The sequence below is a fragment of the Zootoca vivipara genome, chromosome 2, assembly GCF_965207765.1.
Source record: "Zootoca vivipara chromosome 2, rZooViv2.hap1.1, whole genome shotgun sequence".
Classification (NCBI taxonomy): domain Eukaryota; kingdom Metazoa; phylum Chordata; class Lepidosauria; order Squamata; family Lacertidae; genus Zootoca; species Zootoca vivipara.
The window spans coordinates 80,390,788-80,679,145 of NC_142584.1; the positions used below are offsets into that span (position 1 = coordinate 80,390,788).

A 288,358-nucleotide genomic window follows, 5' to 3' on the forward strand; every position below is an offset into this window, starting at 1 on the left:
AACAACAACACAGTTTAACAGTTAGGTACTCAGCCCCTCACCTTATTAAAAGCAAACTAAAATAAAGAAGTTTTTAAAGCTAGCACAAACAGGGCCAGACATCAGTTCCCTCAGGAGTGAATTCCACAAATATGGGGCTACCACTGAAAAGCCCATGCCTTTAGTGTTTGCCAGTCTAAGAGATCTTGACAGTGGCCATGTGAACAAAGCCTTTACATTTTCTTTGTCCTGAACTGTTTAAAGGTCAATAAACCCCCCTGGAAACTAACAGGCAATGCATCTGCTACAGTATAAAATACAAGCAACATACAGTGGTGCCTCGCTAGACGAAATTAATTCGTTCCACGGGTCAATTCGTGTAACGAATTTTTCATCTAGCGAGTCCCAGTTTCCCATAGGAATGCATTGAAACTTAATCAATGCGTTTCTATAGGCTCTGGGGGACTGGCGGCAGCATGCGACGAGGCTTCGGAGAAGGTCTCCGAAGCCCCGTCCGATGCCGGCTGTGTGCGAGGCGGCGGGGGGAGAAGCTCTCTTCTCCCAGCCACCGCCTTGCCTGCCTCCCCCGACATAGAGTGCAGCTTCGGAGACCTCCAAAGTTGCGCTCCATGCCGGCTTTACGCTTCTCCCACTGCCGCCTCCCGCCTGCCGCCTCCACTGCCGAGCTTCTCCCACTGCCGCCTCCCGCCTGCCTTCTCCGGTATGGGGTGCAGTTTCGGAAACCTCCGAAACTGCACCCCATGCCGGCTTTTCGTGGCGAGAAGCGATGGCGGGGGAAGAGCTTCTCCCACCACCGCCTCCCGCCTGCCTCCCCCGACATGGAGCGCAGTTTCAGAGGTATCCGAAACTGCGTTCCATGGCGGCTGTGCGCAGCGAGAAGCGAGGCGGCGGCGGGGGAAGACCTTCCCCCGCCGCCTCTCGCCAGCCTCCCCCGACACGGAACGCAACTTCAGAGACCTCCGAAGTTGCGCTCCATGTCTGGGGTGCAGGGCGAGAGGCGGCGGCGGGGGAAGGTCTTCCCGCTTCCGCGCTGACAGCTGATCTTGCTTTGTCGCTTTCTATGGCCGCACTTCGTAAGACGAAGCGGCGGTCATAGAAAATTTTGTCATCTTACGAATGCCTTGCGCAATGCAAAACTCTTTCGTCTAGCGAGTTTTTCGTTGTGCGAGGCATTCGTAAAGCAAGGCGCCACTGTAGTTTCTAAAAGATGTGGGGAGGGAAGCAGGTATTTATGATATAGCCAAAGTTGTGTTCATTTTGAGCAGGGGTCGGCAAACTTTTTCAGCAGAGGGCCGGTCCACTGTCCCTCAGACCTTGTGGGGGGCCGGACTATGTTTTTTTTGGGGGGGGGGGAATGAACGAATTCCTATGCCCCACAAATAACCCAGAGATGCATTTTAAATAAATTCTACTCATGTAAAAACATGCTGATTAAACATGCTGATTAAATTCTACTCATGTAAAAACATGCTGATTCCGGACCATCCGCGGTCCGGATTTAGAAGGCAATTGGGCCACATACGGCCCCCGGGCCTTAGTTTGGGGACCCCTGATTTTGAGAATGACGGGACACATACTGCCTTTGTTCCCTCTGAAAGATCAGCTGTAGTTATTGCAGACTGGCAAATCTTGGCGTATATACACACTGAGCTGAAATGGTTCCAAAAAACCAACAAAGGGGTCATCACAGGAGCAACCCGTTTCCTGAGGAAAGTGGGAAGGTACAAAATGCTCGCTCTCCCTCCCCAGGGATTGATCTTGCAAAGATTCCCATAATATTACAGTGGTACCTCGGTTTATGAACACAATTGGTTCCGGAAGTCTGTTCATAAACTGAAGGGTTCATAAACTGAAGCGAACTTTCCCATTGAAAGTAATGGAAAGTGAATTAATCCGTTCCAGACGGTCTGCGGAGTAAGCGTTCATAAACTGAAGCAAACTTTCCCATTGAAAGTAATGGAAAGTGGATTAATCCGTTCCAGACGGGTCCGCGGAGTACTTAAACTGAAGCGTTCATAAACTGAAGCATGGGTGTAATTGGTTCCGGAAGTCTGTTCATAAACTGAAGCGTTCATAAACTGAAGCAAACTTTCCCACTGAAAGTAATGGAAAATGAATTAATCCATTCCAGATGGGTCCGCGGCGTTCATAAACTGAAAATTCATAAACCGAGGTGTTCATAAACCGAGGTTCCACTGTATATATGTTGGTTTCATATGTGAATGTCATTTTCTTCTTTTCATGAAGCAGAGACACATACCATAGCTGCCAAGTTCTCCCTTTTTTAAAGGGAAATTTCCTTATGCTGAATAGGCTTCCTCGTGAGAAAAGGGAAAACTTGGCAGCTATGCACATACACACAAAGTGGGATGCCATGTATACTTTTGCTGCATAACATCCCGGCAAAAAGCTTTTTTTAAGCCAATTGCCACCATCACCCAATAAACATTTGCACATCTCTGGATCATAGTAGGAAACATAGTAGAAAATATTAAAATCTTACAGAGAGAAATGCTTCTTCCAGGACAGGATTCCCTGCAGCTGTCTGTAATTAGCTCCTCATGTGGATCCTTTGGCTTTTATGGTGCAGGCCTCATACATACGCAGCTTCCTGAGTGCCGGAAACACAGCTGTAGGGAAAACCGAGCTACAAAATTTTATGCAAAGCCTCCTTGATGTATGTAGCCCTCCAGATGTTGGCCTCAATGTCCCATTATGCCTGACCATTGGTCATGCTGGCTGGGACTGATGGGAGTTGGAGTCCAACAGTATTTGGAAAGTCACAGGTTCTCTGCCCCGTTGTATGTTTAGTCCTCACAATTTACAATGATGCATCACTACCTCCTTTGGTTAGTTATCTGCAAAAATAGCTCTCCCCCACCCCTTCCCTGAAAATAAGCTATTAAGCTGTTAGAGGAAATGTTTCCCCCCTTATTAATAGGAATAATGCTACAATAGTATTTAGAGAACCTGTGGCCCTCCAGATAATGCTGGGCTCTAAATCCCATCATGCCTGATCACTGGCCGTGCTAGTTGAGGCTGATGGGAGTTGGGGTCCCATAACATCTGGAGAGCCGCAAGTTCCCTATCTTTGATCACCATTTATTTTCCTTCGCAAAAATCATTCTTCTCTTTCAGAACTAGTTGACTAACATGCAAGCAAATTTGTAACGTTATAATTCCTTGATAAGAGTTTTCAGTTTATGAACGCTTCACATCATGCTTCATCAATGCACTAGCGCATTGGGTGGGTGATCCTATTATTTTATCATGTTTTGAGATAAATTGTTTTTCACCATTAGAAACTGAGATTCTCTGTGGGATCTCTTCAGCTTTGCCCGGCGATTCTGGAACCAGATCTGAAATTGTTCAAAAACAAGAAAGAAAGAAAGAAAGAAAGAAAGAAGAAAGAAAGAAAGAAAGAAGAAAAGAAAAGAAAAAAGGTGCACTTGTTACAAATCAACCATCTTTATAGCACCACTTAAAGGAAAGCGCTATGTTGGAAAATGAAGCCTCAGTGTACAACCACATAACAAAAAATATTGCCACAGGGAGTTTCCTTAGGAACATTGTCAGAGGAAGGATGTGTCTGAATACCGATGGCTGAGACTCACAAAGACAGGGCTGTTACACTCAGATCTTCCTTGTGGGTTTCCCATGGGCAACTCTTTCGCCACTGTGAGAACAGGATGGTGGAATAGATGGGCCTTTGGCCTGATCCAGCAGGGCTCTCCTTATGTTCTTTGAGCTATGACATACCCAATCTGGGTGCTGGGTTGAAATGAACATTTTGTAGATAAATGAGAGAAGAAAACTTGTAGAATGGCTGCATTTGGTGATTGGTTTTAGGAGATCAGACTGTCACAGTCTCTGATGCGGAACTATCCAGACTTCTAAGCTAAAGTGGATGCTTGGTCACCCACTGAAGTCCACAAAAGAGACCTGACTTTTTAAAGCATTAAATGATGCAGTTAAAACAAAGATAAAAGTCCATCATCAGCACCTGAAGCAGAGTCAGAAAGTATTCTGAACGGCATCCAAAACAAGTTGCAACCAGGTTAGAAAATACAAATTATATCTACTTAGTAACAGGTAGGTAGCCGTGTTGGTCTGAGTCGAAACAAAATAAAAAAATTCCTTCAGTAGCACCTTAAAGACCAACTAAGTTTTTATTTGTGCATGCACACGAAAGCTCATACCAAAATAAAAACTTAGTTGGTCTTTAAGGTGCTACTGAAGGAATTTTTTTATTTTGTATCTACTTAGTAAGACATAACTTCAGTCTGTTTGAAGGCAGATAAAACAAAGTTGTTTAAAACTATGTGGAATTTTAAATCAAATGTTGGATAGTAAGTCTCATATTGCCAAATGCACTTTCAGCATTTTGTAGTTATAACAAATCCTATTTTAATTTTCTCATTCCACTTAAACAGAAGTCTGAAAAATGTACAGCACCCAATCCCATGCATGTTTACTCAGAAGTAAGCCCCACTGTGTTCAATGGAGCCTACTCCCTGGCAAGCGTGCTTAGAATTGTTGCCTTAATTTTGGTAATATAAATTCCTAATATAATCATAATTTTACATTCTCTTGCAATCCTAAACACACTTACTTGGGAGTAAACATCATTGAATTCTGTATGAGTTACCTCTCACTATACAATCAAAACAGCACGCTTCCAAGTCTTAAATCCTGGCAACTACCCTACATGCTTTCGGGTTAAATAAAATGCATTTCTTTCATAGTAAGTTTATATTTAGGCAAATATATGTGGAGTTAGGGAGGGCAAATATATGCAGTGTCTGGTTTTCTCCCATAAAGTGCTCCAAAGGCAATCCCAAATCAGTAGGAGTCAGAATCTCTGAAGTTTATTATTATTTCCAACCACTGCGAGATCTGCTAAGCAGACAGACAGAGTGATCACAGAAAGATTCAAATAATGCTATTCAAAAGTTACCTGGATCCTGTCTTCATCTAAATCTAATTTTTGAGCTAGTTCTTCTCTAACATCAATCCCAGGATAAGAGTTCACTCTGAAAACATTTTCCAGCACTTCAATCTAAGGATAATAAAGAGGAACGCTATTATTTATTTATTGTTCACTGCAGCAAAAAATAAAGTTGAATCGCCTGATAAAAACAGAGGTCAGGTTCTAAACTTAAATACAAATCAACAGTAATCAACTACGCTATTTTGAACAACATTGTTGATTACATGTTAACATCTATATACTGTATATTTTTATTCAGTAAATGAATGATTGTACAGACTTTTGTGAAACAGGCATTTCTTGCTAATAAATACCCTCTTACTAAACAATGCACCAAGCAAAACATCCATTCTTAGATTTATGAATAGGTTAAATGTACTCAATCCCTACCTGGCTCCGAGTGAATGCAGTTCTTGGCCTCCTACCTCTGTACCAACTCAATTCCCTTTTGTAAGAAAGCTTTTCATTGACTGCAAAATAGTTTTCACATTTCCGAACTCTTTCTTCTGCCTCTGGGTAGCTGATCGCATTAAACAATGGGATTGCATAGGAAATGGCAGGAAAACGTAGACAAGGGTTGCAATCCTCTCCTGAAAAGTCACAAATGCAGTGTTTTAATACCATGAAATGTTGGGTTATACGTTTCAAAATTCAAAGATAACAACCTGATTTTTTTCTTTACAGCTTATTTAATGGATGCACACTGGCTTGTTAAAAAAATTTTTTAAAGCCCTGAGCTCAGGTTAAAAAGTTAAGAAAACAGAAATGAAGCTTCCCATCTTACCTAAATCATTGCATTTATCCATCCATGGCCTGTGCGGCTTTGCAGCAGTTGTGCCATCTTTTTTTCGCTCTAACCCCAAAATGCTTTCAATGGAAAATGAACAAGATGCCTTTTTGCTTTCCCCAAGATTGGATTTGTCCTGATGGTTGTGAGAAGTTGCATTAAGAGGACAGAGTGATCTGCTTGCCATTCTTGTACTGTCAGCCTAGGTACCAAATGCACCATAGTTCAGGTTTTTCTTTCGCAGTTCCTCCTTATAGCTTTGTTGACAAGGGGGTTGGATTCGCCACGTCATTAATTAAAATCTTTTATTAGAAAGTTTTAGCATGTCAATGAAGATTCTCCCACCAAGAGGCACGAGGAGTTAATTGTTTATTTGTTTGCAAGTAATTAGCAACTAATGGTGACACCAGGGGGGGCACCAAGAGGGACAAAAAGTGTTATCTCGTCTAACCAGAGCATCAGACTTAACTTTCTCAAAAGAACCAGCACACAAATATAGCACTTCTCTTTTATTTGAAATCATTAATGTATAAAATCAGGTTTCTTAAAAAAATAACATTCTAATGGACTCCACTTACCTAAACATAACAGCATGATAGGAAACCAGTCAAGTAATAAGTAATCTCATTTAAGTGAATTTTCTTCCAATGAAATTTTAAAAAATAATCTCTTAATGCTATTAGGGTAATCCTGATGAAAAAGCTTCTGTTTTTTCATATGCATATGTAATAGTGAACATGGTCAATAATATAACAATGGTGTTTGGCATAAGGCACACTGCAATGGGTTGGCAATGTTGTCAGAGCTCAGTGTAATTGTCTTCCAAGAGCATGGATTAGTTAACAGGAATTGTTGAACTAAGTAGTTTGAAAAGGTAGAAATTTGTTTGCTTCTCCCCAGCCCCCAGCACTTGTATTATGCTGATATTCTAAGAGGAGTCCAACAACTACTTGTACAAAACTTTGAAGAACAATCCCAGTGAAATCAATAGCAAAAGAACCTTTTGTTTTAAAAAAGCAGGATTGTGCTCTGTATGCTACTATTGCTTAGAAAGAGGGGGTGTTGGTGCTGACCTTTAAAGCCCTAAACGGCCTCGGTCCAGTATACCTGAAGGAGCATCTCCACCTCCATCGTTCTGCCCAGATACTGAGGTCCAGTGCCGAGGGCCTTCTGGCGGTTCCCTTGCTGTGAGAAGCCAAGTTGCAGGGAACCAGGCAGAGGGCCTTCTCGGTAGTGGCACCCACCCTGTGGAATGCCCTCCTACCAGATGTCAAAGAGAAAAACAATTACCAGACTTTTAGAGGACATCTGAAGGCAGCCCTGTTTAGGGAAGCTTTTAATCTTTAATAAATTATTGTATTTTAATACTTCCGTTGGAAGCCGCCCAGAGTGGCTGGGGAAACCCAGCCAGATGGGCGGGGTAAAAATAATAATATATTATTGTTATTGTTATTGTTGTTATTGTTATTGTTATTGATATTATTCTCAGAGTAGACCCACTGGAATCAGTTAAGTAATTTGCCATTAATTTCCTTGGTAACTCCAAGTTGCAAAGTACACCTTTTTATATCAGAAACTGTTATGGATGATGTCTTGTATGACTCCTTCTGGCAACTCCTGCAGTCAAGCTGGTGCCAAACATATTGTTCTGCTTTCCTTTGGACCACATCCAGTGGCGGAGCTTCATGCTCTGGCACTGGGGGGGCAGAAAGCAGGTGTGGGCGGGGCTGGCGTGCATCCTGGGGGCAATGGCACCCCACCGGGATCGCGCTGCCGGGGGCGGTGCGCTCCCCCCACACTCCTATTCCTCTGCCAGTGACCACATCAGTGACCCACATCTTGTCATCTGGGTAGCCAAGGGCCTCCATATACACTGCCCAACCTTGTGTCCAGGAGTTGCTTTTATGTGCTAAATCAATTGGAATTTAGGTATCATAAATAATTAGTTTTTGCTATCCTAGTTTTTATAATTAACTAAAGCATAAACGCGGGTGGCAATGTGGTCTAAACCACTGAGCCTAGGGCTTGCTGATTGGAAGGTCGGCGGTTCGAATCCCCGTGACAGGGTGAGCTCCTGTTGCTCGGTCCCAGCTCCTGCCAACCTAGCAGTTTGAAAGCATGTCAAAGTGCAAGTAAATAAATAGGTACTACTCCGGAGGGAAGGTAAACGGCGTTTCCGTGTGCTGCTCTGGTTCGCCAGAAACGGTTTAGTCATGCTGGCCACATAACCTGGAAAAACTGTCTGCGGACAAAACATCAGCTCCCTCAGCCAGTAAAGCAAGATGAGTGCCGCAACCCCAGAGTCATTCGCGACTGGACTTAACTGTCAGGGGTCCTTTACCTATTTAAAGCATATAAAAGAAGGTTTGAAATTAAATACATTTATTAAATACACCAGTGCTGTTTTTCTTTGGGCTGTTGTATTTTTTCCATTAAAGTATGAATGCGAAACTCAATTTCATCTCTGGACTCCACAACCTCCTGAGGGAGTCTGTTCCACTGTCAAACAGCTTTTACTGTCAGAAAGTGCTTCCTGATGTTTTGTTGGAATCTCCTTTCTTGTAAGTTGAATCCATTGGCTTGGGTCCTACCGTGTTTCTCATATTATAAGACACGTCTTATATTTATTTTTTCCTCAAAAAAACACACTATGGCTTATTTTCAAGGGATGTCTTATTTTTTTCCTCCTCCTCCTGCCGCGGCCGGCATTGCTGCTGCTCCTATCACTATGTCTTATTTTCGGGGTATGGCTTATATTCCTTGAATGCTTAAAAATCCTGCTATGGCTTATTTTATGGGGATGCCTTAAAATATGAGAAACAGGGTACCTCCAGAGCAGGAGAAAGCAAGCTTTCTCCATCTTCCATGTGACAGCTCTTTAGATATTTGAAGATGGCTATCATATCTCCTGTCTCCTCTTTTCCAAGCTAAACATACCCAACTCCTCAACTGTTCCCCATAAGGCTTGGTTTCCAGACCCTTGATTGTCTTGATTGCCCTCCTTTGAACACGTTCCAGTTCGTCCATATCCTTCTGAAATTGTGGCATCCAGAACTGGACACAGTATTCCAGGTGTGGTCTGACCAAGGCAGAATAGAGCGGTACTTTTTCTTCTCTTGATCTGGACACTATACTTCTGTTGATGCAGCCTAGAATAGTATTAGTTTTTTGCTGCTGCAATGCACTGTTGGCTCATGTTAAGCTTGTGCTTTAAGACCTCTAAATCCTTTTTAATATTTACTGTTGGCAATCCAGGTGTCTCTCATCTTAAATTTGTGCAACTGGTTCTTCCTACCTAAATGTAGAGTTTTGTATTTGTCCCAATCTGTTAAAGTCAATTTGAATTCTGATTCTTTCTTCTGTGGCATTAGTTACCCCTCCCAGTTTGATGTCATCTGCAAATTTGGTGTCGTCTGCATCCTCTCAATTCCTTCATCCAAGTCATTTATAAAGACATTGAACAACAGACCCAGGACAGAACCCAGTGGCATCCCACTTGTCACTTTTTTCCAGGATGATAACCATTAGTGAGCACTCTGGGTTTGGTCATTTAACCAGCTGTAAATCCACCTTGGCCAGCGCACATTTTGCCAGCTTCTCTGCAATAATATAATGGAGGACTTTGTCAAAAGCCTCACTGAAATCAAGATACGCTACATCCACAAAATTCCCCTGAGTTGGGAACAACAGTTTATCCACATAGGTGAATTATTGTGCCCTTTTGTGCCATTTTTTATTTTAAAATAAATGTTAAATTATTGCTTTTTGTTCTACAGTAGTTTGTACTGAAAAGAACATTAACATTAATAATAGCTCTCTAATGCTGCCATCTAGTGTTGGCAATTTCTTGGTGTAAGCTTTGGGGGTAAGCTAAATTATAGTGTTATTAAAAACATTAAAGTTTCTTTAATTCCTTATTCAAAAGAAATTTAAAAAATGAGAGCTTAAGCTATTAATAATAAGCTATAATTACATTATTTTGAGTTAATAATCAATTAATATTTGCATTTATCATAGTTTGTTTTCTGAGAATGGCTTCCATGGAAGGAAAAACTAGAGAAATAAATTACTTTATGTATGGCATACTACTGAAGCCTGTTTTGCTCCTTTCAAGTCCTTTTTTGCTGCCTTGGCTTAGTATGCTGACCAAACCCAGGTTTGTGGTTAAGGTCTCTCCAGACTAAGCACGAGCTGTAACCAAAGTTTCGGTTCAGAGAACACATGAAGCCAATCCTTGGCTTATTTCATCACCGGCTTGAAAAGAACCAGGGAAAACCAAATTAGGTATGGGCTCCAAATAAGCCACACACGTTCGTGCTCAGCCAAAGTTTAGTTCAGTTTGATGTGCAGAACAGCCCAGGGAAATAAGAGCACTCTCTTCCGCGCCAGATGGAAACACAGCAATGAAATGTGGAAAGAGACAGCAAGCAATCTGCAGGAGTGCAAAACATCCCATTAACAGGTTCGACTTTAAAAATCTAGTATGTATACAAACTCTGCTCTTCTTTGGGAATATATTTACAAAAAAACCAATATTTGAATGTTTATTGTAGAACCTTTATCTGTTGGACTCTTGATGTGAGCAATGCTCTCACGGTGCAACTACATAGCTATACTTGTTCCAATTTTGCCAGTGAACTGTCTGTATCTCTCTATCTTCAGTCTAGGCAAGCAGGAGGAGGGGTGGTGAGGGGTGCAGCCTAGGGTGAGGAGCCTGGGTGTGGCTAGGGAGAAGGTATGGCCTGGAAAGTGTCCTGCAGGCAGATAGAGAAGGCTGGAGGGCTCCATTTGGCCTGCCTGGCCTGAGGTTCTTCACCTCTATTGTGATTTATGTGAAGGAGGCCCCCCAGCCTGTTCACAGGTCCTTATATGATCAGTTAAAACAGTTGGTCCTGGCAAGTATTAACCGCTCTCAATCTTAACCTGTTAACTGCCATTTGTCCAGATTTTAATTTGCCTGAATTAATTTTAAGATGTATTTTAATTGATGCCCGTTTTTATGTATATGTATTGTGTTATTTGTATGATGTTAGCTGCTTTAAGCCTGGCTTCGGTTAGGGAGGGCGGGGTACAAATATAATTTATTATTCTTATATTATCAATATTATTAGTAGTTGGCCCTGCCACACGTTGCTGTGGCTAATCCCTGTGACTGCCCCCATCCTGTGCCGATCCATAACATATCCTGCCCCTTCCTCCCCCCACCCCCGGCTTTTCCCTGTGATTTTCCCCACCCTGTCCCAACCCATGATGTATCACTCTTACCCCCACCCCCGGCTCATCCCTGTCCTGACCTATCCCGTCCCCATCTCCCCCCAACCCCCACCCAGGCGAGTCAGTACAGTGGTACCTTGACTTACGAAGACGATCCGTTCCGCGGGCGTCGTCCTAAGTCGAAGTCTTCGGTTGTCGAAGCACCCATTCTGCGCATGCGCAAAGCGCGATTTTGCGCATGTGTCGACTGCACGCGCCGCTTCTGCACAGGCGCAGAACCTGTGCACGCGGTGAAAAGACTTCCAGGGTTGTCGACTTTGGAAGTCGAATCGTTCGGATGTCGAGGTACCACTGTACCTCCATTCGGCCTAGTCTGTAAAGGCTTCGGCCTAGTATGTAAAGGGAGCCGAAGTGCTGTTGAGAGGGAATGTTTTATAGGTGCAGTACCAGTGTAGCCGCCGCTAGAGGGCACTGGTTTGCAACCTGGTTCTTTTCCCAGCATGCATTTTCGTCTGAGTGGTGTTTTTTGAAACACGGGGTTTTGGGGGGGGTTACCTGGCACAGGTGTGACATCTATCTTTGAAAACGGTACGAGGTTACTCTCATATTTGCATGTGGCATTGTGTCAAAATTTGAACGCAATCAAGCGGTTTTGGTGAAAAGTTGATACTAATGGACATGGCCAGTTTACATTTTTATATACCAGTATATAGATTATTATAATAAAAATGTAGAGAGTGAATGGCAGATGTAGTATGGGTAACCATATGGGTAACCTTATCTTCCTAAACATGCAGCCAATACCGCAGAAAAGTATTTTATTCTGGAATGGGTTAAAAAACATGGAGAGTAAGTGCAAATGGAGCCTTATTATGCTTTCTGGTGGTAATGTAACTTCAGTACACTGGAATTTTGATTCATGCTTTATTTCCTTTTTTTTTAAAAAAAAAAACCCACACTGGACTATTTTGATGTATCTGGCAGCCCAGCCAGTGCCATCTCAGTATACATAAAAAGAGGGGGGGAAAGGTCAAACCAGGAACAAAACACAATGGCCTAGGCTGCAGTTCTATATACTTACCTGGGAGTAAGAACCTTTGAATTCAATAGTGCTTATTTCTGAGTAGACATTAGATTCCACTGCTAGTTAATCATTTGATTAAAGGTCTTACTTTTTCTAAGTAAGTTTGTATTACACATGGTAAATATTTGATAATGGAGTAATTCTTATCGTAATGACTTTGGTTTATATATACTAATGTACTGCTGCATGTATCCCAGTCTCTGAGCAATGAGACTGCTGGGATTTCTGTGTTACCTAGGGTTCTATTTTCTTGGAATGAAGGTCAATAGAGATTTTGGTGTCTTTAGGATACGTGGTTGTATTTACACATACATACAATCTGAGCATAAGATCGGCTCACAGAATTAACACACTAACCTATCAATTCTCCATTTGGGTTCCAGGGAAGCTTCAAGCCACAGTGCTTGGGTCCAGCACAGAGCATGACATACCTGTCTCTTCAGCTTCCGGTATCAGCCAAAACTTACCCACAAAAACCTGGCTACCCTTCTTGATCTTGATTCCAAGTAGGGGCAGTTACCCCCACCTGTCTATATGGCAGCATGGCTAATGTAAATGGCACTATTATACTGCCTGCCATTACCTTACCAAAGGAACAGGTTCAACTGGTTTCCTCATAGAGATTCCACCCCCACATACACTGGATTACAGAGTTGAAGAGACACCATGGGTGTCATCCAGACTGACCCTGGCAAACTCACAACAGTATTCTTAAAGTGCTCAGTATAACTTTATTTTAAAAACAATACTAATATATGATCAATTCTTTTAATTGGCCTCAGAGACTTTGCTGTCGGCTAGGTAAGCATAATGATGGATAAGCAGAGCCTACTCCCTCCTCCTAATGGTGCAGACAAGAGTTAACCAGCTGGCAGTTATTAATACTATGGACATCATTTTCAAATCCATCTGGAATTTGCAGATCCCAGGCTCTCCATGCCTCTTAATATATTTCGACCCATTCTCCTTTCGTATCCAACTAATAAAATAATGTTGTAAAGTTAAAAAAAAGCAAAAAAACCAAACACACAATTGAAAACGTGTTTAAAATATCCACCTAACAACAGAGGTGTGTGCTAGGCGGCAAAGCAGTAATTTTAAGTCAAGGTTGGGGGGGGAAAGGGCATCGGAAGCGGCGGCTGGGCTGACACGCAACATGGCGTGCCTGTGCCATCCTTTGCCCTTGCTTCACGGAGAAGAAAGCCCTGCTGGGCCCGGTGAGGAATTGCTCCCAGGTGAGCCTCACGCAGAGGACGACCAGCCGCAATAACCGGGGGGAGGATCTCCCTTCCACCCTCTGAGGGCCGCACGGGGTGGGGGAGGCAGTGCAGGAAGGGCCGCCAGCCCCGGCACCAACAACCCCCGCATCAGAGGCCAAGAGAGAGCCTGTGGATCCGGATTAAGAAATAAGAGGCCGCGCGCCTCCTCCAGCTGCTGCTTCTTCGGTTCGGAGTGGCCGCCTTCTCAGCCAATGGGAAGCAGGCACCGCGCAGTCCGCCGCGTCTGAGGGAGAAGGGGGCGGCCTTGGCAGCCGCGGCCCGCTGCGTGGAAGTGCCGGGGCGGGATTTCCTGAGCTCCCCTGTTGTGGCTGCTCCGGGGAGGAGGAGGGAAAGGGGAGGTGCTAGGCGGCGGGCGAGCGGCCGGGAGAGAGCGCGAGGGTGGAGACCCGTCAGCTGGGTGCGGCGTGAGAGGGCAGCTGGGCCGGTCCGGCCTGTGGAGATCCGTCCGCCGACATGCCTGGGATAGACAAGCTGCCCATCGAGGAGACGCTGGAGGACAGCCCCCAGGTGAGGAGGCGAAGCGGCGGGAGAGGCGGCGAGCTGAGGGCCCTCGGCGCCGCGAGGCGGGCTGGTGGCAGCGGCGGCAGGCTGAGGAGCCCTATCCCTCACTGCCACCATCCCGGAATAGTAACGCTTCGCTCCCTCCCTCCTTCCTTCCTCTCTTATCTCCCCCCCGCCGTCGCCGACCGCCGCCTCACGAGCGACTCCATAGCGACAAGGAGCCTGTGCAGGCGGCAAAAACTGTCCCGCCGCGGTCTGGTCTTTCCGTTTCGCCCTCTGTAGCATCTTCCCCAAGTGACACGGAGGGTTTGCTGCACCCTCGCATGCAGCAGTGCTTCTGCTAAATCTGTGGGGAAATGGTCTTCTGTGTGGGCTCAGTGTTTAAACTTGTTTGGGGACGCCCCCCTGCCCTTTTCCAAGTCGCCACGGGGCGCTTAAATGGAGTCCGAGGAAGCATAATTACGCGACGCGACTTCGACTGTCTTAGGCAGAAAAATAATCAAACCCAAAAGGCCTTCTCTCTCCACCTCTCCACCCCACTCCTTTCTCCATTTTTGGGCCGTTGGGGTTTAAATGGGGATGTTGCTTCTGTCAAGTATAAAATCTGGAGGGTATGTACAGGGTGGGACATAAGAGCTCTTTCAGCGTTATCTTGATTTTTATACAGTATTGTATTCCCCCACCCCACTGAAGGTCTTTTTCTCAGGTCCCGCAGAGTCAAGGGAGACAGTGTGGTAGGGGCAGTAGAGCCCAGTGAAATCTGTTCCTGTCTTAAATTGTTGTGCAGTTATTGAAATTGCTGCCTCAGTTTCCCCACTACACCCTTACTCATACATTTGGTGGAATTGTTTATCAGTGACTTTAAAATTGTTGCCTTACATGTAGTGTTAGCTTAATTGCCTTGTAGACCTGTTCAAAGATTACACTTAATAATGTACCATGCACATTTACTTTGAATTTTGTTCTCTTGTAAGTGTGGTTGTTTTCAGGTACAGTTACCTTGTAGCCCACTCCTATACGCGATTAAACATTCATTTTTAAAAACTGAAATATAGCAAAATTCTTGTCAACCACATACTGTCTCAAGAAAACTTGACAGGTGTTTGCCTGTTGATTCTCAAAAAAGTAAAGATGTGTAACAATATATAGTAATGCTTTGAAAACTTCCTTTCAACTACTGAGTCTGTATGTGACCAGATTGGAAAGAGATGATGGTGATTAGCATCTTCAGTTTCTTTTGAATAATTGGCTTCATTATCTCATATGTTGCTTTGTAAGATAATAACTAGTGCTGAGATCTTTTACACTTCCTGTGATCTCATCTAAACAAGCCTTCAGAGTAGTGCTTTGCAGTCTCCTGTTTATGGTCTTGTCCTCAGCAATAACAGTGTGCAAATGTTGTATGATAGATGCAACTTTGTTAGATTGAGAGAGTTTTTATACTAAGTAAGAGAAGGACTACATATACAATATGGAATTGATCTAGACCTAGTCTAGATATTAAATCTAGAAGATACTTATATCCTCATCTACCTCATCTTAAAATCCCTTCCAGAATTATAGAAATTTAAAAAGAGGGGTTATTTGGTTAAGGGTTAGTCAACATAGTGCACTCCAGATATTGGTGCACTATGTCTCCCAACCATCCCTGTAGACATACTTGCTGGTGATGGTGGGAGCTCTCGAGAGCACAATGTTTGCTACCCCTGCTTTAGTTCATCATGCATCAATAAGACGGATGGTGATTTTTCCCTAATGATGCAGATGGTCAAGAATTAAAGTATAAAATGTTTCTAAAATGGATTCTCTAGAGACCAGAGGCATTCAAGTTGCTGCTAGCTTGATTAATAAACAAAAATCAGACCTTGAAGCACAACAGATTATAGGGGTACTATGCATAATGCCATTTATCTTAATGAAGTTGTTTTCAAACTGTGTTCTGGGGTTCCTTAAAAACATAATGATCCTTCATTCAGAAAATCAGTAATGTGGGCAAGTGCGCTTATTACTAGCAATCTCCTCACAAAGCTACCCCTAGGGCCCATTTGAGAACTAAAAATTACTGAGGTCCACCAATCACAAAATTGTGCTGCAGGGCTTGGATAGAAGCAGAAATTGGCACCATCTGCTGACAGTTAACTAACATCCAAAAATCATTGTGCTTGTGGAATGACTTCATTGAGTGCAATGAACTTCTCCAAACTGTTCTGGAAGGTTGGAGGAAGCCCCAAAGCAAATTTAGGTGTCCTTCCTCCTCTGAATGAGGGAGCTGCGTTGCTAGCATCTCTAGCCAAACAAAAGTCTACTGTACAATCGGGGTGGGTTGTAGCATTGAGGCAGGACCAGAAAGTGGGCTGCAGGCCACTATCGGTCCTTGAACCAGTTTGAGGAATGCTGCTCTACAACTCTTAGCTACAGTTTGACATATTCTAGGACAGTGTTTTTCAACCTTTTTTGGGCAAAGGCACACTTGTTTCATGAAAAAAATCATGAGGCACACCACCATTAGAAAATGTTAAAAAATTTAACTCTGTGCCTATATTGACTATATATAAAGTAATTCTCCCACGGCACACCAGGCAACAACTCACGGCACACTAGTGTGCCGCGGAACAGTGGTTGAAAAACACTGTTTTAGGAATCTAGAATGTATTCTCAGTGTGGTGATAATAGACCTGGACAGCATTACTCTTGAATCAACTGTGCATGCTACTGATGCTTCAATACTCTCTGCAATGTACAAGAATTCCTTTACAGAAGTTCCTCATCAAACTAGCATAAAAAGGTTTCCCTGAAAGTGGAAAGCTTTGGCATAACTCAAAAGATCTATCATGCAAGCGGACAAAAACATTCAGCAAAGTTCTCAAGCTTGAGCATTCAACTAATAAAGTGTAAGCATAGGATTGTACTGTTGGCGTCACAGGAAACTTGTACCCATAAAGGGTCATTTATCACAACCTCATTTTCTTTTTCTAAATTCTTGTATCTGCAAAGTGTGAAGTTTCGTTCCCTTGCTTTGCATAGCATAAGGACTCTTTCTACAGAAAAATAATTTCTCTTCCAGAGTCCAAAGGAGCCTTTGAGAGCATATCCATTAGTACAAACCCCTATATAAGATCATTGAAGTTTGTCATGCTTACACTTTAACTTCACACTGACACAACCTGATTGAAGTCTACAGTGGAACCTCGGTTTATGAACACCTCGGTTTATGAATTTTCGGTTTATGAACTCCGCGGACCCATCTGGAACGGATTAATTCACTTTCCATTACTTTTAATGGGAAAGTTCGCTTCAGTTTATGAACGCTTCAGTTTATGAACAGACTTCCGGAACCAATTACACCCATGTTTCAGTTTATGAACGCTTCAGTTTAAGTACTTTGCGGACCCTTCTGGAACGGATTAATCCACTTTCCATTACTTTCAATGGGAAAGTTCGCTTCAGTTTATGAACGGTTACTCCGCGGACCGTCTGGAACGGATTAATCCACTTTCCATTACTTTCAATGGGAAAGTTCGCTTCAGTTTATGAACGCTTCAGTTTATGAACAGACTTACGGAACCAATTGTGTTCATAAACCGAGGTACCACTGTATTATGAAAAGTTATTTGTCTCATTTAACCAGCAATGGAAGCTCTGTTGAATTGCAGAACTGGATCAACTCTGATTTTGTCATGATGACAAATTGAAAGATTGGAGGCAACGCACACTGAACAAACTGTGGCTTACCTAAATTCACCACTTAAGCAAAATTTGACTCATAGTGTTCGTGACTCTTATCCACAATGTCTAGAACATTAATAAGTTTTTACACATATTATATTTTATCAGAAGCTACTATTTTAATATGTTTACTTCCTTTTGGAGAAGAAAATATACATTCCATTAAAAATTCATTTTGACTGAACTTTTGGAGGCATCGTGATTGCACATAATTATAAAATGAATAGATAAGGTTATAATCCCAATATCTGTCAAAATTATTTTCCACTGAGCTCATTTCTTGATGAACATGCATAAGATAAGGATGGAGAGATCATTTAATATGATAGTAACAACAACAACAACAACAAATTTATACCCTGCCCATCTGGCTGGGTTTCCCCAGCCACACTGGGCGGCTTCCAACAAAGATTAAAAAATACAACAACAACAACAAACAACAACAACAACAACAACAAATTTATACCCCGCCCATCTGGCTGGGTTTCCCCAGCCACTCTGGGCGGCTTCCAACAAAGATTACAAAATACAATAGTCCTTCAGATATTAAAAGCTCTGCTAAACAGGGCTGCCTTCAGATGTCTCCTAAAAGTCTGGTAGTTTTTTTTTCCTTTGACATCTGGTAGGAGGGTGTTCCACAGGGCCGGCGCCACTACCGAGAAGGCCCTCTGCCTGGTTCCCTGTAACTTCACTTCTCGCAGTGAGGGAACCACCAGAAGGCCCTCGGCACTGGACCTCAGTGTCCAGGCAGAACAATGGTGGTGGAGACGCTCCTTCAGGTATAGTATTGTTACCATGTTAGGACAAAAACCAGTGTACTCAAATAGCAGCATAAAAGCTGTTCTACTACTACAGAGGTGCAGCATTCAAACAGTTCCACAAATAAAAACATAAATATTTAAAATGGTGTTTGCCCAATCAAGTAAAAATTCATATAGCTGAAGAATAAAAGATGAGCTAAAAACGTAGTGTCCTTTCTGGCACCAAAAGAACATCAAGGTTGATGTTAGGCAACTGTCCATGGTAAGCTAGTAGTTTACAAGTACACCTAGGTAGTGTTTGTCATTCCAATTTAAATCCCAGAGTAAATAGAGATTGGGTGGTGGCTCTAGTTTTAATGTCTAGATAGCTCATCGTCAGCAGTACAAAAAGTAGGACATACGTTATAGGTGTTGGCATATAAAAGAGATTGCATCCCTTCTTTGGAATCCATAATAGTCTATGATAGACATAAGAAAATAGCATGCCAGTGTGGGAGAACTTGTGGCCCTCCAGATATTGCTGGACTACAGCTTCTACCGTATCATTCTTGACCATGGACATAGCCAAGGGGGAGCAGGGGGGCATCTGCCCCCCTAGAGCAAGTAAATCAATATAAATACTTAACTACCGTGTTTCTCCTAAAATAAGACACGTCTTATATTTATTTTTCCTCTAAAAAAAATACATCGTGGCTTATTTTCGGGGGATGTCTTATTGTTAAGTATGGTACGGGGCTTTCTTGCGCCGCCCGCTGAGCCTGCTGCTGGGTCCCAGGGCTTCATGCGGCACGGCTGTGGCTGCTGCCGGGTCCTGCCAGGTCCTGCAGCTTCGCGCGCCGCCCGCTGCTGGGTCCTGGGGCTTCACGCGGCGCGGCTGAGGCTGCTGCTGCTGGCTCCTGTGGCTTCGCGCGCCGCCCGCTGCCGGGTCCCTGGGCTTCACGCGGCGCAGCTGGGGCTGCTGCCGGCTCCTGCCGAGTCCTGCGGCTTCGTGCGCCGCGCCGCACCGCGTGAAGCCCAGGGACCCGGCAGCGGGCGGCGCGCGAAGCCGCAGGACCCGGCAGGACCCGGCAGCAGCCCCAGCCACGCCGCGCCGCACCGCGTGAAGCCCAGGGACCCAGCAGCGGGCGGCGCGCGAAGCCGCAGGAGACAGCAGCTGCTGCCGCACGAAGCCCCAGGACCCGCTGCTGGGTCCCTGGACTTCACGCAGTGCAGCGCGGCGCGGCTGGGGCTGCTGCCGGCTCCTGCCGGGTCCTGCGGCTTCGCGCGCCGCCCGCTGCCGGGTCCTGGGGCCCGTTCAGTCGGAGCTCCGTGCGTCGCTGTGCTGGGGCTCCCGCCGGGCTGGGGCTCAGCGCGGCGCGCGCTGCTGCGTTTGCCGGCTCCCTCTGGGTCGTCCCGCTGGCTCCCCCAACACGTCTTATTTGGGGGGATGTCTTACATTGTTTGGCCTTTAAAAGATCGTGCCATGGCTTATTTTAGAGGCACGTTTTATTTTAGGAGAAACACGGTACCTGAGGTTCTGCCCCCACTAATATCAAGTCCACCCCCCCAAATAAATCCTGGCTACACCCATGTCCCTGATCAATGTTCTTGTTGGCTTGAGCTGATGAGTCCAACAACATGGAGGACTGTAGCTTCCCTATTCCTGCTCCATCCCTCCCTCTTTCAAACAGCTGCTCACTGTTCTGTAGTCACCGAGTATGCACGGTTGTTAATAGGTCTGCACCATAGGGTTTAAGGTGGTTCTGTACGTCCGTAAACATAAAGGTTAAATAGCTGTTTTGGCTATTTAAGGAACAGCGCTTGACTTTGGTCACATTCATCACTTCTCTGCCTTTTGGCTAAGATCAAGTGACTATGATCACATTCATGTACTTGAGGCACATGCCTCAATGAATCCTGGGAACCCTAAGAGCTACCATTCCCAGCACCCTCAACAAACTATAGTTCCCACAGTTGTTTGGGGGAAGAAGCTATGTGTTTTAAATGTAAAATATGGATGGGACCGATGAGTTTGTTAATAGTATATAGGATCTAGAAATAAATGATTTTATCCCCCCCAAAAAAAGAAGAAGTATAGAAGTTTATGCTCTTTGAAACTTGAGATTTATGGGACATCCCAAATTGAACTAGAAGCCATAAAATTAGTCTTTTCCTCTCTCCTCTTCTGTGCTTGCTTGTTTTTGTGTGTGTGTGTGTATGTGTGTGTTACATAGACCAGAAGTTATATATTCCAGTACTTGGTCTTCATTAGCAGCTACCGGTAGGTGGATGGAAAGCTCACAAGGAGGACACGCTGGAAATGGCTGTTCCTGTTGTTTGTCATCAGGTCCCGCTAACTGGAAGCATAAGCTGTCTTCAAAGATACGAGTTCAAGTTCTTGTTATTACAGCATGTAGCCATTGATGAACCTATTATCCATATATCAAAGGTTTAAAAATAGCTATGGAGAAGATCAGTCTACATCCCAATCCCAAAGAAGGGCAGTGCCAAAGAATGCTCCAACTACCGCACAATTGCGCTTATTTCACACGCTAGCAAGCTTATGCTTAAAATTCTACAAGGCAGGCTTAGGCAGTATGTGGACCGAGAACTCCCAGAAGTGCAAGCTGGATTTCGAAGCGGCAGAGGAACCAGAGACCAAATAGCAAACATGCGCTGGATTATGGAGAAAGCTAGAGTTCCAGAAAAACGTCTACTTCTGCTTCATTGACTATGCAAAAGCCTTTGACTGTGTCGACCACAGCAAACTATGGCAAGTTCTTAAAGAAATGGGAGTGCCTGATCACCTCATCTGTCTCCTGAGAAATCTCTATGTGGGACAAGAAGCTACAGTTAGAACTGGATATGGAACAACTGATTGGTTCAAAATTGGGAAAGGAGTACAACAAAGTATATTGTCTCCCTGCTTATTTAACTTATATGCAGAATTCATCATGCAAAAGGCTGGACTAAATGAATCCCAAGCCAGAATTAAGATTGCCGGAAGAAATATCAACAACCTCAGATATGCAGATGACACAACCTTGATGGCAGAAAGTGGGGAGGAATTAAAGAACCTTTTAATGAGGGTGAAAGAGGAGAGCGCAAAATATGGTCTGAAGCTCAGCATCAAAAAAACCAAGATCATGGTCACTGGTCCCATCACCTCCTGGCAAATAGAAGGGGAAGAAATGGAGGCAGTGAGAGATTTTACTTTCTTGGGCTCCTTGATCACTGCAGATGGTGACAGCAGTCACGAAATTAAAAGACGCCTGCTTCTTGGGAGAAAAGCAATGACAAACCTAGACAGCATCTTAAAAAGCAGAGACATTACCTTGCCGACAAAGGTGCGTTTAGTTAAAGCTATGGTTTTCCCAGTAGTGATGTATGGAAGTGAGAGCTGGACCATAAAGAAGGCTGATCACCGAAGAATTGATGCTTTTGAATTATGGTGTTGGACTCTTGAGAGTCCCATGGACTGCAAGAAGATCAAACCTATCCATTCTGAAGGAAATCAGCCCCGAGTGCTCCCTGGAAGGACAGATCGTGAAGCTGAGGCTCTAATACTTTGGCCACCTCATGAGAAGAGAAGACGCCCTGGAAAAGACCCTGATGTTGGGAAAGATTGAGGGCACTAGCTAGGAGAAGGGGACGACAGAGGATGAGATGGTTGGACAGTGTTCTCGAAGCTACAAACATGAGTTTGACCAAACTGCGGGAGGCAGTGGAAGACAGGAGTGCCTGGCGGGCTCTGGTCCATGGGGTCATGAAGAGTCGGACATGACTAAACGACTAAACAACAACATGGTAGACAACATGCTGTAGCAGTTGATTCTGCAAGGTGTCTATGTACTGTTTGCAGATTCTCTCTAATCTCTTCTTGACTTTTACTACCCCCTGCTTCCTGTCAAGTTATCAATCCATAAGGAGAGTCATTGCTCAGTTCCTTATCAGCCTTTAGTGAGGGACTCTGCTTCATGACTGCTAGACGCATACCAAATGCCTAGTAGCAATCCATTTTATTCCAATATGTTTTGAGTTACTGGAAACTAAAATCTAGCTACTACACTATAAATTTAATGTTATGAATGTACATTGTTTCTGATTTTTAGACCCGTTCCTTGCTGGGTGTGTTTGAAGAAGATGCTGCAGCCATTTCCAGATACATTAGCCAGCTGTATCAAGCCATGCACCGAATTTATGATGCACAGGTAGGGTGATTATTGCTGAATGCATATGTTAGCTAATCTTGAGTCAGCTCTCCAAAATAGTGTGATTTATGTTTTCTATATGTGTCTTTGGGTCTTTTTTCCTTTCCATTCTTTCCCTTTGTGTTGATTACTTTACACTCCAAATGCCATGTACCAACATTCCATGTACATATATGTCCTTTCCTTGGTTTTTATTTGCTTATTTTTCCAGCTGTTGTTCTCCTGGTTAACTTGTTCACCTGCCCTGGAACATTATCCAGCTGCTCCTTTCAGAGTTCTGAGGCTGCTCCCAAAGCTATGATAACTGCCTTCCTGAACTCCACTCTCCTCCTTCCCTCTCTCCCCACCACCACAGCGCATATGACCTCATGCATGCACACTTAATTATTATTATTTAACTGCCCCCTTTGTGGGTGTAGTTTTTAATACATGTATCCTTCTACATACCTTGTCGTTTCCTCAGGAATGCAGCAACCTTCCTTCTCATTTATTGGGTTTTCTTTCAAACTGATCGGCAGGGAACTAATCTTGCTGTTAGAGAGAATGATACTGCCTTCTATTTTGAATGATGGTCCCTTTTACATGGACTTAACAGCAACCTGAATGTATTCATGTATTGTTGGTTTAACTTAGAAATACCTGGTATCTGCAACTTTTAAAAGTGTGAAATTTATGATATAACAAAAAAATATCATTTTTTTAAACTTAATAGCTAAGCACCACCTAACCATGTATTTGTGAAATCTACAGTATATTTTCATTATCAGTGCAAAATAGGAAAAATATTTATAGTCTTTCTCCCCCCTTAACCAGAATGAATTAAGTGCAGCAACACATTTGACTTCAAAGCTTCTAAAGGAATATGAGAAACAGGTATGAATGAACATGCTTGGGTTATGTTCTTAGAACTCTACAATTCTATGTTATAATCTGAAGATTGCTAACCTCTTATACTGGATCAGTTTAAGTTAATCTAATGTGGAGCAGGGAATTGGTGGTCTTTGGTTGTTGTTTATACCTGGCCAGATGGGTGGGGTATGAATAATATTTATAAATTATTATTGTTGTTGTTGTTTGACTCCCACCTTCCATCAGCCCAGCCAGTCTTGTCAGTGAAAATCAGAACTGTAGTTCAGCAACACACAATCACTACCTCAGCTTTAAAAGTAGCCAGTCATGTGGGAATTAAGCAGGTGAAGTGTTTCCTGTTTCTTTATTTCTGTGCGAGGTAGGAAAAGCTCCATTTGCTTAATTTCTTCATGTCATGCTTACTGTTAAAAACACAGAACCTGACTAGTAAAGAAACAGCATCCCAAGTTAAAACCACCACAAATAAGCAGACTTAACATTTCAGTTTTAGAACAACATAGACATGTATGCCCAGTGCTACTAACATCAGCTAACTTGTCTTTTTGTCAGGTTTGTTCATTCAAAAAAGTTCCACAAATACATTTTTTCTTGGCCTATAATCATCCAGGAATTTCCATTCTTTGAGCATATCAATGCTATTAGATACCAGCATATTTTACTAAAGCTTTGGAGTGTTGTTCTAAATCTTTATAAGAAAAGTAAACGGAGGTTAGCTTCTGAGTAAAATATGTTTTTGTTTTGTTAGCGTTTCCCATTGGGGGGTGATGATGAAGTTATGAATTCTACGCTGCAGCAATTTGCAAAAGTGATAGATGAGGTAAGGTTGTATGTGTGCTGCTGTTCTTTTTTAGACTCACATTTGTCTATGTATTTACAAATCATAGTGATGGTTTGCAGTAGTCCAATTCATACTGAGCCTTTTATGTAAAACTGGTGATTCTTCCCTTTTTCTGATGCTTTCAATGAAGAGTCTCAGTAGAATGCCTTAAATTAGGAAGGGCCTGTTGTGTTTCTAAAGCAACAGAGCATGTGTGTTTTCTGCATTTCTTTAAGTTCATTTAAGAGTAACTTCCTACTTGTTATTCATGGTTAGTGCTATAATTGTACCAGAGGGCCTTGTTTAGGATTGGTACCCCATTGTGCTAAATGCCGTAGTTCCTGATAATTTGAAAGAAGTCAAGTTTAATAGGTATGTTCTTTTGGTGACAGCATTTCATGGCTGAAGAAATTGGTATTTAACTGTTGAAGAGACAGGTGGCTGTTAGAGAAAGCTTTTAGCCTATGTTAAATGTTATTTTAATCTCCAGAATGTAAGTGTCAAATGAGGAAATGCATCATTAATAACTAATGTTGTTTAAAAGTGACTCCCTTGTGCTTTTTATCTCTCTATACTATAGTTTTGTAGGTGTCATGATTTAGTTTGCATGTCCACCCGCAGGCGGCCATGCCAACTTCAGTGCAACAAGAGAGCAGCGGGCAAACAAATGAGCAAGTGGGGTGGGGTGGGGTGGGGTGGAGAGCCAGCCTAGGTGAGCTGCTGAGGAAGAAGATATGCTTAATGTAGGGGGGGCACTTCAGGGATCAATTTTCCAAACCACTATTTGAAGCATGTCTCACCGTTCTTTAAGTGCTGCTCCAGGAATGTGAGGATGCTTCATAGAGTGCTTCAGCAAATCACTCTTTCATGCACCCTATCTCCATTAAAGACATAACAAGCTGTGAGGGAAGAGCTGTTTGAGCAAGATGTGAAAGAAGCAGGTTGGGATTTGGTGTGAGATGGGTGGAGGAGGTGGGGAGTTTGGTCAGGTGTTGGGGAAGGAACATTAGCCAGGTGTGAGAGACCGGTGGGGTTGGGAAGTGGCACAGAGGGGGAAATAATTAGATCCTTGATTGCTGTACAAAATTCATAAGGCGGTCCCTGTCCAAATGACCCTGCTACCTAACTTACACAAATACCATGAATAACCACTTTGAAGTTTTTACAATCAATTTACAACCAAATTTAAAGACACAAATAAACTAAAACCTATTGAAGGTTGAAAGAATAGGACAGGCTTGATGAAGGAAATGAGTTGTAAGGACCACCCTATGCATATTTGTTCAGAGAGTTCAGTGGAACTTGCTTCCAGATAAGGGTGTACAAACTGGGGTGGCTGTATGACCTTTCATTGGCATTACTAGAATGTCGAAGTGCTTAATTTTGGCAGGATTATGCCCTCTGTGTCTGTTTTAATTAAGACTTGTAAGCTATCTTCAGTTGAAACTTGATGTTTGCATTCGTTGAAGTATTTGTGGAACAGCAGAAATCTCTATTTGCAGATAAAATTGTGTACCTTTGTGGGCTTTTTCCTCTCCTTAGCTCAGTTCTTGTCATGCAGTACTATCAACTCAATTAGCTGATGCCATGATGTTTCCCATTACGCAGTTCAAGGAAAGAGATCTAAAAGGTACGATAACTACTGTCACAAATTATGTAGAGAAGTTGATCATGCTTAAGTTCAGATAATTTGAATTTATAACATACTCTGGTTTCAATAAACAGAACTCCAGTATTCTATTTTAGATACTTTGAAAATTACTATTCATTGCATTTTTTTTGGTCTTCAGAGTCACTTTTGAGTGGAAAAGGTGGCTAATTGAAAAAATAAAATAGGCAGTAGTCAATGCCTATTAGACATTTAGAAATATAAGGCCGAACCCTTACACACATTTACTTGAATCTTTATTCAGAGATAGAGTTGCAAGAGTGGTTTTTTGTACTGAATGTTCAGTCATCCAATTATAAAACCCGAATCAAGTCTTTTTCTATATTTCATAGTTCAATTAGCAAAACTGCCTTGATACTATATGCTTCCTTAAATAAAATGCATTCATTTCAGAGATTCTGACTTTAAAAGAAGTTTTCCAGATCTCAAGCAATGGTAAGTATACCTTAAGTGTTAATTCCCTGGCACTTCTTTAATGTTATAACGTATGGCTGAACTCTTGTAAAGTGAAGCTTTACAGATGTTGTGCAGAGGTTTGAGAGGAGTGAAGCATTAACGTCGTCTCCATTTCTAGCTTCAGTGGTTTCTTTTGCTAATTTGTTGGCTGAAGTAGGTATCCTTTAACTTGAAAGTTTGAAGACATAGCTTATTTTAAACACAGTGGATGGGAGAAACTCTTTACAGGTTGGTAAGCCCTTGACATTTAGTTTGCTAGCAAACTCTTACCATAATAATATCTCAAAAACTATTAAAATACTTCCGGAATAACTAAATGCATGGGGCAAAATCTTAGTACCTGTTGTGTATTAAAATATCCTACTATGGCATTTCATAATTTAAACAATTCTGTTATGGGCAGTGAAACATTACTTCTATGAAGAGAAGCTTATTTTATCCTTACATTAAGCACTTATATAGTACATAGAATTGTAGAGTTGGAAGGGACCCTGAGGGTCCCTTAAACTTAAATTGTTTTGTAGCTGCTACTCAAATGCAGTGTAAACTTCATTTTGCAGATCATGATACTGCCATCACCAGATATAGTCGACTGTCAAAAAAGAGAGAAAATGAGAAGGTTTGAGAAATTTTCAATACAGCACTTAGATTTCATGTTATAGAATGGCTACAAAATCTGGTCATTCTTAAATGATGCTTAATTATATTAATTGTTACACACCTCCAGCAGTTCAGAGAGTCTTGCATAGAAAATATATATTGTCCCATTGTAAATGTGGTGTCATTTGCGATTTTTCTTTGAAAATACATAGTTCAATACAGCAGAATGGGGAGAAGGCATTAGTTCTTTTTTGAAAACATGAGGTGTTTATATTTTAAATCTCCAGAGCTTAATGCCTGTTAACTACAACCTCGTCATGAATAAGGAGGCTGATTTGCTGTTACAGAGATCTGGTTGGGTGGTCCAACTCCAAATTACCTCTCCTGGGTAATTTGGTGCAGCCACCAGCATAGATTGAAAGGAAGAGGAAGCGGGTGTTGCATCTATCAAAATGTCATCTCTTTTACAGGAAGCTAGTGTGCTTGAGTGCTAAATTTGAGGGTTGGTATTTAGTGCTAGACAAAAGAGACAAAAAAGGCATCCTCTAGTCTAGGTCAGGCATCCGCAAACTCGGCCCTCCAGATGTCTTGGGACTACAACTTCCATCATCCCTAGCTAACAGGACCAGTGGTCAGGGATGATGGGAATTGTACGGTAGTCCCAAAACATCTGGAAGGCAGAGTTTGGGTATGCCTGCTCTAGGTATACCACCCACCCCACTATCCAATAGATTCCTGTCAGAGCTGGCCGAGGTGGTCCCAAAGGTTGTGTTGGAGAATCCACAGACAGTTGTACTGAGGACTTCATCCACAATGAGGTTGTCTTCTTAGGTGCAGCTCAGGAATTCATGGCCTCTGTGACAACCATGGGGCTACCGTATGTCATAAGAGCATAAGAAGAGCCTGCTGGATCAGGCCAGTGGTCCATCTAGTCTAGCATCCTGTTCACACAGTGGCCCAATTGCAGGTGATCGTTGATCTGGGCTTTGCCACACAGTGGACCTGTCTGGTTCTGTGATTGGGGTAGTTGTCCTTAATACTCTTCTCATGGATGGACTGTTTCCTAGTGTAGTTTTACTTGACACCCAATTCCCCTCTATAGGTATGAGGGGACTGATTAGTATGATCCACTCCTAGAGGCTTATGAAATTTCTTGAATTCCTGAATTCGCTGAGGGATTTTCTGTTTTAACACGTCTGATGCTCCTGCTGAGGCCCTGGTCTTGCTGTGGAATGGTGAGGTGGAGAAGCAGTTGGCGGGATTGCTCTGAAACACCTCACACTCCAGAGCCTAAATTGTGCCTTGGTTTTCTACTGAGCTTCTGATGATGAAGCAGATCAGAAGAGAGCTGGTGCATATGCTCTATCGTGAAGCCTATCTAACACTATATGCTGCCAGGCCTAGCTTAAGGTGCTGATGTTAACATACAAAGCTCTGCACAACTTGACTCCTACGTACGTGATGCAACATCTTTACCCATATCAGCCAGCCTGGGCTCTGAGATTGGCTGAGGGAGCCCTTCTTGTCTCATTGGCGAGTGTTGCTTGTTTTATGTGGAGGTGGGCCTTCTTGGTGGGCCTTCTTGGTGGTTGTGCCTGACTCTGGGGACTAGTTCTCCCTTGAGGCACAGGTGACCACATCCTTGATGGGCTACTTAGAACATTCTTGTTCTCCAAGGTTTTGGATTTGGTTAAGCTTGCTTTGGATCTTGGGATTGGCTTTATTGCTCTGTTGATCTTAATTTATTATTTTAATTGTTTTATGGTTTGTGTTACTTTACTTATATAGGACAGTGTTTGTGAACATAACATGCTAATAATAAAATAAAAAAGAGTTGTTACTTAATAAATGTCATGTAAAACAATTATTTTATTGGCACAGTACACTGCCTTGAGTCAGAAACTCTGTTTCTCCTCAGGTCAAGTATGAGGTTACAGAAGATGTATATACTTCCCGGAAGAAACAACATCAGACCATGATGCATTATTTCTGTGCGTTAAATACTCTGCAGTATAAGAAGAAAATTGCTATGTTGGAACCCTTGTTAGGATACATGCAGGCTCAGGTGAATGTCTGTGAAATGGGATGTGTACATAAAATTATTTTGCTTAAATAATAAGTGTACTTGGGATTTATGTGTAGGCATGCTAGTGTTATAGGAGTGTTTTTGATGCTTAAAGCAATTTAAAAATATTAAAACCTCAAAAATAAACATGCCAGTTGCTTGAAAATTCAGTACATGAGGAAATAGGACTGCCTTGTGCCACCATTTGCATTTAGTATCGACAGAACAAGTCCTTGAGTGTGACAGGTGAGGTGTGGGGAGACTCCCTACATGCAGATAAATTGTGGAGACTGAATCTGTCTAAGCTTTTTGAGGAGATAAAGGCATATATAAACAGAAGTTAAAATACTGTACAGTCTGTATAGAAGTAGTTCTTCTTCCTTGTAATTAGTGGGGATTATTCTTTTAGTTAGGATAAATTGTGAAAACAGTCTCTTATAGGGGTTGTGTTTTTCTCGGTTTTCTCTTAATCATATAGTGTGACTGATTTCCTGCTCTGCGTCTGTAGCTATATTTTTGTTTCTTTAAAAAAAGAATCTTAATCTCCATTATACACACCTAAATATTAATTGTTAAATGATTTGATTCTCCTTTCTAAAAGATAAGCTTCTTTAAGATGGGCTCAGAAAATCTTTCTGAACAACTGGAAGAATTTTTAACAAATATTGGGACAAGTGTTCAGGAGTAAGTTAACTTTTTCTTTTAAAATGAATGGTTTAACGTCTTTTTATTTTTTAAAAAATACTTATTACAGTTACACTAAAGCATTTGCCCAATTTGTTTAGTGTTCGTAGGGAAATGGACCATGACGTCGAGACTATGCAGCAGACTATAGGAGACTTAGAGGCAGCCAGTGACCCATTGTACCTGCCAGATCCTGATCCTACAAAATTTCCTGTCCAGCGGCACCTTACTCGGAAAGCTGGTTATCTTAATGCAAGAAAGTAAGAACAAATTTCCTCTATGTATGAATTGCAACAGCCTAAGCTAGTTTGTAGGACCTGAATTATTGCCATGTGCATTTAAAAATAGGACTATTTCCTATGTCTTCCAAATATTGCAAAAATCACCAGTGTTGAAGCAATGATTCTTCAACATCAACTTCGTTGGACTGATCATGTTGTGTGAATGCCTGATGATCATCTTCCAAAGCAACTACTCTATTCCCGAACTTAAAAATGTAAAGTGTAATGCTGGTGGTCAACAAAAGAGGTTTAAAGACTGTCTCAAGGCAAATCTTTAAAAATGTAGTATAAACACTGACAACTGGGAAACACGCCTGCGAGCGCTCCAGTTGGAGAACAGTCTTTACCAAAGGTGTCATGGGCTTTGAAGACATTCAATCTCAGGACGCAAGGGAGAAACGTGCTAAGAGAAAGGCACAGTTGGCAAATCCACACCGTGATCAACTCCCGCCCGGAAACTAATGTCCCCACTATGGAAGGACGTGTGGATCCAGAATTGGCCTCCACAGTCACCTACGGACTCATTGTTAAAACCATGTTTATGGAAGACAATCTTACTCAGAGATGAGTGATCGCCAAAGAGAAGAGAGATTTAGTGGCAAGGGATGCAGACAATTTAATAGAAGCACTTGCAAAAAGAACTTTTGAAATCAAAGTATTTTTAAAAGAACTATGCTAGAATGCCAGTAAATGCTTAGATTACAAAGTTGAAATGCAATGCATATGCTTCTGTCTTAATGTGGTAGAGACTTTTTATTTTCTTTATTTGCAGTTTTATAAGCAGCTTCAAAGCCAAAAGGTATTAAAGCAGTGTACAATAAGATACAAAAGATTACAGAGTTGGAAAACTGAACACTAATAAAATCATTTATTATAATTATTTCATTAATATTCCATAAAATGACTGGGCCACACTTCAGGGAAAGCATTCTTGAACAAAAATGTTTTAATAGTGCCCTAAATGCCAAGATGCTAGGTGCTTATCTAAGTTCAAGTAACTTATTCCAGAGGGCTGGAGCTGCAACACTAGAAGCCTGGTTTCTAGTACATACTAAGTGCATCTCTGGAGCATGTGGCACACTCATTAGTGCCCCATTCCAGGAGTATAGTTGCTGGGAAGGTAAAGATGGGGTCAGCCAGTCTCCTTGGCGACCTGGTCCCAAGCTGAGAACTTGCTAAAAGCAAAACCTTGAATCAACAACTTACCTGCTGCTTTCTGTATCAGCTGCAACTTCCAGACTAAGCCCAAGGGAAACTCTATATAGAGTGTATTGCATTGTAATAATTCAGCATTGAGGATACCAGTGCCAGAACCACAGTGGCACAGCTATATATCAGTCCAGGAATGACCAAAACTGTCTTATCAACCAAAGCTGGTAAAAGGCACTTGACTGATACAATAGCTGCCATGCACACTCTTGTTAGATTGGGAAGTGATGATATGAACTTTACACCAGGACTTGGATTTGTGAAAGCTCTTCCATGTGGAGATACCTGCCTATGCTTGCCTCTAGCTAGTAAAATATTAAGTTAATCTCTTTTCTTATTTCAGTAAAACGGGGCTGGTGTCTTCCAGCTGGGACAGACAATTTTACTTCACTCAGGGTGGAAACCTAATGAGTCAGGCAAGAGGTGATGTAGCTGGAGGACTTGTTATGGATATAGACAACTGTTCAGTAATGGCTGTGGATTGTGAAGACAGAAGATACTGCTTTCAGATAACCTCCTTTGATGGCAAAAAGTTTGTATTTTGTTTCTTTTGTTTTAACTAATGCAACGATTAGAGAGAAAATTGAAAGCACTTTGGGTTGGGGGGAGATTATTAAAGAGTGTGTGTGTGGATGGAAGGGAGGGAGGCTTCATTTTTTGTCCATCAGATTGGAGAAAATGGCAGACATGTAAAATTTCTAGTAAAATCCAAAGTGTTTATATTAATCAAATCAGTTGATCAGGACTTGATAACATTCTGTGTACTGAAATCTTAAGTAAATTTTGTAGTCCAAAAATGAGGATGTGCTGTATTCAAGCTTTATTTGGAGTAGGCTCATTAAAATAAATGTTTATATTGGGTATATTACCATTTTAGATTCTTAGTTAAAATTATTTTTGTTTATCTAGCCCCAAATTATTTTCTACTGAACTCTTCATTATCTGCTGCTTGCCTGCCTGCCACCTCTGTTCCTTTACTGAGATGACAGTATTGCACAACCCCAGGCAGGGCCAAATTCTTGTTAAAATAGACACCTCAAGATGGCTGACTTTTACCTCTCCCTTGTATCAGTGAGAGGCTGTCTCAGTTGCTTAGCTCATGGACGCAGCTGGATATGTACTATTCACCCCAGGACTTGGTAAGCCCCATGGCACATAGATAAACTTTCCAAATGTGAAAAATACACCTGGAATGTATTTTATCTGGAGTGTTTTATCTATACCATAGTTTAGAAAGAAGCAAAGTGTCAGTCCTATATTTAGTAAAGAAATACACTGCCTAAATAGTATCAAAATTCAAATATCATATCATATTATATCATATCATATATATCATATATCATATCATTTCCCTTGAGAAATACATTTAAATCTGTTAATTTTTGCTTACTTTTCTGCCAGGTCTTCAATTCTTCAGGCAGAGAGCAGAAAAGATTATGAAGAGGTAAACTGCTGCACAAGAATGAGTGCTAAAATTACAGGTTGTCTTGTGGCGCTTCAAAGACTTAAAGAGATGAGCATCTGACAAAGTTGACTGTGGCCCCAATCAGAGCAGGTTAAAATACAGTACACAGTGAAACACCACCACAGTAAAACCAATTCAGCACACCTTATTATAGCAGATAAAAAGATGGCATCATCAAAAGTACCCACAGAGTCATAACTAGAATTCTCCCTCCCAGAACCAACCAAATTCCAAGTAATCCAAGAAAAGCTTGGGCAACGAGATGAATTTTCACCTAGGACCTAAATGACAAAAGTGTAGGTTCCAGGATTGCCCCTCTATAGGGTTGCCACTATGTCGAAGCACCCAAAAACTCAAAATGAGGAGAAAAGGCTTGTACAGCTGTCAGTGTCATAAGGAGGAACCATTATTCAAATATGAAAATAAAAAGTGCTGAACAAACCACCCTTTATCGGTTGGAACTTAGCTCGCTACAGCTTCTGATTCCTCTTACTGCCCCAGTGTGCAATTGCTTGCTATCAGTCAGGTAATGTGTCATGACATTATGCTGGCAGTTTCACATGGATGTTGATGAAATTGGACAAATATCAGAATTGGGTGCTTAATAGTTATAAGTGGCCAGAGCCCAGATGGTCCAGGGGCCTTAAATTCTACAACAGGTAATTCTTCAGCTTATTATTAGTCTTATTCTGTGTACCATTATGAACAACTGAAATGAGTACAGTGGTACTACTTACGAATGTTTCTACTTACGAACGGAGCTCCGTCCGCCATCTTGGATGCGGTTTAGATAGGATTTTTTCTACTTACGAATTTTTAGATAGGGTTGCTTCGACTTATGAATTTTTTTCTCCCAATGCATTCCTATGGGATTCGACTTGCAATTTTTTTCGACTTACGAATGTACGTTCGGAACACATTAAATTCGTAAGTAGAGGTACCACTGTATTCTCAATAGGTTATTGTAAGGAACTCTTTGTATTTTTGAGCAGGTATGAACAGCTTGCTCAATTTTTATTTTAAAAACAGCATTATCTGGAATCTATACCAGGGGTGGCCAACTCCCAAGAGACTGTGATCTACTCACAAAGTTAAAAACTGACAGTGATTTACCCCCTTTTGGGGGGTTCGGGTCAAAGTTGTTGAGCTTTTTTAGGGAGTAGGGAGGCCCGTTTTTTAGGGGTTCAGGTCAAAGCTGTTGAGCTTCTTTGAGGTGAGCCAATGTTCTATCGGTGATCTACCACAGACGTCCAGTGATCTACCAGTAGATCACGAGCTATCTGTTGGACGTGCCTACTCTATACTGTTGGTTTCCTGTGATTAAACTTTCCATTGTTTCCCCCATGTGGTCAGATGAATCACATTTTTAAACTCCCTGAAAAATGAGCTGCTTCAGAAGTTGAATATGAACATGTAGAGGAAACAAATTACATGGAGAAAATGGAGTAAAAATGTGGAAGAAGGTTTTGCACTAATTTAAACTTAGTTGCACCTCTTGGCTTTCTTTTTCAGTGGATATGTACAATAAACAACATCTCCAAACAGATCTATCTAAGCGAAAACCCAGAGGTAAGGTGATTTATTTCTTCTAATGTCAGACTAAATTTTATTTATAAACATAAATGAAAAGTTAAATTTGTGTTTTAATGAACTTTCCTAATCCAGTCTGTGCTGGGAAATTAAGAAGAGTGTTTTATACATTAGTTCTAGTACGGAGTATGAAACTTCAGGTTTAAACCTACATTTATGATTTAAAGCAACTTACACTGCTTTCTAAGCATACTATGATGCTACTTGCTTGCTTTTGTTTTCCATTTGTTCAGCTTTTCTGTTTCAGTGTTGTAGCTGCCTCAAAGACACAACTAAAACTGTAACTTCGATTTGTCAGTTCATTCATTGTGCAAGCCTAAACTCTTCTTCACCATAATTTGGAATAAAGTCTGAAGCTATAAGTAAACGAATCCTTGACATACCAAAGGCTTGCATGGCAAAAATCATTTACTAAAATTTACCTATAATTTTGCACTTGTGTCTTTAGAAAATGATACAAATTGTATTGTGCAGGGGAAAGTTTCATGGAGTTTCTCCTTCTCAGCCATTATGAAATCAAATGTAATGCTTTGTACTGGAGAGAATGAATGGAACTTGTTAGAGTACTGATAATGAGACAGCCTCAATTATCCAAGATTAATTTTATTTGCTCCATTTTAAATATTTTATACTTTCCCCAGCCAATAAATTAATAAGATTGGAAGAAAAGAAACACTATACAGCCCCCCCCCTTACACACAATTGACTCGTGTGTGACCATGTATATATGTAGCGCTGGTAAATAAATAAATAAATAAATTCAAACCTGGAAATGGTGGGAGAGAGCTGGAGAGTCTTTGTAGCTTGCAAGGAGACTCTCCCTGGAGCCCAAAGAGGACGCCAGTGAGGGTGGTGGAAGCCCCAAAGAGACTGGAGGCACAGTGGGGGCTTTGTTTAAGCAGCTCAGCCTCCCCACCTAACAGCGGGTGTGTGCAGTAGTGCAGCAGCAGTAGCCACTTTTCTGCGCATCCTCCAGGTTCCAGCTGGTCTCAGTGCTGGAAACAGTGTTTTTGGTGTGGATTGGAGAAAAAGTGGCAGGCCATTTAGAGGGTGCTCCCCACTTAATGCAATTTCTGCTTATTCACACAGCAGCCTGGAACATAACACCTATGTAAGTAGGGAGGGGGATGCTTGTATCTATCAGCTTCATAATCAGTATGTGATAAATACACCTCTGCTGTCATTTAGATGTTCATAACTTGCATTTTCACTATAAAGATCACTCTGTATTGGGGAAAGAAATATGTGAAGCAGCTCTGAGATGTGAATTCTTTTCTTGTACAGTAAGGCTCTTTATTCTAGAAATGTGCCATTTGCTCCCTTATGTGTCTACTGCATTTGCCAAAATGCTTACAATGGAGCAAGGTAAAGATTTAAATATAATTATTTATAAAAATAATTTTGAGAGGGTAAAATACAGTTGGCACACAGCTTCTATATGACTGTCTGTGAGAAGTGTATATTCAAATTTAACTGAAAGGAAACTCCTTTTTTTGTCGCCCTTCCTTGCAAACATAGGAAATTGCTGCACGTGTAAATCAGTCGGCTTTAGAAGCTGTTACCCCCTCTCCTTCCTTCCAGCAGAGACATGAGAGCATGAGACCAACTGTGTAAGTTGTAAAACTGCAGACTATTTAAAGATTATGTTCAGTCAGTCCTGGTTATTCCTCCAGGAGCCAGTGGAAGTTTGGATTGTTATTTGGGGTTGATTTAAAATATCATTGAAGGTTACTTAAAGCTTGCAATGAATTGCCATGCATTTCCTCTCAAAGTCAGCTTTGTAAAAACATTTCATTGATGGTCTCTTATTGCAGAAGTGGCTCCTATTGCTTTAGGGAGAGCTTGCTGATAATCTAAATTCTCTGATTTGTCTCAGTATCAATTTGGATTTGTGAAGTTTGTTGACTTGGCTCTTTCTAAAACTGTCCTAGCATACTGGGTTTGGGATGTTCTTCCCCTTCTGCTTTGTATTTCCCTTCTAGCAAGCCTGAAAGTTAGGCTAAGACAGAGTGTCAAGTAATTTTCCATGCAAGCTGTATCAAGTAATTTTCCATGCAATTTAGTCATTTCAGTATTGCATCTTTGCTGATAGGGTTGATGCTTCCAATTGCCCTGTTAAGTGTTTCTGATGTATTAGTAGGTACTATTTGGGAGAATGGTATGTGGGATAACTCTCATAATATTGAGTTCCAGCTGCAGTTAATATTTAATTTCTTTAAAAAGCAAGCTTGGACACTAATTCTTAAGTTACAAAGATATTGTAGAAAATAGGAATGGGAACATTTGGAGAGAAGTATAAAGTTCCTTGTCTTTAAGCAGAGCTAATGGAAAGGAGCTGCAGTCCTATCTTTATACTTCTCTTACAGCTTGATGGAATGGATGCTGTAGGTATGTCACTTTAATAGCCTGTTTGACCTGGACATGATCTGAGGAATTATCACATTATCTTATTTAGGCCCTAGCTTATTATTCTTCATGACCATTCTGTTAAGATTTCTGAAGTGATGGTGAGGGTAACTGTTAGATGGGTGTCCAACAACGTCTGAAGACAGCTCAAAGCCTAACTCCCATCAGCCTTAGCCAGCATGGCCTGTGGGCAGAGATTATGGGAATTGTAGTCCAGCATTTGGAGGGCACTGCATTGGCAATCCTGATTTAGGGTGTTTCTGCAATCCTGAAACTGTTTATTTAAGACCATCATACTGACTTGAAGTGGGATGACTGGTAGGTAGTTTCAGATTGGTAAGTGGGAAGGAAGTGATTACACAGCTTTATCATGTGAGAACTAAGTCTGAGACTGTTAAGCTAGACATGTCAAATACCATCAGTCTATGGCCAGTTTAATCTGTTTCAGGTTTCCTCCAAAAGTGTGAAACTCCACTTGATTGTACTCTGAAATGGACAAATTCTTAAAAGGGGAAACCAATGGATATTGGATATCATGTTAAGAGATGCTATCCTAAGTAACACGCATCATCCGAACAGGAGTTTTGTACATTTTTCTGAATCTATGCCAGGCTATTTCATAGGGCATCCATGGAGACACACCAAAATGAGCAAACAATTATGTGGCAAGAAAAGTGGGGGACACACCTGTAATATAAATCGGTGCCCTCAGAGTTCTGCAGTGTTATTGATGATGACAATGATGATGACTAGGGATTTCCTCAGAATCCACTGAAACATAAAACATTGTATAGTTTGAGACAATTCCTTCTGTTCTTATATGTGTGGTTTTATGTTTTTTTTAGACAGGCTCGTCCTCCCACGACTCGTACTAGCAGCACTGGGTCTTTGGGATCTGATTCAGCATCTCTATCAGCTCTTTCCTTGGACTCTCTTGTTGCACCTGACACTCCTATACAATTTGACATTATTTCTCCAGTAAGCGAAGATCAACCTGGCCAAGCAAAATCCTCAGGGCAGGCAGGCAGGTAAGATAAGAGCAACAAAGGATGTACAAGTGCCAAAACACAACTGAAGCAAATGCTGCTGATTTACAAGATATAATGCCTTCCACAGATGTATCTCAGCCTATGCAGACTAAAGCTCACAATCCTTTATTTGATAATAATTTCTGTGACACTCAAATGTGGTTTACAGAAGATAAAATACATATTACAGCAATTTAAAATGGGGAAACCAAATTGCAGACAATAAGGGAGACGTGTCCAGTGCTACTAGAATTGAGGTACATAAAAATTTCTCATGGGTTGCTTTTGATCTTCTATCTAAAACATTGGTATGGTACTCCAAGCTACTGATCTTTTCACTTGATTTTTACTGAATTTCAGCAGTTTTTCAGTAGATTAGATCTTCAGTAATTCTGTGTTGTGAAACCCATTGTTGCATGTATCATCACATGATCTTAAAATCTTGATCATTGCTTTGTTACAATACAGAATTAGATTATTGGGATTCAGTGTGCAAGAATCACTTTTATTATTATTATTATTATTATTATTATTATTATTGACAGACGAACAAATCCATTTGGAGAATCTGGAGGAACCAAATCAGAAACAGAAGGTAGAGCAAAACTGTACTTAAATTGAAGTTGTATTTAATTATAAACTCTGTAGCCCCCTCCTCCTTCTTCTAAATGTGTCAATGAAAAGTCTTGGCAGACACTTTTGCAATTGAGCCTGAATAGAATTAAACAGTTCCTAGTTGGAGTTTTAATAATTTTCATAGCTAATGCCTCCTAGTAGGGAAGTGTGGTGAGACTAGTGTTCCCCCAGTGTTCCTTTCCATTTCACACCTTGTTCAGCCTAAGGAAAAAATAACTGAAAGCTGGCCATCCTGTTTGCTTGACAAAAGGGTGAAAGACTTTTGATGGTGAGCGATGAAGTGAACCATCTCTCTGTCTGCCTCCTATACCATTAGCTTGAAGGCCTCCATACAGGAGTTTGCATAGACTTTGCTAGCAGCTTGATTTGCAAGGTATGAAGTATTTCCTGAGATGAGGCCAGTATCAGGCTTGTACCAAGGTCAAGCAAGGTTCAAGATGGAGAATCTCATGTCCTGTTTAACCTATGTCAATCTTGTACTTATGTCATGATCTACAGAGTTAAACTATATAATAAGTTTAGATTTGCACACTCCTGCCTACATCTCCAAAGGCAAGGAAGCACAACTTTCATTTGACAGCGGCTCCCCCCCCCCCCCCTTAGATTGGGGAAAGCTTAGATTTGCTATATCCTTTTAAAGTAATTGAAATTTGAATTAAATGTATGAAAATTGGGACAGGGTATTGTTATTCTGTTAGACCAAGGCCACTGGTTTTCTAGAAAGCCCAGACGTTGTTCATATCATTTTGTTTAATATGTGCTTGCTCCAGATTCTATCCTACATCAGCTATTTATTGTAAGATTCCTTGGATCCATGGAGGTGAAGTCGGATGAAAGTCCTGATGTTGTTTATGAAACAATGCGCCAAATACTAGCAGCTCGAGCTATACACAACATCTTCAGAATGACAGAATCACATTTGTTGGTCACATGTGATTGTTTAAAGTAAGTATTCTCATTCCAAACCAGCACATTTGTCAGTGTTTAATTACAGTTCTCTTTTTTTCTTTGTATCATAACTTATAGTTTCTTAAATTAACACTTCTAGGTTAATTGATCCTCAGACGCAAGTTACAAGACTCAGGGTGAGTTGCTAAAATCAAAGCAGTTAAATTATAGAAACATGCTTCATAATACACCAGTACACTTTCTGTTTTCTGACAAATTATAAGTTGCACTCAAGCTTACCTCCCATTTACTATGTGTACTTTTACCACAACTTAACAGGTTCAGGTTCCACATATTTATCATATAACATCCATTCAGTAGTGTCACATTTACACCAGCATTTGTAACTTATAACACTTATAAGTTACAACAGCAGTTGCAAAGTACATGGTATGCCTGGTGCTAAGCATGTATTTCCTTGCCTATAAATCAGATCTGGGGAACCATTGGCCTCCAGATGTTGCTGAACTACAACTCCCATCAGGCCCAGCAACTAATATTAAATATGTTTATCTGGTATTCAATGAACTTTAAAGTTCTATCATTTTTTCTTAACAGTTTCCATTGCCAAATGTAGTTCTGTATGCCACACACCAGGAAAACAAACGCCTTTTTGGATTTGTGCTTCGGACTTCAGCAGGGAGAGCAGACAGTAGACCAACTTCAGTCTGCTATATATTCGAATCAAATAATGAAGGGGAAAAGGTATTTATCGTGCTCCAGCTAAAGTTCTCCAATATGCTAAACTATTCTATACTTGCAGCAATGTGATTTAATTATATATTTAAAGATGGTCACAGTTGATCATGTTTACTGACTGTGTGTTCCTTTCCCGCCTCCCATTTAGATTTGTGACTCAGTGGGACTTGCAAAACAGATTGCATTTCATGCTGAATTGGTAAGATTTTCATTTGATGTAAAATATGTATGCATTCTGTTGGCACCACAGAATTAATGAGCTGAAAGGAACCTGAAGGCCATCAGTTTAGGCATCTTCAATAACACAATATATTTTGCCTATTAACCATTTCTAGCATGTTCTGTAACCAGTTTCTTCTTAAATGTACTATGACCAGTGCTATGGGGCTGCATTTCTTCCAGTGCTTTTTTTCTGGAGAAACATTTCTGTTTCATAAGTTCTTTATTAACAGTGAATGGATGCCAATTGGAAATATATTAAGCAAGCTTGGGAGTTTGAAAGTTTTTTAGTTTTGTTTACTAAACACAAGTAAAATAAAGATGCTAAAGTAGATCACTCCTTAGGCCATCAGAAACTTTTCTGATGCAAGCTGCAAATTATAATCTATGATTTCTTTTTAATTCCAATTTTAACTGATATGGAACATCCATATCACTGACTTTTACAGAGATACCTGTAAGTAAACAGTTTAGTAAAGCAATCAAGATCTGCATTGCATTTGTCATGAGTTGCTAGCTATCGGGAGCTGGAGAAGAAAAACCATATTAACTTCAAAACAAAATTACCGGTAGAAGTGTTCTTTGTGGCTCCTCATTTAACCACCCTGAGCTAGAGAACAGGAATGTATTTACAGCAGGGGTGGCCAACTCCCAAGAGACTGCAATCTACTTACAGAATTAAAAACTGGCAGTGATCTTCCCCCATTTTGGGGGGGTTCAGATCAAAGTTGATGACCTTTTTTGAGGGAGGGGGAAAGCCACAATTTTTAGGGCTACAGGGCAAGGTTGCTGAGCTTTTTTTAGGAAGGAGGAAAGCCCCGTTTTTATGGGTTTGGGGAGAAAAGGGGGAACAGCCAGTCACCGGCAATCAACCGGTTGGACATCCCTGATTTACAGGAACAGAGTTTTAAGCCTTTAAAGGCCATTGTCTCAAATTAAGGACTAGACATGCTGCCTGAAACCACTTTTCCAGTTTTTTGGCTTTACAAATCCCTACCCTCTTTTGAGAACATGCTTCATGTGGTCACTATGAAATCATGCTCAGTTTTCGTTTAAAAAAGCAACAAAAAACTTGGAGCATTGTAAAGTAGGCAGGAAATTCCTTTTCAAACTAGTATTTGGTAGTGTTGCCAACAGTGTCAGGTCTAGAAATTATTTGGTCTGGTGATTTATTGCTTTTCTGCTGTAATCTGATGGTGCAGAAGAATCATGCAGAATCACTCAGGCAGTTCCTTTATTTTGAAGGGCAGCAGCAGATATTAAAAATATTTGCTACTTTCATCAGTTCTCTGAAGTGAACCTTTCCATGGAACATATATACTGTAACATACTAATGCATTTTTTCATCAAGTATTTATGATGTAGTACTGTAAATTACTTTAACAATTATTAATGTGCTGTGCCATTTTTAATTTTCCAGGATCGCAGAACATCGGAGAAGCAGAAAGAAATGGATAGAGTGAAAGAGAAACAACAAAAAGAACTCAGTAAACAGAAACAAATAGAAAAGGTATGTTGTTTGCCAAAGTTTTACCTGGAAAATAACTTGGAAAATACCTGGAAAACAGATTTGTTCTAATGACTAAACCGCAATGCAAATTTAGTTTTAGAATTTGCATGAGCTTGGGCCTTCAGAGATGAAAGTGCTAAAAAAGCGGGTAGATTTTTCTCCCTGTTTACACTGGAGCTTGGATTCACCTAATGAAGTTACAGTAATGGCAGTACATTAGGATAGACAAGGGAAAGCACTACTTCACATAACACATAATGAAGGTTTAGTGTTCACTGCCAGAAAATATGCTGATTACCACAGACTTTGATGGTTTTAAAAGGGAACTGGGTGAATTCATTGAGACCTGTAGAACATCTGCGTTGAGAAGCATTGAAAACTAGTTACTGGAGAAAAGGCAAGCAGTGTGGGAGGCTGGTTGTCTTCATGCCCTGGAGTCTTCCAAGAATTGTACAGTTTTATAACTTGTGGTTTAGTGGCTATAGTAAAATTCATGCTAGTCTTTTATTGTTGAAAATCATTGCACTATTATACATAAGATCATTAAGAGTAGCCCTAGACCAAAGGCCTATCCTATCCCACAGTGTCTGGGCAGATACCTCTGGGAAACCCACAAACTAGACATGATGGCAATAGCCCTCTTCATTGTTTTCCTACAGCTGGTATTCAGAGACATGGTGAGAAATGCAGCATCACACCCTTCTGATTTTGGCTTGCCAGACAGAACAGTCCGCACTCTCTTCCCCCTATAAAGTTTCTTAGTAGTTCTCCTGACTCTCCGGAGTGGTTTTGAGGGAGGCAAAGTGAAAGGAGGCAGGGAAAGCTCTTGAGGGAGCCCTGGCAGTGGCTTCTGCTAATGCTTAAGATCCCTTGAATCTGGGCCATGGTGTCACTGATCCTGGAGATAGTATGCAGCCATCATGACTAGCAGTCATCGATAGCCTTATATTCCATAAATTTGTCCAATCTCCTTTTAAAGTAAAAGTTGGTGGCTACTGCATATCATGTGGTAGCAAATTCCATAGTTTTAGCTGTGCATTGTGTAAAGAAATGCTTCCTGAATCTTTCAGTATTCAACTTCATTGAATGACAATTCCAGATTCTAATATCACTTTCACCATAACATGCATCATTTTATAAAACCGTATCGTATCTTCCCTTACTTCCCTTGTTCACCTTTTTTCTAAAACAAAAATCTCACATTGTTGTAAACTTCCTTTGTAGGCTACCCATTCTGCACCTTACCCAGCTCTGTAATACCTTTTGGGGGATGTGGTGATCAAAATCTACACTGGTATTCCAAGTGTTTCAACAGCATAAATCTGTATAAATGCAATTACAATGGAAAGTCCCATTTAAAAGTGAATGCCTTCTTTCAGGATTTGGAAGAGCAAAGCCGGCTAATAGCTGCTTCTAGTAGAGCCAACCAGAGCACTGGAGAGGGACAATTTGTAGTCCTTAGCAGTAGTCAGTCAGAAGACAGTGATTTGGGAGAAGATGGAAAGAAGAAACGAGAATCTGAAGCATGAAGCATGAAGTGACTCTGGTGTGCAAGTCTTCGGACCGGTTGTCTGACATGGCAAGTCAAAAGTCGGAGAAACAAAGGTGGTGGGTTTGCTTTATTAGATGAAACTCCATTGTGCTTTGATTTTTCTTAAACAGCCTGCTAAATGTGAATATGGACTTTCTTCCATATCATAAGGTACCATGGTGAAACTTAGCAGAAGTATACATGGCTATATATGGATCTTTTCTTTTCTTCACTTGCCTTGCTGTGCAGATAATTTCATGAGGAAAAAAATGGTATAAGGTAAGCATAAGAAATAGACAAAAGCTTTTGTCTTCACTTTCAACCTGCATTGGATAACCATTTAGAGTGTTGTGGCAAAAACAGAGTCCTTTGACTCTTTTAAAGACTTAACAAATTTAATATTATGAAGTGGAGTGTAGTCTACAAAGGGCTCTGCTATAATAAATTTGTTAGTCCTTATTTTTTCAAAGCTCATTTTGATTCCCAAAGATTACTGAGGACAGAAGCAGCGTGCTTGCTTGTAGTTTAAACATGTCTGAAAACGAATTGCCAGCAGAGAAAAGTTCAGGAAAACTGGTAGTGTTGCAATGCTATTTTTACTTGAGAATGTACATGGCGGTACTGCCCTTGGCTATTTTGCATTATATTTCAGAGCACTTTGGTGTGAAGGGTGTCAGAGACAGTAAAGCACATATTAGAGATTAGGCTCCAATTGCAGTATGTGTTTTGGTAACGTACGAATATGTTTTGTAACAAATACAAATAGATGAGAGGAACAGTTTGTATGGAGACATTGCCAACTATTATTTCAGAGAAAACTGATTCTGTGATCCTTGCCCATATTTGCACACTTTCTCTAAATACCGTTTCGCAAGACTTACTGAACAATCCCACATACAACATAAGTGCGTATACAGTAAACCTCCTGAACCATTGAGGAAAATAATGCTGACCCTCTTCTTCTTGATCATTTTTAATTGCAAGTGCATGACAAGTTTAGTTATATCAAACATGCATTGGTCTTTTCCTCCAGCAAAGTAATACTATTAATACAAAACAGTGCATCTATTTTTACAATACTCAGATCCTTTAGTTTATGCAAAAAGAACAATTGGTCTTACCTGAAGAGTAGACTTGATAGGTTGCTGATTACTTGAATGGGTTGGGTATTATCTTGTCATGTGATGGAGGCAGGAGGGCAAAAAACCCAGGGAAGCAGGTGCGGTCATTCCCCAGTTTTATAGGATTTGCCGAGCTCCAGTAGGCATTGAACTTAAAGTAGGAATGAAAATTATCTACATATGCCTGCCTCCCCACTGGCTCAATATGTAAACTTTAAATAAACATACGTTGAAAACAATGCAGCAACTAACCAAATTATCAATACCACTGCAGTCTATACCAGAGAGATGTCCCCTTCATGTCATCAGTAGCCTATCAAATCTACTCTTCAGATAAGACCAATTGTTCTGTTTGATTCAGTTGCTGATGCCATGAATGAGATGAACATATCACAGCTTTCCCAATTAGGGCAGTTCCCAATTGCAGTTACAGTGACTGGTGAATATACTTGGTGAGGACCAAGTAGCTGCTTTACCTATCTTTAATAAAGGAGCATTAACTATAAACACAGCCAAAGTTGCTGCTGATCTAGTGGAACGAGCCGATATGTGCAATGGCTGAGGCAACCTGAGTGACTCGTACGCTAGAGGTGTGCAAGCCCTGCTCCACCCTTGCAAGGGTGGAAGGAGCAACCTTTATACCCATAGTTGAAAGGATATGAACAAGGAGTCAGTGATTCTAATGTCCTTTCAATATACACCTTCACTGTAAAGCAAACATCAAAGTTGTGCCACGCTTTCTCTCTCAGATGTTTTGGATCTGGACAAAAGATAGGTAGCACCAACTCTTGCTGGACATGAAAGTGGGAAAGGACCTTTGGTAAAAAGGAAGGATCTGTTAGAACCCCTTTGTCTTTGTGAAAGATGCACAGATGTTTAGCTACCAATAATACAGACAACTCAGACACTCGACATGCAGACATAATGGCCACGGGGAAGAGAACCTTAAAGGATAGATGCTTTAAAGATACCTTGTACAAAGTTTCAAATGATAGTTTCTGCAGTGCTGCCAGCACAATATGCAAACTCCAGGAAGTAAAACGATGTGCTACTAGTGGATTTTGCAGAAATGTCCCCCTCAAAAAAGCATTTGACTAATGAGTTTTGCAAATTTGTGAAATAGGGGCATGACCTGTAGTGCACAAAACTGAAGGTATTGCGGAAACTTGCCTTTTTAGATTATTTTGTTTCAAAGCATTCTGTAGCCCATGCATTGAAAGTGTAACATAGTTCACATAGAGCTTCAGTTCCGGAAATGTCTGGAACTGAAACTGTGTGGACACAGCTTCACTGTAGAATCCCAAGTCGATAAATTGGTCCAGGTTGCGTGATATATCCACACAGTCTGCATGAGGCCAAAATGGTGAAGATGACAGCTGCATCCAACCCTTGATGTTTCAGACAGCTGCATTCAAATGCCATGCAGTCAAACATAGCCACTGTGGATTTCGATGGAACAATGGTCCTTGCTGCAGTAGGTAGGACAACACTGGAAGATGGCAAGGAGGTGAGATTGCTAGCTCTTGGAGCTCCGACATCCAAGGCCTGCAGGGCCAGAAAGGGGCCACCAGGATGGTCTCTTTCTATCCTGATCTTTTGGAGAACACGTTGCAGAATTGACTGTGAGGGAAAGGTATATAGGATTTGGTCAAGGTACCATCAAGGCATCCTATGCTTCCACTTGACTGTCTTTGAACCTGGAAAAATAACACGAAACTTTATTGCAATCAGATCCACTTGACATGGACCTAGATACTCCTGAATCAGGTGGAAGACTTGCCTGTTGAGCATCCACTCCCCTGGATTGAGAAGGGAGTGACTCAGCCAATCTGCCTGTAAAATGCTGTCCCTCGCAAGACTAAGGGTGTCCCCCCCCCCAGTTGAAGAGGAGCAATTATTCTTTTTGCAGAGAAATTGATCTTGTCCCACCCTGCCTGCAAATGTGTGATTTTGTGGTGGAATTGTCTGTGTGCAGCAGCACATGGTCGATGTGCAAAATGAAACATCGCCAACCTGGTAGCTCTTAGCTCCAACCAATTTATGGAGTGCTTCTGATTTTGTGGTGGTCAGCAAGTCTGTACAAAGTGACCTTGATAATGAGCTCCCCAACCCTGAAAAATGGCTTCTGTGGTGATCACAGTTCTCCGATCGCGAATGGGAGTTCTGTTCTGTAGATTGGATTCTGCCGTCCACCATCTCATTGGCAGCCTGACCAGCGGAGGTAACTTGAGCACATTAGGATGGTTGTGAGTGATTGCCCACTGATGAGGAAGCAGAAACCATTGTAGGTGATGGGCGTGATTGATCTAAGGAGCTGACATACAGAGGCCCAGGATTATCAATAGATGCTTGATATCAATTTCCTTGGTAGATTTCAGCAGAGATGCTGCTGCTCTGAGCTTGTTGGTGCACTCTGGAGACAGAGCCACCAAACCTTTGACTGTGTCCAACTTGGCTTCCAGATGGATAAGCTGCTGTGATGGAGCAAGACAGCTCTTCTCCTTGTTTATCAGGAAACCATGGGATTGAAGGGCCAACATTGTTGCTTGGAGATGCTCCTGAGCTCCTTGCAGGGTTGTCAAGACGTTTCCAGAGCAGATTCCCTTTACGTTTTCTACATGCCACTCTCTCCAGTTCACACTGGCTGTTGATGCAATGCACATAACCCAGGCAGAGATACAAGCCAGAAATGCGCACACTGTATTTTTCGCTCTATAAGACGCACTGGACCATAATACGCACTTAGTTTTTAGAGGAGGAAAACAAGGGAAAAGATATTCTGAATCAAATGTACTAAACTATTTAATAAACAACCGATGCCGTATATCAGCATAATATTTCAACATGTAAAGTGAACAGCAATCAACAGTGGCATTAAGAACCATCATCACTCATTAACAAATGAAGAGAGACTTTAAGGCTTGAGTACTCTTCTAGTCTTCTGTGAACCCCAAGAACTTATCAGTGCTAGAGTCAGAATTTAGGAAGCTCAGTTGCTCACAATCACTGATATCACTTATTTAAATATCTTCAAATAAAATACTGTCTTCCATCCAAAGCATTGGTAATGGCACATTTTTTGAATGACTGGACAACGATTTCCTCCACTGAGTGCCATGATGTTTTCACCCATTCACAAACTTGAGTGATAGTGGACCTCTTCATTCGTCCAGTAGGTATCAGATCATGAGTACCAGCAGCCATCCATTTGTTCCACTCTTCTAGCATAAAGACCTTAAATGGTTTGTTGATGGAAACGTCAAGAGGTTGCAACTGTCTGGTAAAACCTCCAGGAATTACAGCTAGATGAGTCTTCACTCCTTTAAAACACTTTTTTTGTAGTTTCGCTAATATGTGCTCTAAACTGGTCAAGCACTAATAAGGCAGGTTTTTTCAAAAGCCCTCCAGGTGGCTGACGGGCGCAACAGAAAGGGGTGCTTTCAGCTGCTTGTCTGTCCGCCCCCCGCCTCTGCCACTGCCCACCTCTGCCGCTCGCAAGAGATCAGAGCCTGTGGTTGGGAGAGGCACAGCACAGCACAGTGCCTCTCTTGACCGTGCCTACGATCCCTGCTCTTGCAAGCGGCAAAGGCGGGCAGCAGCAGAGGTGGGGGCAGATGGAGAAGCGGCCGAAAGGAGCTCTTTTGGGTGCTCTTTCATCTGCCCCACCCCCGCCTCTGACACCGCCCACCTCTGACGCTCGCAAGAGGTCGGAGCCTGCGGTCGGGAGAGACAGCACAGCGCAGTGCCTTTGTTGACCGTGGCTCCGATCCCTGCTCTTGCAAGCAGCAAAGGCGGGCAGTGGCAGAGGCGGGGGGGCGGGCGAGCGACCAAAAGGAGCACCCCACCTCTGCCGCTGCCCGCCTCTGCCGCTAGCAAGAGCAGGGATCGGAGTCTGCGGTTGGGAGAGGCACTGGCTTGGGGGCAGAGGCATCCCTCCGCCCAGACTACAGCAGCAGTCGAGGGATCCCGCTTCCAGAGCCATGGCATTCACTCCATAGGACACACAGACATTTCCCCTCTTGAGGAGGAAAAAAGTGCACCCTATGGAGCGGAAAAAAACAATAACTGGAGGCAAGAAACTAAGGACAGCCATCTCATCACCAGAGATCCTTCTCTCGTCCGCAGTGTCAGGTTCAACGGTCGTCCTATTCACATTAACACGCAGACACGTCTTGTTCTCTTATAACTTTTATTACTTCTTCAAAACGTATTTCAAAAAACAACAGTTCATAACTTACTTTAACTCTCAATCCTCAGAATCATTCAGTTCAGATACCTTTTGAGCTCTGCTTCTCCATGAACAATAATTCTCAAAATAACGAACACACCCTTTCTCCCGCTTTCCTTTCCGTTCCTCTAATCTCCTCACAACAGCTATTTTGTAACTGCCCTCCTAACAGCTCTCCTCCGAGTCTGAGCTTAACCCTTGCACTGCCTGCCAACATTCTAAGCTTAACCCTTGTGCTGCCTGCGATCATCCGGGTTCTTCATCTAACTCCAACCCTTCCCTCACACGCAGGTGGGGTTTGGAGAGGAGATGCCCCAGGTAGACAACGGCAGGCATCAGTCTTCATGCAGATACAGTTCCATGCAAGGGTTTTGCTGACAAGTTCTTCCAGAGTGTGGTGATGTTTTCAGGGTCTGTGTCACCACTTCACACCCGTTGAAGTTTTTATGGTCTTTATTTACAAGTATTTACAGAAGGCAGTACAAGCTCATCACCATTAATCCGATCTGGAAGATACAGATGCTGCCAATGATTTACTACGCTGGCACAAGCCTTCTGAATCGGAACCTAACCCTTGAGGCCTGCATGACTGCCGACTCCCTGGCTGCTTCCCCCTGGTCCCCTGCGTTTTCAGTCCCTAACGCCTCTGCTGGGCCCTGCTCCCCCTTCCTCACTAGACTCCTGCCAAACATGCTCTAGCATGCTGCTGCTGACTCCTGCCAAACATGCTCTAGCATGTCAGGTGATTCCGATTGTTCTGACTCTTCCCTGACAGGCTGTTTACTTTTCCATCCCTCCCGTTTCATCCTCACCTGAGATCTTGGCCATTCTCTTGACAGTGATCTCAGTTCTCAGGCCTGATCCTGTTTTTCTTCATTCCTCATTCTCCTGGTCTGGTTCAGATTGATATGGTCCATGTAATAAACACCAATCTGTTTCCCACCAAACAGTTTCCCATCCTAAAGGCAGTTCATTGCCAACACAGTCAGCAAATGTCAATGGCTTTGTAATCCACATCATCTGTCAGTGTCTTGATGGGCAAGTGAAACTTCGGCTTTTTAGTGCTGCTGCCTCCGCCCGCCTCTCAGCCGGGCTCGTTTCCATCACTGCAGAGCAGCTTGCTTCCTCCTCGGCCCTTCTCTTGAGCCCCCCCCCCAGCTCCCTGGCTTGCGCTTGGCCCCTCCTCAGGCACTCGCCGCTAAGTGGGAAGGAGCCCCTCGCTAAATGCGCACTCAGCTGAGGTGGCGGCAGTGTGCCCCATGTTGGTAACAACGGATGTAGTGTTACTATCGCCTTGGTAAAAACTCTTGGCGATGACACCAAGCCAAATGGAAGGATGAGGAATTGGTAATGCAAGTCACCTATAGTGAATCTTAGTGCTTGTTAATGAGATGGATGCATTGGAATTTGAAGGTACACATTCTGGAGATCTGTGGAAGACACGTAATCGCCCACATGCAGCGCCTCCCTAATGGAATTGAAGGAATTGAACTTCTTGTCACCTACCCAGCGGTTGAGGAACTTGAGGTCCAACACTGGCCTCCACTTCTTATGGCCTTTCTTTGGAACCACACAGAAGATGGAAGTCCCTGAAATCCCTGTGCTGATGGAACTAAACAAATGGCTACCATATTTAGTAAATGAGACACACATTCCCAAACTGGCCAACTGCTCTGGAATTTTTTGAATTGGTGAAGGTATAAAGTGAGGAAGGGGGCTTTGCAATAAATTCTATCTTGTAACCCTTTGAAATGGTCTCCCAACACGCACTGGTCCATAATTGTCTTGCCTAGCAGGATTTTCTTTAAGGACCACCCTCCACTTGGTTGGCCGACTTTAGACTCAATAATATCTTTTAGGGCCCCTTCCCCCAAAAGCTGGCCTCCCACAAATGAAACAGTTGCCAAATTAATCTTCGATGGAGCATCCGCCTGCCAATTTTTAAACCACAAAGTTATGCCTGCCAAAATTTCAGCTGCCATTGCCTGGTTGAAAACTGATTTACATCCAAAGTGGCATATGCCATGAAGACTTCTGTTTTAAACTATTTATTGAAGGACTGCAGCATCCTCACACTATAATACATGCATGGATGCAAGTGGAAGTTGTGCAAGCTGCTCGCATTGAAACTGCAGTGGCCTCATGTGCTTTACGCAAGACAAAATTCATACGCCGGTCAGTCATATCTTTTAACTGTGCCTCCCCATCCTTAGGCAATAAATTCTGAGAAGAAAGGAAGACCACAGGCCTATCCACAGAAGGAGCCTTTAGCTGTGCCATAAACTGGTTCCAGGGATTAAAATTTGTTAGCTAAAATTTGGAGCATCCCAATCAGCTTTAGCCACCCTCTTCAGTGCAGAAGGAACCATCAAATAATTTATCTGCGAATGCGTATCTGTCAGCAGAGAAATGCCCTTAGGAAAAGAGGCCTCAGCAGACTTGCTTTCCTGCGAAGTCAGATGTAAAGTAGACATTACCTTATGAAATAATGTTGTAAAATTAGACTCCTGAAACATTTAGTAGTTTTTGCCTCCTGCAGTGAGCCTTCCCTCCACTCATCCTCTTCCTCATATTCCCAGAGTTCTCTGCTCTCCTGCCTCTGTCAGATGATGAGATAATACCCAACCCATTCATGGCATTGGCAACCAACTCAAATTGTGAGTAGATAACAAAGAAATCCATTTCACCTGTTGATTCACCACTTTCTCATGTGGTCTGCCTTTTTATCTAAATCACTTCTTTAAAAAAATCAACAAGATATATTCAGTATTTTTAAAGAAACAATGTGAGAGAAGAAACCAGTGTTCTTTCCAAGCTTTGCAAAATCTATGCATCACTTATTTCATTCCTAGCAGGTTTTCAGTTACCAAGAACACCTAACTTTGGGGAAAAGCAAACCCAAAGGAGAATTTAGTTTTTGTGTAGCAAAAGAAAATGCAGCAGCCAATATTCAGGACCTTTCAGAATACTCCAGACCTTTTCCACCCTTCTCCAGAGAGCTGTGGAGGGGACATTCATTTTGGCCTTTATAACACTTCATTGCCATGTGTGTTAAGAAGCTTTTTCATACACATTGGGGGTGTTTCTGTTCTAAGCTATCTGAAGGAGAGGGATATCACTCCAGTAAACCTAATGGACTGCAGGAGCCCATTGAGCAGTAGTGCCATCTTCTTCTGTCTCTCTTAGTATAAGACTAAGGGAATGCCACCCATATAGTTCTTAGTTCTCTTCATTGTAAAGAACACTAATTTTAATTAAGTCTTCGTATTTTTGGGCAGCTCAGTTGGCAAATCTATATTAAATTATACCACTTGAGCACTTAAAGCCATATTTAACAGTGCTCCCAGAGAATATAAAATCTGATATAACCAGTTCACTTCACCTGACAGGTGAGTCACTTTGTTCTCATGTTTCAAGCTAACCTCTAGCAGTTGTCATCTGCAATTTGGATATGTATATGTTTGTGTATACATGTATGTTAATGTATTATAATGTGTATAATACCAAATTTTCTCATATAACCAGTTATTTTTTATTTTCTTCCTGTTAAATACTGATTTCAAGGGCTTAATGCTCTTTGTGGAACTGAAACCTGTCAATTGTTCCCATATTGAATTTGTGGTATTCCCATTGACCAAGTCTAGACATGCACTATAGACCTGAAACTATGAATTTGCAAGTCTTTGGTTTATGTACTGTGTATATGTCCCACAACTTGCTAGAAAAGGGGCCACTGGTCTTACCTGAAAGATTTTTCTCTTGGGTAATTATCCCTCAAGTGAGAAATGCAGGAAATGCATCAAATTCAAGAAAGTAGGTTACTCTGCCCATTCTGTCCTAGCCAGCCTCTTTTACGACATGACCAGGACACAAAGATACATGAAAATAGAAATACAGTGGTACCTTGGTTTTCTAACATAATCCATTCCAGAAGTCTGTTCGAGTTCCAAAATGTTCGAAAACTGAAAGCAGAAGCCTCAAAACGCAAGCCTCAATACGGAAAACTCAAAAACAGAAGCTGCGTTTTCTGTTCAAGTTCCAAGGTACGTTCAAAAACCGAGGCATTTACTTCTGGGTTTTCGGCATTCGAGTTCTGAAATGTTCAACTTCAAAGGTGTTTGAGAACAGAGGTACCACTGTAACACAATCTGCATTGCTACCATACCTACTTCCCCATCACAGTTATATATCGAACAGAAATAAACATAAAATTTGAAGAACATGTTAAAAAGTAGAAATTGTAAAAAAATTACAAGTTACAGATAACAATACATTAAAAGAAAATTCATTTGAAGATAATGCTGACTGACAGCTGCCCTTACCCCAACATATAATCGGGTGCCTTGATGGACTATCATCAAGGAGACATGTTTCAGGTGAGATCAACAGTGCCGCCTTCTTGAAAGATAGTCCAGCAAGCGGGATGCACAAAAGCAGGCGATATTAAGGTGGGGAAAGCATACTGTCTAGGTCTTCAAGACATATCACATGTTTCCTAAGACATTAGTAACAATTTAATAATGCTTTGTGATTATATTTGGTAAAGATCAACCCATCACTTAGGTCTCAAAATAGATTCATTTGTAGGGAAGGCTGCTGTGGTTGTCTTAAATCTACTTAAATGAACCATAATGTTCCTTGGTACAGGTAACTTTAATGCTTCATAGGATAAAACAAATGTTGTTATAAGCCAATATGCTATGATAGCTGATGGCACTAAAGGTTGTAGGATGAAAATACACAAAAGAGGCTTTGTTTGTCTAAAGAAGGCATCCCCAAACTGCGGCCCTCCAGATGTTTTGGCCTACAACTCCCATGATCCCTAGCTAACAGGACCAGTGGTCGGGGAAGATGGGAATTGTAGTCCAAAACATCTGGAGGGCCAAAGTTTGGGGATGCTTGGTCTAAAGACTATCATTCTGTTGATGTGAGGAGGGCATTAAAGGGGTACATTATTGCCTTTCTCACACCAAGGAAATGGACAAGATCAAGGCAAAAAGTTGACAGGACTAACTCTTATTGGCAATGGAAGCTAGTGTTAACCTTTGGCACAAAAGAAGGAACAACTCTTTATATCACACTGTCCTTATGAAAAAGCACAGATATCTTGCTAAAGAAAGAGCACTTAACTCTGAAACCAATGTGATTGCAACTAAGAACACTACCTGGAAGGACAGGAGCAGGAGAGGCATAGACTTCAGTGACTCAATAGGAGGATGCTGTAAAGCCAAAAGAATTTTCTGAAGGTTCCACAATTGGTTCCACATTGAGATGTCATTTAGTGTCAGTAATCACTGAGCTGACTTAAACATTGCTGCTCAAGCACCATGCTGTGTGCCTCAACCGCCCTGATTCTTGTTGTAATACTGGGTCCTGTAACAGTAGATCTGGCTGAGGTGGCAAGGCCCAAGGGTGTGACACCAATTAAATGAAGCACTCCTGAGAATCACACATGTCCAGGCCAGTATGGGGCCACAAGAATTGGTTGTGCCTTTTCCTGGAGCTTACAGAGTGCAAGCAGTGAGGAATATTTGGGGAGAGGGGAAGCATGCATAAGATCCTTCAGCCATGGAACTGGGAGCACATCCACTGGTTCTGCTTCTAGAGATGGATAGTGGGCAAAAACACACACACACACACAGACACACACATTACTGACCATTGTATTTTATTTTTTACAATTTTTGAGAAACAAAGCACAAGAGCACAATTGGCTGGGCAAAAGGCAGGAACTGGACTGGCCAGGATAAAGAGCACAGCAACCTAGTTGCTTGAATTTTTATGCATTTCTTGCCTTTGGATGCTAGCTGGCATGGAAAAAAAATCTGCTCACTGTGTGCAAATTCATTTTATTTCTTGCATTAGTTTTACTATTGGATATGATGGCTGTATCTAAAATCTGGCAATTTAGTCGGTATGTTCATGGTGCATAACTCGCCTGTGCCACACTTCAAATTGTATGTTAAAAATGAGGTTTCCTATCCAGAACATCTTCATATTGGAAGATTCTAGTGTGTAAGATAATGTCAAGAAGCAAACTTTCCCTTTTATTTTTGAAATAAAGAGTGAAACAGTTCCACCCCCCATTGTCAGATTATGTCTTTGAGTAAGCCACCACATTTCAGTGGGACTTAATTCTGAGTAAAAAGGCATAGGCTTGTGCTGTCAAGGAGCAGAACAGCTAAACTCCACAGTCAGCACAATTACTTTATTATATCTTTTATACTTCAGTTTTGTAAACTAGAATGATCAATGTTTCAAGGCCAAAATGGAAGATAGGAAGATTATTAAATGTTTGTGAGAAGTGAGCTTCCTAAGATGTGCTTTTCTGTGATAACCAGAAATATAACAAAGTGAAAAAATATTTTTGCATGTCCCTCTCTTCCCTAACATGCTGTAATTGAAATGCATTCCTTTTGTTTGCATGTAAATCTGAGGTTTTTAAAAAATCATATCAGCATTCTCACTTGTGTTCTCTGCCAAAAAAAAAAAAGCGCTAACACCCAAGTTTGGTGAAGATCAATTTTTTAAATTCCTATTTCTGGACATCTCTTTTTTTAAAGATCCTTATGCGAGTACTCCTCGCTTGGCAAAATTGAATTTGCAACCAGTAGACTAAGATCATGTACTCTAAGCTGGTAGAAAGAATAAACCAGCACACAACTGAAGGAACAGTGATCTATAGTGAGGTTTATATGCAAGCAAAGCTGCTTGTATAATTATTATGGGTAACTTTTATAATGTAGTGGATGGTCAAATTCTTACAGTAATGTAATGGTTTGGTCCTGTTCTAGTGATTGTGATTTTTTGCAATGTTTTAAGAATCTAATACAGTTTCCCTGAATACTTGTTAATAATACCCAGTGATTGTCAAGTTGGTATTGTCAACTGCAGACTGAAAGCTAGATACTAATAAACCTATCTGGGAAGGACCTTGGCAAAGTCCAGTCAATTTTAGAAGATGGTTTTCTGTAATGATTATGTAAAATATATTTTGTTTGCAATTGCTCCCTAAAAGGTCATCACCGTCATCATGTTATCCAAAAAAATTAAAAAGATCCTGAAATTTTGTCAAATGTATTTTAAGTTTGTCAGTCATTCAGGAACCTTATTCATATATTTAATATAGTCAGAGATCATTTATTGTACTTAATAAAAAAGTTAACAGTTGGAATAATGTCTTTCTTTATTTTCAATAGAACAACGAACATGTGCTTATCATTTGTAAGAGCTCATATATAATTTTTGTTTTATTTTATTTTAGTGTGGTTAGATTAGAGCAGTGGTTCCCAACAGGTGGTCCGCGGACCCCCAGGGGTCCGCGAGCTATGCCAGAGGGGTCCGCAAGATGCTATTAGAATAAAAAATATATTAAATATATTTCGTATGATAACAGATTTTTTGTTTTGGCCGCTTCCTGCATGAGCAGAGTCTAGCACAAAACTAGAATTAGATAGAGGCAGTAGTTCTGCTGTATGCCGTTAGGTGGTTCTTTACAAACACTACTGTTTTGCAAAGAGGCAGCGCGCGCATTCTACTAACGCTCACCTCCCCAAGATGCTTTGCGCGCGTCGGCTTCATTTGTGTGCTACTGCGCAGGTACCCTGTCTTCTCCATTCCCCTCCCACCACCCTGGCGCGCGCTGCCTGTTTGCAAAACAGTAGTGTTTGTAAACAAAGCGTTGTTTTTCGCGGAAGCTACAGTTCGCGTAGTTAAAAATGGACCGTTGGTTAAAAAGTGGTTCATCTCATTAAGAACTGAAAATTAAAACTAACTGTATACTGATGGAGTACTCTGTTGTAACTGTAAAAAACGTATAAATATAAAATATAAAAAGACTCTTAATTTGGCTCTCACTTTTTAATTTTAGGATTAGGAATTAATGGGGGTCCTTGTCACAATAGCGGCTCAATGAGGGGTCCTTGCGAAAATTTTGTTGGGAACCCCTGGATTAAAGAAGCCGAAACCATGTCCCTCCTGTTGTGACTGGGGTTATATTTCCCTATGTTTAGGGAAGCTTTTAATGTTTGACGGACTATTGTATTTTAATATTTTGTTGGAAGCCGCCCAGAGTGGCTGGGGAAACCCAGCCAGATGGGCAGGGTATTAATAATAATAGTAGTAATAATAATAATTATTATTCCATCTGCTTTATATGTAATTTGCAAAGAATGAGCAGATCAGTGTCTACACCCGGGGATGTTTGACATCCAGAGATGTAAAAGGGGAAGAAATTGCAGTACTTTGCATTACTTATGCTTCCTACTTTGTGGTCTCTGTGCTGCCACACACTTGGGCTAAATCAACACTTTCACAAACAGAAGGACTCTAATAGCGACAACTTAAACATGCACAGAATTACGTATAGGACCCCCTCCAAATACAACTATATATACCTGCATTAGTAAATTCCTTTCAGGTTTCCTTGTCCATAGAGATCATATTCCTTATAGAGAATATAGTCTTTCAAACGGTTTGGTAATCGCAGAAATGTAAGGAAGACAGGGCAGCGTAGACGCAAACGTCCTAAGCACTTGCGGATTTTCAGACGACAAAGATGTTGCAGAGAACGGGTGTTTGCTGGAGGAGGAGGAGAGAATATGCATTCATCTTTAGGCCTGATTTTGAAACTTTTTGATCTGGAGGGAGTGGGTACCTGGGATTAAGTCACAGGACAGCCAATGATATCTATAAGCATGACCTTGCATAAATCACTGCCTTTCCTATTTTTCAAAAAGGAGTGACTTATTTGCTTCCCAGAGTTAAGTACATCTGATGAGATAAATGGCTTTCAAGATAGGAAGAACTGTAATACTCTCAAACTGCAAACCTATGCATACTTACTGAGGATTAAGGGCCATTGAACCCAGTGTGAATTACACTTGAGTAAATATATTGTTCTGCATGGATAGGAAAAAGCTCTTAGGCCGAATTGAGAAGTAACAGGAAACACTTTGAACACTGCAAAGTGTGAAATAACAAAGGCTAATACTTTTATTACAACAAGCTTTTTTTGGTCATGTGTAGCCTCTGTCCTAGTGTAAGCTTTGCAAATTGTGAGCTGTGACAACTGGCCCAGTGTCTTGATCAATCAAAATAAAAAAATTCCTTCAGTAGCACCTTAAAGACCAACTAAGTTTTTATTTTGGTATGAGCTTTCGTGTGCATGCACACTTCTTCAGATACAGTGAAATAGAAGTCCCCAGGCACTTATGTAGAGAAGGGGTGGGGATGGGGAGGGGAGGGGAGGGGGGATCACTCAGAAGGGTGGTGGAAGTGGGTGATTGACTGACTGATAGCTGTTGATTGGGTGATTGACTGGGTGATTGAAGTGGGTGATTGAAGTGGGTGATTGACTGACTGATAGCTGTTGAGTCAGTCAATCACCCACTTCCACCACCCTTCTGAGTGATCCCCCCTCCCCTCCCCATCCCCACCCCCTCCCCACCCCTTCTCTACATAAGTGCCTGGGGACTTCTATTTCACTGTATCTGAAGAAGTGTGCATGCACATGAAAGCTCATACCAAAATAAAAACTTAGTTGGTCTTTAAGGTGCTACTGAAGGAATTTTTTTATTTTACTTCGACCCAGACCAACACGGCTACCTACCTGTAACTTGATCAATCAAGGCAGAAAAGCAGGTGTCAGCTCAGCCATCCCATTGTGGCTTGACTCTTGCAAGTACACAGTGTGCTGAGTAGGATATAAACCATGCACTCAGCATTTGAATACACACCTTACTGTATCACTCATTGGTGATCCGTTGGGAGTGTGCTGGGGATATTTTGGATTTGCTGGGTCCCAAGCCCCCTTGTCCCCCCCCCCCAGATAGGCCAAAAAAGTGTGTCAACCTGGGAACTTGCAAAGTTATTTTCCTTCCAGTGGAAGGATCCCCCCTTTAAAGCCAAATAGGCAAGATAGAAAACAAAAATCACCCCATATCCACTCTTTTTGTTGTGGCTGGCACAAAGGGGCTTAGAAATGATGCACCCTTAGGATTTTTCTGCTCTGCTCAGTAAGTTGGAGAGCTTGTTGGTCCACAGTGTCAACATTTGCACATAACGCTAAGCCAAACCATGGCTTAACATGAACTTGGTGGCTGCTGAGAAGAAGATCACAGCACTTCTGATCCTCCCTGGTCTTTTTAGCTTAGTGTAGTGCAGCAGCTAAGCAAAGGTTTGGCTTAAAGTGACATGAATGCAAGATTGTGGTTAAGCTCTTTCCTCCTTAACCACAATTTGCTTCCAGCTTACCTTGACATGTGCACCATGCTGACAAGTCATCTTCTATCCAGAAGTCACAAGTGTATATGTCTGCATCTCCTTACAATACAGTGAAGGGTTTATTACAGGCAGTCCAGGTGACTTCATAGAGACATGGGTGATGTCAGTATGATCCACAACAATTACATTGAGTATTGTGGCTTTGAGTCACATTTACCAAACCAAACCTGTCGGATCTTTGTACCCATATCCAGCAATTGTTTTAATGATATTTTAAGCTTCTAAGGGTGGTGGTGAATGAAATACAAATGTTGCACTGCTACATCCCTACCCAACCTTGCGATTACATGTGGCATTTCCTCCCATTGACTCCAACCACTGCCTGCCACATCCCTTTGGAGGCTGCTGGGATCAGAGCACTGACATTGGTTGGACCAAGGTTGCTGCAGAAAGGGAGGCTCCAGTGTTGGAGCTCCTATGCCTTGAATGTTGGAAGAATAAGTCTGATCTAGGGATTCTGGGAGGCCCTTGCAGGGACTACAGTTTGCACCCTCAAATGTGATGCAACTGGTAATTGGAGAGCTACAACACACGCCGCTCTTCGTATCTGAATATCACATTTCTGGAGGTGCTAAAATGTATTTGACACTTACTCAAAATTTCGTGGATTTCTGGCCAGAGTTTCTGTTCTTGAAGTACAACTTGAAGCTTAGAGCAGATCTTGACATGATCAACATAATCTAGCATCACACGCACCACTTTCCCAGACAGGTGCTTTAACCACGCTACTGTTACCACCTCACAGAACTGAGAGAGAGAAATAGAGCATTTGAGACCAGTTCATTCAGCATTTTGCATTATTAAAGTCTCTCAGAGGACTCAACCCAGTAAAGCCCTAGGCCAAAACAGCAGCGAAGCCATACAGCAAATTCAGTTTAGAAGAAAAAATAACACCGTTTGCAAACAGGATAACCAAGTACTAGCCATTTACTCTAAGGAGTGTCATCTTAAGGGTAGCATTTGATTTCACAGTCCCATATATAAGGCTCCCTATTTGCCTTGAAATGCTAATACACAGGGTGCTTATTTCTTCCACTGTGTCAATATCCAGTTGTTGTTTTTTTTAAAAAAAACTTCCCACTCATATGCAGAATCACAGTTCTGGAGCCCAGCTGGGGGGAAATAGCCTGATGGGTGTTGTAGGGGCAAATCAGAATATGGTGCATATGTAAGCAGTCCTCCCTCCCATCAGAAGCACTCACCATTGTGTCTTTGATAACAGTTGAGGTCCACCCTTCAAATATGTACTGGGAATGCACACTGGCTCCATGAGGACAATCGAAGCAGCGGTGAACATTGTACCCATAATTCAGCAACATCCTTAACATTACTTCATCTTTCAACGTGTACTGCAGAGCTGATGGGAAATGTGTTGTATTAACCCTACAGAAATAGTTCACATTGGCCCCATGGCGAAGCAGGATTCCAATGAGCTCGTAGTTGCCCATTCTCAAGGCCAGCTGGAGACAGTTAACTGGGTCTTGGTTTGGTAGGGCTCCAGCATCCAGGAGCAACTGAACGGAGTCAATATCCCCATTAGAGACAGCAAAATACAAGGCTGACCTCCTCTCATCGTCATAGCCTTTGCGAATTCTCTGATGCAACATAAAATTGGCATCAAATCCAGATTTGAGAAGGAACTCAAGGCACTGAGGATGTCCGCCTGCAGCTGCAGAGTGAACTGGACTGATCCCACTCTCCTTGATGGCAGCACTGTCTGTCACTGGAACCAAGATCTGTACAACTCTAGGGAGCAAAACAAATATAATCAAAATATTCTTCGAGAAAGCTCCAGCTTGATGAATTTTTGACAATGGGGAGAATAGGTCATTTGTTGCTCCTCACTCAGGCAAAAGAGGAGAGGTTGTAGCTGCATGTGTTGGGAGTTTGTCCCTATAACTTCAGCACTTTTCAAAAGATGTAACATGGTGCCATAGGCACATGGGCAGACAAAGATTCCAAGAGGAAAAAGAAAATGCATAAATATATCCAAAATAAAACTGCAAATTGAGGAAATATATGAAAAAGAGGGGGAGGTTGGTTTAGTTTGTAGCTACAAGGAAAAGAGAAAGGTCCAAATGTTGCTGTGGTATTGGTGGTAAGAAAAGAAATTAGTGGGAAGTTGCTGATCTTGTCTGCTCAGGAATGCACTACAGTTGAATTGGTGGACCTTTGCACCCAAAACACTTACTGAGTTAGCCCTAGAAGCTTCTGTACAAGGGTTCTATGCAAGTGCAGAACCTGTATGGAGAACTGCACAGAGACACTACCTGCCCATGAACTATCTCACCAGAGCAGTGCATGCTCTGGTTATCTCCTGCTTGGACTACTGCAATGCGCTCTACGTGGGGCTACCTTTGAAGGTGACTTGGAAACTACAACTAATCCAGAATGCGGCAGCTAGATTGGTGACTGGGAGTGGCTGCTGAGACCATATAACACCGGTTCTAAAGTATCTTTACTGGCTCCCAGTACAGTACATTTTTGAGCCCAAATCAAAGTGCTGGTGCTGACCTTTAAAGCCCTAAACGGCCTTGGCCCAGTATACCTAAAGGAGCGTCTCCACCTCCATTGCTCAGCCAGGACACGGAGGTCCAGCTCCGAGGGTCACTGCAAGAAGAGAAGTTACAGGGAACCAGGCAAATGGCCTTCTCGGTAGTGGCACTCTCCCTGTGGAACATTCTCCCTTCAGAACTACATAACTTTTAGAAGACATCTGAAGGCAGCCCTGTATCAGGAAGTTTTTAATGTTTGGCATATTACTATATATGCTGTAAGCTGCCAAGAGTGGCTGGGGTATAAATAATAAAATTAGTAATTAGTAATTAATTATTATTATCATCATCATCATCACCATTATCACCATAATTTCCTCTTTTGATCAGGTTGTTTACATCAAACTTGCAGATGTGTATATGATAAATTATTGCCCTGCTCATCTGCAAATAGTTATGTCACAAGGCAGCTTTTGGGAGAGAGCCAACCTGGAAGGCAGTGTTGACATGCCGTGGGCATATGACTAACTCCACTAACCCCACCCACCCACCTCCATCCCAATTGTATAACCTGTTGGCTTTCATAACTCACAAGAGGTGTCCTCTATAAGCAGCTCTGTGAATGGGCAGGTGACCTGAATGCTTTGGTACATTAGCATCAGCTCCATACTCTAGTAGAAGAGAGACACAATCGGGATTTCCTCCTCCAGCAGCTTCAAATAATATGGATGCACAATCAGATGCCTGGGAAAGAACATTGGCACCTAAGGGAGGAAGAGCAACAGAGATTTAATGCAATAGTAATTAGCACCCTCATTATAGCACCCCAGACTGCTATAATGTGAATACTAGTTCTTCCAGAAAGACTTGTGCTGGAATAAGTTGGGGTTTTTTGCAACAACTTTGAGATATGGGATCAGTATTACACTGCAACAGGACCAGTCCTGAATAAAGGGCTCTTGTAGGCAAAAATGACTTAACACATTCACAAACCAGCAGATCTCTTTTTGCACCTCCACACACACATCAAATTGCTACTACAGTCTCAGTTCCCATTCTGCTTCCTGATGCCTCTAAAACCTTATCCATCCTTTCTTTGTCCTTTATGGCTTACATCTGTGTTCTTAAAGTATGATGGAGCTAAAGAATAAACTTGCCATTAGTATCCCCAAACTAGAAACCTCCTCTTTCAATGCAAATGCAATCATACTCAGAATGGGCTGTCTACAAAATTCCCACACTCGGGAGCCACAGTGGCCCTGAATATATACACTGTGTTTCATTCCAATGTTTAAATTCTCACTGTGATGTAATATCTACCTTACGTTTTACGTCTCTTGGCTTCTTTTTTGTAGTAGCTGAATTGGTACCGTGTTTCTCATATTATAAGACACGTCTTATATTTATTTTTTCCTCAAAAAAACACACTATGCTTATTTTCAAGGGATGTCTTATTTTTTTCCTCCTCCTCCTGCCGCAGCCGGCATTGCTGCTGCTCCTATCACTATGTCTTATTTTCGGGGTATGGCTTATATTCCTTGAATGCTTAAAAATCCTGCTATGGCTTATTTTATGGGGATGCCTTAAAATATGAGAAACAGGGTATCCATGAACACAAAACATAAATGTGTTTTGGAGATGCTCGCCAGACATACCAACTGAGAATGCTGAACGAGCACATTTAAGCAAAGGTCTTTCTTACTTTGCTCACCCAGCAAAGTTTTGCAAAATTTCCAGTGTATACACCTCTCCATCAGCATTTGCTCCTTCAGATTTGCTATCAACAGATCATTATGGGTTGGCTGCTATGAATGAGCATTCAAAGACCGAGAGAGAAAATATATACGTATATGCCTGGACAAAAATCTCTGCCATCCACTCCATACAGAGTATTTTAAATTCTATACCTGTGTTCCCTTAGAACAGCATTCTATCACAGAACTGCTTTGGCAATTACCAGAAAAACTAGCTTTAGGTGCACCACTGAACTTCCAAGTAATTGTATAAAAATCCTCACCTTTACGCAATAGAATTTCCAGAATTTCTGTATGCCCATTCTGCGCTGCCAGTGCTAGAGGGGTGAGTCCATATGCACTCCGTGGATCCGGATCGGCTTTAGACCAAAGCAGAAGCTCCACCATGTTTTTGAAGCCTAGCCTGGCCGCCTCATGTAAAGCTGTCCTCTTGTTGACACACTGGAGATTGACATCGGCACCAAATTGTAACAGCAAGGAGACAATTTCGTACGAATCGTGTTTAATTGCTGTAAAATGTTAAGAAAGAGCAGCATTTTACACGGTTAATTAAAAAGACATCAAATCCAAAAGCTCCCCTCTCTTGTGAAACCAAGACGGGAGAAACCATTGCTTGGCTGCCTCGTGCTATTTATATGCAGCAATAAAGGTCACGTAGCACTGCGAGGGGCTAAATTTAGAATCAGACTTGGTGTTCAGTCCCAAATTTAGCAAAATGCAACTAATATTGACAGTCTTGTGCTACTTTTGCAGGGTTTTCCAGATATTGAAGAAACTCCTCCCAAACTCCTTCCCATTCATGGTGGGCCTCCCTTTGAATGGGGTGCAATCAAAGAGGGAAGCAGCAGGTGTCCCTCGATCATAGCCGATCAAGGTATGGGGAGAAGCACATGCTTTTATTTGTAAAAGGTCCCAGGTTCAATCTCTGGCACCTCCACGTGGGGCTGGGAAAGATTCCTTCCTGAAACCCTGGTGAGTGACTCAGTGTTGACGATACTGTGTGGGATAATGGCAGCTTCCTATCCAAAGCATGCCCTTTCATAAAGGTAGAGAGGGCCTCTGGGCAACTTAAAATGGTGTATGGCTGGGTCTCCATGGCACAGAGCTTTGCAGCACACCTAGATGCCCTGCAAACAAAAGGAGAAATAAGAAAGGGCAAGGTGATTCGAGTGCTGTCCCTCAGTCACAAACCTCAACCCTGCCACTGCTGTCTAGAGCAGGCATCCCCAAACTTCGGCCCTCCAGATGTTTTGGACTACAATTCCCATCTTCCCCAACTACTGGTCCTGTTAGCTAGGAAACATGGGAGTTGTAGGTCAAAACATTTGGAGGGCCGCAGTTTGGGGATGCCTGGTCTAGAGCTTGGCCTCCTCCCCTAGTCCCAGCATGGCTCAGAGAGGGGAAAAGGTTAGGGTTAGGGTTAATGAAATGAGTCAAATTCAGGTCTGCAATTTGACCAGCACTGAAATAGACAATTGTCCCCGGGGTCTTTCTCAAAATGAGAAAAAGGTTTGATACACTCACATTATTTTAAAAAAACACAAAAAAGCACACACAAAAATCACTACATCAAACTGTGCAATTTGATTTACCAATAATTAAAGCAGAATCTCCTTCTTCATTCTTCACATCAGGATTAAAACCATTGATGAGGAGAAATTTGACATTTTTCTCAAGACATTTGTCCACTGCTACAAACAGAGGTGTTTCCCCTTTCAGGTTTGTCAGTTGCCACACCACGGGGTGTGAAGCTGAAAGATAATCAGGAGACACATGGTTTTGGCACCAAGTGAGCATACAAAGCTGACTTGAGAACAAAGCTGGGGGGAGGTCCTTCTACCTTTGAGAGTTATTTCTAGAATATTCTTGTTGGGTTGTGCTGCAGCTTCATGTAAAGGAAGGCACCCTTGCTGGTCTGCTTCCCGAAAAGCAGAGCCACACCTCATTAACTTAAGCAAAGCCTCTTCTTCACCTGTTAGGGGTGAAAGAGCTCACAATAATGCACCCATCATGCTTTTTAAGTCCAAAGATACTTATGAGCATTGTTAACCCTAATGAACTCTAATTAAAATGGTGAAAGGGGAAGTTTCACACACCCAGTGCTTTTTTTTCTGGGGTGACACAGGGGTATGCATACCCCTAAACATTTTGTGAATCTAATGGGGGAAGAAACTATTTTTTTTTATTTTTAGTTTCTTCTCTACCATGATGAATCATCAGTTCCACTGCTACCCCCGATGGCAGCCTCATTTCCTGTCACGGTGTTTCCTGAGTCTCAGACGGACACAAATGTTAAATGTGTGAAATGCAGTGATTGGTCAGTTTCATTGTACTGTATTTACTGTATTTATTTTTCCTGATTTGAACTATAAAATGGTGGTTTTCTTGAGTCAAAATGAGAGCACCCCTAAACATTTTTTTTAGAAAAAAAGCACTGCACACATCCATGTACATCACTTGATGGTTCATTATCAGTTAATGAATCCAGCTCTTTAAAAGCCTCTGCAAGATCAAGAAAATCAAGTACTCCTCTTTGTGTCGGATTCCCACTTAATTTCCCAAAGAAGTCAAAGCAGATACTTAACTGTCCGAATGGCAGTGATGATCTTCCTATAATCTGTACTTGTAGCAAAATTAAAGCTGAAAGACAACAAAAATAATAATTTAAATCAGCCAAAACTATTCATTTCTCCCTCTTGTTGCACAGTCTCCTAGCATTGCTCCTTCAGGATATTTCTCCCCCAAACATGAAAAGAATGCTCACTTGTTATCACTCCAAATAGACATTTAATATGTTTGTTTTTCACCCTCTAGGCGTTTGGATCTGGCTCAGTTTCTTCTGTTGTTTTTTGTTGAATCATTCCCCCTAATACTGTGCTCGGATGGTCAGTTATCAGTTTAGAAATAAAGCAAGATCACTAAAAATAAGGTAATGATATCTGCACATTTAGGGGACTTATTAGCCACACAGAAGTGTAAAGGTAAAGGGACCCCTGACCATTAGGTCCAGTCGTGACCGACTCTGGGGTTGCGCGCTCATCTCGCTTTACTGGCCGAGGGAGCCGGCGTACAGCTTCCAGGTCATGTGGCCAGCATGACTAAGCCACTTCTGGCAAACCAGAGCAGCACATGGAAACGCCATTTACCTTCCCGCTGTAGCGGTTCCTATTTATCTATTTGCATTTTTGATGTGCTTTTGAACTGCTAGGTTGGCAGGAGCTGGGACCGAGCAACGGGAGCTCACCCCGTCACAGGGATTAGAACCGCCAACCTTCTGATCAGCAAGCCCTAGGCTCAGTGGTTTAACCCACAGCGCCACCTGGGTCCCTACACAGAAGTGTATCTGCTTGCAAATTAAAAGAAAAAGTGTAAATATTTCATCCCCTAAAGCTCAACAATGGCCTATGGTCAGTGCTTTCCAAGAGCTACTGAACGCTGCAGGCAAGTCAGCCAAAGTATGTTGAGACTCAAGCAGCCTTTGCCAATCTGGGGGAGGAGATTGTTCAATCTGGCAAGCGGCAATGTTTGTGCAGACAAAACATTCATAATAGTGTGACATTCAATTGCACTCATGGTTCCCTGTAGGTCTCCGATTCAGATATCTTAAAAGCATGGGTAGGCAAACTAAGGCCCACGGGCTGGATCAGGCCCAATTGCCTTCTGGATCTGGCCCACGGATGGTCTAGGAATCGCAGCGTGGATCACCAGTGCACGTATGCATTCTTTTCTTCTCCCTCACATGGCAGTGGCAGCACTGCCTCCTCCCTCCCTCCTCCTGGCTTCTCCCCGCCATGCCTAGAGGAGGAAGCAGGCTAGGCTTTGTTGGTGCCAGCAGCAGCAGCAGCAGCAGCAGCAGCGCTCGAGCAGCCACCATTTTAAGCAATCCCTCTTCGGAGCCCTTTCACGCGCCGCTCATTGTCCCTCCGCTGCCGCTGCCAGCCCCTGCCGCTCACAAGACATAGGTAAGCAGCCACTGGGGCTACAAGGTCTGAGGGACAGTGGACTGGCCCCCTGCGGAAAAAAGTTTGCTGACCCCTGTCTTAAAGAGCTGCAACAGCATAGATCATCTGGGGGGCTTAATTCTCCCACTGAAATAAATAGGATTAATAAGTGGTGTCTCTGTAACCAGAATTCTGACAGGTGGTTCAGAACTGTGTGGCACAATGGCACCTTTGATGGCAGCATTCAGTAGTGGACATACTTTGGGAGAATATAGGATTCATCATTAATGCAACTGCCAGCCATAAAATTCTCTCTCTCTCTCCTTCTCTGGTGGCATCCCATAGCATTAGACATCTTGCAGCTTAAGCTATGAGGATCTGTATGGGATTGTTTCTAAATCTTTTAAATACTTAAAAGAAAAATGTTTTATTTTACTACCTTGTTGTTTGCCACCCTGGGCAACTTTGAGAGGAAAGTCAGGAGAAACTTAATTAACTGATAATGATGCTGTGTGGAGACAGCGTGTCTCTGTGTCCAGTGCAACAGGTGAACAAGACTTCTGAATCTTCTGAGGAAAGGGACCGTAAAAGTGTGGCTAATGAATGTACAATGCTTCACTTTCGATGAATCATTACTAAAATGACTATGTTCTTCACTAGTCATAACATATATCATGATAACCACTCACACAGAAACAAATACATAAAATTGACACAACACTATTATGCAAAATCATTGAATGTCACGATAACAACACTATTGAAAGAGTTTATAGCCTCCAGCATGGGTGTAGTCAATATTTGTGTTAGGTGGGACAGGTAGGCAGACATTTGTTAGGGGGGCAGAACCTCAGATTTGTATTGATTTGTATTGATTTTGATGGATTTAGGGGGAGCATCTGCCCCCTGCCTCCCCTTGGCTACACCAGTGCTGTCATCCAGTGCTATGATTTGAAGCTGCACATTCAAAAGGTTCTACAATATCTAGAAGGACATACATACCTGTCATTTTTTGCTGTAGCCTCTTTCTCACTCTTATGAATGTCCTGCAAACTTTGCTGAATGACATACTGAGTTGGAATGTCATCATCAACATCATCATCATATATATCTGTAGTATTGTACATGCTAAAACCACATATCTCGGAAAACAAGTAGGATCAAATAGCTGTTCTATGCTGCAAAGACGATTTCTAATTCTTTTATTTCTTCTGCACTTCCAGAAACATTAATAGCTATATATGTGGAAATAAATATATAGAATTAGAAACAAATAGGGCTGAAACTAAAGCAGAGATGCCTTAACTTAAAAGTCTCAATTGATCTCTTTTTAAAAAAGCAACAACTTGATTTCCTGCCCACTATCAGATTTTTCCCATGTTAGGAAAAAAGGGATCACATCAGACATGATGCTGAGAAATCTATTACTGTATTGACCTTTACTATTGCTTTGCTCAATACTTGTTTAACTATTGGGGAACATACAGCTGTTGTGTTCTTGCCCCACCTCAAAAAGGTCATTGTAGAGTTGAAAAATGTTCAGAAAACGCAATCAAAATGATCAGGAGCTTGGAGCAACTCCCCTACGAGGAAAGGTTGCAGAATTTGGGACTTTATAGTTTAGAGAAAAGGTGAGTAAGAGGTGACATGATAGCAGCTTATAAAATTATGCATGGCATGGAGAAAGCGGATAGAGAAAAGTTTTTCTGCCTCTCTCATAACATTAGATGTTGTGGACATATTTGCAATGTCTTCAAGTACTCCGGAAGGCATGTAGGACACAAAGTGGATCGTACCCATTAACAACCCCCCCAAAAAAAATCCAGAGTAAAACTGCTCAGAATTTGACTTCATAAATAAAGTATAACAACATATAGCTTCAGAGCTTTTCCTTATTGACAGACAAGTATTTACATCTGTTATACAGATCTGGTTACTTTATGAAAGCACTAATATTTGCCATGCATATTGCAAGTACGGTGAAATGTTATTCTCTATTACTGTTCAAGCAACACTCCCTATGGTAAGATGGTTCTGGTTTCTACTATTCATGGATACCAAATGGATATTTGAAAAAGTATTACAAACATTTTGAAACTAAGCAGGTGGCTAGAGGCGGTTTGAAACAGAAAACATTTATCTACTAAGCTACCAAACATTTTACCATCAATAATTTTGGCTTAAAGCAAAGCATGCAGGTAAGTAGAGGTTTTTGGTACTACAGTTGCAATAGGATTTTAAAAATGCCAGAAGTACATGTATACTATTTAAAGTTTTTATTGTTGCCTTTAGAATTTCATTAAAAAGATTTAATAAAAAGCACAAATCCTCCTCACCTTTCTTCCACATTTGAAACAGAGAAGACTTCACACTCTAAGCAAATGTTAAAACGAAGTGTGACGTTTTATGTATTGAAAAATGATCCTTTGCTTCTTGCATAGCCCATATCCATTAATAACTTACTATAAATACCTGACCATAAGACACTCTGTTATGCATGCCCACAAGTTTCCCCATGAGGATTACACGAAGGTTAACAGAATTCAGAGACAAGAACTTGACATGTGAAAAAAAAAAGATCAGAAGGCCAGACATTTTTCATCACAATTCAAGAATTGCTAAAGGAAATACATTTCTCAATGGTACCCATTCAGAAATACCTTAAATGCATGGGAATGTAATTAAAACAGCTTCAAAAACACAATACATTAAAAACTGATAAATATCAGACAACATATTATTATCTACACTTTTCATAAACCTGGGGACATAATGCACACAAATTTGAGGATTTTTAAAGTCCCACTGATTTCAGTGCAAGATAAACGGGTTCTCAATTACCATTGAAATCAATAGTACTTAAATGTGCTTAACTTTAGTTTGACAAACGCTTAGGACAAATTTCCAACAGGTTCTAATTTATTTACATATCTTTGCGTTCACTGTGCCAGAGTGGGCATAACTAATCCTGGCCAGTACAATGTCACATTGCAACCTTTTAGTTTACCATTCATTCTCCACCATCTGGGTGGGAGAGAGACTCTCCCCATAGTTTCTCCTTGAGCTTTGAGTGACTGGCTGCTGGAAGCAGATGCTGCACCACAGATGGTGCTCACTAGTGGGTAGCTGGCACTGGTTATATAAACTCTCTTCTTCCAGGATGCTAGGCAATTGCTAGTGCTATTATTCTGAATAGCACCATGTGCACCTGTTTTTTCTCCTTTTCATGTGATGCCTTGCACCACTTCTTTTGAATCCACACTACTGCCCTGGGCAAGTTGAATGGATATTAAGAGTTGAGAGGGAAAAAACCAACATCTGTAAGCAACAGGAACGTGATCCTTCAACAGCCTCAACACACCTTGTTGATACATTAAGTAAACCATTATTTGATCCTAGCAACTGACAATATTGTTACAAAAGACCAGGAGAATACATCGGTAACATTACAAAGGAATAACAATCACATTTAATTTTTAATTGCAAAATACTGCAATCAATTTAGAAGTTCAAATGATCAAACTTCATCAGTAACAAAGTTCTTCACTTAGGGGAAGAAATCCCCCCCGTCTTGTCATGTTTTGATTCTGTGTTTTTCAACATTAGTCATCCAGCTGGCACAGCAGAGCAACCCCTCGCTTAATCCAGTGCTGGACTGGCTGATCAGTTAACAGCATTAATGCAATGACAAAGTTAGTAGAATGCCCAGTGGTCGAAAGGGTTCCTTTACGCTCACTTGTCTTGTAGAGTGGACACATGTAAGCATTTGATTTTTTTATGGCTGCTTTTTTTGCTGTAAGGAGAAAAAACCATTTTTATTGTGCTCTGTTAAAAAATATTGAGAATACTGTATTGCATAAATAATTTTAGTGCTAAATAAATATGTTTTTTTATTCAGTAGAGCCTAGGGAAAAATTACTGTTCAACCTTATGTAAACAACAATTTGTAGGCTACCCTGTAACACACCAGAGTCAGTTTGATCAAGAGGCAAAAAAGAACAGCCACCCAACATGATGCATCTGTCACTGGATTGTATGAATTCAGGCTGCAGGTGGGGCTATCAAAGAGTATATTTAAAAATCCTACACCTACCAGATCTGCAAGTCAGGGAGGAGATTCTAGCTTAAACTTCCCCTTGACAAATTAGTTCAGGGAGTTTGGTTTGCTTGGGTTTTTTGTTTTTTTGTTTTTACATTTATTTGTTTATTCAAAAATATACCCATTCTTTCAGCTCTGTAAGCTGTTGATGTGGTTTGGCAGGAATTAGAGAATAAAATCAAATGAGACCTAAAGATATCTAGGAAATTAAATTTAAGCAACATCCAGGAACTGGGCACCATCTTAAGCCAGTGACAGGAACTCTGCGTGATAACAGCGCAACCAAAGTAAGGACTGGATCCAACAGCACTCAGAGTCTGCTTGAGCTTAACATCAGAGAGTATTAAAAAAAGCCAGCCCTCCACCTATAGTCAAAAATAGTCCAGAAAATCTGGAAAGCACCCGAGTGGGGAAGGCAGGTGTCATGTAGCCCTGCAACAACAGGTACTGCAGATGACATTGCTGCTTGGCTTTTCAGCTCTGATACTGAAAGAAGTCTTTATGGCTATCCAAGCTCCAACATGTGTAAGGAGCTGAGTGATTGACCTTAATGTATATGCAGTACTATATTGATTTCCAAATACTATTAGCTTCTGAATTGTCTAAAGGTATCATGAGTGGCTGGGGGAACCCGGCCAGATGGGCGGGGTATAAATAATAAATTATTATTATTATTATTATTATTATTATTATTATTATTTCAAAGTTGAATAGAGATGCTGAAGTAAAAGAATGCAATGCTGGATAATAATCACATACTATCTATTAAAGGACAGTCTGAAAGTGAGCCCATAGATTTGACTTGGGAACCACAGACCCAATTACAATTCTGTTTACCCATTAAGTTTAAGTTTACCATTAAGTTCACCCACTTGCAATCCAATCAGACTCTTTACACATTTAGCCCTGAAATAATGGCCCTTTGATAACTAATATATATATTGCTTCTATTTCAGGAGTAATGCACAAATAGGTTAAATAATAATTATAATTCATTTGTCAAGCTTATGTTATCCTGACGAATAGGACACTACATGGACAAACATGAAACAAAATGTCATTCTTTTTTTACTAGTCACTAGCAAAAGAAAAATATTTATGTTGCAGTTTCCAAACTATGTCCAGGATTCAGATTTAAAACATGCATTTCAAATTAAGTCAGCAAAAGAATAAATAGGAAGTAAAAGAGTAAATCTCTTCTCCAAAGAAGATTTCCAGATATTTAGGAAAACAGAAAAAATAAAACATATAGTCAGAAAGTGCAAACAAAGCAATCTAAGAGGTCACTGAAGAGGAAAGAGATCTACTATACAGTAGGATGGGACATTTCCAGTTAATTATTTTCCAAATATCCAGTTTACTTACTTGGCTTTATCCATATAATTGGCATTGCGTCAAAGAGTACTTTAGGATATTGTTCAGCTAGAAGTCCTCTGATGAAAGAAAAAAAATGAACAGTGAAAAACAATTGTACACAACACACATAATACTGGCATAGATACTAAGGAAGATCTGAAAAAGAAAGTGTAATAGAAATAAGAGGGCAGAAAAAGTGTTGTGAAGAAAGGAAGACTGAAGTTTAAAGATGTCATAAACCTGAACTTCCAAAAACAATTGCTCCAAAATAGTTTTCTGGGTGCTCTAATGAGCTAATGAAGCTTCTAAACTCAATTCATTGTGTGTCTTCCATTCTAGTTGTTAGGGGGAAAAAACATTCCAGTTGGTGAAGCTCCAAGTAGTATTAGATGGAAATTCAGATTAATGCCTTCATAAAGCAAGACTTTAAAGTAGTAGCAGAACCTCTGTCCCGCAAACCTACTAAAGGCCCAGCAAGGGTCCCAATTAGGCCTGTGAGAACATTTCCTGTAACCATATTCTCTAGTCCCATACAGGTTCTCATATGGCCCTTTTGAAGGCATCATGACTGGTGCTGACAGTGAGCCCATTTGAAGTTGTCAATCTGAGGGCATGATTTTAATTCAAACTGTATCTGCAACAGGACCGGCCCACCCACGAGGGAAGGTAAAGCTACGTACCAATGATCCATACTGGGTAACCTTGGGCCAGTCATTTTCTCTCAGCCTAGCCTACTTCACAGGGAAAGAGGGGAATATGTATAATGTATGCCACCTTAAGCTCCTTGGAGGAAAGATGGGATATAAATCTAATAATAAAATATCATAATATTGACATCACTCAATAGACAAGTGAGTGGCCCTGCCCACCAGTCAAAAGTGGCCCATAGAAGATAGGACAGTTCCTCCATCTGGTGCTCAGGCTGAAAAAGGACACCCTCTCCTGGTTTAAAAATAACTTAAAATCATGATTTGATATTGTAACATGCTGTAGGAATACTACTACTATTGAGAATGTTTTCAAGTATTTCAAGCAGAAGTTTGTCTTCAAATCAATATAGCAAACATGACTATATTTATAAAAAGTGTTTTGATGGCTAGAACAAATACATTCATATTGTTCTAATTTGATAAAGGAAAGTACTGTAGTCTTAAAATATTATTTCAATATTAAAATATGTCAATATATTAAAAGAAATTAAATATTAGTATGCATGAAGGACGTGGGAAATAACTTTAACACATGCCAATTAACTGCACATTTACTGAATTACTAACTTCTTTCTGTCCCAGCGAGCTCCATCTAAAAACAATCCATGAATATAAACACCATCTTCTGGAGCAACTTTAGAAGTGTCCTTAGGAATAACCTAAACAAAACAGAAATACATTTTCAAAGAATAAATAAAGTTGCAGTTCCATTTTTTTTAATCCTGTTCTGTTTCAGATGAGTTGTGGTGGTGTTAGAAACACTATTATGGCACCAAACTTTCCAACATAGACAGCCAAAGCATTAGAGGGGCTTTTCAATGCTCCTATGCTTTAATTTAAAATTTTCTATTTGCAGGCCCTACCCATCTCCTGCTTCTTGTTGACAATGGCTGAAAGAGTGGCATCTTACTTGCCCCAAACAGTCTTGCCATTTATACCTCTTCTGCTCTACATTTTTATTTTTATTTTTTAACTATACAGGCGTTGACTGTATTCAGAGACAAAAGTGTGTACCAGGGCACAGAGAGGATCTGATTCAGGAACAGGCAGGCAAGTCTCTGAAGGGCCACAGGGGTCAGAACATGGGCTAAGATGGGCTGGTTTTGGAGAAGGCAGAGGAGAAAACCAGATGTGGCATGACAGAGCAAGGGTTTTTCAATACTGTTCAGCAGCTACTCCCAGCAATGAGCTGCTCAGTCTGGTCCTGGACTAGCCTATGGAGTAAGCTGACAACATTCAAACAATCTGGTACTGCAACTTAGCAGGAACCCTTGACTCACAAAACTTCATCTGCGGTGCTTGCTAAAGAACCAGAACACTGACAGCACAGGAAGTAAGCCTCCAGTGCCTGACTGCTGTGAACCCTGTGTTAGCACCATGGGGAGGTGATAGCACCTTGGGGAGGTATGCCTGATAGTGTTTAGAAGACTGAAGGCATATTGGTTCACTTGGACTTTTGAAACGTGAACATTGATGGCAATCTTAGCAACTTGATGTTGTTCCCCCACGTTTTCTGGCTGAAGAGATGTATTCTTGCTTTAAATGTTTTTAATATTTTTTTGGACCTTCCATTCCCTCCCAACTCCTTTTTTTATAATTGATTTTTATTAATTTTTGCATATTAACAAAACACATACACATACACAATTAAGTACATAATTTCCATCTTCTTCTAACCCACCCTCCACGAGGCACCTCCTGCCACAAGGTATTCCCATGAACAGTGCGCAGTCGAAGATGGTGCATTTTATAATTGGGCTTATCTCCCCCCCTCCCTCCTCCCCCCGGGAACCCTCCCTGCCACCGAGGGGTCCCAGGGTAGTGAGAAGAGAATAGGTGAGTGTCCACCCAACCGTTTAAACTTTGCCAAAAATCCTCAAAAAGAAAACGTAAAAAGAAAAACACAAGAAAAAGAAAAAGCGACAAAAATTCCCTCCCAACTCCTACACACACACACATCCTCACAGCTCCTCAATATCCCCTCCTTTCCTGCTTTATTCAAACCTCTGCTGTCATTTAAAACTGCCATTTTAAAACCTGTTTTCACTTTTGCTCCCCCAGGGGCATCACAATAGGGGGGCAGGGCGCCCAGGGCTCTGCTCTGCGGGGGGGGGGCAGCGCGGCTGCAGGGGACAGCGTGAAGCCCCCTTGCTACTGTGGCGGCGGCGCGACCGCCATCGCGGAGGCCCTGATGTTTCTGGCCTCGCCCCTCGCTTCTTCCTGGTGGGGTGGAGGCAAGGGAGCAGCCGCAGCAAGCCGATCCATAGCGCACTTTGTCTTCTTCCTACTCAGGCGGAGGCGGAGTGGCGAGGGGCGTCAGCGCTACAAAGTGGGTTGCCGGCAGCGGTGCTCCAGTGCCCGGATCCGAGGACCGCCCCCGGCAACCCGCTCCATAGCGTGACGTGTGCATCGTGCATCATGACGCGTGACTCATGCGTGCGGCAGGGTGCCTTCTGGTTTGCCACTCTGGGCAACCAGAAGGCTAGCGATGCCACTGTGCTCCCCTCCTCCGCCTTGACTTCATGCAAATATAGGATTGTGATGAGGCACTACAAATTCTCCAATGGGGGCTGCCCAATGATAGCCTTACATTTTTACGTATAAAGGAAGATTGTTCACCCAAGGCTCCCATGGGCAGAAGGGCAGTATACTGCTACATGCAGTAGTAGTAGAGTAGTAGTAGTAGTAAAAAAAAACACCACCCTGTTAATAGGAACTTTTAATTAACAATGGAAAGGCTCTTTGCTGAATAGTACTTACGGAAAAGGGCACTGCTGGATAAAACAGCACTATATTAAGTGCTTTGTTTTAATTCCACTTCCAGCTAATTATGGAAAAGCAACCCCCTATTAACAGTGTTAAAGGGCTCTAGTATGGAAGCAAGCACAATTGCTTCTGAAAGTCCCCTTAACTTCAAAAGTTGTAGACCACTTGGCATGGCAACTGCTAGAGAAATATAAGCCAAAGTGCCCTTGGGCATGTGAAATTAGTTGTGCCATTCTTTGGATCTGTGTCAGCTATATTACTGAACAAGTGCTTGACTTCACACAACAAAAGAGGAACAAGTATAAAACCCTTTACAGCATATGAACACCAAAGATTAGTAGCAAGCTGTATCCAATTTGAAAAATGTGGCTTATGCAGCTTGTTATACCTGAAATTCATATCCAAGTAGATCAATAGGAATAGTGTATTTTCGCGCATAGTTCTGCATTGCTCCAGTTAAAAATGCTTGCGTGAAGAAGAACCCTGACAGCCAAAAGACACAGGGCTTTCCAGATTCATACCATACCTTAGAAGAACAGGAGATATACTTTAACATACTGGCTATAGATGTATCATATTTTACAAACTTATGTAAGTAAATTATGCTGGTAAAAAAACTCCATTACTGACAAGATTCCCAAAATACATTCCAAATGTTATGATTATTTCTATTCAAACTAATTCATTTATTAGAAATTTACAGTATTTAGTAACACAATACTTCTTGCTTTACCTGTAAGAATTTCAGCCTTTCTAGGAAATCAAGGATATAACTTCCCAGTGGTTTCAGACTTGGGTATGAACGCTTAGCCCAGTTCTCAGCAACTTTTCCAACGAGGAGACTGCCACAAAGGGCTTCCAGTTCAGAATCCATCACAACCAGTCCCTTAATGGCTTTCTTCAAGTTCACCAATGTTGTACGTATGGTTCGTATTAAACTAAATATGCAGAAACACAAACACAGATATATCACTAAAATTACCAGTTATAAATGGCCTGCAAATGTTGTATTCACTAATTTCAAAATAGATACTACAATGTTATGATGGCTGGACTACAAAATTAACTGTTTCTAGTGTAAGATTACATGGATGAATGAAATCCATGGGAGTTTAATATAGTATAGTAAAAAAAAAATGTCGTAAAATATAAGTACAGAAAATAATACCCCTTACTTGTTAAAGCGCTCCATTTCTTGTACTAGCACAGTGTTCATACTTTCTTCGTATCTCACAGGATACTTGAGCAGTGCAGCTTCAATATCATAATCACTTGGAAGCTATAAATGTTGACATATTTTTCATTTTGACAAATGTAAATAGGTTTTCATTTAATAATTCTGTGATAACATAATAAACTGACATGAAAGCTCATGCTGAATGAATGATGGTCAAATTCTTATTGCCAGCAATACCACCATTACCTCTTTGTGTGATTTCTAGATAATTTTGTGCTGTCATATAATTCAGATGGGAATTGAAGGTGGCTTTTTAGGGACCACAAGGCAACTCAGTAAATCATTACCAAATGAATCTTCACTAGTTTGAACTTTGCAATTAAAAAAGTATTAACAGGAATATCTAACTGGCTCAGACCTGATAAAGCTGGCTATGTCTACCGGTATACCAGTTGTTTTCCCCAGGTAATCTCCTAGGCCACAGTAGTAATAGGTAGTGCAGTTTGCAAAACAAAACAAAACAAATTTAAGAGCAACAAAATTTCTCTGGGAAAGACTAAATACCTTGCTCAGGATGTCATCTGCAATTTCATACAAAGCAGTGTCACCACCACCTGAAGACCCTCCTTGATGGCTTCCTCCTTGTGTCAGAATCAGAGATTCAAAGAGGATTTTTGTTTGCTGGAGATCCTTTGAGATATCTACATTATCATGCAATCCAAACACCTCTGGCTGCTGACTGAAAGGGAGATTCTAGGACAAACCACATGAAGTTCATTATAGACTGGATGGCTACTAAGTATTTCAGAAAGAGTCCCTTTAAGTCAAGGACAGGGAACATCAAGACTGGGGGCTTAGCTAGACCTGCCAGACCTCCCCATTTGGCTCACTAAGTCATTGTGACCAACCCACACTCACCTGACAATCACCTGATGTCATAAATATCATTTCTGGGTAGTTATATGTTGGCTGAGCTGGGCCAAAAGGGGTTTCTGTAGTACTGCAGATCAGCTAATAGGGATTCAGAAGCCCCTTGCAGAGTTTCAAAGACTACACACACTTGGCTTCTGAAGCTCGAATGATCAGATGATGGACCAGGATTCTGAAGTTCCAAAGATTAACTAAACACCAGGGTTTCAAAAGGCCACACCAGACTCCTTGCAAGCCCCTTGCACAGAGACCTGCACAGCACTTTGAAGTCACAAGGATAAGGCAATTGTTGAGGCTTCATAGTGCCACCTCACTTAACATCAGTGTGACCTTAAATTTGGCCCGCAGGGGTTTGAGGGAGAAAAGGATCTGTCCCACAAGTCTCATTCCTCACCCGTTTTATGTAAAGTTGGTATATGACCCAAGTACAAAGAAACAAGACAGTACCTTAATAAAGTCAATGTAGTCATCATAGGTACCCCGCGGTGGGGCATAGTAACTGCCACTAGGAGAAAAGAAATACTGAGGATTTTCAACTATTTCTGGGTTGTAAAAGTCAGCGAGCATAGTTAGTAGTAGGCGTCTGTCCCAATCATCTGTCACTCGTCCTCCATAGTTGCATTCACCCGTAAGGTAAGATATTGCTTCAAATGGAACATGTTCATATTCATTTATAAATAACTGAAATTGGAAATAAAATAGTGGGTTTAAACAACTTCGCACTATGACATGGCTTGCTCATAATACAACAGATAAGCAAAGTTTGGGCAATATTGATGAATTTATGCCATTTAAAGCATTATATGCATATCACATTTTATCAATATTACTGGTTATATCCAATGCTAGTTCTGCTCAGAGCAGATCCACTGAAGTGAATGGACCCCAAGTTAAACCTGTTCATTAATTTCAGTTTTTAAGTAGGTGTAGCACTGGATGAAGCACTACATATAATATATAAATTTTGTGAACCACATTGAATTTAGATTGTCAAAATAATTCAGATTAGTTTATTTAAACAACCATTGCTGCAAATATGAATGAAGTGGCATAGGGAGCTTCTGAAATTACTGTTATAAGCATCCAAGCTATACATGACATCATACCTTACATTCTTATTTGCTCTAATTTATGGATGGTTTGCATGATTAAAAGGTGCATAATTCATATATGAACTCTTTGACCAGAATCTAGTATTTGAATAACTTTAACATAGTATATTATTCTAACTGCTGATTAGCCAACTGCTAAAGCATGGGTAGGCAAACTAAGGCATGGGGGCCGGATCTGGTCCAATCGCCTTCTAAATCCAGCCCGTGGATGGTCCGGGAATCAGCGTGTTTTTACATGTGTAGAATGTGTGCTTTTATTAAAAATGCATCTCTCGGTTATTTGTGGGGGCATAGGAATTCCTTCTTTTTTTCAAAATCTAGTCTGGCCCCCCCACAAGGTCTGAGGGACAGTGGACTGGCCCCCTGCTGAAAAAGTTTGCTGACCCCTGTGCTAAAGGCTTGTTTTAGCATACAGAAACTATAGTCTGCAGCTACAGATGAAGCAACATCCTATTATTTGGCAAGTGTGCTTGCAGACCTGTGTTCTTTAACAAACAAACAAATCTTGAACACTGTTCTAGCTAACACTGGTTCCGAAGTATTGCTTTTTGAGATCCCTCAGGATCTCCCATAAGGAACAACTGCCACCCATTCTCCCCCTTTTTTTGCACAAACCACCCCCAAATTCCTTTACACACAGTGGAGCTGTGTTAGAGCTTGCCAGACTTCATCAAATTGCTGTTAACAACAAGTGTTGGTACTTGTGCAAAAGGTCAGAGGAACACTTGTACCACTTGTACCAATGGGACCCTAATGCACAATCCATTTAACTGCTATGATTATGCAGCAAATCATAGATCGGACTATTGCTGTCATTACAAATACAAACTTTATAGTGAAACCTATTTATGATTCTTTACCAAGACCCTAGATGTGCTGCAGAAGGAATAAATATCTTTACCTGAAGCTGTCTTACACTGATACGCAAGTCTGATTCATTAAATCCATATGGAATGTTCCATCCAAGAGGCCCAAATTTCTTCCTCTCCTGAACAAGAGCATGAAAAAAACAAACTCCAAAGAGCAGTTTCTCCCATCTCTTTAGGAAATAAAAACAAATGGAAATAGGACAATGTAACCAAAGCTGAAGGAAGTATATCAGTCTATATACATGTAGATTACTAGATACATTAGGATAAATATATATACTCTAGGGTTGCCATACACCCAAAATTTCCTGGACACAGCCAGAATTCTGCCGTCGGGAACAGTGTCTGGGCGGAAATCACTGAAATGTCCTCATACTGAGGACAAAAATCTTCAGCAAGCAAAACCACCAAGAAGCTTTGTGGATGCTTAACATTTAACAACTTCCGAGACAAAATTTACCTGTTCCTTTCCAGGGCAGCCAGCAAAAAAAGCAGGATCAGAAAGAGGATCAGAGACGTAGGACTGAAGCAGGTTTAATCGAAGGCCTGTAGGAGGCTCATTTGTCATCTTAACACCATTCTGTAAAATGGTTACTGGAAACTAGGAAAAACAAGTATGGCAACAGCACCGCATTAGATTTCTGTTCAATTATTTGGTATAGAAAGTTGTTCAAAACAAGAATGTAATATATTGTCAAATAATTAATATTCCTATTCTTTTTGTGTCCTAATATTTCAGGCAGCTGCAAACAAACAATTGAGAACCTTAAAGTACACCAGGGGACAGGGAAACTCTGCCCCCCAGACTAAACCTGGTCTATGGGGCCTCCCAGTTTGGCCCAGGAGGCTATCATAAAGAAGTCATGCCCCAAATGGGAAAGGGCGGGGCTGGGAAAGGGCGGGGCTTAAAAGGACTTCCCAAGCCTCCCCTTTCAACCAGGCCTTGATAAGAGAATTTAATAAAAACAACATGAAAATATTGACCCTGTGTATCAATGCTAGTCCTACTCAAAGTAGACACACTGACTCAGATGGTGGTGTTAGAGAATCCTTCTCTTCAAAAAAAGAAGAGCTGAAAAACTTAGCAAAAGGTATGATCACCTACAGATTAAAGGTAAAGGGACCCCTGACCATTAGGTCCAGTTGCGGACGACTCTGGCGTTGCAGTGCTCATCTCGCTTTACTGGCCGAGGGAGCCGGCAAACAGCTTCCAGGTCAGGTGGCCAGCATGACTAAGCCACTTCTGGTGAACCAGACCAGCACATGGAAATGGCGTTTACCTTCCCGCTGGAGCGATACCTATTTATCTACTTGCACTTTGACATGCTTTCAAATTGCTAGGTTGGCAGGAGCAGGGACCAAGCAACGGGAGCTCACCCCATCACAGGGATTTGAACCGCCAACCTTCTGATCGGCAAGCCTTAGGCTCTGAGGTTTAACCCACAGTGCCACCCACGTCCTCTACAGATTACGTACCTCTTATTTAGTACAGAATATAAGATTGTTTTATAAGTACGCAGTTGACAAGACACACAAACCATCAAACAAGAGGAGCCAAGGTCAGAGAACAAAGAGGTCACAGGACAAAGCAGGTGAAATCAGAGATGGACCAAGTGAGGAAAGAAAGTAGCTGCAAATTTCTCAACTCTCATTAATTTCCTGCCTTGGATGCCAGGTAGAGATGAAGTCCCATGGGACAGCTTGGCACCCATGGAAAGCATAACATGATTTTATAGATTGTTGTATCTCTCATTGAGAGTCCCATGGACTGCAAGAAGATCAAACCTATCCATTCTTAAGGAAATCAGCCCCGAGTGCTCCCTGGAAGGACAGGTCCTGAAGCTGAGGCTACAATACTTTGGCCACCTCATGGGAAGAGAAGACTCCCTGGAAAAGACCCTGATGCTGGGAAAGATTGAGGGCACTAGGAGAAGGGGACGACAGAGGACAAGATGGTTGGACAGTGTTCTTGAAGCTACAAACATGAGTTTGACCAAACTGCGGGAGGCAGTGGAAGACAGGAGTGCCTGGCGTGCTGTGGTCCATGGAGTCACAAACAGTCGGACACAACTAAACGACTAAACAACAACATATCTCTCATTAATGGATCCTTGGGAAATAAAAGTACCTTGGGTGATGGATAACTAGTCAGCCAGAGTCTGAAAGTGCCAATGCAAGTTTCAGCACTGAACTCTTCACAGATTTTCTCTAGCATTGGCATCCAGGAGACAGCAAGGTGGCAGTTTTGTAAGCAAACCCAAGTTCCTTCCTCCATTCCTGATCTAATCATTTTTGCCGCTATTGGTCCTTGTCCCTGTCCCAGGGATATGGACTGAAACTTGTTTCCAATCATATTTTTGTCATTTGCAAATTTCAGAAGACCTGTCATGAAAAGTGTCATATTTTATTCTGTGTTAATTGGAAAAGGCAGAGTACAAAATGCAAAACTGAAGCTATTTGTATGATTTCATTTTCACTTATCAATGCAGATGACTAACAATCAGATTTGTGTAAAAAAAATTAAGTAATTTTTATTGATTTTAAAATATACAGAGTTTCAAATTAATATTTCAGAGACACATGATGAATAAGGGCCTTAACTGGAAGACTGATTCAAAAGAAAAATGCACCACAACATTTAACTTACTTGCCATAGGATCTGCTCCAGGAGACAGAACAAAGATGAGTGGGATTGTAGAATTTGAATCCAAGTAGCTTTTTGTTAGGTCAAATGGTGGTGGCTCAACAAATTTCTTTCCAAGTTTGTCAGTCACAAAGGTGGTTATAGCAGGTGAAATCTGTTTTAAAAGAAATCTTCAGCATAAAATAGGATTTTGTTGCAAAAAAACATAAAATCTAGCTCGTTTCATCTAGGACCACTAAATAGTAACTATTTAGGGACTTTGAAGAAATAGAAATCTAAATCTTGTAGTCAATGGCTGTAATACACACATAGGTAGACTCGGCTCATAGCTTAACGGCAATCTTCCTAAAGAAACTAATATTAAATTCATCTGAATATTTGAAATAACCTTAAAGAAACCAATAATGCATTTATGTTTCATTTCATTTTTGAAATTACGTTCATGTATCTTACCTTGTCAGGTCTCAGGCATCGAAGAACAATCATCTTCTTTATTTCATTCAGGTTTGTATTCCATGGATTTGGTAAGGGAACATTTTGGGGTTCTTTACTGTCATAGATTTTACGCCATTCTTTGAGTTCTTCAGCTATATGACTCCTACAGAAAGTGTAAACTAGAAATGCTTAGACTTCAGCTTTCCACTTAGTAAGAGCTCTTCCAGATGTCAACCTTTTCTAGAGCTCCTGGTGTTTGTGGGTGACCCACAAGGAGTGTGGGGCCTCGTGGTAGCTTCAAAATTGCTCTAGGTCCTCAGGCACTCAGCAAAGATTGCTGCAGTGGTGCCTGAAGTCTTCTCATCATGCTTGCTGGGCAGCAGGCAGGCCAGAAATGGGTGGTTCTTACCTATGCCAAACCTCTTACATCTGTAGCCAATGAAGTTGTGGCCTTATTTGATCCATGTATGAGCTGTCATGTCTTGCTATTCATTGAATTTAGGTGGTCTGTAGGGCAGGGGGATTGCAACGGCAATATCACTACTGTACTAACAGTATGCATATGGGGTGGGGCCCAGGGCAGGGTGTAGAAGTCCAGTACTTGGTATTTTGCTGGAGGGGGGCTCTAAGGTCACCTTATACTGACCTTGACTGTAGGAAAGCCACATCCTAGCACTCATTTCCCCCCTACATTTATTGGAGAGGGCTTGTACCCCAAGGAAACAAAACTAGTAATGTTACAGCAGATTTTGTTTTACCGTAGTCCTTTAAAAGCAGCCATATCACTTGCACGGCAGAGTTCATCCCAGCTTTTATCTTGTATCCAAGATGGATCTGGATTCTTGTATTTGCTCTTGAGGCCAACTCCTCCAGTTAATAAGAACATAAATTCTTGGTGCTCTATTTCTTTTTTAGCCCTATTTAAAAAAACAACAACGCTGTTTTAAGTCTACATAATTATTCTAGTTTGAAATGCAATTACTGTATGGGACATATTTTCTTTTTTAAAAAAATCACAGAATAATGCTCATGTATTGGTTTATAAACTTTTGCTCCTGCAGTTAAAATGACATGCTGTTCTGGGCAAGTGGGTCAGAGCTCAAGTCCCACTTGAAACAAACTTACTGACAGTCAGTGGTTCTCTGGAAAGCATGCCTCCATCTGCTTTTATTCATTCCTACCTACACTTACTAATGCTCTTGTGTAGCATAGTTGGGTTGTACAGGGACTGGGGGAAGCACTCGTGCAATTTCACCAATAGGATCCAGTGGTGGAATTACAAGCTGGAACACCCCTGTGCAATTCAACAGTCAAGCACCCTCCAAGACTGAAGCAGTGAAAGTGTCTATGGAAAAATGAAAGGAAACATGTGGACAGAAAAGAGACAAAGAATTGAGACAATCTGACAAAATAGCTAGAGTGGCTCATCTGCACAGTCCAATTACACCCCATGCTTCATTAGTTGCGGTGCAAGCAGGTTCCTCAGGCTCCCTGGCTGCAATAATTTGCCAGAGCAAAAACACTGGTACTTGGAAGATAACTGCTGCTTTTCTTGTTTTTAAGATGCTCCGGCCTAAAGAAATCAATGTATTACTAGTTAATAAAAAAAATTCCAGGAAACAGAGCCTCTTACATTAGAAGATTACAGCACAATAAAAATGAAAACAGCAGCTTATCCTTCTCAAACAGGGAACGGCAAACGTTGCAATACAAGTTGTATGTGAAATGGTCATTCAGATATCGCAGCCTTTTTTCCAAGATTTTAGACTTGTTGCTAAAAATAGAAAAGAAAGGACATGTGTATATTCAATTTAAAATGTTGATGTAAATAAATAAATAAACTTTTGGCATCCCCCCACCCCCCCACCCCAAAATGGGTTGCGATCCAAAAAAATTGGGGTTGTCTTATACATGGGGGCATGTTATACATGGAATAATATGGTACATGTGCTTAAAAATTGGCTCCAGTGTTTCAAAACACAACAGAAATTAAAGAACTAAAGTTAGTAACTGCTCACCTGTCATGGATAGAGTTGATGTAAAGATTTACAAACCAACTGAGAGAATACTGGTACATAGGATCAATATTAGCCAGATCAGCAATACTAAAGAACAGTACAGATGAATGCTTTGCAATGGGTCTGTAGCCTTCTCGAGACTGTGCTATTTTAATTTCAGTTTTTTCTGCAATCTAAAGAGAATATATTTCTTAGTAGAAACTAATAAAATGATGTCCAAATGTAGCACATATATGGCACTTCCCCTTGTTTTCAATAAACAACAGTGTAGAAGGCTGGCCCTAAACCATTTTTCTCATTATATTTTCATACAGCAATGGTCCGTGCAATGTCAGCATAATGTAATGGCTTGTGCAGCAAGTCCTATGATCCGACTCCCACTGTGGGATAGAGTACCATGTATCCGTGCAAAGTATATTGATGTGAACAGTAGTGTCTTAAGTTCATCGGGCGCCCTGGTGCAGATCCCTTGGGCAATTAATTTAATTTATTTTAAAAAAGGAAAGCTCCGCTGCAGAGCGGAACAGGGTCCTAGTGCCCCTGCTCCGCTCATTTACCTCTCTCCTCCGAGCAGCGCGGCTGGCGGGCGTCCAGGAGGAGGGAAAGGGAGGCCACCGCGCAGCTCCCCCACTTGCTGGGGCGCCCCTCGGCGCCCTGTGCCACTAGGGCCAATGGGCGAGCTGCCCTGGATGTGAATGAAGGACACCTGGAATCAGGGATCAGAGGAACCAAATCCTTTACACCAGGGAAGGAAAATGTTTTCACCCTGAGGGTCACGTTCCTTGTGGGCAAACTTTCAGGGGGCACATAACATGGAGGGCAGGATGAGATGCAAACATGGGTTGAGCAATGGATGTGACTCTTATCTTTGTACAGCCACTCAAGCTATGACAAAGCCAGAGGTTTTCAAACACACACACAAGCACCTATGGATGGGCAAACCTGTCAATTTCAGTTTCTCTGTGTTTCTCACTTTGCCAATCTTAAGTTCAGTTCTCCACATTTCCACACGTTTGCAATTTTTAACAGATCATGAAAATTTATCAGCATTTTCGTGTGAATTTCTTCTAGTATAAACACTTTTGCAAAGAAAGTTTGCCTAATATAATGCATTTCTGCATGCTATTTTGATTCCGAGACTGAGGTCTCCCACTTCTGCTTTGCATTGTTTACATCAGCAGCAGTGGCAACAGGCGAGGCTGCCTTCTTCATTCCCCTCCATTGCCCTTGTTAATAGTGTGACAGGGTACAGGAGAATATGGGAGCTGTAGTTTTCCAAAGGACTCCTATGAGTCCTGAGTAGTAGTTCCAGTAGTTCTCTGCACCCGATCGATGCTGTTAGCCAGGGCAACAGAACAACAGAAGCTGAGTGAAAAAGTTCCTCTTTTTTAGTAACTCCTGTTCCTATGTTTGTGCAGCCACCACTAACCGTAATGGAAGGAAGGAGTGTGATTTGGGAGTGCTGGGTGGCAGTGTTTAGGGATGGGGAAGGGCACAGAGATGCATGAGGGGAGCTTGCCAGGTATTCTTCTCCCACTCAGATTTTGATCTAAGTTGAAGAGGCTTGGGGCTCCTGACGGAGGCAGGAGAGCAAAGAACTCTGGGAGGCAGGCACAGTCCCCTCAGATTTTTTTGGATTCACCAAGCAGTGAATCAGTTGTTGCACTTATCTAAAAAGGAAATTCCTACAAACCTGCCTACCTCCTTACCAGCTCTACCCATGTAAACGAAAGGTAAAAAAAAAATATGTTAACAATACAGTAACTGCAGACCACACTAGGGATGCGTCCTATTCTGGTCATCAGCAACCTATTAAAGCTACTTTTGAGACAGGGAAACTCTCTGTATTAGAGCAGTTGCATTGTACCAGTATGCAGAGAGGTTGGCCCAATGGTCCGATTTTGGATAAGGCAGCTTTCTATGCTCTTGGCTTGACAGGTTCCTGAGGTTCAGCTCCAAGCCTGAGCTTGGATAACTTCACACAACAGTGCACCATTCATTTAATACAACAATCTTGTATGAACCCTGAAGTTGCTTACCTGCTGTTTCTTTGTAATTTCATTAGACATTAGTTTGGCAGAGTCCAAAATCATAATAGCACTTTCATCTTCTAAAATATTCCCTTCAGAAGACTGCAATGTTTCTAAAATCTTATTTTCTATATCTTTTAGTTGTTTTTTATTGCTGGCTGACTGGAGAATAAGAGCATTCCGTTCCTCCTCTAATTCTGGTCTAAAAAAAGGGTATATATATCAAATATTACACACTATGCTGGTTGCACAAGGAGGAGCCACACTCCACATTGAAGCCCATCACCTGCCACCCCTCAAAAACGCCCTGTGGAGAATATGAACATTTACCTTTCCTTTGCTACAACAATGCCTAGAAGCTGATCTTCAAGTCCTTCTGGGGTAATCATGAAGTTGAGTAAAGAAACCTTGGTAGCTAGTTCAGGCAAATAATGTGGATTTCTTAATTTGGTGGTAATATAAAATTTGAAATCAAAGGAATATTCAATAATTGTTTCACCAAGCCGAATGCAATCCATGCCCCCTAGAGTTGAAAAGACAAACATATTTAGTTGTTTTTCCTATGCACAAAAAATAATCTGCAATCAAGCTTTCCTAATTGCAGAATAACATCAGAATCATGCAGTGGAGAAATGCAGAGGAGCTATGCAGCATTCTGCACTGTTTTCAGAAAAGTATGGTGATTATTTTAATTCAAGGGAACTAAAACTAAAGAGAATCCATTTGATTTCTCCAAGTCTCAACATGAATTCAAGTCATGTTCCTGTGGCTGGGTGACTTGAACAGTTAATTGGAACCCTGGAACCTAGGTGTCTAAAATCTGTCTACTTTCCTGCTTCAAGAGAAATTGTCAGCAATGACCAGAACACTGAGCTGGAGGCGACAGTGCTGTTAAGGAGCCAGACCTTGCTCTATCTAATACTGGTAATCAGGTCACACTGAACCTGAGACTGGCAGGCAGAAGACCACTGAACCAACTCTCACAGCACTATGGTCTCTAGAACCACAGCCAAAAACCCTCATAGACTTGGGTCTGAGGAACTGAATGCCTTCCACAATGCCTCTCCAGCCCAACAGGAGAGGGAGCATGCCAGGTGGGAGGCCCTGGAATGCAGAAATGCCTATCTTCAGATGAGAGGGTTGGCACTTTAAAAGAACAGTTCTCCATGAGGAGACAGAGCCTTGGAGAGATGGACTGGAGGCAGAGCCTCAAAAGGACTCAGTGTGCTTCCAACCTTTGTTGGAGCAAGTAGCTCATTAGGAGTTGTCCTTGGTAGTGCAACAACAAACCTGCTTTTCTCTATGGGCTCTTCTGCAGGACCAGAATTAAACAGAAAGATGTATGGTATATATTTTTACTTCTTACATGGCCAGGCTGGAGCCTTCATTGGTGCAACAACAGGGAGGAGGAAGCAAACTACTTCCTTACTGCTATTAGTGTCATAGCTGCCAAGTTCTCCCTTTTTTTAAGGGAAATTCCCTTATGCTGAATAGGCTTCCTTGCGAGAAAAGGCAGCTATGATTAGTGTGTATTTTGGTGGCATTAGACATATGTTTTCCTCTTAGACATTTTAAAACTGGTGTAAATTACTTTGTATGCATTCAGGAGAACCCAAATTTTGTGACTGAGCTGTGTCACTGGCGAAAGAGTAAGGCTTCTTATTTTGATTTAAAACTAGCAGAGTGTATGACAAAAATATCTGCACCTGCTAAAATATTGTCCTTTATACAACTGTTTAATGAAATTAAGTTTGGTCCTTCTTTAAAATAGGTCCTTCTAGCTCTCTTCACTTTGTAATTGCTGCTTAACAGAAGAGTGATCAAAGCAGCACAAAACATTACTGCTTATTGTATATGCAGTATGGTAACTCAATCTTGAAGAAAATAGTATTAAGGTTCTTCTATTTCAATCTATTACTATACAAGACACTGCATGCAGACTATTTAATAAAATAAAGATCTAAACTCAAATGTGCTTTCTTGTATTACCTTCATCTGTTGCTATGGAGCAGTATTTAAGGAATAAAAAGAAAAGTATTACACAATGCAATAAAGTGTACAAAAAATATCCAATAAATACTCCAATATAGTTTGGAGATCATAATGATTTGTTGTACCTTGTTTAAAAGTTTGTTTAAGAAGCAGAGGCTCCAGTGAAGGATCAATTTCTTCTCCAACATTTTCAAGCAGAAGTGGAGTTCCAAACTGAATGCAGTTTTCTAGAATTCTCATGTAGTCTGTGTCTGTGAATTTTATTACACTCAGCCTGTTCTCTTTTTCGGAATTTTTTATCCATTTATTTGCTTGACCCTGGGGGTCAATCATTAATGGCCTGCAACATATCAGATTTTCATTTTTTTTTAAAAAAAAAAGAACGAATGCTTAATAATCAATTACTGCCTACAGCAATTTACTTTTTAAAAACACATTAGAATAGTAAGGTAAGGTAAAGGACCTCTGGACGGTTAAGTCCAGTTGAATTTGACTATGGGGGGCGGTGCTCATCTCTGCTTTCAGGCCGAGGGAGCCAGCGTTTGTCTGCAGACAGCTTTTCTGAATCATGTGGCCAGCATGACTAAACTACTTCTGGCGCGTGGGACTTCGTAATGAGTGCCAGAACACAGGGAAATGCTATTTACCTTCCAACCGCATTGGTACCTATTTATCTACTCATGGTGGTATGCTTTCGAACTGGATCTCAAAGGGAACATTACAATAGAATCCATGGTTATATAACTGAAATTTCTGGATTCATAATCTGAATGATTTACTAGTTTATGACTACTGGGATACCCCTTTGCAATATATTAGCACTGTAGCCAAAATAAAGTGAATTTCTATTTTGTTTCCTTATCACCACCTGTATTCTATATTCTCGTTTTTGGTTAAGAGAATAACTCTGTTCTTACTTTACTGGCCTTCTTATAGATTTCACTTAACTATTTTTCACAGTATATTGATGCAATAATTCCTTCTGCTTTCCTTAGCTGTACCATATGAACATTTGATAATATGCTATCAAACATCTCAGTCCATTCATGGCTTGGACACAAAGGTGCCATGTTACTGGTAAGGCATTTGTGCTCATGTGAACTCTCCCTCCCCAAAATTCGATTGATTCCCCCTTCCATTGCAGCCTGCTTCTTGAGTCACATCTCACACCATTTGGAAGAATCTCAGTAAGTTGATGGCTAGGTGGGTGGGGATGCAGGGGTCTGTGGTGAGGAGCAGGAAGTCTGCTGTCTTGGCTCCAAGATGTTTGGAGACCCACTACACACATCTCTCTCCCTGCTCCAAATGCCTTTATGTCCACTTCTACTGACTCATTAATGTTAGGAAATGTGACTTAAACTCTCCATCATTCATTTCCCTTTTCATTGCCTTTGCTTTAGTAAATAGGCAGCATCTTTTGGAAGGTGGAGCTATGTGAACCGCTAATGCTTTCAAAAATCCAATTCTTTATTTCACTGAGTTTATCATATTGGTTTTCAAAATTGCTAGCTCTTCCTCTACCTTGAAGTCCACACTAGTCTTAGTTTTTGTGTCACAGAACTGCCAGTACCATAATTTCATCATTACTTTAATGGACAATGAACAAAATCCAATGGCAAGTGAGCAGATATTCACTTGTGGCAACAGGATTTCCCCTTTCTCTTCTCCTCTTTTTATCCCCCCCCCGTTTCAAAAGACCCCCCAACCCACAGGAGCAAATTGGGTGCTGAAAGGGGAAAGAGAAGAAGGAATGTTTCTGTTGTGTTGGCTGAAGCTTGTTCCACAACCAGGCCAACACCACTGGCTATCACCCAATGTTTTCACCTTTATTCCTTTTATAGTTTTACTGTCTCTCTTTTCCCCCTCTGTTTGGGCAATGTTTTCCTTCTTCCCTGAGGATTACTGCCTGCTGTATTTTTTTCTCAGTCTCAGAAATTGCTTTGGCATTTGAGTCAGTAACTCTTTTTTCCTTCAAAGCGTACAATTGTTGTAAATTGCTAGCTAAAATAATAGGTGCAGTTTTTCAGGCTTTCACCTACTGTATCAAAAATTAATTTGCTTTGCAGCTATATGCACCCTTCTGCCTTTTTGATTCATGGGCAAACTGAGTGAAATGCAAACCAAATGCTTTTACCCTCTCTATGACATATATCATCACTGAGGAGAATGTGATCAAAGTCTCTCTCTTCAGATACCCCATGAAGTTTGATGTAATATATTTCCCCCATATTTTGTTTCATTTCACCAACACAATATTTTGCAACACACACACACACACATCCTCATCAATTTTGCTGCAAATGCCGAAGGACCCTCCATCATTCGTGGGAACCCTCTGCCCGCAGCCGCAAACTGAGGACCCACCGCTCGTGGCTGCAGCCGCAAGCAGATGATCCTGGCACCATCCGCACGGCATTGAAGTGGCGCCACTCGGCTTGGGAGTCGCAGGGGGGGCCGAGTGTCACCCCCCCTCCAGGGTGGCACCCGGGGCAGACCACCCCATTGCACCCCCTTGTTACGCCAGTACTCATTCATACATGGGACATTCACTTTCCAATAGCAAAGACCACAGGTTCCTTGCTGTATAAAATACTGAGCAAGATGGGCAAATGGTCTGACTCAGTGTAAAGCAGCTTCCTATGTTCTATGTACTCAGGCTGTCATGATTATTTTTATTTTATGTACTTGACACTTTATATTCTCAACAAGCAGTCAAATACATATTTAAATCATTTGGAGGACAATTTTGGCCATCATAAAAAGAATATTAGAAATCCAAATCAGCATTATGGAAAGTATAAATATTACTGCAGTAAGCTAATTTTAGTTTAGTTTAGCAAAATAATAGATTTGCATTACCTACCAACGTCTAGAGTTGTTGACAATCACACCATTGTCTATAGAAAACTGGTCTGTTGGAAGACCTGCAATATTCCAGGCTCTAATTTTTATTGGATCACCAAGTGTTTTACTCAGGGAGAAGCTCTCAGAACAAGGTATCTTTTTCTCCTGTAAAGACAAATATCCCCCCCCCCTTTATGAACAATTTATATAAAACCAGTTAATAGCTTGCACTGAACCTCAGTTTCTAGCAGGGCAGGTGACAGAAAATGAGGAAAGGACACAGCAGGCAATCACAAAAATATTTTTCCAAGTCACTACAATGAGTTATATCCAATTATGCATAGTAGGCTCTTGGCTCCAGTGGAGGCTCCTCTGAATGCTAAGGAAAGGGGCAATTTTCACAAATGCCCTTGCAGCCTTCCCTGGCACCTTCTCCCACCATGTTTCAATGGGTCCCCAACCACACTGGAGCAGTTGGGGGGGGGCACAGGAGGCTGCGGAAGAGAGAATCTGCAAAAATGGGCTTCCCAACTTCCATTAACAGAAACACCCGCTGAACTGAAGAGACGTCTAAGAATGGAGAATCAGCTGAATGCAACCCAACTTTTAAGAATATGTTCTGGCTAATAAGCTCTTAAAAGGTACTGTTGGGATTGAGTTGGGATTGTTTTGTTTTTGGCTAAAGCCACAAAACCACATTAAAATGCCTGAAACCTACTGAAGTACTGAGTGTGTTTCCCTGGACTGACAAGAGTGGCCCAGGAAGTGGGGATCCTTGCATACAACTTGGCCATACATTCTTGAAAGCTGCTGACTTTTCCTCCAGTTATTTATATTGTTTCCATCTGTTGACAAGTCAATCATATTCCTAGCAAAAGTATACCCAAACATTTCAGATAACACTAAATCAACAAGAAAGCAAAGTGAGAGACAATATGTTGTATTCAATGTTAGTCCTTCTTACGGTAGACCCTCTGAAATAAATGGATCTAAATTAGTCATGTTCAATCTTTTTAATGGATCTACTCAAAGCAGCACTAGCAATGGATGCAACTCAAAGGGCAAGATTCAACTAACAAGTCCTGCTCATAGACTTCTACTAGCACAACAGGACTTCCCCCTATCACCTCTACCTCCCCCCACAAATTGACTCAGGAGTGCTGGAAAAGCCTCCAAAATAGTACATGGAAGAAAGAGAGGGAGAGATCATTCCATCTGGCAAGCTGAAATGTTTGCACTAATGTAACAATTGTCATAGTGCTACACTGAACTCCTATCAAAGCCACCAATAATTATTTAATTCCATTAATTTAAAAATCCCCATAAACACTTGAAACTCACCCACCATAATCAGCAAAATACATTTCACTGTTCCCTGACCTGTACATAGATATGAGATCTACTGAAAGAGCCAACACTAGGAGAGGACTTAGTTCTGGAGATTAATACTGTAACAATACTCTAACACAGAGGTTTTCAACTTTTATGGGTCCACGACTGCCTCGACCAACTACACTCTTTCTGCGGCATCCCTGTGGAGCTCAGGAGCCCAGTTGTGTCACCCCTTGCCTGTAGAACTGGCAGCCTCTCATCCTTTTTCGAACACCCTCCCTTGTGGAGTTTCCCCTCAGCCTCCTCTCTCCTCTCCTCTCCTCTCCTCTCCTTGGGAGTCCTCTGGGCGACTGTAGCTACCGCTCCTGGTCTAGGAGCTGCCCCCCCCCCCGCCCCAAAGAGAGGTACCTCTTCGCACTGCCCCACTGGGGGCTGGGAAGCACCCCCCTGGCCAGCCCCAGAGGCATCATTCGCCTGGGGAGCTTGTAGCCAGGGCAGCTGCAACAAACAGATGTGCAAGCCTCTGGGAGGCAGAGATGCGAGAGGGCATCAGTGGAAGGAGGGAATGAAAGAGGGACAGAGGCCAGTGTTGCCTGCAGCATCCTGACCATCATTCGAAGCACCCCAGGGTGCCATGGCACACTGGATGCAAACTACTAGTTTCACACAATCTTACTTTACATAGCTTGCTCCAATCTTTTGCACACTCTTGTCGAAATCCAGAAGTGAAAGCACCCAGATAAGCTATCACTCCCGCTGATATCAAGACATCTCCTGTCAAATTATCATATGTGTTTTGAAGGTCATTTGCTGCATTAGACCACCTAGGGGGAAACACAATATTAAATTAGGTTTTAAAAATGGCCTATTTCATCAGCATTTATTCCAGTTACATGAGAGCTGTTATAAGAATTACAAATGGCATTTGTATCTTATTTAAAAATCATGTTGTATGTTATTTAAACAATTGAAATACAGATAATGTTTGGGGACACTTTTACTTATGTAAGCTAACTTTTTCATTTTAAAACGTTTCTGCGTATTCTACTAAATATAATTTATTTTATACAAAATGTGTGTCTTAAATCTAGTTCTTGCTAGAATGGGTACAATGTATTTTCATCTGACCTTGATTTTTCTCCACCAAGTCCTCCAATAAGCTTTTCTGCTCTTTCCAGCTTTTTAGCACACAAGTCCACCTGAAATTCTAGCCTAGCTTTTTCTTCAGTTTTCTCAACAAAGGTTTGTTGCAATGCTTCCAAACGGTCTTCAACTGCTTGAAGTTCAGCTCTTTTCTGATTAAGTAATGCCATCGTTTGTGCCAACGACTGTTGTGCTTCTGCTAAACGGGCTTTCTTAGGAGCAACCACCTATTAGATACATTTGATAAATTTTACTAAATTTTACTAGGGGTGATAAAGTAATATAAAATGAATCTAGAAAAATACATGAAATCGGTATATCTGGCTGGGATTTACTCTCAGGTAAGTGGGTTACATTGCTTGCTTCCATGCACGGGGCATTTGGTTAAGAGTTATGCCCTAAGAAAAATTAAGTTTTCTTCTTTAGCTAGCTTCTACATTTAAATTTTCTGTAAACTCTGGTTACACTGGAAATAAATTCAATTTTACTTTTTAATTGCATACTGCACCTTGGGCCTTTTTCACCTAGATGCCTATTATGGCAAATGTATACTGGACAAAAAATCATATGCAGGATTTTAAGGGGTTCTGGCAGCTAACTGGTCAGTGTGTTATTTCCTTCTGTTTGTCTATTTGCCACTTTTGTATCCCTCCTCTCAGAGAGTATATGGGCTTTCCAACCAGCTTTCCATTCAGGTACTGGGAAGACCAAGATCTACTCACCCCGCAGTGGCAAAGTTGTAGCGGGCAGGCTGGGGGCGGGGCTTTGCCCTGGGTGCATTTTCTGGAAGGGGCACAACCAGGCGCCCCCACAACAGACTCCAGCGTGCGAGGGAGCTGCCCAGAAAGCTTCCTAGTGCCCAGACGCAGCTGCGCTTCAGCTCTGCTCCCAGGTCATGTCTGACCCAGGGCGGAATGGAGAGTCGGCAGCAGAGAGCTGCTGCCTCTCTCCTTGGCTGAGCTGTGCTGCACAAAGCTCCACCACAGTGGAGAGAAGCCGCCAGCTGCAACAGCTCCACCCCAGATCAACCCTGACCCAGGGGAAGAGAGGCTGCAGGCATGCAAGGTGCCCAGCTGCAACAGCTCCACCCCCGGGTCAAGCCTGACCTGAGGGGCAGAGTGAGCTGTTGCTTCTCTACACCCAATGGAGAGAGGAGGGTGGGTGGCTATGCTGCCACTCACTGTCCTGGACTGTGGCATGCAAGTGTACCCCCTGCACTGTTTTGCAAGGCGAGCCGCAGGGGGCTCCTTCTGCACCACACACCCCAGGGGCGCATCCCGCCCTGGGCAGCGTTTCTTTATGCTCCGCCACTGCTCAGTAGTAGAATCTTTCAGGCACTTTCAGCCCATTCTAGGGTTAGTACACTATGACTTTAAAAGGATAAGACAAATCACTGAGGATAAGTCTATCCATGGCTGGTAACCACTATGTTTAGATGCAGTATACATCAGATTTGTATGTGAGTATCCTAGAGCAGGCACCCCCAAACTTTGGCCCTCCAGATATTTTGGACTACAATTCCCATCTTCCCTGACCACTGGTCCCATTAGCTAAGGATCATGGGAGTTGTAGGCCAAAACATCTGGAGGGCCGCAGTTTGAGGGTGCCTGTCCTAGAGGATAAATTAGCATTATGTGATAATTTTCAATGTTGAGAAAAAATAAGGTAAATAATCATACCTTTGCTACTCTATCATAAACTTCCATTGCCATAATCCATTTACATAAACCTTCCGCTGCAGAGGATGCTTTAGCCACTTTAGGGGGATCAAACTCAGGATTTGTTAGATATTCAGCACGAATCTTCTGCATCACAGATACCTATATGAAAAATACATTACATACAGTTGAATATACATTTATATTTAGGATCCAATAATTCAATTTCTGCTAATGCATGCACCAAGGGAGTACATGCACAACCACACTTGTCCCATGTTTCCCAAAAGCTTGTCCCATGTTTCCCAAAAGCTTTTTAGTTGCCCTGCTGTTTCCCCAGGATGACCCACTGTTTACCACATTATTTATGTACGCAACCATGGCAGCTCCAATTTTGCTAGCCCAAAGATGGAAAGTGAGCAAGATCTCTAGTAAGGAAGATTGGCAACTTAAGATGATAGAATTTGCGGAAGCAGCAGGTTTAACTTATAGAATAAGAGAGCAAGAAGAATCTTTATTCAAAGAGGAGCGGAATTTTTTTTGCTGAATATTTAGAAAATAATTGTGTACAATTAAACGCTGGTAGCTTTTAGATAAATTCAACAGTATGGTAAATATTTGAAGGATGTACTAAATTGGCTATAGTAAAATATGCAGTAATGATAGATAAATAAAATGAACTATGAAAGGAGAAGGAGGGAAGTCAATTGTTACATGGTATTATGTAAAATGTTTATTTTTGAGATGTATAAACTGAAAAATTAATAAAAAATGTCATAAAAAAAGAAAACTGGAAGGAAGGAAACCACTTTCACACTGACTCTAGCAAATAAGAACATACATACGAAACTTACTGGAATGTTATCTTTGTCATACTCTCTCAGATCTCTTAAGAAATTCATGTCACCCAAAAGCTTTTTGCTAGGTCCCCAGTAGTCTAAAATCTTTAAAAGAAAGTTAAAGCAGTATGTAAAATATTTCAACACAAAGGAAAATAAGAAAATACAAAAGATTCTAAAGAGCTATTTAGATATTAATTAACAATCTAATTCACATTTTCCATGAGATTTTGAGCAGTATGATGGAAGCTGAAGCTTCGCGCGTGAGGAAGTAAAACTTCCATGCTTGAAGATCAAAAATATTCCCTTTATACATCCTAGGAATTTTGTAATTAGATATTTGTTGTTCTACTGTCAGCGTTTTTACCTTTCCTCCAATCCCTGAAGGATCTGCAACTTTTTCAGGTTTTATGTCCTTCATGACACAGATGGCAGCCATAACAAGTTTAACACCAGATGGTGGATTCTTCATTGATTTCACAATTGTAATATCTGAAGGCTAGAATGAAATAGATTATTGACTTCTATTACATTATATAATGCCTTAAAACATGTTACAGTGGTACCTTGACTTACGAAGATTTTGACTTATGAAGTCTGCTAACCCGGAAGTATTTTTGCCGTGCGCATGTTCTGCGCATGCGCAGAAGCGGGGGGCGCGGTCTGCGCATGCGCAAAGCACAAAACGGACGCTTCGACTTACGAAGGATTCGACTTCCGAAGAGCGCCGTGGAACGGATCGTATTCGTAAATCGAGGTACCACTGTATATTAAAACAAAATCAGTCTTCATGTTGTGCACATAGACGCACTGCAACTAATGTTGAATTTTTTCACCTATATCTAGGATTTACCTAATAATATGATGAGTCAACATATAACATAAATAAGCCAACATATAGCGGCTAGGATCTTTAGAAATCCATGTTCAAATTAATTCATTTTTATCTTCAGATATTAAAATATGAGCAGGCAAAAGAGTAAAGCTAAGCTGAACCCTTTACAAGAAGTTAACTCTACAAACTGCTGATACATTGATCACCTGGGCTTGTACGGGGAAAAGCCCCATTCACTCCCGATAGGAACTTCCCCAACACCACCACCACCATGCAAACAACAGGCCTGGATGGCAATGTCTGATCCGGACAGCAGGGACCAAAGGGTTAAAGTCCCCAATCCCACACACCAGTGTCCTAAACAAGAATGGAATCTTCATGCTGATTAGTTGGGGGAGAAATCTGTTTTGTATTCAGGGGCAAACCTAGTGATTAACATAACCTGCAGTTTGTCTCTGACTGGCAATGGCTCTCCAGGGCTTTAGGGAGAGGTTTTTCCAATCACAGGCTACCTGATCCTTGAACTGAGAATGTCAGGGAATGAAAACGGGACCTTCTACCTGCAAAATATGTACTCTACTGCTAAGCTTTGGGACCTCCCCTTCAATTCATCCATATCAAAATAATGCTATTCCAGGTCATGCTCTTATTCTATTTATTTAACTTGCCTTCAGTGTATCAAGTGCAGACAGTGCTGCCTCTAGGGCTGGAATGGCCTCTGCAAGATCACTTTCACATTCATTCTTCAGTGCTGTGGCTTCTGTTGCTTTTTCTGTAGCAAGCTCTTCATCTATTTTTACAGTTTTGCTTTTTGCTTCAACTTCTGCGGACTCTTTCTCAATTATCTAAAGAAAGAAGACATGAAATGAAATGTTCCATGTAGTAGAATAATCCTATACTATATAGCTTCATCAGATTTCTTTGTTAGTTTATTCAGAAAAGCTATTATTTTAGAAAAGATGAATTGATGTTATAAAGGAGAACTTTACATAAAATTCTAAGCCCTGATTCCAATCAGCTGATATAATACAGCTAGAGGCACACTTTGTAGTTACACCCTCCCTGGGGTGTAGTGTGGTAGAGTGAAATTATTACAAAAAGGGCTGCAGCTGATATTTCATTAAAAGTGCATGTGTGTGTAGAAATCTAGACCTAACCTGTTAATTAACAAATAGCATACTGGATTGAAATAAAACAAATTGGACATTCCCCAGCTGCCCTTTGCTAGATGCCCAGTTAAGCTACATCAGCATCATTTAGAGCACTGTGTGCACTGCACACAGTGCACCTTTAGGAGCAGAAATGTTACCTTCATCATATTTGCATTGTCCACTTTAGCCTGCTCCAACTTAGGCTGCAAATCAACTAATTCTTGCTTCATTTCACCAACCTAAAATAAAGAGCAATTTTCCATGAGTTGTTTTAAAGTATGGCAAATGGGGAGAAAGATAAATAAAGCATTTAATTTTTCACTAAGAAAAACTTACTTAGGGAAGTCCCAGTGAACGTAATGGGCCTTAAAGGTAAAAGTAAAGGGACCCCTGACCATTAGGTCCAGTCGTGACCGACTCTGTGGTTGCGGCGCTCATCTCGCTTTACTGGCCGAGGGAGCCGGCGTACAGCTTCCAGATCATGTGGCCAGCATGACAAAGCCGCTTCTGGCGAACCAGAGCAGCACACGGAAACGCCGTTTGCCTTCCTGCTGTAGCGGTACCTATTTATCTACTTGGACTTTGAGGTGCTTTCAAACTGCTAGGTTGGCAGGAGCTGGGACTGAGCAACGGGAGCTCACCCCGTCGCGGGGATTCGAACCACCAACCTTCTGATCGGCAAGCCCTAGGCTCTGTGGTTTAACCCACAGTGCCACCTGCGTCCCTATGGGCCTTACTTCTGAACAAACATTGGATAGTGCCATTAGCAAAGTATTATAAGACAACATGATTTATTACTTCATTTGAAAGATTTTTAGACTTGTTTACATTTAAATATCCAAACAGTTACAAAAATAAGAAGAGAGTACAGAATATAATATGCTCTAAAGATAGAATAAAACTAATTTCAACACAATCAACAAGTTTTAGGAGCAAATTACAGAGTACACAGAAACAAATAAATGAAAACAAAGGCCAAAACAAACCAGGCTACCTGCTGTGTTTTCTCTAAGTTGTCGCTTGTTTTAGTGCAACTATGGTTGTACCACACCACACATCCTGAGCCTCACCCCTTCCTTCTTGCTCTTGTTAAACATGAGCAACAATCTGTTTTGGGAAGCCTGGGAAGCTGCAGTGCCCCACCCACATCTCCTCACCACCCTTCTGGATAGTTGGGATTCTGGACTACACTGCAGAGAATAGCATCAGTGTTTCTCATCAGAGAAAGTGCCTCAAGCCAACCACAGAAACAACATCCAGGCAAACCTCATCACCTTCACTGGGAATCTCTGGCAAGTTGAGGAAGACACTTTCTCCCACCCCTGAACTGCTGGGCTGGGACAGGGGACAACTCTGCAAATGCTACCACTATCAAACATTCCTTTTCCCTGGGCAACACCCAGAGCAGCTGTCTCAAGGGTTTCCTCTCACATAATGGCCCAACATCTCCAGAAAGAATTTGCAATCACTTAAGACACGGAGCAACGGATTCAAACTACAAGAAAGAAAATTCCACCTAAACATTAGGAAGAACTTCCTGACAGTAAGAGCTGTTCGGCAGTGGAATTTGCTGCCAAGGAGTGTGGTGGAGTCTCCTTCTTTGGAGGTCTTTAAGCAGAGGCTTGACAGCCATCTGTCAGGAATGCTTTGATGGTGTTTCCTGCTTGGCAGGGGGTTGGACTGGATGGCCCTTGTGGTCTCTTCCAACTCTATGATTCTATGATTCTATGAAGACTGGGGAGTGGAGGTGGCATTCCCTGAATTCTCACACTGGTACCCTTTTTGTTCTGGCTGTTCTATGGTAGCGCAAAATGGGCAGAAATGACCACACATAAGCATCAAATCAATCTGGAGCTCAAGGTCAATCCAAGATCCATCATATAACACCCCCAGAAGAGCAATTTCCAAGGATATCCACTAACAACATGCACCACAGGCCAGGAGTATTCAGTGCTCCTCTATTTTCTCATTGGGAGAGGAAAAGCACTAGGAGGAACAGTCAATTGAACAATGTCAACATCTTCTGATGGACCTCAACAATTGCATTAGAAATCAAAAACTTGCCCTACAATATGGTGGCACTCAGGACATTCAGAGGAAGTGAACAGTGAGGAAGAGGCAATCAATCCAACTAAGCTTTTCATTCAGCAGACCTTCACATAACAAACTGGCGCTACATTTTCTGGATTCTAGCAAACAGGCAACTCAGAGCTAGAGCATACACAATCTAGGAATCTCTATCAAAGTAAGTGTTTTACATAGGAAAAAGAAATTTAACTCCAGTATAGTGGCAAGAAAGGATAAGGAGCTTCTTGACTTGAGAGACCATTGGGTGTTCTTTTAATGGGGCAATGAAATAATATGGTATGGTTTGGCTGTTGCCCAGAGCAGCTGAAAAGCTGCAAGGACATAGCAAGTAGGGTGATGATGGGGTGAGCTTATGCCAATACTTGAACAAATCACAGCTTCACACTACATGAAAACCAGGCATGGGTAAGCAACCTTAGTTACAATGGACATACCTGAGATTCAGCAAAAGCTAGTTTATCTAAGCCATTAGTATATCTTTTCTTTGCTTTCATGACATTATCTCGGTTCTGAGTCAAAAGTTGTTGGAAGGAAGCAATAAGTTCAAGATAGGAGGTAGGAGTAACGTAATTATGTCGTCCCAATTGGTTCAAAAATCTGTGGAGTGAGAAAGAAGTATTTCACTCTACTGGGTATTAAACGGAAGGATCTATTTGTTTCATTGAGCATCTGATATTATCTGAATATTTGTCAAACTTTGCAAGGCTATGGTACTAAATGCTTTTTCAGACAATCATTTTTTTTCTAGAAATGTAGTTGTGTTACTTACTGATTGTGCAATTCCCAAGTGTCTTCCTCCCTTTTTTTTCTTAAATCTGTAAGGCTTCCTCTTCCCTTGAGTAAGCCTAACTCCTGATATTTATTACTAGTGGGGTGGATATTTTTTTACAGTTTTGAATAGGGATGGTGAGACTGTTGTACAAATACAATCTGGGAAAGCTATAACAAAATGACTCACTAGCAAAACCTATTCCATCAGTTTAGCTAAGGGTCAAACTAGATATGACATGGAGGATCTGTGAACAGAGTCTTGTGTTGTTGTTTTTAAATTTATTCTCCATTCCTACCTGAGGTGGTACATGGGAGAAGCAAACACGTTGGCCCATTTACCTGCTTTATCCCCCTATGAAGCTGAGATTTGCCATGAAGAGGAAAATACACAAATATCATGCGTGTGTAAGAGAGGCTGAGATCTAAATCAGGAATATGGGGAGGAGGGAGGCAACACTCCAGCATCATAATCTTTATCTGAATCTCTCCATCTCTTTGCTTAAAAAAAATATGCAAGAGATCCCATTGACACATTTCATGCTTCCTCTAATTTGATTCTGAGTTGAGGATACGGCTCTTGCTACTCACAGTCTATTTACTCCGGGAAATTCAATTCATATAAATGAGATAATCTAAAGCTGGCTTACAGAATGCATTCAAGCATTACTTCTTAAATATTTTGCTTATTTCTGGATTTTAATTTTGTTGAGCAATGCTATTTTAATGTTATTGATCAGAGACATAAAAATACTTTTCTCTACTCTTCTAGTATTTCCCTCTTCCCCCTTTTATTTACAACAGCTTGCTTTATGAATGTATTTTTAAAAGACTACCTTTCAGAAAGGGACAACACAGAAGTATGGAAATGTTTACAGATGGGAACAGCTTCCTGACGTTCATTGTCTGTGAGCACAAGCTTTTCCAAAAATTTAATAGCCACACGTTCAAGAGCATCTTCAGGCCACGGCTGGAAAACAAAAGAATAGAAACACTACTTGTGATATTCTCTTCATTATTAAGCATAGCACAGCAAATATGAGTATGTCCCCATTAGCAGTTCTTCATGAAATCTGCTAGCAGTTCGGGAAAGGAGGAATGGTTCATATTATTTTCCTGCAGGTCAATGTCTGCACTCCACTTCCTAGATTTCTTATTCCCCTGACAAACAAGCTGCAGCAGTCAACACAAATCTTCTTTTTCTAGTACCACCTTACCCCTTCAACCAACATCCCCCACTGCCTTTTCCTGACTGCATCCCAGTTTTTCCTGTGTATTTCCAGGCATATTTTAAGAACAACTCTTACATAGGTTTTAGCCTCTTCTAAACTTAGCCTACTTAAGTATGGTGTTTATTGATTTTAAGATTTTTCGTAAACGTGCTAATTCCCTTTTGATATAATCAGATTTACTTCTGATTTATCTCTGTGTTAACTCTTGGGGTGCCAAACTCTGGAGTGCATCCAACTCTCAACAGCAAAAGATCCCCAGAGTTGAATGTCAGATTGCCTGCAAATGGCACACTTTATAACACAAACTATTGTGCTTTGAGACAATTTGCTGTGGGGAGAGTTCTTAGTTTTTTTGCTTTTACAAAAGCAGCCTTATATTTATAGCACAAGTGCCTACCAACTCACTGTGACCTGAAACAAAATTAAAAAAATCCTTCTAGTAGCACCTTAGAGACCAACTAAGTTTGTCATTGGTATGAGCTTTCGTGTGCATGCACACTTCTTCAGATACCACTTCAGATCACTGTGACTTGGTAACAGATGTACATGGATTACTCTCTATGGGAGCTGGATTACTCTCTATGGGAGCTGGATTACTCTCTATGGGAGCATACATAATTATGTGAGAGAACATGTAAGAGAGGCAAAAGCAAGCTTCTATAGGCCAGACTATATTGAGGAAGCTATATTGAAGTCTTAGTACATAGTTTAAGTACCTGGAACCAGTCAATAGTACAGCAGTTGATGAGAGATGGGAACTGTCTCAGTCGGTTGCGAAAAGCATCTCCAATTGGGCTGAAGGCTACCACAACATGCAAGTTGTCTTTGCAGCGGTTCACAAAGAAAGCAAATAAAGCCAAAGGACTGAGCTCTTCATGCTTACTGCCTGCCTGGGCTACTGCACGAACACCCTAAAGGATAATAAATGTATCAAAAAGAATTACAAAAAATCTAAAATGTGATTCTGAAAAGTAATCAAAAATAAGTACTATAATCCATGCAGGATAAGACAAAGAAATTATATTTCTAGTTGTGAGTTAGATATCAGAAATCTTTGTTAATATGCAAGAAAATCATGCCTGTTAAACTAGTTTATAAGAGTTAGCTCCTAATCAGATGTAATGACCTCATTATGAGCATAAGAAATATTCCTTTTTAATGCTTAATCTTTAAATGGAAATAGCACACGGCAATTAAAAATAATCAGCTACTCATGTTAAAAAAGGACATGGTTGTACTAATTTAGAAAAGATCCATTGAAATTAATAGTTTGAACTGAATTCTAAGCAGTAGGTTTACATATTTTTAAAAAGAAATGTTTACTTTAATTGTAACATTATACTTTATAAGAAGTAGTAAATTATGCATTTCTCATCATAGCACCTCCATAACTTCTTGTTTTTCATCAGCTGCAAAAAGGTTGGGGACTTCTCCAGTGTTAAGCACACTATCAACATCTTCTAAAAATCCTTCTTCCTTAATTTGTGTGTCTGTGATCAGAAATACAGTCTTCAAGCCCTTCATTCCTGCACTCCTCAAAAGACTCTAAAAACAACAACAAATATTTAGGTACAATAATTGTACTTAAATGTATTCAATAAATGCTTGCATTAAAAAAATAATTCCTGGGTGCACATCCTAATGAAATGTGTTGCCGACGCCTACGCTAGGTGTACAGAAATGTTTAATTTGTGTAAAAAACAGAACAGAGAAGTTGATTGGTAAATCTGCTGCAAAAATCAGTTGTCTTTTGAGGGGAAAGGACATCCCAGTTACTTGCCAGGGGAAGAGCAAGAGCCGTGGGGAGGTTTATCCCTTCAAGCAGAAGTTCATAGTTATGAATGGTTTTTAACTACCTGGCTTTAAGAAGTTATGTTATGTTCAGGGCAGGAGTTGCTGGAGCAAGTTGCTCTTGCATTTAATCCCCTTTTAATAGCACTCAGGTCCAGGACTGGTGGTACAACATGGGAAATTGGTATGTAAACTCCACTCCCCCACACTGTACTGCTCAGATTGGAGTCCACCCCACTATTTCCCCACAACCAATTCATTATTCCTGCTAAAATCACTTTGGCTAGAAAGGGAGACTGCACCTTCCTGTGAGTTTTCCTAGGCTCCCAACCTGTAAAGTTATAGTTCACATCCAATAAATTAGATACCATTGAGCAGTAGCGTGGGAAGATAGGGGCGGTGGGGGCACGCTGCGCCGGGCAGCGCGATCCCAGGGGCGCCATCACGGCTGCCCACCCGGTGCCCCGCCCCCACAGGCGGTGTGACCCACCCCCAAAATACCCGCCCCGCCCCAAAACACGCTCCCCGCCCCTGCACGTGGCGTGCCCCGCCCCCAGAATGCGCACGTCCCTGGGGGCAGTGCGCCTGCTCTCCGCCCCCGGTGGCCACTGCCATTGAGCAATATAAAGCTTACTGATTCCAGTCTAACACCAACATATATAAACCTTTACCTTCAGATCGTCCCTCCACTCATTCATTCCATAGCTCTTAGAGATCTCTGGTTGGAATATATTCATTTTTGCCATAGATGTAGCTAACCGAGTCATGGACTGACGCCCACTTCCTCCCATTCCAACAAGTAAGGCATTACCTCCTGACTGCTTGAGCACACGGCATATGCGAGACAAATGTTCTAGCACATACCTATCACAAAAAAATATATACATCGTTATTAAAAAACAAAGATCACAAATCTAGTGCTTTTAGTTATACAGACTCCCAGAGGGTATTCTCATTTGTCTCACTCTTTGGATAATCCCTCACCTTGGCTTAAGTGGGCAGCACTAACACTATAGTTCATGGGCATAGCTAGGATTTATGTTGTGGGGAGGAGGCAGAATCTCAGTTAGTTAAGTATTTTCATTGTCCGGGAGGAAATCACCTTTATGTCTGGGGAAATCTGACTTCCATGTTGGAAGTGCAAATTTCCTTAAAAGTTTGGGCAAAAATTTAAAAAGCTCAAAAAAGCTCAACAACTTTTCTGTCCAGATTTGAAATATGGCATTGACTAATTATATTTAACTGGGCTATCCGATTCAGACGGTATGACCTTAGGGAGCATGGAAAGGAGTTTCACTAGTCTGGATTTTGACTTTTTGGTCGGAACATGAAAGATTGCTGCCACCTTATAAGTTGTAGGAGTAGGTGTCTCCTCAGGTGCATTTAATTCTAAAGCAAACAGTCTTTCAGGCACTGTGGATATTTGAGAGGATATTTACTAAGACTTTTCATGGCCTTTTTGAAACAACTGACGTGTTTCAGCAGGTTGTACAAATAGTTGGTGAGAAGTCAGTTGATAAAGCTTTGCCTGTAAAATTCTGTCTGGAAGCACCCTCAGAAGAACCCCCAGATACCACAGTTCTAAAGCGAAATATTCTATACAAACCCTAAAACAAAGTACCACATAAATCATGATAAATAAATAAATATGCACCTGAAAATTACTAGGTTCATTCTTGTTTTATGAGTTTGGTTATATTCATCCAAACACAAATCCACAACATCACTAAACATTTGTACACTTGGAATTTCATAATAAAGTCTTTCATCTCCTTCAAGATCTGGATTCATGTAGTCTCCAAACAACAGATTTCTCATATTTTCCTCAGTTACCTATTGGCAGAAAATAAATAGCATATAGTCTACAAACATAGCAGTTAGAGTGTCAGACTTGGGCCTGGGAGGCCAGGGTTCAAATCCCCACTCAGCCATGAAGCTTACTGGATGACCTTGGGCCAGTCACTGCCACTCAGGCTAACCTACCTCACAGGGTTGTTGTGGAGCTTAAATAAGTAGAAAGGAACTATGTAAGCCACCGTGGGAGCCTTGGCGTGCTTTCGAACTGCTAGGTTGGCAGGAACTGGGACCGAACAACGGGAGCTCACCCCGTCGCGGGGATTCGAACCGTCGACCTTCTGATCGACAAGCCCTAGGCTCTGTGGTTTAACCCACAGCGCCACCCAATTGGAGTGCACGAATGCTATCCACAGGAGGGAGGGAGAGAGAATTTGTAATCCAATCAGAATATGGTGGCAACCGTTGCTAAGGAGCCAGTCATGGCAGAGGACAGCTGCAGAGGCCAACAGTCACTTTGGAGAAAAACCCCTCTGGCACGATAAGGATCCAAAATAACAATAACAATAATAATAAAAATAAAAACCTTGCCTGCAGTCAATTTGAGGAAGCAAGGGAATGGGAAGGAAAGTGAAAATAAGACCTAAGTGGGAAAGATTTGTTTCTTTGTTGTTGTTTTTCCTGAGTGGAGATAAGAAAGCAAACAAGTAAAGTTTGAAACGGACACGCACGCAATACTATAAAGTGAAAGGATATAGGAGGGAACCGAAAAGGAGTAGAAATGAAGTACTGTTAAAGGTAGAAACACTTCCCTGACAGAGAAAATCAAAGAGAGCCAGGAGAAAATGACTTGATCCGCCAGGCAGGAGAGAAAAGACTGCAGGGGACTGAGCCTGCCTCCCAGAATTCATTGCTCTCCTGTCTCCATCACATGACAGGAGTCATAACCCAACCCATTTGGGCCCTCAGTAACTGTATCAAATTGTAAGAGGCATCAGTCTGACAATTCTATGTACAACTTAAATATATACAGAAAAAGCACACGGCACATTCACAATAGCAGTTATTCCTCTTTTCATTTTTGTTTTGTTTTGTTTTGCTAACTTAACATTATACAATTATATATATTTGCTGTTTCAGTCATTGGCATTTTGCATCTGGCCCCATGGGCACAGGCAACCCAGATGTGATGTTTTCGTAATGTAAATATATGGGACACATATGGTCTCAAATAAATTTATTTATTTATTTACTTACTTACTTACTTATTTATTTGTGTCTACCAAAATGTCTGTTATTTTATAATTGTGTGTGTTGTGTGTGTGTGTGTGTTGTTGAAATAACTGGACATGAGCAGGAGATAATTTCCTTCAATAGCATAAATCACCCCATGGGTGAACTAATCACAGGTGCAAGCTCAGCCAAGCCAGTTGCTATGACAACGGCCCAGTGCCTTGACTACATCTGTGACAAATGCATGTTAGCTCAGTAGTGTGTCTGTCTATTAGTCAGCATTACTTATCCAGTATTACATCTTGAATTGCTAGACTTATTAACAGCAATTTAGATACTTTATGTATCTATATATACATACATAAATAATATCAATGTTTTCCTAATCCCCAACAGACAGGATTGCTTTTTGCATATGGAATGATACAAGGTGGTATGGTTTTGCTCTGGTTCCAAAAAAACTAGTCCGGCAGAAATAGGCATGAATATGGGAGAGAAAAAGAGAGCGATCATCTTGTAATGAACAATATGAATACTCACTGGTGCATTTCCTTGTCTCAGATGTGAAAACACTGCATCAAATGATTCTTTGAAATGTTCTTTCACAATATCCTTCATTAGTTTGAACAGCCAAGCTCTATCAGTGTCATCCACAAGGCGGTCATAAAATACTCGAAATACTTCATGTACAAAAAGACGCACCATTGTATGCTTGTTTAAAACTGAATCCTTCTTGATGAGCAAGCAGCCTAGAATAACTCGTGCAAAGTCACGCAGATTGAATGTATAATGGGATTTGGCGGGTGTTGGTAACAGGTTGTCCATGGCCTTCTTATATACCTTGAAGATTGAAAGAAAAATTAACAAAACTATTCAAATTAAGTTTTGTACTTACTTTTCATACTTAGGGCACACAGATGTTTCTTGCACTCTTGGTTTAGTACATGTAGAATATTTCCCTGAAAACATGTGAATGCAGAATCTAAAAGAAAAACTGCATTGTTGTTGCTCTGCACTTGGGACGATGTCCACACTGGCCCTAAATGAGCTACAATGAAAGGGAAGGAGCACAGAAGACTGGATGCTGAATAAGAGCATCAGATTCCTGAAATATCCTCTATGCCGACACATCCTTAAAGTGCTATAAGATGTCAGAAAACTGCCAAAATGTCAGTACTGGAGCTTCTACAGCTGTATATAATATATGAAGAACTGAATAATACTACATGGCATTAAATTGAACAATATCAGTACAGTGGAACCTCGGTTTATGAATTTTCGGTTTACGAACGCCACGGACCCATCTGGAACGGATTAATTCACTTTCCATTACTTTCAAAGGGAAAGGTCGCTTCAGTTTATGAACGCTTCAGTTTATGAACAGACTTCCGGAACCAATTACACCCATGCTTCGGGTTAAGTACACTTCAGGTTGAGTACTCCGCGGACCCGTCTGGAACGGATTAATCCACTTTCCATTCCTTTCAAAGGGAAAGTTCACTTCAGTTTATGAACGCTTCAGTTTAAGTACTCCGCGGACCGCCTGGAACAGATTAATCCACTTTCCATTACTTTCAATGGGAAAGTTCGCTTCAGTTTATGAACGCTTCAGTTTATGAACAGACTTCCAGAACCAATTGTGTTCATAAACCGAGGTACCACTGTATTGCAGATATAGAAGGTAAGCAGTCATCATAATGGCTTATTGCCAGGCTATCTGAGGGACTATATTCTCCCATATGAACCTGCCCGGGTTCTGAGATATTCTGGGTAGGCCATTCTCTCATTCCCTGTACTCTCACAGGCAGATTTGGGGGGTGGGGAGGAGAAGGGATTCTCAGTGGTTGCTCCCAGACATTGGCATTCCCTTCCTAGAGAGGTCAGAGTGTCTTGCGATCCTTCCACTGGCAGCAGAAACATGAAGAACAAACTAAAGGAGAAAGTAGCAAAGCATTAGAAACTATTCCCCCTTGGAAACTAGCCAGGAATAGGCAGATAGATGGCTATACCTTTCATCCTAAATGGTTAGTCTATAGTTAGGCTAATTAATCTGTAACAGTAAAAAGAACTTTTGAATCAAGAAAAAGAGTTTTAATTGAATGCGCATGTGCAGACATACACATGTCTAATATCTGAACTGCCCTCTGAAATTTCAGAAGCCTTTTCATGTGCCTTTCTTTAAAAAAAACACCTGCTACATGCCTTTCAGAACTGATATGCCTTTGAGACCCTCTGACCCACCTGGAAGTCACCTATATATTCTACCTGTGCAGGTAAACCAGAAATGTAGTGTATGTATTGGCATCGTACCTCCATAGTGCCACTGACAATTTGGTTTCCAACTGTGAAGTATTCTGGGATAAATTCATTTGCTCTGAGGTAGAAAGATACAACAGTAGAGAAAATCCGGACCATTGTTTCATCACTGAAGGTATTAATCGTGCAAATGTTGAAGTGTCTCAGAAAACGAGGTGTGACTGGATTCCTTCCACCACCTGGTGGACCCATGGCAGCCATCAATTGTATTTCAACTAATACAATTTTATTTGTATCTTTTAGGTCATACCTTCGAAAGAAATGGAAGTATGATCATCAGACAATTATAAATGGAACAGTACTTCTGCACTTGGAAATCTCTAAATCTCTCATGTACAGTATCATGGGGTTCGTATTCTGCAGCAATAATTACATGAACACATTACATTAACATAGGGTACCTCCTTTACTTTTATGACTAATTTCAGCTTAGAATCTGCAAAAACAACAAAAGAACCTTAGATGAAGATGGAAATTAGAGATGGACGCTCTGAATATCAGTAGTCTAGGACTTATAAATAAAGTTTTGGCAAATGTTCACAAATCTAGCTTTACTAATGCATTGCATAAAAGCAAACTGATAAAAATGACACTTCTCTTTTAACTATGTACATAAAAATAATTTAGTCTGAATAGTTACCAGATTCCATGGTCGAAAAATTGTCTCAGAAGTTCAATAGGAGGCTGTGCTCCATACTGTTCTAATGCAGGCATATTCATATCATCCACAAAGATGATACACTTCTTTCCCATAGGTGGGCCAAATATTCCTTTCCGTCTCTTGTCGAGTCTGGCCATGATAATGTTCTAAAATTCAAAAGCAGAACATATTTATTAAGGATTAAAACCAGTATTCAGAAGAACATTCAGTGTTATTTCCAGAGGAAAGTATGCATAATGGGGTTGGTGAAAGCCGACTTCTTCACTGCCTCCCACTCGAAGTTTGTTCGGCCCGATTTTAAAGGATGCCTTCATCCTCCCACCCCATTCGGCAACCCTCAGGGGAATCTTGTGGGATCTATTGGAGAGAGAAGCGAGCAGGAAAATCAGCTTCTGCCAGCTTATTATGCATGCTTTTCTCTGGATCCAATCAATCAAATTCTAGCATGTATTCTATAATAAATACAGGTGTGTCTAAAGGTAGGTTTATATTTATATTGACTGCATTCACATGATACATTAAACTTTGGCTTACCAGAACTGTGTGAAATTCAGGGCTTCTAAAGAGTCCTTTTTACTCTCACATCACATTGCCCAAGCTTAACCAAATACCAGGGTTTGGTGCTTTCTGAAGCACCATCCTCTGCTAAGTGCTGCTCCAGTCATGTTTAATGGGAGAGAGGCACTTCTGAAGTACCTCCTCCTCCTCCTTTGAACAGTTCACTTGGGCTGCCTACTCCCCAGCCATGCTTGCTAGCTTGTCTGCCTGCTGGTCTGTTGTCACACAGGAATTGCCATGGCCACCTGCTGATAGCCATACAAACTGCAGTATGACAACAGCCTGACAATTTTATTATATAATGAAATATGCAGTTGTAAACTGCCTAAGGGCCCATTTGCATCAAAAGCAGTTTGTCCCTATTAGTCATTTTTTCCCCTGAAAATGTTTTCCATGTGCTTCTTGTGAAGACTTTCACTACTTGATTAAAAAAAAACCCTAGGACTTAAACAGCTGTGCAAATATTCAAGCTTAAAAACAGTGCAAGGGGGAAATTATTGTTTTCAAGTGGCCCATTAACCCATATATTCCTGTTTTCTTTATGTATGCCAATAAAGGTTGATTGATTAAAGTGGCCCATTACTTGCTTGCGAATGTAGCTTGTGCAGATTCACCCTAATGAATTTTTATTTATTTAAAAAATGGTGGTTATAAGAATAATCCAACCTGAAAAGCTAATATATTTTACTTCATATGGTGAAACTCCCAAAAAGGCTTTTGAGCAAAGGTAAAATGCTATTCTACTGGTGAGTCTCCATCTGAGAAAAATGTTTTCTGGAATATCCCCTACATGCGAAGACAGGCTCCAGTAATTTGAGTAGATGAGACTAATAGTGGGTGGGTCCAATGGTCAAGAAGGCAGTTTTTGCACATGCTGTTGAGGGAAATGCATGGCAGATGGGGCTCATCAACCTGGGAAGGTAACCCATCTAGGAGAAGAAAAACTCTGATCCTAAACCTCTGCTTCCTTGTGGGACAACTTCAGGAGAAGAAAGGGCTAGAGCAGGCATCCCCAAATTTGGCCCTACAGATGTTTTCAGACTGCAATTCCCATCATCCATGACCACTGGTTCTGTTAGCTAGGGATGATGGGAGTTGTAGTCCCAAAACATCTGGAGGGCCGAGTTTGGGGATGCCTGGGCTAGAGTAAACTGTACACAAATTCAGAGGGTAGTCTTCTAAGATGGTTGGATGGCGCCTTCTGGCAATTCCTGCAGCCAAGCTAGTGCCAAGCGTATTGCTCTGCTTTCCTTTGGACCACATCAGTGTGGCCAAGAGGGGGTTCTATTCATCTGGGCAGCCCAAGACCTCCATACACACTGTCCAGGTTTGTATCCCAGGGAGGTCACTTCAGTGCCGCTTCACCCCAGATGTGCACTCCATTGTCTCTCAGACGTGTGCCAAAAAAAACCCAAACCCAATCACATGACATGTACCTCCTGTATTTATTTAGTGCTATATGCTCAAGCCCCGGGATCTTCTACACCGAGACTAAATCTCCTGCCTCTCCCCTCCCCCTTTTAATTTTAAAAAAAATACTTACAGGGTGGAGTGTCATGTAAAGTGCGGGGCCAATGGAACTCCAGCAACTCACCATCTTAATTTACCCAGAGGCCAATTTGAGTCATTGGCTTAATGCACAAGATCTTTAAAGTACCTAGCAACACTGCTGTTTGTTTTACCAACCTGAGTCTGGTTGGCACTGGTTCGAGCAGAAAAATTAACAAAGAACGGAAAGTAGAGAGTCTTTTCTATATGGTTCATTAGCTTGTCCTTCACATATACAGATTTTCCAGTACCTGTTGGTCCCACAAAAAGCAGCGGTCTTGGAAAGAAATTCATATACTTGTATTAGTTTCTCATTAGTGTAGGCATATTGTTTGGCAATTAAACATAATGCTTGGAAATTATCAACAAATAAAGACTGTTGATGGTAGCATTTTTACAGCAATTTATAAACATATGGCATTTTTCTGTTTGCATGAATACAGAAATGTAAGAGAACAAATATAAATAAAATGGGATGTAGAAGTACATGAAAGGCAAAGGACTCTTAGTTACAATTCCTGAATTATATTACAGTTGGTACCCCATAATTTTATACACAACTCAAGTTTCTTTTTATGAACAGTAAGTATTTCTGAGAATTATAAAATTATAAAGAAGATTTCTAAGTGTAGATTAAAGACTAGTGTAGATTAAAGTTTCTAAACTCTTAACTAGTGTCTATCTTAGAAATTTGTCTGTACCAACATATTGGCATCTTTTCACCAAAGCCAGATTAAATGCATTCCCATCAGAAGTGTTAAATGGCAGATGAGAGGTATCCCTTATCAAAATAGGATCTGTGTATGCTCTCAGGAAATCGACTGCATGAGGCATATTTTATTGCATTGTGGACAATATGATCAAGCTAGGGAACTATTGATTTAAACCACTATTGGCAAATCGGCCGGATCAATCTGAAGCCTACTATACCAAATATCTTCTGGATGACAAGTCCAATGATATCACAGTGGCTGTGGAAAAGTTTCTTTCAGTAGTCATACGAATCATAGATCAACATACCCATGACTAAACAAATAACGCTTCAGTCTCCCTTCCCTGGGGGGGTTGTCTGTATGAATCTGTATTTTATTCTGAATCCATGTTATGGGTTGTTGGACAGCAATAAAGATTATTGTTATTGTTATTATTAGTGTCACTTACTTTTCAGACACAATACAAAGTGATAGTTTACCTTTAAAGCCATAAACAGTGGTATCCAAAGGGCTGCTTTCCCCTCAAATGAACCTGGATACTTCCACTTTGGAGGTCAGGTAGAGGGCCCTTTTTGGTGGTAGCAAACAAACCATGAAACTCTCCACAAACATGTTCATCTAGCACTTCTTTTTTATTGTTTTTCAAAGTCCAGTTTGAGCCATTCAATTATTCCACATCTTAATTCTTATAATGACCCAATTTGTCTGGTGTGTGTGTGTGTGTGTGTGTGTGTGTGAGTATCAGCAGGGATCAGTGCATTTAAGCCCCAACATTAATAAACCGGGGCTAAATATGAAACAATCAGTTAGCTTCAACTGCGTGCTGTGTGCATCTACACCATTTATTTCAGCAAATGGGAAACTTTTCACCCAGATCTTGGGCAAGAGCCTTGGCTTTGAGCTGGAATATACATACCCAAAAAATGCAGTTGGGAACAATTCAAAGAAACTTAGCACCCTATTTCTTGATGACAATTCTCAGAATAAACCCCCCAATTTGTTATTAGGGAAACTTTTTTCAAAAAATAAGATTAATTCACCAAGGAGCACAAAAAAACTCAGCTGGAAACAAATCTAAGAGGATAGTTTTTCTGGGGGTTCTATTTCTTAGACTATTTCCTGGAGTATTAATAACACTACTAGAATAATATGATCTCATGAACAATGAAAACATTTTCAGTATTATAGGAAGCAATTTTTCTTACTTTCCATATTTAATGCACAATTCCATCAGATAGGTATATCTCACTGTGTCCATTGTTGGCACTATAATGTCTTGAACCTTAAGATTTTTATCATTATAATTGATGCTTTTAATGGCTTCATTCCAGTGCATCCAACGGCCCTTGCCTTTCATCTAAGAAGAAATGCAGAAATAAAGTTTTGCAAAAGATACGGTACTGACAAAATATATTCAAAATTGTTTCACTAGAACTTGATGCTTTTAGCAGTTAGTTATTTTAAAACATTTAAAATAAATCCCCGACGGCCACCTCTCCTCTCGGCGCCGCAGTTGGTGGCTGGAGCGCTTCTCCAGCCCTTTCCTGACACTGCACAGGACTGGAGGAGGGTGTGGGGCGGCCAGGAAGGAGCTCAAGTCAGGGTGGGGGGACGGACAGGGACCCACTTGGCCGGTTTGCGGAGGGCGCCACAGACCTGGGGTGGGCTACATGAGCTCTGTGGGACCCTTTCCTCTCCGGGCCCGGAGGCGGAGACGCGCTTTGGGGTGGGAGAAGCCATGGAGAGCCCTTTTTATCTCTGCGCCCTCCCTCTCTTTGGGGAATCACCGCCGCCCGCTCCCTCTGCAGCCGGTTCCCTGGCAACCGAGTCGTGCATCATTGGAGACCCCGGGATGGAAGGAGGGGAGAGGGGAAGGAGGAGAAGGATCCCCCAAAGGGAGAAAGAGGGGCCGCGAGAGGAAAATTATTTCCCCCAGCCCTGTCCAGCTTGTCCGGAGGGAAAGGTGGGCGGGGGGGGGGGCGCCGGAGGGATCCTTGCACCACGGTGCCAGATAGGCTTAAGATGGCCCTGCTTTCAACAGCTATTCATTCCTAATGAAATATTTAAGAAATTCAAATACCTGTTAATAATTATATAAATTATTCCATACCTCAAACATGAAATCATACACCAAGCCTCTCTCTTCAAACGGATGCTCCCATTTCCCCACACCTGCAGGAATCGGATGATTGTCCATCTTCCCTGCTAGAATATCCCTCATAAAGGCGTCAAACAGAACCCGACCGTCACCATCACAGGTTCCACCAATGGACCAGACCGTGGCGAAAGCAAAACAACCCTTCCATTTTTAAAAAGAGAAATAAATGATGAGGATGGCGGTGTAATCATGGCAAATCTCACTTGAAAGGCTTTAAAGTTATACTATTTATCTATAGCAGGCTTCCTCAACCTCGGCCCTCCAGATGTTTTGAGACTACAATTCCCATCATCCCTGACCACTGGTCCTGCTAGCTAGGGATCATGGGAGTTGTAGGCCAAAAAACATTTGGAGGACCAAAGCTGAGGAAGCTTGATCTATAGCAAAAATAGTATTCTGAGGGTGCAATCCTCCAGTCAGTTTCTGGATATTGAACCTAGTGGGATTGCAATTGTAAGTCTGTGTCTACCCATAACCCACCAATTTCAGAATCTGTTGCAAGCTAGATCTAGATTTGCCCTTCTGTGAATAGAAGGGCTCTTGTCACTTTGTGGAACGCCCTGAGAGCCAGTGAAGGCAACCTGTTAACTGAAGGCAATTTTGAAGATTCTACCTTCCCACTGTAGCCCCAAGCACCACACTGTATGCTGTTCCAGAAAGTCCACAGGTGCAGCAGCTTTTCAGGGTGTACAGAGGAGACAGAATCAGCAAAACACGCCTCTAATCCTTCCTACAGCATGAGAATCTTGTGAGGGAAACGTAACTCACGTCAATCATGGACAGTGGCATAGGAAGCCTCTGGGGAGTGCCTGGGGTAGTTGTTCACACCACCCGTGGGGGCAGAGCAAGCTGAGGGTAGGGCGCACTGCCAGAACTGTGTCCCAGCACCCTCCACCTGGAGGGCGGCTGAGTGGGAAGCAATGTGTGTGCACCAGCACTGCTGGAGGGCAGCTGAGGGGGAGGTGGCAGGTGGGTGCCAGTTGCCTCCTTCTCGGCTGCCCTCTGGTGGCCAGGAGAGATACAGCAGCCCAGAGCACTGCAAGCCTAGCTCCGGGACACACTACTTTTGGGAGCAGCGTGCCAGGCTCTGGGGCGCCTGAACTTGCATGCCACCTTGGGCTCTAGTGCGTCACCTCCAAGGTAAGTGCTGCCAGGGGCGCACAAGCGTGTCCCCCCCCCCAGCTATGCTACTAAATATGGATCCGATTCAAGTGGGGTGAAATAACTCAAACAGTTTGCTCAAAGAAGTGAAAAGATAAAAATATCAGACCAACCATAATCCATTTGCGGATGTGTGGACTGGTAGGTTCCTTCTCCACTGGGTCACTAAGCAACATTTCCATAAGCCGAATGAGAGAAACCACATTATTGCTATTGCTGGTGGGAACCAACTCCTATAAAAGTAAAAGTTTTTTTTAAAAAAGTATGAATGCCACATGAACATAGAGATACATTAGTATAAAAATTATTTAATACAGCAACACCTTATCTTTAAGAATTTAAATTCAGAAAATGTACAAATATGACTTTAGATCATTTTTGTTTCAGAGTATTTTAGAGAAGCCTGTTTCCAACTTAATCAGTTATAGAACATTTCAATCAATCAATTCAATCTTTTGTTTTTAAAGTATGTACTGATTAATATTTATGTGTTTGTTCCGTATAGACTTGATAAAGATCACAAAATACTTAGTAAAAATACTACAGCGTACAAACTGAAGTTGTCTTAGCTCCATATTAGTTCAACATTAATTCCTTCACCTCAGTTAACATGTTTTACAATAGATTTCACTATGGTAAGACTGAACATTTCTTTATTTACCCTGCACCAATCCCATCAACAGTGGATTCTCTCTTTTCTCCTGTCTAGGCGTTAGCTAAACTCCTTCCATGCTTCTACTTTCTCTCTGTTTCTTTGCCTGCAAACTGTGTTTACTATTTTTTATTATGTATTCAGTGGTTTACAGGAATGTATATAAGCAGTTGCTTTGCCCGTTTCCCAGTTATGTAGTTCAATAAAGGTTATTGCTGTTATCGCTGTGTCTTGCCTCGTGGGAACCCACCTACACTTCAATTTTCTTTTTGGATTAGTCAGGATCCTCTTCAGAGAAGTACCAGCCAGTACCCTTCTAAAAGGGAAGATCTTTAAACTAACTTAATACACTTCAGAGAACTAAAGGAGGAAATTCAATTTGGTCTCAAGGGATGCCTTCAATCACTGCATCACTGCCTGAGCCTTAATGGGGATAGGGATTTATTCCAGACAAAGGCTGTGCAAAGGAATCACTGAGGGAGAATTGAGATTCCTCTGTGAGTATCTTTGCTGGCAGGATCCTTGCCTGTCACAGTCAGAACTGTGGAAGCCGAGGGTTAGCATTACAGTCTCCTATCAACTCTCAACACCTTTAACAAAACAAACAAACAAACAAACAAACAAACCTGTAGACAAAACCCACGCAATTAACAATAGATGTACTAAACTATTTTTATTGAGAACAACCTACTTTGCATTTTTTTTGACGCATTCTTAATGCTGGTGGTACTATCCAATTAAAGAGATCTTCAAAAAGTTCTTGATACTCCTTTTGGTCCAGAGGTTCAGGAAGCGTACTCAACCAAGATGTTACAAGTGGCAACCAGCCCAGCTGTAAAGGCTCCAAATAAATCATTCCACAACGACTGACTGTAGCAGGCTGCAGGATAATAATATTTATCTCTCTTAAAATTTCATTATATCTCCAATTTCAAGTCCTGTGAATTATTTGAACTTGCCTTTAACATACCGAAGCCTGAGACAGATCCATAGCTTCAAAGATGAGGCTCATCTGAGGGGACATTTGAATGATTTCTCCACTCATCAAACAAAGCTAAAAACAAAAAACAAAAAACAAAACTCACCCCCAGTTTTAGACTGCTGTAAATTTTATGCACCAGAAGCAAACCAGCTTCTTCAATCCTAATTTGAAATAGGGAGGGTATTGGAAAATTTGAGCAAGTACATGTATTGTGACTTATCTCATTTATTGAAATGTCAGGATTTTCTATAATCAAATTTGGAAAAATGCTAATTTATTAAAATCCGGTTTTGGGCCATTGCTCTGCTCCACTATCACTGTATTGCTGCTGTTGTTTTAGATGCTTAGTATCCTATCTAAAACTATAGTTCCTCTGAACAATTATTTAATGAAAGAGGAAGTACCAAGTTCAGATTTAATGCAGCTCAGTTGCATGACTGAGTCTTTGCGCGAGTAAATAAGCCCTAAAATACTGAAATCATAATTGGATTTGGATATAAGACTGCAGATTTTACCAAATACTGGATAAATATGCATCCATTGGTTCTGTATGGCACTTCTTAAGCTAGTTTTTCTGCTACTTACAAAACCTGGCATTTAGTCAGTTATAGTGCCATAGGGTCCTGAGAAATTCTGGGAGAAGTTTTCGAAGCATATTAGTTTTACGATGAATTCCCCCTCAACCCCCCCCCCCCGGAATTAAGAAAACCTAGTAGTTGACTGGTTTCCAAGAGTGTGTGTGTGCTGACTGCCTCAAGTAAGCTGGCTCCTACTTGCACTTATTGTTAAATCTGGTACTACAAGCTTAGAAAACAAAGTGCCTCTCAAAAATACAAACCTGAGTGCAAGAAATAATGATGTAATGAAGTAATGATGATGATGATAATATTAGATGTGTATGATATGGAATGAATTTCAGAATGATTTGACAAAAGACCTGACTGCTTATATATCTTAATCTTACCAGTTTCCTCTTTCCTGTAAGTATTTCTTCTTTAAAAGTCAACAAACCCAATATGCACCTGTGATGTCAATTGTGCTGTAGTTACACAAAGAGCTAGCTATTTGGGGTCAAGGCTCAATGAGTAACTTTTCAACCTACCGCATTTTATCTCAATACATTTTAAAATTCCTTGAACAATTTTACAATTGCCTGATGCATTTGGATTACTGAGGTGTTACCTTTTTGTTGTCATCCAACACAGTGTTCATGCTCTCTATCCAAAGGGTATCAATAGGTCCATCAAAAACAACCCATTTTCGATCAGGTGTCTCAGTTAAAGCAAATTCTCGAAAAGTGTTGGCAACTATGCCATCTGTCCACTAAAATAAGGGACAAAAGACTTTTTCAAAATTTGAAGAAAGCATTCAACAGAACCTAATTGTGTAAATCATTTGAATATGGTAATCTGTTCTACTGAAAGGACAAAACCTAAGGAAATAAACATCTAGGAAAAAACTAAGCTTAAATTATTTTCTGGACACACTTTGGAATAATACATAGATATGTTACCATTAATATGAGCTAGGCGGAGAATGTGCATAAATACAGTCATACCTCGGTTTACGGCCGCTTTAGGTTGCACGTTTTCGGGTTGCACACTGCGCCGAACCCAGAAGTCCTGGAATGGGTTACTTCCGGTTTTCGGTGCTCACGCATGCACAGAAACACTAAATCGCACTTTGCGCATGTGCAGAAGCGCCGAATCACAACCCGCGCATGCGCAGATGTGGTGCTGTGGGTTGTGAATGCTGCGGGTTGTGAACGTGCCTCCTGCACGGATCATGTTTGCAACCCGAGCATCCACTGTACTACCTTTCTTTGTCTGAATATGTATTCATGCTAAGGGTTGCTGTCCCTGCCCACACTGTTCACAATGCCACCTACCCTCCCCACTGCCAACCCCAACCCTTCACACCTCACCCAAGGGGTTATATGGTTCATTACTGTAAGGTACTTTTTAATTTCTCCCCGCTCCTCTGCTCTATTTTGTGATTAACTTACCTCATGAGATACTGGATCAAATCTTCCAAAAAGTTGTCCCATAGTAATAGCTTTTGGATTCACAGTTCTGTGAACTACCTTTTCTTCGTCCCCATACCCACGTTCATTCATAAGGGAAAGTGTATCTGCCAACACATGCAAAACTTTGGTCTTCCCAGCAAAAGGCTCGCCTACAAGCATAAAACTGATAAATAAAAAGTTGTTATTCAGTATTTTCCTTTTTGCCAAGAAGTCTCATGACTAAACATGGACATACATTTAACTGTTTATTATTGCAAAAGCTAGAACATTCAGCTCCTTGTAAAATCTATAGAAAGGTAAGGCGTGAGGTGGCAAAAAATACAGTGAGTTTTCTTTACCCTGCTATAAGGGAAACTATGTCAACTTAACCAGACCAGCTCTGCTTGGGAACCACAGGGCAAAGGATTTTGGCCAATGGTAGGGCTGCAAAGCTGCTTTGCGCGGTTAGGTGGAGCCCTCGACTGCTTCCCAGGAATGACTCTGAATCCCATACCTATGAAGATTATCTATCATAATCATACTTACCCATGTCTAACTATCATCATTTCATAGGTCTGTATCATCTTTTCTAGAAAAACTTTAACAGGCTGGACATTGTGTTCTTTACAGCATTCATTTGCACATTCCAGAAAATCCTGAAATACAATTTTAAAAGGTAAATCTTAGCTATTTCTCCTTTCTGGTATGCATTTGCACATGTACACAAACACACTTTTCATTTGAAAAAAAATATTAACATTCAGTTTTCCTTCTTTTTCTTAAAATGCAACTCATACTCCTCAAATTGTCAATTAAGTGTTTCAGTTGAGTTTAACTAAACTAGAGAATAGTAATCTGAATTCAACAAACATCCAGACCAGGTGAAATTATGCATTTAAAGAAATGAACAGAATTTTGCTATGATGTCGTAGAACCACAAAAGGAATGATTCTTACCAAGTTAAGAAACAAAGACTTTGAAGGATATGAAGAAATAAGAATGAAAGGAGCTCCGTGATCACCTTAAAACTGAGCAAAAACATAGGAATGTGTTTCACAATCCTATATATGTTACTCAGAAGCTTTCAACTGCAATTCTGTACACACCTTAGAGTAAGCTCAATTGAAAATACAATAAAGAGACTTCTTTCTAAATAGGCATGTATAGAGCACATGTATTTATATTGAGACTGCTGCCATTAGAATGGGGACCTTCTTTTTAAATGACATGAGGCAGTGGCAGCTGGAAGCTGAAGAAAATCTTGAGGGATGTTTGTGACAAGTTACTAAGAGACTAGGAAGATAATCCTAGTAGGAGTGAGATGGATGTCAAGATTACTAGCAGTGCAATCCTATACACATCTACTCGTAAATAAGCCCCACTGAATTCAGTGGGGATTATTTGTAGGTAAGTGTACGTAGAAGTGCAGCCTAAAGTAGATACTGAAAGACTGCAAAAGGATGAAGCCTTTTTGCTATCTATTACAAATTCTGGGCAGCTTCTACAAACAGAGAATTGGTCCTAGAGTAGTGTCTGAAGGTATTTGAGGCTAAGGTAAAGGTAAAGGGACCCCTGACCATTAGGTCCAGTTGTGACTGACTCTGGGGTTGCGGCACTCATCTCGCGTTATTGGCCGAGGCTACCACCTTGCTAAAGCTGAGCAGGTCTAACTCTGATCAGTTCCTGAATGGCTAACCATCTGGGAACCACATGTACACCACATTGGGTTCCATGATTGAAGAGCGGCTGAATATAAGTGTGAGAAAATAAAATAAGCAAACACATCAAGTTCTGAAGCAGACTTTGGGTTCATGTTACAGGTAGGTAGCCGTGTTGGTCTGCCATAGTCGAAACAAAATATAAAAATTCCTTCCAGTAGCACCTTAGAGACCAACGAAGTTTGTTATTGGTATGAGAAGTGTGCATGCACATGAAAGCTCATACCAATAACAAACTTAGTTGGTCTCTAAGGTGCTACTGGAAGGAATTTTTTAATTTGGGTTCATGGTAAGACTGGGTGAACTGAAGCTTTTTGAAAACTGTCCACTTAAAAAATAGACACGGTACACATCATTCAGTTAGAAACAGACAACTGCATGAGCTAAAACTGTCAAATATTGAAAGAATTACTGGCGAACAATACACTAAAGATATACTCACATTGTAGTCAGCTTCAGGAAGCTTAATACCAGGGAATAAATCACTTGTAATGCCCATAAACAGAGGTATGTCATGTGACAAAAACTTAGGTTCATTTACATCTTTGATTGATCGAAGGAGCTGAACAAAGCAAGAGAAACAGCAGCAGAGTTGAACAGAAATTATGTTATAATTTATATCACAAAAATTAACCCACTCAGCAATAAAAACAAAGTTCCATCAACTGCACTGTGTCTCCTACGAGCATTTTTCTTTCAAGCTGATAATTAACCACATTGCTAAGAGTTAAAGCAATACGATCCTAACATGAATCAAAACTTGTCTCCAAGAAAGATAAATTAGTTGGGGGGGGGAGGGAGGATAGGGCAGTGCTGGATCTACTTATTTAGCTATAGGGGGGGGGGCAAAAGTCTTTACTGCTACTCTCCTCTCTTGCATGTTCATGTCTGCCTCTTGCTGCCACTGTCACCACCAAGAGAATGATGCCTACACAGTGCCAGCATGGGAAGGTCACAAAGTGGAATGTTTGACTTCCTTCTCTTGGTGACAGAAGTGACAGCACAACAAAGGAGAGCATTTCTTCCCTTCATCTCCCTCTGTCACAGCAGCTTCTCACTTCCTTCTTCCTGGGGTGAGCAAGGAGGTGGGCCTTTCTATAGCCACCCCTCTTCTAATAAATGGAACTTCTGCTTATTAGAAGAGACGTGTGGGCTGTAGTCATCAGGGAGGAAAGAGGCATGCGCATGCTCAGTGACTCCTTTTATTCTGGCCAGGTTCCACTTATTAGAAGAGTTGCTACCCAGCAAGACACTGCTTTGCTGCCCCCTAACCTGACACCTGGGGCATGTGCCTCCACTTGCTCCCCTGTCTTGATATAGGCCTGGGAAAGGGAAACATTACTCACTCCTATAATGGGTATGGCAAACCACTTCTATGACCTCTAGACTGAAAGGGCTTTGTAAGTGTTCGTTATGTTGAATCAGTATGCCTAACACTTGCAATCCATCTGAGGATTTTGCTGATCTCTATGTTGATCACAGCTAGCTTAAGCAGCCTGGGAGAACACTATAGGTGACAAAGCAAACATTGTTCAAAGCCACATAAAACACTTGTGCTTTTCTGAGGAGTATCTTTTCCCCCCACTTGCTGCTGGTATTACAGTTGCTGGGGAAAGTCCTTATGTGTATAATTTTGGGGTACTCTGAGGGTCTGGTATATGAAAACTTATGCCACAATGTAACTGTCAGTCTTTAAGGACACACAAGACTCATTGTAGTATTTCCAGTACAGTCGTACCTTGGAAGTCCGAACAGAATCCATTCCGGAAGTCTGTTTGACTTCCAAAACATTCAAAAACCAAAGCGTGGCTTCTGAATGGCTGCAGGAAGCTCCTGCGGCCAATCAGAAGCTGTGGAAGCTCTACCAATTTTGTGATGAATTATAAATAAAGTCAAGAACAGTACAGACGTACCTTGGTTTTTGAACAGTCTAGTTCCCGAAGGTTTTGGCTTCCAAAAGAACATTCAAAAACTGGAACAGTCACTTCCGGGTTTCGATCTTTTGGGAGCCAAAACGTTCGAGAACTAGGCTGTTCAAAAACCAAGGTACGGTATGCCTGTACTGTTTTTGACTTTATTTATAATTCATCACACAAAAATTATTCATAAAAATTGGGTGTGGAACATCAGACCCAAGGGCTGAATGTGGCCCCTGGGACTATCCTCAGGCTCCTCTCTCTCTTCATTTCGCACCTCTCACTGGTCATACAGGAGTCCATTGTGTACTGACATCACTGAACTGAACTGCCTTAGACCACTGAACTACAAAGACATCTGCTAGCTGATCTTCTAAATTTCATACATTTCATACGTACAATTTACACTAATGTTACTGGAATGGGCTAAAACAGCAAGGTACTAAAATGGTCTAAGTCCATTTGAGAACTAATGACTATTTCTAAAGTCAAGTTAATAATGTGCCACTTACAAGGATATCTTCATTTTCAAATGGGAATTTCAGTTTTAAATTGCCAGCAGCTATCAGCACTGCTTTGACTGCACGCATACCATAGTCATAATGGAACTGAGATGAAAGCTGTTCCGAGCACAATCTGTAGGTCATTACTATTTTCACTGATAAAGGTTTAGCATTCAGAAACCCATATGAATAGAGAGAGATTTCAGCAATGAGAGCATAGTTAGGAACCATCATGGCAACAGTTCGGAAGAGGACCTAAAAGGCACATCAAGGAAAGTATGATTGTTAAAAAATTAAAAAAAACAACGAAAAATAAAATATATGAAGCATTTTTTAAAAACAGAAAGTATGGCAATTCTGCCCGCCCGCCACCCCCCAAGGCTATACGGTTTCCAGTGGCACTATTATGCTTCTTAATTTATACATTTGTCTTTCACTTTAACAACAACAATAAAAAAACCTCCACAAACATTTAATGAACTTTCATACAATTGTTCTGGAAACTTTATCTTATAGGTGCTAAGCAGCCTCTTATTAAAGAAGGAAGGACTTGCCATCCAAGCTGAACTGTACAAAAAACCTACTGAGCTGTTTTTTCCAAGAATATCCAGAGCAAGAAAGCTACTATTAGACCACCACTTATATGCCACACATAGGGAGCAAGCCAAACTCAAAACCCGCTGAGATGAGCAGAGTTTGGAATAGGCAGGTCTGGGGCTCAGCTGGGGCTACAGTGACTAAAATCCCTCATCCCAGTTCAGTCACAGATATGCCAGAGTATCTCAGTTCTTCATCCTGACCCAAAGGGGACTCAGTCAGCTCAGTCATGAGAAGGGGACGTTCTGGAGGAGTGGTGGAGCTTGGCAGCAACATGGGGTAGGGATAGATATGTTACACTCACAAAAAGGGTCGTGTAAGTCAAACGTCGCCGGTTCGAATCCCTGCGATGGGGTGAGCTCCCGTTGTTCAGTCCCAGCTCCTGCCAACTTAGCAGTCCGAAAGCACCTCAAAGTGCAAGTAGATAAATAGGTACTGCTCCAGCGGGAAGGTAAATTTCCATGCGCTGCTCTGGTTTCGCCAGAAGTGGCTTAGTCAGGCTGGCCCGGAAAAACTGACTGTGGACAAGCATCGGCTCCCTTGGCCAGTAAAGCGAGATGAGCTCCGCAACCCCAGAGTCATTCGCGACTGGACTTAACTGTCAGGGATCCTTTTCCTTTACCTTTTAAGTCAAACTCTTATTTTAAAGGCTCCCCCACCCCACCTCTGCTCACCTTGCCTTGGGACAGCTCAGCCAGCAGCATAGCTGCCAAGCTCTCCCTTTTTTAAAGGGAAATTCCCTTATGCTGAATAGGCTTCCTCGCGAGAAAAGGGAAAACTTGGCAGCTATGGCCAGCAGTAGTCTCACTCCTGAAAGGAGTTTTAAAGTATGCATAGATCTTAAAACAATTTTTAGAGAAATCATGCTTTTAAAAGCAGTATCTGAAATGACTCTGTTAACACGGTTTTTATTTCACTATTTTACCTTGAGATTGTCTGGCAGTTCAGAGCGCCCTGCATAACCTGGATTCATAGTAATAGCAACAAAACAGTTGGGGTTCAGCTTCAGTTCAGTCCCTTCGAAATTAAACGTCTCCAGCTTCAGCTGTATAGCCCTCTGGATGCAAAGGATCTGCTGAGCCACTACAGACAGGACTTCCAACTCAATGCGATTGAATTCATCAAAGCAGGCCCAAGCACCTGAAGAAGCCAACCCCTTGAAAAACTAGAAACAAAATGATAAGCCAGCCATTATATACCGGTAACTAAGCAATAGTTTGAAGATGTAAAAAGGAGTATTGTGATGCCTTGGGAATATTTGGTTACTATTCTTACAGCTGTTTCCTAACTGCCAGTTACAGCTATTTAACCAACCCCATAAAAGCTGATGAAGTAGTGAAACCGATTAAATCTGATCAAAAGCAGCTGGTTTCACTCTTATGAGAAACTGTACTTTAACTTATAAGGGCTGTGTGAGTTCATGTGTGGCTGTGGGCTGTTGAAACACTAAAAATAATTTTGAAAGAACATTTTAAAATCAGTTCCAAAGCTGACAGAGAAGTACTGAATCTGTTCAACAAGTGCCCAAGCGAATCACATCAAATGTATATTCTTTGATTGCAGCAGCATTAATTATGTTCCTGGATACTGCTTCAATTGCAATTTTTTTAAAACCCTGCAGAACTGGTTTGCTTTGGACACATTAGCAATCTCTGTCTTGTCAAACTATCCTGACTACTCAAAGTTTAAAAGCACAATGTATTGATGAAGTACAGTCATACTTCGGAAGTCGAACAGAATCCGTTCCGAAAGTCCATTCAACTTCCGAAACGTTCGACTTCCAAAGCGCTGCTTCTGATTGGTTGCAGGAACCAAGGTATGTGTTACTGTTTTTAAATGTTTTTGTTAAAAATGAGCATCTATTGAAAATGAAACAAGTGCCACCTTTAAAAACTGGAAATCAAACAATAAAAGATTGGTTCAATTTACCTTCCCCATGGCTAGGTAATCAAGGCCATCAGAACAGTTGAAGACAACACATTGCACGGCAAGAGCTTTAGCCAAATCTTTGGTGGTCTCTGTTTTACCTGTCCCAGCTGGGCCCTCCGGAGCACCACCAAGATTTAAATAAAATGCTCCAATCTAAGAATAAGAACAGTTCATGCAAGTCACACAATGTTTGGATTAAAAAAATATACATCCACTTGTATATGGCAGAGATAAAATATGGTAGAAAACATGCATCCTCCCCCTTATTTTCTTGCTTGCATACTTTGTCTCTGCATTCTCACCTCCCACCAAATCCTTCTTTTCTTTAGTTTTTGCTCTCTCACACCCTAAACCATTATTCTTTCATCTATTTATCTTGGCTTATTTAGCTTGGGAAAATACACCTACACAAATTCTAATGCAAACATACACATCAATCGTCTCTATTTCTCCATCCATTTTTCTATTTGCACCCTTCATTCCTAATGTCAACTTTATCATATTTTCTTCAACTTTTTCATAGTGCGAATGAAATAGCCTGCAACAGCACAGGTGTTACTTTCTTTGATTCACTGATCAATTTAAAAAGACATTTTTTTCTGCATTACTAAGAGATCCGCAAAATAAAAAAATTCCTTCAGTAGCACCTTAAAGACCAACTAAGTTTATATTTTGGTATGAGGTTTCGTGTGCATGCACACTTCTTCAGATGCACACGAAAGCTCATACCAAAATATAAACTTAGTTGGTCTTTAAGGTGCTACTGAAGGAATTTTTTTATTTTGCTTCGACTCAGACCAACACGGCTACCTACCTGTAAGAGATCCGCAATCCAGGATGTATATTTGCCTTGTCTCACAATTTTATTTACAACTAATCAGAATCAGTTTTAAATTTTAAACTATGTCTCCAGTAAAGAGAACATTAATGCTTCAGTCCCATTGAATTTAATGGAGTCAAGAGTGCTTCCCTTATTGTCAGAGCATTTAATACAGTAGTTCTGAGAACCTCAATGAGACGAAAATCATAAATATAGGTAGAGAATATGCCTCATTGTAGCTAATCCAGATTTATAAAAATTCTTATTAGCAATTTAATATTAAAAAGCATACCAGAGTGCGGTAACATCTGTCTGTAAGAGGAGTGATGACAAGTCGAGGAGAGTTGCCAAGGTATTCATATGCATATTTTACATTGCAATTGATGATGCGCACCCGGACGTTCTCATACTCCCAGTAATACCGTAACTGAGCAAGCCACTGAAAATCTGTTTCGTGCAACACACCTGAAATAATATAACCATGGAAAATGTCTTAGGCTCTACTCCTCAACATACCATGGAAAGGAAGTGGGAAGGGGAAACAAAATGTTTTGAAGATGCAGCTGTCAGCTCCAATTTTTCTTTCGTCTTAAACAGTGTTTTTATGGGGCTACACAGGGGTACGCACACCCCTAAACATTTTGTGAATCTTTGTACTCTTGTCCATTTACTGTATTTATTTCCCCCGATTTGAACTATAAAATGGTGATTTTCTTGAGTCAAAATGAGAGTACCCCTAAACATTTTTAGGGGGGAAAAGCACTGGTCTTAAAGCAATGGATATGCCTCTTAAAATAATAAAATTCATATTTTATTGAGAAGATTAATTTAAAAAGCAATGATTTCCTGAAACAACAGAGAAATATCAGGCAATGTATTAATATTCTTATTTATTCTATGACAAGCAAGAACAAGCTATTAGGTTACATACCACTTTCAATCATTTCCATGACGACATCTCTAGCGTGCACATCAATAGTAACCAAAGCACCCAGTGTGGTCCTTGTTTGTTTAGACAACTTCCCTCTTACCAGCTCCACAATATCATTTAACTGAAACTGAAGGTTAGCGTAATAATTCTTTAAGCCCTGCAGAATGAAAATGGATTCTGATAAATTCTATCTGCCACAAACAACTACCAAGAGGAAGCTTAGTGGTCTCTCTCTATTATTATCCTGTGATTTATTTATTCAAAAGCTCATTAGTGATTGCTATACCAATTTTTAATATAGATGCCCCAGTCAGGTAGATCTGGCTTGCATAACAGTGTTTACTGTTTTTTGCTATTATGTTATGTATTTTGTGTTTTTGTGTTGTAAACCACCCTGTGATCTTCTGATGAAGGGCAGTATATAACAAACAAACAAACAAACAAACAGCACATATTGTTCTGTGAGCAAGAACATGGTCTCTGCACCAAAATTAGCTGGGAAGCTCTTGGAAGCAGAAGAAGCCTGTGTGTGTGTGTGTGTGTGTGTGTGTGTGTGTGTGTGTGTGTCTAAAGCTCCTGTCCTAAAAAGACAATTGCTGGATTGGGATGCTGGTATGTAATATTACAAAAGTATTCATGTCACTGGGAGTTCATAGGTTAAATGAACAACAGCCTCTCATATACTAGAGCTGAAATTTCTCAGAAGACAATTTTCAGTGAACAATCCTCAGGCTTTTTTTTCTCCTGAAAGTTTCTCCACAAATAGGGTGAAACATTTCAAGAGCCCATTTGTGCACATTCAGTATCTGACATTTATCTGTCCCTCCAAATATTAAGTTGTATTTTACCTGCCTGAGTATTAGGAATCATTTTTAATTGTTGTGTTCAGTTTTACTTCAAGGGAAAAGGAGGAAAATTAACATGAAATATTTATTTTATGAAATTATATCAAGCAATATTCATTCAAAGAGGCTGGTGAGAATTCCATAAACATCTAAATTGAATATGGCTCAATGTGAACAAAGTACCAAAGTAAAGCCAGGAAACATTAAAAGGAAACAAAAAGCTTTGTGTGGTCACCATACCTCTGGGCCACTAGATATGGCTTCGTGTACTTCACTTGTCCAGAACATTTGTGAGACACAAATAACTACTTGACCAGGCCATTCTCTCACCCAATTTTTCCTTTCTGTTTCTGGATATGCCTAGGAAAAGCAAAAGACATTGCCCAACAGGATCACTACTAACCACTGAAACTATTATGCTGAATCATTTATACAACCTCTTATGAAATCATAGTTGTTGCTAGCATCCATCTGTCTCAGGAGGAAGAGTGTGTCTCTGTGGGTGAAGTCAAATTGTTATGAAATCACTCAATGCTCACTCCCTTATAAAAAGTATGGTGTTTATGTCTGGTCTCTCTCCAACATCTTCCATATCAACCAGTGCAAAAAAGTCATTCATTTGTCTCCCCCTCCTCCTTCTATAATGCATTCAAATCACAGATTTCCACAGATTAAACACAGGTAACTGTGTCCAGTATTGTAAAATATTTGTATCTAGGTTGTCTTTTAGATTAGTGATAGGGAAGGGTTCACTGAACTCATCTGAAGGAGTGCCCCAGGTGCACTAGCAATATCATGAGGAGGACTGGGCAGTGTCCACTGGAGAAATTAAAGTTCCCCAAATGTTGCCAGACTCTCATCATTTCTGACTATTGGCCATTCTGACTGGGACAGATGGGAGAGTTATGAGTCCAACAACACCTGGAGGGCCCCAGCTTCCCCATCCCCATTTTAAATGAACGTAATATATCAGAAAACGTTTTCCCTCCTTTTGTTCTCATTTACATTTTACTAAGAAAGAATTCAATGTATTAGTTGCCATGACAATCCAGTTTTATATGTTGGATGACAGTAAGTGGAACAATACAGAGCTAAGTCCTCACAGTTACAAAATTTTCATTGACTTAATTGTTCCATTATGATTTTGTGTGTGTGTGTGCAATTCTGCCTCTAGTAACTTCAGTTTTTACTTGTTTAAATGGCAAGAAGAATAAGAATAAAGAATAGGATTCCAAAAACTGAACAGAACTAGCCTGAAATCAAATAAATGAAATACATGCATGTTCGGCAAGATCAGATTTAACGGAAAACATACCAGTCTTGATCTTGTAATGACATCATGTATACTTCTTGTATATTTAATGGAAAACATACCAGTCTTGATCTTGTAATGACATCATGTATACTTCTCAGCATGATATCTTCCACTTGTATTAGCCACTTCTCCACAGCACCTCGAGCTTCAGAAGTTGAGATTGTTGAAATAAACTCCACCCGTTCACCTTCAGTGCTGAACATTGACTTAATGTCCAGGTTGGAAAGAAATTCCAGTTTAGAAATGCCCTCAAAACACTTTTTCAAGTGAGGCTGGACTCTGAGAGGGTCTTTAGTCTCTGACAGGATCTCCAACATTTCATCATTAGACAAGAAGAAAAAGCTGCAAAGAAAGTACAAATGCATTAAGTTTCTATGCCTACGTGTACAGTATTTGTTTTGGATCCAAATACTAATCGAGAATAATAAATATTTATTCTAGCTTAATGACAATCAATATGCAGCATACCGAGGGAAAAAGAGACGCTTTTTCTCAAGATATGCATTCAGTCCTCTCATTATTTTGTCCAGAAGTTCATTACAATTCAGAAGCTTTTCCAATAAGCCTGTCAATGAAGTAGCAGCAAGAACCTAAAAACAACAACAGGGTATTTAATAAGGACACCGACTAAGTGGAGAATAAAATTGTAATACAAACAAAGTATCAATCCATTGGTCATATAAAAATACATTGTTTTCTGTTCCGCTCTGCATCCATTGCCTGCAGTGCTGTTTCCTTTTTGCTGCAGCCCACCATTCATTTAACTGGGTGGGGAATGTGAACTGGGTGGGGAAGACCCCCAGCATATTGCAGATTGGGGAGAAATGAAGACAGTGAGTACTGATTGTATTTGCCCACCTGATCTCTGCCCGTTTGTAGATGGCCCCACTAACTCTCATCCACAACTTTTGTCAGTTTTTGAAATCTAATTTTTAGTCTCAAGTATACTGAAGTTTTTAGTTACAGTTTACATTTTCTTTGAATTTGTAAATATGGTTGGGATACAGAGAGCCTTGAGGGCAGTGCTATTTTTCTAGAAAAAGAGGCACAGGAACTCACCATGAATGTCTCCCAATGGCCCCCTCCTGAGGTGCCGGAACTGAGTTCCAGCAAGTTGCCCCTGAAAAAAAGTTCTGTTTCAGGGTATGTGTTAGATCTTCTGTGTGCTAACAAGGACTGCCTTGATTTTAATTCTGACTGCTACCGTATTTTCTATTCTCTGGCAGATATGACCTTGGGGGTGGGCACAATGGCTATGAAAAGAAAGAAGAAGAAGCTGAAATGTTCTTGTGCATAGTTTAAGAGCTTGTGGTTTGTTTCACCTGCTAACTATTGCAGATTGGGGACTTGTGGTTTGTTTCACTGCTAACTACAGGCTCATCATTACTACTTCACCTTGGGGTCTTTGGCACAATATTTCATAATGTCTTTCCAGTATCTATCCACCGTCTGGAACTGACGTCCCTCCTCTGGCATCTGTTGCATGATGTCCTCTGAAGAAAATATTGGTTCTAAGTAAAGCCACTGAGCCTGTACTTTCAACCACTCATCAATAGTCTCTTGAATCCTAATCAAGCGATCTTCCCATTCCTTAAAAAATACAGTATAGATATTTGCATAAGACACCCATAGCATGTAAAGTAAAAGACAAAAATAAAAGGCATGAAAATAAAACAACTTGTATCCTTGGTTTTTGAATGTCTCCCTTGACTAATAAAAAAATTCCTTCAGTAGCACCTTAAAGACCAACTAAGTTTACATTTTGGTATGAGCTTTCGTGTGCATGCACTATCTGAAGAAGTGTGCATGCACACGAAAGCTCATACCAAAATATAAACTTAGTTGGTCTTTAAGGTGCTACTGAAGGAATTTTTTTATTTTGCTTCGACTCAGACCAACACGGCTACCTACCTGTCCCTTGACTAATGTTTCAGTTTTCAAACACCGTAAACCCAGAAGTAAATGTGTCGGTTTTCGAACGCACCTCGAAAGTTGAACATGCCACACGACTTCCGTATTGAGTTTTTAGTTTTCAAACATTTTGGAACTCAAACAGTCTTCCAGAACAGATTATGTTTGCAAACCGGTACACTCACTTCCGAGTTTGGGTGTTTGGGAGCCAATACATTCGACTCGCAAGTCCCTTATTCTTTAATTTTCGGGACATTTCTGAGCTACTACTTCTTACGTCTTAACCATGGCTGAGAAAAAGGCCACTCTCTTCCTGCTTGCACAAAAAAATTCCCCAGACCTTCACCAGCCAGCTTTAATAATGGCTAATGTTTACATCAGGACAGACATGAACCATGGTTAATGCTTACCAGAGTTTCAGTTTCATCTGAACTAACTAACAAGTTTAGATGTAGGGTTATATTTTAGTTGCAGTGATTTAAACACATGAATGCCACAATGTTTTGTTTCTTATAATTGAATTATAAGCTCCTTGGGGTCAGATGAGATGAAAAACAAATCTGAAAATAAATTTATGAATTTAAGGTTTTTTTAAAGTCTCAAGAGAAAGTATTACCTTCCTTCAAGAGCCTCAAAAGTGTACTGTATATGTAAACACACTTTATAAAGGAAGTGAATAAAAGGAAGCTATATAAATAAAAGTTTACACATACCTTCATTTGTTTTTCAAAAGGCTTTATGAAGGGCGATCCCCTCATTGTTTGGGTTTTTATAATCTGGTCTTCCAGAATAGTCTGAATTTCATCAACTGCGCACAGAATATTAACACCAGTCTCACGGTATAAGCTTATTTGGAAGGAAATTGAATCCCAGGTATCCATCATAGTGTGCATTGCTTTCTCTAATGAGAATTCCTACATCACAGGAAAATAAATGGTGTTATTATTATTATTCATTTCAGACAGATTCCTATGTATGAAATTTCATCATACCTGATCTCCTTCAAACACTGTTTGAAGACACATCTTTTTAGAATGGACATTAAATGGTCTTCTTATAATTGGCGTTTAAATTGGGATATCAGATAATGCAGCTACTGTCCAATAGTTTTATTGTTCAAATGCAATGGGTTTTTACAGTTATATGAATTCTTATATTAGAATCATAAACTGTAGAGCAGGAAGGGACTCTGAAGATCTTCTAGTGAGTCCAAGCCTCTGCAATGCAGGAATATGCAGCTGTCCCTTATGGAGATTAAACATGCAACCTTGGCATTATCAGCACCACGCTCTAACCAGGCTGGGTATTATTAAATATTAACTCTATTGTTAAATTAACAATTTTGGCAGTTTTATGGATTGCACATCACTTTCTGAAGCAACTGTCCTAAGAAGCAAAATAGAAGTCTTTTAAATACATAATAAATACTCTCTGCTGGGGCAGAAAAGTTTATGCTTGTTCTTACCTTGCTTGCTCCCATACTTATAGTTTCAAATTTCTCTAGGAAAGGGGTCAAGTTCTGCTTTAAAACCTTTCTTAGGGTAGTTCCAGAATCTGGAGTTAAATCATAGCCAACAATTTCTGACATCTGTTTCCAGTGACGAGCCCTTATGCCTGGGTTACAAAGGATAGTCACCAAAGGGATATTTTCCTGGTTGAGAAAAAAAATATTGCAAAACATCAGTCACCGTTGCAATTAAAATCACTTGGAAATTATGTTTTATTCATCTAAAATCTTTAATCCTAGAATTGTAAAGTTGAAAGACGCCACAAGCATCATCTAGTCCAACCCCTGCAATGCAGGAATCCTTTGCCCAATGTGGAGCTCAAACCCACAACCCTGAGAATCTCATATTCTATCGACAGAGCTATCCCTTGGACATAGCTTAGATCTTCAAATAATTTCTAATGTATCTTATTATTCAATGTTATGGATGTGGGGGATTGTGAGGTTTCATGAAGAGGCCACATATTTTTTTCAAGTGCTCAAATAATATTTGTACAACAGACTCTAAAGCATTTTCCATGTTAAGGCCATCTTATTTTTATAGATCTCCAGTTACCTTGAAATCTTTAACTTGCTCCATTACTGCAGTACACATTGAAATAGTTGGGCTGTCCTTCTTTTCTTCTTCTACCCTCTCTTCTACTACTGCTCTGCGCTGCAGTGACTTTTTTCTTTCTAGTTCAGCTTTCTTTAGCCTTTGTTGAAAGAACCTTACTGTCTTATAAATTTCTCGAAAAAACTCATCTACCTCCGTTTCCATACTTTCACCATTGAGATCTAAAAAAGCACCATCCATCCATCTAGCAAAAGAAAAACTAAAATGAATCCTACATTGGAATAGAAATTGCAAATTTAACATAAGCATCAAAACATTTTAATGCATCATGGGTCATAAAAAGAAACCCATCATATAACACGATGAAGTAAAATATAAACCATAAGACACCAAGAATTACAGCCTTGCTACATTAGCCAGGAATGCATACTTCTGGACAAACAGAACTACTTAATACTAAGAAGAATTTAATTTTTAAAAAGAAACTTGGTCCCACATTTCTCTATGACAAATAAAAGCACCCTTGACATTTCAGTCACTTTCTGTATTTATAATTACCTTTTTTCAGTCCGCTGCCATTTCAATATAAAAGCAAAGAGTTTTTGGTAGGGCTCAGTGTTAACTTTTAAGGTCTCCAAATCTGGGTATTCAGTCTGCTCCCAATTAAAAAGCTTTTCTTCCTTATTAATGAAGGCAACAGCTTCTTCAGCATCTTGAATGCGTTTCTGCATTGTTCTCATGTCGGTCACATACTGGAAACAGATTTATCTCTCTTGAGTAATACTGGGCAATTCACTTAATAATGTTCTAGTCCTTAACATTACTAGACAATGGGCTGTATCCAATCTTCTCACCTGTGAGTCCAAGTCTCTTGTGCTAGCAGATGGGAGAGTTTTAATGTTGTACAACAGACAAATTCAACTGCACTAACCTTCAGTTAGGCATGTACTTGGGAGTAAGCCCCACTGAACTCAGTAGCACTTACTTCTAAATAAATGTGAATAGTGAATCCCCCTAGTTTAATGCAATAATCTTTTCAAGAGGTTTTGAGAGACTGACAGCCGTGGCTTGTGAGATGAGTGGTTTGATGGTGGACTACCAGCTTCTGCTGCTGAGTACCATGGAATAGTAGAATGGGCCCAAATGCCCTTTCTATAAGGTGCAGGATGCAAGGAGAGGAAAAGTAAATGCTACTTCAATATCATACATGAAGATGACTAGTAAATGCCTGCAAGGAGAAAATATATTAGCCCTCATGCCTCCGCCTATGCCAGTTAACATTCTTTGGTAAAGACGTTGAGTACCATATCCTGAAAGCGGAGATGAGCGCTGCATCCCATAGTCAAATTTGACTGGACTTAACAGTCCAGGGCCCCTTTACATTTGCCTTTACCATTCAATGTGGAATTTGGAAGTGTACTAGTGAACCACTGTATGAGCTGCTGTTGGATTCTTATGGATGGTTTTTGTTGGATTTTTTGCTGGGTAAGGTTCAAGAACCTGTCCCTTCCTTGCTGCAAATAGGCTTATCCAGTCATACCTCTAGTTACGTTCACTGCGGGTTGCGTACATCACGGGTTATGAACGCGTTGAATCCGAAAGTGCCGGAACTGGTTACTTCCAGGTTTGGCAATTCGTGCATGCGCAGACGCGCCGAATGACATCACGCACATGTGCAGAAGCGCCAAATCGCACAGCGAGCGTGCGCAGTTTGGTGCTTCAGGTTGCATATTGCTCTGGATGCGAACGAGGCTCTGGAACGGATCCCATTCGCATCCAGAGGTACCACTGTATTGGCTCCAATAAAGGGCTATTTTCAAGCCTAATTGTGGTATAGAGGAGTGATCTTCATGGAGATTGCAGTTCAGGGTGGGGGAGGCTGACTCTTACCTCCATAGATGCACTCTCTTGGAAGATCACTCCCCACACATTAGGCTTGAAAAAAATCACTAACACTTTTTTTCAAGTTACAGGTAGGTAGCCGTGTTGGTCTGCTGTATTAGAAGGGGTTTTTTTTTCTTTGACTTTTTTCCAAGACTAATTGCTGTTGGGGAAAGTGTGAGTGTGTGGTTATGATGAATGTTGTTTATGCAGTTGTCATGTGTGCATGGTTGCAGGGTGTATGTGTAGTGCCCACAACAGTTTTCCTGGTTTGGGCCTAAAAACCAAGCAACGAAATTCCATTATGATGTTCAACAGCTAAGTGCTAAATTTAATTAACACCATAGCACATAGACAGGGCCGGCTCTAGGTAGACCCCCGGTGGCGCGGTGCGCCAGGGTGCTGGGCCGGTAGGCGGGGTGCTGCGCGGCAAAGCCACGCGGAAACCATGCTGCACCCTGCGAGGGCGGGGGCGCCGGAGTAATCTCCGCCCCTCAGCACCAGGGTGCGCGACCTGCTCAAGACTGCCCTGCACATAAATAAAGCTTCATCATTACACACAAAGTATGTGTATTCCTTATGCAAAGTAAAAAAATCCCTTTTACACCATGTGCCACAGACCTGTTGCATGCGATCCAAATCCTGGTATTCTGTAAACTCATGCATACGACGAGTTTGCCTATCTATTTCCAGTATCAGTTTCTCACGTTTGGCCAATAAGTCACTTTCACCTTTACGTTTAGACCTTTCAATAAGCTATAAGACAGAAAAGTAGTTAGTGCCGGGCATCCATGAGGATCAAGATTTGTGACATTGAGTCACTATACTACACGATATCAGACCAACTTCAGTTGTCCTCTAATGTTGAGACAATCAGCTCTCAAGAGTACCAGTATTTCCAACTCTGCAGTCTAAGCATTGCTTTTTCACATAGTGTAGTATCTGATATAAAAATGCATATATTTACTTCATCATTTTCATCAAAGATGGGATTAATATTCTGAGGCCATAGTAGGACACTGGCATTCAGTGACAAGCCTTCTGAGTCGAAGCTAAAAACATCTAGGAGGTAGTTCATTCGCCGTTGACTTTCCTAGAAAAGTAAATAGTTAAATAGTTTATTTTTAAATTAACAGGAGCCACCATTTCTTGCAGCCTGTCTGAAACTTATCTTTCCTCCAAGCAGGCCTCATGCTAGGAGGCCCCCAAGTAGCTTATAGCCCACCAGACAGTCTGAGTTGCTCTTGGGCCCACTGCCCACCTTCTCCTCCAGAACAGCAACTAAATACATTGGGTTGGCAAACAGGTGCTGCTGTTTCCCCAGAAGAGCCCACATATTCAAAGGGGAGAGATTCAAAAGGCAAGTTGAACCCAGTGGGATAACGCAGCTTCCTAACTGGATGCAGTGAGGCAATGTAGACTTTACCCTGCTCCAGGATGGATGGGTGGGTGGGTGGGTGGATAGATAGGGGTTGTTCTCTCTTTACTGAGACAATGAAAGGGATGCTTCAGTGTTCAGTTGAGAAAGACTGGTGGGATCTCCCTTTTCTCCCTTTCTTCCCAAGAACCCAGCATAGTTGGGATTTCTGTACATACTTATGTTCTATCTCCCCACCCCAAGATGTCTTAAGGAAAGAGCCCCTCCCCTTTTAGTGCATGTAGAGCTTTCAATTGTTTGTTTTCCCTTCTCTCTTATCCCATAATATTGTGTGTGTGTGTGTGTGTGTGTGTGTGTGTGTGTGTGTGTGTGTCCCTAATGTTAAGTCCAGCAATTTGTTTTTCCTTTGCCCAGCCATCCAAAGTCACTAGGAGTTGTGGCCAGGTTGGGGAAAAGAAGCCAAAGCAAAATGGTTCAATAATTTCCTTGAGGATTATATGTACCCTGCCTTCAGGCTGGACAGGGTCTCTGTTTCTGCACCCTGAGGAGGTTTACTTGGTAAGTAAAGCTTATTGGGTTCTACTATGCTGGTGCTTACTGTACACATAGTGACAAAAGGCAGAAGGAACAGCACAAAATGAAAAGCCAGTTGAAGTTAAATGGCTTTAAATCAACATCCCACCTATCATTGTACATTTAGTTAAAAAACAAACAAAATCCAACCCTAAAAGTATATGATACCTTACCTTGATCCTTTCATATAAACTTTGGATTCCTACGGTTTTAGCCTTGTCTATATATACTATCATTTCCATCATTTCTTCTGTTGTCTCGGGAGGTTTTAATGCACGTACTTTGATGGTCTCAAATTCCTTGCATATCCTAAACAAAAAAATTATTATGTTGGTACATGCCAAAGTTTAAGAGACCTAATTTGTTTTTTTCATTGAACCATAAACATTATTATTTAACTTAGCTAATCAGGGGGGAAGTAATTGCATTTAAGGATGTGGATGTGGAAATGCAGCTTTGAAGATGGAAATCCACAACCTGTGAAAATAACTCATTTAGAAGCAATGCATCACCATTCAAAGCAGTTCATCCACCTACCACTATGGAAGGCAGCTTTGACAGAACTATTCATCTCAGTCCCAACTTGCATTTCAATGGCCATCAATGGTCAATCCCACTGACATATTTGCTTGCACATTTCTCCACCATCTTCCAAGGCACAGGGCTACCTGCCTTAGGTCAAGTAGACCTGCCTCCCTTCACAGACTCCCCAGCTATTTGCATAGTCTTTTGCACCATTTAAAACTTAGTTGTTGCTGTTTTGCTTATAGAATTTTATTTATTTACAGATTTACTTATTTTCAGCACTTGCAATGCCATCTTCCAGGAATAAGCCTTCCAAGCTGGCTCACAATATCCGAAAGCACAAATTACTATTTGTAAAATTACAGTCTAAATGCTTAGCAGCATTATAATCAGCAGCAGTTAATATAGAATCATAGAATCATAGAGTTGGAAGAGATCACAAGGGCCATCCAGTCCAACCCCCTGCCAAGCATATGACATAAAACAATTAAACATAAGCTAAATACAATACCAAGAATGCTAGTAATGTGAAAGTAAAAAGAGACGCAGTTAAATAAGAAACACTAAAATATCAATTCAAAGCAGAATCAGTAGTTTAACTGAGAACTGGCACTGTCATTCCAGCTGCTAACACTTCACTGCAGTGGCATGCTGGAAAAAAGATATGAGCCTAGCACCCAATTCTATACGGTACCAGCGGAGGCTGATCTCCTAGAACGGGAAGGGGCATTGCCCCATCCAGCAACTTCAGTATTCCTTCATTAAGTATTTCCCATCTGTCTTCTTACTTACATCTAGACCAGTTCTCCTCCGTGGTCTCATTGATGTACAGTAACTGTAGAACTCAGCAAGGAGAAGGATGGAGGCAAAACTAGAATTGGGAACCCCCAAGAAGGCTTGGAGCCCCGGGATTGGTGGTGGGATAATGATAAGTAGTCAGAGGGAGAAGAGCAAGAAGATTGGGAGGATGTGTCAGAAGCTGAAGAGGTAACAGGGTTTAGTGAGGAGGGTCTGTGGCAGGAAGAAGTTCAGAAGCAGAAGGGGAAGGGGAAGCAAGAGATGAGGGAGACTAACAGGCAGAGGTGGTGAAGAATCACAGGGATCTCCCCCTCCTGTTGTGACAAGTTCCCCCTCCCCCCTGGACTCCCAGAGCCTGGAGAGGCATGAAGCAGGAGGACCAAAGGCAGGCACACTGGTATAGTCTCAGATTGCTTGGGAAAAACCCTGGAGAGGAGGAGACCTGGGCAGGTGTAGGAAGGCAGGGACCTTTAGTCTCTGCAAGACCTACTGAAGAGAGTTGCTGTGCTCATTAGGCCTAGCACTCCTGTACAGAGTGCTTTTCTAATCAAGAGTTTAACTGAACCTACTCCGTGTGATTTACACGGGTTCACTTCTGGCAGAACTCATTGGTTCTGCCTGTCATTGGTTCTGGCTCCAACTACTGTTGACCAACCGGCCTTCTGACCCACCAGCCCCAAAGGACAACAGTCATCACAGTACTATGCAGACAGTATAAGGTAAAGGTAAAGGAACCCCTGACCATTAGTTCCAGTCGTGACTGACTCTGGGGTTGCGGCGTTCATCTTACATTACTGGCCGAGGGAGCCAGCGTACAGCTTCCAGACCTATGAAACTGCGCTCCATGTCGGGGGAGGCAGGCAAGGCGGTGGCTGGGAGAAGAGAGCTTCTCCCCCAGCCGCCTCACACACAGCCGGCATCGGACGGGGCTTCGGAGACCTTCTCCGAAGCCCCGTCGCATGCCGCTGCCAGTCCCCCAGAGCCTATAGGAATGCATTGATTAATTGACCCGTGGAACGAATTAATTTCATCTAGCGAGGCACCACTGTACACAAAGCGGAGTGGGGTGGAATTAACAATGTTATGAGAGTCCCATGGACTGCAAGAAGATCAAACCTATCCATTCTTAAGGAAATCAGCCCTGAGTGCTCACTGGAAGGACAGATCGTGAAGCTGAGGCTCCAATACTTTGGCCACCTCATGAGAAGACTCCCTGGAAAAGACCCTGATGCTGGGAAAGATTGAGGGCACTAGGAGAAGGGGACGACAGAGGACGAGATGGTTGGACAGTGTTCTCGAAGCTACAAGCATGAGTTTGACCAAACTGCAGGAGGCAGTGGAAGACAGGAGTGCCTGGCGTGCTCTGGTCCATGGGGTCACAAAGAGTCGGACATGACTAAACGACTAAACAACAACATGCATATGGCAAAAATTATTTTAGGTGAAAGATTATTAATAGCAAGATTTACTTACATTTTATTTTCAGATTTGTGATTTTCTGCTATTACGTACAATAATTTATTTGCAAAGCTCTTTGCCTTGTCGCTCAAACCTTGCTTCAAATCTTCACAGTCTAATCGCACCATAGGGAAATGAGCAATCATTGGCAAGCTCATTATTTCCTTTGCAAGACTGAAAAAGTCATCTATAAACTTCAAAAGAACATTACATTTGTTAATTTAAACTGCAGTCTTTAAAACATGTATGTTCTTGAATAGGACCACAATCCTATATACTAGGGGTGGGGAACCTCAGGCATGGAGGCCAAATGTGACCCTTGAGACCTCTCTATCCAGCTCTTAGGCCTCTGCCAAGGCAACATTTCTTACGGGCCCTACTCCACACCCTCCTTTAGTAATTTGCCTGGCTGGCATGCATCCTTGAATTGTGATTATGACACACGCTTGCCTGGATGGAGGGATTTGTGTGTGTAGGCTTCTCTATGACTGAAATGCAGTGCACCATACAAAAGTAAGAGTCACATCTGTTGCTCTATCCAACCAAGCAATCCCTGGAGGATTGCCCTCAATAAAATGATGTGGTTGTAAGGATTGCTGTGTGGGATGTGAAACTTATAGCAGTCAAGTACTGTACAACATTCCTACAGTGGACATGTATGGGAATGTTTTGTACCACTCAGGAGAAAACTTTGTGTTTCCTCCTGAGCTGGGACAGACTTCCACTGCATGTGACTCAAAGAGGGTGTGGCTTCTTCTGAACAGAGGAGCAGACATTCCTCCATGTTGTTCTGTTCTTTTTCTTCTCAATTTTGTGTTTCTGTGTGTTAGGAGAAGTGACTGCTCAGTCGCAGTCACTTGGCACTACAGTGGTAACTCGAGTTACGAATGCCTCGACTTACGAAGGTTTCGACTTACAATGTCCACTAACCCAGAAGTATTTTCGCCGTGCATGCAATCTGCACATGCGCGAAGTGCAAAACCGCGCTTTGCGCATGCGCAAAATAAACGCTTCAACTTACGAAGAGCGCCGTGAATGGATCGCCTTCGTAAGTCGAGGTATCACTGTAATTCCCTTATGGGACAGTTCATATAGATAAATAGTTATGTAACCTAAGCCTGCCTTCAGGGATCTATCTGTGAACCTGAATGAATCTGTGAGTAAACTACTTTTATATTAAGTTTAATCAGATTCTTGTGTCTATTCTTTTTAAGAGGGATTAGATCTTACCAGGAATCTTAAGTAGTAAGGCTCAGACGACCTAGCAACAAGCTAACTGCTGTGTAATTTTAAAAGGGGGATGTTTGGAACTCTGCTAGGATATGGAACTTGCTAGCGCAAGTAAAAAGGATATCATTAAATAATATATGCTCTCCTGCCTCCCTAATCATCCCCACAAGCTGCAGTCTTCTTTCTGTCCTCCTATTGTCCACTCACAAAAAATGTCTCATCTCTCTTGTTACACATAGGACAGAATGTGGAGCTTCAGAACTTCCGCTGCCTTTTAGTACAGTACAACTGAATTAGACTAGGAGAGCAGCAGACGAGGGGCGTTCCAATAGGAGCAAATACATTTGATCTATTCTTGCAGAACACAAGCTGCCAGTTGTGCTGCTGGGAGCTTGGGGCTAAAGTCCAGCCTGCTCCTCAGTAACCACCAAGAGGGGGTCAGGCTATGGGAGGCACCAACAAACAGGCCTGGCATCAGCACCTGGACCAGTATGATTATGTCAGAGTTCATGGAAGCGGGGTTGGTGCTGGTCGCCTCAGCCTTCTTTCTTCTCTTTTAAAACTACAGGCAGGAAGCAGTGGGCAGACATGTACATGATTACAGGGGCTAATTTAATTACTATTTTTCCATTTTTTTTAAATATCATTTTTGCAACAAAATTATACTTCTTCCTATGCAAATGTGTTCAGCCCTAGGGCAGCAGAAACAAACACCATTTTATTCCTACAGACATGATAATGTCATGATTTAAATGACAAAGAAAAAGAATAGGTTTTTATAAAAAAAAAATCAGGGCTGGAAAACATTGGGAGGCATTGCTCTAACATATCAGAATATATAAACAGTTGTAAAGCATGGGAAAGAATGTGGGGGAGAAGAGAAATGTCATGTGATTCACAACTGAAGTCACACACACATGGTTGTCTAAAAGGGGGTGCAGTGGGCATAGGACTGCTAAATCCAAAGACAAAACATACTACAGCTTTGCAAGCTGGATTTACCTGTAATTATATAGGAAAATTACCTCTGTATATTCATCAAAACTATGCTCCTCAGTTACAAAGTCTCTTATTCGATCATCTGCAGTACCATCTACTAGCCAGCCATATTTTTCTACTGCAAAACAACAATCACAATAAAAGTTTGTTAACTATTATTTTGCAAGGTTATTTTGAGACCACTATATTGCAAAGCTCCACTTAAAATTACTTACAATAATAATCCAAATGTGCTTTTGGCCCTTTCAAGTTTTCATTAATTGCTTCCCTCAGTAAAGAGTTTGCCCATGCTATAACATGCTCAGGAAGTTCCGTATCAATAGTTGCAACTGTGGTCCCACCAGCTAGCCAGGAATGTACTGCCTGGACATTCTGTTCAAAACACGCAAGAGTTATTTATGGCCTTTAAATTGCGATTTCATAATGATTACAAGCAATAAGAAATAAACTTTTCAATGATTCCTTAAAACACATCCAAAAGAATATCTTAAACTTTTAGAAAAGTTTTCTATCACCTTACAGTGATCAACATTAATTTAATATGCACTTAGAATTACTTGTGAGTAAACATGCTGCACATTGCTTTTTTAAATGAAATTGTTCTCTAAGCCTCCTTGCAATTTGTTTCGGATCTGACTATTCAGCCATTTTGCTTCATCTACAGATTCCGCTATCACACTTTGGGTACTTTCAAATGGAAGCTTTATAGGACAAATGGGCTGTTCAGATTCTGTTATGTGTGCTAGATTAACATGTTACATTCCACACGTTCCATTTGGATATTTGTTGCTAATCAGACATTTCGTGCCCAATGGGTGCAGCTTCACAGAATGTGTCTGGGCTCTGTTATTTTGTCCGTACCCTCAATTGCTCCTCCCACACCCTCCACTACCCTTTTCCATTCTGACATCTGTGCAGGTATTTCTGCATCTGTGTATAGGCAGATTTTCCCCTTTAAAAAAATCCTTGGAAATGCACAACAGCACAAGAATAGATATCTCTCATTAGGCAAAATGGAAGGCTGTACAGTATTCTGCGAGAAGGGAAGAATATCAGTTTCCATTTGTTTGTTTTTTAAATTTTAATACTGAGGTCTTGAACCAGAGTGATAGGTATATCAGTCTGTAGTTTGGAGTGAGATGGATGACAACGCCCCAAACAATTAGGAGTACCCCATAGGAATAGCCTTTGCCACTACCAGCACAACCACACATTCTCCCACCCACCCCACCCCACCCCCTGAATAAACCACAGCCATAATGAAATACTAATAATGAGGTCATGTACATGACCTCCATTATTATTATTTTAAGCACAATGTGTTTACAGTTTTCTCCAGAGAGAATAGTTTCTTCAAATCAGGTTGCTGAAATGTGGATGTGTTCTCAGCACATGTGGTCTGCCAGAAACAAAATGTCTTGGTCATGCTGAGATAAGCAGCAAACAGAAGTTGGGAGCGCTGACAGAGGACACCCATTAGAATGTCACCAACCCCAAAAATGCGTGAATGAGGCTCCACACCCCACAGTGATTGTGGATGTACAGTGGTACCTCAGTTTTCGAACGTCTCTGTCGATGAACATTTTGGTTTTCGAACGCCGTAAAGCCAGAAATACTCCAGTTTTCGAACACGCCTCAGAAGCCAAATATGCCATGTGGCTTCTGCTAATCTCAGGAGCTGTCTTGCAACCAATTTGTTTTGGTGAATGTCTGCGCTTCAGTTTTCGAACATTTCAGAACTCAAACGGTCTTCCGGAACACATTACGTTAGAAAACCGAGGTACCACTGTATAATAATTTTTATTAATTTGATTTTTTGCAGGAAAGCTCCATCTGCTAAAATGAATAAAAAATACAGGCTGGCATTTGATGACAATGATGTTGTGGGGACAGTAAAAAAAAAAAAAAAAGTCCAAGCATGGGCAGCAGGGATTTCACAACAAACTCCCTTCTGGGAAAACCCTTGCTCTTTGCTACGGATGGCTAATGAATACATTCAACAGTGGAGCTGGCATGTAACATTTATGATTACCTGTGTTCAATTGAAATATATAGAATATAAGGCCTGAGGTGTTATTTTAAGTTATTTAAATTCTTAAAGAATTTGTGAGATAAAGTAACAACAGATTAAACAACCTGTAGAGTCTGTGAAATCAAAAGAACTATAAACAAAATAGCATCTTCCAGATCTTGAAAGGATGGATAGAAGTCCATTTTCTCATCATCAAAAGTCAGCTCCATCTTAAACAAAGGCAGACGTCTTTGGTCTTCAAGATCAAATAGTTCCACATACGCCTCAACCGTTCTTTTCAATAATTCCTTTAGCTAAAAAATACATAAATCACAGGTAGATTTCATTGCACGTGGCCAATAAATAACCACATAAACCTAACTCCCAATCACAGCAAGTATGCAAACAAGTATTTTAGAGACATCTAAATAATTATTCTAATACACCAAGCCTTAAATCTAGTTCAGCATTAAGAATTCCAAATTATATGAAAATGCAAATTCTGAAATTTCAAGTAAAGCATGAAAATTTAGAGCAACAAACCACAGGAACCATCTGTACCACCCCTGCAGGTGCTAACAGGAGGGGACTCTCTGCTGCCACTCCTCTGGCAAGTGTGCAGCCTAAATATGTCTGCTCTGGGGCCCTCACTGTTAGAGAATTGCATTTATTAATTTAAACCATTTATAACCTGCCAATCTGCTGAAACACTCAGAGCTCAAATTAACTAAAATGCTAATTTGTTTCATGCAGAATATTCAGAACGACACCTAACATTGTATGGTTACCGTAAATATTATTTTCTCCTACTTTTAAAAAATAACATTAATCTCCAGCTGCTGGGGGACAATAAATGTTATCTATATATATATATATAAAATGTAAACTGGGTATGTTCCTTCGTCTCAAAACCGCTTGACCGATCGAGGTGAAATTTTGACACAACATCACATGCGAATGTCCGAAGCCTATAGGAAAGTTTGCTAAGACCGATGTCAAACCTGTGCCAGGTAAAACCCCCAAATCCCATGTTTCAGAACACACCACTCAGACAAAAATGCATGCTGGGAAAAGAACCAGGTTGCAAACCAGCGCCTTCTAGTGGTGGCTACACTGGTACTGCACCTATAAAACCTTCCCTGTTTACATACTAGGCTGAAGCCTTTACAGACTAGGCCGAATGGAGGTACTGACTCGCCTGGGTGGGGGATGGGGGGAGGAGGGGACGGGTTAGGTCAGGACACAGTGGGGCCAGTCACAGGGATGAGCCGAGGGGGGGGAAAGGGAGTGTGATACGTCATGGGTCGGGGTGGGGGGAGGAGGGGCGGGATACGTCATGGATCAGCCAGAGTGGGGGGAATCACACGGATGAGCCACAGCAACGCATGGCAGGGCCAGCTACTTATATACAGTGTGTGTGTGTGTGTGTGTGTGTGTGTGTGTGTGTGTGTGTATACACACACACACACACACACACACACACACACAGCCTCAGGCCTTGGTCCAGTATACCTGAAGGAGTGTCTCCAAAAGTTTTAACAAATTTACATCCAATACAAATTCAATGTTGACTTCCCCAAAAACGCTCAACAACTTTTGTGTCTGGACTTTTAATTCTTGAAATATAGCAACCCTACTGTTCCCTTCTCCCACCTTCTTTCTGCAATAGTAGTACATACTATAGAAGTAGAGTAAAGCAGGTACAGAATTTCTGATTCACACACAAAGCTCTACTTCCTCCACAAGAGGGTTTGCATGCATTTCAACAAAGGCAGAGGGTTCTTCGTCTGTTTAACTTATCTGGGAAGTGCATGAGTTCTGAAGATGCACAGTGGGACAACAGAGGCTCTGGATAGGACACACATTTGTTACTGACATGAAAAATTAGCCTTACCTGATTAGACATAAGTGTAGACACACAATTATAGAAACTATCAATTTTGTCAGGCTTTACACCCTCCAGTGCTTCTTTTCTAGTGAAGAGATTGATAACCCTCGGGTACCATGTGTTTAATAACTTTTCTTCCGTTTTTAAGCAATTTATAGACACATCATTCTGAAGAGATTCATACTCAATTGGGCCCTTTGACCTGTATATTAAGAAGAGAAGACTGGTCTGGAAAGGGAAGCTGCATTGAAACACAACTAATTATGTTACTTATCAGAAAAAAATGTGATCAGTATACACAATGAAAATGTCATGTTAAAGAATTCAATACTGAGCCCATATCTTATATATCAAGACACTTAAGCACATTGGTTGCAAAAAAACAAAAAAACACAAGACCAAAGATAACAAATAGGACCTTCAACAAAACATTGCAGTATGACATGCTCCTATTCAGGGTTCCAGTTAGCCGGTGATACCCACTTCCATTCCATTCTCCATTTCCTTTCAGTTTTCTGTCGGTCTCTCAACAGTCAGCATTTTGTGCCTGCTGAGCATGGTCAGTACTCATAGGGCTGTTTTTGGTTTCCCTCCCACTTAGGTTTTCTTTTACTAAATATTTTTGTACTTCTGAAAACCTTGGAGTTTCCCCCAAGACTGTCAGTACCTCACTCTTTTGCATGAGGGCTGCCCCTTTGACTATATAAGGATCCAGAGAGAGAATGAGTTTGCCATTAATATGTAGGAAAATAATAGTTGTAGGATATCCTAAGTGCAGCAATGTTTCATTTTGGCTGCCTTACATGACTAGCATGTAAAGATATTAGGCTGCAACCTTAAACTCACTTACTAGGAGTAAATATAATTAAATTCAATAGGAGTTGTGGTCTTATTATGACACATTAAATAGAATTTTTACCTAAAATAAACTGCAGTTTAATGCTACGTGGACCTAATTAGAATTACACGTACACATCATATTTAGATTAATGCAACAACATCAATTTTACCTGAAATTTGACACATCTACTACAAGTAACTTTGAAAAGGTTTTATAACCAATATCCAGTAAAATTCTTAGAGTTGGGTGCAGAATATGTAGATTTGCAAATATCTGTTTTCTTGCTTGTAGAAAGCTTTTATGCCAGGGTCTGGAGAAGTCTAATCCTCTGAGAAAGGAAGAAATGAATAAAATTAAGATATTAAACAGAAGCCCATGCAACAAAGCTTAATTAGAAATAGAAGCAGATCATACATAATTTTTGCCTATAAAATCGCCAATGTATGAAGATGCCTTGGTATCTGAACTCACTTTTCAGGTAACGGGTTCATCATATACCTCACCCAAGGAGCCAGAATCTAAGTTGCACCATTTCACCAACTGCTTAAGATCCTTCAATATTCAGAAAGTTTCTAGCTAAGAGGACAGAGTGCACACTTCTAACATAAGAACAGAAGGAGAGGCTGCTTGAGTAGGCCAGTGGCCCTTGTGGCCCAGCAACAGAGGTCAACCAGATGCTTATGAGATGTCCACAAGCAAGATCTGAGTGCAACTCTTTGGCCGACTGTGCTGCGGAGAGCAGCCACAGCCAGCTTTTTGTGCATTGCTGCCTGCATGGGCATGGCACACAGCCAATGCCAAGCCAGGTGGCAAGGCACTTCCCCTCCAACAGGGCCTCTGATTGGCCCATTTAGTTTTGACTTTCTGACAGGGAATCCAGCTCGGTAGCTGGCTGGGGAATTCCCTTAACGGCTGGCAAGCACATGGGCTTCTGCCGCTGTTGATGGTGGATGGAGCGAAGGTCCACAACTACCACCCACCTGGGAAGGGTGAGCGGCCATTCTCTCCTCCCTATGGTTTCCAGTAACTGGTATTCAGAAGCATTTGTGATTTCAAAAGTTGAGATTCCAATAATCTCAATCATTTAATTCAAATGCTATAAATAAGGGGAAAGTGGGGGGGGGGTTACAACTATTGCAGCACATTAAATGTTTAAGATCATTTAAAGAAAGTGCTGTTTCCCAATAAAAAATAAACCGTTTCCAGTTTTAAAAAAAGAGGCTTCAGTTTGTGGTTATCCATCACAATGGAGTACCGGTACTCAAATCCAAGCCACAGCATTGCTCATTTAAATATCTGCCAAGTCAAAGCAGAGGCAACCTTTCCTTAGCTTTTACTGCATAAGACCCATTTAAAGGGATGGGAGTATTGCAACATAATGTTCTTGCACATGCTGCATTCGTTTCAGAAGACACATGAAAAAGTATGCTCTCTTTGGTGATGTTATAGGCTTCAGCCATAATTTAGTTCTTGCACATGGCATCCACAAATTTAATCACAAAAGATGTGATTAAAGCTGCAGCCAGTGTATTCCCTCCTCTGTTTGTTGCCAAGGGTCACACCCTCACAACCCCCACACCTCCTGCTGTAACTAATTTCATGTTCACGGTCTTAATCCATTTTAAAGGTACAGCTACCATCTCCATACAAGGACATGGCAACTCAATTTTCAAGAGATTATATTCTCAACCCCTAGCCTCATATTCCAGCGATCTTTTTGCTGCTCCAACTGCATATGCTCACTCAAATGGAATAATGATGTGGAATGTCTATGAAATTATGTTTGAAAAATCTGCCCTTTGTTTTCAAGTGACCATAATTTGTCATTATGTCTGAACTGGGACAAACTGTAGTTAATTTTAAATATGGCTGAAACCATGGTTTACAATCATAGATCGTTCAGATCAATCATAGTTAAAACTAATTGCAATTCCCAATTTGGACATAATGACAAACTTGGCTAGCAAAAAACATTTTAAAAATGTTTCCAATCTCTTCCTTATATTTGCACTAAAGCAGGGGAAGCAAGAGTAGGCCCATGTCTCTAACACAAAACTAAGACTTAGTATTACATGTCTAAACCAGCTCATAGTGAATTACCACCTCAATATTAGCCACCAGCAAACTACAGGTGTGAGTAGGGTGCCTTGTACTGGATATACATTCAAATGGTAGGTTGATTAGACCCTAAAGCATTCATTAATTTAATTTACTCACACAGGTTCAACCGGCAAAGGTTCCTCTTTCTCATATTCAAGCAATTTTACGTTTGGCTTGACAAGAACACTTCGCACTGTAACATATGTATAAATTGTAACATTTATACAAGTGAAGGGAGTAACAATATTATAAATTAGGAAACATTACTTTAAAGAATGCTACCTCGTTTTTCTTTTTATTTCCTACTAACCAACAGGACTGTTACATTTTTTTAAGTGTTCTCTCAGGTACTACTGGAAAACAGCTTATACATTTTATATTTGCACATTTGCTAAGTAAACAGAGATCTGGGTGCAGTGTGGAGACTATAAAATCCCAAGTTCAAATCTTGCCTTAACTATGAACTCACTTGTATCCTGTTCCCAACAGGGGTCATCCAAATACCCCTGGAAAACCCACAAGCAGGTAAACCACCATCTCTTAGCCTCAGTCCCCACTATCATCCCCACCCCATAGGGATGATAATAATGGCAGTGGTGTAGTACAGGTAACTCGCACCTTAGAATCACTAAATCATAGAATTGTACAGTTGGAAGGGACCACAAGGGTCATCTAGTCCAACCCCCTCCGATACAGGAATCTTTTGCCCCATGTGAGGCTCAAACCCATGGATCTGAGATGAAGAGTCTCATGCTCTACCAACTGAGCTATCTTACGCCTATTGTACTTACGTGATCACAGCTTTGCGCAGGTAGGAGGGGTGGGGAATAAATAAATGGAGAGTGGAAGAAACCCACTCTCCATTTATTTATACCCACCCCCACCCATGCAGAGCTGCGATCACAGGCTTACCCAGCTTTGGGAAGCGGTGTGTGAGTGCTGCGGGATGCTGCCAGAGCACTAATTCTTCCTTGCTAAAGCTGGGTAAGCCAGGCAGCAGGCTTTGGGAAGGAAGTGTGAGGGCTCTGGCAGTGTCCTAGAGTTCTCATGGCTTCTCCCCAAAGCCTGGCACCCTGCTTACCAGGATTGGTGAATTGAGTGGGGAGAGGGCTCTAGAACACTGCCAGAACCCTCATACTTCCTTCCCAAAGCCAGGTAAGTGTTTACATGTGGATCCCCAGAACCAAACACTTGCTTAAGGTGCAAGTTACCTGCATTTAGAATGCTGGACTATGAACTTCCCTGGTTGGCCATGGACTCATTGTTTCTCAGACTAAAATACTTCTCAGGATCATTGTAAAATGGGAATGAGAACTACCGGTATGTGCACTGCCTTGGGGTCATTGAAGGAAAGGCAGGATATAAATGTAAATAAATAAATGACTAGAGTTGTTGACAGCACTACAGTGGCACCTCCGGTTGCGGACAGGATCCGTTCCAGAGCTCCGGTCGGATACTGAGGTTTCTGCAACTGGAGGGACTGCTTCTGAGCATGCATGTGTGGCGGCAGACCACTTCTGTGCATGTGCGCGACGCAGTAGAGCGCTTCTGCGCATGCGCGCATGGTGAAACACTTCTGGGTTTGCCGCTTTCGCAACCCAAGGTTTACGTTACCCGACGGTAATGTAAGCAGAAGTGCTACTGTACTGAGGTGCTATGTATGTGATGTGCTATGCAAATACCAACAATTATGAAGAACAAAAAAGAGAGCATGCTTTGAAGAAAATTAGAATGCAGAAAACGCGATAAAGACAAAAATCAATGTAGTTTTTGGTACCTCTTTTGTCAAGATTTTATGTAGCTGAAAACTATTATTGTTTGATTTACATTACTGCTCCTCTAAAATAAAATACCAGCTATAAAATATGCTTCATGCTCTGCAAAAGCATTTGTAGGTATATATAGGGAAAATAACTTGCTAAGGGGTGTTTTGCAGTATCGACATAAACATAAGGTGGAATATAACTTGCATAGACATGAGACAATATTGCTAGTGGAACTCACCCATGTATCTCTTCATGCTCATTTCATAATCATTTGTTACCTCAGCTAAGAGCTCTTCCACCAATTTCATTTTGCCCTTGCCTTCCATGAGATTATCAGGTACCAAAGTGAGCATGGACTGTAACCACTCTTGCTGAATAGGCACCACTGGATTACTTTCAACACAGTTCTTCAAAAAGAGATAGTTGTTCTGAAATGACACCATGATCATAAACACAATCTGGTTGACAAGGCCAGGTCAGTTATTAAGAAAATTAGGCAACTTACTTTCGGTTAAATGCAAAAAAAAAATGTATTAGCAAAAAAGTAAAAAAGTAAATGTTGCTGGACTATATAATCTATAACACCTAGAATACAAAACAGCATAGATTATATTGGTTTACCTCAGCACACAGTGGATGAGTAATGAATACCAGGGAGGGGAAAAGCAGCTCACTTGTTCACATGGTCCCAGTAAACCAGAGTTTGGCTTACTGTGACCTTCAAACCAGGCCTATGTTACTTCTCCATATAGAGATCAGCAAATAGATATTGGGCATATTTAAATAATTGCTAATTTCTTATGTACACCCTCTTTAGAAAGTGTTTTACCATCAGAATCTTGCAACAAGTTAAAAACAACAACACTTACTCTTATTTGTTTCTGCTCACTGTTCATCTGTGGGGAAAATGCAACAAAAATATATTATATAAATTAAGAAATGATCACAAAATAGAACAATAAATCATTTGGCGTCCAGTGACGGTAGGCATGTTTTTACTGATAACTGCTGGGGGAGGTTATTTCATTCAGCACCATGCTACTGAGCACTTCTTGACTTGTTAGTAGATGCAATACACGTAAGGGCTGCTGATGTCAATAGGGGCTGAGAATCATCAGCATCTCCAAGCTTCTCTGGTGCTGACTGAAACACCATTTGCCTCCGATACAACCTATTGATGGCTATGCATGAGTTTTCAAAAGCTAATGTGATTCTTGAAACACATATGCCCATGAACACTTTTGATAATTAAAATATTCATAATGACCAAAGCATATGCATGGGTTTTTCTAGGATTTTGCTTTATATAAACTTTTGTACCAATTCAAGGCACAACTTCCTACTAAGCTTAGGGTAAAATAAACCAAGATCCTTTATGTGGAAGTAATGGGAAGCCAAGGCTCTCCAGTTTCATTATCCTGCTTGTGCTGGGGGGGGGGGGGCTAAGCAAAATGGGAGCAACCAGGTAACATGCATTAAAAAAGGTAAAGGTAAAGGGACCCCTGACCATTAGGTCCAGTCGTGACCGACTCTGGGGTTGCGTGCTCATCTCGCTTTATTGGCCGAGGGAGCCGGCGTATAGCTTCCAGGTCATGTGGCCAGCATGACAAAGCCGCTTCTGGCACATGGAAACGCCATTTACCTTCCCACTGTAGCGCTTCCTATTTATCTACCGTACTTGTATTTTGATGTGCTTTCGAACTGCTAGGTTGGCAGGAGCTGGGACCAAGCAACGGGAGCTCACCCCGTCACAGGGATTCGAACCGCCGACCTTCTGATCAGCAAGCCCTAGGCTCAGTGGTTTAACCCACAGCGCCACCTGGGTCCGTAACATGCATTAGCATGCTGCTAACTCACAGTAAATCATTATAAACCAGAAAATCTGGCTGGTTATTATGTGGGAAAACAGCTTTTAGAACCAACTCGTTGGCAAGGTTCTTAATGCAGGCCTGCAATAGGGATTTTCCAAGACAAAGGAAGGGACAAGGCTGGGTTATGTTCAAAAGGACAGTAAGTCATTAATGCACTGTGCCTGCCCACCACACATATCGTGTTGCAATAATCTAACAACAGCAACAACAGAACACAAAGAAATTATTCAATAAATGAGAAACGTACAGTTAAAGGCAACTGTGGAATAGGAGCCGGGGCTTCTCTTTTAAGAAATTCATCTGTGGCGTCTTCATACTCTATTTTGGCCTGTTTAATTCTGAAGTAAAATTTTCAGTTAAATCTGAAAACTGTAAACAATGATTTGAAGAGAAATACAAGATACAACAAAAGAAATGGTCCCTTAGTCTTTTGTCTGTTCCCTTCCACAATTATTCCCTCAGCATATAGGCACTCAGCAATAATCAAACTAAATTATGTAAAGGTGGGCCAGGTTAGATAGTAATTCATTATGTTATCCATATTTTCTCAGTGTATCTTTGTAGAACTTACTTTCAGGTCAGATCCTAATCCAATAAAATTAATGATTTACTGGTATACAACAGTCAGACAACAGAAGGCAATAGCCCAGTATTCTAAATTCCCTGGTGTACCTCTGATGTCTGTTTACTACACTAAATTGAAATGTTTGCAACATATACTTAGTGTAGTAAATTGCAACAAATGTTTAGTGTAGTAAATTGCAACAATTTACTACACTAAATTGAAATGTTTGCAACATACATTTGACAGTAACAAACTGTATGTGTTACAGGTAGGTAGCAGTGTTGCTCTGACGTAGTCAATAAATAAATAAATAAATAAATCCTTCCAGTAGCACCTTAGAGACCAACTAAGTTTGTCATAGGTATGAGCTTTCGTGTGCATGCACACTTCTTCAGATACCTGAAGAATATCAGGTACCTGAAGAAGTGTTGTATCTTTCTTCAGGTATTCTTTCTTCAGGTATTCTTCAGGTATCTGAAGAAGTGTGCATGCACACAAAAGCTCATACCTATGACAAACTTAGTTGGTCTCTAAGGTGCTACTGGAATGATTTTTTTATTTTTGTTTTGAAAATGTATGTGTATTGATGTACATAATTTGGGTAGTGAGCCTGCTATAGAAGTATTGTTACGGTATATGTATCCATCTTCCCCAGGACCAAGAAAATTTTTCTTTACTGGAGTAGAATCTGAAATTACACAATGCTGATTGGCTAAATCTTGTGTCCCATAGTGTAGTAGGCCACTAATTTAAACTGCTCTATTACTATATTATTATTAAAAGATATAACCTGTTATATCTGCAGTGGGCTGCACTGAGTAACTCCTCCCCTCGATGTCCATGTATACAGCACAAACTTTTGCATGAAAGGGGTCTTCACACTTACAACTCTATGTGCTAAGGTCATCTCAGACTAATCTGATCTCATTTTTTGACAGAGTCACAAGCCTGGTAGATGAAGGGAACACTGTGGATGTAGCATATGTTGATTTCAGCAAGGCCTTTGACAAGGTGGCTAATTAAACAACCTATGGCCTTTTAAACTGGGAGGGGGGTATTTTTGTGTTTTTATACTGTCTGTAAATGGCCCTGTGATCCTTGGGTGAAGGGTGGTATACTTACTTACTAAATAACAAACAAACAAATCACCAGAATAAGAAATATCACACTACAAAGTAGTAAAATGATACTTGTTTTCCCTGAGGTTTGGGGGAGGTGTGCATTCCTGAAGGACACTCCATAAAGCTGGCACCACTACGACAAATGCCACACTTCTATTGTATAGCAACTGCACTTCAGTTATTGGCAGCACATGAAGAAGGCACTCAGATGTTGAACCAAATGCATGGGGAATGCATGCATGGGGAAGGTGCTACAAATATGCTCAATTGGCTTGAAGGCAATACCAAGCTGTAACACTCCAGTTTACACATCTGCCATCATCTCTCAATCCACTCTAGTACCTGAGCAAAAAACAAAAAAACTCCAAGAGCTGCTGGTTAATTTTCAGTTTTGGAAGAGACAGCTACCAAGTAACTCCCCAGTCACTGATTTCAAAATATCAAATTAAGAAGCTTTACTGAGGATGGAGAAATAAGGAATGAGGGGGAAGCCAATGCAATTCTGGGCTGCATCAATAGGAGTATAGCATCTCAAGGGAAGTAATAGTACCACTGTATTCTCCTCTGGTCAGACCTCACCTGAAGTACTGTGTCCAGTTCTGGGCACCACAGTTCAAGAAGGATACTGACAAGCTGGAACGTGTCCAGAGGAGGGCAACCAAAATGGTCAAAGGCCTGGAAACGATGCCTTATGAGAAACGGCTTAGGGAGCTGGGCATGTTTAGCCTGGAGAAGAGAAGGTTAAGGGGTGATATAATAGCCATGTTCAAATATATTAAAGGATGCCATATAGAGGAGGAAGAAAGGTTGTTTTCTACTGCTCCAGAGAAGCGGACACGGAGCAATGGATTCAAACTACAAGAAAGAAGATTCCACCTAAACATTAGGAAGAACTTCCTGACAGTAAGAGCTGTTCAACAGAGGAATTTGCTGCCAAGGAGTGTGGTGGAGTCTCCTTCTTTGGAGGTCTTTAAGCAGAGGCTTGACAGCCATCTGTCAGGAATGCTTTGATGGTGTTTCCTGCTTGGCAGGGGGTTGGACTGGATGGCCCTTGTGGTCTCTTCCAACTCTATGATTCTATCATCTCTCTGCAGATGCTCATACTGTATAATCTGATGCTGGGGGAGGGTCTGCTTGTCACTGGAGGTGTGAGTTTGGGGGTACTCAGTATGGCCCTGTTTATGTCTTAGACTGACAATACCACATATAATACATAGGAAAAAGAGACAGGAATATTACATGATCTGATTAAGCATCTTCTGTTGTTCCTTGACTCTTCGGTATCGCATTAGTTTTTTTTGTTTTTCTGTCAAACCCTGGGATGTGGAGGGCAAAGCTATAGGTGGCAGCTGAACATTCCATGCATCGTCATCGTCGGTGTCAGGGGAGCGTGAAGATTTTCCTGGCGCTGACATCTAAAATAGCAAGGAGATAATGTTCATTTGATTAAACTGCACTTGCATTGAGCCTCCAATGATGATGATGGCTCTAAGAGCACCTACAGTTTATGTACCTGTTCCTCTGCACCTCTGGAATGCAACTGTATCCAGAACTGCCAACATCCCCAACTCCTTGACCCTGGAACTACCTACCCAAAGGACCCTCTCTTTTCTGGATTCCATTTTAATTTATCCAGCCCCCACTCCCCACCCCACATCCAAGCACTCATCCAAGAGCTGTGAAAACTTACCTGATTCAATGGGTACAGAGATACAGGGCTGAGTATCATCAATATACTGTTGACATTTCGGAGTTCTCTAATGACCACTTCCGATGGCTTCATAGAAATGTTAAACAGCATTGGAGACAAAATAGAACCCCATGGTACTCCACAGCCCAAAGGGGTCAAGTAGGCACCACCAAATGTCACTTTGTGTTACTTTGTGTACTCTACTACAGAGTACAGCACTCTTGTGTCACAGCTCCCTACTCACAGATACCATGGCTGATAGTATAAAAGACAGCTGAGAGATTGAGGGGAACCAACAGGAACACTCTCCCTGTCTCTTTCCCAATAAAGATCATCCATCAGAGCAACCAAGGCTGATTCTTCTCCCAAACCAGGCCTGAACCCAGAATGGAATTGAGCTACATAAACTGTTTCCTGGAGTACCTGGAGACAGTGGTGTAGCTAGCCGCTCAAGTGCCTGGGATGGTGCACAAGTCCTGCGCCCTGAGGTGGGGCAAGCTGGGACAGGATGCGCTACTCGGAGCTTCCAAGGAGTCTGTCCTCCCCCTCCCCCTCAGCTGTAGGGTGGCTGAGGGGGAGGTGGCAGGCAAACACAAGCCCCACACTGCCATTTCGAGCAGAGCAGAACCTGCAGGCACCCAAGCCACCATGTCACTCCCAGGAGAGTTGCGTGGTTCGGGTGCACTGCAGGCCCCGCAGTAAGTGCCGCCCCCCATGGTGTGGGGCCCAGTGCCCTCCATCCCTCTGCCCCCCCCCAGCTATGCCTCTGCCTTGCCTGGAGATGGACTGCTACCACCCGCTTGACCACTTTTCCTAAGAAGGGGATATTTGCAATCAGGCAGTTATTGTTGCAAACGTCCAGGTCTAATCTGGGTTTTTAAAGCAGTGGTTGCACCACTGCCTCCTTCAGACTGGCAGGCACCACCCTCTCCCTGCAGCAATGCATTCATCACACATCAGACCCATTCAGCCAGCCCCTTTTGGCTAGATCACACAAGTCAGATAGGAAAAGGGTCGAGAGAGCACATGATACTCCACACCACTGTGTGTCTTGTCCACATGCTCAGGATCCAAAAGCTGAAACTGATCCTATAAAAGTGGAACAGGCATTCTTATATTTACTCTAGAGTCCATCTCAGCACAGAGGTAAGCAATTTTATCCTCAAAGTGCCTTGCAAACTTGTGTGCAAGTGATCCAGACTGCCATTGACTGGGGCTAATGACAAGAGCCCTTCCCTTTTCAGAACTGTTCTGTTAGATGGCAGCATGATTTTCTGTTCAACAGTGCTTACTCCCAGGTAAGCATGCATAATATTGCATTTGCATTTAGGAGTGAAATCTTGTGCCAACTGATGTAATAAGAGGGAGCAGAGCTTGATGTGGATAGAACTGTCCTTTCCTAATGGTTTGTTTGCAAGCCCAATCTTATATGTATTTATTTATTTGGAAGTAAATTCCTCTGTATTCACTGTGGCTTACTCTGAAGTAAGCATGCACAGGTTTGCAGGTTTAGTGGCACTTAACTTCCAAGCAGAAAACATGCATAGGATTGGGTAGTATCTTGTAGCTCACTGAAGGCCACAGGTTCAACCCCTGGTATATTTATGTGGGGTTTGGAAAGAATCACACCTGCAATTCTGGAGAACAAGTCACTTTTAAGCAGCGCTAAGCTTGCCAGATAGACCAATGTTAGTCCAGTCACTTTTCAAGAGGCTGTGAAGACAGAAGAGCAGCTGCTATGGAGGGTGAGGTGGAGAAAGCAAAAGAGCCCCTGTCTAGCCCTGTAGTAACTGTCTTGGCTTTAAGGGGGCGGCAAGGGAGAGATCCATCTGCACTGGGATTTTGTTCCAGAACCTTTTCTCAATCAGTGCCATGGCACATGCTGAATAGTTAGCACCTGCACCACCTTGTGAGCAGTGTTTTCCTCTCCCACAGCAATGTGTGGGGTTGCTGGAGGCCAAGGAATGTTGCTTTTAAGCAGCTCATCTCGTTTGATAAAAACCCAGGAGGATGTTTTATAAGAGGAGGTTCTTGTTTTGTTTTGTTCTGTTCTTGTTTTTATTATGGTATGTGTTTTGAGATTTTATCTTGTCTTTTTATGCTTTTTATGTGAATTGCCCTGAGATGGACAGATGAAGGGCAATATGCAAATGTAAAACAAAACAAAACAAAACAGCATGTCCTTGCTGGCGGTGCCAACGCTCCCCGCCCCCTGGCCGGCTGACTTCCTGCCTCGCTCGCCTCCCGGCTGCTTACCTTTCTCAGCGCTGGAGCCCCACAAGAAGGGCGAAAGTTTGGCGGGCGGCGGAGGGTCTGCTGCCCCTTTTGGGGGGGGGGAGACAGGAACGGGCTTGAGCTGCGGCGACGCCGAGCTCCACACACGCGGCTTCGCGGTTCGTCGCCGGCGGCAGCAGCAGCAGCGCGTTGTCAACAACGCCTGGGTTGCTATGGCGACGGGAGGCCGGCCATTTCCCCCAGGCTCCTTCGCGAGCGGACGCTGGAATCCGGCTCTGAATGATGGAGCCCGCAGGGCGCAGCAAGGGAAGGCGCCCGGCAGAGGGAGCCGGAGGCTGAGCGGAGCCGGAGGCTGAGCGGAGCCGGAGAAAGGGAGGCTTCTGGGGAAGAAATGCAGATCTGCTGGAAGACGACGTGGCTTGCTGAAGTGAGTTGCTGACGCTCCCTTTATTTTGTTCACAATCATAATCACAATTATAATAAAAGAGGTGGCTGGGCTCTTTGGCCCCGAAACCAATCCTTAGACTGCCCAAGTGCCTGCATTACTTCAGTGTGTGTAGGAAATGCACCGTACACGAGCTCAGAGGTAGACTTGGGTATAGCTTCACAGCGCAGTCTTCATAGGAACATAGCAAGGTGTCTTATACCGTGGGCAGCGGCCACGCAGGGTTTCAGCCTTTCCCAAACCCTACCGGCAGATGCCAGGGTTTGAACCCAGGACTTTATGCGTGCAAAGTGTGTGCTTTGCCACTGAACTGAACTACAGTTCTGTTATGTACTGAGCTGAATCCTAGAACAATAGGATTCAGAATCAGCAGGAGCTACCCAATCCAACTCCAGGTGGAAGTGAATCCGCAACCTGATTGGCCTGCTGGAGCAGCCAATCAGGCGGCTGGCAGAAGTGAATCTGCTACCTGATTGGCCTGTAGGAGCAGCCAATCAGGCTGCAGGCAGAAGTCAATCCACAATATAATTGGCCCACAGGTGTAGCCCTGAAGTAGCCAATCACGCAAGGCCCATTGTGTAAATAATGTATATAAGCAGATGGTTTTGGGAAAAGAGCCATTCGTCTTCTCTTCTTCTCCTTGATGAATATGAGCTGAATAAAGAGCATGAAATTCACTCTCGACTCCGAGTATATTTCACTGGCGACGAAGGCGACATGCAAAACTGGAGGTTCGCTGCAATCTGTTCGAATGAACTGCTAGGCCTGCATCCAGACTTTGCAGTAGAATCATACATGTCTCCTCAAATGTAGGAGCCAGGATTGCAATATGATTGCAACCCCAATCACTTCCAAGCTGGATTACTTTAATGCACTTAGATGGTGCTGTCCTTGAAGACAATCTACAGCTTTAACCACTTCAAAATTGTGTGGCTGGAGTTTTTTCTGGGCATAGCAGGAAATATATTGTGCTGTTTATGAATCAGCTTAATTCATTTCCAGTTTGTTTTCAAGCTAAACCCAAGGTACTGTCTCAAGCTAGTGTTGAATCAGTGAAGAACTGCTTCCCCCAACCTCACATGAAACTGCTCATGACTTTTGCTCAGTTTCTGATACCCTTCTTGTTCCCGTCAACAGAGATGTACCGTAGTGGGTAAGAATGAAAGAGAAGGAGGCCTTTTCAACAGCATTCTAAAACAGATTAGAGAGGCCCCTTATGCTTTTGTCTATTATTTTATTTCATTGCTTGTTGGCTTCCAATAGGGATCGGGTAGGAGACTGCGGGGAGACTTTAATGCTCAGCTATTTGGCTTTTGGTCCAATCCAACAGAGGCGGCCAGAATGGTAGCCATATTAACCGGAAGCAAAAAGAAGAGTATTATGGCACCATAAAGACTTAACACATTCGTGAGGGCATAAACTTTCATGGACTGATTTACTTCTATCAGTATGAATTGCTATCTTGAGTCATGAATGGTTGTGGGGAGGGAAATTGTATGCCGATTCATACTACAGGGGCCACTTCATTCTATTGTTGTTCATATCTGCTAAAATCACTTTTGTTTAGGTAAGTCTACCAAGAAAATGGTTGATTTTATCTATATTTTGATAATTTTATTATGTCTCTTCTGATTTTATAAGTATTTTAAAATTAAAATTTTATATAAAACTTTTGGGTTTTTTGATTGAGCATTACATTACATCTGGTTAAATAAATAAAAATAAATAAACAGTGGGGTGAGCAGTATTGTAGTTAAGCGGGGCGGAGAGGGTGGTCTGCACTGGGCAGCAGTTTCCAGAGGGTGGCCCAACCGTGGGCCTGCAGGTGCCCCAGCTGCCGCCTCCTGCTCAGCCATGGCCACCCTCCAGCGGACCAAGCGCTGCCGGAAAAAGCAGCGCAGGGCACAGTGCTGGGAGAACACCCGGGAGGGATGCCCCGCCCCTGTGGGCGGTGCAGGCGCTCAAGGGTCACATGCGAGCCCTGGGAGCCCGAGCACTGGGGGTGAGAGGAAATAAAGTGCAGAAAAGTACGGTCAGTGCTAATTACATAATTAATAGTTGGTAGAGCATGGGACTCTTAATCTCAGGGTTGTGGTTCAAGCCTCACGTTGGGTAAGAGATTCCTGCATTGCAAGGGGTTGGACTGGATGACCCTGGTGGTTCCTTCCAAATCTACAATTCTATTATTCTAACTCACGAAACAGTTGTTGATAACACAGACATCCAAGCATTTGTAAGTCACATTAACAGGCAAAAACTATTTCTCAATTTAATCCACTGAAACTCTTTATGTATTGCAATGTAAAGTTGTAATGTAATGAAAAGTCGTCGTCGTCCCCCCCCCCCAAAGGTAGCCATTCTAAGGCCCCTTAACAGTGTTATGGGAAGTTGAAATGTTCCCCCATTCGCTCTGGTTCAGATGTTCAGGTTGTGTCATTCCTTAGGTAGCCAAAATGGCACAACCCATGCACAAAAGGGGAGTATCAGCAGGCTTGAGAGAAGCCTGAACGCTGCACACGGCTACATTTGGCTGTACATCCGACCTGCATATACTAGTAGAGAACTACCACCACACACAAAGCGGTAAGTCTTAGCAGGACTGGAGGCGGGAGCCCCAAGAATTGTAACAGAACAAAAAAGAGAGAAAAATCCCTTAAATGGGAGGACACACACACACACACACCCCACAAAAAAGGGCATGCTCAGCTAGCATGGAGCGTCGGCTGATAAAAAACGGCTGCAGCGTTCTGTTGCAAGTCCAACCTTTGTTCACTATAATTGCGAAATACGTAAAATGAGATTTGGGAAATAACGATCAAGCACTTCCGGCTTGTTCCACTCCAACTCCGCAACCCCCAAACCCTCCGCATAAGATTTATTGATAGATTCACAGGTTACCAACTTCCGGGTTCATCTCACTCCACGCTCCCGGTTCCCCCCACCCCCTTTTAAGGGAGGCGTAGACACCATTTCCCAGCAGGCCCCGCGTTTCCTGCTCCGGCCCTCCTCGCCTCTCGCCCCGGCTTTTCCCATCGTCCCTTGCGGGGCGGGGCAGCCAAAGTGGCTGAGTCCTGCCTGGCAACGGAGGAGCCGCCGGAGAGCCGGAGAGCGAGGCTGAGAGGCGCGAATGGTGCTGGCGTGGCGGCTGCGAGTTCATGTGGCGCCTGTTCCGCGGCACGCTGAGAGCCCTTCCCGGCCTGAGGAGGCGGCGGCAGCCGCAGCCGCGGCCGAGCGGTTCGGGCCCCGCCAGCGGCGCGCTGCCTGCCATGGAGCGGGCCGTGGTGCGCTGCGTCCCGGCCGAGCCTAAGCTAAGCGTGTCCTTCGTGCTGGGCGACGGCAGCGCCCGGCACATGCAGCGCGACCAGGCGGAGCCGCTGGGCCGGGCGCTGGCGCGCATCGCCAACAACGCCGGCAAAGGCCACGCCAAAGCGGCCAAAAAGAGCAAGAAGGCGCAGGCCGAGGCTGCCGTGCCTCCGCCTCCGCCGCCCGCCGTCTGCCTCTTCTCTCAGGACGGCGAGGCCGTGGCCGAGGACGTGCCCAACGCCGAGGCCTGGCAGGACGGCGCCGTGCTGCAGATCGGAGAGGCCCGCTACCGCGTGGAGCGCAACCCGCCGGCGCTGACGGAGCTGCAGTTGCCGCGCTCGCTCCTGGCCGGCTTCCCCGTGTGCCCCAAGCTGCGCGCCGAGTTCGGCTCGCCCCGCGACTGCCTCTTCCGCTGGTACCAGGAGCAGAAGGCCGAGCCGGCCGTAGGAACGGCGGCTGCGACTGCCGCTACCGGGGTGGAAGCTCCGGGCGGCTGGGTGGAAGCTCCGGGCGGCGCCGAGCGGGTCTTCACGCCCAGCAACGCGCACATCGGGCTGCGCCTCAAGCTCGTCTGCACGCCGGGCAACGGGCAGCGGCGCTACGGGCTGCCCCGCGAAGTGGAGAGCAGCGGCCCCGTGGAGGCCGGGCCGGGTGCCTGCACTTTCGACGCGCGGCACCTGTACACCAAGAAAGTGACCGGGCCGGGCCTCATTCGCACCGTCACCTACAACGTCCTGGCTGACGTCTACGCGCAGACCGAGCTATCGCGGACCGTGCTCTACCCGTACTGCGCGCCCTACTCGCTGGAGCTCGACTACCGGCAGAACCTGCTGAAGAAGGAGCTGGTCGGTTACAGCGCCGACATCATCTGCCTGCAGGAGGTGGACAAGTCTGTCTTCGCCGACAGCCTGGGGCCCGCGCTGGACGCCTTCGGCCTGGAGGGCCTCTTCAAGATCAAGGAGAAGCAGCACGAGGGCCTGGCCACTTTCTACCGAAGGGACAAGTTCAGCCTCCTTAGCCAGCACGACATCGCCTTGAACCAGGCGCTGCTCGAGGATCCCTTGCACAAAGAACTGCGAGACAAGCTGGCCCCCTATCCGGAGGTGCAGGGAAAAGTGCACCAGCGGTCCTCTGTGTTGCAGGTATAAGTTAAAGGGAGAGTGGGGTGCTGCGGGTTGCCTGTTCCTTTGCAGGCATGACCAAACTTGGCCCTCCAGCTGTTTTGGGACTACAATTCCCATCATCCCTGACCACTGGTCCTGTTAGCCAGGGATGATGGGAGTTATAGTCCCAAAACAGCTGGAGGGCCAAGTTTGGCCATGCTTGCTTTAGGGGGAAAGGGAATGGCGGGAGTTGGCTCTAAGTTAAGTAGGGGGACCAGATCGAGAGAAAGACAGGCTTCCTGTACTTTTCATGCAGAAATTGAATAGGTACACCTTTTTCGAAGCTGTCTCTCCCATAAAGGTGCACCAGGCTGCTTCCCTTTACATCCCATTGTTTTGGGGCCAACTGCTCTCCCCTCAATACTCTCCCCAGATCAGAACCCATCTCCAGGTCACACACCTTAGTGTTCCTGTTCCAGGCCCTCTTCAGGTCCTTTTGTCTTGCTGGAATGTGTCTGAATTGTAGCAATGCCTCTTGCTTGCCTTGAATGGAGATTTCTATGTTGGGGGAGGGGATATGGAAACCTTTGATTCTTGTGTGTGTCAAGAATGTAGTCTGCTGCATAATAGTAAGAGTCACATCCATTGCTCTGGTCACTTTCTTTTACTTCTTGCCCAGCCCATCTCAGACATTCAGCCTCCAAATGGTTGCCCATAAAGGAATAGAAAGTTCTCCACCCCGATCTATGGCTACGTATGAGCAGAACTTTGTTTTTTTAAAAAAACAAAACCCATCAGAAATAGACCATCAGTCATGTATCCTAAATCCCCAAGCAGACATTGCATTGTTGTCTGTTAGTGTCTCTCTTCTTCTAGAGCATAAGTAGGGAACCTGTAGCCCTCCACATGCTGTTTGACTCCAACTCCAGCCACCTCAGCCAGCAGAGCCAAATAGTCAGGAATGTTGGGAGTTGTAGTTCAGCAGCCTCTGGGGGTCAGGGGCAGGAGGGTTCCCTATTCCTGCTGTACAACTTTGATGTCAAATGAAGGAATGCTAGGCTGGAGTTACAGCTAGCAATTCTAAATGGAGTTCCACTTAATACTTGTAAGCAGTGTTAGAAAGTGAGATATGAAAACTAGGAACTAAATGGTACCTTAAACCTAGGTTACGGGCGCAACAATGGAATGGGTGTGCTTTTTTATAACAAGAATACAGTGCTGAAAATGAATGAACTGCGGGTAAAATATTATGTTCATTTTTCACATGGTCTAGGCCTTACTCTGCCCACTCCCCTAATATTCTTGAGAGGGTCTCTTCTCTAGTCTTCAAAGAGTAGCCAGAAGTGGGGAGCAGAAAAAGCTCCTCCTTTCCTTCCACTCTGCAGTTTTAATCTGAAATCTTAGTTGTGGTGCTGTGCCCAGAGCTCAGAAACTGCTCGTGCTAATGAAATTCCCAGTCACAAAACACGCCTAGATCAATGGGAGTTTCAAACACTACTTGTAAACAGCTGGTTGACAGTGGGGGTGGGGTGAATAAGAGACCCGCACATCACATCTATAATTTTAGGCCGGTAGCTTCATTAGCATAGAATTGTTATAAGAAGTCAGTTTTAAAATACAGTAAACCTGCAACTTATGCAGGAGTTATGAGCCGGGATTCACACCTAAAGCAAAAATCATGTATAGTAAAAATCAATTGGGTTCAATGGTGGATGAGGTTGCCCAAGTCATTTTTCCTGCCCCCTTTCCACCTGCTATCTATATCTATCTATCACCACATGCATAAAGCTGAATGCACACAAGATAGATGCACGTTGCCAAGTTACAGTACTTTCTGCCTTACCGTAATTTCCATGTTGTTTGTAGGTTTCTGTTCTTCAGTCAACAAACGATTCTTCAAAAAAGATTTGTGTTGCCAACACCCACCTATACTGGCACCCAAAAGGTAATTCTGTTAACAATACTATGAACCATTCTAGGGTATATTTTGGGCCCTGGGGTGGGTTATAAATTCATTATATTTATGTATTTCAATATTTCTAGGCCACATTTTCATAAAAAATACAGCATGAGGTAAACAACAAACAAAATTACAATGCCATCAGTAAAAGCTTAGGGGTGGTGGTGGTTTAGAATCCATGTTTCAAAGACCTCTGGATAACATATTTTTCTGGAGACATATAAAAGTAGGCAGGAATGATTCCTGGTGTGGGGAATCACCAGAAGTATCCAATCATAGGATCTCAGTGGTCATGGTATTAAGATCCCAAGTTGTTTAGGGCTTTGTGAACTAGCAAAATAACCTTGACTCTGGCCCAGTAGCAAACTGGCAACCAGTGCAACACTCTCCTGTGAACAGATGCTGCATTAGTTGCAATTTCCAGCTCAGATGCACGGGTAGCCCCACGGGTTATCAAGTAGTAATACATATGCAATGTGTAAATCCTTCCATGAGAGCAGTTGACTGAACTGACATCCTGAGTAGTCTCAATAAGGAAAATGCTTCCTAGCCTAATAGCTGGACAAATGTATGTAATTTCAAAGGAAAAGAAATACAGCGGTACCATGGTTCCCAAATTGCTAAGTTGTCAAACAAATCTGCTCCCGAACACTGCAAACCCGGAAGTAAGTGTTCCGGTTTGCGAACGTTTTTCAGAAGCCAAACATCCGATGCAGCTTCTGATTGAGTACAGGAAGCTCCTGCAGCCAATTGGAAGCTGCGCCTTGGTTTTTGAACAGTTTCGGGAGTTGAACGGACTCCCAGAACAGATTAAGTTCAAGAACCATGGTACCCCTGCCACACCCTTGTGATTTGTAACTACATATGTGAGGCAGAAGAGCTGTTGTTAAGCGTGGATGGGGTTAAATACTATTTAGGATGGGTGTGTGTGTGTTAGTGCTTAAGATGTCTCAGCTAAACTAGGACTTGACTTTTTTGAAATGACTTGCATTTGTAAGTGGTGATAAAAATTCCTCAGATGGTTTGGGGTGGATGTTGAATGACTTAATCTGAATTTTAAGTCTTATTGATTGAAATGACTTTAAGCCTGAAGGTTAAAAATAGGTCCTTATTTTTATTTTCTCCTTAGGTGGGAACATCCGTCTGATCCAAGCTGCAATAGCATTGTCTCATATTAGGCATGTAACACATGACATATATCCTTCTACTCCTGTCATATTCTGTGGGGATTTTAATAGCACACCATCAAGTGGAGCATATAGTTTCATCAATTGTGGCAGCATTGCTGAAGAGCATGAGGATTGGGGCTCAAATGGAGAAGAGGAGCGCTGCACAATGTCTTTAGCCCATCCATTCAGACTGAAAAGTGCTTGTGGTGAACCAGCTTATACTAATTATGTTGGAGGCTTTCATGGATGTTTGGACTACATTTTTATTGATGCAAATGCTTTGGAGGTTGAACAAGTAATTCCACTGCCAAGTCATGAAGAAGTAACCACTCATCAGGCCTTACCAAGCGTTTCACACCCTTCAGATCATATAGCACTAATATGTGACTTAAAGTGGAAGTAGACTAAAAAAAAAGTTGGTATCTGTTCCTTTCTCTTAAGCAAGAAATTTGGGCTACTTAGGAGAATGCAACTTGAATCCTGGCTTGGCTACCAGCTTTTACAAAAGATAATTGGATAAAAAGTGTTTATATGCCTATTAGGAATGTTAACCAGATTTTCATATCTCTGTAACTTGTCATAACCAGAATGTTCTTACGGCAAATACGCCCCCTTTTTTTACACTAATAAGGAAAGCAATCAATGTTTAATGCTCTTTTAAAGTTAAATTATCTTGTTTCCTTCTCATATGGTTTTTGATTAAGGGTATTTTGTTTAAACTGAATTTATATAAGAATTGGAACTAGAAGGGATTGGTATTCTCAGCAAGTAGTATGCCCTGTCAATATATTGCTGTTGCCTTTCGAAAAGATTTTCCTTGACAAGCTGCCAAAATTGAACACACTATGTTGACCCTACACAAATATCCATATCAAAAGTTAGCATTCCAAAAATGATTTGACACAATTACCTGCTCTCAGGCATTGTTGGGGGGGGGGCGCTGTTATGTAAACCAAAATAATTGTGCTTAAATAAATGAAAATCATGACCATATGTGAAGTGTCGATTCCCCACCCCACCCCCAGAGTATGTAAAAGGTAATCTGCAGTAATTCTGAAGTCTTCTGGTAATGTACTGAAGTGTAAACAGAACTTGAAAAATACAGCATTTGTCTCATTTGCTCTTAATACTGCAATTGATTTATTTTTCTAGTTGGCTGTCTCTATGTAATGAAGTTCTGAATTTCCAGTTATGCATGCTTCACAGCATAGAAACGATTCACGTTCAAAGGGCCGCTTTGGGGTGAGAGGATAAATCTGTGTAAATGTTATATATTTAGATACACAGTATATTTGGGAAAAGTGACATGGGAGGAAAAGTGCAAGAGAAAGTTGCAGTAGCATAGTCACAAGTTGACTAGAGCACAAGTTTAAGCAACAGGTAAATGAGTATGGGAACACAAATGCCTTTGAAAGAGGGAGTGGACTGTAAACCTTCATATATAAACTGTAGGTTCTGATGTTTGTACCTTGTTCAAATAGGTCTATTGCTTTGCTCAGCTATATGAGCCTAGTGGGCCCCCCAAGAACTGTTGAAGACAAAATATGGGCAGCCCCAGTGTGTACATTCTTGCATGAACATGTGAAAAAATAAGATTTATCTGCTGATAACAGTGATTAAGAGGGAAAACACTACTGATTTGATCTTCTCCCAGTTCCGCTATTATGCTACCTAGAGCTAAACCATGGTCTGTCTGAACCTGGGCTTTAATGCCAGACAAAAGCTGTAACCAGGGTTTGTTCTTGGCTTACCTAGGCTTGCACTAAGCCAAACCAGGGCTCAGCTATTGGTAATGTGTCAGCAGGACGACCATGGGAAAGGTGAAGCAGCCCTGGTTTAGCCTGTGAGTAGCTGCACACATTCATGCTTCAGCATGGTTTGCCTTAGTGCTGCATGCAGACTGGGCCATTGTATGCTTACAAATGCTTAGAAGTCCTCCTTTGTGCTGTATCTGTGATGGTTTAAGGAGCTCAGTGAGACAGGGCTTGTGTATGTGGCCCTTAAACCATGCGTGTTGGGCCTTGCGTGTTCAGGAAAATGCCTGAATGGACACCCCCACCTTACTTATCCATATTGAAAGTCTTTCCCTACCCTCTGCCTGTTGTTAATCTGGTGCAGGTCACCCACTCTGTTCCCTCTTTAAATCCCCCTTTAACTGTGCCTTATTAATTTTTAACAGTCCATGTCCTTGCTTCTTGACCTTGCTCATTATTGCCAATCCCCAAAGCACTTCTACACTTGTTGCAGGATGATTTTAAGCCTCTGCAGTTAAATGCCTGTGGTTTCAGCATACTATTGGTAGGAGTGTTAAATAAGAAAAAGTGCCAGAAATACCACTCGAAATGTTTTTGTCCAAGGAGGGGAGCTAACCAGATATTGCATCTAATCAGCCCCAGCCAGCATGGGCCAATAAGTTAGTTTGCCAACATCTGGAGGGACAAAGATTAGCTGCTCCTGGATTAAGATTTGCTAGATCAACCAGAAGAAACCTGGAAGAATACTTGTTCATACTTCTTGCAAATTAAGCGAACAGCTGCTTACCTATTTCTACCTTTACTTTGAAATTTCTGTTGCAAGAAAATGGAAAATACAGTCTACGACAAACTGTCTGCTATACTATATACCAGGCATCCCCAAACTTCGGCCCTCCAGATGTTTTGGACTACAATTCCCATCATCCCTGATCACTGGTCCTGTTAGCTAGGGATCATGGGAGTTGTAGGCCAAAACATCTGGAGGGCCACAGTTTGGGGTGCCTGCTATATACCATGAAAGGTGATATAAATATATAAGGGTTGGAACAGAGAGAGTCTGCCATCTTAAGAGTCAAAATATATGCCCATTCCTGGGTGCAGCATTATATTCCAGAACCTCCTTTAAGAATGAGAATCCTGGATAGTTTTCAAGCTTTGAACGAGGTACCCCTCAAATGCAAAAAATAAACAGGCAATACTTAAGATCTATCAAATCTATGCTATGATTATAGGTTTAACCTAAATTATAGGCATACTCTTGTATTATTAATCCAGCTAGAGTCTAGTGAATTTCATCATGAAATATTCACCCTCCAATTGGTGTTACTTCTGCCACATTCAACAAGCCTCAAAACCTTACTTTGCCAATGACCTTTCAGCTATGTTCTTTCCTACACTACATTTCCTACATACTTTCCTACATTACCACGTTCTTCAGTAGATCAATTTTATTTATGCTTCTCCTCTAGCACAGCTGTAGTAAATCAACTTGTTTCAAGCTGGTCTTCAGAACATGAATGTCCCAAACACTGCAAACCTCCAACATAGGATGGAAGAATTACTAAACCCAGCAGCATTTAACTTTTACTGTCAATCTTCTCCAACTCTTGTGAATTCCTGATTTGGCCTATTACTGACCCGAGTTTTCTGTAACAATGCCACATTTTATATTCTTTTATAAAGAATGTGGTGGTGGCAGTGGGAGAAAAGAGTTGGGGATTCTGGTATGTCTGGTGATGTGATGGTGGATCTCGCCCATGGTAGACACTATAGACAATATAGACACTATATTGAACAGGGATGAGGAGACCTCAAGCTGTTAGCCTCCAACTCCTGCCAAGGATGGCAAGTGTAATCCAACACCTGGAGAGCAACAAGTTCCTTGCACCTGACACAAAGTAAATATTAATTGGCCCTATGACAGAAGCAACAGGGAGGATTGTAATTATCAGAGATACAAAAAGAACAGAGTTGTCAAGATTCCAGACACAACTGCAGAAGCTGTGTATTTCACAAGATGACAGGTTCAGATTTCTGTTCACGCATGTGCTACCTCACAGGGTTTACGCGAGGTGGCAATTCAACATATGCTTCAATTAATTGTCTGGAGAGAGTGCATGGTTCAGATGCGTTAAAAATAAATGGTTCCCTTCACACTTGCTGCTGCTTTAGACTTCTGTCCTACATGTAGAGCAGTCGAGGTTGCACACCTTAGACTGTAAAAGCATGAAGTTGCTTTGAGAATTTCTCTTGCAAAGCACACTAATTTTCACTTTATAACAAAGATTAAATATAAACATCAAAGACATTTCAAAAGCAACTGTGCCTGTCCTGTAAGTATGAGTTGTCCCATAAATATTGCATGAAGCACCCTCAGCCTGGTGAGGATTTAAAATCCCTTATTGTAACTCTATACCAACTTAAACTACAATAAGAATTCAAGGAGTTCCTTACTGCAGATAATGATACAGTGGTCCCTCGACTTACAAAGTACTCGACTTACGAAATTTTGAGTTACGAATGAAAATATGGCCGCACGCTTACGTTTTTTCCGACATCTGAAAGGAAAACCGTTGCGGTTTAGATAGGGTTTTTTCAACTTACAAATTTTAGATGCGGTTTACGCGACTTACGAATTTTTCCGTTTCCAATGCATTCCTATGGGAAACTGCTTTTTTTGACCTACGAATGTGCATTCGGAATGGATTAAATTCGTAAGTCGAGGGACCACTGTACAACATTGGAATCTAATGCAGTGCTACCTTGGTTCTCGAACTTAATCCATTCCGAGTGTCCGTTCGACTCCCAAAACCATTCAAAAACCACGCCATGGCTTCTGATTGGCTGCAGAAGCTTCCTGTACTCAAGTGAAAGCCATGTGGCATGTTCAGTTTCTGGAAAACATTTGCAAACCAGAACACTTACTTCCGGGTTTGTGGCGTTTGGGAGCCGATTTGTTTGACAACTAAGCTGTTTGAGAACCAAGGTACCACTGTACTTCTGGTTTACTGTATTTCCTTTCAATGTGCCAGTTCCAAATGTGGCTGGAGTAAAATGAGGGGAAAAAAAAGAACACTGAAAACTCAGCTTAGGAAAAAGGGATATGAGAGTAAAATACAGACGATGTTAGATTTTCTAAACAAGTGAAATACAGGGAAAGGGTTACTAGCAATCACAATGCAGTCCTCTCCAATTAAGTATGAAACTGACACACTATTTGGGCAGTTTGTACTTTATTACAATTTTCAACTGTTAGTACTCTCATATCTGGACATCTTAATTTAGATTTACAGCTTCAAAAACACTTTTACAGGATTTTAGTCTTGATGATTAACCAACTACACTGTACACAAGTTTAACTGCCCATCTTAATTTTTTGCCAAATTGAAAACAATTCAAAGGCTATTCAGACCTGTGTTTGTGTTCAAAGTACAGAAAAAACTCCGTTTATTGAAAAAGAATAATCTGTCACACATTCATATTATCAGTTCCACAAACTTAAGATTCAAGGAGCATACACAAAGCTATACATCGGTTTCATTTTTATTAAGAATAATTCTTAGTAGGTTATGAAGAAATTAATCCATTGAGTCTGAAGAATTTTCCAAAATCTGTCTCCATGAAGATATGTTCACCAATAAACAGTAAACTTTAGCAGAACTATTATACACTGGGCAAAACAGGCTGATATCAAAAAGCAACATGCAACAAAAAAAAGGATACAATATAAAGGAAGACAATCTGCTGAATATTGAAAACCTCAAAGAGCTTGTTGCAACTGGCACAGAAATGTTCTACCGATCAGATTCAATTCACACAAAGGCAAAAGTGGGTTGACAGAACCCAAGGGGTTAATAAAATGTTCCTCAGTGCAGAATATTTGAATAGTGTTTTAGAGCATTTTTCTGATGAACAATAATAGGAAGTGTTTTTATAAGAGAGAGAAATAAATATAAATGGAATGCTAGATTAAGTCAGCAGACTGTCTTAAGGAATGAAGTAAGATATCAGTAACTTAAAGAAGAAAGGGGGAAAATCTTTTTAAAATGTACTTAATTTAATTGGGGCTCAAGAAGCATTCAAACAGATTTCAAAAGTCACAACTATATTCAGGCATTTAGGCTAACAATAGAAGTAAAAATCAGAAGATACACTTTTTCCAAATTAAGGAGTTTTCTTTTTAACCCAAGCATATTGTTACCCTGGCAACATATAGCTTGGGTGAAGAATAATTGGCAACAAAATAAGTCAAAATGCTGTAATATCCTGCCCAAACCAGTTCCAGATACTGTACTGTATAATAACCAAGATGCAAACTAATTTTGATGTAACAAGCCTAGACCACTTATATCAAACATGTCCCTGGTGTGAAAGTCATCCAGTTAGCGCTTTGATAGCTCATTTGACAGCCAGTCCAGTCCCTCATACAGACCAGTTCCTTGTGTAGCACAGGTAGCTTGAACATACCACTGTTGGGAATAAGAAAGTGAAATATTTAATACCATACCTTTCATTTTAGAGCACATTACAACTCTTCAAGACAATATTCTCATTGCCCCCCCCCCACATCATGCAAGGCAAGTTTAAACATCAGAACATAAATATGCTCACTTGGCCAAGGCACATAGTTGCATAGCTGTCAAGTTTTCCCTTTTCTTGCGAGGAAGCCTACTCAGCATAAGGGAATTTCCCTTAAAAAAGGGAGAACTTGACAACTATGCATAGATCAGATCATGGCAGAAAGATCAAGTAAAGTGAAAAACTAGAAGGGCGACACAGTCTCTAGCTGAAACATCAAATGAAAGGTCTTAAAGAGCCATCGCTCAGCATAAAGGGAAAGTAACCAGTCCACGGAGCTGCTTAAGACAGGAACATACAAGCAGGACATTCCACCACCCAAAAATGTAAAGGGCTTAAGACAGATGCCATCTCTAGTAAACCCACACACAGGACTTTATTGTATTGAACTATGACTAACTATGACTATCAGAAAAGATAAATAATAGTCATTTTCTCCACCCAAATGCATGATAACAGAACAGTACTAGTTGACAAACTAGCTCCAAGAGCTAGTTCAATGATTTGAACTTCAATGATTTAAAACCCAGCAGAGGAACTCAACAGTTTGGATCCAAGGGTGGCCTTTTTTAAGCATTTCTACTTACAGAAAAGGGGGAAGGAAAGCACTTGCTGTTCATACGGTCCAACACAAAGAATATACAGTGGTGCCTCGCGAGACGAATTTAATTCGTTCCACGGGTCTTTTCTTATAACGAAAAATTCGTCTAGCGAATCCCATAGGAATGCATTGAATTTTTTTGAATTTTTTTTTGCCCATAGGAACGCATTAATTGAATTTCAATGCATTCCTATGGGAAACAGTGATTTGCTAGACAAATTTTTCATAAAACGAATTCGTCTAGCAAGGCAACCTCCGCTCGAAAAATCCTTTCGTTAAGCGGAAATTTCGTTAAGCAGGGCATTCGTTAAGCGAGGCACCACTGTATCAAGATATGGAGAAAGTTACATGGCAAACTACTTTTGCTTTATGGTACTTACAGTTCTGTTGCGCAGGGACTGAAGGCCTAGTTTATCTGTCATTTCACTTATTGCCATGGCATTTGGCAAGTCTTGTTTGTTTGCAAAGAGAAGCAGCACTGCATCTCTCAACTCGTCTTCCTGAAGCTGGAGGAGGAAACGCCATGTCAGTTATTTCCCCTATTGATAGGGCTGGCAATATTTTTGTTCTTCACATTTCTCCCTGTAGTTTTCAGTAGCTAGTTGATTTGGTTACCATCAATGCATGTAAGCAACTCAGACAAGATACACTATGTCAAATTAGGGTGATAGTTGCAAGAAGGATTTCACTGAAACCCAATAGGGAAGTTATGAGAAGAACTTATATTGCCTCAAAACACAGAACAGTGCATCCTAATATCCTACACTCAAATATCTGATGTTTTTGTAAATTAACCTCTCAATTTTATTAAGATATGGAGGACTAAGCCATCAGAGTCAGACACAGAAGGAGTTCAGATTAAGTTAGAGGCAGTTACCATTTTCTGGAGTTCTTCTGCAGCTTCCTGGATTCTCTCTCTGTCGTTGCTATCTACCACAAAAATGAGGCCCTGAAAAGAAAGTGTATTTCTCATCAAGTTTGTTTGACATCTGAAATACCATTCAAATAAAATCTGACGTCACCATTGTAGAGATATTTAATGAATCTTTACTCCTGTGACAAGTGGGAACATATGCAAGAAATCAGAAAGTAACAGAGACCAAAGATCCATGCAGGCTATTCTATGACAATGGGCTAACACCTCAGAAGGGCCAGGGACACTAACAGTTTAGTCTCATTGTTTATTTTTAAAGCAACAGTAACATATTACAACTTCCAGCAGAAAGCAATACTCTCTTCACCAGAGGAATTATTGTAACAGTTTCATCCAAGTCAACATGAATACTGTAGTGTACAAGCATTTTTATTTGCAAACAATTCACAAAGTTGTCACAGCAGACTGCCGAGTGCTTCTACATCACTAGGAAAGTTGGGCTATAATAGCTGTTGCGCTGCATGGAACAGTTGTGCCAGGTCACATTGTTCAGATGCAATAATGATGGTGAATGAAATTTCTCCCCTTCCACAAGTATAGGTTTTTGAAAATACAGTGGTACCTCTAGTTAAGAACGCTTCAGGTTACGAACGATTTTAACACGGAAGTGAGTTTTCCGAGCTCTCAGAGGCCTCGCTGCTGCCCAGAGCCAAGCCTGGACATTCACGGGGTCTATGGAGGCTCCGCAATTGGCCTTCAGCCACGGGAGTTCTCTGAGGCCTCCGCAAATGCCGGGAGCCAAACCCCAACATCCGCAGGCCTACAGAGGCTCCGCAATTACCCTCCAGCTGTGAGAGCTGAGGCCTCCACAACTGCCCCGAGCCAAGCCTCGACATCCACAGGATGCCCAGCAGGTCACATCCCAGCCCCAAAGTTAGGTAAGGAACACTTACCTAGCGAAGACAAAGAGCAGTGAAGCTGTTAAGAAACAAAGATGAGCCTGGGCCGAAAAGCCCTTTACCAACCCTTGCCCCATCCCAGCTGTAGGAAGATGGATGGCACCTAGCCAGGTAAGCCCACCTACCCCGGGGGGGTGGGGAGAGTGGAAAATTTTGGGATTCTGCAAGGGATTTGGGGGTTTGTTTATGTGAGTCTGCCCTGTGCCTTCTTTTGGGGGATTTCTGGGGGACTCTGCCTTCTGCCATTGTTCTGGGGATCGTGTGGAACCCAGTTCAGCTACTGGTTGATTGTGTGACTGCAGAAATGGATAAAAGCCCCCCATTCAAACTGACTATCATCAGTGCACTTAAGGGGGAAAAATGTTATTTTTTTCATCTAAAATACTGCCTTATTTATTTTATAGTACAGTACATTGATTATTGCCTTCATTTTATGGATCAATGGTCTCGTTAGACAGTAAAATTCGTGTTAAATTGCTGTTTTAGGGGGTGTTTTCATCGTCTGGAACGGATCAATCCACTTTCCATTACTTTAAATGGGAAAGTGTGCTTCAGGTTAAGAACAGACTTCCGGAACCAATTAAGTACTTAACCTGAGGTACCACTGTATCCTCCAAGTGGTGTATAGTCAGGCTTGGCTCATGTTTTCCACCTACTGTGATCCACAGACCTCATTGCTGTTTCACTGCTGGTAATTTTTTGTAAAATTGCAGCAGAAAATATTTGAACTGCCTGGTCAGGGAGAGTCAGCTGTTTACTCTGCAAGCCCAACAGGTAAGCGAGAGAACCATCAATAAACTACACCCACCCACCTGACGGGCCATTAGTCTCCAGAGGTATACTATTTTCATTGATTCAGTTAGTGATTTGTCTGTGGCAAGGACATACGGTAATTGGCTCTTGAATTCAGATCATTATTTGCTTGGCCTCTGAAGAACCAACTTGAGCATACATCCTGCTATGTGCACAAGGCCATTAAAAAGTGGAATGTAAGACAGCACAAACAGATGTCTGTCTCCCTCCGCCCAGTCAGAGCCCATGTGCCCCCAAAATATGTTTGAGGGTCCCCCAACCTTCTGAAGCAAAATTTGAAGGTATATGGAGGGCTGCGGGGAGCAAGAGAGGAAGCACAGCCCATTTATTAGTGTGAGGAAGGTGAAGCCCATTTATTAAAGAGGAAGGGTCACATGGAACCATATTTTCCTTTTAGGCCTAACTGAATGCAAATTATTGCCTATAAGACCTTGGACAGCTTGGATTCTGTGTGCCTTAGTACTAGTTAAGTCCACAGTAGCTTTAATGGTCTCAGGAAAATCATCACAATGCCGATTTGAAAACTCCAGTGTTTTAAAGTAGCACTGAAAGTTAGTGTTGACCTATGCTGCTATTGGGATTATACTGGGGGCGGTGGTGGATATTAGTACAAATCTTTTTACTAGGTAAGTACAAATCTTTTTACTAGGCAGAATAACTTTACACCAGTCTACAAAAGAGTGAAAATGGATTTGGCAGAGGAATTACCTGCGTGTTCTGAAAATAATGCCTCCAGAGTGGCCTGATTTTATCTTGACCACCAACATCCCAAACAGTGAAACAGATGTTTTTATATTCTACTGTTTCCACATTAAAACCTAAATGGAAAAAAACACAACCATGATTATGACAGTAAGGACCAGTGAGCACCCAAATTTCTAGCACTACTCAAGCTAGGCAGATGTGGGCCCAATCAACATCTAGATGACCAGGAGAGCGTGGGGTATCTAAACTTCCAAAAGGACTATGAAATGAATTTAATAAATGTTAAGTCACAAAGATCTGCAATTATTTTTACATAATCATTCTTCAAGTTATATGTAGAGCAGGTATTTGCCAAACTTTTCAGAAAATTATGACATGTTAGCTTGCAGAACAATTCTGGTTTCTGCAGGCTTCTTTAATTTGTCTATATTACAAAGAAATATATTAAGACCTGGAAGAAGAAAAGCTGGCCTTAGAAGCAAGCAGTGTTCCAAATTCACCAAGAGCATTTTGCACATGGCTATTGGTCGCTTGCAACCAAGTGAAGATTTCAGGATGACACCTGACGTCTCCATCATCTGGAGGTGCATGCCTGGGGATCCCTGGATCTTGACTGTTTTCACACACCAGCAGCACATCCTGTAGAATTCTATCTGTTATATTTTATCTGCACAATCAGAATGAATTTCAGGAACTGAAAAGTCGTATTGAAAAATACGACTTTCAAGCTACTTGGCCCAAAACTGGCAAGTAGGCATTCCGTTTGGCAACTGTAAGTAACCCTGGTTTAAGGAGCCATTTGGTGCCTATATATCTGAGTTTCTAACAATGGAAGCAAATGGCAGATGTTGTTAAGTCTATGTAGCAATCTCCACACATCCCCAAGTGTTACATTGGTTCCAGGATGCTCTCTTTGTTGGCTTTGCTACCCAAAGCAAGAATGCCCGATTTCAGGGGAAATTCACAATCTTTCAGGAATTGTGAAATCCAGTAATATGTACCATAAACACAGTGTGGGAACAAACTCCAGGAGTTCTGCTCCTATCATATTCTCTGGCAAGTTGCTCTATATCAATTCCTGCAAACATAGAATTTTTTTTGAAAGTTTTAAACGAAAACGGTTACCAATATTGACAATATGTATCTGATCTCGCTTACCAATTGTGGGAATTGTAGTGACAATCTCTCCTAACTTCAGTTTATACAGAATGGTCGTTTTTCCAGCAGCATCCAAACCAACTAGAGAAAACAAATGTTTATTAGTTTAATAAAATGAATGCCTGCATTTCATAAAATCTGTTTTTGACAATGAACAATGAAGACTGTGGTACATTTTAAAATCAAATAGTTAATACTTTTAAAGATTTTTTTAAAATAGAATTTCCATCCTGAGTTAGTTCAGACATAATATTACACCATGTAAACCAAACTAGATATAACACATGTTCCATTCTTTCATTGTACTCTGCAATTCCCTCCCTAGTTTGTCAAGTAACCCACTTATTTGCCTTACATCCAGACCTCACTCATAAGAGCTGATAACCAAAATTTTTAGAAGTGCAACTCTGTGAAACAGATTCAGAAACAGACAGCCTGTAACATCCACTGAAAATTGCAGTTTTTTGTTTTCTGTGACTATTTTACTGCTTTTAAAAATAAGACCAATGTCCTTGGTATTATGTCTGGACATAGCATGAAGTTCGCAGTAGCTTGCTCGGAGTAGGGCTAACAAACTCAGTGTTGGCTATCAACAAAACATAATACAGTCATACCTTGGATCCTGAACACCTTGCAAGGCGAATGTTTTCGCTCCCAAACGTCGCAAACCCAGAAGTGAGTGTTCCGGTTTGTGAACGTTCTTTGGAACCCGAACGTCCGACACGGCTTCCGATTGGCTGCAGGACCTTCCTGCAGCCAATCGGAAGCCGCACTTTGGTTCCCAAACGTTTTGGAAGTTGAACAGACTTCCATAAAGGATTCTGTTCGACTTCTGAGGTACCACTGTAAATGGCAGAGGTTAACACAAAGCAATCAGAGCATTAAAGAGTTCTTTAATAATTGAGTGGGATGCGGGGTGGGGGAATCCTGAAAGCTCTATATTACTCCATCTGACAGTAAACTGAGGGAGAGAGTGCCAACAGTGCTGTAGTCAAAATAGGGAAACTGAGAAACAAGAGGTAGATATCAGCATGCTCAGGGGAACTCAAAAATTTATAAAAGTAATGGCATCAACAGAATCACTATTGCTAGGAATGGAGGATACACTGCAGTATTTTGTGGCAGGTCCCACCCATTAGAGCAATTCCCTTCTTCTTCATGACTCTTTAAAATATATATGCACCTGGTAGCTAGATCACTCATCCAAAATGGTTTCCAAAGCTCATTTTGTACTGCTTAAAACTTAAGAAAACCAGGGAAATTATTCTTGTATAACATAGTGCAAGAAACCTTGGTTTACTATAAATTGCAGCTGTAAATTATATAATCTCAAAATCCTATGGTTTCTACCCTATACGGTTATGGACCCAGCTCTACATGGAGTAACTAAAATGTTTTAGTTTCTTTCCCCCACTTTACTGTTAGATGATCAAATACAAATGCTTTAGTACATTTTTTTTCAATACAACAAGTTTAAAAGTCTTCAAATAGTAGTGGAATAGGTCTTCTACTAGTGCAAGACAAGATGTAGTCTGAGATTGCCTGCAGTACTGACAGAGTACACCAAATGTATTTTGTGGGCAGAATAGTAAATCATTAGGGACTATTTAATTGTTATTTAAGGAAATATTAAAATGCAGTGTCTGAGCTAGGAAAAAAATTAAGTTGTGCTATACTATAAATTATTTTCACTGCATTCTTAGCACAGTGCAATTTGGGACTGAATGCTAAAACACTAAATAAAAACAAAACAGAATTACTGCATCTTTAATAATAATAATAAACCTTCAGCAAATGGTTGCTAAGGAAGAGCCCAAGGACTATGGCACTGTCCAAGGTATCTTCCGTTTCTTGAATAAGCTATCAAACTTATCCTATACTGCATATTAAAAATCAGCTTTTCTATTTTTGCATCTCCCCTATTATCCATTATTTCACACCAAGCAGTGTTTAGCAATTACACTATACAGTGAGGCTGTTACCCTGAGAACAGAGTGAAAGAAAACTGTCCCTTTGTCACATACCACAACAGCCTTCTGCTGCCACAAAACAGCTTATCTGAAGGGGGGGATACTGAACAGCATTGTATGGGGCACACGGATTGTTGCTCAAACATGCACAACCAAATAGGGAAGATTTGAGAGGTGAGTGGGGTTACAAGGAATAAGGGACAAGGAACCACACTTCCACTCATATTTCTCAGGATCTAAGCTAACAAATCAGGCTGCTTACATTTCAATTTAAAGAGAATTCATGTTGGGCATAGCGCTTCTTTGCACCTGCATGAACTAAGCCACTGCAGAACATAGTGGAACTGATTCCCCATCACCACCCCAGGCTATTACAGGGAATGAAAGGCTTCCTTCAAGCCCCCTCCACTTGGTCAAGGAATGAGAACTTGAAGCCGGAAGAACGATAAGGAGACTTTGCTATGTCCGACTGAGATCCTTTTACATACAGGTGCTGCACTTGCATTTGAGAATCCTGTGCAGTGTCTTCCTTCCTATAGTATATTTAGGATCTTGGAATAGTGCTTATTATATTGTCTTCTGGCGTTTGGGAAATGAGAATGCTTTCTTCTGATGTTATCTAAAGAACTTTCCGTACAGGCTGGAAAGTTTAATGTGCTGTCTATTTTTTCAAGCTCTGCTGAGTGAAAAATAAATTCAGCATGTTCTTACCGTACATATTGACAGCAGTATATAAAACGTACAAATCTAAGATCTGCAGCTTCTAATGCATTTGCTTTACCTTCCTGGCTTTTCAGGGTAATTCTATATTCTGGACACAGGGAAGGCAACCAAGATATTGCATTGGTTAATGGCCAGTCTTAGGTGAAGAAATTGAGGATTTTTTTAAAGTTGTAAATTTGTTTTGTTAGTTAAGCCAAGAAATGTTTACAGAAGAGGTTTTTATAAAGAAAAAGTCAAGTGCATGAATACATGCCATCTAATCTTCATGTGACCTGTAAATCCTGTGGCTTGGATTCAGAGCTCCTGTGAGAGGTACTTCACTCTAGAAGTATCCTGCTGGGGAGGTGGGCACCTTTTGCTCTACAATGGATGAGATTCTAGAATGATGTGGGAAATGGTGCAGGGAAAAATCAACAAAAAAATGCCTCCCCCCCTTCACCAGTGGAGATCTTTATTGTACATCATCCTAGTTTGAAGGCAACAACAATTTAGGATGCCTTAATGGGGGCCTAAAATCTAGAGGATCAAACTGCTCTCAACACCAACAGTGGTAAAGCTGGATATATAATGTGAGAGCTACATTAATCTAAAGCTATGTAACAAAGTTACCATCAGGTAAGTTAGTACAGTATTAGATGTAAGCAAGGTTCATTACCACTTTATGTGGTATCTATCTCCTAAAACGTCCCCTGTGAGAAAGGAGGGGGGGGGACTATCATTATTATTTATTGAATGAATGTATATACTGCCCTATACCCAGAGGTCTCTGGGAGGTCTTCAGGACCAGGATTCCATCTTTTTTTGACCTTCGAAGTGCACAGATAAGGGAGACTAGAAGGCATTGCTTTGTGTTGTTTAATGCCTGAGCAAAGAAAGATGGATAAAAATGAAGCTGCTTATTTAGTATACATTGAGAAGTGCTGAAGGCAACTGGTTTTGGCTGAAGGGAAAATCGAGGACAGTCCAGGTGAAGCTATAACAGGAAAATCATTGGCGTGGAAGGTATTTGCATGGGTTGGACATATTTTTGAAAAACACATGAAATAGCCACTTTACTTTTCTATAAAGCTGATTGTCTACTATAATCAAAACATCACCATTCAGATTAGCAATATAAATATCTAATGTACCATCTCTAACAATATCAGTAATTGCTAGGGAGAAACCAAACATCTGTTGCTTTGTGGGAAGCAACATGAGAATGCTAAGTGATTTGAAGTAGTTGATAAGACTCCAAAAGTCTCAGCAGTACTAGAGACACAGAATACAACTTAGTATGTTTAATATTGGCAGAAGAGATAAATAACCTGGTTTTGAATCCACTTCTATGTGTAGTCCAGCCAAAATGAAAACTTAAACACACATGGTACTGTCTCATCAGCGATTGCTAACAAGAGTGCTTCACCTACAGTGACACACAAACAAGCCTACTTCACCCCTCCCCCTCCAACACATGCCAGGAGGAGGAGATTGGAAGCTTCCATTTCCTTCTTTGAAGTAATCAAAACTGTGAAGTGTAGTTAGTTTAAATGATGGTTTATTGCGACAAGACCACAGCTGGTCTTGACTTGTTCCAATAAACTATAGTTTAAGCTAACCATGGTTTGTGCTTGTCAGATGTAATGACAAACAAAATTTATTTTAAATATGGAAATGGATTCTTTCAATCTCTTTCTCTGGCATGTGTCCAAAGAAACAGGAGGAGGGAGCGCTCAAGTCCAAGTAGGCCTGTTTGTGTAGCATTAAGCCATTGTTCAGTGTTGCGCCCAATGTGTCCCTTTACGAGTTATCATCTCAGACACACACACAAGAGATAATTCTAGAACAGACACTGGCCTTTTGAAATTCAGCTTACAGTAATACAAATCCAAACAGAACTTCAACACTCAAAACAGTTTGTGACTACATAGTATCATTCTGGAATTTGAAATGAAATTTTTGAGGGTAGGAATGTCAGCATCATAATCATAGGATATTCCCACATGCATTATAACAATAATCCATTTTAAGTCTCAGTTCTCTCACTAACATAGTTCAATTGGATGCAAAGTGATCCGCCAGGAAAGACCCCTTGTGTTTGTGCTTAACAGCAACGCTTTGAGACAATTAAGAGCTGGGTTTTTTTTAAAAAAAAACTGTGTCTAGACCATGGACACTTAGGGATCCAGGATAAAACACTAACACTCATTAATTTGATGGGGAATGGGTTAGGGTGCAATATTAACCCTGGCTGGCAGCAATGGAGCTTTATGGAGCAGTACAGCCAGTAATGCATTCACAGTGTGATGCTCATGCTGGCCAAGGCAAGGGAAAAAACGCCAGCTTTGGGCAAGCATATAGGAGAGCTCTCCTGCACAAGGTTGGACAGAGGGCTATCTTCACACCATCCAAACACCCTCCAGCATGGTGGATCTGAGGCTTGGGCTGCTCTGCCCAAGCATGACAAGACAAAGCACATATGGGTGACATTTACCATTTTAAAATTGCAGCCATGCATCCTTGAGACAACAGAGCAATTCCAAATTCAAAACCAATGACCTTTCACAGGCGTCCCCAAACTGCGGCCCTCCAGATGTTTTGGCCTACAACTCCCATGATCCCTAGCTAACAGGACCAGTGGTTGGGGAAGATGGGAATTGTAGTCCAAAACATCTGGAGGGCCGAAGTTTGAGGATGCCTGACCTTTCACAACAGCCAATATATATAATTAGGGCAAAATCCTAAGTTAACATACCAGGCTATCAACAGGATACAGGCAAAGAGTTATAAGCATCTTTCAGTGAACCACCCAGCTCAGTATTGATTTGTGTAATCTTAAACTGAAGGAACCAAGAAGAGGCAGGGCATGCCCCTTAACTCCATACATTAAAAAAGCAAATACAAAATGTGCATCTCATTTTAATAAAAGCTAACAAATACTAAGAACCCACCCTGTCCAAAATACTAATGGCATGAAGCAATGTGGATATCTGCACACTGATTATTCACCATCCCAAAAGTGTTGTGGGATAGGATGAAAGGGAGGGGGAGAAGGGAAAAGTTACGATAATGCAATTGTCTGCAACCAAAAAACTAGGAGACAGCCCACAGTGTAACTGCCCCTTCCATTTTTATTTGTAGTACAGTATAATTATTACTGCATTTCGCTTTACATTCCTGCATTGGAAGAAAAATGGTGCTTGTATTGTGTGTGTATGTATGTATGTAATGTATGTATGTATTAAAAGAACAATTCCTACAATCACCACAACAAACACGAAGGCTCTCTGTGTGCGCTGAGGGTTGGCGAGGGATCAGACTGACGGCACCGGACTTATTTTGAAACACAGGAAGCCCATCGGGACGGAAAACGAACCCACATCCTGAAAAGAGCAGAAGGCCCCGAGCGAAGATAAATTCCGCTCGTTCTAAAAATGTCTCCCAAGGTGGATTCCTTAAGAACGTCCTGCAAGGAGGGGGGGGGGAGGAAGGCCATGGATACCTCCCTTCCTCTCTGTCTCTCCTTCTTTCTCCCCCCTCCCTCTCTCCTTCTCTCCCGACAGCACAAGGCCTGCCCCGAACAATGCTGCCTGCCTGGCGTCCGTCCGCCCGCCCCACTGCTGTGCCTTCCCAGCCCCCGCAAAGACTCCAACACCCCCCTCGCTAGGCGAACAGGGAGCGAGGGAAGCAACCGGCCGCCGGCTCTTCTGCCCGGGGTGGGGTCGCCTCAGGCCCGGTTCGCTACCCCTGGCGGAGCGGGTGTGGAATGAAGCACCTCTCTCTCTCCCTTTGCCCGCCCGTCTCACCCATGAGGATGCGCATCTGCTTCTTGCCGAAGAGGCGCGAGAAGAGGGAGGAAATGGTGAGGCCCATGGCGGCTCCGGGCTGGGCGGAGGTAGCGGCGACGGCGCAAGAGCGGCGGGGAAGGCGAAAGCAAGAGGCCCCGGTCCCTCTTTCTCGCTACTTCTTCTTCTCCTCCTCCTCCTCTTTCCTCTCTCGCTCCCGCAGAGATGGCGAAACCAGCTGAGCCTCGGGAGCGGGCGAAGGGTGACCGCGGCGTCCGCGCACCGGGGCTGATCTGTGTCGGGGGAGCCTGGCTCTCTCTTTTCTCTCTCTTTTCTCTCTCTCTCTCTTTGCCACGTCACGGCCGCCCCGGCTCCAACGCGGACAAAATCGCGTCACGCCCGCCACATCCTCACCGCGGCACCACCCACACGAACCTCGAGCAGGCCTCACGACACGCAGGAAGACTATGGCTCCCAGGCCGCCTCTCGCCGCCGCAGCCTTGACGGGTCTGGCTTTCGACTCGCGAGGCACGATGGGAAACGTAGTCCTCAAGAGGCTCGGCTGCTTGCCCCTCTGGAAGGAGAGTTTGTGAGAGAAAGAGGCGCAGGGAGTGCTGGGAAGTGTAGTAATCTCCCCCTCCTTTTTTCTTATATCGGCTTCCCGTCTGCATCCTCTGCAGCAGGGAGTGCTGGGAGGCATTGTCACCTCGTGCTGAGCTTGAGGCCTAGCCCCTTCGTGTGGATGGTTAGCGAGCAAAGGTAGTTGTGGAGCCATCGGCAGCCATAGACCTCATTCCCACAAAGCAGCAAATGCAGTGGTGGCAAACCTATGCCTGGACTAGATCACTTCAGAGTTTGGGGGTGGAAATCGTGTATATTAAAAACTGGATGTCAGGGGCTTCTGCTTCTCCCTGACATGCTCTATTTCTAGGTGCAGGGAGTAGTCATATGAGACTGTACTTGTCGTTGGAAGTGGTACAGCAGATTTACCACTGCACCAGCCGCTTGTGAGACTTGTCCAGAGTATACTAGAAGGAACTGGTAATGCCACATTGAATCAAATCCTGGATCCCCAAATCTCTGCTTCCCTTAAAAGTAATTATTGCTCATCTGGACAGGTAAAGGTATAGGGACCCCTGACAGTTAAGCCCAGTCGCAAACGACTCTGGGGTTGCTTGCGGCGCTCATCTCGCTTTACTGGCCGAGGGAGCCGACGTTTGTCCGCAGACATTTTTCCCGGGTCATGTGGCCAGCATGACTTAGCCGCTTCTGGCGAAACCAGAGCAGCACAAGGAAACATTTACCTTTCCCCTGGGGCGGTACCTATTTATCTACTTGCACTTTGACGTGCTTTCAAATTGCTAGGTTGACAGGAGTTGGGACCGAGCAACGGGAGCTCACCCCGTCACACGGATTCAAACTGCCAACATTCCGATCCGCAAGCCCAAGGCTCAGTGATTTTCACCACAGTGCCACCCGCGTCCCTAATGACGCAGACACATCCTTTTTTTCTCCTCATATATTTCTGTAGTTAATCATGTTATTTCTCATGAAGGAGAAGACCATAATGATTTTAGATTGCCTGCATTTGAGAGAGTGGTGCCTGTTCACCTTTCAACATTATTTCCTCGGAAGTTTGAAGGAGACATATTCCTACATAATGAAAACAACTCCAGGTAGATGGTCCCCGGATTTGTTGGTCTGTAAATGATGCTCGTAATGAAAGCAAAGTGGGAAGGGTAACAAGACTTCTCAAATGTTAATAAATGTTTGCTATGAAATATTGTCCATCAGGCATTGTGCTGGATTGCAGGTTATTTGGAATTTAACTTCTGATACAAGTATATTGATTACGGTAATGAATTCTCAACTCCATCTACAAAAAGAAAAATAGCTTCTGCTCAATCCTAATCTGGTTTGTAGCAGAATCACTAGAAGGAAGTACTGTACATGATGAGGTCTTGTCACTTGTGTTGCAAGACAGAGGTGTCCTTAAATTGTTTGCTTTGGATCACTGCTTTGGTATAGGGTACGATATTACAGCAAGGGAAAAGGTCAGCTGGGATGCCTCAGCAAAAATAGATTCCTGGTAGTTCTGTTTGATTATTATTCTTGCAGCTGGCAGTTGACAGGTGGAGGCAAAGTTAAAGGCACAAATGCTGCTACCACTTATCATTCCTCTCCAGGTATTGCTCTTCATTGTCTGGTGTGTCCACATAAAAGTTCCCTTCAACTTTTTATAACGCTTTTCTTGATAACTTAATTTTGATACAGTTTAAGTTTCATAAAGACTTTAGAAAGGACCAACTGTTCTTTATTGTAAAGTAAGTATTGCTTATGTCACCCTTTACCAAACGGGTGTTCTCACGATGGTTCAGGCTACAACTCCCATCAAACACAACAGGTTTATAGCTATTTGTCACTGATGTGCCAAGAACTCTACTGATTAAGTCACATGCTTTATCAGGGCACCCAGACCAAGCGTTTTCCACTCTGTCTACATCTTTTCCTTTCCTTTTTTTGTACAAAAGGTTGGAACCTTCTTAATGAGGTACAGGCCTTCTTGAAAATGAGCTGAGCAGAATTCCAACTGTCTCACCATGGCATTGTTCTCCTCCATTAAAAGAGCTTCTTTTGTTCTTTTGCTATATTTTCGTTTTCACTCATGTGCTCATTTACTACAGTAAAGGTTCTTTAGCTAAAGCTAGTTCACAGTCAAAAAATATGTGCATTATGATAGCTTCTCAAGATTTTCCTCATTTTTTTTCACTGCACAGCACATTTATTGGTTCCAAGGATCTCTGTAAGTCATTTCAAGATTTTTTTCCCTTTTCAGTAATAGGCACCTAATTAAAATAAGAATAATGGAATGCTATGGTGGCACCCTGCTTTTGTGAAAACAGGAGTCCCCTCTGTATGGCCCCAAAATCTGCACCAGAGGGTTAGGGGACTTGCTGGGTGCATCAAAGGGCACAAGGCAGAGGAGAACGAGGAATTCCATTGTGCCCATTAGAACGGCATTGGATCTATCCTAAAAATAGTAAAATGTGTCAACTATTACTACCTGGACTGCAAAGATTAAAGCTGAAATTAAATGCAATATGTGTTGGTCTAGATGCACTCTTAAATGAGCAATGATGACCTTCTTGCCCTTGCTGATAAATTTAGCACTGTTGTCTCATAATTTGGCACTATTATTTCATGGCCTAAGGGCTCATGTTTCACTGTAATGATTCTGTTGGTGTTGCTCTACTGATGGGAGGCATCTTTCTGTCAGGGACTTGCTAGATGCAGAGGAGTGGCAGGAGGCACCAACTGGAGAGCCCTCAAGGGAACCCCTAGGGAAGAAGACTCGGAGCCAGTGGATTAGTGGTGGGATGACAGTGAATGGTCAGAGAAGAGGGAGCAGACTGGAGAGGTGTCAGAGGCTGAAGAGGTAACAGGATTTAGTGAGCAGAAAGAGGCTGTGGCAGAGAGCCGTCCAGACTCAAGAGGCAGGAGAGGAGTGGGGCCAGGAGACAGGTGAGGCAGGCTGCTGAAGGATCCAGGGAGTCTCCCCCTCCTGCTGCAACCAGCTCCCCTCTCCCCTGCTCTCCTAGAACTTGCAGAGAAATGAAGAAGGCGGAGCCATGAGAGACAAGGTGATGGAGCTGTCAGCCACTGCGGAAGGAACCTGGGTAGGAGCCTTAGAAAGCTTTGGGAAGGTCGGGATCCTCAGTCCTTGCAACTGCTTCATTGGGTCTAGACCTGCTGGGAAGGGTTACTATGACCACTAGGACTGAGTTGCTTTGTTTCTTTGAATAGCGTTAACTCCACCGCCATCAGGTGCTTCATTTTATTGCTGACCTACGCCAGCTCCTGACACTGTCATGAGTGGAAACGGGAGAACATAACAGTAGCCTTCTGGATCAGGCCAATGCCCCAGGTAGTCTTGTCTTCACAGCGGCCAACAATATGCTTGTAGGAAACCTGCAAACAGTACTTGAGCACAGGAGTCCTCCCCCATCCCTTGCCCAGTGATTACCAGCAACTGGTATTCAGAAGCATTACAGCCTCCATCTGCCAATGGAACACCTGCAAGTGGATACCATTCACAACCTTGCTCTCTCTGGTATGGTTCAGAAGCATTACAGCCTCCATCTGCCAATGGAACACCTGCAAGTGGATACCATTCACAACCTTGCTCCCTCTGGTATGGTCCACAAAGAAGGCAGGAAGGGACAGGCAAAGGTGGGGAAGCAGCACAAAACTCAAGGCAGTTGCTGCTGATAAGTAGCATGCACTTTGACCCAATGCTTGCTTCCGCAAGTCTAGCGTCAAACGTCCCACACAATTATGCATAGGATTTCAGCCACAAAATTATAAGCAAGAACGAAGTTCTTCATAGTAAGAATTCCACTGGATACATGTTTTTATTTCATGTGGTTTACTGAATAAACACAGACAAAAGTTTCTGTAAAAGTGAAATTTATTTGCCTTAAAAAAATACATTTAGAAAATAAGCTAATGTAGCTAGTTCCAATATACTATGCAATGCTTCAGTTAATGAAGATTTAATGGCTGTATTTAAAAAAAAAGCTACTTAGTTGTGCAAAACAGTGAGTTAAATATTAATGCAATAGTGGCATAATTGTCGAAGTCCTCTTTTATACATGTTATTTTCAACTTCTGATTTGGAATTCATGTAAGTGAATATTAAAAATACATCTCCTTAAAAATACAGAGGGTAGTGTATAGCTAAAATTAAAGACTCTAAACAATGGTACAAAATGTCATACAAAGGCAGTTTTTTTCCTACAACGGGCCTGAAATAAATGAAATGTGGTGGAGTATTGATCATCATTAAGTCTTGACCCAGCTGTTGCATTTCTGCTCCTAATGGTAACATACCACAATATACTGGTACATGTTAGAATTGGTATAACATTCTTAGAAGGTTCCTCCAAGTCCTATTTCATAAGAGTTATCAAACTCCTATGTTCTTGTGTTCTAAAAAAGTTATGCATCTAGCAAGAATTAATTTATTACAATGAGAAATGGCTCATTATGCATATATTTATAGTATATACATTAACCCTCTTCAAGTATTCTATTTCTGTGTAAAAGTAACAAGGGAGTGGAGAGAAATCCACTAAATGTGTACTACCCAGAAGCTGGGAGCCTCCTGTACTTGTGAAAGCTCTCGAGATTTTGAAGCCCCGATTTAAAATCACACAGGAAGCATCCACAAACCCGGAAGGGCTCCCAGCTTCAGAATTTTGTTCTCCAGCTCATGGAGGTTGAACTTAGCACACTTGTCCACACTTGTCTGTTGCTTTTACCTGTGAACAGAATACTTGAAGGTTATTGTTACAGCAGGGAATCACAAAAGGCTTCCCTAGAGAAACGAGATTAAAATCAGCCTCTTCCTTCTTACATAACCACATTCTTTGAAGGCAGTTAAAATTAAGTATTATGACATGATAGCAAAGCACCCAATGCACTTAACAAAATTGGGACGGACATTGATTTGATGCAAGTTAGTATTCCTGTTGCTATTTAACTGACATACTTTGGAGTAAACGGTCATCACCCCAACCCACCAAGGGCAATCCACACACACAAACCTGTTTTTGCACATGATCAGCCCCATGTGTGCAAAATGGTGCTGGAAAAGATAAAACCCCAATGTGGGGTTGGGGAGGTGAGGTAGCTCTCTCTAACCATCACCATACAAAGAAGGCTGCAGCTGTCCTCAAGGCACTCTCGTCTCCCCATTCGTGCTTGGGCATGAGGAAATAAGAGGCATTTCAGTTCAGCAGCCTGATCTATGTGCAACAAACTCCACAACACATTCAATGTGTATTTTCTGGAATGGCCATTATGCAAAGTTTCTGTTAATTAACCTTTGCCATTTTAATCTTTGTGCCACATTTTAAAATTTAGACTTATGATAGCAAGCTTAAGACTTTAGACAAGAAGCACCCACTTAATTATGTTTTCTTTTTTTAAGGGTTGGGCACCACTAGTTTCATATTTTAGAAACAGATCTGTGACCTGATAGGTAGTAAATTCACTATTACTCACTGTAATCTCAAGTCATTTGATGTCACAGAGCTGATGTGAGAAGGAGGACCACCACAAGTCTGTGTGCTCCTCTTCCCTGGGCTTCCATGTTCCTTTCCATAGTTTAAAATAAGCTGTAATATCTGAACTGCATAGACTATGGTTACCTCTAATCACAGACTGCCTCAAAACTAAGAATGAGTCGGGTTTCAGTCCCGGGTGGGGACACAATCAAAGTGGATTAAAAAAGCAATGTTTAGTTTCAGTTTTGTTTTTTTAAAAGCTCAATTCCCCACCTGTTTTTTCAAATGTGAAATTGAGTTTTAAAAATCTAAATACAAAGTCTCTAAAATACCAACTAGGTTAATATTAAATAACCTCAATATAAGCATGTTGGCTCTAAAAGTTACACTGTAAACTGAATATATTCTTATACCAGATCCACTGAATTAAAGGAGGCTTTTCTATGTATGAAGAACTAATTGGATAATTTATCAGATATTAATATTTACATTCCACCTGCACTTTGCCAAGTTACTTCATTGTATCAGTCATGGGCATTTCAGTTTTGATTGTTACTTTTGTTTGATTCTGTGAGGATAGGGCTTGGCAAAAGCATAGCGAAACAGAAAGGAGCAACACTGGAGAGAAGAGAAGACAATTGTCCAGTGTTCAGTTTCCTATAGTCCCAAACTTAACCTCACAAACTGTCATGGGTGCCAAGTGCAAGAAAGAATCTATATGCAAATATTTTAAAGGGTTGAAGAAGGAAAGCACACAAAATATATGTAGTGAGGCAAAAGATGCATTTTTGCCTGGTTGCAAAAATGAAACCGTATAAATATTTAGTTATACATTAGTAGGGCCCCAGTGGTGAGATTTGCACCATTATTTAGGAAATACTAAGATGTATCCATGAGAATGATTTAAACCAGCCTTTTTTTCTTGCTGATTTAAATTGGGATTTGTACTGCCTTGATTTAAAATCAATACGCCCTGCAAACTATGATAAGCAGCAACCCGTTTTCCCAGTTTAAATACTAGAGCAGGCTCCAATTATTGTAACTGGGAATGTGGGGAGAAGATACATGGACCTAAGAGAAGGAAAACTGAGGAGTGTTCAGTACTACATGGGTGATTCCAATTGTTAAACCAGTGTGACAGCCAGGGTGGTGTAGTGGTTAGTAATTGACTAGGACTGGAAAGATCTGGGGTCAAATGTTCACTCGGCAATGACTCTCACTAACCCTCAACCAGCCACTATCTTTCAGCACAGTCTACTTCAAAAGGTTGCTGTGAGGGTAAAATTGGCATCAAGGGTGGGGAATCATATACAGTGCCTTGAGCTCATTGAAGGAAAAGCAGGATATAAATTGAATAAATGAATTCAGGTTTGACCATCAGCTCTGTAATAACTGAACTGAATTATAATATTTAGTAGACTAGCATTTGAGATCTTAATAGGAAGTAAAATATCAAGACAAAGTACTCACTGGACAGCTACTACCTATTCCATTAAGTGTGGTAGTCATTGAAACCAACAGGAATATTGCTTCCCCTGAGTTTAATACAATTGGGCAGATCAGCACCCATTTAAGAAGCTCTGCAGTGTCTGCACTGCATTGTGGAAATTTAAGTTGCATGCAGATGTTCAGTAAGAGCACTTAATTTTAAACGTATGCAAAAAATAATAATCAGTTGCTTCCATATTCAAGTTGAACCTAAGGGGCTGCTTAAAATAATGTTTTAAGTATTAACACAGTCTGTTTCCAGTACCATATACTTTGCATGTCCACTGTTCTTTGCAAGTGCCTTTACACCTTTCAAATGTGCGATGTGGTACATATGGCTGCATAAAAGTCCAGTTAATCACATTGAGCCCGTTTTGATGAGTATACCCTGTAAATCTTCTGGCAGTGCAAGAATAATTGAATCAATGTGCATCTGTAACTTTTCCACAGTGCCTGGTTTCACAGGTAAGTTTTCTCCATCAGCCTATAACCACAGAAATTGTAATTAAAAATCCATGGTCATCTTAAAAGAATCCATAAGAAGTCAGCATTTATGAAAACAAGCATGATAGAAGAATCGAAAATACACACATTGGCTAAATATTAGTGCAAGCATCCAAACAGAGAAACCCAAGTGGCTCATATGCAATTCAGACTAATGAAAGCAGTTTTAAATACAAAGTATTCTCTAAGAATGTTTGTAAATGCAGTTCTCTTCAGTAACTACATGCGACCACCAGAGGGGTTTACTATCAAGAAAGCATATTCTGCAAGCAACTTTCTTCAATCTCAAGTAAAGCTGCAGGTAGGGATATGTTGGGCCTTTAGAGGGGCTTGATAATCCTGCTGTGTAGCTTTGTCCTTTCTCCTAGAGAACCCAAATAAGGAAGCTTTAAAATCACTACTCTTCCCCCTAATAATAGCAGTACTCAAAGCATGAGGTGGTTGAGCATTCCAGCAGGTCTTGGGGACAGGTCCAGTATGACAAGTACAAGCTAAGCATTGAGTCTGTGGGGGAGATGGAAACCTCTCAGTGAATTCAAGCTCTGATGGAGTACTTGACTAGTAAGAATGAGACATAACACAAAGCACCGATAATGGACGAATAGTACGTTGAATACATTTACCCACCAATTTGTCTACCTACCATTTTATCCTTTAATTTCAAAACTAAATCCACTGTTTCCACTTCAGTATGCTTCTGACTCCAGAAAAGCAAATCCTATCAGAAGAATTATGTTCAAAAATCAGATTCAGTGAATTTCTTTACAATGATAGCGCGGGGGGGGGGAACCTTTCATTATTGGAGCTTTAGGAAATGTCTTAAATGCCCACTTTATTGAGGGGTAGCCCCTGTACCTAAGGCAGTGCTGATTTCCCAAGGGTCCCTTGACTTTGGAGAGAGAATTTCAGAGGGCACAAAGAACTCAAGTTAGAAAAGAGCAGCTGAAAAGACCCAATGTACATAAGGGAGAATATGCATAGCCCTTTGGATCCCAGCCATTAACAAATGCTACTCCAATCAGGGCTTATCCACACTTCCTCTCGTCCCACTACTTTTCCCCGGGGGAAACTGCTTCTTAGTGCTCCATCGGAGCAAACAGGTATTTGAGTTTTCCCCAGCTTGCTGTTTGCTCATAATTTAGAGCTAAATAGGTTTTCCCTGGAAAAGGAGTAGGGCAAGGGGGAAACTGCTTGGGGCCCATGCTTTCTCGGCACAGGGCAAATGAAAGTGTGGAAATGCCCTCATTGGCCGTACCATTTAAATTGGGTTTTCAAGGACAAATTATGCTTTTTATTTCTACAGAGAAGACAAGGAAGAAAAGGCTTAAAGAAAAGCAGTTTTTCCTGACCTCATTACATAGCGCTTCTAAATGCAATGCCTCCAGCTTCTGTGTCATTTCTTTCCGTCGATTCCTGAACCAACCGTCAAAGTTGTAAGATTTCAAAAAATGCCTTTAAGACAAAGGGGAAATTAGTTCTACTAGTGGAACAAGGTGACACTCCGAAATCAAAGTTACAAAGTTGCTCTGCCAAGCATATGGCTAGAGGTGATCTGGTTGACATAACGTACTTTGGCTTTCAAAAAGCTTTTGACAAGGTATCTCACTAAAGACTCCTGAGTGAGGTTAACAGTTATGGAATAAGAGGAGCAGTTCAGTTATGGATCAGGAATTGGTGAAGTAGGCAGCAGAGAGTAGGTTTAAATGGACAGTTCTCTGAATGGGGGAGTGTTATTGGGTTGTTTTTATTCTGATTTATATGTTGTGATTTTTTTTCTGTGAACCTCCCTGAGACCTCAGAGTATAGGGCGGTATATAAACTCAATAAATAATAAGAAATAATAATAATGTAGAAAGTGGAGTTCCCCAAAAAGACCTATCCACTGTAACACAGTGTAAACAAGTGTAAAATGATGCATGGTGCTACAAAAAATTTTTCACATATATGCTCAGGGGTTCTGAAATGGTGGTGATTGACCAGCAACAACACCTTGGGGGGGGTAGTAGATAGCTCAGTGAAGATGTTGACCCAGCAGTTGGAGGAAAAAAGGTGAAACCCATGCTATATCATGCATATATCACTATCATAATGCCATTATACAAATGTATAGTGCGACCACACTTGGAATACTGTATTTCTTCTAGCTTCATCTCAAAAAGGTTTGTTTATAATTTCATTTATAAACTGCTTCCCATAAAACATCCGAAAGCAATTTAAAAACAAAGACTGCATAAGGTTTTGTACGTCAGTACTAACACTTGGTACCAACTGTTGATCAATTGGTCATGAAAATCCACAACCGTTATATAAGACTCTATTAATGTGAAAAACCAAGTTAAACAGATTTATAAATTTCTGTAAGAGAAAAGGGGCAACAACCATAACATTATTTTACAAAGCAGTTCAGTTAACATTAGAGGCAAGGGTTTTTGTGGGGTTTTTTTGCTGCTTCCAATATATTTTTAACATGAAATTTGGATGTTTCTCAGGCTTTAATCTTAGCAATAGTCAAGGTGTAAAACAGCATTACCTGTAGAGTCCTATCCAGTCTCCTTTTAATCTTGAGGTGAGCTGAGGCCCTGCTTTCTCAAGAGTTTTCATAAATTCCTCTTGGTTGAATGGCTTCAACTGTGGCGGGCTCTATGAGGGAAACACAGCTGTAAGCAAACACAAGCTGGCGGCTATTCACAAAATAAATATTTATGTTATTAATGTATTTTCACCTTCCAAGGTGATATGCTCTTTTGCAGAGGCATCAGGCTTGCTACGTATCGTTCCTAGAACAACAAATAGATGCAAAAATATTGATGTTGAATCTCTGCGTTTGGCAAATCCCTATAAATACATTTCTTAAGCATTTTCTGACGGCCGTTCAAAGTCACCCATTGTGACTTCAAATTATTAACTCTATTCTAGCTTCTTAAAGGTTTAGATTATAAAGCTTTTGTAATGTTCATTGTTCAGTATAGAAGTGTCATAGACATAGCAGCTTACTAGAGGAATAATGAAGCTCTGGGTCAGTTCCAAAAAATAACGACGAAGGATTATGCTTTGAGCTTCTCCGGGACGCTTCTGCTGTACTCCCTAAAAAAGGCAATCACAGTTAACAGCCTGAGAACCACAAGTTTACCAAGTTACACTATTGATAAGGGTATCTAATATTTAACAGACTTTATACTATGGGTGCATGCATATAGTATGGTAGTTCAACTACAAGTCTGAAATTACCTTTTGTAACTGCTTTATGATTTCTTCATCTCTATTCAAGTATGACTTATAAGATGTATAAACACCTAAGAGGGGGGAAAACAACCACAATGGGATTCTCCTCTGGTTTTGGCCTATAACAGTATTCTGCAAATAGTAAGTTATAGTGATGAAACATTACCAGGCTTAGAATCCAAAGTCTTTAAGTTCTTTAGCTTTTTCACTTTTACCTGCTTTGGTACTTCACCTGCCAAAATGAAGGGAGCAACACTGTGAGTCAGTCAGATACTAAGATCTGAAGATCCTTGGGCATGATCATTCAAGAGGTTCTTGCACATCTTTTGGTGTAACCATGTAAAACGTAAGTTTAATACAATTTTGTAAACAGCCAAGCTTACAAAATGTTTTCATAGATGGAAACATATTTATTCAGCTTGATGTAGAGTTTTGTTGGTTTAAATGTGCACTTCATCACATTTCAAAGAAGTTGGAAATACGTTCTGAAAGACATTACTTTGCATATTTTTTTTCTATCCCTACTTATACCTATTTCAGTTCAGTTTTTACAAAGTTTAATCTATAAACTGAAGAGGCAAAACCAGCCTGTAGATTTTCATTAAACCGAAACCACCTCTCTACTTCTTAACAATAATGCACCTATTATTTCATATTTTGTTCATATTTAACTAAGCTAAAAAAGGAAAGACAATAACTTGTACCGGTAATACTCTGTACATTGCAGAAGAAATCTTCAGTCAATTAAAAAAAATACCTGACAGTTTAATGTCTCCTATTCGGATGATGTGTGGCCAGTGTTGCAGAGTTTTAGCAAAAAATGGATTTGTCACTCCTAATATGACAGAAGGCCTGAAAAATGGAAGGGTATAAATAAGATCAATAACCTCTGCATAGATTTAAAGTAACCATATTCCAGACAAGCAGTCTGGATAGTCTGTTGTAGAAAACACAAATAGTAGGCTTGTGATGAACTGAAGACTAAGGCTTGGATCTACAGTAGCCTTTTTCATGAAGAGGAAAGCTCCTTTCATTGGTGTAAGGGGGAAGAGGAAGGACTAATTAATTAATTTCCATTAATTTCAATAGGTCAACTCTGGGTAAAACTTAGTTGAATGCCATCAATCCATAGGAATTCTGGTACACCATATAGGATTTTTTTTTAAAAAAAGCAGGTCCCCAACTGCAAATTTATTTTAAATATATATAATATTTTGACAATTATTAAGAGTAATCAACAAATGTGCTCAAGGGGGGGGACCCCTTCAGGTCCACAGTATTTTACAAGAAAATGTGACATAATGTAAAATTACAATTCTTTTTAAAAAAGAAAGACAAAATCTACTTTAACCTGTTTATCTGGGAGGTCATTACTTTCTTGACAATATTGCGTTAAGGGGCAACCTGTTTTCACAGAATTTATTTCTAGAGTCTCTTGCAATTCTCACTCTTAGGTGTTATTTTTCCTATTATTGCCATATAGGATCTTACTTGATTTAAGAAATGTTTATTCTGACTAGGAGGGTGTCTTGACAGTCCTGTAATCAGAATTTGTGTTAGTACAAGTTGAAACTCTACATACTGGAATATATCAAAACATCAGCTGCTTTCCATTTTCCATCTCTCAGCATGAGACTCAGTTAAAACAGCTGACTCTGGCCTGCACTGTTACAAAACTGAAGGGCAGGGCTTTTGTTAAAGCTTCATAGGCTAAGGTCCCTAGTCTACACCAATCCTTTAAAGTCAAGAGTTATGATTAAATAATGAGTCTAAATATCCAAACTGTATAATCCATTTTACTTACGGGGTCTGAGTACGAGTGGTATATTCTTTGAATTCACTGTCATGTATTGTAAAATAAGGCCTAAAATCACTGTAGTACTTCAGAGGTGAGATACAGCTGTGAAACAAACACACAGAAGGAAAGTGTGTGAATGGAGAGAGAGAGAGAGAGAGAGAGAGAGAGAGAGAGAGAGAGAGAGAGAGAGAGAGAGAGAGAGAGGGAATATTACAAATTTACTCTGTAGATTACTCTGGTTTAGGCATAGGCAACCTTGGCTCTCCAGATGTTTTGGAACTACAACTCCCATGATCCCTGACCACTGGCCCTGTTAGCTAGGGATCCTGGGAGTTGTAGTTCCAAAACACCTGGAGAGCCAAGGTTGCCTATGCCTGCTCTGGTTGATCAGTTGGAGGCCTACCAAGGGATGTTACCTTGGTGCTGACATTGTCCATTAGGTGAAAACTGGTGAAAAATGAAAGCTATTTTACTCTCTTGGATTCTTACAGGTAAATTTTGCTATGCTGTTGCTATTTTACTACTGTCTTTCAAAATACATGCTGCTGAACTGTTAATCTTATCCTAAAAGAGAACATATTTTCCCAATGTGGATCCTTATGTGGCCAAAACAGTATACAAGTTAGAAGTATTAGACTAAATGAGTGCTGGGGGAGAGATGAATGGAGTGTCAAAGAAAAAAGCACTGCTAGTTTGCTGAAACCCTGAACAGGAACGCTCCACACTAAAACATTTTGTCCTGAGTCCTACTTGCTATTAATTTAATTCTGTTTTCGAAGTGCTTGTAAGCTGCTTCAAACACCTCACTTATTTTCAATAATGCTTTGAAATAAAGGCATTTGTTTAAAATTAAAAAGACATCAACGAAAGCTTTAGGGGATTAACTCCAAGTCTCCACCAATTGAAGTTATGGTAATCTGTCCTATTGGTTTCAGAGAGGCTTAAGCCCTGGTACATGGGGTCAGTTCCATCCAATACTGGTGGTGAAACACAATCCATGGTCCTTCTGACATCCAATTGTGTCTATCCACAGGGAGAACAGATTTCTGCTCGCACAACAGTACTTCCTTCCTCTCTTTCCCCATGTAGACACCCCCAATGACCCACAAATCTGGTCTGGAGGGTTGGGGGGTGCTCAAGAGCAAATTTGGGAGCACACATGGAGGAAAGTCCAGCACTTCCAATCACACAATGTTGGATATCACTAATTATTTTGTAGCATTTGATAATATTAACTTCTCAGAAAAATTCACTGTAATTATTATTTTAATCCACATTCCATTCTTAAAAGATAATGCAAATTACATCAGCTTGTGCAAGTAGGGTAGCAGGTGTTTCCTGAAGGTTTGGGGTTTGCACAATTTGTGGTTTTCTTTTAAGTGCCTTGGAAAACAAGAACCATTCTGGGTCACCAAAAAGGCAGAGGGTGAGGCTGGAAGCCCTGCGAAGACTCTTCTCAGACTATCAGCAATGTTAAAAAAAAAACCCTGAAAGTATTAAGGTTTTACATGCTTTTCAAAACTTTTCTTCAGTTTCACAGGGGTGTTGTCGTTTTTAACTAAAACCAAGCCATTCCTAGGATTCTGCTAGAGCCTTCACATTCTGTGACTCATGGTGAGATCACAGTCATGCAGCTTTTTGACTCCTCCATATGTTTACCTTACAAGTGCCAACACGGTTTCTGAAGACTCCGATGGTGATGGTGCCATGACAACAAGCGGTTCCCCTAACAACACGAGCTCCCATAGCATCTGGATGTGAAAGAACACTGGCGAGAAACATCTGAAACAGATTTACAAGAATAGTCTCCTTTTTTTTTCATTTTCCCTCTACTTATAGCAGAGAGAGCGGGAGCAAAGAAAAGGAAAAGCAAAAAAGAGAGGCGGGGAGAAACGTGCAACTGAAAATGTGACCTTGGCTCACAACCATCTTGAGAGTCTTAGATATGCCTGGCCACTGAGGCTTATTGAAAGGTGAAAAGAGGAAGGGACAGCAAAGCCGCAAATATAAAGTGTGGGTAGATCTACAGCCAGAGGCCATACAACTACAGTCGTCCAGCTTTGGCCAGGTCATGTGGTGGCCAAATACATAATTATTTCACTGTGTTGCACCTGCTATAAAGAGATCATAAAGGTGCCAAGATATCTGGACAGGGCTGCAGGAGCGTGGCCCAGCGGCAAGAAGAATATGAGTACAGTGGTGCCTCGCTAGATGAATTTAATTCGTTCCACGGGTCTTTTCTTTTAACGAAAAATTCGTCTAGCGAATCCCATAGGAATGCATTGCATTTTTTCTGAATTTTTTTTTTTTGCCCATAGGAACGCATTAATTGAATTTCAATGCATTCCTATGGGAAACCGCGATTCGCTAGACGAATTTTTCATAAAACAAATTCGTCTAGCGAGGCAACCTCCACTAGAAAAAACCTTTCATTAAGCGGAAATTTCGTTAAGCAGGGCATTCGTTAAGCGAGGCACCACTGTACTTTCTCCCTTTACACTCTTGCAAACTGTATCCCTGAGAAATGGCAGAGCTTATATTAAGGGAGTAATGAAAATCTGTGTTCTCAATGCACTCAACAGAGAGACTGAGAGCGCCAACATAACATGTCTCCTCAGAAATAAGCTCCACCGGGTTAAATGAGACTTACTCCCAGGTAAGTGTATACATATCTGCAGGCATATTAATAATACAGTTAAATTAACTGTCACGTTTATAAACAATCCCCTCCTTTTGTATGCTCTAGATTGCCAACAACGCCTCGCTTATGCTTAATATCCATTTGCTAGGCAGTAATTAAAACCCTCAGTGTTTGAAACTCTATTTGATGCGGTACGACAGCTTCAGGACTTCAGAAACATTAAGCCAATATGCCTTTCAGTTTTTACCTGAAGAGATCAACTTCATGGACAGTTGGCAATGCAATGGAGACCTGTGTGTCTGTCTAAAAGCAAAACAAAAAGCTTTTGGTCAAATTAGCAGCAGATCATGCGATAAAAGGCTGGGTGTACTATGCTACTTTTAAAATGATGACGAACTCTCTTACTAAGTGTATCACAAAAGTCTTGACTGGCCCTCCTCTCTTATGGCTGCTGTCTTAAGCTTCCCTCACCTACCCACCTGCCCCAGCCAGCAGGGTTTTATGGAGCATAAGGACCCTGCTACATCCACAGTCTACCATTCATGGCAGCTTGGGAGGAAGGCATGGGGCAGGCAGTAAGAACATTGTGCCAGCCTGGAGCAGGAGCATAGCAGGTAGATTGGCACAGATCCACTCCATTTGGGGGCTTTTGGCTGGCTCCCACTGGTACTTCCCACCTAAATGTTCAGTGGCTATCAGGAGGCTTAGCCAGGAGAGCTGGGCAGAAGGATACCTCCGCTCATTCCATCCTCCCAACTTGGAGTAAAAGGGGTTGGACTTCTCTGCCTGTTGCCTACAGCGACTAACAGAGTTGTTTTTTTCTCAGTGAATACTTCCAATTGGTACCCTGAACGGTGTGTTGGCAATTTGCCTTTTTCACAACTGCTGCTCACTGGGTCAACATTTTCAATGGGCTATCTACTTATAACCCCAAGGTTTCGTTACTGGTCATTCGCCACCAGTTCCAACCCCATGAATATATATATATGTGCAATTAACATTTTTAAAATTCAGTGTACATCACTTTATACTTGCTTACACTGCATTTTATTTGCCATTTTATGGCCCACCCACACAGTTTAGAGAGATTCTTCTAGAGCTCTCCACAATCCCTTTTTGGTTTAACTACCCTGAACACTTTGGTATTGTCAGCAAACATGGTTACCTCAACTACTCGCCCCTCATTCTAAATCATTACAGCTACGGTAGAAAAGCACATCTTACTTTTCTAAAGTAGGCTACTTCCTGCACACATCTCTTATCTCCCATCCAGGTATGCCAAATGCCTTCTCGGAGTTCAATGAAACTTTTGAGCAAGGGGAAAAAACCCAACAGGGCCAGGGAGGAGTATGGGAAGAGTCTTAAGAGCCGGATAGGGAAGCTTAGAGGGCCGCAATTGGCCACTGGCTACAGACCAAGGTCTACAGACCAAGCCTGTGCTGGAGGGATGATATGTTAATATGTGGATTTTATGTTTTAAAAGGGCTTCAAATAACTTCTTAAAGTATTAAGGATTAAAGTAAGACACAGGGCTTGGAGGCAAGCTGTGCTATGCTTCAGCTTTAACAGACAGAAAAGCTTATGGAAGCTAATTTATGTCTGCAAAAAAACTGTGCAGCTTTCCTGTTTCCAATTCCTATGCTACAGTTTTGTACTTGCAACTCTATAGCTAGTCCTCATTTACAGAACACACATTCCCTTATACTTAAGGTCTGGAAATGACATTTGAAAGTCAGCCCCTCAAGTTTTGATGGAATATTTAAGTGGCCGGTGAATCATTCACTACCTGCTGTGTAGACTGTAATACATGTGTTGTTCCAGGATTGTCATGGCAGGTAGGAATCCGCACCTTAGGAAACAGATATGATACGCTTAATTTATTATTAAGAAAAATACAAATAACCTAATACGCTAAACTGACAAGTTAATAGAGGCACCAGCAACTTCTGAAAGCAATACTTAGCTAGACTTATATTGGTACAAATATTTATTATTAATGTTATTTGTTAAATTTTGATATGACTCTTCGTTCGAGGATCACAGGGTGGGTTACAATATAAAAACACAAAAATGTGTAGTATTGTAACAAACAAACTAAAAAATTCTTCCCTAAAAACCATTGTGGTGGTGGTGTTTTTAAACAGTTGAAATGACCAAGAGCTATACCTTTGTCAATCTCAACATCCCAACCTATGGATACTAGCCCTGTGAACATCTGAAGTCTTCAAAGAAATAATGCAAAGAACAAAGAGGGAGACATACTGAAGCCACTATTAACTTCTCTCTTATTGCTCTTAAGTAATTAACTTTTAAAAACACAGAAGTAAATTAAGTAAATGCTAACACAATGTCCATTTTATGAGTGCAGCTACGGGCCTGATTGAAATAAATACCGTACTTTTCAGTAATATGGATTTCAATAGTAAAGGTAAAGGGACCCCTAACCATTAGGTCCAGTCGTGACCGACTCTGGGGTTGCGGCGCTCATCTCGCGTTACTGGCTGAGGGAGCCAGCGTACAGCTTCCAGGTCATGTGGCCAGCATGACAAAGCCGCTTCTGGCAAACCAGAGCAGCACACAGAAACACCGTTTACCTTCCCGCCGGAGAGGTACCTATTTATCTACTTGCACTTTGACGTGCTTTCGAACTGCTAGGTGGGCAGGAGCTAGGACCGAGCAACAGGAGCTCACCCCGTCGTGGGGATTCGAACCGCCGTCCTTCTGATCAGCAAGCCCTAGGCTTTGTGGTTTAACCCACAGCGCCACCTGCGTCAATAGGTCAGTGTAAATTACATTCAATAGCACCACCTGTATTCAATAGGTCAGTGTTTAAATTACATGTTTAAATTATTCCCACTGAAATAATCCAGCTTCAGGAGAATAAAGAAACACATGCTGACAAGTCTGAATATGAGGGAGGGAATTCAAGTTCCAGAATACCAGAATTTTCATACATATCCCTTGACTTCTATTCAAATACACCCTCTGCTCCTACCCATTATGTGAACCTCACAAGCATAAAATCAATGCAAACATACAGGGACTACGGTTTTGAAAAATGTTCATTGCATTGTTACAAAACCACAGCATGAATTCATCCAGCAAACAAGAAGGGAAGAGGCTCAGCATTACCTTCATTACAATGCCCATAATAGGCAGATTTAAGGTTTTTCCTGGGACTGGTGGTGGCCATCGATCAATATCACTACAAGCTGAAAAATAATAATAAAGCAATAGAATTTGCACATAAAAACAACAACAACCCCTCCCTTAACAAATATCTCTTAAGATTTGTGGTTTATGCACCTACCAACAACCCACCCTGACCAAGGCTACAGCTTCTGTTATGCCATATGGCTTCTCAGCGGGCAAACTGGCAACCCACACATGAATAAACACCTTCCAACCTACTGATCTTCTTGGCTGCATCCTCCCCCCCCCCCCAATCTGAATGTCATATATTCATAGTGGACTGCAACTTTAAAAGGTCCCCAGAATGGCACAAATGTGCAGTTAAGTGTAATTTGTATTACCAACCTGCTTCCAAGAAAGGTTCATTTTTTTCAAAATATTCAGGTGCAATTTTTCCAAGCACAGTGTGAAAAATGTGGCTATAAGGCAGCTTGCTGATCAGAACCAAGGACTAGTACAGGAGAAAGAAAATAATCTGAAATTAATCTTTCCTCAAGCCAGTAATGGTATTTAGAGTTATAAATTAAGCATCTCACTAAATACTTATATTTATAATGCCTATAGTTAGCTGTTGCTTTTTATTCTGCTACAAGCAGTAACATTATTCCTAACCTACACGATGCACCTATCATGTGACAATGTCTTAAATATGGAGAAAGTCCATGGAGCAAACGGAAGACTGTGATTTTGAGCAAAGAATCAGCAGGGATGGGGGCTAATCTCTCCCTGTTTACCAATCCTCCATGTCAAGTTGCAATAGCCCCCTGCCCTGTGTTTCCCCCTGGGGTTTCAAGATTTTTCTGCTAACATGCATTTGGAAAATTGTGCATAACTAGATCTAAAAAGGAGAGATTAAATATGTTGTTCACTGCATTGGGGGTGGGTGGGCCAAAAAGCAAATATGCAAATAAACCAGATTGTCAACAGCCAATGATTCCTTTACTTCCTTATCTCCAAGATTGTACATTGGATATATTACTTTGCATTTATGCATACTGGTTTTAATCAGAAAGTTAATAGCCAAGACTAAGGGCATTCACCTCTCATTCTTAAACACATTACAGTATATGATTTCAACAGAACTTCTTTCTTTCCAAAACTAGATTACCTTCTGGAAGTAGCCTCTTTTTAAGGTTTTGTCTTGTACTTGTCTGAAATATACATAACCATAATAATATGCAGGATCCTTCTGTAAAGAAACCAAAACCTTTACTGTTTTTTAAAAAAACAAATACATTTCATAATACTTTAAACTTTCTGAGCAATATTTCAACTTTAGGGATGAGTCGATTATGTGCAAAAATAAAATGAGAATAAGCCTCCTTCTCCCCATAAGAGAATCAGTTTTCATATTTCATTTTGCTTAATGCTATATATGGCACAGTAAAAATACTTAAGTGTCTTCAACTCATCTGAATATGAAAGGTAAGAAAATCCATTGTTATAACTTAGAAGCAAACGTTTTCTGAGATTGTTGAAAAAATCTCTGCATAGTTTAGCTATATTTTTATAACTAAGAATCTGAACACAGGAAGGAGGCAAATAAAAGCAAGCAAGCTGTGATTCTAACTATATTTAAAATAAAATAAACTTTCAAATAAATATACTAATCATTCAAACTACTGAGATTTAAATTCTCTTAAAGGCTTGAATAGGTTACCAATAGTACACAGTAATGGTTTACTATTGGTGTTCCTGGAACCCTCTGCATTTTGCAACCATAGGGGTGTGCTGAATGTATTTAAGGGCATGCATAGGAAACCTGCGGCCCTTCAGCCCCAGCCAGCATAACCAATGCTCAGAGATAATGGGAGTTGGAGTCCAGCAATGTCTGGAGGATCACATGTTCCCCATTGCTGCTTTACGGTCAACTGATACACAATTGAATGTTCACCATAGATACTCCTCTGCAATAATCAGGAATTATTTGGCAGACAAACTGACAAAGTAAGGGTCTCTCCAAAACAGAACATTTGAAAACAACTGTACATAGGAACACTGAAAACAAATTTCCAAAGGACAGAAGAATTTGCAGAAGATTAAATATGCTTTAATAGTTAATATTTCCATTCCACCAGAAATAATATGTTGACCACTAGAAGTTACATGACTCAGTACACAACCAGCTATTTGCTGAGTGGTGTCTCTTGAAGAACGGGTTTCAGAATGGACCTCACAATTTCATTACGAAGTATCAGTGCAATACTTGCTTGCCAGTTATAGAAAAGCACTACAGTATAATGTTTGGCCAAGTGAAGATAAGCTACTTTCCCAACCTTCAAGTAAATGGGTAGGTCTCTGTCAAACTGGTCCAGTAGACAATGCCATGAAAGCTTTCTGCTAGAAGACTGTCGAAATCTAAAACAAAACTGTGTGTCTCCAAGGCAACCTAAACCAAAAGGAAAGGTGGGGAGGGGACACACAAAAGTAAATACAATCAATAAATACATTTACTGAAACGTCCCGTCACTTTTGTGTCTAACAGCAGCTAGATTGCATCAGTAGGAGAAAGACAGAGGTGTGGTGCAGCTGTGCTGTTTTCTTTTGAAAGGCAGAGAGAGCACCCATACTGGGACAGCTGAAGCAGGATGCTGTGCTTCTCCATTAGACTAATATAGCAGCATACTATGGTTTTTGCAAATTCTAACTTTCCTCTCTTGGCAGAAAGAGAGTGCACACACACAATACACATGCTTAGTATACACTAAGAGTGGGTCCATTTCTGCCTGTCTACACTAATATGCATTAGAGGTTGAACAGTACTGGAGTTCCTACCATTGCTGTCCAAACCAGAGGAAAATGGGGAGAGAGTTGCAAGCCTTGGTTTGAATAGTTGAAAACGAGTTATGACAAAGCTCCTGTCTTAGTTCTGCAAAGTTTCCACAGGCAGTATGTGGTGTGGCTTCCTGTCCCATTGTCCAGCTTACATTCTGTGCTTAAAGGGGGATCATCGAGAGCTGCCACAGTATTATTACCTGTTAAAGCAAGGGTCGGCAAACTAAGGTCCGCGGAATGGATCAGGTCAAATTGCCCTCTGGATCCAGCCTGCGGACGGTTCTGGAGTCGCCGCTTGGATCGGTGTGGTCGTCTTTTCTTTTCGGGCTCCATTTTTTTGTGTTTCCTCCCCACCTACCTCACACACACTGTGATGGTGCCTCCTCCCTCCTTCTTCCTGGCTTCTCCCCGCCCTGCGAAGGAAGGGGGCTGGGCTTTAATAGGAAGCCTCGCTGCCCACCCGGGGAAAGCTGGCACAGAAAGGAGAGGCGCCATCACCGCTGCTGGCTCCCAACCGCAGGCAGAGTGGTGGAAAAGGTAGGCAGGGGGAGGGGAGGGATGGGGGAGAGAGAGAACTCCCTTCCGGCCCACCGCATGCAGTCCGCCCCGCCAAAAGGACTAGGGGGACGGTGAACCGGCCCCCTCCCAAAAAAGTTTGCTGACCCCTGTGTACTTGCACTCTCTGCAGCAAAAGCTTTCAGGAAAGTACCTTGTCGGAAGCACCATATTTAATTCCATGCAATTTAAAACTGTGGATCCAGTGGCGCGGGGATATTTCACCCAAACAAGGTTTAGGAAATACTAACAAATTTGCATCTCATATGCCAGAGCTGGAGCTATACCAGATATGCCATAATGGAGTAATTACAAACAAAACAGAAGTAGATAAACTGTTTAAACTTCTACGAAAAAACATGATTGTTTCTCCCATCTCTTATTGCCAGTGGCTCAGTATAATGACCATTCTGTTTTCCATGCTCTACATTTCAGAAGCGGAACAAAGAGTATTAAGTACTTGCTGGTTTATATAGTGATAATGCTAAGCTAAACAATATATTGATTAAGAACTGCAAGGATACACACACACACTATCTTAGTACAAGAGCTGGACTTTGAACTATTTATTCAGTGGGCAGGGCAATCTTTGGGGCATGTGTACAGGCATTTTTTAAAAAATACATTTGATTATTTTTTAAAAAAAATGGAAAAATGCTAGGGGACAACAAAAATGTAGAGCAAAAGCTCATCATTTAAGGTTACAATTATTCACACTACATATTGATTCCCAAAATTCCATATTCATACTCAAATTTCCATCTCTAAGGTTCTCCAGTTAATATTTAACTGTAACATTAGCTCAATATTAAGAAATTAGAGCAGCAATAAACCAGGCTCTTTTCTTCCTTCAGTAAAATGCTGATCCAAAACAGGTTATTGTTCTGCTAAAGAGCCATCATAGAGACCTTGAGTCTTGGGGTGGGAAATCAACTTTAAAGGGAAACACAAGTTGTAACTAACTGATTTTTGTTGCAATGCTGATATAATAAGCTGTAGCTAATAATGTGTCTTAAAAGAACTATTCAACAATAAATTGTATAGGAGAGTTACATGTAATTTGATCAAGATTCCCCAGAACATTGTTAATGCAATATCATACAAATTGGCTACTACATCACAGAGAACTGATTATCCAATTTTAAGGCAAAAAGAAACTTCAGTGCTTAGAGACTATAAAGAGGAAAACTTTCCATGTGATAGAGTGCAGGATTACACAAGGTGAAGTAAAATACAAAATTATAAAAGTTAATTCTTGGTTTGGCCAGGGCCAAAATCATGGAAGGACCTATGCAGGCCAGTGTCTCTCAATCCTTTCCTTTATAAAAAAGAAAAGAAAAGAAAACCAGCTTAGAAAAAAAACAGCAACAACAAAATAGGCCTCTAGTCCATTTGCTTAGAAAGAAACAATAGCATGAATGTAGCTAGTAGTTTATCAAATTGCTCACTAAAAGAGAGAGCACACATTCCTTCGAATGGTTGTCCCTTAGGCAGCACAGCATGGGGAGGCAGGCAGATGCACAGGCCAGACTATGTTTCAGCCAGGTTCACGCCCCATTTCTGCTCATACCTAGGAATGCCAGATCCATACTCTTTTGCCATCAACGTGCTCTGCTGTGTCCTACAACCACACCCAGGGAACCTCCAGACATACGTATATTATGTAACCAAAAACATAAAAAGAAATGTGAGAACTGAATCAACAGGGCTGATTCTGAACGACAATGAGATTATGACTAAGGTTGGCAATACCTGTTTTCATAAAGAAATAGTTTTAAAACAAATACTGTAAATAAAACAGTGAAACTTAACCACCTCATAATTTAAATGAATTTATTTCTTTTTTTATACAGTATTTCAACATGAAAAGAATATCCATGTATAAAGCATGTACAGTAGTTCCCAACTAACACAGGGCTTCTGTTCTGGAGATCGCACCTAAAGCCAAAATCATGTACAGGTATAGTCAAAACACACTGGGTGCAATGGCAGGTGGGATTGTCAAAGTCATTATTCCCAGAATCTTGCCCCCTTTCCAGTTCTTCTCATTTTTTTAATTGCCATGTGCATAACGCTGAATGTGCACAAGTGAAATGTGTGTAAGTTTATGGCTTCCTGTAATGTACTTGGAGGTAAGCACCTAGTTATGCAATGGGAGTCTGGAATTGCCCAAAACCAACAACACTGAAAATATCACAGAATATTGCAAAGTGATAAAGGGAAAAAATGCTGTTCACTAAAAGGTACAGGAACCCCTGACCGTTAGGTCCAGTCACGGACGACTCTGGGGTTGCGGCACTCATCTCTCTTTACTGGCCAAGGGAGCAGGCGTACAGCTCATGTGGCAAACATGGTGAACCAGAGCAGCACACGGAAATGCCGTTTCACTTACCACCGGAGCAGTACCTATTTATCTACTTGCCCTGCATGCTTTCGAACTGCTAGGTTGGCAGGAGCTGGGACCGAGCAATGGGAGTTCACCCTGTCGCAGGGATTCGAACCGCCGACCTTCCGAGCTACTGAGTGCTATTTTTCAAATCCTATCCATGGGGCCTCCAGCTTGAAATGTTTTATTTTGCTTGAATTTACTTTGTTACTTTTTTTTTAACAGAAAGAAAGATCAGAGCTGAACATGTATTTGATACCTATGCATAAGACTGCGTTAATTAATTCAGCTGCTGGTGGCAGCTAGTGGAAAGTCCTGAAATGGGGTAGTGCCACAGCAACTTTGAATCCAAAGGATTCAAAGCCCTGCAGATACCCTGAAGGGCCAGATGCTCACACCCCTCAGCTATGCCAACCTTGATTTGAATTCTCCATGTAGGACAAACAAGTATTCTTACCAATATGCCTTACATTTTCACTTAATAAAAATGAACGTTAATTAGAATGACAATGCTATTAACAGTACAGTTCTATCTTAACAGAAGCATTTCATTTTTCATATGCGTACAGCACGAATATCTAATAAATAATTACCTGAATTGGAATCTGGGAAAGACAAATAGCAAATATTGGTTTTCTAGGGGAGAAAAATAGAAGTTACATTTTGGCAGGAGAAAAGTGCCATCGTAAATGTATTTTAAAACTTCTACTCACCTCTTTATCTGTAAGTTTTGCATGTTGAGGATGTATTACCTGCAAATGATAAAACTTGCATTGGTCAACAAAAAGATGGTGCAATCTACCAGCATTACGAATTGTGCGAAGCTACATGCACTAGCACACCTGTGACCACATATTCTCATAAATGGTGGGGTATGCACTTCTAGACAGTAGCCCCAATCTAGAGATTTCAGGGTTTATTCCCAGCAGCTTTGCAAGGGTTTGCATACATCCAATAGATTTCTTTTTTCTTGACCAATCTCTTCACTTTACACCGCACACAGCATTTGGAAAGTTCAAAATCCAATCCATTACATAAAGGCAGCAACGATATCCAGGGAACATCAGGAACAAACTCCATGCATTTCCCTGCAAGCATTTTTGGCTTGTTCATTCCTGCTTATATCATCCATTTTTGTTAATAAATCATAATGCCTTACCTTCCAAGGTATTACACGGTATTACCTGGAACACAAAGAACTCTTTCCAGCTATTTATAGCTCTGTGCAGATGAGCTGAACCTGTTACACTTATATCCATCTATATCTTTCTTATCTTATGATGTACTTTCAACTGTACATGCTATAGCTCAACTGCAGATTAGGGATCAGGAATGTGCCGAAGACTCCCCTCTCTCTTACCATTTCCCTTCTTAATTTGCAAGTTGCTCAAGCCATAGCTCTCCATGATCTCGAAAGAAGCCAACAACGGTTAGTGCTATCCTACAAATGCTTTGTAAACCAATTTAAAACAATAGTTATAAATAATTTTTTTGTAGGTTACCATTAACCTTTTGCCTGATTCAGCTATCACAGTTAGACCAACCTAGAAATGGAGGAAGGGATTAACATCAAAGAGATTGTGTACATTCCAAACCTCCATAGTTTCAAAGACAGTCTAAACTGAACCAAAAAGACCATATTGCATTACAAGATTTCAGTTTACCGATCAGAATAATGGCTTGCAAGCGTTTTGTCTTTTGGATGTCCATTAGTTAACATTAGTTCTAGCGAACTTCCAGCCCATGAGCCTAGCCTGCCCTAGACCTAATGATTGCAGGGTTTGCAGCCATTCCTGATCAGCTGACTCTCTGTGCCTACAAACCATTGTACCTTTGCCCATGAAATGTGATTTCAAAGTGCAATGGCAAAGGAAGCAGAGTTTGCAGGAACTGACCATCGGCTGATCAGGAATATGTGCAAAATTTGTACCTTTTGCCCACATAGTTTGATTTCAAACAGCACAGGCAAAGAAAAAAGCTTCACCTGATGTCGGGTAACTGACAGGTGAGTGGCTGCACCCACCTGTCAAAATTGCCCACAGTGGTTGAGGGAGGTCATCCACTTCCTCAACCCTGCTTACCATACATTATCATTTTAAGACGTTTAAGATAATGTGCCGGATGTATATAGCTAGCTGAGGCTAAAAGTGTGTTTGCTTTGGAATTTGTCAGCTTTCTATTCTACAGAGGGATCTAAAAGGATATCAGTATTTAAATGGAAAGTGCCACTGTGCATTTTTAAAATGTTTGAAGAATCTAAAACTCACTATTGAATACAGTCACAGGTTTACACTTCTGCCGTGTGAAATGTAATTTAGTCCATTTGAATCACCTATTCCTTCAAGGAGCCAGAGAGACATATACAGTGGTACCTCGGTTTACAGATGCGATTCGTTCCGGGGAGCCATTCGCTCCCCGAGCAGTACTCAAACGGAGCACCAATAGAGCGCTTCTGCGCATGCGTGCACGCTGCGCAGATCACTTCTGCGCATCCACGCGTCGTGGAACTCGCGCATCCGCGGAGTACTCAAACCGAGAGTACTCAAACTGCAGCAGACTTAAACTGAGGTACGACTGTATGCAGTTGTCACGTTTTAAGTTATTTAGTTATTTATTATTTCTTAAATATACAATACTACTAGAATCATAGAATTGTAGAGTTGGAAGGGACCCAATCTAGTCCACCCCCTGCAAAGCTACTCTTTCTGTTGTTTCTTGCTGTTGTTATAGAATTGTTTCAAGGTTACCTAGTGAGCTTCATAGCTGGGCAGGGATACACATCTTGGGTTTTCTAGATTAAAATTTAACACTCCAATGACCATTGCACACTAATTTTCTCAAGAGGAGACAAACAACTGGAGGTTCTTTCTCTTTCAGCCGCTGCTAGCAAGAGGTAAAAAATAAACAAATGAAAATGTCCTAAGTTAATCAGTTCTTTTGGGGTGGGAGTAGGCTGCTACATGAATAGATTTGGAACTCGGGACTGTGGTCTATGATCATAAGACACGCACAATTTTGTTAAACTGGATTATCATACTTAATCTACTCCAAATACATTAGAGTTATAGAATCCACTATTTTACAGGATATTCCCCCGTCCCCCAGAGTGAAAAGTTTGGGACCAACTGTAATCTATTATGCATATCTTAACATGATTGGAGTTCATAAAACACAAAGGAACTAAGTCTTTTATGTGCCCTGTGGAACTCCCTATCTCTTTCAGAAGTCTTCTGTCAACTGTACTCTTTAGACAAGCCTTCAAAATAAGATTTTTAAGGGTCCCTTCCAACTCTACAGTTCTATGATTCTATATCTTTATTGTAAGCTGCCTTGATATATTTTATGAAAGTGTGGATTATAAACAGTTAAATAAATAAATAATAACCCCCTTAGTTAATACAAATTGGTGAAGGCCAATGAAAGCTGAAGATCAGGATGCATGTAGATAGATGACAGTGTCTTATGTGCTCTGGATATGAACGGAACTCCCAACAAAAACTATTGCAGAACAGACTTGCCCCTCACTTGAGTTCAGATATGGCTTTTACGCTTTCCAGGCTCACTGAACAAACACTAATATACCATTACCGTGTGACAACTGTAATGGCCCTTTACAATAAAGCTCACAGTGTAATGATCCTCAGCAATCAAGTACGTATAGCCTTGGGCTTATCACTCTCTGCTGCCTTCTCCTAATGCACCCCATCAGTGGAATCCCAAGGACTTTCACTTGCACAACATGGCCTCCCCTTTCTCTTCCTCCTCTGTGCCCCAAAATTGACTGGGTCATGAGAAAAAAGGCACCAGGATCATTCCATCCAGAAAGATGCAATGCTTGCACATGTTGAAGTCCACCCCGTGTCTCCCAAGCTTAACTTGCCTCACAGGGCTATTAGGGTGGTTTAGACTGAGTTATCCAATTTTTATAACTGAGTTTTTTAGAGAACTGATGAGGAAAATTATAAGACCCAAATATCACAATTAACCTTGTATTTTGCTTCCAGTCACATACTGCATTTGATACATGAAAAACAAATCCTGGACTAAAAAGGTACAGTACTTGGGAAAAGAGTCTGGGCGGAATACAGTAGCTACTTTTCTCAAACAAGCCAATCTTGAAGGACCCCTGTAACAAGAGCGCTCTTTTTTAAAATTTTATTCCTTTTGCTATCACTTTCGTTAATGAAGCAGCCTCCTTTCCCGCTTTCGAAACAACGGAGCCTCTTGGACAGGCATCCCCAAACTTCAGCCCTCCAGATGTTTTGGACTACATTTCCCATCTTCCCCGACCACTGGTCCTGTTAGCTAGGGATCATGGGAGGTGTAGGTCAAAACATCTGGAGGGCCGCAGTTTGGGGATGCCTGCTCTTGGACAAGGAAAGTAGAGGCTCTTGAGAGCAACAGCAGCTGATAAAAGGAGAGCAGCCCAAACTCCGCACATTTCAAAACACGTTACACTCGTCTTCTTTTGCTATTACTATGCGGAGCAAACCCCTTCATGGATCAATGCCTTGTCGTGGCGAAGGGGCTTGAATAACTCAGAGAAGCTATGAGCTATTCCATGCAGGGCCACCCAAGATGGACAGGTCATAGTGGAGAGTTTTGACTAAACGTGATCCACCTGGAGAAGGAACTGGCAAGCCACTCCAGTATCCCTGCCAAGAAAACTCCATGGACAAAGGTGCAAGACAGGAGTGCCTGGCGTGCTATGGTCCATGGGGTCACGAAGAGTCGGACACGACTAAACGACTAAACAACAACAACAACATGCGGAGCAAAACCAGCAAACGGGGGGGAAATAGAGACACCCTCTTCTCTGGAAGCAGCAGTACTTTTTTCCTGAATAGCAATAATACATAACGCGCCAAAAAAACGATTAAGAGCCGCTGTATCAACAAAGACAGCCGGGCGCAAAACACAGCCGCCTACAAAGCCAAGGAGCTGGACACCGACCTACAGCGCCCCGAGGAGATGTCGGGCGAGTCTCCACTCCATCCTCGCCGAGCAGCATTCCCACGACCCGTGTCAGCCCCCGGGCAAAGGAAACGAGCCAGCCCCGCCTTTGCCTGCCCTCTTCCCCACCTGCAGCCAGAACCCGCCGCATCTCTCCTGGTCGGAGGACGCGGTCCTAAGGGCTTCCCCGCTCACCTCCACTGCCTGCCCGAGCTCCAGGTCGAAGCCCACCACGCACACACAGTGCAGCCAGGCCGAGAAGCGGTCCCAAGGCAGCAGCGGCACCAGGCGCCCGCCCGGCGCGCATTCCGAGAGCTCCCGAGCCTCCTCCGAGGAGCCCGCCCGCTTCGCGCTTCCGCCGCCGCCATCGCCCGGCTTCCGCAGGGACATAGTGATTGGCGGCGCCGCACCGAAACGGCCGCCGGCAGCCGAGCAGCAGCCGGATCCCCCCTCACTCTCCCCTTAAGCCGCCGTGCAGCCGGTTCAGCCAGAAACCCCGAGGGAGGGTCACGTGACGCGTCTCTGGGGCCGCGGCCGCCCCTAAACCTTCCCCCCTCCCACTACGCTATGGGAACGTCCACAGCAGACCGAGAAGAGGGAGGCGGAAGAGTCCAAACGAGCATCATAGGGGTGGAGACAAGCGGAAGGGAGGAGAATAGCACTTGGCGGCCGCAGAAAGGAGGGGGGGTATTTCGTCCGTCTTTGGAGGGGGTGTAGGAAGCTTCTTCAAGGATTTTTTTTTTAAAAAAAAACCTCCCAAAGAATATGCTATGTTCACTAGGTTGGTGGTAGCCTACAGAACCTCAGGGGAAGGAGTTTTCCTACCCATATTACTGTACTTTCAAATCGGCCTTTTCACCACCTTGAATACCCAGCCATAGAGCGTTCCAGGCGCTTCTCCGGTTATATTTAGCTCAAGGCCCTTTAAAACGGCAACTTTGTTGGCGTAAGGTTGGGAAGCACTTTAAGGTCGTGGCATTTGATCCAGTCCCATGCACTGAGGCAGGCTTCTCATCTCCATTCTGGTACAGTATTATAGACAAAAACACACACACACACAAATGATTTTGACTTTGCTTTAATGAAGCCAGAATAACTACAGGTCTCTTCTCTATTTGCAACCAGGAACATTAAGCAGAATTCTAACTGCATAATTCATATGCAACCCACATTTGTAGGGTACAGTATTTGCTACCTTGCTCTCAAAGGGTCTTCCAAGGCAACTTACAAAGGAGCTTACAAATGAACTTTCAAAATAACAGCAAACAAAGCTTTTTAGTACCCTTTAAGCTTTTTGGGTGGTTTATAAAATAAGTTACATCTTTATATGCAGGAATTGATCCTGAATATATATCAACACCTATATATTTTCCTCTCCAATTTGAAGGTGCAATTTTTAATACTCATGTGGGGATGGGTAAATTCCATCCTTCCCGCTGCTATACTTCACTTTGATTTGGGGTGTATCTATGCAACTGCTATGAACTCCCCCCCCCCTACATTCCATAAGATGCCTGTCACAGATCTGCACCCAAGCCTAGGGTAGCACTGAAGTTGTATCTGATCTGGCACCAATGGGAGCTTTTATCCTGACACAAATAGCAGGCACTAGGATTTGGGATGGGGGAGAAATCCCATGCCTTTGGCTAATTAAATAATCTATTGCCTATTGCCTTTTAAACTATAGAGAGGTATTGTTTTTGTTTGTTATTATGGTATGTATTTTTGTGTTTTTATATTGTAAACTACTCTAATATCTTTGGGTGAGGGGCGATACAAAAACTTAATAAATAATAGGAATAATAAAAAATAATGCTAGGGATTGAACCTGAGAGCCTCTGCATGGAAAGCAGATGCCACACCATGTAGCTGCACAGCTTCCCTAAGATAGAGCCAATACTTCTGGCTTTCTGGCTTTCCTCAGTTCAAAATTGGGTCATTAACTAATATAAATGATTGGCTAGCCAAGCACATACATGATTATATAGACCTGCTCTGGTATCCAGATGAGAAGGGGGCATTTTGCTTATCACCAATGTAAAGGTGTTAGGGCAGTTTCACAAGACACCAAAAAGAGGGTCCCACCCCCATGCATATTCTGTAAAGTGATTTTTTAAATTCTACACTAACTAATGTAATGTAAATTTTACAATCACATTACAGAACTTTCATTTGGAGCTTCAAAGATTAGCTCTATCAATTTTTCAACAAGCAAGTGATTGAATTAAACATTGAATAGTTGCTCTGATAGTTAGCTCTGAGGAGGAGCTCTAATAATTTATTGATTTCTTTCATTTTACATGGTAAAGGTTAAAAAGAGCTTTGACGTATTTTCCATGAATGAAAATGCGCATTAAAACAAACCAGGAAATTGCTCCTCAGTCCTCACTATGTCTCCTGTAGTTCTATTTCTTGGGGATAAAGGTACTGTGAACCTTAAGCATTATGTAACCATTAATTGCATTATAATTATTAGCTAGACTAAAACTAGTTAGATTAGTGCCTTGAAGCACACGTCTATGTTTTCTCTCTCTTCAATCTAGACTTATATTCTAGGGAAGCTTTCACAAATTATGCTAATAACGTATTTTATCTGGAATGTGTCCCTTGTAGATGTTTCTACTGCAAAGAGAAAATGCATTTTAATCAAATGTACATTCTAGCCTTTGTAAGTTTGACAATTAAATTACAGTACAGTACAGTACTTATATAAGCGATGGAACAGTGTGAAATTAAAGTTGCCTATAGGGGGCCACTCTCGACTATGAGAACCTTTTGCTCCTACAGAATGTGCTAAGGTTGTGTGAGAGACAGTGTGAACCAAAGCATGTTTACTCAGAACTCCAATGAAGCTTGCTCCTAGTAAGAGCATTTAGTGTTGCAGCCTGAGCCAAGCTTCTCATACAAAATTTTGTATTTGGGTGTATAAACCTGATTACAAAAATTGACATTTGCAAAAGGTACCGTACATATTATTCACTTGTTGTTGTGATGGCCACCAACTGAATGGCTTGAAAATACTAATTAATGGGAAATAAGGAGCAGCAACTAATCTTGATAGCTATAAATTACCTTCAGAATCAGAGGCAGGGTGTGTCTGAATATCCTGTCACTGGGCAACAACAGCAGGAAGCTATTGCTCTTACGCAGGCATCCTCAAACTTCGGCCCTCCAGATGTTTTGGACTACAATTCCCATCATCCCTGACCACTGGTCCTGTTAGCTAGGGATCATGGGAGTTGTAGGTCAAAACATCTGGAGGGCCGCAGTTTGGGGATGCCTGCTCTTATGCCATAACTGTGAGCTTCCCATAGGCATCTGGATGCAGAATTAGATAGGCCTTTAGTCTGGTCCAGCAAGGCCCTTTATTCATTCCTGTTAATTTTATTCAAACAAGAATTACAAATATAGTCAATGCTATAGTTTGAACTGAACCCTCAGATACCTGAAAATAAGTGTCACTGAATTCAGTAGGACTTGCTTCTGGGTAAATTGCACTCTACTGTATATATATTTGCCTTTTCCAACTAGGAAAATAGCTGAAAATAGAAAACTTCACTATTGTATTTATTTGCTTACAAAAAGGAAGGTTTTATTATTTGGGTCTGGAAAAGGTAACATGTATGGAAATAATCACTCAATTTATTCTACATCCTCATAAATACTTTGTAATCATGTTTCTCAAACAAGATCCCTGTTGCTTATGGCAAATCTCTTTTGAAATTTAAGGCAGTTTGTGATACGGCATTAGGGACTGCTGTTCAAAACAAAACAAATGATTGGGCATGTCCAAACCCTTGAGTTCCCAACCTATCTATTTGGATCCCTGCCACTTTGTAGACATCAGTGTTATCATTCAGAAACAGAAGAAACAAACACGTCACGCTAAAGAGCTCAAGAAACAAACACCCCTACAATGTTCTTTATATACAGTGTATATATATTTATAATGCAGCTGAAGGCAATTCAGTTATGTTTATAAACATAAATTAATTTAGCTGCCCTGAATCCATTTTTGGGGGTGTATATTCCATCACAGGACAATTGCATTCTCATATCATATTCCATATATCATATAATAAGAGCATCATCAACATCATAAAATATATTGTGAACCACCCTGAGATCTTCGGATAACAGGCAGTATATAAATTTAATCAGAATAAGAATAACATATCACCCACTCATTTAAAAACACAATATACCTGCTGAAAATTGAGAAGCAGCAGTTAATTTCTCATGGCAATTAATAAAAAGCAGACTGAAATAACTTATATGTCCATGTCCAAATAACGGGGCCATAGCGGGTAGCGCTGTGATCTAATCTACTGAGCCTCTTGGGCTTGCCGATCAGGTCAGTGGTTCGAATCCCCGCAATGGATGGGGTGAGCTTCGTGCACTCTGGTTTCCGTCACAGTGTTCTGTTGCGCCAGAAGCAGTTTAGTAATGCTACCTTTTTACCTATTGGGGCCATGTGTATTTCCTGAGTGAGGGAATTCCATAGGTGCAGGGTAACCAGCAAAAAGGACCTGTTTCCTTGGTTCCAGAGATCATCTATCCAGAAAGTCTAACTCGGTGATTGTAAAATGGTGATGGTGGAGAACCTGTGGTTCTTCAGATGTTTTTGGATTCCTACCTCCAATCAGTGCCAGCCAGCAAGGCTAATGGTGGGAACTTTCTCAGCCCTGCTACATAGGATTCTACGATATGGATATGCTAGAGCAGGCTTCCTCAAATTTGGCCCTCTATATGCTTTTGGCCTACAACTCCCATGATCCCTAGCTAGCAGGACCAGTGGTCAGGGGTGATGGGAACTGTAGTCTCAAAACATCTGGAGGGCCAAGTTTGAGGAAGCCTGTGCTAGAGACTGAACCTGGGAATATACGCATACAAACATGTGTTTTTACCACTGACCTATGACTGCCCCCCAACTTAAAACATTCTCTTTCAGGTGGGAGGGATCGGGTTGTAGCTTGATGTAATCATCAGAATCACAAATCACTACTATGACTAGCGTTCTCATGGGGGCCACCTTCTGCAGGCCTCATCCCAGCAGCCCACGAGGCGAGGTGAGGCAGTTGTCTCAGGCAGTAGACCCGGCTTCCTCTGTCACTCGCCTCTTTCGCCTCCTCTGCACCGACTCGTGTTGCTGCCACGGCCACCTCCTTCGTGCCTGCCCAACGCTGTGTTGCTGCTTTTGCCACTGCCTCCACCACCTCCAGGCCTACACGCTGCTGTGGCTGCCTCCTTTGCACCTGGCAGCGGGTTTTTTTGGCAGCAGGGGAGACAGGCATGCATGGAAGAGGCAGCTGTGGTGGTTGGTGGCCATGGAGCAGGTGGCAGGGTGGGAGGGGCATTTTCTGTATTTCCTGAAGTGGCAAGGAGACCTGGGTTCATCCTGGTAATGCATGGGGCCAGAGGCAAAGACCGGGTGAAGCAATGGCTGTGATGTTGACTTTTGATTGTGAGGCTGCATTTCAGCCACACAAAATTTGGGAGTTTCTACACATGCACATGACCATTCAGTCAAGCAGGAGGTATTATCACAGTTCAATGACATCTTACAATCATTTGAGGAAGGTGCAGATCAGATACAGGGAGAGGTGTGGGCCCGGGGAGAGTCATAGGGGAGGAAATAGAGATAAGCCTGGAGGGCGTTGTTTGGCTCTTAGGCCTCAGGTTTCACATCCCTATTGAAGCTATTAGTTTTAAAACACTGTTTTAAAATGTTCCTTCATTCTGAAAAAGCAAACATTTTAAAAAATATGATTTTAATTCCCCCAATCTCCATTTCAGGCCTCAGTAAAATAACGACAACCCCCTTCAAGCTTTCACGGTTCTACTCTCACACAGAGCTGACAACTAAATTTAATTATAGAATCACAGCCTACAAAATGTCTTAATTTTTTTATTCTGAAGTAGAACCAAGTAGAATCTACTTAGTGTCTTGCATTTTTATTGCAAACTTTGGACGTGTACTTTACCAAAACATTTTGAACTGCCCTTTCTTTCTATATGCCAGCACAAGAGGACATTTGCTGACATTTTGTAAACCAAACAGCTTTGTCTTCTCCCTAAAGCATTTTAACTGATGCATTTTAGCTAGTTTGTTTTTTATGAAAGGATGATGGGAAGCTTTCCTGGCAAAAAAATGCTGATAAGCATTGGCAACCTGCCAGGCAGCAGCAAGGTCTAAGTAGATTAGTGTAGTCAGAACTGGTTGTCTGTATTGCGTAACTTTCCATAAATTATTATCTAAATTCTATATTAATTTCTGGACCCTTGATTTAGCTCAAGTCATTTTGCAGGTCAAGTATCATGATATGCCAGCTACCATTTTTTTTGTGTCTAGTCTTATGAAATGTTGCCTTAACTTCAGACTCTGAACACTGAAAATAACAGATTATTATTCCCTTTTTTAAAAAAGAACTGACATCTTGATCATAAACATATTTCCTTGCATTTAATATTATTTTTAGCTAGATAATTCTAAGCATGCTTAGATATACCAGGAGATCATGGTTATATTCATATTTTTTTAATATATACTGTACAAAACTGTACACACAAAATAATAAAACATGATATGATTGATAAAAAATGGATCACTAGTGGGGTTAAATACTTACCGTAATAATTACTTTTATTTGTGAACCTTTCATCATTTAGGGTTCTCACTCCTTAGCTCTTACTTTTGCCTCAGCTAAATATTCTGTAATGTTTTTTTTTTAAGGAGACAAGAACTGCATTGAATTTCTATTGACCCCTCCAGTCTGTTCCTTGCTTTCCTCACATTGCATACCCAGTTTCTTACACACTCCTCCTTCCCTGCTTCTTGCTCCTGAAGTAGTTTCTCCACTGCATCTGCAGTCCTGCAGCCTGCTCCATTAACCTTGACCTATCTTTCCCCTTCGTCCTCATCCTCTCGTTCATTTCTTCCTTTGCTAGGAAGCCTTCAGGCTGTTTCTGTCTTATGGCTCCTACAAATGTGTGTCCCCCCCCCCCAGATTCCTTCCAGGAAGAAGAAAACCAAACCCAACCTGAATATCACATTTCCTTTTCCTGAAGCTTCTCCAGTCTTTCCATCTTCAAGATTTCTTAGGCCCCATCTGCACTATATATTTAAAGCAGTATCATATTTCTTTAAACTATATTGGCTTTTCCTAAAGGATAATGGGAGTTGCAGTTTGTCAAGGGTGCTGAGAATTGCTATGCCCCTTACAGAGCTACAATTCCCAAACTGGTTTAACAATCAACCCCCTCTACCCAGGATACTCTGATACTTGTTGCTTGTAACAAAGTGCATTTCCCAGGATTCTTTGCAGAATGCCATTCTATTATACTGCTTTAAATGTATAGTGCAGATGGGATTATACATCTATATGTGGTATATATAGCATATATATATGGTGAGAGCTAGACCAAAAAGAAGACTGATTGCCGAAGAATTTATGCTTTTGAATTATGGTGCTGGAGGAGACTCTTGAGAGTCCCATGGACTGCAAGAAGATCAAACCTATCCATTCTTTAGGAAATCAGCCCTGAGTGCTCACTGGAAGGACAGATCCTGAAGCTGAGGCTCCAATACTTTGGTCACCTCATGAGAAGAGAAGACTCCCTGGAAAAAACCCTGATGTTGGGAAAGATGGGGGGGCACAAGGAGAAGGGGACGACAGAGGATGAGATGGTTGGACAGTGTTCTCGAAGCTATGAACATGAGTCTGACCAAACTGCGGGAGGCAGTGGAAGACCGGAGTGCCTGGCGTGCTCTGGTCCATGGGGGTCACGAAGAATCGGACACAACTAAATGACTAAACAACAACAACAACAGCAAATAAGAGCAATTAGGTTCTTACTTATGATGACTATCATAGAATTACGGAGATGTGTGGCAACCTTTCCTTTGTCTATGGTAGCAACTCTATCTGAGCAGGTGTGTACCATGGCAAACAACTAGTAAGGATGAAAAAGAGGCAACATCTGTCAAAAACCCATCATTTCTAAATGGCAGTTTCTGCAAACTGAATAAGTGCATTTAAGCCCTTTTCTAGTTTACTTCACTGGATCACTCCTAAATTATTCTGAAATCCCTTATTGAGTTCATTGTTTACAATATGTAATTATTTTATTCTTAATATTTAATGTTGCTTAAAAATATTACCAAAAAGGCTGCATCTTAAATAATGGAGCCATACTGCTACAGTTACACACCTGCAGAAATATTTTGAGTAGCTTAACGTCATTATATGATCCATTAAATTAGGAGAACTGTACATGCAGTAAGAGTGAGGCAATTAGCATGTAAGAATTTGCAGAACTGGCCTCTCTGTTCCCCCACACATAGAAACACACCCATGTTTACACACGATAACATCTTTAACCAAGACAGAAAGGAATTCAGAATACAAAAACATATAGTACAAAATGTGCCATCATGACATCTCAAGCAAGGGCCTGAGATTAATAACAAACGTTAGCAATTATATGAGTACTTGAAAATAGAAACAACATACATACAGCAAATGGAATGGAAAGCACTTCCTTTAATGGTAGTTTACATGGAATTTGTCACATTAGAGCCATGGGTATTTGCATCAACCTTGAAATCTAGAGCATGGACAGGATACTGGTACAGTATAGGAAAGGGGGAGTGATCCTAAATGAAGTATTTGATGGTGTACTGCCTATGGCATGGGTGAGGAACTAGTGGCCTGTTGGGAGGATCCGCCCTGTAGCATCCACCTCGCAGTAGCATAACAATTAATGTTACAAAAAAACCCCTCCCATTTACAAGACTTGGAGCTTTTTCCTGAGCCTACCGGTAATTGCCAAACTGAGGTCAATTTCTGGAAGTATGGCACTTACTTGGGAGTAAGTCCCAATGATATCAGTGGTGTTTACTTCTGAGTAGACATGAATAAAATTATGGTGTTCAGTATACTTTCCAGGTTATAAAGCCCATGAGCATAATTGCGCTTACCTCTGAGTAAGAGACCGGGAACACAAAATATCCCAAATGAATATTGTCAAATATGGTGTCAGATGCGGCTGCTGAAAGTGGTGCTCTGGAAGTGCCACCAATGTAGGTACTTGCAAAGTGCTGTGACTTTGCCCTTTGATTCCAAAACACTGACAACGGGTCACCCCACATCACCATTGTGTTGTCAGGTAACTGACAGGTAGCCAATCTCACTTACATGTCAAATTTGCTACACACACCCTGCCCCTAGCCAGATCCAGTTCTGACTTCTATCTTAGACAATAGAAAGCGTTGTGCTATAATATGCCCTATGAGGTTTTTCAAACAAAAATGAACCCAAGGAAGCAGAAGTAAGTGCCCTTTTTCTTTGTTAGGGTGATTTACTATACCATATTATATATTGGAATTGGGGAAGTAAAATGTTCCACAAAACTATGTTAAGCTGTTTTGTTGCTTAATTATACATTATTGCATTGATTTAGGCATTGTTCCTGCATTGCAGGGGGTTGGACTAGATTACCACCAGGGTCCCTTCCAATTCTACAGTTCTATTGTCACTTCTTCTGCTGAAGATCAGTGCATGCTGAAGATCAGAGGCCTAACTTATTCAGACTGTAATCTTACCCCACCTATCCAGAAGTAGTTTCTCCACTGGGCACAATTCTGACTAGACATGTACAGGACTGCACTGTTACTCACATCTTTCCCCTGGCCTTTGAAAGTTAATGCATTTTGTTTTGTGGGACCCACCTCTTTTGTGGAATTTATACTGTCCTGTTCTGGCTGGAATGGTTTTACTTGTTTTTTTATAATTATAACTGTTTCATTTGTTTTTATAATTGTATGTTATATTGTTGTAACCTGCCCTGGGAGCTTATAGCAAAGGGCCGAAAATACATCTTAAATCCTATCAGCAGTACTGCCTCCCACTGTCCTTGGGATCTCATGTCCCTGATTATTATGGGGCTTGTTTCCTCCTGCTGCTATTACACTCTGATGGTTTCTCCTGTCTGTGCACTGGAAATGTAAGCAAGAACTAAGGCTCTCTGGGACTTGTGGTTTTCGGCAGAATGTGTTAAACAAAGAGGGATTCGTCACTTCTGTCCCTTAAAACTACAACCCTGAGTGTTTCCTGTCCAAGCAACCTTGTGCTCTTATTCTATTCTGTAAGTTAGCCTGGGATAGCAGATCCCTGTGTATGTTCCAACGCAGATTCTGATTGACTCTAGCAAATCTTACAAGACCTGGAAACTCTATATAGCTACAGGGAAATAAGCTTTCATAAACTTCCTCAAGCACCCTCAAGTGTCCAACTTCCTCAAGCAGGGGTGGGGAACTCTTTTCAGCCACATTCCCTCACGGGTAACCTGGGAGCAGGTACCGGTATTTGCCACCAGTGGGTTTATGTATGCATTTAAGTGGCAAAGGCAAAGGCAAAGGTACCCCTGACCATTAGGTCCAGTCGTGACCGACTCTGGGGTTGCGACGCTCATCTCACATTATTGGCCGAGGGAGCCGGCGTACAGCTTCCAGGTCATGTGGCCAGCATGACAAAGCCACTTCTGGCGAACCAGAGCAGCACACAGAAACGCCGTTTACCTTCCTGCTGTATCAGTACCTATTTATCTACTTGCACTTTGACGTGCTTTCAAACTGTTAGGGACCGAGCAACGGGAGCTTACCCCGTCACGGGGATACGAACCGCCGACCTTCTGATCGGCAAGCCCTAGGCTCTGTGGTTTAACCCACAGCGTCACCCGCGTCCCTAAGTGCATTTCAGTTGCACTTACCATAGTTCCAAATAAACCTCACAGTATAATTTTTGAAAGTGCCACTGTCTATAGCTAGTTATCTTCCACCTTTGGGTTGGGGTTTATTCAGTGTTTGCCTCTGTCCTTTCTAATTTGATTGTTGATGTGTACAAGTGTACAAACAACAAGCCTGTGCACGCTTAGATTGGAGTCCATGCAAATGGGGTTTCTGAGTAAATCCTGTACATATCCACTGAAAAAAACAAGAATAACATTGAGTTCAATAGGCCTCAGTAGGGCTGCCAATCCAGGACTCTGTCCCAGACCTTAAGTGCCCCATTCAGCAGGAGGGACCCCAAACGTGGCAGGGCTGGTCTACCAGAGTTTGTAGTAAGTTTGTAGTAAGTAACACAGTAGTACCTCGGTTTACAAACACATTTGGTTCCAGAAGTCTGTACTTAACCTGAAGCGTACTTAACCTGAAGCGAACTTTCCCACTGAAAGTAATGGAAAGTGGATTAATCCGTTCCAGATGGTCCGTGGATTACTTAAACTGAAAGTACTCAAACCGAAGCGTACTTAAACCAAGGCATGACTGCATTACCATCTCAAACAGGTGGGGGGGAGGAGGAGGAGAGAGCCTGCATTAAGTCCAGAGTCTAAAATTAGCTAACTGCACCACTGATGGGATTTGCTCCCAGGTGAGTGCCAGATTACAGCCTTCGGCTCCTGCTGCACTAGATTTACCGGAATCGTAGCACCTGCTCTACATAACTTGTGGAGCCGCGATGATATGAAGCAAGGATATCTCCTGAAGTCCTATGGAGGCCGCCTGTCAGTTTCCTTTAGAGCATTTGCGCCTTCGGGCACTAACGCGTTCATTTCGCCTTCCCACCCACGGGGGAAAGCAAAAAAAAAAAAAAAAAAAAAAAAAAAAAACAGCCCTGTTTCATCGCCACCCGACCACGATCATATCGAATGCGATCTTTTAACTGCATTCCCCCGCCCCAAAGGTAAAATCTGCAAAATTTAAATTGCAGCACTTTCTTCTTCCTCGGTCTCTAAGGGACTATTACATCATCTTTCTTATTTATAAGATATATACAGTATATATAGAGACAGCCACCTAGGGTACCCGGAAGCGGATTCACCAGGCCACGCTAGGTTAAGGGCAGCAAATGCCAGCCGAGGCAGCAGCGGGGGCGGGGAGGGAGGAGAGAGCGCAAGAAACCTTCACCTACTTCCGTGCGCATGTGCCACCTGACGGGCAGGCGCCTGCGTAGTAGCGGATGGGCGGCCGTCAGCCCTCGGTTTGGCCAGGCCCATCGCCGAGCGGCTCCTCCTCCCCCCTCCCAACTCCCTCCCCCCCTCCCCGGCAGCGCGGCTGCTGCTGCTGCTACACCGGGTAGGTTTCCAGTCACTATGGCGGCTCCGTCTGCTGCTGGGAAGGTAAGAGTGGGTGGGGAGGGAGGGGAGCTGGGCGCCCTGCTCCGTCCGCAGCCGCCCCTTCCCGGCCGCCTTGCGTGCGCTTCTGCGGAGCCCCCGGGGCCGGGCGAGAGGCGTCGTCGTCGGGGTTTCGGGCCCCGCCTGAGCCCCCGAGGCTTCTTGACCGGGTTTGTTTTGATTTTCGCAGGTCGAGGGAAAGTTTTCGCTGCCGGCGGCTGCCTGAGAGAGAGCGAAGGAGGCGCCCCGCTCGGAAGGCGCCCCGGCCTCCAGGCCTCTCCGTCGGCGGGAACGGGGCTGTGAGCCCCGCCAGGGCAGGGCGGAAAGGCGCCTCTCTCCCCCTCCCCTCCTCAGGAGAAGGGAAGGAGGCAGCGCGGTCCTCGCTCGCAGCAGCCACCTGCAGAGTCACGGAGGGAGCTGCCACCGGCCTTCGTCAGGCAGGCGCCACCTTCGCTGTCTGCAGCCTTTGCTCCGGGAGCCACCCTCCGCCAGTCCCGCCAGGCAGCATCCCGCCAACCCAGGAACCTCTCCGGCGCCGACGAGGCATCTGCATTGCTCGAGACCGTTGTCGGGACGATCGCGGCACTTCTGGCTTCCGTCAGGCGTCCCTAACCTGCTGTCAGTTTATCCTCCCCCCCACCTTCCCCCGAGAAGACCGTCTTGTGCAATGGCTGGCATGCATCTCCAGGTGTACTAAGCCCCGTATAGCTCCGTGGGGAAATAATAAAACTGCCACTTCCTGAATGATCAGATCGGTGGCTCAGTCTGGGCCTGTGCAGTCTTGGTGAGGGGGACGGGAGAGAAGCCTACTCATTAGTTGGGCATCCTCCCACATTGCCGACTGTGAGTTGATGTGTGAAGAAGATGAACGTGGGACTTACTCCTGGATCAGCTGAACTGCCTTTGTTGCAAAGTCTTCCTGGTGGCTCTCCAGTTTTTGCTCCAGTCTTGTAAACCTCTCATCTTCTGTTTCCCACTCTCTGAATCTTCCATTGTTTCTCTCTATTGAGGAAAATCTTGGGCAGTGTTTACGGAAGAGAGCAGAGCCAATTGCATCCCGAACAAGTATTTTGTGTGTGAGTCATCCACTTGGATCTATAGCCATCCCCACCTTAATTTAACAAGTTCTGTTTCATTTCTGAGTCTTCAGATGCTTGTTCATATTCTTGAGAGAGATGGATTGAAGTGGAACATCTTAGATTTACTATCGGCCTTACTGAAAGAAACAATGGGGCTTTTTTACTGGATTATTGCCAGCATTAGTTCACACACTGAAGGTATGAGTTGTTAGATCTCACTTGCAGGTAATGTTTGCCCTGCTTTAATGTAAAGTGCTGTGGAAATTTTGCTTATCAACTGTGGAGGGTGGCTTGGATCAAGAAGAGTTCCTCTTCTGCCCTGGTTGGTGTGGCACCACATATCTATCCTCAATGCCTTCAGCCTTGGCTATCTTCACTTGCCGCCCGAACTCTCACCCATTTCAAGAACGTCATGTCTACCTGGATGAACCTGTCAAAATTGGCCGCTCAGTGGCTCGATGTCGACCAGCTCAGAATAACGCTACCTTTGACTGTAAGGTTTTGTCTAGGAACCATGCGCTTGTCTGGTTTGACCACAAGACAGGAAAGGTAAGGCAATCTATATTTCTAAGGAGAAGTATAATGAGCTTGATGTTTATTATTTTGATCAATGGTTGATTGACTTTAGTAAGTCTTTGTAACTGACCTGAAATTGTACAGCAAAATGATGATTCAACCTGAGGCAAATTACTTTCTTCTTTGCTTTTAGTTTAGCTAATGGAATAGTGCTTAAGAGGATAGATTTTTGGCTACTATTTATATTTGTAACATTGGTGCACAAAGTGTTTTAAAATAATTAGTACACTTGTTCATTGAACATTCTTGAGAGATGTCATTGTACTGACATACTGTATAGTCAAAACTGGGAAGTAGCTTCAGGATAATTGCATTTCTACCCCAATTGTTAATGTTAACCTTTGACCCTCAACACTGCTATGTCATATTTTGTGGTGTGCAAACAGCATATTCAGCAGTTATTTTTCCTACTCCTAAGTGTTTATTTCCTGGTTCAGTATGCATAGCTGCCAAGTCTCCTGTTTTTCGCAGGAAACCCCCGGATTTTAATCCGTTTCCCGCTGTTATCCCGAATAGAAAAAAATCCCGTAACCCCCCCCCCGATTTCCTACCTGCCAGGGAGGCTGAACCGATTTTGGGTACCGCTCTGCCCATGTCTGGGCACCAGCAATTGGGCAGCGCCGGCACCGGAAGTTGCTACTACGCATGTTCAGACATGCGTAGAAGCAACTTCCAGTGCTGCGCCGCTGCTGATCCCAGATTTTTCAACGGGAGACTTGGCAGCTATGTCAGTATGTCTTTTGAGTCTAGAACTATGGTGGGAATTAATTTCTGCCTCCGAATACCAAAACTCTTGTTGGTCCACTGGATGACAATGGTTTGAAATTCTGTGGTATTCTAATTTGATAAGATCAAGTGGTACAGCTAATGTTGCAACTAGTTCTTGCTTGCCATGCCAGGGTGTGCAGTACTTAAGTGAAATAGTTGCTTTGTTTTTTAGTGGAATAATTGTAGCTTTTAGTCTTCTTGAATTGTAATTCAAACTTCAAACATTTTATGGGAACCAAAGGAGCATTAGAAAGTTGTTCTATATAGCAACTATCCCAGTGGGACCCACCTCCAAAGTATGGTTATCTAAAGCAACGTGGCTGTATTTGGTTTCTGTGGCTTATTTGGTTTTTATGTTTTCTGGCAAGAATATTTCAGCTTTGGTAATAGATAATTAGATTTTAAGCAGCTGATGCATAAATATGGGTGGAGCTTTCCTAGCTGTTGTGGTTTACCTTGGTACAGTATTGAACTGTACGATATTTCCTGAAGGTGTATATGGATATATCAAGAGGAATTGGGGAATTGAGTTTTTTTAAATACACTCAGGTATTTTTTTCTTTTTTGCAAGTAGGATGAAGTTGGTACATATACACTATATGTCATCTTATCCTCTGCTAGGTATTTCCAATAAGGACATCTGCTGCTTAAATATTTAGAGGCTTTGTAGTGCCTGATTTTGTCCAACAGGGACTGAACTGGAAACTCAAATCAGTATTTTATGCTGAGAAAGGAATTTAAAGTTGGGGTAGCTTAAGTGACATTGGTTTAACTAGTGCTTTCAGTAACTATCAAAAAACAAAATGTTTTGCTATGTTCTCATGTGTCTACTCTTTGTAAGTCTTTATCACCTGCTGTTTATTTTATCTATGTTTAGTATTTATGTTTTGCTGAAGACTACTCTACTAATTAATATATTAGCAAAAATACCAGCTGGCTGCTTAATTTGGCACAGCATGGGTGCATTAAGAATGTTTGTTCAAAGTCTTACTATATTTTGCGCAGTAGTGAAACACGATGGGACAAGCCAAAATGTGAGTTTCATAAGTTGAAACATGAATTAAAGAACATTAATGTAGTGTAGCACTTTTATGTGGAAAAGAAAACAAACCATTTAAAAATGCATTGTCTGGCATTCATTATCATAACAGTGTAACAGCCTGGTTCAGTTCTTTGCAGAAGTCAGTTTTCCTTGCTTGAGGGAGTAGACTGTAGTAGTTTAAAGTATTTTGTCAGCCTTCTGACTGTTATATTCCATACTATTATTTTCAGAATATTTTCAGGCCCTTTTAAGAATACTTATTGTTAACTATTATTGTTTTATAAGTTATCTGCCAAGAGATATCAGTGACAGGCCAGCTGTTACAAAATTAGAAAATTTAGCCAAAGATTTCAGTCTTTAATTGCTAATTTTTAGCTTATGGCAACTTGTGGCAACACATATTTTTAAAAAGGGTTTTAACTGGGTATGTATGATTGCATATAGCTATGCCTTTGAATGTTGGCATTATTGGTGAGATTTATTATTGCTTAATAAGGATACAGGCTTAAGGTGGTTACTACAATCTTTCAACTATATATTCTGGAGTTATCACTTACCCTCTGCTTTACTTGTCTGAGCAGCTACTTCTCATCTGATAAATGGAGATGGGATAGAGCAGGGGTCAGCAACCTTTTTCAGCCACTTTCCCTCAGACCATGTGGTGGGCTGGACTATATCTTGGGGGGAATGAACAAATTCATATGCCCCACAAATAACCCAGAGATGCATTTTAAATAAAAGGACACCTTGTACTCATGTAAAAACATGCTGATTCCTGGGCCGTCAGCGGGCTGGATTGAGAAGGCGATTGGGCCACATCTGGCCACAAGCCTTAGGTTGCCTACTCCTGGGATAGAGCTATGCATGCATTCTTCATGGCACTGCTGCATTTAACATACTGCAGCATTATGCCCACATAGTTCTCTTTCATCCTTTCAATCTAAGAGCTAGTAGCAGATGGTAAGTGGTGGTGGTTATTTTATATACTGCCCTTCATCACAATATCTCAGGGTGGTTCACAGGATTAAAAATACAAGATAAAAGCACAAACAAATAGTTAAAACAAAAAACAACAAAATAATAACTTTTAAAATACATTTAAAAGGCTCTAAAATATTAATCACTGGAAGGACAGATCCTGAAGCTGAGGCTCCAATACTTTGGCCCCCTCATGAGAAGAGAAGACTCCCTGGAAAAGATTCTGATGTTGGGAAAGATTGAGGGCACTAGGAGAAGGGGACAACAGAGGACGAGATGGTTGGACAGTGTTCTCGAAGCTACCAACATGAGTTTGACCAAACTGCGGGAGGCAGTGGAAGACAGAAGTGCCTGGCGTGCTCTGGTCCATGGGGTCACGAAGAGTCGGACACAACTAACTGAATAAACAACAGCAACAGAATATTAATCAACCAAAGGTCTGGTTGAAGAGGAACATTTTTGTTCGGTGCCTAAATATAAATAGGGAAGATGCCAGACCAGGGGTCCCCAAACTACGGCCCCCGGGCCGGATGCGGCCCAATCGGCCTCCCAATCCGGCCCGCGACGACCCCCGCCGCCCGCTGCCGCCGCCCGCTCTTACGACGCGCAGCACGGCGACGATCAGAAAAATCGGCAAAAAATCGCCGAAAATCCATTTTGCGCATGCGTATGGGCCTCTCCCGACCCAGAAGAGGTCATTTCCGATGCACTTCCGGGTCGGGAGAGGCCCATACGCATGCGCAAAATGGATTTTCGGCGATTTTTCCCCCGCCCGTGTGCGTGTGCGCATGCGCACGGGCGCGCACTCCCCTGCCCTCCGCCCCGCTGCGCGCGCACTCCCCTGCCCTCCGGCCCGCCGTGCGGTCGGCGCGGCGGGCACCGGCCCACTGCGCGGTAAGTCTGGGGACCCCTGTGCCAGACAAACCTTCCTGGCTTGAAGAGCTGCTCAGACATAGGAGCCAGACCCATGTCAGCAGTATCACAGGGCCACGTCAAACCCTATGTGTCCTGTTCCATCATGCCTTTGGAGTTGGTACCCACAGTTCTGAAACTGAAAGAGAGCAGAGGCTAGGCTAGTATTCTCTTCCTCAGGCATATGGTTTAAACATAAGGTGCCTGGGTTCCATTGCAAGACCCCTAATTCCTCACATGGGTAGTGGATTTGTCTTTGTTGCTTCCATGGCAATTACTACATTGTCTTGTGTTTATTACAAGCTGCTTGCTTAGAGGCAATTGGGAACTTACCCTTGCTTGGTAGGCCTACCATACGAGGAATCTGGTCTTGGCTAAGTTCAGAATAGTTGTACTGCATGTGTTTATAAAACCTATGTATGCAGCTTGACTGTCTTAGTAGTTGGAATAAACACTTAGGGACAAACTTGCTGTGGGGAAACGGGCAACTTTTGATTCCCAGATGTTTGACTTTCAGAAAAAAAACCTGTCCTGCTAGATTTCATTTGTGGTTGGGAGTGTGGGATGCTTTGGCTCCTGCTGGCCAATTAAGATAGGTTATACAATGTGTACGCTTTGTTGTGGACTAGGGCTGTAAGGGAGAGGGGGATTCTTATACCTGTCTCTCAGTAACTCTTGCTGAACTTCTGTTTATGTGCCATCATAGAATGAAGAAAGAATAAAGGGCATATGGAAAAGTCTAATACAGATTGCATACCTGTAGCAGGTGACCTTTAGCCAGCTGCTCATTTCCATGATTGTGGTGATCCTGAAATGTCACTTGTCCTTTAATGTTACTTGTTGTGTTTCCCAACTTGAGCATAGTAAACTAACACTGGGCATTGCTCAGTTCTGTGTCAGTTGATGAAGGGCAAACCCATGTATAGTAAAATATGTGATATGAAAATTCATAACCACAAATTATTGGAAAGTTGAAGTTGTCTGTATTAAAGGAAACAACTAGCGTGAAACATAATGAAATCAGAAATATCAAAGAGAACTTTATAACTAGTTCTTTAAAACAACAGACTAATATCCTCCAGTGCAAAAAGTTAGACAAATGCTGACTAGAACAGAAACATGAATTATTTTACTATCAGAAGCAGGGAAGGAACAGTGAAATATAGTGAAATATAGACGTTGATACAATTCCTTGTGTTAATGCAGTTAAGAGTTTTGATACTATGAAGTATTCTTCTTGTGTGTTTAGGCATTTCTCCCTCCAGACATTGAACCTGTTCAGTTTGAAGACACCAAACAAGACACTGGTTTATAATTTACTGAGAGAACACCCAGTTGGAATGAAACTGATACTTTTTGTTTGTGTGGTTAAAAGAAAGAAAAAGAAAGAAAAAGCCATTAATTATCTCACAAATTAAATCTTGATTGTGTTTGAAGTGAATCATTTATTGACATACCGTATATTCTTGACATACCATATATTCTGGCGTATAAGACGACCCCCAACTTTTCCAGTTAAAATATAGAGTTTGAGATATACTCACCATATAAGAAATACGACCCAGCGTATAAGACGACCCCCGACTTTTGAGAATATTTTCCTGGGTTAAAAAGTAGTCTTATATGCAGGAATATACTGTAAATATTTGGTAGAGAAAAGTGAGCAGCAGAGTACACACAGATATTTGGATATTCTCAGTGTAGCCTATACTTGAGTCTCTTAAGGCCTGGTTCAGCCACATGAAGGTTTGTGCAGCATTGCTGCCTAATTGCAGGGTGGCAAATTTGTCCCATTGCCCCACCATTTTACCAGATATTGGAAGTGGTTCTTTGTTAATTACTATGACTCATTTGGGATGAACACAGAATGTAAAAGAGGTATAATTTAATTAGTTCTTAAGCTAATCATAATATACGTGGGGGTGGCATTTTGGGAAGGACAGCTATAAACTGGGTCAGATTCAGCACCAAGGAAAGAATATGTAAAAAACATTGAAATACCCAGTTTGTAAGTGCCTTTTGAAACTGCAACCATAGAGCTGAAGGGAAATCTCCGTTTTTTTGACTGTCGGGAGTGCTAAAACACTATATTTTCAGCACAGTGGAAAACAGCAGTGAAGAATTAGCTCAGTCTGTTTCCTGCTGTTACCATTTCAGAATATACCTATTTGATGTTGTTAAACATCCATAGGATTGCAGAGATGTAAGTACAGGGGACTTCTCACTAAATAGCAATGATCTATCCAGATTGTATCCACTGAATGAACTGCAGGCCTGAATTTTCAACTAAACGTTTTTAAGGCTTTTGGTCATCCAATAAAAGAACATGCTAATTTTATTATTTGTTTTATTGTCAGCTTATTTGGAGCCATTTAACTGAAGGATTGTATGCAAATGTACAAACAGGCAGTGGCAAGCTGGATAGTGAGCAAAACTTCCTTGGAGACAGGAAGGGGTCCCTGGTTATGTTGCCTGCTCTGTCACTGGGCCTGCTGGCACCATTGCCTTCTGTAAGGCTCTCCCCCTTGGTGAAGCCCACCCAAAGTGTTCCATGGCTGGTGGGCAGGAAAACAAGCATACACCACTAGAACAAGAAACACTCAGTCTCTCTGCTGAGGATAGCCTCTCTGCTGGGAACAGTAGGCCAGCCTGGCGTGTGGCTGTGGGTCAAGTTTTTTAAATCTCCATGCTTATCCATGCTTCTGTGTCCAGGGCAGCTGTTTATCAGCTCCATCTGGTACACAGGCTGAGGCCCTACCTGCCCGCAGACTGTCTCACCAGAGTGGTTCATGCTCTAGTTATCTGTCGCTTGGACTACTGCAATGCGCTCTATGTGGGGCTGCCTTTGAAGGTGACCCGGAAACTGTCCTGGAAGACCTACATTGGCTCCCAGTACGTTTCTGAGCACAATTCAAAGGGTTGGTGCTGATCTTTAAAGCCCTAAATGGCCTTGGTCCAGTATACCTGAAGGAGCGTCTCCACGCCCATCGTTCTGCCTGGACACTGAGGTCCAGCGCCGAGTGCCTTCTGGCAGTTCCCTCGCTACGAGAAGCCAAGTTACATGGAACCAGGCAGAGGGCCTTCTCGGTAGTGGCACCCACCCTGTGGAATGCCCTCCCACCAGAGGTCAAAGAGAACAAAAATTACCAGACCTTTAGAAGGCATCTCAAGTTTAGGGAAGCTTTTAATGTTTGATGGATTTCTGTATTTTAATATTTTGTTGGAAGCTGCCCAGGGTGGTTGGGGGAACCCAGCCAGATGGGCGGGGTATAAATAATAAATTATTATCATTATTATATATTATCCCTGGACAAAGAGATTTCCAATGCAGTGAGGAATGAATTGTCTGAAGTTTTTCTTTCAGTCTTTATTCATCCGATGCCACTGAAGATATTTTTACACACACTTAGATTCTTTTTGATATCCACAGTAGTTTTATTAAGTTGAGATTGGCAAGAAACAACCAAACAAGGTTGGTTTTTTTGTGGTAGAAGGTATTACCCCCCCTTGTGATCCCTTTTGGGGGTGGGGAGCAGAAAGAAAAAGAGAGAGAAAAATGACATGATGGTAGAAAGGGATAGCATGTCAATGTTTAATTGCCTCCTGGCCACTGCATGTGGGTGGCCCTAAATAGAAAAAGGGTTCTACAGTTCTCTTTTAATGTAAAAACTTTTGTCAGTACTGTATCTGTATATAAGAACATTCATGCCATAGGCTACTGCAGTGTTTGTGATTGCTGTAAAAAAGTACTAAACACGCAATAGGGTTGTTATGCGAAGATAAAAGTTCACCAGTTTGGTGTATTTCTTTTTGTTTCAGTGTTGAGATTAAAAATAAACCAGATTGTCACCCTTGTAGCACAGGTGTAGCAGTTACCTAAAGGCTGTGCCAATAATTCTTCACTGGGGTTGGGGCAAACTGGCTTTCAATCCAGGAGGTCTGCATTCTTATATGAAAGTGCTTTCAATATCCATGACAAAGATAGGACTCATAGCAAAGAACAAATGTGTGTGTATAAAGATATTTATGTATTGCTTTTCAAGCAGACCTCAAAAAACAGTCTTAATTTTATTACAACAATAAGCACTGATTTTAAAAAGTAGTAAAATAGAAAAGGCACCCTGTTTAGAAGAAGCTATTACTTCTATTATCTAGTTACATAATCCTGAATCCATGGGATTAAAAGAAGATGCATTCTTGGCTCAAATCTTGACAGTTCAAACTGATAAAAGTCTTGTAGAGTGGGATCCAGTGTAATCGTTCAGGGAATGGAATTCATTTGTTTCCTTCTATAAACAGAAGATCCTTTCATTGATGGAGTGACTGTTGGATTGCACTCATTTATCTTGACTACTATGAATACCTAGGGAATGATCAGGTTCCAAGTTGATAAAACACTTAGGAAGCAGCTGAGCTCCAGTTTCCCTTTCTGATTCATGGATAAGGCTGTGTTTAATATCTTGGTCAAAAAGGCTCTTTTTGTAGAAAAGCAGCAAATAGGTGTTGGTTCAGTTGTATTTATGAGACACTGCCTTTTCAATTGCAATTTCCTCTAAAATTAAAGAACTTTGTACAGTATATGCGGTGGAATTAAAATGTGTCCACCATGTTGGTGCTAATGTTACAATATACAAGGCTAATTCTATCATATGATTGCCCCCCTGCGGTTATATCCAGATTTTGAGCACAGAGCAGCCAAACAATTAACAAAATAACTTTATAATTGTTAATCCTGTGTTGGTGTCTTTACTATGCTTTTTCCTTAAGAGTTGAAAAGGTTATTGCACAAAAGAGACAAAGTTACTCATAACTATTGGAAATTGATGGAAATTGCCAGTAGAAAGCTTCTGATCCATTTGCTTAAACTCTTGGTACCAACATATTGGGAATCAATTATTTTATTGAAATCATTGAGAGGGGGAAGCCTTTTGTCTTGTTTGGAAACTTGGCAAATGCAGCAGTGAATGGCATCTTACTGTTGACCAGTTCATTAAAAACCATTCATTATAATCTAAACATTTGAATAAGTGTGATTTTAGAGGATAAAATCAGTTGGATGGAGGGGTCACAGTGAAGGTGTTGGTGTCAAGCATCAGTTGAGAGAGAGCCTTAATGTTAAGATAACAGGTAGCTTCTAAATACAGCAGAGTGGCTGTAATTGTAATCTGAAGACTGTGCATGGTGATTGGCACATGCATAGGAAATTTTCAGTTCTTTCTTTGAAGTGCTCCTGAGACTGTCCTTGAAGGCTTCTCCAAAGCATCACCCAATTATAGAATAATAGAACTTCTACCAGTAAAACATTTGGCTCACCCGTGTTATTTGGCATATAATATACTATACAGTCATACCTCAAATTATAGCCGCTTCAGGTTGTGTTTTTTCAGGTTGCGCTCCGCGCCGAACCTGGAAATACCGGGACGGGTTACTTCCAGGTTTCGGCATGCACGCATGCGCTGAAACACCAAAGCGCAACCCGCGTGCGTGCAGACGCGGGTTGCGAACATGCCTCCTGCACGGATCACGTTCGCAACTTGAGCGTCCACTGTACATTGCAGTGAATATATAATAATGTCTGCAACTTCAACTTCTACGCATGTCTCTTCTATAGTAGTACATTGGAAAAGAACAAAAGTTTTTCTCTTGATTTTGCTTAACATTTTGTTGTTTGTTCCCTTTCTGATAAGCTGCATGATGTATTTTCTCAGCAGTGATTCTGTTGGTGGTCCTAGGTGGTGCATTTTTTCCATGGAAAAAGGCATCTGTTCCTTTGCCAGAAATTACACATACTGAACACCATCTTGCACTCTGAAATGAACTCCTTTTTAAATGCATCTGCAGTTTTCCTTGCTTGTTTTAGTAGATCAGTTTTCCCTCTGTGTAGGATATTGCCTTGGGGCTCCTTAACTTTTCTAACATGATAAAGATTCATAGTTCTGTTTCTGTTGAGGATGGAATGTATTGATCATTGTAGCAGGTATTCTTGGAATTATAATGAGACCTTGAGGTCTAACTGAAAATACTGTATTTACTCAAGTCTAAAGTGCCATCAAATCTAATGCACACTTCAATTTTCAGAACCTTGAAACCAAAAAAGTATTTGCTGATGAATGTAAATGTGCCTTCGAATCTAATGTGCACCTTAATTTTCACAACGTAATTTGGCCAAAAAAGGTGAGCATTAGAATTGAGTAAATACAATATTAATTTACACCCTTTTGTTTCCTGCTTTTCCTTGAAGGAGTTGAGGGCAGCATATATGGAATTAGATAATATTTTTGAAACAAATGTAGGATTGGGTAGGTTTCAGGCCATGAATGACTTTGTTGCTGATCAGATATTGATTCTCCCATGATAAATTGGGGCATCTCATCTCATTGTTTGGCTAGTATCCTCTCAGCTTTTTTAGAGGTCTTGATTCCTCTTTATTATCTCATGATGCAGCATAGTTTTAAAGCCATAGTTGTCAAATAGTTTTGCTTTCCAATCCCATCCAATTCAATCCAATGCCCTCTGCCGTCCTAGACGGATGATATAACAGTGTACCATATGGAGACAGCCTCTGTATATGTGGGCAAGCGCAGGTGGAAGAAATCTTGCACTATTTACTATATTGCTCGCTATACATGGGACCCAGGAGGCAATTTATCACCACCCGTACATGAAAGATGTCTCCCCTGGCAGAGAAGGTCCTATGGATGTAAACACTTCAGTAACTCATAAAGTCACCCTTTTTCCTTTGGCGGCCAAAAAGATCAGAAAGAAGACCCAGGGAACTGTGAGGGAACCGCAGATATCTAAATGGAGACCATTATTTGTGGTGCGACACCCTTTTGTTTGTATTTATTTTTGATTCAGATTTGTCATGGCCAATGGCTAGTACAGTAAAGTTATTTGGATCGGACTGCATTTCTTGAATTTGAATGCCATTTTTTCCAATTTCTTGTCTCAGCTCGGCTTTTCCAAGTTTGTTGCCTGTGTTACTTTTGTGGTGTTTTTGCTTCTATAGAAATGCTTCCTTGTGGTCAGCTTCCTGTATCTCAATTACAGTGTTTGAAAGTGTCAGTCACACTGTCATCTGGATTTATGGTGGGTACTTCTCTCACTATGTAAATAGCTTTGATGGAAGTCATACAAGAAATCCATGTGATTTTAACTTCCACATATTACCAGTAGCTAGTTTTAGATCTAACACTAGAACATGGTTTATTTAGCTACGGTAGCTATGTCTGGCTAGTTTTTATGTCTGAATGTTCCCCAGATAGTTAGTTATGGGTTTCAGTCTTATAAATAAGCCTGCAAAGCTTTTTACTAGCCATGCTGGGTGCAGAAAAATGGAAGGCCAGGTAAATGTCAGGATATGTTGTGCCTTCAGGAGACTTCACTTGGATCTTTATTTGCAAAGGCTCACTTCTACAAAGTCTGAGAATCTCTTGCTTACACAATTGTAATTGAAGGAGTTGTTGCACATACTTGGTTGCACAGCATTTTAAAAACATGCACCATCACTTCCTCATTTTAACTCAACACTTGCTAAACACCTAACAAGTTTAGGTGCATAAGCAGCAGAGTTCCATCTTCATATGGAAAAATTTGAGAGTTCAGACTTCATTGTTCAGGTAAAGTCTTTTTCTGAAAAGCATTTAAGAACATTTTTCTGCAAAAAATTAAGTAGGAAATGTGTGTGTTTGTGTGTGGTGCAAATTTTTTTGGGGGGGTGCTATCTCAAGCTGTAGAAAAATTGTATTTCTTAATTTAATGAGAAATGTGGTTGACAGCACAATTGTATGCATGTTCTGTTTTCTCAGCAGTAAGTCCCACTGTGTGTGTCAAGCTGCTTATTATTATTATTAAATTTGATTGATCACCTTCTAAACCACCATTTCAAGGTGATTTACGTATTGTTACTATTATTACATATTTATCCCTGATGGGACTCAATTACAATAAACAGTTAAAAAAGCAAAAAACAACCAGGTAAATGTGCATAGAACTGCATCCTAAGTGACACTGCCGACAAAAGGCTGTCCCTCTATACGGAAAGCAGCCTAGCTGTTCTCTAAAGGTACATTCTTATACTATTGATATGATACTTAAGAGATTGTCTTTAAAATGTATACAGTGGTGCCTCGCTAGACGAATTTAATTCGTTCCACGGGTCTTTCCTTATAACAAAAAATTCGTCTAGCGAATCCCATAGGAATGCATTGTATTTTTTCTGAATTTTTTTTTTTGCCCATAGGAACGCATTAATTGAATTTCAATGCATTCCTATGGGAAACGGCGATTCGCTAGACGAATTTTTCATAAAACGAATTCGTCTAGCGAGGCAACCTCCACTAGAAAAAACCTTTCGTTAAGCGGAAATTTCGTTAAGCAGGGCATTCGTTAAGCGAGGCACCACTGTATATTTTTTTTGCCAATCTTCAAACCTTGTTCAGTAGTAATATAACTGTTCAACAGTAAATACACATGTCTTTTCTAATTATGCTTTCATAATAAGTAACACAATGCTGGGGCCCAGTTTTAAATTTGATTTAGCTTTTCTGTTATGAATTGCATTTTGTCTAAGGAAATTCTTTTCATAAGTATGTATATGATTTGTTTTTAAATTAAAATGTATCTGATTAGTTTATAAAATTATTGAAAAAGTTCTTATGTCTTAAAGTAAACATCAGAAGTACTGTACTTCCAAAAAGTAAGTTTAAAATTTAGTATTCAAAATGAGTCAAGAGTTACAAAATGCTTTTGCTCCATCTAAAAATAAGTTGTACTTGTGCTATAATTCCTTAGCTGTCTCCGCTTTGGTGACAGGTATAATTTGCATACATTATGATTGAGAATTTGCTTGAAATCTGAATAGCTTTGAAAGAGCACTAGCATGAACTAGTGAAAAAAAGGGAAGAGATGATTCCAATTTATCCATTTTGGGGGGGAGGAATGAGAGAACAAATTGGTAATTGAATTAGGGATATTGGGTATTATCTAACACTGTAGCTCTGCTGCCTCAGTGGACTTCTCTGCATACAACAGAGGTTCTTCTCCTCCTGTTTCCTCAAGCCCCTTGTACTGCTCAAAATTTAGAGGGTTGGGGGATCCCAAGAGTTGATTTTTGGGACATGCAGGGGAGGAAATGAAAGTCCCATTTCACCAGCAGAGGATTGGATGCAATCCATTGTGTAGTTGATTATCACTCTCATTAATAAAGATGATGGCCAGTGTTCAATACTGTTACTTCACAGGAACGTGTGTCTGTGTGTGATGCCAACTAATTGCAATCTAAGCCTAGAGGCTGGTATTGCTTGCATATAAATTTATTTTGTATTGCAAATTGTATTTGCCATTTTGGCTTTGTTCTTTCTGGAGCTTTAGATAAGAATAATGTGATTAGTGCCTGCAACATAATGCCATAGCTTTGCCAATTCCTGAAGCTTTCAAATAATTTTATTATTTGTACCCCCAAAATACTATGTAACAATCATGAGAGCTATATCCAATGGCTGGCAATTTTTTATTTTTTTTAGAAGGTAAACCTAAATTCTAGATTTTCTTCAAATATGTCCTTTTTGTTGTTCAAAACCTGCTGAAAAATTGCATTGCAACTTTTAAGAGAATTCATATCTGATTGAAGACATTGGCTAGTAAAGTCGTCGCACACCAACATGGACCTATTACAGTTATATATATACGTATAGATTTCAACCATTCAGGAATGAGCAGTCTTGAATCATTTTGATCAGTATTTGTTTGAAGTAATACTTCTCAATGGGATATACTAAGGTGGTTGAGATGCAATGCTAAACTGTGGTTTGACACTCTGTGAATGAGCCCTGTGCTTGCACTTTCCCATTTCTTCTTCCCTTCTGCTCTAGTTTGCCCACATACCAGGATTGTAAACCTGCAGCTTGTGATCTACGTTTGCAGGCAAACTAAGGTTTGTATATACCAGGGGTGCCCAAACTTGTTTCCAAGAGGGCCAGATTTGATGAAATGAACATGCGTGAGGGCCGACCAAAGTTGTTGAGCTTTTTTTAGGATTGAAGTTGTTGATTTTTTGGGGATTTCCCCCCAAAGTTGTTGACAGACTTTGGACATGCCTGGTATATACCATATACAAACCACATTCCTGGTTCAGTTGTAACCTCAAACTGTAGTGTTCCCACTAATTCAGAATTGAATTGAGAGCATGAAGTGTGTAAGCACAGGGTTCATCTATGTAATAAGTCTAAACCAACAATGAATAATTCTGTGCATTGTTAATAAAATCAGTATCATCAGTGATCCCATTAGTGTTTAAAGCCCTAAATGACAAGCACAAGTATCAGAAAGGCCATTGCCTTCTGAACAGACCCTCTTCAGTCTGAAGATGGTACCGTAGTTTCACTGCTTTTGGAGGTTTTGAGGGTGGCACCCCAGAAGAGAGTGTTCTCTGCTGTAGCCTCTGAGCTGTGGAATTCCTTTTCCACAGAGGTGTGCCTGGCACCTGCATTATGCAGTTTTCATTACCTAGTGAACACATTATCTAGTGTACACACCTCTCTACCCTAGCTTCTGAGATACACATTTTAGGAGTTTGTCTGTCCTGTTGATTGTAACTTGGAGATAAGAAAAATTATAATAAACATAATAATAAAACAGACAGGGGAGAGCTGTGATGATTCAAATTTCCATCAGCTCCTTCCAGCAGGAATGATGGGAACTGTAGTAACCTTGTTTTAAAAAATATATTACTATATGGTATTTCTTCATGATCTGATACCTTTTTGGGCAGTGTTTGAAAACATCCTTGCTATAAATTTTTGTTGACTACTTGAATAGGTGTACTGTAGTTGCATGAACCTGGAATACATCCATGTAAGAGGTCAATGAATCATTTAAGGTGACTATGGACTAAGTGATAAAATCATTTTTTAAAAATCAATTTTAAGTATCTAAGAAATGTAGTTTTTCTTTCCTTTCAATCATATTGGTCTAAGGTTTTCCTTTCCTTTAATGAATAAAAAAATAGCTTTTGCTTTAATGAATAAACATTGAATTAGTCCAATTCTCCCCACTGAGTGAATTAGCCCCAGGCACTAAGATTCAGAAATGTTTCCTGTTGAACTTCTCTGAACTTTTGACTCATGGTGGGTGCAGCATTTTTTGCAAATGGCAAAATATCTTCAAATTACTCCCACAAAATTAAACTTTGAAAATCTGCAGAGTTAATTTTATTTGATGTGCTGCAGCACCAGACTACATGTGTTTCATCTAACTAAATTCTACTTGGGGTAGGCCCGCTGAAATTAATGCATCTAAGTTAGTCATGCCCATTAATTTCAGTGAGTCTACTCGTGAGTATGTCAAACACTGGATACAACCCACAGGTGTAATTTGAAGGATCTCTGGGCAGAGCTGATCAAAGGTTAGTTTCTATGGAGTCCCACTGAGAATGACAGAACTATGGCATTGGAATGTTTAAAACAGTGTTTAAAACAAAATACTGTAACTAAATCATGTGTCTGGATAGGCTTGCTGAAACAGAAACATCTAATAAAAGTAACAGATATGCAAGAAGTAAACCACCAACCATACTACAAGGTATAAAACATCACAGAAGGACCAGGGAAATAGGAAAGTTTTTAAATTTAATGTTGGAAACACAGTAGGGACACCACAAAGCTTTCCAGGGAGAGCATGCCATGACCAGGGGTGCAGCACCGGAAAGGCCCCTTCTCTCATGGTCATACTCTGGATCTCTGAATGAAGGAACCTCTGTTGGTAACCTTAATGTATGGGTAGGTGGATTTATTTAGGTAGTAAAGTTCTAAGAGCAGTAGCAGGGTCAAACAGCAGGAGAAATTACCTGTGGTTCATAATGATGGTAATTTTAGGTGGAACTAACAGATGACTACTTGAATTTTAGCAGATGTTTTGAAGTACTGTACATGAAATTGCTCACACATACTGTACAGTGAAACATAACCATTTTTATTACCCATTTATCAAAATGAAAGTGTTGAGCACGTGCTTAATGTTGTCCATAGTAGTTGATTGGATCAAAAAGTGCTTAAGTTGCCAGAAGTATATCCATTCAGTATGTGTGAACATGACATAAGGTAGAACTGACTATGGAGATGACAGTATTCTCCAAGTTTGTCACAGTGTGGTTTACAAAAACAAAAAACAAGGCAGTATGAAGCAAAAAACACAACAAGCAAAAGCAGGATAAAGCATCATGGAATGTAGTTGATTTTGTACAGACTCTGCTGCAAATACAGGATTCCTTTATGTATACAATGAAACAATTCATATAAATGAACAAAAATCCTATTTTTATCACCTTAGAACATTTTCTTTGATCTCTAACTCTTATAAAAAAAATAAAAGAACGATGGGAGGAATTCACTGTAGTGCTAAGCAGATTGCTTCATCTGTGCCCTGAGCCAACTTTGGGGGGCAGGGGTGGAAGGCAGAAGGAAGAGAGGGTATCGTTAGTTGAATCCTTCCTATTAGTTTGCATTGTTAGTGGAGCAAGAAGAAGAAAAAGAGATTGTCTTTCTAATTTTAGAAGATATGAGGATGATGTGATTTTTTTTTTGGACTAGAGCAACTGTAATGAAATTGAAGCACTTACGTAAGCATGTGAAATATAGATTATAAGGAAACTGTTCTAAGGAGATGTAGGATTTGTGTAAGGTGGCCCAACAGACTGGGATCAGGAATTGACTGCAAGGACAATTCAATTTATGAGCTGAATGTGCCTGCAGAAATATTACTTGAAATTTCTTTATGTTCTGTCAAAATTCTATCAAACTAGAGGCCGTGGCACCAAGGGTATGTATCACCATACAAAGTGGATGCAGTAGCAGGACACTGTGTGTGTAAGAGAAAAAGAGAGGGGGGGATATGAAGCAAAATAAATGAAGAATGTGACATTTTAAAGAGAGAAGTGTTTACTGAACCGGCTAAACATAAAGCTACTTATTTTAAGAAGGCTAGGGATGGCATTAACAGATTACGTACTGAGCTATGTAAGGCACAAGCAAATGAGATGCTGCAATGTACATTTGGTACCTAAAGGCAGATCAATATTAACAAAGACTTGGCTGTTTCATTTAATAAATGTGTTAGGTTATTCTTTAGATAATGGGCATGCATCCTTCTATCTCCCCCCACCCCCCCAAAAAATATTGTATTTTATTCTTGTACTGTATTCTTTGGCTCTTGCTTGGATCCATTGTGCATCACACATCCATCTGGGCAGTTGAAACAGATAAGCAGCAATATTGCAACTTTTTAGGAAAGGTTTTCCACAAGATAAGGGCGGATATCCTTTCAGCTTCATGTGCTTGATGACATTGTGATGGTTTGGGCTTCATGACAGTGGTATTTTCATGATCCTCTGTATCAAGAATGTCCCATAGTAGTCTTTGTATTAAATTAGGAGCTAAAACAAAGTCTTAGTTGCTTGCCATGCATCCTTCACTGCATCCCGATTTGTCTATGTATAGTAGAGCTGTAGTGAAGCAGGGCAGTAATACAAGTGTTTTTAAGACCTGTACTGTATGTGGTAAAAGTTAGTTGCTGCCATTCTATTTTTAAGTTTATTTCTTGGTCACATGTACAACAAATTTTCAAGTGGAAAAAATCTTCAATGTAACAGCTATAAATACAGTGAGAAAATATCTATAGCTGGCTCTAGATAAAAGCATTTAGTTAGCTATAGACATCTGTTGCTTTCACTTTTCAGGGAACAAAGGACAGTTTTAAAAGTTCTGACATAAGACTTTCCTTGGTTATTAGATAGATCAGGCATAGGCAAACACGGCCCTCCAGATGTTTTGGGACTACAACTCCCATCATCCCTAGCTAACAGGACCAGTGGTCAGGGATGATGGGAGTTATAGTCCCAAAACATTTGGAGGGCTGAGTTTGCCTGTGCCTGAGATAGATAAAGCTATATATAATTTATATAGCTGTATAGTATATGCAACTAAGAACACATACTCAGCTGTACCTTCCTGCTTGGCTTATGCAAGAGACAGAATGAAATAGAACCTAATATAGACATTTTCACATGATCAGGATACAACGGGCTTCATAATGGTTTGGTAGCAAAAAAACGAATAATGAGCAGCTAAATCTTTTCCAATAGATTTAGATAAAGAGTCAAGAATGGGACCTGCAACAAAATGTATATCCTTGCCTCCTAGTAGGAGTTCTTGAGTTCAGGGAGTCAGTTAGCTGTGTTCTCCAGAATATTTAAGCAGCAAGGAACTGAAGAAGTCCAATTCTCTGTCCCCTCCCACGTTTCCTTAAAAAAAAAACTTACACAATATTCCTTGGCTTCTGGAGTTTTCAGACATTACTGGGCTATTTCTTGGTGGGGGTGGATTGGGATTGCTGCCTTCGGGTTTTAAAACATATATTCTACGTCTGCGTATTTTGAGGTTTAGTCAGGCATCCCCAAACTTTGGCCCTCCACATGTTTTGGACTACAATTCCCATCATCCCTGACCACTGGTCCTGTTAGCTAGGGATCATGGGAGTTGTAGGCCAAAACATCTGGAGGGCCGCAGTTTGGGAGTGCCTGGGTTTAGCTGTACATGCTGAGGCCCCCTCTAGTTTCCCAAAGGCTCTGTTTTAGCATCAGTCCTGCTAACATTCAAATTGCCCGAGTTTGCTATTAGAGGGAATGATATCACACACAGATGTATTATTGTAGGAAGAAACAAAGCTTGAAAAAAATCAGCACTGAAAAAAATGCAGGGTATGCATTCCAAGCTATATAATCTGTTACTAGATCCGATCTCTTAGAGAGAAAGCAATCATATGACCAAATGGAATAAAGATCTAGGCATACGACTGGAAATATCATTGCAGGTTGGCCTCTATAATATCCCCAATTTTGACTGAAAATAATTATAAAGTGACTTCCCTATGACATTTTATTTTTTATTTGTTTAATAGATGTTCATCCTGCTTTACTGTAAACATTAGTCAAAGTATATAGTTAACATTTGTCAAACTTTCAACATCAAGAGGAATAATAATCTGTAGCATTCCAGTCTCATAGTAGCATCAGTTAACCAATCCATGTGCATCGCTTTCTAATAGTCATAAATCTGCTGAAACAGTTGCATGTGCCTATTCAAATGTGGGAATGGAAGGAACCCGACAGACCTCCCCAAGGATGCGCCTGCCAAATGTTTGTCTGATGGTGAAGGGACACAGAGCAGGGCCTCAGAAGCCAAGCTGGTTCACAATGGAGTAAGTATCCAGAGATTGGCAGCACATTTTCTGCTAAGGAAAACCTTTTTTTTTTTTGGCACTTAGTGGAGGTATCCTAGGATACCGCTGGGGAACCTTTTCGCTGCCGAGGGCTGCATTCACCTGTGGGACCACATTTGGACAGAACTGGAGGTGGCATGGGGCAAGGCATGGGTGCAACTCTCCTCATTTCAGGATGGCTTGCATGCTATATATGCTTGGTGTTTGCTGTAGCCCCCTTCCTGTCACCCATCCTTCCATCAAGCTCAGTATTATACAGTAGTATGAGGGCTGAGATTGATTTTGCTTGGCAAGCCTTGCTCGCTCTCCACTGTAGCTGCTATTTGCAACTGGCTTATAAATTCATCTGGCATGAAGGCAGATCTTCAGAAGAGGAAGTTTTGAGAAGAACTGATCTTAGTGATACATAGTTGCAAGAATATGACAAGCTTCTTTCCTAAACTTTTTTTCTTGTCCAGTAGGCTCTTCTGGCCTTGTTTAGTCTTTTTGGTGGTACTTACTGGCCTTCAGATATGATAAGGCTAATCAACCTAATCCTGCAACCTTCGGCATTCTACAAGGCCTACCAGTGTTGTGAGTCACTTCTCTGGAGCACACAGAAAGAGCTCTCCTTTTTCTTCTCCTTTCTGTACTATATATTTAACCTTTCTCTGATGGTTGTACCATTTTTAGAATAGCTGAGGAAAAGAGGTGATGCCTCATTTAATCTTCGCCAGTTAAATCTTTAAAGTGCTTGAAGTGACCTTTTGAGTTGGGGCACTCTTCTTAAAGCATAAGCGTTCCATTAAAAAAAAACATATTAAAGCTGGAATTAATATTGACCATGGTAATATTTGAATGCTCTTTACAATAAAGAAAGACTTAAGCAGGGTCTGTAATTCAGTGAAGCTTGCTATGAAGCACTTCTGAATCAGCTGAGCTAAGGAACCACGAATCATTATTAGCATAAGCCAAGGTTCATAAGCCAACAACAAACCATGGCTTTGTGTTGCATGTAAACTAGGCAAATCAATTGACCTAATTAAAAAAGTAATTTGTATTGGGTCATGAAAATACCAGGCATAATCAAGTGCTTGCTGTAAAAACTGAGCTTAATGTAGTGTACCTGTATATTCCGGCGTATAAGACGACTGGGCGTATAAGACGACCCCCAACTTTTCCAGTTAAAATATAGAGTTTGGGATATACTCACTGTATAAGAAATACGACCCGGCGTATAAGACGACCCCTGACTTTTGAGAAGATTTTCCTGGGTTAAAAAGTAGTCTTATACGCAGGAATATACTGTACATTGTACTAGTGCTGAAGATGTCTAGAAACTGTTTGGCTCCATTCTGAACTAGATGTCACAATTATTTCAAGTCCATTGGAGGTCCCTGCAGCACCATCTAGTTATAGCCTGGCAGAGTCATTTCCGTTGTTGCAGCCTGAGGATAGACCCATGACAAGGACTTCTCAGTGGCAGTTCCCTATTTGTGGAATGTTCACTCCAGTGCAGCGTCTCCCTCACTCATTAATGTTCAGGGAATTTTTTAAAAAACTTCCCTTTTTACCCATGCGTTTGCTGGCTGAAATAGACTGTAACCAGGAACCTTGAAATTACATAGCTGTGAGGATATGAACCCATTTTAATGTATTTTTAGATGCTCTTTAATTGTTTTAAAATATTTAAAATATGTTTTATTTTTAACTATACTGTTTTACCACTTAGTTGATTTGCTTTCCTAGGTTCCTTTAGTAGAAAGGGCAGGATATGAATTTAATAAAGACCCATATCAACAGTAAGAATAAGTTTGTAGTCTTTGGTTTTTTTTTGCTGCTAAATGGCATATGAAACCTTTTCTGGCAGCCTTGGAACAGTCACATTATGCAGACTTGCTAAAAAAAGTCTTCAGTGCCAAATGATGTAAAAAGTGGCTAGTGAAGTCATCTTATTTAATGGAATTGTGAGTGTGGTGGCCAGCTGCTGCTTAAGCCGTGACACTTTTGCTTTATAACAAAAAGGCACCTGTCTGCATCACCATACTGGTTTGGCATGTTTAGCAGTTTTGGAAGGCTGCGAGGCTGGCAGAGATCCTAGAGGTGTAATATTACAAGGGGAAACCCTAATTGGAGCTTTATTGCATAGCTGCCTCACCCTAACATATTGTGTATGTCAGTATATGTGACTTAGTTCACAGTAGTCAACCATATATATTATTATTTGTTGATGCTAAAGAAAATGTGATAATGCGTTGGCTGTATATTTTGGAAATCACATTTGTTCTCTTCCATGCTTTGCTTTTAGAAAGGCTTGTTATAGGGGAGGTTATTCTCATTTACTGAATTATTTTGCTCTTGCTTATTACACGTGTTATTTGCCCAAGGCAGAAGATCATATTTTCAAGATTGGTAGTAAGTTGCACTTTTGCAGTAAAATTGTAATTGCTGTACTTGGGAGAAGCTGCGCTTGGCCCTCTTTCCAATTAATTGCTCATATTCCCAGTTGAATGCTCATGTTTCAAAATACAGGATGGAGAGAGTTGAAGTGTGCAGTTTTATAACAAATCTTCAGAACCTGTATTGCATAATGGCAGTACTCAAATATGTTGGATCAGTTACAGCTCTCATTGGCTATAGCCCATGTGACCAGTGGTCACAGATGATGAGGGTTGTAGTTAAAAGCATCTGGAGGGAACCAGGTTGGTTTAGGGCTGATGTAATGGATTATTATAACCATTCACAGTTTTAGCCCCAAATTTGTGAATTATTTTCTTAATAGAACTTAACACTACTCTATGCATGTCTGTATTACATTAAATTTTAAGGAAAAAGACGTGCTCAAGGCAGTGGAATGACATAGAATTACTTTTCAGTCGGGGATTTAAAGATGCCCAGCTAGCAGTATGTCCACTTTAAGATGGAATCTTTCAAAATAGTACTTTACTCTGTCTTACTAGAATTATAGCCACATTTTAGGGTGTGTTTTTTTAATTAAAAAAACCTGATGAAGAAAGCTGGTGAATTTTGAAGGTGAAGATGTTTAAAACTGGTAGGAAAAATCTTGAAAGTGCAATTGTGTTGGAACCGTCCAGAATTCATGGCATAAGAATACTTGTCAATTCTTAATGGAGACAACATGACAAACTTTAGGAGGAGAAAAATGTGTAAGTAGTAATTTGTAGCTATGGTGACAAATGTCTTGCTGCAAGTCAGCCAGATATATAAAATTACTTGTAAATTAGAACTTTATATCAGTTTTTTTCAGTGACAGGGATAAGAGAATCTGTAAAGTGTACTTTTCAAGTAAAGGAAACTGTGTACTTGACAAGAAGGAAAAAATAACTGCTGTTATGACTGGTATATTTCAAGTTCTATGGTTATGTACTGAATGATTGTTGGAAAATACACTAACATTTTTTTTCTATGCCCATCCCAATTTAACACTTTTAAATGACATAATCAGCAAAATAAATCAGTTGACGTGAGATATTAATAACTCTTGATAATTTGTTTGGCCTTTGTGTGTGGATGACAGAGGATGCAAATTGGTGATGGGAGCAGGGCAGTAGAGGATTGCTATAGACACTTCCTGTCCTATTGTGTGTTGGAATCAAATCAACAGCAGAAGGAGAGACAGAACTGTAGTCCTGGCCTTCTCCATCAGCTCAGCTGAGATCAGCTTTTGACTCCTATACTTTGAACTCCTTGCATTCCTGCTGGTCATGATCATAACTCTGTAATTAAGAACTAGTCCGTGTGTTTGCTTTTTCATTTTCCCTCTCAATCCCTTTTCCTTTTGTGTTGTGTCTTTTATACTGTAAGTCTGGGAATAGGGTTTGTCTTATCATTGACATTAGTAAGCTGCTCTTGGGTAGTTCTTCTCAGCCAATCCAGATATTTCCCCTGTAATCATTGCCTATGGGAAGTTTATACAAGCAGGACCTGAGCGTAACAGCACCCGCCAGCTGAGGTTACCAGCAAGTTGTAGTCAGAGACATACTGCCTCAAATACTAGATAGCCTTATCCTTCATAAATTTGGGTCAACTCCTTTTAAAGCCATCCAAATTGATGGCTATCACGTGTGTTAAAATTCTTTTTTCAGGTAGGTAGTTGTGTTGGTCTGATGCAGTTGAAATAAATAAAAAAATTGTCCACTAGCACCTTAGAGACCAACTAAGTTTGTTCTGGGTTTAAGTTTTCATGTACATGCACACTTCTTCAGATACAGAAGTGTGCATGTACACAAAAGCCTAGAACCAGAACAAACTTGGTTGGTCTCTAAGGTGCTACTGGACATTTTTTTTCCTTTTCTTTCTTTTTCTTTGTCCTGAATCACTCAGCATTCAGTTTCATTAAATGGCCTTTACCTTTAGTATTATGAGAAAGGGTGAAACTTTTCTCTATATCCATTTTATCCATGCCTTGCATACTTTTATACACCTCTATCATGTCCCCCATAGTGGGAAAGGTTTGCCAAAGCCTCTGTTCACACAAGAAGAAAGGGGAGGGGGATTTAAGAGTTCCTTGTGTCCTGAGTTGCATGGAAGTGACTACAGTAGTGGCCAAAAGCAACACAGCCCTTCAATTCTTACGGTAATTCAAAAGATGGTCTCTCTTAAAAATTAGCTGCTGATCAAAGCATTGTACCAATTGTTTTCCTCTCTCACATCTATTTTGATGTTTACAATCTGCATCACTTATTTGCAAGCTTGTCACTCTGCATTCCTTACTGCTAAATCAAGAAGTTGTTTAGCAACTGGCTGGCCTTACTTAAGATGAAATTATTTGCTTGTAACAGATGTGGAAACAAATGGTCATGATTGAATGTGGGTGTACACAGGCAAATAACAGTAAATCTAATTACCATTTTTACACATTAGCTTACTTACCCCAGGCCATGATTCCATACACATTTCCATCTTGGTAGCATTTCTTGGTTTTTTTTTTTGTAAAAGTGGAGGCTGCTTCTAGTCATAGTTTCATTCCTTGTTAAGATTCGCTTCTGAGGCTTTTTTAAAAAACACGTCCTATTTTGTATGTGTTGCATAATGTGGTGCCCTGGTTTATGGGAACCTTTCTCTGAGATCTGTTTTCTTTATTTTTTCTTTAAGTATCTTATATTGCATTTATGATTTCATTGCTGTTGAATATGGTTCTGATGAATTAGAATGTGATTCTAGCTCCTCTTCTCCCTGTGCTAAGCAGCTGTTGTGATTCCTGAATGCTAAATGAGTGGTAATCACATGAATGCTACTCTTGTTGTTCATTTTTATAGCAGTTACTTTTTAAGAAAAGTTGCACAAGGGAAGTGATGAATGAATTAATATATCAAAAAGGTTTAAAAATACAATCTTTGTGACTAGGCCTGCACTATCAGGCTCATATTATAGATGGAGGCAGGGAGGGTACAAGGCTGCTAAGACAATAGTGGGTTCCTTAATGCTGCAAAGTGGGTTTGTGGTGAAGGTAAGTTTTGAATACAACAGTGGGGAGGGAAGGAAGGTCCTAACATAGGCATCCCCAAACTGCGGCCCTCCAGATGTTTTGGCCTACAACTCCCATGATCCCTAGCTAACAGGACCAGTGGTCAGGGATGATGGGGATTGTGTTCCAAAACATCTGGAGGGCCGAAGTTTGGGGATGCCTGTCCTAACATATTCTTAAACTACTACAGCTCTTCAAGTATTTAAAAGCATTAGGTATAGTTTATACTAAGGTTATATATAATTATAATAGTTATATTAGGAAAGAAAGGGAAAACAGAAAAGGTGTATCAAGATCTTGTGTGTGTGTTGTTTTTTTTAAAAAATGTCAAAATTTGGGAACAGAGTTACCAGTTCTATGAGAAAGGAAAAGGGCAGAGTTGTGAAATGGTAGATAAGTGGAAGTTAAAAAGAAGGTTCAGATAAGAGACAGTTAAGCAATGAATTAAGATAAATAAGAGTGAGGACGAGCACTAAAAAAATGCTTAGAAAAAAATACTCTGAATGCTAACATCAATGGGAAGCTGCTGAATAGAGGGAAGGAAAAGTGAAAGAGGAAAGAGGTGAAACATAGTAAAAGACGAAAGCATAGACATAAAGGTAAAGGACCCCTGGACGGTTAAGTCTAGTCAAAGGCTACTATGGGGTGTGGTGTTCATCATGTTTCAGGCAGCGGCATAGCTAGCCGCCTGGCTGCCCGGGGTGGCAAACTTGAAGGCACACCGCCGGGGGGGGGATGTCCATTGTGCGCATGCGTCATGACACACAACACACGTGGCAAACCCCGCTAGCAAGCCGTGGAGTGAGGCAGTCTCAATTGCATCCAGGCTTCTCAGTGGCGGTGGCAGCCGTTGGAGGTGGTCAGCCCCGCCCAGCCTGCTGCCCGGAGCAGCGCCACCCTTCCCAGCCACCACTGGTTTCAGGCCGAGGGAGCTGGGGTTTGTCCACAGACAGCTTTCCCATTCATGGCCAGCATGACTAAACTGCTTCTGGTGCAACACGACCATGATGGAAACCAGAGCGCACAGAAACAAAGTTTACCTTCTCGCTGCAGCAGTACCTGTTTATCGACTTTCACTGGTATGCTTTGAAACTGCTAGGTTGGCAGAAGCTGGAACAGAGCAATGGGGCGCTCACCACCATTGTGTGGATTCAAACCACTGACCTTCTAATTGGCAAGCCCAAGAGGCTTAGTGGTTTGGACCACAGTGCCACCTGCGTCATTCAATAGAGATAGACACTTAAAGTGCAATCCTGCCCCTTTCTACCCAGAAGTCCCACTATGTTTATAAAAGACTTACAGTACTCCGAGGACTTCAGATAAAGGTTGTTGTTGTTTAGTCGTTTAGTCGTGTCCGACTCTTCGTGACCCCATGGACCATAGCACGCCAGGCACTCCTGTCTTGCACCGCCTCCCGCAGTTTGGTCAGACTCATGTTGGTAGCTTCGAGAACACTGTCCAACCATCTCGTCCTCTGTCGTCCCCTTCTCCTTGTGCCCTCAATCTTTCCCAACATCAGGGTCTTTTCCAGGGAGTCTTCTCTTCTCATGATGTGGCCAAAGTATTGGAGCCTCAGCTTCAGGATCTGTCCTTCCAGTGAGCACTCAGGGCTGATTTCCTTAAGAATGGATAGGTTTGATCTTCTTGCAGTCCATGGGACTCTCCAGAGTCTCCTCCAGCACCACAATTCAAAAGCATCAATTCTTCGGCGATCAGCCTTCTTTATGGTCCAGCTCTCACTTCCATACATCACTACTGGGAAAACCATAGCTTTAACTATACGGACCTTTGTAGGCAAGGTGATGTCTCTGCTTTTTAAGATGCTGTCTAGGTTTGTCATTGCTTTTCTCCCAAGAAGCAGGCGTCTTTTAATTTCGGGACTGCTGTCACCATCTGCAGTGATCAAGGAGCCCAAGAAAGTAAAATCTCTCACTGCCTCCATTTCTTCCCCTTCTGTTTGCCAGGAGGTGATGGGACCAGTGGCCATGATCTTGGTTTTTTTGATGTTGAGCTTCAGACTGCAGCCTAAATGTGGAGAACAGAAGACCATTAAATTCAATGTTAGTGTCTAGTTGGATATTTTCCAAAGATATTATAAACTGCTGTTCAGGTAGACAAGAATATTTTGTGTTGCTGATTAACTTTGAGCATGTTAAGCTTTTAAAAAACAGTGGACTGCCAGGTCACATTGCAAAATACAAGCCATGTTGTAATAAGTCTGCTATGCACTCAAAAAACATCTACTATGTGTCTGCTGCTAACGAGCAGAAAATCAGATTCTAATGAGCCATTGGATGAGTTTGATTGAGCAAATATGCAGCCTAATTCAGATATGATGCCTCAAGGCCCTTACTGATTAATGGAAAGAGGAATTACCAAAGGCCTCTGTCTACACACGTAACAGAATGTGGTGATAGGATGGACGGCACTAGCACTACTTTGCTCTTTGGGGAGGGAGAATTCTGTCTTTGAATGCTCTTGCTCTCCTAAAGTTAAAACTACTGAAGATTTTGGATCATATGTATTTGCAGGAATTTATTTGTTTTGTAGTATGGGGAAGCTTTAAATGTAGCATTCTCACTACTATACTCAGAAGTTATACAGTCACCTTGCCTTATAACATTATTTCACGTGTAGAGATGTGGTATAATTGAAGATTGATAATACGCTACTGTACCTGTATATGAAGAAGGTACAGTAGTAGAATTGGCTGGAAAAATAGAATGCTGGTTGTATTTTGGAGTGAGAAATCATAATAAAACACAGATAAAATGTATGTGGTAGAAAAACAAGGATTTTAGCCTTGCCTAAAAGCACAAGTTTATACAATCATCATATGATGATTTTTATTTATTTTGCCACGTAGAGATGTTATTTAACAGGGTCATCTTTGCAGTTTCTTCATTTTTTAAAGAGAAAACACAGGTTTTCAGAGATTATCTCTTTAATGGATCTCTTCAGTGCTGCTGGAGATCTAAAATGTTCTGCTTCAAGTACAGTGACTTCAGGGGTCCAACCTTTTGTGGCCTGCCAGGCTTTCTTCAAGGTATTCAACACCCTGGTAAATTGTATTTACATTATATTATATTATATTTGTGTTCCTTGCTCCAGGTGTCACAAGATCTTCGTATCTTCAAGATCCACAACTTAGTCACTTGCCCCTGAGGGTAGGGTAGGGAAATTTTACTACCTCTTTCCTCACTGGAATGTTAAGCTCTAGTGATATGGGTGTGTCAGAATAAAACAGAACTAGAAGCCTGTTCCTTTACCAGCACTAGTATAATATTCTCTTGGGTAGAATTAGCATGCTTATTTTAGAATGAAAGTCTGTTTTCAGTATTTCATTCTTTTCAGTATAGGTTATTCAACATTTAGCTTTCGTTTGCTGGAAACTAATAAAAGTGAGACATACTATAGGTCAGCTGGAATGGAAGGATGAATAATTGTGTTGAAAGTAGAAAACATCTGTGCATCTCCTGAAGTATATTGAATTAGTCCTGTGTCTGATTTAAAGATACAGATGCATGACCTTTGTGGGTTGAAAACAAATACCAAAATTCTACACAATGGAAATTCAGATTTTGTGCCAAGAAAAGCTGATTTTTTTTGACACACAATGCACCGAGAAAGCAATACTTGAGATAAATCTTAGGGAGAGGTCTGATCCCACTGGGTCTTACCCACTGGGAGGACAAGTTATACAGTTTTCAACTGTGAAACTATAGATTTTCTATCTGCAGTAACTGATGACTGGAGAAAATTCTTAAGAGAAAGTTCCGTATCTTGCCAGGGAGATTAAGAAATTTAAGTCATTTTATTCATTTGTTCATTTAGGTTTATTCAGATTTGCAGGAATTCATTTATTTCATCTCATTTTTTCTGTTTTCAATATTTCATTTGATTATTTGTTTTAAACTATTTGTTCTGCTCTGCACAGGAAATGCAGCATTTTGAGTTAGTTTATGTTGTAGTTTATTTGGGCCAGAGTTAACTTCTGTTAGTGTTAACATTCATTCTGTTAATCGTTTACTTTGTGATGGTCTGATGACTAGATATAAATAATCCAATTCTGACGTGCATACATTATGCAAATTGAACTAATTTGCATATGTTTGCTGTTGGTGGTGGTGTTGCTTTGCTGAATTTGGTGGCTAATCACCTGAAGCTCTGCCTCGCACACTTGCAGACATAGCCCAAGGTTTGAGCTTCGCCTAAGGTGGGAACTACCAGTGGTGTCAGCAAACATACATTGCCAGACCTCACTTGGCCTGCTAACACAGAGTGTTTGTGTGTGCTTTCAGCAGAGAAGAGGAATATCCAGCCCATAGACCAATTGCTGCTCTCAGGGCTTCCCAATCTTGTCATCCAGACTCTTCCCCATCCACCTTTTCCCTGCTGTTGGGCTGTTATCTATGGTCAATTGAACAATGTTCAGAAAGCTTGGCCCATCATATTTTGTAGCTCAGCAGTGGGGAAGAGGAAACATGGTTGAGTATGCATGTGGTGCAGTAAAAACAACAACCCTTTCTCACCTCATGGAGCAGTTGAGAGAGAAGGAGATCACTCTCCTCCTCCATGAGCAGTTTGTTGTGAGAAAGGGAACCCCTTTCCAGCAAGCAGCATGAAAGCCAAGAGAGCTGAATGTAGTGTGTGTGTGCACATACTGGTTCTGTCCACTTTGGGTTTGGGCACTGCCTACTGTTGGTATGTTGCTTACACCAAGGGAAGGTGGCCTTGGTGCAGGACAAGTTTCCCTTCCCTTGACTTACTGGTTTTCCTCCCCAGCTAAGTTCAAGCAGATCAGGGCATAAAGTTAGGGCACTGTTCCTCAAACTTGGGTCCTTAGCTGATGTTGGATTACAACTCCCAGTATTCCTAGCTAGAAGGACCAGCAGTCAGGGATGATGGACGTTGTAGTCCAACAACACTGAGTTAGGGTGGAATATCTTTATGTAGAAGCCTGCTGAGACTGATAAATGTTTTTTGCATTTTTCGTGTTTTGTGGTTGCAGCTATTTTATTTGTTTTATATGTACATATTTTATTGTTGTAACCAGCTCTGAGACCTTGTGGTACAAGGCGGGTAAGAAATCTAATACAGTGGAACCTCGGTTTATGAACACCTCGGTTTATGAATTTTCGGTTTATGAACGCCGCGGACCCATCTGGAACGGATTAATTCATTTTCCATTACTTTCAATGGGAAAGTTCGTTTCAGTTTATGAACGCTTCAGTTTATGAACAGACTTCCAGAACCAATTACACCCATGCTTCAGTTTATGAACATTTCAGTTTAAGTACTCCGCGGACCCATCTGGAACGGATTAATCCACTTTCCATTACTTTCAATGGGAAAGTTCGCTTCAGTTTATGAACGCTTCAGTTTAAGTACTCCGCGGACTGTCTGGAACGGATTAATCCACTTTCCATTACTTTCAATGGGAAAGTTCGCTTCAGTTTATGAACGCTTCAGTTTATGAACAGACTTCCGGAACCAATTGTGTTCATAAACCGAGGTACCACTGTACTGTAAATAAACAAACAACTTCATCAAACATGTTTCAAGCCACATTTAAATAGTGGAAAGGTGGGATAAAAATACATTACTTAAAAAAACACCTAAATAATGAAACTTCCTGTACATCCAGAATTGAGGAGAAAGCTAGACTAGAATAGTTTACACTGATGTGTATATGGAGGGGCATTTAGCCCTGTGATTCCTCTGTCTGCAGTCTGAAGTGTTTCAGTTCAGGAACAGTCACCACCTCATTTATTTGTGTCCTAAGTCAGGCTGAATGTGAACAATTTTATAATCAAACTATTTAACAAATATATTACAGTGTACTCTCCACCTGTGACAGTTCTGCTGAGTGACACTACTGGTGCATCAGGGTGAAAAATAAAGCTATTCATTGCCATTACTGCCACATCACAGGACTCTGGGTTATTTTGTCAGATTCCACTAGGATTTTCTGCCACTTGTATTCAAGATTTCAGTAATCTGGTAAACCAAGGAGCCTGGCGTTTCCAAATCAGACACTAAGAAATCATTAGAATATTGTTCCACAATTAGCTTTCATTCATGCATTCATTTATTTTTTCCTATTTTGGTAGAAATATTTATTCTTCTCCTCTTATGCCCCATAAACACTGGAAGGCTAATGTTCAGAGTTCTTGCATTTGAGTAGACTGGGTAGAGGATTAAGACACAATGGATGTTTGGGAATAGTTGGATGAAGCTATGGCATAGGGTTGATGTAAAGTGATGGAACCCTCCTATATCACTGTTGTTGTTTTTTAAAAGAAAACTAGCTGCATTTGTGTTAGAAATAATAGTGTAAGCTAGGAAGAAATTCTGTTGAGGTATTTTATTCTTTCCTAAAGAAAGGAAGTAAATTTAATTTGCTTGATGTTTCAATTTCCTGTTGGTTCATTTGATACTGCTGCTGTGTATATGCTTGTCTGATAGGTATTTCCTGTCTCGTATGTGATGACATGACTAATTTATGGCCATGGGGCAAGATCTAGTTATGGAAGTGTATGTTAGGAACCAAAACACTGAACGTGAAGAGATTATGCCAAAGGAGAAGGGTCAGAAGTGGCACTTGAGCAACTTTTTGTAATGGTCATGTGCCAACCTACTCTAATGCTTGAAAAACTCCTAGAAAAATAATTGTATCGCACACAAAAAAAGGTTTAAAACTTTTAGAAATCTAAACCAGTAATCTCTTCAAAAGAACTGTATCTGATTGTTGTGCTGATGTAGGATAGTAGCTGTGCTTCTCAATTATGCATTCATAAACACCATTTACAGTATTTATATTTAGAATATTTACATGTATGTAAATATGTCCATTATCGCAGCTCATAACTTTTTAACAAGCAGTTAAATAAGAAGTCATTTGTTTCACTTGGATGATGCAGCACATTATGTCAGGTGCGGGGAATGTTTGGCATGCCGGATGTTGCTGTACTACAACTACCATCATCTTCTGCTGTTGGCCATGCTTTGTGGGATTGATGAGAGTTGTAGTTCAGGAACATCTGAGGGACCAAAAGCTCTACATCTCGGCTTTGTTATTCATTGTTATGTTTCTTTTAAAAATGAATTCTTGTATTCCTCAATCCACTACTGTTTGGGGTATGTAAAAGATTCTCAAAGCGTACTGAAAAGCATACACTCACCTAGCAACCAGTGTACGTAAATATATTTTGGTGTGAAAACATTATTTTATGTACTATCTTCAGAATCCCCTTAACCTTAAAAATTGATGCTTCTGGAGAGAAAGTAAGGAACTTGTGTTAACTTGGAAACCAAGCAACTAAAGCCACTTCCCCTTGACCTCCACAAAGCCATCACTTTTTATTTTGTTCCTTTTCACTATTTGCCCTAACTTTATCTTACCACACTATGACACCATGTATAATGCTAGTATCATCTAAAACACTGATATGCCTGTCTTAGTCTTCTCAGTCCCGTCCAAAACTCTGCTGCCAGCTCATGCCCTCTTTCTCATCTCTCAGTCCATACAATGCGCTTCCTTAAATATCTGCATTGGTTTCCCGTACTATTTGCATCCAGGGCCGGCGCGTCCATATAGGCGGACTAGGCCACTGCCTAGAGCGCCAAAATTGAGGGGCGCTGTGCTGGCCAGCCCGCCCGCCACCGCCATCCGCCTCTGCCCGTCGCTGCCTGCAGAGCTGTCTCTAGGCTCGGGCTGGGGGGCGCCAGGGCACCTGGCGAACAGGGGCACTGTGGGGAGGAGGACGTGGGAAGCGGTCCTCCTCTGAGGCCGCTGCTGCTGTGTGCGCCTTCTGGAGGTTGGCCTGGGCAGCGGACGCTGTCTCCGTGCCGCTGCCGGCGTCGCTTCTTTCCTGCTCTCGGCTGCTTCTGGCCGCTTCCTCCCGCTCGGCCCAGAGGCGCCCGCAGCTGGCAGTGCCTCTGGGCCGTGCGGAAGGAAGTGGCCAAAAGCGGCCGAGAGCAGGAAGGAAGCGGTGCCGGCAGCAGCACGGAGACAGCGTCCGCTGCCCAGGCCAGCAGCATGGGCTCTGCGTCCCGTAGAGCTTCAGTCATCCCATGTGCTCTATAAAGTTTTCATCCCTCCTGCCATTCACATTGCACCATCTCACATCTGAGCTATCCGCTGAACCGTTGATCTTCCAATTAAAGTAAGTCAGTGGAACCACCAGGCGGTATCAATAAGATACATACCCCGGGGGGGGGCGGGCAAAAGGTGATCTCGCCTAGGGCGCCAAAAACCGGCCCTGTTTGCATCCATTCCCCACAGCCTTCCTCAAACTATCTTTCCCTGTTTATTTATTGATATATCCCTACATTCCTCCAACTCTACCACTCAAGTCACCCAGGGGTCTTCTGCCCTCTGAAATGATTACATATCCCTTTTTTGCCCTTGAACCAGGACTCGCCACCCAGTACTGTTACATACAGTACGTATTGCTATCTCTTTCAAAGCCCACCTTACCCATTAAGCATTTGGCTTTTATGGTTTAGTTGTCACCCCCCAGTTACAACAAAGCTGTCACCACCAGTTACATGTAACTGTGCTTGCTCACCTTCATCCCATATTATGTTTGCCTTGTACATTCTTTATTCCTTCCCTCCCCCCCTTTTTCTACAGCTCTCAAAATTAGACTCTAAACTCTTTGAAGAAGCAACTCTTTAAATTTGGTTTGCTCTGAAAGGCTTCATGGTGCTGCTGCTGCCTACTACTACTGTAGTAGTAGAAGTAGTAGTAATAATAATAATGATAATAAAAAACAGTATGTGATAATAGGAATTATTATCATTACTTCTTAATGTGTAGTGGGATATTTATGCATAAATATGCTATTTTTATTTACCCGTTTGTTGACTGACTATCATTTTAAACTTGGATTTGCCTTTAGTCTTTAATGTAACATTTTTCTTGTAGGTGACTTAAATTTATCTGTTTTTCTTACAGTTCTATCTTCAAGACACTAAGAGTAGCAATGGTACCTTTATAAATAGTCAGAGACTGAGCAGAGGATCTGAGGAAAGCCCACCATGTGAAATTCTGTCTGGTGATATCATTCAATTTGGCGTAGATGTGACGGAGAACACGCGGAAAGGTAAGGGTACGGATCACTTTCTTTCCTCTCTTTTTAAGTTGAGAATCTCAAGTATGTTCTAGCCATAAGCAAGCTTTAAAGAAAAACAAAGCACTTAGTTTAGATTTGGTATTTTACAGTATCTTCTTAAAAGCATCTCTTCATACATCCAGGCAGATATACCATTCTGATTGGTATTATGGTGCTGGTGGATATGCTTTTAACCCTTCCAGCTTTTGTCAGAACCATTTGTGCTGCTGTTCCAATCAAGACTGCACCTCCCTTATGAGTGCTGATTGGAAGAACAACCTACACAAATGCAAATACACATTTAAGAAACCATGCAGTGTGGCAGCGCCTTTACAGACTTATGGTACCGGTATGTTATTAGATTCAGGTAGGTCTGACGCAGTAGAAATATATTTTTAAAAATTAAAAAAAAATATGTCCAGTAGCACCTTAGAGACCAACCAAGTTTGTTCTTGGTACGAGCTTTCGTGTGAAGTGTGCATGCACACGAAAGCTCATACCAAGAACAAACTTAGCTGGTCTCTAAGGTGCTTCTGGACAATTGGTATGTTATTAGTTAGCCCTGATAGTTTTACTGAAGGGGAGCATAGAGGTCCTTTAAATAAAAGAAAAATAAATGAACAACTTTTGTATAAGCATTGGATTTGCTGTTACTTTTCTGCATGTTGCCTATTCCTATGATGCCTTTTTTTTGCAAACAGATTATGCTTTTAACTCCAGACAAGTGTCAAAACATTACAGAAATCACAACGTCCGAAAAATAAAGTGGTGGACTTGCATAATTTTCACATTTTATAAAATGTGATTTAGGGGAAGCAGTCTATAGGAAACTTAATATTGTTTCCCAATTGTTTTAAAATGAAACCTGTAACTGTTTCATCAGGAATTAGCTCTTCATGGAATAATTAGCTCTTCATGGAAGTCTGAACATGTTTTAATCTCAGCTCTTCTTTTTGTACATTGGGTGTTATATTTGATGATATTTATCTATAAATACCCATCTTGTTTGTTTTTCTTTAAGTTAGTGCATTGCATGAGAGAAGTAGAATTCAGTGCCATAGATCAACTATGTGATATTTTATTTACTATTATATATTTCCTGCCCTTTCTCCAAGATCAACATTTCAATGCAGCCTTCCAGCAGCCACAAGAAATTAGGATGAGAGAATATGATTTGCCCAAGACCACACAGCTTGCTTCATAGCTGAGCCCAGCACTCTAGAGCAATAAACTCACTATTTAATACTTGTTTGTTTGTTTTAAAACTGGCTAGTTTGGAACATACAGTGTATGCTTTTCTTTTAGCTGGGTTAGATGTATTTCAAAATGTATTTACATATGAAAGTAGTGACCACCATTTGAACAAATTTGGCAAGTAATTCTCTTTTCAGCATTTAAATCCAAACCAATATTTCACTTAGGATAAAAACTACGGTACTTTTTCTATTTAGCTTCCTTTTGCCAAGATGGATGAAGCCAGTGTGCTTATGCAAAGACTTGTTGTACACAAGGAATTTCCCTACATTTCAGTGGCATCTCCTCACATCTCATAGATTGATGCTCCAGATGTTTCTATGACATTTGAGCATGACTCAGGAGGGCTGCTTTTGGAAGAGGAACCAAAAAACTATAAGTGTGTAAAATACTGTTCCTGGTGCTTAGGATCTCTTTTACCTGAGGTGGAAATGCCCTTCTCAAGCACATATTACAGGCATCCCCAAACTTCGGCCCTCCAGATGTTTTGGACTACAATCCCCATCATCCCTGACGACTGGTCCTGTTAGCTAGGGATCATGGGAGTTGTAGGCCAAAACATCTGGAGGGCCGCAGTTTGGGGATGCCTGACATATTATCATGTATCGCAGGGGTCAGCAAGGTTTTACCTGCCCGAGCCGGTCAAGTCGTGCGGAGATCTCTCCATGGGCTGGATCACACACACACACAATTTCCGGTGTCTGGGCATGCGCAGAAACGATTTCCAGCGCTGTGGAAGCGAGTCCCCGTGCCGGTTTAGCATAGAGTGCGGGGATTCGCCGAGTGGGTGGCTCAGTTCGGGGGCGGCTCATGGGCTAGTTAAACTTGTCCCCATGGCCACTTTTGGCCCATGGGCTGGAGGTTGCTGACCCCGGGTGTATCGTATCTCTGACTATGCTTTTTACAGCCCCCTCTAATTGTTGCAAATTATTCTTTTAGTTCTCTACATTAGTTCATCAACATGCCTGAAGTAGTATAGAGTTTCTTAGTCTTACTCTTTTTGATCTAAGGTTGGTCTTGCACACTTAGGCAACTGATCTAATTTTCATGTACTTATTTTTGCATCACTTTTGAAAGCTTGTGGTTTTCAAGCTTGTGTTTTTTTGTGATCCCTAAGTGTTCTCTGAAATCTTGCCCACACTTAAACATTTTTCTGGTGCCTGCTGTCTGAACAGTTCGGAACTGGGTCGACAACACAGAGTCATAGCTGTCAACCCTTCCGTTTTTGGCAGGAAAACCCCAAATTTAAATCTGTTTCCCGCTGCAACCTCGGATTGTAAAATACCCCGTAAATGTCCCGGCTCCCAGCTGGCTGCTCGCTCACTTGCTGAGTGCTGCCGAAAATCACCTCTGTGCATACTCGGGCATGCGCAGAAGTGATTTCTGGTGCCCAGACATGCGGACACGGGCAGCCTGGCACCGGAAGTCGCTTCTGCGCATGTCTGGACATGCGCAGAAGCAACTTCCGGTGCTGCGCTGCTGCTGATCCCTTATTTTCCAATCTGGAAGTTGACAGCTATGCACAGAGTGGCACAGGACTAAGTCTATCTGAACTTTTTGACACCAACACCCAATCATCCTCTGTTTAACTTTGCTTGTACACCTGACTGTTTTATCAGTCTGTTCTTTGTCAGACAGAATTACTTCAGTATTATTGAATGTTTCATTGTTTTCACTTTTCATTGACTAATTTTATTGAATACTTACTTAGAACTTACAATGTTAATGTTCTTTCCAGTCACCCATGGATGCATTGTCTCAACAATAAAACTATTTCTCCCAGATGGTATGGAAGCTAGGCTACGGTCAGAGTAAGTGTAACTTTGCAGTTGTTCTAATATCAAATATGTTTCAGATGGTAAAGAATTTCTACATACCAGGACTAAAACTGCTGTCTAATACAATGATCTTAATATTGCAGAGCTAGGGTTATTAACATCACCACCCATTTTGGTATAAGACCATAAGTGCTCATCTGTTTCGAGACATCTGATTTAATCATTTATTATTTATTTCGCAAGATTTATATACTGCTTGTTTGTAATAACACCTCAAAGTAGCTTACAAAAAGAAAGAACAATAAAATTACCAGTAAAAAAAAAGTTTAAAACAGTGGGGCAATAAATATATGAATCCCTGTGGACCCATGTGTGTGGGTGAACAACAAAAGAATTGTCTGGGTGCCTGTATTCAAAAAGTGGGGCTAGTATAAGAGAACCCCAGTAGCAGAGTATTAAACTCATAAAAATAAGTGGCACATTAAAGCTTAATGTTATGAATATAGGATGTTAGACCTTTTTATCCCATTCAGCTGCACACAGCAGCTGGCCTCTTTCTACCCCCCTTGCAATGAGCAGACCAAATGCTGTTAAGTTTAAAATGCTTTCCTCGCAGATTCAAAGTCTCAGTCATGCCTTGTCCCATGCAGCAACAAAGATAATACAGGCAAAAATACATTTGCGTAGAAAATGCAGAATACTCTGTAAGCTTGGGAGCAAGCTTACACACATCCTCCTTAGTTGGTTACACAGTGCAGCGAGAAGGGGGAAGGAGGAAAGCAGCTTCACTTCTTCTCTGGAGGCGAGGGGGCATGACCTAACTGAGTCTATTTAGCAATGCAGCTCTGGTCCTTTACTCAGTCATGCACTAACTAGCACTTGTTCATAGTTATGTTTAACTGTAATCTCCCACAAAAACAACTTTTTATAACTTTCAAAAAAATAATTAACACCAATGATAAGCTAAAAACCAGATTAAAACACATGTCAACCTACATGTCCAGATAGGCTTGGCTAAACAAAATGTTTTTTAGCAGGTGCAGAAAGGAGTACAGTGAGAGTGCCTGCCTGATGTCAATAAACAGGGAGTTCCAAAGTGTGGGTGCTGCCACACTAAAAGTTCATTACTGTAGCTTAAAAATGAGGGAAGTGTATTATGTGGCACCTGTAACAATGCCAGTTCTGCAGATCGAAGTGGTTGAGTTGCCGGATGTGGCGTAAGGCGATCTCTCAATTAAACTGGTCTCATGCTGTTAAGGGCCTTATATACTGATAGTAAAGTGACACGCTGGCCTTGGCCCAGTAACAAATCAGCAGCCAGGGCAGGTCTCAGCAGAGGTGTTATATGCTGACAGGGTCTCACTGCTGTCAGCAACTGTGCCTCAGCATTCTGCACTGCATGCCGTTTCCAGGTCAAGTGCCAGGGAACCCCACATAGAGTGCATTTCAATACAGTGGTGCCTCGCTTAACGAATGCCCTGCTTAACGAAATTTCCGCTTAACGAAAGGTTTTTTCTAGCGGAGGTTGCCTCGCTAGATGAATGCATTTTACGAAAAATTCGTCTAGCAAATCGTGGTTTCCCATAGGAATGCATTGAAATTCAATTAATGCGTTCCTATGGGCAAAACAAAATTCAAAAAAATTCAATGCATTCCTATGGGATTCGCTAGACGAATTTTTCGTTATAAGAAAAGACCTGTGGAACGAATTAAATTCGTCTAGCGAGGCACCACTGTAGTTCAATCTGAAAGTAACCGATGGATGAATTACTGCGGCTGGGCTTTCCTGATCCAGGAGTGTCCTAGCTGCTATACCAGTGTCAGCTGGCAAAGACACTTCTAGCCACTAAGGCTACCAAAACCTCCAGCGACAAAGCTGGATTCAGAAGCGCCCACGGGTTGCAAATCTGCTCCTTCAGGGACAATGAAACTCTGTTCAGGGTATAGAAGGATAATAATATTTAAATGGTGATGTTTTTCTTCTACAGTGTCATCCATGCTCCCTTACCAAGTCCTGTTGATAAGGTATGTCCTAGAACATTTCTTTCCTTCTGCCACATAGATGTAAAAACAACACTTTTAAAAAGAGCCAAGTGCTTTGAAAGACATTCGAAGTGGATATTGTTTCCTGAGTACATCTTCTCTCCCCCCCCCCCAATAATAGCTTCCATACTGTTTGAAAGTGTGGGCGTCCTGCTTTGAGGATGCCAGTCAAAAAGTGGGATGCAGCAAATTGTTTTGAATAAAGCGTTGACACAGTAATGTGCCTGAGGGCTGCACGCATTCCATTTTTTATATAAGCACGAATTTATGCCATCTCAAATTGCTTTTTAATTTTTGTTATGATAGTGAAAAATGTTACCTTATATAAGATAAATTCAACACAGCAAAACTTATGAGGACACGTGTACAGACTTAGGAGGACACATACAGATCAGCAGTCTTAAATTGTCCTAGATATTAATAAACCCGTCTTTCGATAATTCCCGCCCCCTGGAATCACTTTTTGAAAAATAAGTCTTGTTTGTTTGTTTGTTTGTACCCCACCCATCTGATTGGGTTGCCCCAGCCACTCTGGGCAGCTAAATGTGTCTTATTAGTCTTTATTAAATTTCTGTACCACCCTTCATCCAAGGATAGCAGGGCAGTTTACAATATAAAAACAAAAAAATACATAACATAGTAACAAAGAAAACCAAGAACAAAACCAAGAATACATTTTTAAAAGTTAATCTGTGATTGTAGGAATTTGTGTAAAAGCTATGGTTTACAATGTAAAAGAAGCCTGCACCTGCTTAGTTTCTCCCTTCTTATGCTGAGGCAAAACTGACAATGATTGCTGACTTAGCATTGCATTCTGAACCAAAAACCATGGTTTGCTTTACTCCAAACAAACCATAGTGATAAGCCAAGGTTGGTTTTTGGCTATCCAGTTAGGGCTTGAAAGGTTCTTTTAACATAAAAGTTCTCAGACAACTCAAATATAAAAGTCAGAGGTAGGATGTTTAATACCATGTTTTTTTTTATGTTTAGCCTCCAATACTGTGCTACACTTGTATACAGTCCTAAAGGGTGCAGTACCTAATTATAGATATCCTTAATTAACTAAGCTTGTTGTAAGTATACACTAGATTAAAAACCAGTGCTGACTGAAAAGCTGGCTTGTGCTTTACAGGTACATACATGCATTCTTTTACAATTGGCTGGGTGCATACGGTTTCTTGCACAATGGACATTCCAGTACTATGACTAATATCATATTAATATGCTCTATCAAGTTGCTAAACAATTTACTAGCTTAATTTCTTCAACATAAGAAAGTTAACAGAAATCTAGAGAAATAAGACAAATATACATAAAGTCAGCATGTCAAAAAAGGAAAGGAAAGAAAACTGAATAAAACATCTAAAAAAATTATGAGTAACTTAAGTAGGCTTATGTAAGCTTGCTGAAACAAACAAACAACCAGCACATTGCTTCATACTAACTGTTCTGTATACAAAAATGGAATTCCATTTACCTTTCAAATACATAATTTGAGGTTGGCCAGCAAACAATGATAAAAAGAAAACATAGGGGTAACTGTTAGCTCAAAATAAGGATGCTCTGTAAATGTATACATGTGTCCCTTTTTCTTTATTACAGTAGCTTGCATTTAAGGAAGTTGCAAAAGTTTTAGAGGATAAAAGCCTTTTTTGTTGCAGTTTTGCTATTAACCTCATAAATCGAGTGAACTAATGATGACAGGCCTTCACTTGTTTGCATAATTGTTTGAATGGATTAAGAGGAGAGAAAAGAAGGGAATTTTTTGATAACAGTTTATTTTATATACATTGAAGTATTATGGGTTCCAGAGAAATTTGTTTTTCAATTTCACAGGTTGCTGCTAACACTCCCAGTATGTACTCTCAGGAACTGTTTCAGCTTTCTCAGTATCTACAGGTAACTTTTCTTTCGGGCATATGTATAATTCCTGTTCCTTTATATTGTATAGGTTTGACTGAGTCATCTTCTACATAATCAGTTTGGAGCTTCTGTGTGGCAGATATATTAGGAGTAAGGCTGAGACTGGATTAGCTAGTGACATCATGCATATAATGGACTTTCTTGTTATAATGTTTGAAATTCTAGAAACCAGTTCCAAGTGTTTTCCCTGCCATGCATACACTATAGTCATAATTAGTATCTGTAGAATGCGAGTATTAACCTAATCTCAGCTCATTGTTATGAGTAGCATTCCTAACTTCTATCTCCCAAGTATGTATGGGGAAATGGCCTGGGGTGGGGGTTGGATGGGACATGCAGTGGTCAAAGAAGCATCTTTCAGTCTTGCCCCCAAACTGCTGTAGCATCTCTCCAACCAGTTCCCTGATATCTAATACCCATTTTGGCAGGATACCAAATGAAATTTAAGGTAGATTGAAACACCAAGCTACAGGAGTGAACATGTTTCCTGCAAGTCTCCTAATCCCCATTCTCAGTTGGCATCTCCCCCCTTTATATCCTAGTAAAATGTATCTATGGGAAGTTCTAGTATACTTAACCTATAAAGAATAAAATTAAGTGCACTTCAGATCTCCCAGAGGGGCTATCTGGCATTACCGCTTTTGTATTCCCTTTGATCCATTTCTTCCTGGACTGTAGACAAGAGTGGGCCGTATAAATCTCTCTCTTCTCTTAGCCTACGCACACATTACCAGCTTAAAACATCTAGGTTTCAATTGGGATTAAAGCTGGTTTGGGGAATAATGCATCAAAATGCAGCATTTCATAAAAACAACTGGATAGTTATGGATTGAGACTAATGCATGTACACTGCTTCCAAAACCAGTGGTGGGAATGCAATCAGTGCAGGGTTACACTTTGGAGGTTTCAACAGTTTAATATTGACTTCTGGAAACTGTCTGTGCCAATTTGCAAACCTCTGATTGTAGTAGTATTGTGTGCAAAATTATTAAGTGCAGCCAATTTTTTGGGTAGTAGTAGAGGAGGAGTATTTTGAGCTGATTAAGGAAAAGATATACAGGCAACCCTCCCCCATTTACTCGTGTTTAGTATGTACATTACTGTGTATATGCACGTTGTGCTGAACCCAGGAGTGAATTTAAAAATTGCTAAACTTTCCCCAGAAGAGCCAAGAAAGGTCAGGAAAAGGCACAAAAACAGCGCCTAGCAATCCCACGAGCCTTTGCAATCGCAGTCACAAGAGCCCTTGCATCAACCGTTGAGGCCTATAGCGAGTTGGAGTTTGAGGAAGGAGGTTGGGAGGGAATGAATGTGGCGTAGTTTGATAGAGTTTTGGGTGGAGATTTTCAAGCCGTTCTTTGAGGCAGCACCTAAACGCAAGGCGCCATCATCTTCCTTGGGTGATGACAAACTCAAGAGGTAGCGAGTGGTGCCCACGCTGGAGGAGAAATTGGAAGTGCTGGACTGCTTCCGGGATTGCATGAGTGTGTGTGCCGTGGTACACAAGTTTTGCAAGAATGAATCCAGCATACGTGCCTTTAGGATATGGGAAGAAAATCCAGGCAGTGGAGCAGTGAGTACCTTTACACCTATAACTACCAGGGTCCCAGCTAGGTGCGTGATGAGGCCCTGGTGAAGGCACATGAGGCACTGGACCTGTGGCTAGATGACATGAACTGCCAGACGACAGATACACCTTGCACAAGAAGCCTCTCTGGCTGTATGCACACTCCTGTGAAGGAGCTCCAAGCCAGCTCTGGTTGGCTGGCCTGCTTCAAACACCAATTTGAAGAATGTTGGCCCCTCTGGTGAAGCTGCATCCATGGACCAGGAGGCTGCCCAAGTGTGCCCTCACCAGCTGAAGAGACAGAAGCACCAGCTGCCCATCACCATGTTCCTCTGCAAGACACTACCAGCCCTACCCAGTGAATCTGACCCACAGCCAAGCACCTCGGGGTACTGGTCTACCCCACTTGTTTTTTGAAAATCGTCGTCTAGCAATGAGGAAGACTGAGTGCCATCATGGCGACCATTTCTGCCCATCTGGTACCGGGCTGCTGGTTTTTCAAAGGGTTTTTTCTAGGCTTTCCAGAGGTTTAGAGGGTATTTGCAGGCTTTTCCAATGGGTGCTCCAATTATACATGATTTCATGTATGTGCGTGGTTACTCCAAACGCAACCCCTGCGTAATTGGGGGTTGCCTGTATTCCTATTGACTACCAAGCCCTTTTTAAAAAAGAAGGGTAAAGTATGCCACCTAGTGGTTTTCGGTAAAGATAACTTTGAACATTTTGGTGAGCAATTGGGTTTGTTCTTTCAGTTTCTTCGAACTTTGATAGCTGCTGAGCTGCTTTCTTTTCCTTGAAACAGAAGTAGTCCTTGAAGTGTTTTTTGTCTTTAAAATTCATACCTGTACAAAGCCTACAGTGAGATGGGCCCCAACATCTGTAAGAGGCCAGAGCACATTCTATGCATATTTGGGAACCTGAGTTCATTGATGTCTCAACTCAGCCAAAATAATCATATCTAGTTAAGACAGTGTGTTGAAATCTCTCACCCTTTTAAACCATTTAGCTCTACTTTGTAAGTGCTGATATATCTATATTGCTACTGTGTTGTACTAATAGGTTTTTTGTTGTTGTTATTCAATGCAGGAAGCCTTACATAGGGAACAAATGTTGGAACAGAAATTGGCCACCTTGCAGCGATTGCTTGCTGTCACACAAGAGGCGTCAGATACCAGTTGGCAGGTATTTTGTGTGATGTTGATTTTGGACCCTTTCAGTAAGTAGATAGCACCTACTTTTCTGTCATAACTATAGATTACTGTGAACTAATCTGAAGTGTAGTTAGCAATGCTGTAAAGCACGGCCAGTGGTTAGGGGCAATGGGAGTTGGAGTCAAACAACATCTGGAGGGCACCACTTGGCTTCCCCGGTAGTAAAGTAGTGCATAAAACCCATGTTCTTATTAAATACTCACTGTGTGTTTTTACTGTATTAGATGCTGCTAATTTACGAATGTGCTTGAATTTCTTTCTAACAGGCTTTGATAGATGAAGATAGACTACTATCAAGGTTAGAGGTTATGGGAAACCAACTACAAGCATGTTCAAAAGTAGGTAGTTTGCTCGGATTTAGAGTTTGGGAACTTGGAGTACTTGATAATATCAAAACATGTATTATTTGTTTAGTGAATATAAGAGGGAGCCTTTCTAGATCAGATCAAAGGTCCACCTAGGACTAGGTCAACATCCTGTTTCTCACAGTGACCATGCACATGTTATCAGGAAGCCTACAAGCAGGCCAGGAAAGCATTTGCTCCACCGTTGCCACCTCCCCTCATCACCTTTAAACTCAGTGACATACCACCTTTGGACATGGAGGTTTCATGTATCAATGGTACCTAGAAGCCAGTGATGGGGGGGAGGGGATGAACTCTGTGTACTCAAGGAATTGTATGATTTTGGTGTTTGTTTTTATTGGGTCTATGATTGTATAAGGAAATTTATTCTGGTTGACATTTTAAAAGCATTCTAAGCCAGTGGCCATTTCCATTCAGTGTGCCAGTACCAGAATCATGTTAGTGCTGAAAAAATGTGTGTCTTCTTGCCACTCGCTGTTCCTTCTGTTTTCGTGTTCAGGTTATTGTTTTTAGGATGAAGCTCCATTTAAATGTAAGCCACCTTGGGGTGCTCATAAAACCAGAGTACAGTGGTACCTTGGTTCTTGAACTCAATCCGTTCTAGAAGTCCGTTCAACTTCCAAAACGTTCGCAAAACAAGGCGTGGCTTCTGGAAACAATGCTTAACCTTGCAGTTAAGGTCTCTGCTGATGTTTCCTTAAGCATAGTTTATATATGCGTATGTCTTTAATACTGTCAAACCTCAGTTGTTGAACATAATCCATTCCGGAAGCCCGTTTGGCTTCCGAAACATTCGACAACCGAATCATGGCTTCTGATTGGTTGCAAGAGTTTCCTGTACTCAGCGGAAGCTGCGTCAGACATTCAGCTTCCAAAAATGTTCGAAAACTTCAGCATTTACTTCTGGGTTTTCGGCGTTCGGGAGCCAAATTGTTTGAAAACGGAGCTGTTTGGGAGCCAAGATCTGACTGTAGTTCCTACAAAGGAAGAGAGTATGCATTTCCAAATTTAGCTCCTGGCCATTAACTATGGTTAAGGAGTCAATGTTATGCCTGCACCTCTCTCTTACATCTCTGAAACACCCCCCCTTTGTATTTTTAATGAGGAAAAAACCTTAGAATTTTGCATAGCACAAGCATAGTAGTTTCAGTTTGAAATGGTATACAGTGGTACCTCAGTTTACAAACTTAATCCGTTCCGGAAGTCTGTTCTTAAACCAAAACCATTCTTAAACTGAGGCATGCTTTCCCTAATGAGGCCTCTCTCTGCCGGTGCCCTTCCACTGTTCGGCTTCCGTTCTTAGACCGAGGTAAAGTTTGTAAACCCTGACACTACTTCCGGTTCTGCGGAGTTCGTAAACCAAATAGTTCATAACAGGGTTTGTTCTTAAACCGAGGTACCACTGTACTGACATGACTTCTCAGAAGTAAATCTGCAGTCAAGAATGTCAGACAATGTAGCATTTGAAAAATGATAAGAATGTTTCGGACATCATGAGGGACAAGGTGGGAAACTTTTAATGGAATACCAGATTTCCTAGGATAAAACCCATAAGTGAATTCCTAAAATGGATGACATATTTTCGTAACGTAATGTAATACTATTGTAAATGGTAATATGAGCGTGGGGCTTTAAGATTTCCACCATGTTGCATTTCTGCTTACAGAATCAAACAGAAGATAGTTTGCGAAAGGAGCTTATAGCATTGCAGGAAGACAAGCATAACTATGAGACAACTGCCAAAGAGTCCTTGAGGCGGGTCCTTCAGGAAAAAATTGAAGTGGTCAGAAAACTTTCTGAAGTGGAGGTATTTATAATTTGCATTTTAGCCATGTTGCCACCATACCATGAAAATAAAACATCAATGTGTCAACATCTTTATTATTTTTTGCTGGGTTTTTTTGCTTGTCTTGAGATTTATTTCCGGACTCTGAGATTTAACCCTTTTTAAAATAGGGTTTTATCTTGCAAAGTTAGGGAGGTACTTTTTCCCTGCTCAAACAACTCTTCTTTGGAATGTATGTATCTGACTTGTGCATTTTTCTCAGGTATGCATTCAGGTTTTTGTTTTGTATGCTAGTACTAATGACTTGAACTGTCACTTCTTCTTTTTTTAACTCATAAAATTGTATATGCATAAAGATCATAAAATGGTGGAGCTATTTTGATTAAAGTTGAATTCACACTGTGCACACCTCTGTTCAAAATTAAACTGTACTCAAATTGATTGCCCTTTGTATTTATTTAAAGAGTAGGATTGAATCCAATGGAGACATTGAGCTTGTACGACTTCTGCTTGTGCAACAGATATTCCCTGTGCACCCCTAGAACAGATTGGAGGGAATGCTGCAGTGATTGGGGAGAGGGCAAGGGCAGCATGCTTAGCAAAATAATGTTTTGAGTAATTTTATTTATTTACTAGCTGGCCCTGCCACGCGTTGCCGTGGCTAATCCCTGTGACTGTCACCACCCTGTGTCGATCCATGACATATCACCCCCCCACCCCCGGGTCATCCATGTGACTGGCCCCACCGTGTCCTGACCCATCCTGTCCCCTCCTCCCCCCAACCCCCACCCAGGGGAGTCAGTACCTCCATTCGGCCTAGTCTTTAAAGGCTTCGGCCTAGTATGTAAATGGCAGCTGAGGTGCTGTTGAGAGGGAAGGTTCTATAGGTGTAGTACCAGTGTAGCCGCCGCTAGAGGGCGCTGGTTTGTAACCTGGTTCTTTTCCGAGCATGCACTTTTGGGTTTGGGGTTTTTCGTGGCGTAGGTGTGACATCTGTCTTAGCAAACTTTATAAGATTAATCTCACGGTAGCATGGGACGTTGTGTGCAAATTTGAGTGCTATCGGTCAAGCGGTTTCGGTTGAAAGTGGAAACACACCCGCATGCCATTTTTACATTTTATATATATATATAGATTTAGGACACTTGTACTCAGCTCTTCAGCCAAAAAGACTCCCAGAGCAGCTTACATACAATCAAAGCAAATTCTAAAAAAGCACGACACCCAAGGGGAAAGGGATAGGGAGGGAAGAAGGGAATGAAAATGAAAATGCAGGCACCAGTTTCTAATCTAAACAGTTGTTCCTATAATGACCAGCTGTGGCAGGAGGTTCCTGATGGAGCTGGCTTGCCATAGCAGAGCTGATGTAGTGAGCTCTGCTTCCTAGCTCCCCCACTTCTGGAATGGCTGTCCCCAGTTGAAGGAGAGGAGGCCTGATGGGGCTGGCCTGTCTCAGCAGAGCCATTGGAGTGATGTCTGGTACATTCCTCTAGGAAATGGTTGCTATAATTCTCATACATTCCGCAATTATAATAAATCTTAAAAACAGAGTAACAGAAAAGTTTCTGGTTTCAATATATTTTTGGCTTCAATGTGCAATTTTTCTTCTCACAGCGAAGCTTAAGCAACACCGAAGATGAATGTACTCACTTGAAAGAAATGAACGAACGGACTCAAGAAGAATTGCGGGAATTGGCCAACAAATACAATGGAGCTGTAAATGAAATTAAAGATCTTACTGACAAACTAAAGGTACAGTTGGTCTTTCTAACCACACGTTTTGGTTCCAGAACTAACGTGACTTTTGCATTCATTCTTTTTCTGGAATCACCATCCATAGGCACTGATCTGTGGATTGTTTTTCATGGGGTTAAACAGGCAGCTGAAGGGAGACAAGAAGAAATCCAGCAAAAGGGACAGGCTGAGAAAAAGGAATTGCAGCATAAAATAGAAGAGATGGAAGAGAGGGAGCAAGAGCTTCAAGCAAAAATAGAGGCTTTGCAAGCAGATAATGACTTCACCAATGAACGGCTAACTGCTTTACAAGGTCAGTCCAGTAGTCCAGACATGTTTTTATCATAATTTTTTTCTTTAAAACTGTGAAATATATGTTTTTTTGGAATTCTGTTTGCAGTCCGGTTAGAACATCTTCAGGAGAAAGCTCTTAAAGAACACAACAGCTTAGGTAGGTCTGATGTTAAAGTATTTTGCTTAATGTTGAAATTATATTATTAAATTGTACCCCTTTCATGCAAAGCAGTTAAATGAGCTATAGATCAGACTGTAAGAATGTTTGAAAATGATGCCTTTAGTTTTATTATAGTTTATTTTCTAGATTATTGATAAACAATGGTTTCAAGAAAATTCCAGTAGAGGGCACTGTTTTTTAAAAGTCCGAACACAAAAGGTGAACTTGACTATTGCAACTTTTTCATTCTAGTTATGCAGTTAAGAATTATGACACCATTAACAATTTTTGGGGGGATGGTATATTGATTTCGGAACTTGTGATATGTGACAAACTCTGTTGCTCAAAGGAGGGAAATTGAGATTATTTCTTATTTTCCAGTAGCTTGAAGGATAAAGTATTAATGGAGATTTCAGAAGTTTGGCCCATATTTAGTGGAAGGTTCATGACTGAACAGGGGAGCAAAACTGAACTGGATTTTGTGAGAAGGTGGGGTAAATAGCTTGGGGGTGACCATAGCATATGCTTTGCATGCAAAAGGTCCCTAGAGAGTGACTGACAATCTGTGAAATTGACTGGCACAGGGCTGGATGGACAACTTTGGTAAAAGGCAGCTTCCTTTGTTCCTGAATGTCAAGGCAGGGGGCCTGAAACTCACCAGTGCTGCTTCCAAGTTCTCGTAACTAAAGCCATGAGCTGAAACACCCTAGAATACCCTCAGTGAGTGTTATCCAAAGGAGCATTCAGGGGCATGATGGATAGTGGCTGGCAGTGAGGAGGGCAAGGTTCTTTCATCAGATGCCCTTCACAATGGCACTCATTCTGAGGACATTCTGGGCAACTGAAAATGTTGGTCCATAAGGAGCTAGGGAAGAGCTGGTGAGATTTGCAACCCTGCCCTTGTAATTTAACCCCCATAATAGCCCAAATGCCCAGCTCACTTTTGCCACCTGAAAATGGAGTGTCTCTGCTTCTAATCAGTCTTAAGCAATATAGAAAGTCAGCACCCATTTCTACAGAATACTTTGCTTATTCAGAATTAATACCATTTGTTAATTCTAGGCATACAAGTTGATGACTTCATTCCTAAAATTAATGGGAGCGCTGAAAAAGGTAGAGTATCCTTAATGACTGCCTTTTTGTGGTGGTGGTTTTAATTTTGAACTTATTTTTGGTTATTTGCTTGTTTTGTGTTAATATTTTTATCTAATTTTTACAACAAAAAATAAGTTAAAATATTACTGAAGAAACACTTGGTGTTGGCTTCTAAATTTTGTATTTTTAGACATGCCTTTGCATGGATACTCTACTATCAGCTGAAGCATGAAGCTTTCAATAGCAGCGAGACTTTAGTAACAGAGTACATCAGTATAATATGACATCTATCCACTGTAGGAAAATAATTACAGTAATAAAAGCAGGTACCTCAACATGGCAGTTCAGGATGATAATGCCAATGACTCTTCAAACTCAGAGGATGGTTGGAGACTTAAAAAAAATAAATGTCAAATTTCTGCCTCAAAATAAATCAAAATGATGAAAACTTCAGTCGTCCTTTGCAGGGTACTATTAATGTAGTATGTCCCAAAATGGATATGGCTGCCCAAGTTAAATTGCAGGGCAATCTTATACCTGCCTGTTGGAAAGGAATCCCACGGAGTTTAATCTGACTTACTCCCAGGTAAGCGTGTGTAGGATCGCAGCCCTAGAAACCTTTTGCTTTGCTTGCCAATTAACTCTAAAATGTTCCTGCCTTTAACATATTAAGATGCTAAATTTGCAAGCACGATTACTTCCTAACTTATCCTTCAACATTAGTGCACACAATGTTCTAATTTCTTTTGAAATACTTAACTTCCCTCTTAGGATCTGAGGAATGCAGAGGACCCTTTTGGACACCTGTAGCTTTCTATGTAATTTATTCTGTTGCACTGCCACATCTAAAGCAGCAAGTCATGTTTAAAACAACTAAAGGCGTGCCTCATCAGCTGTAGTGATCAGAACAAAACCCAGTTAGAACATAACACTGAAATCATGTTATCAGGATTGGACTGCAGGATTCCATTCCTCCTCTCTTCTGGCATGCAAATTCCCACTGCCTCCTTTTATCTAGTTTGGTCTTGTGTGACCAGTGTTAATCCTAGTTACAATTAATCCTGGTATTTAACTCTACCCATTTTTAGAACCTGATTGAAAACAGGGTCTCAAAGTGAGTTTTGGAGCATACCTTGGGTTCATTTTAATCACAGTTGTCGAAAAGATAATACTGAATGTGGAACCCAGTTTGAAGAAGGTACCTAGAATTTGCATTCAAAAGTGGAAGGGTGGTATTTTATGGCAATCCCCCAAACTCTGGTTTCTTTTACGTCCAAACCAGGCCAAAGTCATTGCTGTCACGCATCACATTTATCACCTTGTATGATCTCTGTGGAGATACGTTTTACTGGGAATTAACAAGCAGTGGCTCTTATTAACCATTCCTTTTGTGGAGCTTTCTTCCACAGCTTTGTTGACCAAAAAACCACAGTTTCAGAAGGCAGGATGTTTAGTGAGTTACCAAGTGATAAAGATTTGGTAATGTTTCTACTCACAAGGGCTCACTGCTTGCACTTTTGCTCTTTAGGCCTTTGTCAGGCAGATCCACTTACTCTTTTACTTTTATAACGCCAGCATTCCCTTCCCCCCCTTTCCTCTCTTGTAGTTCCTAACTTTACTTGTCCCTTGAAATTCACGTTTTTCTTCAGTTTGCTCATCAGAATCTCCTTCTGCCATACTGTTTCCTTGCTTCCTACAACAAGCTCAGTTTCCCTAACAAACTCTTTCCCACTATATATTTTCTTTATCTTTGGTAGCCTGAGTTTCAGAACTTTCACGAGAAAACAGATGAGACTACCATTCATCCATGAACACGGATTGCCCAATCCAATCTTCTTGTAGACCTGTAATAGCGCAGGGTCTTGTACCGTTACTCTCTTTCTGTGAACTGAGTGGGGCTTATTGCTTCTCAAAACTTCTCCCACTCTTCATGTTCCACTTTTTATAATCTGGCAGTTCCCTTGCGATTCTGCCCTAGGTAGCATGGATGATGCCATTCTCTTCTCAGTCATTTACACAACTTCTGCTCCCCGCACATCTTCTTACATGGGGGCTTTGTCCCACTGTCAGGACAGATTCTTTTGAGGGCTGCTGCTTTCCTAACACAGGGAAAGAGGGCCACTCCCATCACCAGAGTAAGTGATTATGGGGCCCCTTTGTGGGACACTTAGAGACCTGTTGTCCGATCCTAGATATGCAGTTGATAATGCTGTTCAAATGGACTCAGTTTTGTTTCAAAGCTTAAATGTGCAGAAGGAACATTTGTTTTGAGGTTTGCAAAACCCTTTGCCAATATACAGTATGCATATACATTGAGGTCTGGATGGTGAAATGGCAACTATTTGATTTGGGTATGGGAAACCAGGCTAGAATCCCCCCTCACTTATGAAATTCTATGGTGGTAGTGGCGGCGGGGATTATATAAATAATTGTTTCTGAACCCAACAAACTTGATGGTATTATTTTTTCCTTTCTGTCTAAAACGGCACTTTAACAGCTTCTTTGGAAAATGTATATAATACAAATTGTATTATACAATACAGATTAAACCAATTAGTTATTTTAACGTGTTAGACGGGGGTGGCTAACATTTTTTGGCCCAAGGGACACATTTACCCATGGCCAATCCTCCATGGGGCCCACCACACTCTTGCATACAATACTCAAATGCGTGTGTGCACACATGCAGGCAGATATACAGTATACACAGGCACACAACCCCACTTCTCATTAAATAATGGATCTGATTACTAGAGATGATCAATTCCCATCCCCATCAGGACACTGGGCGCCACGTACCCTAGTGCTCCACTTTATTTATTTATTTGTCCCTGATGCCATAGTCAGTAGGGTCAGGAAATTTTGCTTTGGGGACCATGTCAAGCCCCCAAAATGAGGGGTTGTCAGCCCTGTGTTAGACATTAGTGAGACGAAAGCTATTTTGAGGAACTGTCTTAAAGCCTGAAAATATCCTTTTAACTACAACTCTTAAACAACAGGTATAACCCTTTCCAGCTATTTACTTTAGCCATACCCCACTTCACAAATTAATATATGTTATGAATCAAGTCTAGCTGTTGAGACCTAGTAATTTGAAGGTAGTTTAAAATTGTGTCCAATTTCTGAGTTGGGTAACAATTTTAAAACGTTTAAAGGTATTTGTATTACAACAGAAAGTGCCTTGTTGATACAATTTGGATTTGGTATAGTTTAACTTTCACCAGTAGTAACGTACATTAATATAAATTGTGAGGCTTGTAAATTTTGAAGATGTAAACATGCAGATTACAAATTTGTATACAGTATTTACACCTTCAATATATTCTATAGTACACTGGTGCTTTTCCTTTGGATTTGAGGGTTTGTGTCTCGTCTCCCCTTTTCTTTCTTGTGCCTTTTGGTGAAAAATTCTCCTCCCTTCCCTGATGTCTGTGAGGCTTATACATTTTGTCATGAGCCTTCAAAAAGATGGAGATATGAACTTAAAAGGTGTTTCTTTCTTTACTAGAGCACTTTCTTTCAAAGAGTGGAGGGGACTGCACTTTTATTCATCAGTTCATAGAGTGCCAGAGTGAGTACAGAGCATTCATCACATTCACTAAAAAAGTCTATAAAAACAGTATCATATATTCAGTACTAGGGTTGGGACAGTTATATTTTTGAAGTGCTCTGAAAAACAGAACAGAACTATAGTTGTTGCTATAGTATCATTGAAAGGTAGCCTGCAATCATGAGTAGAATGGGGAAATCCAGATTGGGACTTAACCTGAGCGTAGTGAATCTAGTTGAAACAGCTGACTGCAAGCCTCAAATGAATTTTCTCACTCAACTTATCAAGGCCAGACCAACTTCTACAATTCCAGTGTTACAGCTGGAGGAGGTTTCATGCATCCCTCCATAGTGAGCCGGGCAAATAGAAGAGGGAGATCTCACATATGATCATAGGGGAGATGTGCAGTGTTTCACTAGAATTGTTCAAAGTAAATCAGCAAGTCTCCGGTGCCGAAATACCACAATGATTGGAGTGTATTAAAAGCATCCAAATTCTTCCTGTCATTGAGTTTCCAGGATAGCTTACAGGCAGCTTGGGGAAAGTGAGAAGGATATATTCCACTGGACGTCTTTAGGAGAGTGTTGTAGAAAAACCAATATTTTAGGTGTAATAATAATAATAATAATAATAACAATAAATGTTCAGCATGCTCCAGAAAGGCAGTAGTGCAGTACAGTTTTTGTGTACCTCATCCTTGTCTTCCTCAGTTTTCCAACTTTTTGCAATCATTCTAAGACTATTATCACATTATTATGTATTCAAATATAGCATATTTTCTGGTAACAAAAATGTACTGGATTGGCATTAAGGGGTGGGTTAGAGTGGGGCAGGGGTGGAAGTAGCATCCCCAATGTACTTACATCCTGAATTTCTTCGCAGATTTTCTGCTTTCTTCGTTTTTGCATTTTTCTCTTTGGGTTTGTGTTATGTAATCTTTCCCATATTACATATGGGCAAAATGTTATTTAAATACAGTTTTTATCATTTGTAATCTTAATTTTAAAAATATATATTTATATGGTTCATATAACCAAGACCATCAGTTTTAAAGTTGGTTTTGTTGAATTCGCATCTTGTTTATTTTGCAAGATTGCTGAAGAGGGGTGGGGCACCTATGGCCTAATTTTATGTGGTTGGGGGAAGCCCAGAAGGAGAGGAGGAGGATAGGAAGGGGGGAAAAACAAGAGGGAGAGTCAAAGAGATGGAAGGAGGAAGGAACAAAGCTCTCTGCAAGGTATTGATTTACCTCTGGCAAAAGCCATCTGCCCCTTCTCCAGGAGCTATTGAGAGAGGGGGGGGGAGGGAGAGGGTAGGAGAAAGAAAAGTAAGAGGCTTTGAGTATTGCTTTTATTTATTTATTTTTTATTTATTTTATTTTGCTTGATAGTTTAGCTTCGCTGCAAGTCTGCCGGAGGCCATTTGTTTATTACAACAGGATATATGTTAGAGGTGTGCATTGGATTTGGACAAACTCTGAGTCCCCAGAGCAGTGGGCTACCTCAATTTTGGACCTGTCAGAGGCAAGGAGGGATCCATTTTAAGGTGGCGCAAGTTGAATCAGGAGGCTCTTGGTGATTCAGATGACAAAAAAGTCCTGAGTACAAGTGTCTCCTTAAAACTCAAGCAATGTCTCTAGGTTAGAAATAACAGCAGTGTAGGGTGATTGGGAAAGGGAGAGAAGACAGTGAAAGACTACCATTGTGACTGACAGGTCAGCCATGTAACCAGAGGGGTTGTTTTACTTAGAAAGTGAATCCTTTTTTAGTTCTCCAGTGGGTTTTTTACCCAAGGGGACATCTGTCGTAGCTTCAGTTATTTGATAAATTGCCCACCAAACTCCAGGGACAATAACTTTCTTTTTTAATTACAGGTAGGTAGCCGTGTTGGTCTGAGTCGAAGCAAAATAAAAAAAATCCTTCAGTAGCACCTTAAAGACCAACTAAGTTTTTATTTTGGTATGAACTTTCGTGTGCATGCACACTTCTTCAGATACACTTGAAACAGAAGCTTCTGTTTCAAGTGTATCTGAAGAAGTGTGCATGCACACGAAAGCTCATACCAAAGCTCATAGCTTCTGTTTCAAGTGTATCTGAAGAAGTGTGCATGCACACGAAAGCTCATACCAAAATAAAAACTTAGTTGGTCTTTAAGGCGCTACTGAAGGAATTTTTTTATTTTTATTTTTTAACCCACCCTAGAACTGTAAAGTATGCCTTTGTGAGAAAACCACTTCAACTATTCAAATTCTGAAATCTGCCAGGATCTGAGGTTTCAGAAATGGTGACACTGCTTACAATTTTCATCTAATTGTGCCCCCAATAAAATAGGTGTTACACGTTTCCTTTTTAAAAAATCACATTTGGCCTATTTGCCTATAACTTGGCAGGGCTCATCCACATCTGCCAAAAAGGGGGAGGGGGGTTATAACTGACTTTTCATTTTCCAGTGGAGATGGAATGTGTTTGAACAAAGTGGGTTCAGAAAGATGCCCAAACCAAACTTGGCAGCTGATGAAGCATCTGAGACTGAGGCAGACTGTTTTCCATAGTGTTGAATTGGGGTCTCAACTACCTGTAACCCTTGTGGTTGGTGCGCACCATATAAATACTACGAGGCCTAACTAGTCCAGCATCCTGTTTCCCACAGTGGCCAGCCAGATACCTGTGGGATTCCCACAAGCAGGATATGAGGGCAGAAGCACTCCTTCTGCTGTTCACCAGTATGTGGTAGTCAGAGCCCTGCTATCCTGAATCTCCCACCATTCATCTTCATTGGATGGCTGTATGTTCTAATATTATGAGAAAGAAAGGTTCTAATATTATGAGGGGGGTATTTCACTCCCTAAGAACACTTCTAACTAAACACACTATGTCAGGAAAATATTGTTTTGCGGAGTTATTTCAAGAAACTGTAAGGCAGTAGATCTACCTTCAAAAAAATTTTTTTTAAAAAATGTGTGGTCATGTTTTCAGCCCCTGGGGATCAGCCATCACTCAGATTAGGCCAGAGACAATGGACTTTTATCTGGAAGGTTGATCTGGTAATCTGATATGGCTGACGTCATGGCTAAGGAACTGATTAATATGAATAATCTATATTTTACCTGAAGTATTAAATGATTAGGCTCAGTCAGATAAGAAAAGATAAGAGAGCTTTTGTTGTTTCAGTGGGAAGATGGTTGCCTCTAAGTAGCATAGCATTATTAAATGCAAGTTTAGATAGAGCATAGGCCTCACAATTAGTGACCAATTTGTTCTGTAATCACGGAAGTCCTGTATATTTATTAGCTGACCTATTTTGAGCAGATTTTATTTTCATAGAAAAGGCTTGTCCATGACATGAATCTCAAACATTAGTTTCTGTTTCCATAGTATGAAATGCAGTCTAGTTCTCATCAGTCTGTCTGCTTATCTTAGAAACTCTGAAACAGTCACCTCTTAAGTACATTCTGCGCTGGCATTACTCTCTCATCCATGAAAAAAGGCCTTTACTTTTATCTTGCTTGGTAGCACTGAGCAGGCTTCCTTTTATTGGTTTATCAAGTAAAAATGCAGGTGGAGCTGCTTAGTGCCTGATAAAATAACTGAGATTCATACAGGCATTTATAGCACTCAGGTGTGTCTTACAGCTTGATTACATGGTAATAAAGTTTCATCTAACAAGCATGAACCATCTGAATTGAAAAAGTGTTTAAGGCTGAGTTGGTAGATTACATGAAAACCCTAAAATTTGATTGGTAAAGATGGTTTATACATGATGTAATACTGCAGCCATGGAGTGATGAAAATGAATAACATTTACTTAACCATAAAATAATCATTTGAAACCATTATTTCCTCAGCTCTCCAATGCCATTTTATTTTCCTACTTTGGTCCTTTCAGAATAGTACAGAATGTGTGATCTCATTTTCTGCCACATCTGTCTTGTGCTACCTCTTCTTCTTTGACCCCTTAATTTGCCACTCTTCTTCCTATCTTTGTTCTCTCCACTGATATTTTCTTTTGGCCTCTTAGTCTGATTTTTCCACGTTGTCATGTTAACTTAATTTTATTTTCTTGCCTAGTCTGTGTTTGTGGTCCCCCCCTTGCCTCATTATTTTGCTAACAAAGCATAGGGCCACCATGCTTGTGTGCCCTCATCCAATCTTCTTGTAGTTCCCACTTACAAGTCTTATTGGGGATTGTTACTGGAAAAACATCACCAATCTAAATACTGGTGTGCTGCCAACCAATAAGAAAGGACGCCTTATATATTCAATCATTGCGCCTTCCCCAAAGTTCAGCAATGTAAAGCAATAGCTGGGTTGCAGGAAATGTGCACTAGAAGTATATAACATTTCCAGAATATCTTGTCTTGTTACTCACTTCTGGACACTGTTGGGCACCAGCTTTCAAAAGTATTTTTCCTGGCAAAGGAATGTGACCTCTATACAGTGTTGATAATGCACATCTTTGTTAGGCACAAAGAAAAAGACCTCTATACCAGAGAAATATAGTCCTGTAGTGAATTCAGCCATAGTGTTAACTTGTGTGGGTATAAGGTCACTCTCAGGCTCCATAGGAGAACTCCCCCCCCCCGGCAATATCAACTTAATTTTATATACTTTTCACTGTTTTCAAATTATATTTAATACCAGGTTTTAAAACACTTCTGTTGTAGAATTTATAAATGTATGTATTAATTTCATAATCAGCTTTCAGTTCAGTAGCTTGGGCTTGCTCAAATCTTTGGCAACATTTCGTTTTAATTTATCATCTTGTTTGTGCATAGATAATTAAGATTAAAATGGTTTTTGGACTGAAAAAGTTCCATTGATTCCAGCACAGAGAAGTGTGAGGTAATGTTGCCATGTTTAAATTTGGTCATGGAATGTGTATTAGAGACGTGTACAAAGAAACGCTTGCATAGTTTGAGCTGGGATAGTAACCCTTATTTTGTTCACCAGACAAGCTCATAGACGAAGGACATCTTCCCCGAGTGGATGAAACAAAGATCCTGAAAGGTTAGACTTATTAATTTGTTTTTGAGGCACGTAGAAAATGTTTAAATCTGTGTTTAGGAATTTGTTTTGCAAGTGTGAGGAGTGTTTGAGGGATTATAAATACACCAAGCCTTACTGCATGGTGTATTATAAAAACTACTTCCAAGTAAATGAATATAACAATACCAGTTTTTGTATTAGAAAACAATATGAATGGAAAGAGTTTTGAAACATGCATTTGAGACTTAACTTGCATCTTATTACTTTTAACCTGCAAATTGTATTCAGGCCAGTTCAGAAAAAAAAGAAAATTTAGTTACTTCAAAAGCATGTCTGTTACAAATTATAATTAGTTGTGAAGTCATGGCATTTTTAAGATTTCCTGTGCAGTAAATTATTGATAGAATTTTCTGCTCAACATGAACTATATTCAAGGTTTTAAAACTTAGCTGTTCTGGATTTCCTCAAACTGTATGTTTCACTTTTTGATAATCAAAATTTACATAATTCAAAGTGTGCACCCTTTGATTTTAAAACTACCATCTTTGAAAAATCACTGTTTTCAAATCCTCTTTGCAATCACCCTCCAGTGTGTTCTTGTTTGTGCAAAGTGTAGGTAGCATGCCATATTTGGAAAAGAATGCAGACAATAAACACAAGTGTAACTTAATGCTTGCATGCCAGAATTATCTTGCTTAATGGCGAGTTATTTTTTCATTTATGTGTAATGCATTCTATCAATTTTTTAAAAAAGATTCTGTCATGAAGTTTTAAATAACTTCATATAGTTTTAAAACTAGACAAAAACTATGAAAAGAAGAAAACTAGGTAAAGAAAAGCCATTCTGGTAAAACAAAGCGAGTGTGTCACTTAGAATCAATTTCATTTAAACTGAACTGATATAATAGTATAATGCTATAAAAGGGAAGAGACTAATGCCTTTCCTATAGAGCAGGCATGTCCAACTCCCAAGAGACTGTGATCTACTCACACTATAAAAAATCCTGGCATTAATCCTCTCATTGGATTGACCAAAGTTGTTGAGCTTTTTGGGGAGAAGCCAAAGTTGTTGAGCTGTTTTGGGGGAGGAAGACCCTGTCTATTGGTTGGACATGCCTGCTATAGAGAACTAATGGTTTGTGTATAGAATAACCCAGGTTAAATCTCCTCTAGTGTAAAACAAAACAAGTAGCAGATAAAGAAGACTACCTCTGACTGGAACCCTGCAGAGCTACCACCAATCTAAGCAGATAGTGCTAGGCTACATAGATAAATAGCCAAGCCTAATATAAGCAGCTTCTTTTGATACCAAACATAATGTTGGACAATTGGTTATTGGACTGAATGAAGTAGCAGGTAATAACTTTGAGAGAATTCTATGACAGTATCCTATAATGCAGGCATGTCCAACAGGTAGATCGTGATCTACCGGTAGATCACTGGACATTTGCTGATCACTGATAGACCATTGGCTCCCTCCAAAGAGGCTGAACAACTGTGGCTCCCCTTAAAAAAGCTCAACATCTTACCACCTCCCTGAAAAACTCAACAACCTTGACCCAAACTCCCCCCCCAAAAAATGGGCCTCCCTCCTTTCTAAAAAAAGCTCAATAACTTTGACCTGAACCCCCAAAAGGGGGTAGATCA

At 41.3% G+C, this 288,358-nt stretch overlaps 8 protein-coding genes across 59 annotated transcripts in view; 3 read left to right on the plus strand and 5 right to left on the minus strand.

Annotated features, from left to right (window-relative positions):
• Nucleotides 1-2,433: 2,433 nt before the first annotated feature.
• HESX1 (HESX homeobox 1) lies at nucleotides 2,434-5,991 on the minus strand. The gene is made up of 4 exons (XM_035108076.3): nucleotides 5,775-5,991; nucleotides 5,381-5,580; nucleotides 4,958-5,059; nucleotides 2,434-3,359 (listed from the first exon to the last, which is right to left on the minus strand). Exons 1-4 carry the CDS (start codon nucleotides 5,962-5,964, stop codon nucleotides 3,261-3,263), a joined length of 591 nt encoding a protein of 196 aa, XP_034963967.1. The 5' UTR covers nucleotides 5,965-5,991; the 3' UTR covers nucleotides 2,434-3,260.
• A 4,174-nt stretch (nucleotides 5,992-10,165) lies between these two features.
• On the plus strand, nucleotides 10,166-44,007 carry APPL1 (adaptor protein, phosphotyrosine interacting with PH domain and leucine zipper 1). 3 transcript variants are annotated; one of them, XM_088662309.1, is made up of 22 exons: nucleotides 10,166-10,258; nucleotides 22,435-22,533; nucleotides 23,347-23,406; nucleotides 24,149-24,220; nucleotides 25,763-25,850; nucleotides 26,283-26,324; nucleotides 26,906-26,964; nucleotides 28,864-29,010; nucleotides 29,612-29,694; nucleotides 29,796-29,954; nucleotides 31,528-31,716; nucleotides 32,586-32,628; nucleotides 34,162-34,218; nucleotides 35,758-35,849; nucleotides 37,491-37,673; nucleotides 38,219-38,268; nucleotides 39,080-39,254; nucleotides 39,358-39,394; nucleotides 39,816-39,962; nucleotides 40,105-40,155; nucleotides 41,596-41,685; nucleotides 43,065-44,007. In XM_088662309.1, the coding sequence occupies exons 1-22, from the start codon at nucleotides 10,181-10,183 to the stop codon at nucleotides 43,212-43,214; spliced, it is 2,151 nt and encodes a 716-aa protein (XP_088518435.1). In that variant the 5' UTR covers nucleotides 10,166-10,180; the 3' UTR covers nucleotides 43,215-44,007. The 3 variants fall into 3 exon arrangements, with proteins under 3 accessions (XP_088518435.1, XP_088518436.1, XP_034962263.2); XM_088662310.1 differs by having other exon boundaries at nucleotides 10,174-10,239; XM_035106372.3 differs by lacking the exon at nucleotides 10,166-10,258 and adding an exon at nucleotides 13,699-13,862.
• Nucleotides 44,008-51,255: 7,248 nt separating this feature from the next.
• ASB14 (ankyrin repeat and SOCS box containing 14) lies at nucleotides 51,256-69,491 on the minus strand. The gene is made up of 11 exons (XM_088662311.1): nucleotides 69,376-69,491; nucleotides 68,042-68,274; nucleotides 65,683-65,738; nucleotides 64,939-65,070; nucleotides 64,691-64,849; nucleotides 63,362-63,607; nucleotides 61,937-62,108; nucleotides 60,052-60,595; nucleotides 59,443-59,596; nucleotides 56,962-57,145; nucleotides 51,256-54,166 (listed from the first exon to the last, which is right to left on the minus strand). Exons 2-10 carry the CDS (start codon nucleotides 68,164-68,166, stop codon nucleotides 56,967-56,969), a joined length of 1,767 nt encoding a protein of 588 aa, XP_088518437.1. The 5' UTR covers nucleotides 68,167-68,274; nucleotides 69,376-69,491; the 3' UTR covers nucleotides 51,256-54,166; nucleotides 56,962-56,966.
• On the minus strand, nucleotides 69,301-160,909 carry DNAH12 (dynein axonemal heavy chain 12). The gene is made up of 74 exons (XM_035106374.3): nucleotides 160,139-160,909; nucleotides 157,432-157,607; nucleotides 154,754-154,844; nucleotides 153,505-153,531; nucleotides 152,874-153,063; nucleotides 150,987-151,062; nucleotides 148,939-149,097; nucleotides 147,935-148,130; nucleotides 146,166-146,354; nucleotides 144,245-144,401; nucleotides 144,056-144,147; nucleotides 141,816-141,994; nucleotides 139,193-139,328; nucleotides 138,036-138,161; nucleotides 137,690-137,824; nucleotides 135,746-135,939; nucleotides 135,188-135,431; nucleotides 134,590-134,775; nucleotides 133,838-134,038; nucleotides 132,609-132,803; nucleotides 131,682-131,803; nucleotides 131,273-131,555; nucleotides 130,139-130,258; nucleotides 129,054-129,210; nucleotides 128,415-128,587; nucleotides 127,303-127,455; nucleotides 126,299-126,538; nucleotides 124,786-125,031; nucleotides 122,800-122,919; nucleotides 121,186-121,295; nucleotides 120,640-120,823; nucleotides 119,817-119,957; nucleotides 118,623-118,706; nucleotides 118,344-118,532; nucleotides 117,114-117,233; nucleotides 115,792-115,980; nucleotides 114,887-115,038; nucleotides 113,107-113,245; nucleotides 110,842-111,008; nucleotides 110,196-110,451; nucleotides 108,426-108,725; nucleotides 106,513-106,691; nucleotides 105,530-105,722; nucleotides 104,451-104,612; nucleotides 103,784-103,978; nucleotides 102,672-102,805; nucleotides 101,502-101,664; nucleotides 99,138-99,218; nucleotides 98,497-98,673; nucleotides 97,361-97,492; nucleotides 97,009-97,098; nucleotides 96,176-96,316; nucleotides 94,482-94,723; nucleotides 94,030-94,177; nucleotides 92,041-92,186; nucleotides 89,303-89,517; nucleotides 87,516-87,708; nucleotides 87,195-87,387; nucleotides 85,156-85,328; nucleotides 84,771-84,911; nucleotides 83,896-84,054; nucleotides 83,156-83,300; nucleotides 82,706-82,856; nucleotides 82,187-82,440; nucleotides 80,519-80,659; nucleotides 80,091-80,228; nucleotides 78,525-78,758; nucleotides 77,712-77,900; nucleotides 77,146-77,249; nucleotides 76,704-76,908; nucleotides 76,359-76,496; nucleotides 73,772-73,863; nucleotides 72,504-72,571; nucleotides 69,301-70,832 (listed from the first exon to the last, which is right to left on the minus strand). Exons 2-74 carry the CDS (start codon nucleotides 157,605-157,607, stop codon nucleotides 70,642-70,644), a joined length of 11,901 nt encoding a protein of 3,966 aa, XP_034962265.3. The 5' UTR covers nucleotides 160,139-160,909; the 3' UTR covers nucleotides 69,301-70,641.
• Nucleotides 160,910-162,814: 1,905 nt separating this feature from the next.
• Nucleotides 162,815-169,224, plus strand: PDE12 (phosphodiesterase 12). Its single transcript, XM_035106375.3, has 3 exons — nucleotides 162,815-165,007; nucleotides 166,835-166,913; nucleotides 168,058-169,224. The coding sequence occupies exons 1-3, from the start codon at nucleotides 163,718-163,720 to the stop codon at nucleotides 168,498-168,500; spliced, it is 1,812 nt and encodes a 603-aa protein (XP_034962266.1). The 5' UTR covers nucleotides 162,815-163,717; the 3' UTR covers nucleotides 168,501-169,224.
• A 3,843-nt stretch (nucleotides 169,225-173,067) lies between these two features.
• On the minus strand, nucleotides 173,068-186,364 carry ARF4 (ARF GTPase 4). The gene is made up of 6 exons (XM_035106376.3): nucleotides 186,018-186,364; nucleotides 179,540-179,620; nucleotides 178,385-178,494; nucleotides 175,908-175,979; nucleotides 175,411-175,536; nucleotides 173,068-174,320 (listed from the first exon to the last, which is right to left on the minus strand). Exons 1-6 carry the CDS (start codon nucleotides 186,082-186,084, stop codon nucleotides 174,234-174,236), a joined length of 543 nt encoding a protein of 180 aa, XP_034962267.1. The 5' UTR covers nucleotides 186,085-186,364; the 3' UTR covers nucleotides 173,068-174,233.
• Nucleotides 186,365-190,446: 4,082 nt separating this feature from the next.
• DENND6A (DENN domain containing 6A) lies at nucleotides 190,447-216,177 on the minus strand. The gene is made up of 20 exons (XM_035106377.3): nucleotides 215,774-216,177; nucleotides 211,339-211,377; nucleotides 211,219-211,261; nucleotides 207,186-207,298; nucleotides 206,018-206,098; nucleotides 205,255-205,360; nucleotides 204,850-204,929; nucleotides 203,504-203,566; nucleotides 201,965-202,020; nucleotides 200,736-200,858; nucleotides 199,083-199,178; nucleotides 198,036-198,130; nucleotides 197,445-197,510; nucleotides 197,285-197,349; nucleotides 197,051-197,140; nucleotides 196,780-196,833; nucleotides 196,587-196,696; nucleotides 195,406-195,508; nucleotides 194,700-194,774; nucleotides 190,447-194,036 (listed from the first exon to the last, which is right to left on the minus strand). Exons 1-20 carry the CDS (start codon nucleotides 215,966-215,968, stop codon nucleotides 193,911-193,913), a joined length of 1,779 nt encoding a protein of 592 aa, XP_034962268.1. The 5' UTR covers nucleotides 215,969-216,177; the 3' UTR covers nucleotides 190,447-193,910.
• Nucleotides 216,178-227,578: 11,401 nt separating this feature from the next.
• The window catches only part of SLMAP (sarcolemma associated protein), a 90,311-nt gene continuing 29,531 nt past the window's right edge, over nucleotides 227,579-288,358 (plus strand). For 6 of the 50 annotated variants that reach the window (XM_088662271.1, XM_088662268.1, XM_088662273.1 and 3 more), the window contains exons 1-16: nucleotides 227,579-227,758; nucleotides 227,943-229,380; nucleotides 255,812-255,907; nucleotides 262,810-262,963; nucleotides 265,959-266,031; nucleotides 267,987-268,023; nucleotides 269,878-269,940; nucleotides 272,618-272,713; nucleotides 273,009-273,080; nucleotides 274,774-274,914; nucleotides 276,508-276,645; nucleotides 276,772-276,940; nucleotides 277,028-277,078; nucleotides 278,144-278,194; nucleotides 281,685-281,747; nucleotides 286,676-286,732. In XM_088662271.1, coding sequence (XP_088518397.1) covers nucleotides 229,183-229,380; nucleotides 255,812-255,907; nucleotides 262,810-262,963; nucleotides 265,959-266,031; nucleotides 267,987-268,023; nucleotides 269,878-269,940; nucleotides 272,618-272,713; nucleotides 273,009-273,080; nucleotides 274,774-274,914; nucleotides 276,508-276,645; nucleotides 276,772-276,940; nucleotides 277,028-277,078; nucleotides 278,144-278,194; nucleotides 281,685-281,747; nucleotides 286,676-286,732 — 1,459 coding nt within the window. In that variant the 5' untranslated portion in view covers nucleotides 227,579-227,758; nucleotides 227,943-229,182. The remainder of the gene's footprint in view (nucleotides 227,759-227,942; nucleotides 229,381-255,811; nucleotides 255,908-262,809; nucleotides 262,964-265,958; nucleotides 266,032-267,986; nucleotides 268,024-269,877; nucleotides 269,941-272,617; nucleotides 272,714-273,008; nucleotides 273,081-274,773; nucleotides 274,915-276,507; nucleotides 276,646-276,771; nucleotides 276,941-277,027; nucleotides 277,079-278,143; nucleotides 278,195-281,684; nucleotides 281,748-286,675; nucleotides 286,733-288,358) is intronic. The other 44 variants (XM_088662284.1, XM_035106382.3, XM_035106386.3 and 41 more) reach the window with 20 other exon arrangements.

Excerpts from the sequence above, each read along its gene's own strand:
- HESX1 (XM_035108076.3), bottom strand. The coding sequence starts at position 5,964 with ATGGCAAGCAGATCACTCTGTCCTCTTAATGCAACTTCTCACAACCAT. Across the intron at positions 5,581-5,774 it reads GGATAAATGCAATGATTTAG|GAGAGGATTGCAACCCTTGT; the intron begins GTAAGATGGGAA and ends GTGACTTTTCAG. Across the intron at positions 3,360-4,957 it reads TAGATGAAGACAGGATCCAG|ATCTGGTTCCAGAATCGCCG; the intron begins GTAACTTTTGAA and ends GAACAATTTCAG.
- APPL1 (XM_088662309.1), top strand. The coding sequence starts at position 10,181 with ATGAAATGTGGAAAGAGACAGCAAGCAATCTGCAGGAGTGCAAAACAT. Across the intron at positions 22,534-23,346 it reads ACCGAATTTATGATGCACAG|AATGAATTAAGTGCAGCAAC; the intron begins GTAGGGTGATTA and ends CCCCTTAACCAG. Across the intron at positions 40,156-41,595 it reads TTGCATTTCATGCTGAATTG|GATCGCAGAACATCGGAGAA; the intron begins GTAAGATTTTCA and ends TTAATTTTCCAG.
- ASB14 (XM_088662311.1), bottom strand. The coding sequence starts at position 68,166 with ATGTACAATACTACAGATATATATGATGATGATGTTGATGATGACATT. Across the intron at positions 64,850-64,938 it reads TCTAGAAATAACTCTCAAAG|CTTCACACCCCGTGGTGTGG; the intron begins GTAGAAGGACCT and ends ATTATCTTTCAG. Across the intron at positions 57,146-59,442 it reads AGAAATCCACGAAATTTTGA|CAAACACCCGTTCTCTGCAA; the intron begins GTAAGTGTCAAA and ends CTCCTCCTCCAG.
- DNAH12 (XM_035106374.3), bottom strand. The coding sequence starts at position 157,607 with ATGTCAGCGCCAGGAAAATCTTCACGCTCCCCTGACACCGACGATGAC. Across the intron at positions 149,098-150,986 it reads CCTTTGCCGGTTGAACCTGT|AGGATTAGACTTCTCCAGAC; the intron begins GTGAGTAAATTA and ends TTCCTTTCTCAG. Across the intron at positions 106,692-108,425 it reads TGAGACAAGGAAATGCACCA|GTAACTGAGGAAAATATGAG; the intron begins GTGAGTATTCAT and ends TTCTGCCAATAG.
- PDE12 (XM_035106375.3), top strand. The coding sequence starts at position 163,718 with ATGTGGCGCCTGTTCCGCGGCACGCTGAGAGCCCTTCCCGGCCTGAGG. Across the intron at positions 165,008-166,834 it reads AGCGGTCCTCTGTGTTGCAG|GTTTCTGTTCTTCAGTCAAC; the intron begins GTATAAGTTAAA and ends TGTTGTTTGTAG. Across the intron at positions 166,914-168,057 it reads CCTATACTGGCACCCAAAAG|GTGGGAACATCCGTCTGATC; the intron begins GTAATTCTGTTA and ends TTTTCTCCTTAG.
- ARF4 (XM_035106376.3), bottom strand. The coding sequence starts at position 186,084 with ATGGGCCTCACCATTTCCTCCCTCTTCTCGCGCCTCTTCGGCAAGAAG. Across the intron at positions 175,537-175,907 it reads CAGAAGAACTCCAGAAAATG|CTTCAGGAAGACGAGTTGAG; the intron begins GTAACTGCCTCT and ends TTCCTCCTCCAG. Across the intron at positions 174,321-175,410 it reads AGTCCCTGCGCAACAGAACT|TGGTATGTTCAAGCTACCTG; the intron begins GTAAGTACCATA and ends TATTCCCAACAG.
- DENND6A (XM_035106377.3), bottom strand. The coding sequence starts at position 215,968 with ATGTCCCTGCGGAAGCCGGGCGATGGCGGCGGCGGAAGCGCGAAGCGG. Across the intron at positions 200,859-201,964 it reads CATGAAGTTGATCTCTTCAG|ATGTTTCTCGCCAGTGTTCT; the intron begins GTAAAAACTGAA and ends AATCTGTTTCAG. Across the intron at positions 198,131-199,082 it reads ACCACTCGTACTCAGACCCC|GCCTTCTGTCATATTAGGAG; the intron begins GTAAGTAAAATG and ends TCCATTTTTCAG.